Source organism: Capricornis sumatraensis, chromosome 2 (assembly GCF_032405125.1).
Source record: "Capricornis sumatraensis isolate serow.1 chromosome 2, serow.2, whole genome shotgun sequence".
Lineage (NCBI taxonomy): Eukaryota > Metazoa > Chordata > Mammalia > Artiodactyla > Bovidae > Capricornis > Capricornis sumatraensis.
This window is the reverse complement of record NC_091070.1, coordinates 64,725,252-64,988,546: the sequence shown is the minus strand read 5'-3', so window position 1 is coordinate 64,988,546 and position 263,295 is coordinate 64,725,252. Positions and strand designations below refer to the sequence as shown.

Here is a 263,295-nt window from a genome sequence, read left to right as displayed (position 1 = left end):
TTATTTTTTTAATTTAATATAATTGTGATAAGTCTGCTGCTTGAATATACAAACAAGGGTGTTTTTACCAGTGATTTTTTTTATAATTTGTCTATTTTTTTCTTCTAACCAAAGAAATAAAAACTAGACTTATGGATTGTAAACTACCAGGTTTTATTTTTATTGAGTATGGGAGAAATAAGATAGGAAATGGGAATTTATACTCTCCAGACTACAGAGGTGAGCCTCAGTGAAAAACCAAGTAGAGACTTGTAGTACTAAAATGAACTTCCAAAATGTATTCCTTTCTCTGATAATTTATTTCACTTTCTCTGGTAGGAGAGATTTACATATCTCAAATGTTTCTAAGGGAGCAAAACCCATGCTGTCTCACCTTATTGAAAATGTTTAAAAGTTTTATGTTTCTTATTTTCCATAAATCCATCTTGCTGCAATTTTTATTGCTCTTATCTATGTTCAGTTCAGTTCAGTCACTCAGTCGTGTCCGACTCGGCGACCCCATGTATCGCAGCACACCAGGCCTCCCTGTCCATCACCATCTCCCGGAGCTCACTCAGACTCACGTCCATCGAGTTCATGATGCCATCCAGCCATCTCATCCTCTGTCGTCCCCTTCTCCTCCTGCCCCCAATCCCTCCCAGCATCAGAGTCTTTTCCAATGAGTCAACTCTTCGCATGAGGTGGCCAAAGTACTGGAGTTTCAGCTTTAGCATCATTCCTTCCTAAGAAATCCCAGGGCTGATCTCCTTCAGAATGGACTGGTTGGATCTTCTTGCAGTCCAAGGGACTCTCAAGAGTCTTCTCCAACACCACAGTTCAAAAGCATCAATTCTTCGGTGCTCAGCCTTCTTCACAGTCCAACTCTCACATCCATACATGACCGCAGGAAAAACCATAGCCTTGACTAGAATCTAACTTCTGTAACAATGTATTTTTCATCATTTTAAATTATTAATAGAGATTCAATAATTTATTTGGATATTATTTTAAAATAAATGTCCTAACAAGTCTCTAGAGAGCAGGAATATTTAGAAATTCTCAATGTTTTAGATAGAAGGATATAACACTCATGTCCAGACTTTTTGATGGCCAAGTTTTGGTGGAAGAATTGGGCAATAACTGGCAGTTAAGAAGCCTAAGAAAGTGGTTTATGAACTGTCATCCACAGAGCCCTGAGGTTTCCGTGGAGGTGTCTCAGGACTCAATACAGGGAGGAGAGGGGGCTCAAAGGTAGAGGCTCTGAGCTTCTTTCTGCTGTCTTCAACCCAAGTAGCTTTACTTATTGGACTTCTGAGAGTCCACTACTGTTAATTTTTTTAAGCCAGTAAACACAGATTTAAGGTCTAAGGAAATGAAGCTATGTTGATGATAATAAGGAATATGTTGATAATAAGAGATAAGAATGAACCTGGATATTAACTTTGAAAAGAGTTACCTATTGGCAAAATTGGTTTGCTTAAGTTAAAATGAAAACAAAATGGGGCTTTGACACTGATATATGTGTTCGCTTGCATAAGATCATATGGGAAAAGCAGAGTTATTGCTACTTTTTCTCATATAATTAGGATTCTTTCCTAGGTTGTAGCCTCAAGAACAGAACATTCCAGAAGAGTCTCTGGTTTAAAACATAAATTTTAAAAGAAAGTTATTTTACTAAAAATTGGAGGATCTCTGAGTGCATAAACTGGATTCAATATTTGTTAATCACACATAGGCAGACAACCTGTGTGCCCTCTGCTTAGGATGTTCTTGCCCCATTTTTGCCTATCCGGAGTCCTGCTAATTCCTGAAGGCCCTAGTCAAGTCCTTCTTCCTCCAGAGAGATGCCCGAGACCCCCTCTCCTTACCGTCATCAATATTCCCCTTCCTTGTCCTGGCACAGCACTGTCCTTGTCCTGTCTCAGTTCAGTTGAGTCGCTCAGTCGTGTCTGACTCTTTGCGACCCCATGAATTGCAGCACGCCAGGCCTCCCTGTCCATCACCATCTCCAGGAGTTCACCCAAACTCAAGTCCATTGGGTCGGTGATGCCATCCAGCCATCTCATCCTCTGTCGTCCCCTTCTCCTCCTGCTCCAATCCCTCCCAGCATCAGGGTCTTTTCCAATGAGTCAGCTCTTTGCATGAGGTGGCCAAAGTACTGGAGTTTCAGCTTTAGCATCATTCCTTCCAAAGAACACCCAGGACTGATCTCCTTTAGAATGGACTGGTTGGATCTCCTTGCAGTCCAAGGGACTCTCAAGCGTCTTCTCCAACACCAGAGTTCAAAAGCATCAATTCTTCAGCGCTCAGCTTTCTTCACAGTCCAACTCTCACATCCATACATGACCACTGAACTTATCATAAAATACTTTATAGTTACTACATATGTCTTCCATCTCCTCTAAATTGCACTCTCCCTAAGAGTTTAGCCATCCTTTTCACAGTAATCAGCACATTGCAATATTAGATTCCAAATAAATGTTAGCTGAATTAAATATGAGAGACTAGTGGAAATATATGTCTAATTTGGGAAAGAATACATACTCTAATAGGATTTCAGTCTTACATTTGCACACATTTTCAAATCTTAGACTCCTGATGGCATACTTCAAGTAAATCAGATATACAAAAGAACATTAAGCATATAAGCAGTTTTACGTATGATTGGGGGTGGAAGAAAGGGGGAGGTATTGGTCAAAGTGTACAAACTTCCGACTATAATATGATGAATAACTTCTGGAGATTTAATGTACAGCCTATTGATTGTAGCTAATAGTACTCTATTATATACTTGAAAGTTGCTAAGAGAGTGGATCTTAAATGTTTTCATCACAAAAAGGAAATGGTAATTATGTGACTTGATGCAGATGTTAGCTAATGCTATGGTGGTGATCAGTTTTGCAGTTTATAAGTAATAAATCAAGGAGTTGAACAACAAACTTATACATGTCAATTGTTTCTCAATAAAGCTGGGGAAAATAATTACTGATAACTACTGCATCATAACCCTATTTTATAATAAGAATGTCTGTAAAAGGACTCACAGCCTATTTACCACTTATACTTGGTCACTCATCAGTGTCCTATCACTGCTTAAGTTCCCTGACTATTTCCTATACTCTCAAGAATCAAGGTTCCAGTAACATCATTTGAGCGATTTTATTTTGCTTTGTTTTTGGGTTTTGATGCTGATTTAATATTCTCCCAGCTTCCTATATCTTACTTGCACCACATCATACCTATTCTGTATTACCTCACACCGCCTACCCTTCTTAGCTTTTCATTTAACAGACATTATAGTAACAATACATGGGGCTTCCCAGGTGGCTCAGTGGTGAAGGATCCACCTGCCAATGCAGGAGATGAGAGTTTGATCCCTGGGTCAGGAAAATCCCCTGGAGGAGGGCATGGCAACCCATTCCAGTATTCTTACCTGGGAAATCCCATGGACAGAAGAGTCTGGCAGACTACAGTCCATGGGGTGGCAAATAGTTGGACGTGACTGAACAGGCATGCACGCGCACAGCCCTAGAACACGTAAGAGGTATTTGTTTCTACTATAGGTAGAGCCAGGCAAGTACATTTATAGACTAGAAAGCCTTTTCCTTCATGATTGCCATTGTTCACCAATTAGCTTGCCCTGTAATGATGTAAACATAGTTTTCTAGTTATTGTAATTTGTAGAACTGACCTAGGTAAGCTGTTGGAACTAATCTCATGTATGTGTTTCCAGGTTCCACTCCTGGCTGAAGTTTTTGGCATAGAGGGAAATATTTTCAGACTTAAAATCAATGAAGAAATACCCTTGAAACCCAGGTATGAAGTTACTGATGTCCTCACAAGCAAGCTAACCACTGTAAGGTAAGCCAAGAAACATGCTACCCGGAATATACCCTCAATATATTCTTCTATCATACCTTGAGTAGCAGCTTTTGTATGAGCCTCATATTTTGTGTTTCAAAGATACAACCATTTGCAAAGTTAGTTTTCAGTTATTTGGGAATAAATTTATCCATTTTAATGTTATCCATTCTGTATTCTCTTCCTCTGCCATTTGACTCATCAGTACTTATTAACGAAGAGAAGCAGAGCTTCTGATCTCTTCTCTCCTCCCCACAAAGTAAAAAATTTGTCAACCAGACTCTGGGAACAAGCAGGAAAGCTATTTAATTGACTCACTCAGATGAGCAGCAGGGCTCCAGGGATTGAAGGTACTAGCTGAACTCCCAATGCTTACAGTCATTTATACGGTTAGACTGGCTCACTTTTAATTAACAGCAGTCTCAGAAGTCTAACATGTAACTTCACTTAGAGTCAGAGATAAATTAATAATAAGTTTCTAGGTGGAAAAAAAGTCTTTGGGGATTAAAGGATTTTTCATGTACCTGCAGAATCTGCCTCAGTTCTTAGCACATTTTCCTGTGATATTTTAACTTGGTTCTGTCTGTGGGTTTGTTATTTTCTCTGTATCATTACACTAAGGGAGTATGACATTATGCCAGATGCTTTAATTTTCACTACATCATTATCATAGTTTTATGTGGATTATTTTTCCATGAAAATCTAGTAAATAGTTAATAAATTATAAGGGTAAATTAATCCAGCTATGGTAAACTATCATAAACTTAAAATATATCACTGAGCCACTACTATATGCCAAGAACTTAGGAGACACATGAGCACCCATGGCTGATTCAGGTAGATGAATGGCAAAAAGCACCACAATATTGTGAAGTAATTATCCTCCAATTAGAATAAGTAAATTTTTAAAAAAGAGACTATTCTCAAGGCTTTGCAGTTTAGCAAATGAGAGTGTGTGTGTATGTGTGTGTTTCTCCTTAGTCACATTAGTTTTTAGTCTCCTGGACGGTTCATTTTACTAGTAGATCTTTAACATTTTTACATCTGTGTTCATAAGTAAAATTGGTCTGTAGTTTTGTTTTTTTTTTTCCTGTGGTATCTGCCCAGGTTTTGGAGTCAGGGTGATATTAGCTTTGCGTAGTAAATATGTTATATTAATTTTAGTTTTGCTTCTATTTCAACCTCTTTCTAGAGGGCTTTTGGCTACTGTAGTAACCAGAAAGCTAAAAACTGCATTTCTCCATTTCCCAGACTCACATGTAGCTAGTTTCTGGTGTATTTTAGGTTCCATCGAGTTATCTGGATTTCAGAACCGAGTTTCCCATTTTGCTGGTATACATTGCCAGCTATAGAATGACTCTAGAGCCACTAGTTAGGGCAGTGGTTTCTTAATCTCTGGATTGCATCTAAGATGGCATGATCCTGTAGTCCAGCCATTGCCACACTGACTTCTGTTTACCCAACTTCCTGCTTCCAGCTGAGAGAGAAGTTCTGTTGGTCTACAGTTATGTGGTATTGTCCTAGGGGTCATTACTGGGCACTCAGCCAGGAACCAGCTACTTCAAAACTTCCATGATATTGTAAGCTCATAATTCCCCCATATTAAGTCATTTCCTTTCTGCTTAAAATGGCCAGAATTGTTTCCATTATCTACAGTTGAATCTTAATTGACATAATTGTTGGTATCAGAAATGAATATAGGTAACAGATCCTCAAGGACTGAAACATGAGCTTAATTAGCTGATCTAGTTGGATCTGAAGGTAGTGAGATTTTCTGAAGGTAGTGAGGTTTTCATTAGACAATGCAACATTAGTGTTTGGGGCTGAATGCTACCCTCTCCCCCCATATGTTGATATGTTGAAACCCTAAGTCTTTATACCTCACAATGTGACTGTTCAGACATAGGGCCTTTGAACAGGTAATTAAGTAACAGTAGGGTCATTAGGGTGGGCTCTGATCCAATGTGACTGATGTTCTATAAGAGGAGATGATTAGGATACAGATAACACAGAAGGATGGCCTTGTGAAGACACAGCAAGAGGATAGCCCTCTGCAAGCCAAGAAGAAAGGCCTCAGAAGAAACCAAACCTGCTGACACTTTGATCTAGGACTTCCAGCCTCCAGAATTGTGAGAAAATAAATTTCTTGTGTTTAAGCCACCTAGTCTGCGGTAGCAGCTCTAGCAAACTAGTATAACTAGCAATAAACCACAGCATTCTCTGGCAAAGTCACTTAAATTACTACTTGTGGTCACCTGAAGTCAAGTGCCTATTGAAAGTGTGGCTCTGGCAAACCAATCGGCATAGCCCGATTATCATACGAAATTCAAAATGCTGAGGTGGCCCAGTTGTTACTAATTTCACTGAAGAACTTAAAACAGTAGTTTCAGGCTTTTAAATTCTTAGCTCAAGATATTGTCAGAAACCTAATAGGTTTCTATGACCATCTTACACATCTCTTATAGAGTCCTTGTAACTATAGAGTCCTTGTAGCTGAAAGTTAGATACAAGGTTAGATTCTATGGTTTGCTGAATTGAAGTGTAAGTTGAATTCAGAGCTTTATCAGCTCTATGAATTTAGGGCATCGACTGTGAAAAGATAGGACTCCTCAAAATTGAATAGCAACATCTGGGAAGATTTGGATAACTCTGAGTACCTAAACCTCAGAATTCCACCGAGCCTCCCAGTTCAGCTAAAGACTCACCCTCTCCTCTGATGAGGCTGGCATCACCTTGCTGAGACACTCCATGTTGACCTCACCTGAAATATACTATGCCAGGGGATTCCAGTGCTCCCTGTGCTTCTCTCCTACCCGCTTTCACTGCCTCCAGATCCACTGTCAGAGTCAGACCCCAACATTCCCAGGGAGCCAATCACAGTCAAACCCAGGAGGTACCTAAAGAATTAGAAGATGTTATATTGGCAAAAACCTCTGAAATAGGCATGGCAATGGTTTCTAAAGGACTCCTAGACTGGAAAGAAGCAACATAATTTTAGGATCATGCTAAATTTACTGACATAAATTAGAGAATTCAGATTTGATATGCTATCTAGGACAGCTGAAAGAGCTTCTAATTATTTGCTTGATTGGCTAAGTATAATCTGTAGAGTCAGCCATGGACTCTGCTGAATGAAGCTGAGATACCAGAAATTCCTTGGCACGGTGTAGAAGAAATGATTCATAGACTTAGGGAAATAGAAATGTTGAAGTGGGTATGTCATATACAACTACCTCATCTAGCCCCTAACTCTGTTCTCCAGAGAACCCAAAAAAAACTGCCTTCACTGAGAAATATATTGGTGAGGGAACACTCGGAAAACATTATAGTGAGTGAATGTCTTTTCTGAGCTACAGACGATGGTGGAAACGGTACCATTAAAACAGGCTCCCTGGTTTCCGTGGAGATGATGAGACTCTAAGTAGCAAAGTCAAAGTAGCAGCATTTAGTTGTTGGAGACAAGGAGAACATGTTTCCTTAACGTGCAGCAGGGTCTGTGTGGTACTCAGAATGTCTCAACCCTCAGGGCAGTGAACAGTATGTCAAAGAGTCCATTAAACTGAAGTAGATGGGCTAAAGTCCTACTTGATAGACTAATCAAAAGAATTCTATTTAGATTTGATAAACAGTGAGACACAATCTCTCAATCAATGGAATTAGTTTCTAGAACCCAAGCATCTTTCTTGAGGAGAAGGCCTAGAATCCATGGAGGAAGATTCTGCAAGGATATAATGAGATTATAACCTGTCCCTTCTAATCCTCCCTAAAGAAGCCTGTGACCATTTACCAGGGTAACTATGCACTAGAAAAAGAAATATCTAGACCTAGGGTTTTAAGTGCTGCCTCTGAGCTTACATAACTCCTGGGGGATCTAAAACATCCCAAAAGTCTACCTGTCAATTGGGGGCTGATGGAAGTAGGTGATAAATAGATAAAAGTTTGACCTTTCCATCTCACTGTGGACTGAGTGGATAATAACCCAATCTGTGTTATTTCCTCAGTTTCTGTATGTATGGTTAGAATGAGAGAAGGAAAAGAAAAATGTTTAGTCTATGCATCAAATGGTTTTCCTAGACTGTCCAGACCAAGGTAATAATAATGGTGATGATAGCCAGCATTTACTGAGCACTTACTATATGCCAGGCACTGTGTGATCTCATTTACATGTGTGGTCTCATTGAATCCTCAAAAAGCTATGTTTGTTCTCGCTTTTATCATTTCCACTTCACAGATGAGGAAACCACGAACTGGAAAAGATTAACCTGTCCAAAGTTACACACCTAGTGTATGTTAGAGCTATGTTCAATCCAGCCTTTCTGACACCAAAGCTCACGCTCTGAATTACAGCTTTCCACTGCCTTGGCATGCTATGTCACATGAATATTGATTTACTAATTTGAACTGAGATTTTCACTGAGCCACATAAACTTAGAACAATTTATTTTTCTCTCCCTACCTTGTTTTCCAGACTGACTTCTTGCCCAGGGGATACAGGCAGTCTGGTGCTGGCAAGTGGAAAAGGAGATCTGAAGTGTCACGTCACGGCAAACCCATTCAAGGTCGACTTGGTATCTGAAGAAGAGGTTGTAATGAGCATAAACTCCCTGGGCCAATTGTACTTTGAGCAGCTGCAGATTCCTCCCAAGCAAAGGTATTTTTGCAGGTTACTTAATACATACAGAACTTAAAATCTAATTGTGACTATATCTCCATAGAAAATTGGTTTGCTTTATTTGTTGGAATATTCTGAGAAATTTCATCTTGTCACCTGGACAGACTAATGCAGGCTTGATGACAAAAGTTATTCCCAGACATTTGCAAAGGTGATACTCTTAACACATCCTATATTTTTGACTGATGACATTCTCTACCCTACCCCTTCTAAAAAAGGACCCTGTTAACTTGCTAGATGTTAATGTGAACTAACAGAATTTCACTTTATCCCCCTTACAATAACATGAGTTACCTTAGACTTGAATAGTTGTCTAGGAATTTTCTGGAACCAACCACTTGATCAAAGCTGTTTGTGTGTGGGTCACGTGAGTTGGAAGATAGTTGTAGAAGGAGATTTTTCATCCATTTTTACCAATATTGTTTTTAAATCCTCCAGTCTGTAGTTCTATTTTTATTCAAATAATGAACATCTTACATGAATTTCAGAAAGCATTTAACACAGTGATTTTTTCCTGAGTCTCAGCTAATTTCTCTTTTTAAAGTTTATTGTTAAAGTTTTTGTTTTATCACAGAAATGTGTTCATTATAGGGTAAATAGAAAATATTGAAAAGAAGAAAAAATTAAAATACCCATAATCCTGCCACCCCTACTGTTAGTACCTTATGAATTTAATTCAGTTTACTTTTTTTTGACTGAAAATACCATCAGCATAACAAATCCCTGTGTGCCTGTTATTTATATTTTGTTATTTATTTATATTAAAAATATTAATTTTAAAAGCATTTTTCCTTTTAATAAACTCCTATTATTTTGTTTTAAGGGTGATTTCTAAGTTGGGCTTTTTAATAAAGCCCAGTAAAGTCTGCCTCACCATTTGTCCTTTGAGCTACCTAGTTCCATGTTTTAAAGTAATCAACGTTTCCAGTTTTCTATGTATCTTTCTAATTTATGCCTATTCAGTAAAGCTAATGTATTCTTTGTTTTTTCCTTTCCTGACACAAATGATACACGTTATTCTGTACCTCCCTTTTTTTCTTTAGCAATGTGGCAGTTTCTAACTTCTTTAAAGGTGCTACACCATTTCTAGTATATGGTTACACTATGATTCATTTAGTAAATCCCTACTGGTGGACTTTAAAACCATTTCTGATGTTGTTTTACGACTACTTCATGAATAACCTTGTAAGTGTGTTATTTTGCATACATGCAAATATATCCATAGACCAGAGTCATAGAAGTATAATTTCTGACCAAATGGTTTATACGTCTGTTGATAGATGTTTCCAAATTGCCTTCCATAGAGGTTGCGTACTAGTTTATATTTCTATCATTTTAATTTATATTTGTGTTAGGAAAATTAGATTATCCACCTAGGGGAAAAAATATAAGTTAGGGCTTAACCTCAAACCATTTGGCAAAAATGAATTCCAGGACTTTCCTGGTGGTACAATGAATAAGAGTCCACCTGCCAATCCAGGGGACACAGGTTTGATCCCTGGTCCAGGAAGATTCCACATCCCGTGGAGCAACTAAGCCCATACACCGCAACTACTGGACCTGTGCTCTAGAACCCATGAGCCACAGCTACTAAGCCGGCGAGCCATAACAACAGAAACCCATGCCCCTAGAGCCTGTGCTCCACCAGAGGAGAAGCCACCACAGTGAGAAGCTCACACACCACAGCAAAGAGCAGCCCCGGCTTGCTGCAGCTAGAGAAAGCCCAGGCACAGCAGTGAAGATCAATTGCAGCCAAAAATTAAGAATAAATGATTTAAAAAATTAATTCCAGGTAAATAAAAATTAAACACACACACACACAAAATAAAAATAAGAGAAAGTATAGAATATTTTTAATTGTATTAGTGTGATAGAAACTGAAGAGCTGTGAGGAAAAAGATGGATTTGATTACTTAGAAATTTTAAACTTTATTATAGCCACAAAAACAAAATACAAACAACAACAAGAAAAAAACTTGAACAAAATGAAAATGCAAGAATCTGTAATTTCCAGCTTGGCATGTGAGGAGCTCAGAAGTTGCCACAAACAAGAATGAAAAATCAAAAAATAAAATTACTCAAAATATAATATAGTCCTAAATGTAAAATCTAAGACCATAAAACTTCTAGACAAGAACATCAGAAAATCTTGATGACCTTGGATTAGGCAGAGGTCTTAGGTATTACACCAAAAGCATGATCCACAAAAGAAGAAATATGGTACAATGAACATAAACAAAAGTAAACTGCCTGCACATTCAAAGACCATATGAAGAGATATGCAAAGATAAGTCATAGACTAAGAAAAAATATTTGTAAACATATATATGATCAAGGAGTTGTATGTATAATATAGAAAGAACTCTCAAGATTTAACATGAAAATAATAGATTTAAACAGATATTTCACCAAAGATGTACAAGTGACAGATAAGCACTTGAAAAATATGTCCAATGCCATTAGTTTTTAGAGAATTGCAAATTAAACAACAGGGACATACTACCACACATCTATTAAAATGGCTAAAGTTTAACAGGACAACCGTATTGTTAGAAACACGACTGGAGAGTGAGAGGCTTTGGTAGACATTGACTCTTGAGCAGAGGTATTTATTTGGTACTCTGTGACTTGGAACCCTGCAGAAGGGAATTCCTGCCATTTAATTATTTATATTGCTTCTCCCTGGTGGCTCAGATGGTAAGGAATCTGCCTGTAATGCAGGAGACCCGGGTTCAGTCCCAGGGTCGGGAAGTTCCCCTGGACAAGGAAATGGCAATCCACTCCAGTATTCTTGCCTGGAGAATCCCATGGACAGAGGAGCCTGGCAAGGCTGCAGTCCATGGGGTTGCAAAGAGTCGGACACAACTGAGCGATTAACACTATACTATATTGTTAATGTCAATTGACCAGATAAAATTATGTCCTTCATAGGCAGGAGCTGATAAACTGATACTGGATATGTTGGATATGTTAAAAAAAAGTTTTTTTTTCTATAGACAGGATGAGCTGAAACCAGGGAACAGTGAGTTTACTAGACAGGAGGAACATGGCTATTTGAAGTAAAAAATTAATCTGCAGCATCATAATAAACAATTACTACTGATCTATATATTCACAACAAAATAATGTCACAACATTTAATGAACAGCACCTAAAAATAGACATAGATGGACAAAAGTTCCTTGATATAAATGGTAGCCTAGACTTAATATCCTTGTGCATTCTTGGGAGTCATTATTGGAGACCAGATTGAGATTGGTCTCTGGCAGAATGTTGTCCCCTGTCTATTGAACTTTCATGCTGCAAGAAGAGGTAAAAGCCTTATTCTAAGTACAGACAAACTTTGTCCTTGGGTAATATCCTAAAGGGGAACCATAGTTTACATGCAATCTGGTGATCTTCTGCTGTGAAACATGTTTAATTTGCCTTTTTCAATGTATTTGCCTGTCTTAGACACTTTGAACAAGGAAAGGAAAAATAAACAACCTCTGAACTCTGATCTTCCATTGCTTTTGTACATTCCGATTGTGAAATTGAGGGTAAGGATGTTCAAAAGCCCATGGGAAATTTATATGTCTTCAGAATATTGTGCCTATTCTAATATGATGAGCTTTTAAAACACTTTTCTTAGAACAAGAATCAATTTTTGTAATTGTATAGATACTTAGCTAATTTTGAATGCTGCTGATGGCATAACTATGTTTTTAAATCCAAAAATATATTCTTGTATGCCACATTAAGATGCTCTTTCATATAATAAAGATTTTCTTTTTTACTAACTCATTTCAAAGAGAAAGAATTTTACTTGTAAGTAAGCTGTTTTTCTCCTAAATATCACAAAACAATTCTTTTTTCCTCCAATAAATGAGAGCATTATGAGCTTTTAAAAAAGAAAAAAAAATAGAAGTAGTTTTATTAATTTCAGAAAGAGCTTACTTCAAAACAGGGGAAGTTATTAGGGATAAAGAATGTCATTTCATAATGATAAAGGGGTCAATTCCCTGAGAAAACAACAGTCCTTAATGTGTATGTACCTAACAACAGAGTATCAAATACTTAAGGCAAGAATATAGAACTTCAAAGAGAAATAGATGAATCCACTATTATACCTGGGCTTTCCTGGTGGCTCAGCTGGTAAAGAATCCGCCTGCAATGAGGGAGACCTGGGTTTGATCCCTGGGTTCAGAAGATCTCCTGGAGAAGTGAATGGCTACCCACTCCAGTATTCTGGCCTGGAGAATTCCGTGGACTGTATAGTCCATGGGGTCGCAAAGAGTCAGACATGATTGAGTGACTTTCACTCACTATTATAATTAGAGACCTTAACACTCTTCTATCAGGAATGGACAGAGCCATCAGAGAGAAAATCAACAAGGACATGCTGGTGCTAAGTCACATCAGTCGTGTCTGTCCCTGTGCGACCCCATAGACGTCAGCCCACCAGGCTACCCCATCCCTGGGACCCAGGCAAGAACACTGGAGTGGGTTACCATTTCCTTCTCCAGTGCCTGAAAGTGAAAAGTGAAAGTGAAGTCGCTTAGTCATGTCCGACTCTTCACGACCCCATGGACTGCAGCCTACCAGGTTGCTCCATCCATGGGATTTTCCAGGCAAGAGTACTGGAGTGGGATGCCATTACCTTCTCCGCAATAAGGACATATTCTAATTCAAAAGCACCATCAATCAACTGGATACAATTGACATCTATAGTCTCTGTCATACAACAACAGTAGAATACACATTCTTCTTAAACTCACCTGGAACATTCACCAAGACCATATTTTGTGTCATAAAACATACCTTAAGAAATTTAAACAAATAGAAATCATACTGTGTCAGCATGATTTGCATTAATTTAATGCAATTAAACTAGAATTCAACAACAGAAAGCTGGAAAATTCCAAAATACTTGAAGATTAAACAACATGCTTCTTAGTAACACAAAGAAGAAATCTAAAAAGAAAGAAAAATATTTCAAACTAAATGAAAATTAAAATACAACTTATCAAAATTTGTGGGATGCAGCAAAAGCAGTGCTTAAAGTGAAATCTGTAGCATTGAATGCAAATATTAGAGAGACAGATGCGTTTGAAGAGAGGCACAGAGGAACTCCAGAGGAACTCCAGAGGAACAAGTACTTTCTGTTGTTTATGCTCACTAGTGGGTTCACAGTTATTCACTTTAGTGTTAGTCTTTAAACTCTGCACATACATTACATACCTTCTATATGCCTGCTGCACTTTACACTAAAGAAAAGATTATTGTATAATGAGTATAAATAGATAATTTACAGAACTATAAATAACCATTTAATGTATAAAAAGGTAGTCTGCATCACTTATGGTATAAATTCAATTTGAAATGCATTATCTTTTCTAAAATTTTAGATTGGCAAAGAGTTAAAAAAAATTCATAAAATCCAGTATTGTTAAGAATGGGAAGAAATGAGCCCTCAAATACAACTAACAGAAGTTAGAATAAGTCGTCACAATCATCCAGGAAGATGGTGCATCATATTGCTCCATACTAGGGTAATACTGCATAAGAGGAACTGTGTTTTATCTTGCTTATGTTAGTATTATGAGCATGTATTACAATAAAAAACTGATTAATGTATTTTTAAGAGTTAACAAAATTCAAATCTGTCTACATTTTTATAAGATATCAAGCTCTTGGTAATGTTCACCATTAATGTTTAATTTTGTAAACTTATTTTTATAATGATGTTATTTTTAGTAAGTTAAAGGATATAACGTATGGGGGTCTCAAAAGTTCGAAATGAAAATCTTTTACCATTGAGCAAATTGTCGGTCGTGCCATGAATGAAACAACTTTTTTACATTACAGCAGAGCTACCAAGAAAAATGAGGAGGATGCATCCGTTGACACCACTCAGGTAGTCTACAGAGAGCAATTTATCTTTTTAAAACCTTTTCCACTATTATCATCATTATACAAGTATAATGGGTCAGTTCTCCCCTTGTACAGATGGGTAGTTGGTCAATGCTCTACTATATATAAATGGGACCTCTTGTAGGCCAGGCACTGTTCAAGGAGTTGGTGGTATATCATCAAACTAATCTAATTCCCTCATTATCATGGAGCTTACATTCTTCTAAGCCACATTAACCTTTTTGGACATTAAGAACAAAGAAAAACTGTGGAAAGGTCTTCAGCAGAGATGCATGGTCTGATATGTGTGTCTAAAAGATTATTTTGTCTTAATTCTGGAGATTGGATATTCCGGAAACCTCTTACTCCAAAGCCACATGCATCTTCAAAGGGTCTCTGACAGTAGCTATGGTCATCAGGAAGGTGAAAAACATTTCCAGTTTAATAATACAAATGCTCCTTCCTCTTGAGAACTGACCGAAACTGACCCTTAAGAAAAACTAACATGGTTATTGTGCCTTACACATCTTTGCACTAATACATTAGACCAGCTTTGGGGAGACCTCTAATCAGATAGCTTAGGTAGTGGTTTTGAGTCAAACACCCCCTTACAAGAATCTGATGAAAGCTATGAACCATCTCTGTAGAAAAAAAATATTTTGTCATACTATTTCAGGGAGTTCACAAACTTTAAAACCTGTCTAGACGTCAGGATGATAATCCCTGCATCAAGAATTCAGGCGTAATTTTAAAGAACCAAACACACAACACACAGACTCACTTTACAGAGGCTTTCATTATAAAGAAATAATCTAGAAACAGGAAAATAGCTCATTTTTTAAAAAGAAATGTGCTTTTTATATACACACACAATTCTTTTAAAACTTTTCATTTTACCAGAGAAAAAGAGACTTCTGTAAAGCTAGGACATTCATCGCTCTAGGTCAAAAGATTGCAAACCTGAGCAATCACCATCCCAGCTGACCTCTCCACCCAGCATAGGAACACAATCAGTAGTCTGGTTAATTGGAGCTGGTGAGAGAAAGTGCTCATCTCAGCCAAAATCTTTGCTTAGAGTCTCTCAAAAGAGACCCAGGTTATTTGACTCTAAATGTTTTGCTTTACCTATATAAAAACTACATTTTTCAAAGTGCTTTCCCATCATTTTGGCTCTTGTAAAGATATTCATGTCAAATGGTGTGGCAGTTCCTAAACAATTAAACATAGAATTACAACATGATCCAGCAATTACATTTATGGATATATATCCAAAAGTAAAAATGGGACTCAAACAGATATTTATATACCTATGTTCATAGCAGAATAGTATTCATAGTAGCCCAAAGGTAGAAACAATTCAGCAACCCAAGAGTCATTGACTGATGAACGCACACACAAAATGAGGTATGTACACACAAAATGAGGTATGTACACACAGTGGAATATTATCCAGCCTTAAAAAAGAAGGCAATTCTGACACATGCTACAAAATGAATGAATCTTGAAGACATTATACTAAGTGAAATAATCCAGTCACAAAAGGACAAATACAGTATGATTCTATTTATACAAGCTATCTAGAATTGTCAAATTCATAAAGACAGGAGCTAGAAAAGTGGTTGTCAGGAGCTGAGGGGAGGGGAGATGGGGTGTTACTGTTAATGGTTGCAGTGGTTCAGTTTGGAAGGATGTAAAAGTTCTGGAGACAGATTGTGATGTTGGTTGCACAATAATGTGAATGTACTTAACGCCACTTAAAAATGGTTAAAATGGTAAGTTTTAAGTTATATATATTTTACCACAATAAAAAATATATTCATGTTAGCTGTAGATCATAAGGATGATTAATGGCATTTATATAGAACACAGATCTAATTTAATATATTGATATCACAAATTGGTCTTTTAAAAGATGAACTCATTTCCTAATCAGATAAATGTGCTATTGTGGTAACCACATGTGTTGCCTTAGTTTGCTACCTTTTTTCTTTTTTGTACCAACAGGAAAATCAAGAGGAACTGGGCCTGTGGGAGGAGAAATTTGAAAATTTTGTGGATGTCAAAGTTAATGGTACAATTAAAATTGGTGTAGTGTTCTGTCCAAACAGTTCTTTCCAAAACAGTTCTTTGCAAAATAGCCAAAAGTTTCTATCTAAAAGTCCCTTGAGCTTTGATACCTAAACACGTGACTTTTGTAAGGTGAACAGAAATCTCATATTTGGGACCACTATTCTTCAGTAATGCATTGCAATAGAGAAATAGTGAGTGTATGACTTGTGGGGAGTGTAAGAGAAGTATAGGCCTCATGAAGCTTCTGGTTTCATAGAGGGACCTAGGTCAGCATATTGCTTGCACTCTTCAGTGAATCAATTGCAAATTCTACATTCTGTTTTTATGAGAGTCAAGTGATGAGAAACCCAGCTCATTAGGTCCAACATTTCAAGCCAGTGGTTCTCAACCTTTTCCAGGCCTCCCCACTATTCATGTGAGTGCCGAGTGACCCTCTATGACATTTCTCACTACGCTTAGTGATGAGGGGAGACTTAGGGAATGTAGGTGGCAGGGAGGGAATTTGTCTCTTTAGGAGATAGATAACTTTTCAAACACTTGGGGCTTGTTTAGTTGGAAAAAATACTCACTTTTCTCCTTCTTCCTCCCTACCCTGTAGAATAACAGACCTTCTCTTAACTCCTTGAGAATCTCTGATGTAGCATCTAATTCTATAGCCTAGTATAATGATCAGGACTGACAGTGTAGCCCAAAGTTATAAATAGGGGAGCCCTAAGGCTCTCCTTTATGTAACATTATAATCCTTTCTGTATCTTATCTATAGCAACCCCTTTCCATAAACTCCTCCAAATAAGGACCGTTTGATGTCAAATACTTTTACCCAAGAGTAAATTTAAATCAATATTCTCTCTCCTAGTTACTTTCATTTTTCCCATATCTCTAAAATAATTGTTAAATAAAGGACTTTATCTTTGGTTAAAGGAAATTTTTGTATCTACAGTCACAGGAAAGGGGGTGTATATTGAGGAGCTAGGGGAGGTACTCCTGGTGCCCTTGACCTCACAGTTCTTGTATGCAGTAAGAATGAACGATCAGGCAGAAGACACGCAACCTTTCAGCTGGCAAGCTTTAAAAGTGCTCAGTACCCTCTTCTTCCTAAAGCAAGCTACTATGCAATATAGTTCAGGAAAATTTAGGGAAAAAATCTAAAACTTTGTAATCATATTTTACAGATAGAAAAGAAAGATACTGTAAATGTGGGAACACAGAGAACTGTAGCACACAGCTAAGAAAACCTAACTAATAAGTGACCAGAACTTTGCCTTGTGCATTTTTTGTATCCCCACAACACCTGAATACAACAAAGTACAGAGAGTCAGCATATGTGATTGATCAGGGCGAGCTCAGGTCTCTTGATCCATAGTCTAGTCATCTTGCTAATCCTGTAGTTAACTGAATCTCATTAATTGATTGTCCCATTGAGAAGCAAAAGTCAGTCACTCTCCTGGTACCTGTAGGTCCTGCCTCCATTGGTTTGGATTTCTCTTTGCATGGTTTTGAGCATCTCTACGGAATCCCGCAACATGCTGAATCACACCAACTTAAAAATACAAGGTAAAGTGAAAAGAATTCTTACAGGAGGCCCTGGTTTCTGGACTGGAAAAGTTTGAAAATAAAACATGTGTGATACCTGGGTCAGTGCTAATATGTGCCTGGCCTTTCCCTCTTTGATACTGCTTGTAGAGCTTTAAGAATTTCCCTTTAATGATCACTCAGAGCGATGGTTTTCAATTTTTATTTTGTTTTGCAGCAAAAATTAGACAATTATAAAAACTGTAATGCTGAACTTAAAAGTATAGAAGACATAACATGGAACTGAGCAACTGAGTATGCACACACTCATGGTTGAAGTAGCAGGAAGATCTTCGTTACATCACCTTCCTGGGTTTTGCTTTTGTCTCTCAAGTCCTTTCTGGGGAACCCTGGGAAATATACAGTGACCTAGAAAAAGGCTTTTACTAAAAAAGGACAGTGATCCAGAGTAGAAAAGTGTGGCATCTCATATCACCTTGGATTCCCTTGGGGCGATTATTTCCAACTAACACCATTGACCAAAAAATGCCAGAGGTATCAGACGAAGAAGAAGCAGAACTGAAGGAGTCTGGTCAAATTTGCCTGGTTCAGATGCTGTTTAGATGATAGGTAGACATGGTGACAAGTGAATCAGAAACTGTGTTGCTCTCACACCAACCTGAGCTCCGTGCTTCCTACCTCAATTCAGTTCCTAATCTTTCCTTACTCAGCACTGTGGAGGCATGTTAGGACACTATCGTTTTGTTTTAGTGACAGAGAAATACTCACCAAATCTGTCGATTTAGTTTTTACATGCTACTGTGAAAGATTCATAGGAAACGGTCCTCACCTCATAAGAGATACTCAGAAAAGATATCTAAGATATGAGATACGCATGCCAATAGTAGCATGAAGAAATGCCAAAGGAATCAAAGGAGGAGGATCATATTCAGCCAGATTGAGTCAGGAAACCTTTAAAAAAGTGGTCAAGAGTTGAGCTTTGAAAGATGTATAGGACCCAAGTCTTTGCAGGGGAAGTAAGTAAGTGTTAGTCACTCAGTCGTGCCCGATTCTTTGCAACCCCATGAACTGCAGCCCAGCAGGCTCCTCTGTCCATGAGATTTTCCAGGCAAGAATACTGGAGTGGGTCGCCATTTCCTTCTCCAGGGGATCTTCCCAACCCAGGGATCAAAGCTGGGTCTCCTGCACTGCAGGCAGGTTCTTTACCAACTGAGCTATAAGGGAAGCTTTGCAGGGGAGAATGGAGCTATAATAGTCACTAATAATATATACATGATGGTCATTTGTAATCCTTCTTTGTATGTTTCAGTGATGGTGATGCTTACCGTCTTTATAACCTAGATGTCTATGGATATAAAATACATGACAAAATGGGCATTTATGGTTCAGTGCCTTATCTCCTGGCCCACAAACTGGGCAGAACTCTAGGCATTTTTTGGCTAAATGCCTCAGAAACACTAGTGGAGATCAAAACAGAACCTGCTGTAAAGGTGAGCTACGGGTCATGACTGCATACCATACTTACAGAAGAGACAAAACTAGTGAAATGTAATCATAGTTCAGGGATTTCTAGTGTCAGTCTTCTGCCACTAGAGTCTACAGTATAACTAGGGAAGGCTATTGGTGTGTACAAAGGAACAGACTATTACACACATAAGGGTGGGTCTTGTGGGTTAGAGGGACATTTTTCAGACTTTCATTCCATTCCTTTTCAGTACACACTGACTCAGATGGGCCCAGTTGCTGCTAAACAAAAGGTCGGGTCTCGAACTGATGTGCACTGGATGTCAGAGAGTGGAATCATTGATGTTTTTCTGTTGACAGGACCTACTCCTTCTGACGTCTTCAAGCAGTATTCATACCTTACAGGTACTTGCATGTGGAAATGCCAGTTTCTTGTTCCATTGTATTTCCTCTAAACCGTGTAGAATCACTGTAAATTAACATTTGTTGCACATGATATAGCATTTATAAACAACTTACCCAAGCTTTTTAAGAAGCAAGCATTTATCCTTCTACTCTCATCCCATTCAGCATCTCATCCCATTCCCTTTAACCAGTGGAATGGTTAAACATTCCACTGGGGCCTGGTTAAACATTCCACTGGGGCTGGTAATCTCCATTCTCTAGTCACTAATGTTCACCCATCTGCCTTTCTTGGAGCCTTAAAGGCTCCAGGACTTTCTTTACCTTTAACCCCTTTAATCCCTGGGCTTTCTCTACTTTTATCTCAGGTAACCAGTATCCCAATCTGAACTTTTATATGTTCTCTTCTCCATTAAAATATACCACTGAGATTAGCACTAAAGCATTTTTATCTTTAAAAGATATGTGAGATCATTTTGATTAATGCAGAAAAAGCATTTGACAAAATCTAACACTATTTCATGATAAAAACATTCAGAAGACTAGGAATAACAAGAAGCTTCCTCCACATAATAAAAGGCATTTATGGAAGATTCACAGCTATCCTCATACTCAATTCTGAAAGACTGCAAGGTTTCCCCTAAGATCAGAAACAAGATGAGGTTTCCCACTTTCACCACTGCTACTGAACATTGTAGTTGAAGTTCCAGCCAGAGAAATTAGGCAATAAAAAGAAATAAAAACCATCCAACTTTGAAAGGAAAATATAAGATTATCTCTATTCACAGACAGTGTGATACTATATGATATAAAATCCCAAAGAATACACATACACACACACACACATACAATTAGCATACGTTGTACAGCACATGATCAACACACAAAATTGGTTGTGTTTCTACACACCAGGAATGAACAATCTAAAAATGAAATTGAGAAGATGATTCCATTTACAGTAACATCCAATAGAATAAAATACCCAGGAATAAACTTAACCAAGGAGATAAAAGACTTGTATGCCAAAAACTACAAAAAAAAAAAAAAAAAAAAAAAAAAACCACACACACAAAACCCTGAACTAAAGAAGGCCAAGATACATAAGAAGAAATCCCATGTTCGTGGATGGGAAGATTTAATATTATTAAGATGGTAATCCTACTAAAAGCAATCTATAGGTTTACTACAATCTCTGTCAAAATCCAATGTCATTTTTAAGTAATAGAAAAGATGATCTTCAAATTCATATGGAATTTCAAAGAGCCTGAGTAGCCCAAAAATCCTGAAATAAAATGTTGAAAGACTCACACTTTCTAATTTCAAAACTTATTACAATGTTAAAGTAATCCAAACAGTGTAGTACTGGCATAAGGATAGACGTATAAGCCAATGGAATAAAATTGAGCGTCTAAAAATAAACCCATAGATCTTTGGCCTATTGATTTTCAATAAACGTTCAAGACCTTTCAATGGAGAAATAATTATGTCTTAACCACATGGTACTGGGACAACTGGATATCCACATGCAAAAGAATGAAGGTGGACCCTTATCTCATACCATATACAAAAAATTAACTCAAAATCGATTGATGGAATAAATATAAGAACTAAAGTCATAGAACTCTTATAAGAAAACAGGTAAATCATGACCTTGGATTTGGCAACAGATTCTTAGCTATGACACCAAAATCATGAGCAACAGAAGAAAAAAACAGATAAGTTGGACCTTTTTTTTTTCCAGCTGTGCCACTTGACATGTGGGGTCTTCGTTCCTCAACCAGGGATCTAACCCACACCCTCTGCAGTGAAAGCAGGGAGTCTCAACTACCAGACCACCAGGGAAGTTGCAAGTTGCACTTCTTTAAAACTAAAAACTTTTGTGAGTCAAAGAACATTATCAAGAAAGTGAAAAGCCAACCTATAGAATGGGAGAAAATATTTGCAAATCATATATATGATAAGGGTCTAGTATCCTGAATATATAAAGAACTCTTACAACTCAACAGCAAAAAGAAACGGTCTAATTCTAAGATGAACCAAGGGCTTAAATAGACATTTCTCAAAAGAAGATGTACAGATGGATTAACGAGAACCTGAAAAGAAGCGCAACAGCATTAGGTAAATTAAAACCACAATGAAATACTGCTTCAAAACCACTGGGATGGCTAAATCATAAAGAAAAGTGAGAGAGAGAGAGAGAGAGAGAAAATAGTAAGTGTTGGTGAGGATGTGGAGAAATTAGAAACTCATACATTACTGGTTGGAACATAATATGGTTCAGCTGCTGTGGAAACAGTTTGGCAGTTCCTCAAAAAGCTAAACATAGAATTACCATATGACCCAGCATGATGATTAATTTTGTGTGTCAAGTCATGGTGCCCAGATATTTGGTTAAACACTAGTGTAGATGTCACTATGAAGTTATTTTTTTAGATGAGATTAATAATTAAATCAGTAAACTATGAGTAAAGCAGACTCATACTCTGTGATGTGAGTGGGTTTCATCCAATCAGTTGAAAAACTTGAGAAAAAAGGACTCTGGTGTCCCCCTAAAGAGGGGCTTCTCCAGTGACTCAGCAGTGGAAGAATTTGTTTGCAGTGCAAGAAACACAGGAGACACAGGTTCGATTCCTGGGTTGGGAAGCTACCCTGTAGGAGAAAATAGCAACGCACTCCAATATTCTTGCCTGGCGAGTCCCATAGACAGAGGAGCCTTGCAGGCTACAGTCCATGGGGTCACAAACATGTGGATGCAACCCAGCAACTGAGCACACACATCCCCTAAAGTAAAAGGAATCTGTCTCGAGACTGTCTTTGTTCTCAAGCTGCAATGTCAACCCGTCCCTGGGTCTCCAGGCTGGCCTACCTGCAGAAGCCAAAACTACGAGCCCCTACAATCACATGAACCAGTTCCTTAAGATCAGTCAGTCATTTTCTTTCTCTGTATATGTATAAATACATATACATATATACACATATCCTTTTGATTGTTTCTCTACAGAACCCTAACTCACTCATCCAGCAGTTCTACTCCTAGATATATACTTGAACTGAATGGAAACTGAACAGATACTTGTATGCCAACAATCACTACAGCATTGTTTACCAGAGCCCAAAAGTGGAAACATGCCAAGTGCTCATCAGAAATGAATGGATAAACATGGTCTTCCCTGGTAGTACAGTGGATAAGAATTCACCTCCCAATGCAACAGACACGGATTCAGTCTCTGGTCCAGGAAGACTCCACATGCTGCAGAGCAACTAAAGCCTGCATGCCACAGCAACTGAAACCTATGCATCTAGAGTCTGTGCTCGGCAACAAGGGAAGCCACTGCAATGAGACGACCCGTGCACTGCAACGAAGAGAAGCCTCCACTCCCCACAACTAGAGAAAGTCCTTGTGCAGCAACGAAGGGCCAGCACAGTCAAAAGTAAGCTAATTAATTGTTAAAAAGGATGAATGCATAAACAAAATGCTTTCTTGTTGATGCCCTACGTGTGAGACTCAGTGCTTAGACCTTGTAGATATTCAGGAAACACTTATCAAATGTACAGTTAACATTGTGGTGGTAGCTGGCTCAGTTGTCATCTCCCCCTTTTAGGCACACAAGCCATGCCCCCTCTCTTTGCTCTGGGGTACCATCAGTGCCGCTGGAACTATGAAGATGAGCAGGATGTAAAGGCAGTGGATGCAGGATTTGATGAACATAACATTCCTTATGATGTCATGTGGCTGGACATAGAGCACACAGAGGGCAAGAGGTACTTCACCTGGGACAAGCAAAGATTCCCAAACCCCAAAAGGATGCAAGATCTGCTCAGGAGCAAAAAACGTAAGGTAAAATAAGCCAGTGGGCTTCCTAGGTGGCACAAGTGGTAAAGAACCTGCCTTCCGATGTAGGGGATGTAAGAGATGCAGGTTTGATCCCTGGGTTAGAAAGATCCCCTGGAGGAAGGCATGGCAATCCACTCCAATATTCTTGCCTGGAGAATCCCATGGACAGAGGAGCCTAGCAGGCGACAGTCCATGGGGTCGCAAAAAACTGCACACAACTGATGTGACTTAGCATGCATGTACGCACAAGACAGCATTCTGAACCTTTTCATTGCAGAGCATTTAAAAATGTTCAAGTTGCCTTGGCACATTAGTGAACAAGAACCATCTTGTAAAAAAAATGGCAGGAAAATAGTACTTTCAAGTGTAACTGTAATTGTGATCATAGAAAAGCTCTGGTGAAAAAGTGATAACGCTATCTACTGCTACCTTAGTGGGTCTAGGTCCCCATAAGGATGAAGGGGCCTACCATTCAGTTCCATTCATCGTGACCAGCATGTACTAATGTGATGGGTGCACCTCACGCAAAATTTGATTTGATGTCAAGATTGATGATATCACACTGGCACCAAAAGGGTATGAACAGGTTAATTAGTCCCATAGTGAGGCATTTTAGGGGTGCAGAGCTGCTCCCAAGCTCCTCTGAAAATGGCCTAAGAGAGCTGGGAAAGGAGACAGGCTCAGGTTTTAAGGTGGTTACCTTAAAGTAAGTGTTGAACTGGGGTGAGGGTTCCTGTGCATGCACTAGGGCTTGTGTGGTTTGAACTTCTTATTGGCCCCAAAGAAGGAAGCATCAGGGCTTTGTCAGCATGCACAGGTGTGGGCAGAAGGGTAAAGGGCCTGAAGATGTGGTGGGGCTTGAAGCTCTTAACAGTTGGTCAGAAATGAAGTCAGATTCTTTAGTACACTATTTTTCCTGCATGCTTCCCTGATGGACTCAACCTGTTCATATGGCCAAGGAAGGAACTAAAATAGAAAACGAGGACAGGGAGACGGCACTGGAAAGTATATAATGCAGGTGTGGTGGTGGTGGTGGTCATGGCAATAATGAAGAGAGTGAAGGAGAAAAAAAAAGGGGGGAAGAATCACGTATGTATCTCATGAACGGATCCCTCAGTCCCTATCCATGAGATTCAAGTTGCCTTTTCAACCCATTCTGTTGATCCCCAGGCCTTTTACAATGTTCTGAGGCAATGCTGTTAACTCTTAATATTCCAGTTAATAAACATTTTTTGGTGTTTATTATTGAAGCAGCCCAAAAGCTTGGAGAAGGCAATAAGCACCCCACTCCAGTACTCTTCCCTGGAAAGTCCCATGGACAGAGGAGCCTGGTAGGCTGCAGTCCATGGGGTCGCTAAGAGTCGGACACGACTGAGCGACTTCACTTTCACTTTTCACTTTCATGCATTGGAGAAGGAAATGGCAACCCACTCCAGTGTTCTTGCCTGGAGAATCCCAGGGACAGGGGAGCCTGGTGGGCTGCCGTCTATGGGGTTGCATAGAGTCAGACACGACTGAAGCGACTTAGCAGCAGCAGCAGCAGCCCAAAAGCTAACTGACAGATGAATGGATAAAGGAAATGTGGTATATACATATGATACAAAATTACCCAGTCTTTAAAAGGGAGGCCATTTGGATACATGCTACTACAACGTGAATGAACCTTGAGGACGTTATGCTGAGTGAAATAAGCCCATCACAAAAAGACAAATACTATATGATTTCACTAATCTGTAATATCTAAAGCAGTCAAAATCCTAGAGACAGAAAGGGGAAGGGTGGCTGCCAAGGGCTAGAGAGGAGGAGGCAATGGGAAGTTGTTTTTAATGTGTAAAGAGTTTCAGTTTTACAAGATGGAAAGAGTTGTAGACATTGACTGTACAACATTGTGAATGCACTGTTGAACTGCAAGGTCTCCTACGTCTGCTGCATTGCAGGTGGATTCCTTATCTGCACACTTAAAACTGGCTGAGATAGCGAATTCTATGTTATGTATATCTTACCACATTTTAATATTTTTAAAGATATTAGCAATGGAGGATTAAACTTCAGTGTGTAGAGTAGATTTTAACAGACATGAAGGATGATTATTAGAAGCTTATTCTAGCCAAATAGATGGTTTTGACGCCCTCAAGTAGGTGAAAGTGATGGTATTAGAAGGGCAAGGAGAGATGCTAAAGATGCTAAAGACATGGGGCTCTGATCATAGCTCTTTTCAAACCTCCTTTCTAAATGCTTCCCTAGTGGCTCAGATGGGAAAGAATCTGCCTGCAATGCAGGAAACCTGGATTTGATCCCTGGGTCAGGAAGATGCCCTGGAGAAGGGAATGACAACCATTCTGGTATTCTTGTCTGAAATATCCCATGGACAGAGGAGCCTGGTGGGCTACAGACCATGGGGTCGCAAAGAGTTGAACATGACTGAGCAATTAACACTTTACTCCTTCCTAAATATGGCTGTACCATTGGATTTGGGTTTTTTTCTGTTTATTTTTAATAATTCTCTTTTCTTTAATGTTTGCTTGTGTGTTATCTTAGCCTCTTAGGTATCCAGGGAGCAGAGGCCTGCCTACTTAATCCTTATGTAAAGCACTCAGCACCACAAAGAGATAGAATCTTAATAAATGTGATCGTTAGAACATGTATTGGAGGGACAGCAATCACTGTGAAAAATAATAGACCTGGTTTTGATATCAATTTATATTCCCATGAGCACATGAAAGGTGATAGGGTTTTACTGGTGTCTGAAATATCTCAATAATAGTAGTTGTTATGGGCTTCCCCGATGGCTCAGCAGATAAAGAATCCGCCTGAATGCAGGAGACACAGGTTCAATCCCCAGGTCGGGAAGATCCCCTGGAGAAGGGAACAGCAACCACTCCAGTATTCTTGCCTGAAAAATCGCATGGACAGAGGAGCCTGGTGGGCTACAGTCTAATGGGTTGCAAAGAGTCAGACACGACTGAGTGACTAAGCACAACACAATTGTTTTGAGTAAAATGTGAACTCCAAAACTATGATGAAAACATATAAATGAACATATGACTTATGTGAAACTGATGAGATCTTTAAACTCTTATGTCCTGACAGCTTGTGGTCATTAGTGACCCCCACATCAAGGTTGATCCCAACTACTCAGTGTATGCTAAGGCCAAAGAACAGGGCTTTTTTGTGAGGAATCATGATGGAGGAGACTTTGAAGGTGTATGCTGGCCTGGTAAGATGTCATTTTTTTCACCTGATATCCACTGTTTAGCCCCAATTAATGAAGGCTGCATTAATTTCTTATAGATGTCACATGCTATATTTTAGGTGCCTTTCCTTAAAGATATTATCATCTTTTATATCTTTCATCTAACACCTGGTATGGTGTTCTTTGTATACATTTATAAGTCAGTGAATGATTGAAAAATAAATAAGCAAACCTCAGTAACATGCTGTTTCCCTTAGCAAATAAAAATTAAAAGCCAGAGAACTGGAACAGAAGAAGAGGAAGCAAGAAGAGACCTGCATGTCTCTCCCTGCGCTTTTTTTTCTTTTTTTGCCTCAACAGCCCATAGGTTTGACTTTCCAGCCTTTCGTGAGTGATCTCAGCTGCCCCTGACAACTCTGAAGCCTTCATTTCAGAAATCATTAATTTAAAGCCTTGGTAGAAACTCCTCACAGACAAAAGGGAAGTACCAGTCTATCATCTGATAGCACTCTATCATAAATTCACACACAATGGAGAAAGCCCATGCATTCCTCTTCTCCCTGTACCACTTACAAACACGTCTCTGCCCTCCTTCAGAACAAAGGGTTCACTCCAGGATATCTGCCATAATCCTTACTGGGGCTGTCTGAGGCCATCGGTGAACGATAGGCTCCATCCTGGTGCTTGTTCATTGGCATTCCCCTGCCCTCTGGGTCTGAGAGGACTAGTGATTGTCACTGGAGTCCAGCATTGCCTTCTTCATCAGCTTCTCACCAGACTATGCCTCTGTATCGGCTATCTTTTACGTTTGATGCAAGGCACTCATTCATTACCCAGCTTTCACATCTTGCACCTTACCATGAGGACCACTGTTCCTAACAGGCTGTCTACTCTTCTGCCTCTGCAGGTCTCTCCTCTTACCTGGACTTCACCAACCCCAAAGTTAGAGAGTGGTATTCTAGTCTCTTCGCTTTCTCTGTTTATCAGGTTTGTTTTTATTCCTTTGCTCTTTGCTGGTTACCTGGAAGGATGAAGTAAGGAAAGAAGTGACTAAATAGAAGTACTCTGCTTCACTGAGTAGTTCCTGATAAATAATACTTATATGAAGAGGCAGGGATGCCAACCACATATCAGATTTTGGTGGTGCCATATGAATGGTGTATGAAGAGAGGCACCATATGAATTACCAAATGCACAAAAGCTGTGATTTTGACTTTCATTATGATAGACTGTATGGTATATCAAATTACTTAATAATAGATATTTATTATATTTTCAAATTGTAGAAATTTTTACTTCATATGGTATTATTAAAAATGATAATGATATATGTGAAAGTAGCTTGCAGAGTATAACATGACATTAAAAGTAAGGTATAATAATAATTCTTAAAATCTTATAAAAATCACAGAGAAAACTGGAGAGGCCACATCTAGACAACTAGATGGTGGTAGTGATAAGAATGATAACTAATTTAAATTGAGTACATGCTATGTTCCAAGCACTATGCTAATCACTTTGTGTGCATTATACCATTTCATCTTCACAATAACTTTTTGAAGTTGGAATTGTAATTAACTCTAATCCCACAGACGAGAAAATCAAGGCATGGACAAGTATAAAATCTGCTAAATTCACCCATCTAATAAGTGGTAAATCCAAGATTTTAACTTAGGTCGACTGTCTCCCAAGCCTGGCTCTTAACCACTAAACTCTAGTTTCTGAGCATCCTGTATTAGGATATAGAAATAGGAGCTTCCCTGAGGTTAAGAATCTGCCTTGCAATGCAGGAGATGTGGGTTCTGTCCCTGGTTGGGAAACTAAGACCCACATGTTGTAAACTGTTACACCACAGCAAAAGATCTCACATGAGGCAGTGCAGATCTGCGTGCCACAACCAACCTGATGCAGCAAATTAAATAAGTAAATGTTTGTTTTTTTAAAAAAGAAGAGAACTTAGAGCAGGGTTAAATAATAATCGGGCCAATCCAGTCGTACACACTTGTTCCCCTGTTGTCTGTGGCTGCTGGCATATAACTATACCTGGACTGGGTTGTTGAAAAAAGAGGCCTTATGGCCTGCAAAGTTGAAAATGTTTACTATCTGGCCCTTCCAGAAAAAGTTTGCCAGCTGCTGCCTTAGAGAGTGTTAAACAACAACAGTCAAAGCAGCTAAATACTTGGAACCTATACAGCCTTGTTCATTGAAGTATACATGATTAGAAAGAATTTGAAGTAAAGAGTCAGAAAAAAACATGTAAGCCTCCTCCAGGCATTTGAAAGACTACTGTGTGGGGAAGGCAGCAGATGTATTTTCTGGTATCCCAGAAGACAGCCTGGTCCCTGTGAGAGAATGTTACACAGAACAAGACTTTCAGAAAACTTGGAATGAGCTGCCTGAGAGACTCCTGGTCGTTGTAACTATTGAATCAAATGCTGAGAGACCAGGAATTTTTATAAAGGGACTCCAGCCTGGTAGGCTCCAGTCCATGGGGTTGCTAAGAGTCGGGCACGACTGAGCAACTTCACTTTCACTTTTCACTTTCATGCATTGGAGAAGGAAATGGCAACCCACTCCAGTATTCTTGCCTGGAGAATCCCAGGGACTATGGGGTCGCACAGAGTCGGACACAACTGAAGTGACTTAGCAGCAGCAGCAGCAGCTGCAGCACTGTGTTAACTGGATGACTCAACAGCCCCTTCCCACTCTAAGTCAAACAATTCTCTGTAGGATACACACTGTAGATCCTGCTGACAAATGGTGTCTTAGCTGTCAAACCCTTCACAGTACTAGAGGGAAGGCAGAATCCCTTCGCGGACAGTTCTAACTGCCCCTAGTAATAGTTGGAGCAGGTGAGGGATGATGGAGAACCTGATTGTGAATGTTCACAACCTGTCCTGTAGGGGTTCTCCAGGAGGTCTCAGAATGGACTTATGGGTGACATGGGACTACAGCACAGCGCTCTTTCATTCGTCAGCAAGAACTTATTGAGAACCCTCTGCCATTCAGGTTGTTCTAGGTATTTGGGATTTACCAGTGAATAAAACAGACAAAATTCCTTGCTCTGTGGAACTTTTATTCTAGCAGATGACAGAGCATAGATAATAAACAGAATAAATAATAAGGTAAATGGAGTAGGAAAGAGGATTAGGGTCGGCTGTCATATTAACCTTATCACTGTAGGAGTTTTGTCATGATCAAAATTGACTTCCTAGGGATCTACTGACATCCTCTACATATGGAACGACATGAATGAGCCCTCTGTCTTTAAAGGCCCGGAGCGAACCATGCAGAAGAATGCCATTCATCACGGCAACTGGGAGCACCGGGAACTTCACAACATCTATGGCTTTTATCAGGTAAGACATCTAAAAAGCAGCCACCTGGATCCACAGGCCCTACATTTGGGGCTGAAAGTCATTTGCTTTGTAACAACCATACTATACTGTTCATTTCTCCTTGTGTGTCTTTTCTGTCAACTGTAATAGGTCTTATCAGGTTGTAGCCAATATAAAACATTATTTCTCCCTTTGCGTCTTTTCCCTCTATAATGAACCTGATCAATTGATTAACTTATAGATATTGTGGGATTAATGATAACATAGAAACATCTTCCTTGACAGGAGCCATTAGTAAGGAGCATTAGATAATCCCTCAAACCTTTTACTGAAGTAGGCTGTGCATAAATACATCAAAGACAAAACAAATTTTTAAAAATTTCACAAATGTCTAAATACAGCAAGTCTTATGTTCATACCAGGGAAGTAAGATTTAGAACACAGAGGCACAGTTTCAGTATGTATACTTTCTAAATGTAGAAGGCCTTCCTTAAGTACTTAGCCTTCTCAATGGAAGGTGGTAGAATTGTCTTCCATTTGCCAGTCACATTCAAAAATCTTTGCAGTCACTTGCCCTAATTTTTATTTGTGATTGGCTCTTTGTTATCTTCAGAATGTAACAGGGTTCCCGTGACCCTCCCACCAATTGCTGTTTTCCAGTGGGAGCTGCTGGCTACGTATGGCATGGTTTCCAGAAAGTATCAGTTTACTTCTCTATGCAGGCTCCTGCTATATCTGTAAACTACTTTATGGTTGGAGAATTTTCTAATGTAGGCCAGAGCCAGACACTTAACCTCTCTGAAGCTCAGTTTTTTCCATTAACGAAAACTATCTCAGAGGTTGTTGTGTAAGTTATAAGAAAAAAAATCTTATAAAAATGCCTACAATAATAAGCACCAAATAAATTCTCTTTTATTATTTACCATTATTTCACTGCTATTTTTCAGTTTTTATTTATTTACTTTTTTGACTGTGCTGAGTCTTAGTTGCTGCTCAGGCTTTTCTCTAGTTGCGGCACGCAGGAGCTACTCTCTAGTTGCAGTGTGCAGGCTTCTCGCTGAAGTTGCTTCTCTTGTTGTGGAACACGGGCTCTAGGGCACGTGAGCTCAGTGGCTGTGGCTCCCAGGCTCTAGAGTATAGGCTCAGTAGTTGTGGTGCGCAGGCTTAGTTGCTCCGCAGCATGTGGGATCTTCCCAGATCAGAGGTTGAACTTGTGTCTCCTGCATTGGCAGGTAGAGTCGTTACCTCTGAGCCACCAGGGAAGCCCCTGTTTCATTGCTATTTTAATCAAAGAAATTGTTTCACTCTTTTAATAGGGAAATTTAGAGCAGTTTCATTATATTATGAAAATTATTTGGAAGATTTTTGAATATTTTCCATTTCATGTTCCCACCTATTATTTACTCTTTGCACATGAAATAGCTTATTGGGGATGTCTGCACAATGCCATAATTCAGTCGTCTATTTGAAATTTTTCTTCTTTGACATCATAGCAAATGGCCACTACAGAAGGACTGATCCAGCGATCTAAAGGAAAGGAGAGACCCTTTGTTCTTACACGTTCATTCTTTGCTGGATCACAAAAATATGGTAAGGACTGGCTCATATGATCATACTTAAAAACACAAGCTAGCAGCCTGTCTCTTTTGACCATATATGGTATATGGTGCAACTCTGTTGATACTTTCCTTTTCAGTAGATCACCCCTTAGATTGTAGAGAGTGATGCGCCCTGAAATATTTATTTTCTCCTGAGACAGAGTAAACCAATTTTAATAAAGTTTAGTTACTTGTTTCCCATGGAAGAACTTCCCTTGTGGCTCAGCTGGTAAAGAATCTGCCTGCAGTCAGGGAGACCTGGGTTCGATCCCGGGGTTGGGAAGATCCTCTGGAGAAGGGAGAGACTACCCACTCCAGTATTCTGGCCTGGAGAATTCCATGGACTGTATAGTCCATGGGGTCACAAAGTCAGACATGACTGAGCAACTTTCACTTTTCATGGAAGAACTGGCCACTTAGTTGGGAGAATGTCTTTAGAGAATCTATTTCCTGGGATGGCCTGTCTCTTTGATTTATCAAGACCGGAGAAAATATACTTCTAACATTCCTTCAACCACCTGTTCCACTAAGCAGTGTGGTTTAAAATAGACCTAGCTTTTTCGCTGTGGTCAGTGTCATCTATAGCCGGATCCAGTGTACTGGCTGATGCAGATCTAGTTCAACCTAATCACCCCATGGCAGGAAGGCTCTTTGACGTCCCTGGCCTTGCATAAATAATCTGAAGCTTAAGTCCCAGTTTGAGGAATCCAGCCTTTATTTTACCAGAGACATTAATAGGCCTGCTACTCCACCCCTGAAAACCAGCCTCAATGGTAACTCTGGAAAGGGCCAAAATATTATCAGCAGGCAAAGATATACAGAGATGCTCATCACAGCATTAGTCCTTAAAATAAAAAGAAATAAAGAAAATCCAGATATCTAACAGTAAGGGAATAGTTATTAAGTAATGGTGTATTCATATGATAGACTATCATAAGGATATTTAATATATGCCTTAATTGCATGGTAGATGAGGGAAGGAAAATCAGGATACCTAAATGTTTATATATTATCCTGATTTTGTTAAAAAAAAAAATATATATATATGTATGTATAGGTATATGTAGGTAGTAATCTAAATGGGGCTTCCCAGATGGCGCTAGTGGTAAAGAACCCACCTCTCAGTTCAGGAGACCTAGGAGACTTGGGTTCAATCCCTGAGTTGGGAAGATCACCTGGAGGAGGGCATGGCAACCCACTCCAGTATTCTTGCCTGGAGAATCCCATGGACAGAAAAGTCCATGATGGGAGCTCAAGTCCATGGGGTTGCAAAGAGTCTGACACGAAAGAGGCGACTTAGCAAGCACACATGCAGTAATCTAAATGAATATAATACCATAGTGATTATGAGTTATTTTAATTTTCTTCTTTTTTATCTCTATTTTCCAAATTCTCTATAAGTATCCTTTTTAATCACTAAAACAAGTAAGGTCTTTGAATGAAAACTTCTAAGGAGAAGTTTAAAAAAGATATAACTGGAGGTAGTGGAGGGGTGGGCTGGGGGTTTCAGGTTAGCAGATGCAACTATTACATATAGAATGGATAAACAACATGATCCTGCTGTGTAGCACGGGGAACTATATTCAATATCATGAGACAAACCATAATGAAAAGAATATGAAAAATGTATATATGTATAACTGGATCACTGCTGTGCAGCAGAAATTAGCACAAAATTGTAAATCAGTTCTGTTCAGTCATGTCCAACTCTTTGCAACCCCATGAATTGTAGCATTCCAGGCCTCCCTGTCCATCACCAACTCCCAGAGTCCACTCAGACTCATATCCATCGAGTCTGTGATGCCATCCAGCCATCTCATCCTCTGTCATCCCCTTCTCCTCCTGCCCCCAATCCCTCCCATCATCAGAGTCTTTTCCAATGAGTCAATTCTTCACATGAGGTGGCCAAAGTACTGGAGTTTCAACTTCAGCATCATCCCTTCCAATGAACACCCAGGACTGATCTCCTTTAGAATGGACTGGTTGGATCTCCTTGCAGTCCAAGGGGCTCTCAAGAGTCTTCTCCAACACCACAGTTCAAAAGCATCAATTCTTTGGTGCTCAGCTTTCTTCATAGTCCAATTCTCACATCCATACATGACCACTGGAAAAACCATAGCCTTGACTAGACGGACCTTAGTCGGCAAAGTAATGTCTCTGCTTTTGAATATGCTATCTAGGTTGGTCATAACTTTTCTTCCAAGGAGTAAGCATCTTTTAATTTCATGGCTACAGTCACCATCTGCAGTGATTTTGGAGCCCAAAAAAATAGTCTGACACTGTTTCCACTGTTTCCCCATCTATTTCCCATGAAGTGATGGGACCAGATGCCATAATCTTCGTTTTCTGAATGTTGAGCTTTAAGCCAACTTTTTCACTCTCCTCTTTCATTTTCATCAAGAGGCTTTTTAGTTCCTCTTCACTTTCTGCCATAAGGGTGGTGTCATCTGCATATCTGAGGTTATTGATATTTCTCCCGGAAATCTTGATTCCAGCTTGTGCTTCTTCCAGCCCAGTGTTTCTCATGATGTACTCTGCATATAAGTTAAATAAGCAGGGTGACAATATACAGCCTTGACGCACTCCTTTTCCTATTTGGAACCAGTCTGTTGTTCCATGTCCGGTTCTAACTGTTGCTTCCTGACCTGCATATAAGTTTCTCAAGAGGCAGGTCAGGTGGTCTGGTATTCCCATCTCTTTCAGAATTTTCCACAGTTTATTGTGATCCACACAGTCAAAGGCTTTGGCATAGTCAATAAAGAAGAAATAGATGTTTTTCTAGAACTCTCTTGCTTTTTTGATGATCCAGCAGATGTTGGCAATTTGATCTCTGGTTCCTCTGCCTTTTCTAAGACCGGCTTGAACATCTAGAAGTTCACGGTTCACGTATTGCTGAAGCCTGGCTTGGAGAATTTTGAGCATTACTTTACTAGTGTGTGAGATGAGTGTAATTGTGCAGTAGTTTGAGCATTCATTGGCATTGCCTTTCTTTGGGATTGGAATGAAAACTGACCTTTTCCAGTCTTGTATAATTGTAAATCAGCTATACTTTAAAAAATAACAGAAGATATGCATATAAGTAATTTTTTATCTCTTATATATATTAGCCCATTGCCTAGTCTTTAATACTCTGTGTGAAGCTATTGACTTACCCCCAAAGCATACCAAGTGAGGCATTACAAAGAACACTGTTGTATCAAGTCCTGTGCTGAAACCAACAGCCAGAGAGAACTTCCAACTAAACAGCCATTTGAGACCTGAAAACATCTGCATATTTACATGAATTTTGTTACTTTATAAGAATGTTATGGGTTTCAAAGTCATTATGTAGATATATACATACCTCATTTGAAGTCCAGAAGGAATTATGAAGGTACTGTTTTAAAAGAAAAATCCCTTGAAAATATTTTCCTTTGCAGACCATAGGACAGCCTAAAATTTCTACAAAATATTAAAACAAAAATAGCCACCAAAACTATTTTAGTAAAAGAGAGACAAAATGTTTCAGGAGAAATATAGACTTAATAAAATAAGCTTATTTTCTTTTATGAATATCTTGAGTGTTATATATCTTTACAAATTCTTACCAACTATTCAGTGCTCAAGAGCACTGGCTTTAGAGTCAGACTGCCTGAGTCAAATCCTACCAGATCCACTTTTGCCATATTTCCATCTGCTGTAAAATAAAGTTAGTGTTTACCTGATAGAGTTGCTGTGATGATTAAATGGAATGATACAAGCAAAGTAGCATACCTCCTGGCTCAGTGAGGGCTCTATAAATGTTAACCATTAATATTACTACTTTATTTTGTCTCCCTCATGTGGTCTTTTTTTTTTTTTCCTCATGTGGTCTTAAAACCTCTTACAGAGGATTTTGCAGAAAGCAGGGTGGCACATAGGCATACAGATCAATGAAACAGAATAGAGAATCCAGAAAGAGTCCAACACATATATGATCAAATATTTAGCAGCAAAGTTGCCAAGGCAATTTAATGGAGAAAGGAGTTTTTTCAATAAATAGTATTGAAACATGGGGTATCCGTATGGAGGAGGGGGAAAGAATCTTAACCCTTACCTCACACCATACACACAAAATAACTCAAAATGGAATATAGACTTATACTATTAAAGTTAAAACAAACAAAAGGCTTCTAGAGAAAAAATGTAGAAAGCCTTCGTGACTTTGAGATGGCAAAATTTCTTAGAACACAAAAAGCACAAAACATAAAAAATGATAAATTGGATTTCATCAAAATTTTAAAAAGATATTGTTAAGAAAATGAAAGTGAAAGTCACTCAGTCACATCCGATTCTTTGTGACCCCATGGACTATACAGTCCATGTAATTCTCCAGGCCAGAATACTGAAGTGGGTAGCCTTTCCCTTCTCCAGGGGAACTTCCCAACCCAGGGATCAAACCCAGGTCTCCTGCATTGCAGGTGGATTCTTAACCAGCTGAGCCACCAGGGAAGCCTATTGTTAAGAAAATGAAAGTCAAGTCACAGACTGAGAGAAGACATTTGCAATATACATATATATTTATCAAAGAACTTGTATCCAGACTATATAAAGAACTTTCATAATTAAATAATTAAAAGAAAGAAATGTTTTCCTTTATATTAGTTTGTCTATTACAAATATGGAATCTAAATATGAAATTTAGTACACATGGATTTTTTTTTCTTTTAATACCTTCTTACTGATGACCAAAGGTGCTGTGTGGACAGGTGATAACACAGCAGAGTGGAGTTACCTGAAAATTTCTATCCCTATGTTACTTACCCTCAGCGTGACTGGGATCTCTTTTTGTGGAGGTAAGGATAGCCCTCAGGGCTGAAGTGAGAGAAAAATCAAAGCGGTGGGAAGTGCGGGGGGTGGGGGGTGTTTTCATTAAAGCTGGTCAGAAATCCCTTCTTGTGAGTTGTTTTCAACAGAATAAATGTGGGAAAGAGAAAATGAGAATGGAGTACAGACTAGAGAGGAGAATGAACGGGATGCTTCAGCACTGCGAGCGTCTCGTCTGAACTGAGGACATGAAGTAAAGTCATCAGAAAGCGAGCCGCAGTGTTCTTTTCCTCATTCTCTTACTGCTCTCTTCCCTCCTTAGACACTCTTGATAACTGAGGTTCTCTTCTTGAAATGCTCCTTTTCTATCTGAGAGTGAGAAAAATGGAGAGAACTACAAAGGATTTAGCAAATCAGAAATCAGCTATATAGAAATCCTGAGCCATTTTATATATATACACACACACTTGGAAAAGATAAAATTTAGTTAAAATAAGATCCTCTGTTGGGTTGCCTTCCCCTAATCCTAGTAATTCCCTGCAGATGAGAGATCTCAGTATAGAGATGCTCAACCTGGCTACAGGTCCAGCTGCTCCTTGTTTTCTGAGGGACTGGAAGCACTTAATATCACATTTTGATAGATGTGTTTTTTAATAGTGCTAGTTCACATTGAACACAAAGAATTTGTATCCTGCTTAAGGGCTATGCCTGAAATTTTCTCCCTGCACCTCTAATTCTGATTATGTCTCTCTCTTTGGTTCTTTCTATAGTTTTTATCTTGCTTCAAACAAAATCAATTGCCAACCACCACCACCACCACCACCCCCCCCCATCACTAAATACAGGCTTACTGAATCAGGCAGATATTATGCAGTGTCTGAGTTACCAGGGTTCAGGACAAACAGAAATGCCGATCTTGCAATAAAGCCTTTTGACAGGAAAAGAACATATTCAAAGAGCATATTGTCAGATCCCCAGACAGCCTAAGGTTTTCAGTATGTGCTTCCTAATTTGAGGCCATAGTTTGATGCTGCCATTTTGAGTGCACACACGTACCTTTGCCCTATGGGTCTGCAAGGCCTTTTCTTACCTGTGGGCATCATCTGTTAGACGCCCGGATAGCTTACTCAGCGTTTCTTTACTGACTAATCAGCGGATGTAGGTGGCTTCATCGGGGATCCAGAGGCAGAGCTGCTAGTGCGGTGGTACCAGGCAGGAGCCTACCAGCCCTTCTTCCGTGGCCATGCCACCAGGAACACCAAGCGACGGGAACCGTGGCTCTTTGGGAAGGAGCACACCCGGCTCATCCGAGAAGCCATCAGAGAGCGCTACACCCTCCTGCCCTACTGGTATTCTCTGTTCTACTCTGCACACGTGGCTTCTCAACCTGTCATGAGGTAAACAGGCTTCACCACCACCCCAGTAACCAGTCTCTACCAGAAGATCCCCTCAGCCACTGGCAATGGAGTAATCACAGTGATTGCAAAAGAAGAGCCAGGAGTTCAACCAAGTGTCAGTCAGGTTATTGAGCACCAACTGTGAGCAGGGTCAGGCAGTGGAGGTCACAGAAGATAAAAACTAGATCTCCTGCTATTTGGTGATTCAAGCATTAATATTTGGTTAGCGTTAGTCGCTCAGTCGTGTCCAACTCTTTGTAACCTTTGAATAGTAGCCTCTGTCCATGGAACTTTCCAGGCAAGAATACTGGAGTGGGGTAGCCATTCCATTCGCCAGGGGATCTTCCCGACCCAGGGATTGAACCTGGGTCTCCTGCACTGCAGGCAGATTCTTTACCATCCAAGCCACCAGGTAAAGCCATAATATTTAGTAGGGGATAGAAACAGAAGGAAGGAAGGAAGAGAAAGAAAAGATAAAGTGACTTTGTACTTCAGTTCATCTAGTATTTAACCTCTGTAGGGAAACAAAACATGCCACCCCAAAATGTGTCTTTTTGGCTTGACGATTCTTAGGAGCTGATTGTTTTTAAACATACAAAAGGCTCGGGAAGTCTTTCTTTTTAACCTCCTCCTTAAATGCCTACAAGAATTTAGTTAAAGAGCTTGGTCCAGGAAGTACATTATCGCCAGAGATACCTACAAGGAATATGCGCTAAGCATAATAGGGGGAAGCTGGGAACTAAAGTCCTCTCTGTGTCCCATTGTCTTTGCATGGCCCAGCAAATGTTTGTTTATCAAACATTTGTTTTTCCATCTCCACGTGAATATCTTGCCTCACTTTTGGTTTTTTATCTTTTTTTTTTTTTTGGCTGCACCATGAGGCATGTGGGATCTTAGTTCCCAGATCAGGGACAGAACCCATGCCCCCTGCAGGGGACACACAGAGGCTTAACCACTGGACTGCCAGGGGAAGTTTCCTTCCTCCTCTTTGAAGTCCCAAACCTCACTCACTTCTCCTTCTCTCAGGTGTTACATCAGCCTCAATTGCCTATCTTGTCTTTAGGCAGTATATTTTTATGGAGCTACTGTTTATACATCATTAAATTTGATTTTCTACTGTTAAACTCTGTCTTGTCAACTTAATTCTTAGACCAGTCAGAAAAACCTAGAAGGATAGAGGAAAGTAGGTTTTTCATCCCCCACACCCATTAGCCTTCTCTCACGAAAAACAACTTATTCTGCCAGTCTTAGCTCTCTCTTACCTTTAGGGCTTTTCCTGGTGTATACGTTATATTCCGAGTCTATTTTGAAGGCAAGATGTAAATGGGTTAGAGAACAGTACACACAGAGAACACACAGTACATCAAGATCTCTAGATCAGCAGTTCCTCAGCCTGACTCAGATCAGAATCACCTGGGGAGCTTTTTTAAAATACAAATTCCCAGGCCAGACCTCCAAACCTATTATGAGTCCGTTGGTTAAGTTCCAGAGATCTATGTTTGTTGGAAGTTTTCCTGGTGATTTTAGACATCAGCCAAGTTTAGATGCTTTGTTACTATTTAATAACAAAGGAATCAGTTCAGTTCAGTCACTCAGTCGTGTCCGACTCTTTGCAACCCCATGAATCGCAGCATACCAGGCCTCCCTGTTCATCATCATCTCCCGGAGTTCACTCAGATTCACTTCCATCGAGTCCGTGATGCCATCTAGCCATCTCATCCTCAGTCGTCCCCTTCTCCTCCTGCCCCCCCAATCCCTCCTACCATCAGAGTTTTTTCCAATGAGTCAACTCTTCTCATGAGGTGGCCAAAGTACTGTAGTTTCAGCTTTAGCATCATTCCTTCCAAAGAAATGCCAGGGTTGATCTCCTTGCAGTCCAAGAGTCAAAAGCATCAATTCTTTAGCACTCAGCCTTCTTCACAGTCCAACTCTCACATCCATACATGACCACAGGAAAAACCATAGCCTTGACTAGACGGACCTTAGTCGGCAAAGTAATGTCTCTGCTTTTGAATATGCTATCTAGGTTGGTCATAACTTTTCTTCCAAGGAGTAAGCGTCTTTTAATTTCGTGGCCGCAATCACCATCTGCAGTGATTCTGGAGCCCCAAAAAATAAAGTCTGACACTGTTTCCACTGTTTCCCCATCTATTTCCCACGAAGTGATGGGACCAGATGCCATGATCTTTGTTTTCTGAATGTTGAGCTTTAAGCCAACTTTTTCACTCTCCTCTTTCACTTTCATCAAGAGGCTTTTTAGCTCCTCTTCACTTTCTGCCATAAGGGTGGTGTCATCTGCATATCTGAAGTTATTGATATTTCTCCCGGAAATCTTGATTCCAGCTTGTGCTTCTTCCAGCCCAGTGTTTCTCATGATGTACTCTGCATATAAGTTAAATAAGCAGGGTGACAATATACAGCCTTGATGTACTCCTTTTCCTATTTGGAACCAGTCTGTTGTTCTATGTCCAGTTCTAACTGTTGCTTCCTGACCTGCATACAGATTTCTCAAGAGGCAGGTCAGGTGGTCTGGTATTCCCATCTCTTTCAGAATTTTCCACAGTTTTATTGTGATCCACACAGTCAAAGGCTTTGGCATAGTCAATAAAGCAGAAATAGATGTTTTTCTGGAATTCTCTTGCTTTTTCGATGATCCAGCGGATGTTGGCAATTTGATGTCTGGTTCCTCTGCCTTTTCTAAAACCAGCTTGAATGTCAGGGAGTTCACAGTTCACGTATTGCTGAAGCCTGGCTTGGAGAATTTTGAGCATGACTTTACTAGCATGTGAGATGAGTGCAATTGTGCGGTAGTTTGAGCATTCGTTGGCATTGCCTTTCTTTGGGATTGGAATGAAAACTGACCTTTTCCAGTCCTGTGGCCACTGCTGAGTTTTCCAAATTTGCTGGCATATTGAGTGCAGCACTTTCACAGCATCATCTTTCAGGATTTGAAATAGCTCAATTGGAATTCCATCACCTCCACTAGCTTTGTTCGTAGTGATGCTTTCTAAGGCCCACTTGACTTCACATTCCAGGATGTCTGGCTCTAGATGAGTGATCACATCATCATGACTATCTGGGTCGTGAAGATCTTTTTTGTACAATTCTTCTGTGTATTCTTGCCACCTCTTCTTAATATCTTCTGCTTCTGTTAGGTCCATACCATTTCTGTCCTTTATCGAGCCCATCTTTGCATGAAATGTTCCCTTGGTATCTCTAATGTTCTTGAAGAGATCTCTAGTCTTTCCCATTCTGTTGTTTTCCTCTATTTCTTTGCACTGATCACCAAGGAAGGCTTTCTTATCTCTTCTTGCTATTCTTTGGAACTCTGCTTTCAGATGCTTATATCTTTCCTTTTCTCCTTTGCTTTTCACCTCTCTTCTTTCACAGCTATTTGTAAGGCCTCCCCAGACAGCCATTTTGCTTTTTTGCATTTCTTTTTCTTGAGGATGGTCTTGATCCTTGTCTCCTGTACAATGTCATGAACCTCAGTCCATAGTTCATCAGGCACTCTATCTATCAGATCTAGTCCCTTAAATCTATTTCTCAATTCCACTGTATATAATCATAAGGGATTTGATTTAGGTCATACCTGAATGGTCTAGTGGTTTTCCCTACTTTCTTCAATTTAAGTCTGAATTTGGTAATAAGGAGTTCATGATCTGAGCCACAGTCAGCTCCTGGTCTTGTTTTTGCTGACTGTATAGAGCTTCTCCATCTTTGGCTGCATAGAATATAATCAATCTGATTTCGATGTTGACAAAGGAATAGATTATTACAAAGGCTAGTGAATATAATGAAAATGTTTCTCTTATTAAAAAGTATCTTTCCCTCATGAAATTGAAAGCAACATTAGAACCAGGAAGTTAATATCCAGAGATATTGAAAGTTTTGTGATTTTAATAAGCCCAAGTGCCTCCTACTTAGTTGTGTACATCAGTAACAATAAAACAAAACCCAAACACCACACAAGTTTCTGAAACCTCCAAAAATGTTGCCAACTTGAAAACAAGAAAAACCAATTCCTTTCACTTAGCTAATGATTAAGGATACATGAAAAGCAGTGACAGTTAAAAAATGGCACAGATTCTACATTATAAAATTCAGTTTTACCAACATTTAAGTTTGGTAGAAACCAACACAATACAGAAAGTGAAGAAGAACTAAAGAGCCTGTTGATGAAAGTGAAAGAGGAGAGTGAAAAAGTTGGCTTAAAGCTCAACATTCAGAAAACGAAGATCATGGCATCTGGTCCCATCACTTCATGGGAAATAGATGGGGAAACAGTGGCTGACTTTATTTTTGGGGGCTCCAAAGTCACTGCAGATGGTGATTGCAGCCATGAAATTAAAAGACGCTTACTCCTTGGAAGGAAAGTTATGACCAACCTAGACAGCATATTACAAAGCAGAGACATTACTTTGCCAACAAAGGTCCATCTAGTCAAGGCTATGGTTTTTCCAGTGGTCATGTATGGATATGAGAGTTGGACTGTGAAGAAAGCTGAGCGCCGAAGAATTGATGCTTTTGAACTGTGGTGCTGGAGAAGACTCTTGAGAGTCCCTTGGACTGCAAGGATATCCAACCTGTCCCTCCTAAAGGAAATCAATCCTGAGTGTTCATTGGAAGGACTGATGTTGGAATTCCAATACTTTGGCCACCTGATGTGAAGAGCTGACTCATCTGAAAAGACCCTGATGATGGGAAAGATTGAAGGTGGGAAGAGAAGGGGATGACAGTGGATGAGATGATTGGATGGCATCACCGACTCAATGGAGATGAGTTTAAGTAAACTCCGGGAGTTGATGATGGACAGGGAGGCCTAGCGTGCTGTGGTCCATGGGGTTGTGGAGACTCGGACACGACTGAGTGACTGAACTGAACTGAACATAATACAGTTAAGCAATTATCCTTCAATTAAAAATAAATTAATTTTAAAAAAAACATTTAGTTTGTTTTACACCAAAAACATTTGGACTCGGGCAAAGTTCCGATTATGCCTGTCATAGTAATTCAGTGCTCAACAATGAGAACAAGAAGTTTCGGGTACTAGAATTCTCAAGCTTTAATTGGACCATTTAAGCTAACAGACATCTCTTTCACACAAGAAAAATATATAGTAATCATAACAAGGGGATCCCAGTTGGTGCTAGTGATAAAGAACCCACCTGCCAATGCAGGAGATGTAAGAGACTGGGTTCGATCCCTGGGTCTAGAAGATCCCCTGAAGAAGGGAATGCCACCCATCCAGTATTCTTGCCTGAGAAATCCCATGGACAGAGAAGCCTGATGGGCTATAGCCCATGTTGCTGCAAAGAGTTGAACAAGACTTAGCAGTTAAAAACAACAACAACAATCATAACCAGTGCTCATAAAATCTTGACTCATATGAAAAAAGTCTTGACTTTTTCCAATTTCCTTTGTATAGTTATAAAACTGAAAATATGAGTGATTGAATTGTAAAAAAAACCTGATGATGTTGAAGTAAGAAATTTCTTTTTTCTTTTCCCCAGGCCTCTGTGGGTAGAGTTCCCTAATGAATTAGAGACTTTTAGTGTGGAAGATGAATACATGCTGGGTGAGCATTAGATTAATTTTACTTGTGAGAAATACTATAATTATGTTTTTCTTATTATATTTTCTAGTCTAGGAACACTAAAAAATCCCTAGTCTCAAGAAAGCCAAAAAAAAAAGAAATTTCATCACCAAGATTTTTCGTGGGTTGGTGGGATCCCAACTCTATTCTTTTGTCATGTAGTGCTTCTCATAACATGTTAACGTCATATAAACCCATCCCGTTTGTGAATGCCATTTGGAATTCTTGTTCAGGGTCTACCTCTAAGCCTTAAGATACCACCACAGGGAAGGGAAGTAGAAAAAAGTAAACCAGATAGTTACCTTTGTAAAGACCCAGAAGAGCTTATTTCATATGCAAAACAGGACTGGGGTTGTTTGCTTGTTTTTGGTTGGCCTCTTTAATAGGGGTTAATCAAATCTGGAGAAGGCAATGGCACCCCACTCCAGTACTCTTGCCTGGAAAATCCCATGGACGGAGGAGCCTGGTAGGCTGCAGTCCATGGGGTCGCTGAGAGTTGGACACGACTCAGTGACTTCACTTTCACTTTTCACTTTCATGCATTGGAGAAGGAAATGGCAACCCACTCCAGTGTTCTTGCCTGGAGAATCCCAGGGACGGGGAGCCTGGTGGGCTGCCGTCTATGGGGTCACACAGAGTCAGACACAACTGAAGCGACTTAGCAGTAGCAGCAGCAATCAAATTTGGAACAGGGAAGTTTATCATTTGGGTAATGTGTTCAAGAGGCCAGGCTTGGCAGAGAGTTGCCCAAAAGGTGAATTATGTTTTTAAAGAGTAGAACCCCAAAAATGTAAAAAACCTATCTCTTTAGGTCTCCACTCATCCTTAGGTCTCAAGTTAAAAAGCTACTACTTCCATAGAGAAAATTTTCCTGACCAAAATTGCTTCCTAATATCTAATTCCACCTGCCTTAGTCAAAGTCAGTTCCTCTTAATACATAATTTTCATTCCATTTTGTACTTTTACCGGTTTACTGTTTGTCTTAGCTCTAATTAATTTGTAATTACTTGTTTAATATCTGTTTTTGACTGTAAACTTGATGAGGGCAGGGACCATGTCTGTCTAATTTGAAGCTACATTCCTCAAGCCCAGCACAGTCCTCAGCAGAATTCAATGAATATTTGTTGAATTAAATAGTGAATTTGTAATTGGATGAATTTTACATATGCTAGTGCCAAGATCAAAACAAAATTAATAATCTAGATTTCCTTTAAGAGAATCATAATTTTCCTGATGATACCTGCCCAAGAAAGAAGGCCTGAATATCTGTGCAGACCACACTTCTGGGTCACAGTTGTAGACTCGCTACATTTAAAGTCACATATTGCAAACAATGAAGCACTTGGAGAAGTGAAATGGTGCTTTCATACTACAGTTGTGCACAAAGTGAGACTGTGCTGGACTATGTCAGGGTCCCTCCCTTTAACCCTAACACACCATAAGTGGATTAATGATACGCAATGATACAGTCACCTCCGATCACCTATCCTCTTTCTAACTAACAATAGATCTCCCCGAGGAATCATTGGTTCAACTCACCAGGATCTCTGCCTTTAAGAAGTTCAGTTGTATGGTCTTTGAAACCACAAAAGCACCCAATTAAGAGAGCGGCATTGAAACATATAGATTACCATATGTAAAATTACATAGCCAGTGGAAATTTGCTGTATGACACAGGAAGCTCAAATCCGGTGCTCTGTGACAACCTAGAGGGATGGGATGGGGTGGAAGGTAGGAGGTGGGAGAGAGGTTCAGAAAGGAAGGGACATATGTTTGCCTAAGGCTGAGGCATGTTGATATGTGGCAGAGACCAACATAATAACGTAAAGCAATTATCCTCCAATTACAAATAAATAAATTTAAATTAAAAAAAATTTTTTAAAAGAGAAGGGATGTTTTCAGACCTCTCTTAATGATATTCAACTTTATTTCTTCTCCACATTTCAGGAAGTGCTTTATTGGTTCATCCAGTCACAGAACCAAAAGCTACTGTGGTTGATGTGTTTCTGCCAGGGTCAAGTGAGGTAACAGTAAACAACAAACGTCCGCATACCTTACGTGTGTATGTCTTCCTTTCGAACTTGGTGGCTTAAAACGACAAAAACTTATGCTCTCACAGTACTGGAGGCTTGAAGTCCAAAATCATGGCATGGGCAGAGTTGGTTCTTCCTGGAGGTTCTGAGGGAGAGTCTGTGCCACACCACCCTATGCTCCCCGCTTCCCGAGGTTGCCTGCACTCTTGGCATTCCTTGGCTTGTGCCCACCTCACTTCAGCCTATGCCTCCATCTTCACTGTGTGTGTCTGTGTCTCCTCTCCCATCTGTCTCTTACAAGACACTTGTGATGATATTTAGGGCCTATCTAAATAATTCCAGATAATCTCCTTACCTTAAGATCCTCAATTTAGTCAAATTTGTTCCCGTAATATTCACTCCTTCCAGGGATTAGGAAGCAAATACATCTTTTTGAAGGGCCACCATTCAGCCCACTATACCTGTCATCATTGATATGATGATAACCAGGCTTTTCTACAGAAGGCCCATGAATGATGTTCTTTCTGCTTGGTTTCTCTCGGAATTTGTAGTTCCGCAGGTGGGGGCTCTTTACAAAGGTTCCCCTGCGAAGCAGAAACCTGAGAAAAAGGTAAATATTACAACAGCTAAATGAAATGGCTTGCCAAGCGTTTCTGCTAAGAGTTTCTTAAATTAATTCTAAGTGCAGGCTCCCATTAAGAGGAACCAGCTCCCTGTCTGACTTTGCCACAGTTTCTATTAATGACCTATTATCATTTCAAGCACACTGTTATGACTATGTAGCCTATTCTTTCAACACTCCTGTTTCCAGGAGTGTCCTGTGATTGTTTCTCCCAAAGCCTGGGTAGGAGAGCCAAGCTGCTTCTTGCTGGTTAGCTAGTAAAGTACCACAATGGGCAGAGAGCTGTCTAACAGCCTGGCGGTCACCTTCCCGTGTTTCTGTACAGCACATTCCCTCTCCTGCAAGCCTCTTTCTTGGGGAGGCCTTCTCTGATGCCCTCTTTAAGATCACAGACCACTCCCACTGCCCCTGGTTCTGTCCACATCTCGTGCATCCTGTATTTGTCTCTGTGGGACATGACGTCTTAAACATCCCAATATTTACTTTTCCCTGGAGAAGGAAATGGTAAAATATTTACTTTTATGTTTTATTATTTATCTCTCCCATTAGAATGTTAGCTTTTTGAAGGCCATGATTTTTATCTATTAATGGCCTCGCATTAATGGCCTATCTGTTAATGTATCCCTCGCATCTAGACAGTCATGTGGCACATAGTAGGCCATCTGTAAGTACTTGCTGGGTGAGAAGCTCAGTAACTAAGCTCTGGATCTAATCTACATGGTGTTTTGTACCAGTTGTACCCTTCTTAGGCCGGGAATCTTTGATTATGGTACCACACACCCTATGCCTCTCATTTCAATCAGACTGGAAATGGTTGATGGGTAATCCCAAATCTTGTTTGAATCCTTTTTTTTTTTTAACCTATCATTCCCACCAACTTTTTATCTTGAGCTACTAGAATTCACCAAAGAAAGATGTTACAAGGAAAGATAGCTAAGGGATTATCCCTTATAAACACAGACACAAAAATCCTTGACAATACATTAGGAAACTGAATCCAGCCAAAGATAATACTTCATGACAAGGTAGGACTAATCCAGTTGAATTGAGAGTTCACTGCAGCTGACAATTGTCAGGGCACAGCCCTCTCACAGTCATGGGAGGACAGTGACAGATTCAACATCCCAGCTTTATACAGCCTCTGGTAATCCCAGGAGGTGAACTGTGGCTGCCAGAAATTATATTGGACTAGAAGAGAGAAAAAGGTTTTCTTTTCATCGTTAAGATAGTATCTTAAGGATTTATCCCATCAAATTACTTTGGCAGAAGCTTTTTGACACTTTAGCAAGTAAACCCCCTAGATGGGCATCTCAGATAAGAGTGTGAACCTCATCCCTGAATTGTACTCTGTTTTTAAAAAATGACACTGTATTAGTAATCCAAATTTCCATTTGTTTTTCTCTAAAGTCTGTTTCCCTGTCAGACGCTTCCTTTTCTCCTGCCTCATTTGTAATTTATTTGCTTGCTGTGTGCTTTTCTGTTTTGTTGTTTTCTCTCTTCTATCATCTTTTTCACTATAAGATCATTATGTTTTTATAAACCAATTGAACTATAAAATCCATGAGGGCAGGTTCTATGTCTTTCTGTTTACTCCTGTGTACCCAGCAATGCTGGGCACATGGTAGGTTGTTCAGTAAATAACTTTTGGATGGATGGATGGAAAAATGAATGGCCTTTTACTCAGCTTAATCCATCACAGTACTAGGTTAGTTAGTCCTTTGGGATTTTCTTAAAAGCATATGTTCTCTCTAACTTCTATTCAAGATTTTTTAAATTACACTTAAAATTTTTTTAATCATACTTATTTTGGCTTTCTGGTTATTTGATATCCAAATAAATGGATGTTTTATTAAATAATGAAATCATGCGCAAAATGTGCTTATACACATTTTTTCACGAGGGTCTGTTTCTTTTCAGATTTGGTATGACTCTAAGACATTTGCTCACTGGAAAGGAGCGTGTACAGTAAAAATCCCAGTAACCCTGGATGCTGTAAGCTATTTTCAGACTGTTGTTTTTACCTGTTGTGCTGGTTAGTTTACTCAGGCTGCCATGGCAAAACACCATAGACTGCCTGGCTTCAACAGTAGAAAGTTAATGTCTCACGGTTTTGGAGGCTGGAAGCCCCAGATCGAGGGGCCAACCAGTTCAGGTCCTGGTGAGGGATTTCTTCCTGGCATGGAGACAGACACCTTCCTGATGCATCCTCCTATGGTAGAGGGAGTGTGTGCTCTTCTTGTGTCTCTTATGACACTAATCGTTTGGATCAGGGCCCCCCTCCTGTGACTTCATTTAATCCTAATTACCTCTGTAAAGGTCTCCAAATACAGTCACACAGGGGCTTGGGACTTCACTATGTGAATTTTGTGGGGACGCATTCAGTTCATAACATGTGCCTTCATAGAAAGAACCAAGGACGTCAGTGTATAGTAACATATACACGTGGAGACTGAATGTAGATTAGTAGAGGGGCTCCCTGGTGGTTCAGACAGTAAAGAATCCCCCTGCAAATTGGGAGACCTGGGTCAATTCCTGGGTTGGGAAGATCCCCTGGAGGAGAGCATGGCAACCCACTCCAGTGTTCTTGCCTGGAGAATCCCCAAGGACAGAGGAGCCTAGTGGGCTACAGTCCATAGGGTCACAAAAAGTTGGACACAACTGAGCAACTAAGCATAGCATATAGCACAGAACTGAAGGCAGGGAGAGGGTTTGGGGAGCAATGGCGAGTGACCATTAATGGGTACAGGGTTTCTTTTGGGGGGTGATTTTTAATTGATTATGCTGATGGTTGTATGACTGAATATACTAAAAACTACTTAACTGTACACTGTAAATGGATGAATTGTATGACGTAAATTTTCACAGTTTGGAACACTGAAGACACAGTTCTTCCCCATTTATTTACCTTTGTATGTCTAAGAAAAATAATCACACTGACAACAGGGAGTAAACACAGTGATCGCACAGATACCATACAGAATGGCCTGCTACAGCACCAAATCAGGAGACGTGAGTTTCTACTTGGACCTCTAGGCCCAAGGGGAGGCTACGAGTTATGATGTTAGACCCAGAGCAGCCCATCCAGGCTGCATTTCCTTTTGTTAAAATTAATTCATTTGTTATTTATTTGAGTGCAGCAGGTCTTAGTTGCAGCACTCGGGGTCTTCATTGTGTCAAGCGGGATCTTTAGTTGCGGTGCACGGACTGTCTAGTTGTAGTGTGCAGACTTACTTGTCCTGTGATATGTGGGATCTTAGTTCCCTGACCAGGGATGGAACCTGAGTCCCCTGTATTGCAAGGTGGATGTTTAACCACTGGACCACCAGGGAAGTCCCCCAGGCTGCATTTCTGAAGGGAAGTTTGCTCCTGCAACTGAATCACAGCCACTACCAGAGACCTGAAGTCGTGTGAAAATTTTTAAATAGATATATGTTATTTTTAAAAATTCTCAGCAGCAATATGAACTCCATTATAGAGAAAATGGAGCTTCCCTGGTAGCTCACATGGTAAAGAATCCACCCAGGAGACCTGGGTTCAATTCCTGGGTCAGGAATGTCCCTTGGAGAAGGGAATGGCAACCCATTCCAGTATTCTTGCCTGGAAAATCCCATGAACAAAGCGGCCTGGCAGGCTATAGTCCGTGGGGTCAAAAGAGTCAGACGTGACTGAGCGACTAACACGTTCACGTTCACACAGAGAAAATGTTTTCAGATGCCAATTTTCAGATCTAGAATAGACCTTAACATTCATCTACTTGAATCCCTCATGCTTACAGGTGAAGACAGGGAGGTTCAGAGAAGTTAAATTACTTGTCCAGGGTTTCAGCTAAATTGTGGCAGAACTGAGATAAGACCCCAGGTCAACTGGACTTCCACTCCAGGGCCCATCCATATTAACTTACTGCCTCATTCTTTGAAGGAAAATAAAAGAAGAAGAAATTGACTGATGCGGGTGGGGAAGTAAATGTGCTTTTACTTCTTGCTGCAAGTCAAGCAGATGGTGGACATCTTGCCTACTCCACCCTCACTGCCAACTTCATGTATACAGCAGTGCCCCTTATCCGAGGCTTCATGTTCCTCAGTTTCAGTTACCTTCAGTCAACTGCGGCCCCAAAGTATTAACTGTGGTCCAGAAACACTAAATGGAAAATTCCAGAAATAATTCATAAGTTTTAAACTGCATGCTACCCTGAGGAGCATGATGAAATCTTGTGTCATCCTGCTTCATCCTGCCCAGGACATGAATCATCCCTCGGTCCAGCAGATCCAAGCTGTATATGCTACCCACCCGTTAGTATAGGGGAAGGTATCATTATATAGGGTTCAGTACTCTCCTCAGTCTCAGGCATCCACTGGGGGTCTAGGAACATATCCCCCGGGAAGGAAGGGGGTGCCTACTGTATTCTAGCTCTTCTCCCCACTTGCAGCTTACTCAGAGCAATGTGCAAGACTTCACGTGATCCAGGGAGCTTCCTAAGAGAGGACTACATTGGGAGGCACAGAATCTACTGGGCTGTCCTTGCCGTGAGTGCTATTCCAGAAGACCCATGCCTACAGCTCTGTTGTCAGAGTCACATCAAGTGCCCTTGGCAGCTTCTATAACAGAGATTTCACAGATTCACCATCAGAATTTGAGCCAGTCATCCTCGTGATGCAGGGAAGCAGGGACCAAGAAGTGTATAGGCTAAAGTAGGGACAACAGTCGTCTATCCCAAACCACGAAACCACCATCTTTTATAAACATATACACAGGTAAATCTGGGCCTGCTTGCATAGACATAAAAATCCCCTCTTTAGCAGGGTCCTAAAAATAAACTTGTTTGTTATATTGACAGGAAAATTAAAAATACAAAGCAGGAAAGGCTACCTATAGGATATTCAGAATAGATAAAATTTGATGGAGGGTGAGAAGTTTTCCCTAATAATTTTTTAAATGAACCATTTTTAATATTTGAACTCTTTTCCTTTTAATGCCAGGGCCTGTGGTAAGCTACAAGCTGGGAGAAAAGTAAGAATACAGTAGACCCCCTTCCCCATGAGGGATATATTCCAAGACCCCAAATGGATGCCTGAACCCGAGGAGAGTACAGAACCCTATATAAAGATATTTCCCCCTATACTAATGAATTTGTGTTCACAAATGTATTTTGCTTTTGAGTCTACATTTATAAAGAATGTATAATGGGACTTTCCTGGCAGTCCAGTGGTTAAGAATCCACCTGCCAGTTCAGGAGACATGGGTTCCATCCCTGCTCTGGGAAGATTCCACATGTCACAGCGTAACTAAGCCTATGCACCGCAGCTACTGAACCCATGCACTCTGGAGCCCGTGCTCCACAACAAGAGAAGCCACCGCAATGAAAAGTGTGTGCACCACAGCTAGAGAGCGGTCTGTGTTCAGTGCAACTAGAGAGAGCCCAAGCGCAGCAACAAAGACCCAGCACAGCCAAAACTAACTAAATAAAAAAATTTTTAAAGAATGTATAATGAAATATTTTAAAAGCCTTCTTTGAAATTGCCTTATATGAATCCTCCTCTGAGAGTATTCTTCTATTATAGATACCAGTGTTTCAACGTGGTGGAAGTGTGGTACCAATAAAGACCACTATAGGGAGGTCCACAGGCTTCATGACTGATTCCCCATATGGACTCCGAGTGGCTCTAAGCACTAAGGTACTTGGAAAATATTACTTTTGCACCCCTTGTTTGTTATGGCTCTGTCTCTTTACAGTGGTAGCTCTGAGTGTGTAAGAGTGGTGAAGCCCATCTATGGGATAGGTGCTCCTGATGTTTGCCTAGAAATCAAAATTTTGAGTTATTTCTGCATCATTGTCCAACTTACCTAACTTTCCTGGAATTGCTCTCAGGGAACTCTGAGAACTAGAAATGATAGAAATTTCCTCTAGGGTACTGTGACCCTTGGTGCTCTGCAGCTTGGCATTGATTACCACTGGACTGAAAGCTCACTGGGCCATAGGCAGCCTGCCAGTGTGGATTAGCCCTGACTGTCAGTCTCCGGTAAAAGGGTCCTGTGTCTAGGCAACATTCCAGGGACGCAGCCCCACGCACAACAAGTTTCATTCTCATTGGATAGCTCAAACAACTACAATCTCCTAGGGTAAGGTCTAGAAGGATCCAGAATTGATCTGTTCTTTTGAGGAGATCTTTTGAGCTGAATGAGGCCTATAGCAGATTCCTCTCCTAACTGTTTGCCAAAATATAGTGCCAAACACAAATCCTCACTCTTAAGCAAATGTTATAATTCACTTTCTTTTTCTTACATCTTTCTTTTCCATTCATTTCTTTTAAGCATGTCTTCTTGGGTCAAACTATGGGCCTTGGGCCTATGGGAGGGCATGGAATAAATTACAAGAGACTTGAGGTCCATAGCTCATGAAGCATTGTCAGTAACAGGGAACTGCCATATGGAGTGCTGTGACATTGTCTGACATGCAAAAGGGATCCTCCTACCAAAAGACAGTAGGAACTAGGCACCATTCTCCAAATGGAGGTTCTTCTAAAGATAGCTGATCTCATCCATTATATACTTTTTCCTTTTAACTTCAGTTTCACTGGGTGAATGTTTCTTGACCTGTTGTCCCATTTTAGGGTAGTATTTTTGAAGTCACCTATGCCACTGACCGTACTTCACAGTTTAAATCTCTTTCAACAAAGCCTAACTCTCTGTGCCTCCTGTTGTGTGACTACCTTATTCATATTATTTCACAAATGGGTATTGAGTGTTTATATATTTTATGATGACTTTGTACAGCTTTAATACTAAGCAGGTGTTCAACATAATTTTTCACTGATTTTGTAATCAGTTATTTCCTTTAGGGAGGGACAGTCTTTTCCAAGAAAACTATTACATGAGCATACTCTCTGTGATTCCACTCTCCAGGGTTCTGCCATGGGTGAATTCTATCTCGATGATGGGCATTCTTTCCAATACCTCCACCGGAAGCAATTCTTGCACAGGAAGTTTTCATTTTCCTCAGGTGTTTTGACCAACAGGTAATGGCATCTAAAAGAGCCATGTGCTTTCATAAATAAATTATGCTATCTATTTGCTATCCTTAAATGCACAGCTGATGTTTTAAGGTACTGTTTTTAAAAAGTAATGATGAAGGCCATTTGTATTTTTCTTCTTTTCTTCCAGATTCATTAATGTATAATTTAGAAATAAAATTTTAATATAAATATACAAGTATAGTATACAAATACAATTGTAGTATATTTAAATTATACCGTGTAATGACTTGATGTAGTATACATTGTGGAAGTATTCCCCTCAACAAGTTAATTAACATGTCCATCACCTCATATGTTTAACCTTTTTTTCTGCCTTTTGATAAGAACACAAGTTCTACTACTCTCTTAGCAAATTTCAATTATGCAATACAGGATTATCAACTGTATTTGCCATGTTAGATATTTGATTCTCAAACCTTCTTCATCTTATAACTGAAAGTCTGTACTCTTCTACCAGCCTCTCCCTACTTCTCCCAGCCTCTCCCTACTTCTCCCACCCCTCCCCTAGCAACCACCATTTTACTCTGTTTCTATGAGTTCAACTCTTTTTTCCTTTTTTTTTTTTGGCATTCCACATATAAGTGATGCCATTCATCACTTTGTTGAATATTTCAGTCCACTTCTTGTACTGTTCAGGTCTGTGTTTGGTTAGGTACTTTTTAATATTTTCCATATGTATTGAAATTCTCATTTTGTTCATGCATTGCTCTTTGAACTTGGTGAGCATCCTATGACCATTGGTTTGAACTATCTATCAGGTAAACAATTTATTTCATTATAGGTCAGTTTCTGTAGATTAATCATGTTCTTTTGTTAGGAACATATTCTCCTGTTTCATCTGCCTTGACTCCTGGTGTTGTTTCTCACATTAGATAAGACAGCCATGTCTTCCAGTCTTTACAGACTGGCCTCATGTAGGAGATGATCCTCATTGATCAGCCTGTCCTGAGCTCCTTATAGCTTCCAGACCTTTGTGATTATCCACACTGCCATGTTCGTTCTTAGTGACTGCCAGTAGTTAAGGATATGCTGAGACCCATCTGTATCCCAAAGGGGCATATTTTAGTCATCACCTGGATACAGGCTGATTAGAACCTTCAGGCAGTACCTGGGAAAGTATGCAGTTAGATCCTTTCCAGGAAAAACAAGGGAGATGGATATTTTTGCCTGCTCCCTCTGCACTGAGCCCTGGGGGGATAGCCACGCTGCCTATTAACAACTGCTTCTTTATTTGCTGTAATTAACTCTGTTGCCTCTCAGAGCAAGGTGATTTGAAGGCCTGTCTCCCCAGGTGGGAACCTTGAAAGGATGGACACTGGAAGTGTGATCCAAACCTTTTACTTGTTCTGGAGAAGCTGCTGCTGCTAAGTCGCTTCAGTCGTGTCCGACTCTGTGCAACCCCATAGAGGCAGCCCACTAGGCTCCCCCATCCCTGGGATTCTCCAGGCAAGAACACTGGAGTGGGTTGCCATTTCCTTCTCTGGAGAAGCTAGGAGTTGCAAATTCCCTCCCAACTTTATGGGACTATGCCAGAGGTGGGGCTTCCCTGGTAGCTCAGCAGTAAAGAATCCACCTGCAATCCCAGAGTCACAGCAGACGCAGATTCATTCCCTGGGTTGAAAAGATTCCCTGGAGGAGGGCATGGCAACTCACTCCAGTTTTCTTGCCTAGAGAATCCCCATGGACAGAGGAGCCTGGAGACTACAGTCCATAGTGTCACAAAGAGTCAGATACAACTGAAGTGACTTAGCACACAAACATGCCAGGGGTGGGAGTTAAATGGAAAGTGTGTTTCAGCCTTTCCTGCTTGTTCTGATGTGGGTATTTTCTCAATCACCCAATGTGCAGGAGTCACTCAGCTAGTTTTCTGGTTTCTCTCAAAGAGAATTGTTCCACGTGTAGCTTTATATTCAGTGCATCTGTAGGAAAATGAAAATTCAGGAGCCTCTTACGTTGCCACTTTGGTCTGGAGCCCCCGGGAGTATTTTTCAATCACTCTATGAACATCCCAGTCTATGCCCCAACCAGTAACGCTGAAGAAGCTGAAGTTGAACGGTTTTATGAAGACCTCTAAGACCTTTTAGAATTAACACCCAAAAAAGATGTCCTTTTCATTATAGGGGACTGGAATGCAAAAGTAGGAAGTCAAGAAACGCCTAGAGTAACAGGCAAATTTTGCCTTGGCATATGGAATGAAGCAGGGCAAAGACTAATAGAGTTTTGCCAAGAGAATGCACTGGTCATAGCAAATACCCTCTTCCAACAACACAAGAGAAGACTCTACACATGGACATCACCAGATGGTCAACACCGAAATCAGATTGATTATATTCTTTGCAGCCAAAGATGGAGAAGCTCTATATAGTCAGCAAAAACAAGACCAGGAGCTGACTGTGGCTCAGATCATGAACTCCTTATTGCCAAGTTCAGACTTAAATTGAAGAAAGTAGGGAAAACCACTAGACCATTCAGGTATGACCTGAATCAAATCCCTTATGATTATACAGTGGAATTGAGAAATAGATTTAAGGGACTAGATCTGATAGATAGAGTGCCTGATGAACTATGGACTGAGGTTCATGACATTGTACAGGAGACAAGGATCAAGACCATCCTCAAGAAAAAGAAATGCAAAAAAGCAAAATGGCTGTCTGGGGAGGCCTTACAAATAGCTGTGAAAGAAGAGAGGCGAAAAGCAAAGGAGAAAAGGAAAGATATAAGCATCTGAATGCAGAGTTCCAAAGAATAGCAAGAAGAGATAAGAAAGCCTTCTTTGGCGATCAATGCAAAGAAATAGAGGAAAACAATAGAATGGGAAAGACTAGAGATCTCTTCAAGAAAATTAGAGATACCAAGGGAACATTTCATGCAAAGATGGGCTCGATAAAGGACAGAAATGATATGCACCTAACAGAAGCAGAAGATATTAAGAAGAGATGGCAAGAATACACAGAAGAACTGTATAAAAAAGATCTTCATGACCAAGATAATCACAATGGTGTGATCACTCACCTAGAGCCAGACATCCAGGAATGTGAAGTCAAGTGGACCTTAGAAAGCATCACTACGAACAAAGCTAGTGGAGGTGATGGAATTCCAATTGAGCTATTTCAAATCCTGAAAGATGATGCTGTGAAAGTGCTGCACTCAATATGCCAGCAAATTTGGAAAACTCAGCAGTGGCCACAGGACTGGAAAAGGTCAGTTTTCATTCCAATCCCAAAGAAAGGCAATGCCAAAGAATGCTCAAACTACTGCACAATTGCACTCATCTCACACACTAGTAAAGTAATGCTCAAAATTCTCCAAGCCAGGCTTCAGCAGTAAGTGAACCATGAACTTCCAGATGTTCAAGCTGGTTTTAGAAAAGGCAGAGGAACCAGAGATCAAATTGCCAACATCCGCTGGATCATCAAAAAAGCAAGAGAGTTCCAGCAAAACAACTATTTCTCCTATATTGACTATGCCAAAGCCTTTAACTGTGTGGATCACAATAAACTGTGGAAAATTCTTCAAGAGATGGGAATACCAGACCACCTGACCTGCCTCTTGAGAAACCTATATGCAGGTCAGGAAGCAACAGTTAGAACTGGACATAGAACGACAGACTGGTTCCAAATAGGAAAAGGAGTACATCAAGGCTGTATATTGTCACCCTGCTTATTTAACTTCTATGCAGTGTACATCATGAGAAACACTGGGCTGGAAGAAGCACAAGCTGGAATCAAGATTGCCAGGAGAAATATCAATAACCTCAGATATGCAGATGACACCACCCTTATGGCAGAAAATGAAGAGGAACTAAAAAGCCTCTTGATGAAAGTGAAAGAGGAGAGTGAAAAAGTTGGCTTAAGCTCAACATTCAGAAAATGAAGATGATGGCATCTGGTCCCATCACTTCATGGGAAATAGATGGGGAAACAGTGGAAACAATGTCAGACTTTATTTTGGGGGGCTCCAAAATCACTGCAGATGGTGATTGCAGCCATGAAATTAAAAGATGCTTACTCCTTGGAAGAAAAGTTATGACCAACCTAGATGGCACATTCAAAAGCAGAGGCATTACTTTGCCAACAAAGGTCCATCTAGTCAAGGCTATGGTTTTTCCAGTGGTCATGTATGGATGTGAGAGTTGGACTGTGAAGAAAGCTGAGTGCTGAAGAATTGATGCTTTTGAACTGTGGAGTTGGAGAAGACTCTTGAGAGTCCCTTGGACTGCAAGGAGATCCAACCAGTCCATTCTAAAGGAGATCAGTCCTGGGTGTTCATTGGAAAGACTGATGCTAAAGCTGAAACTACAGTACTTTGGCCACCTCATGCGAAGAGCTGACTCATTGGAAAAGACTGATGCTGGGAGGGATTGGGGGCAGTAGGAGAAGGGGACAACAGAGGATGAGATGGCTGGGTGGCATCACCGACTCGATGGACGTGAGTCTGAGTGAACTCCGGGAGTTGGTGATGGACAGGGAGGCCTGGCGTGCTGCGATTCATGGGGTCGCAAAGAGTCGGACATGACTGAGCGACTGAACTGAACTGAACTGAATGATGAACATCCCTTCCTTATTGTCTTCATCTTCCTTTCCTTCCTTCTCTGAAAAATGAAAAAGAATTCAGTATAAATTCCTATTAGTCCCATTTATTCATCTATTCAAACATTCATTAAGGATCTGATTTCTTGCAATTTGATTTCAGCATCCAAGTCACATTTGGGACTTCAGTGTCCTTAAGTGATGTCCCTCCAAGTGGCTTGTTAGAGGAAGACTACTGGTTAGCTTGGGCTTCCCAGATGACTCAGTGCTAAACAATCCGCCTGCCATAACAGGAGACACAGGAGATGCGGGTTTGATCCCTGGTTCAGGAAAATCTCCTGAAGTAGGAAATGGCAACCTGTTTCTGTATTCTTGCCTGGAAAATTCCATGGACAGAGGAGCCTGGTGAGCTACAGTTCATGGAGTTGCAAAGAGTTGGACATGGCTGAGCACGTGTGCACTGGTTGGCTTATCTTTGCATATAGAGTCATCTTTTTCCATCTCTTCATCCTAGTAAATGTGACAGCTATATGTTTCATGCCTCTATAGGCATGAAAGATGGGAGGGGATGGTGATCCGGTAGCTAGTCCAAACCCCTGTTCCTCTCCTTTTCCTAATGTCATTTGTTGTATCTATTCCAGTTGTGCTGACGAGACCGGTCATTATTCCAGCAAGTGTGTGGTGGAGCAGATCTTGGTCCTAGGCCTCAAGAAGCAGCCATCTTCTGTGACTGCCCACTTAGCTGGTGAGGAAACAGGCCACTTGGTTCTATAAGCATAGAAGTATTTGCCATGAAGAGATGGTTAGTCTAAAGCTGATGTAATGTGCTTAGCCAAGTGGACTCTGCTTTTTCTGGCAAGAGTCAAATATATACTAGTATCTAGAGGAGAGGAGGCCATCCTGCTTCTCTCTTCATCAACTGTCTTTCTGCTCATTGTAAGCTGTTAATATTTTCCTGAGGGAAATCATTTGGGGGCTTGAAATAATACTGTAGCTTCTCTGAATATTTGTTTTAAACTGTAGGTATCTAAAGTCGTAGGGAATCCTACTGATATTTGTTGAGTTTCTTAAAGGACCTGGGACAGGATATATCTTTTTTTTTAACCTACTGAATTTGCTGGACAAATCACTTTGCTCCTTACAGTTTCTTTTCATTCAGTCTTTTACTCAAAACACTGGAGTGCTTCATGTTTTAAAAATTCATGGAAGTCCAGGAGTATAAGTGGTATTAATTTGGATTCTCCTATATGGAATATAAGATTTTATGATAGAGACAGAAACTTTTTAAATTCAAAGAAAAGACATTTCTTTTCTGGATAGTCAACGGACTTTCCCTTTTACTGTTTGGATCTCTAGATGGCACCGCTCAGCCTGTGGCTTTTACATACCATGCCACAACATCCACCCTGAACCTGGAGATGCTCTCGCTGAACGTTGGTGCTGACTGGAAGGTGCACATCCAGTGACAGAGCAGTGCGCCTGGTGGCAAGAGCCCGGAGCAGCTGTGCCTCTCTGCCCTCCCTGGGGCCCTTTATGCGATTCGTGCCTCGTGCTAATTGACTTCTCTGGCTTAAAGTCATCTTTCGTTAGTCACAGTTTATTAGTGAACAGTAGATTTCAGATTTTTCAGATGTTACATTCTGAGATGTGTTGGAAATCATACTCTTGGTGTCACACAACACTTCTAGATGCAAGTGGCCCAGAGACATTTATAGCGTTCACAGACCTCGCGTTGCTCCTTGGGCCATGGCCTGGGGTTTGTGCTGTGGCCCAGTGGGGAGCTTCTCTTTGAGCACATCTGGGTGAGTTTGTTTCAAGTGACAGAGTGTTTGTGTGGCCCATTTGTGGAAGCTTGTCTCAGTCCATGTGGCCAAGCCACTCCAGCTCCAGCAGCTGAGCTGCTCAAGGTCTCTCTCGAAGTGGACAGTGGCCTCTGGTAACCGCCCCCCCCCCCACAGACCTCTTTTACCCACTTAGACATGGGCAGGGCAACCCTTTTCTACTTGCACTATATGTGCTGCAGCAACAGGGAGTTACTCTGCCTTACAGACTGAAAAGCTGGCTTAAAACTCAATGTTCAGAAAACTAAGATCATGGCATCTGGTCCCATCATTTCATGGCAAATAGATGGGAAAACAATGGAAACAGTCATAGACTTTATTTTCTTGGGCTCCAAAATCACTGCAGATGGTGACTGCAGCCATGCAATTAAAAGATGGTTGTTTCTTGAAAGAAAAGTTATGACCAACCTAGACAGCATATTAAAAAGTAGAGACATTACTTTGCCAACAAAGGTCTGTCTAGTCAAAGCTATGGTTTTTCCAGTAGTCATGTATGGATGACTTGGATCACAGATGGGGAGAGTTGGACCACAAAGAAAGCTGAGCGCTGAAGAATTGATGCTTCTGAACTATGCTGTTGAAGAAAACTCTCGAGAGTCCCTTGTACTGCAAGAAGATCAAACCAGTCAATCCTAAAGGAAATCAGTCCTGAATATCCATTGGAAGGACTGATGTTGAAGCTCCAATACTTTGGCCACCTAATGCCAAGAACTGATTCACTGAAAAAGACCCTGATGCTGGGAAAGATTGAAGGCAGGAGGAGAAGGGGACATCAGAGGATGAGATGGTTGGATGGTATCACCGACTTGATGGACATGAGTTTGAACAAGCTCCAGAAATTGGCGATGGACAGGGAAGCCTGGCGTGCTGCAGTCCATGGGGTCGCAAAGAGTCAGACGCGACTGAGTAACTGAACTAAAGTGAGAGACTGAATCAAGAACACAAAGGGATCCTTTTACTTGTCATGTTTTTGGGGTCTCCAAAGTTCCAAATTAATTGCTTAAAATTCTAATCTGTTAATATTGGTTTTATTAAATTCTACTACCCAAAGATTATTTGTAACATGAATAAACTATAATTTAAATTAATAACATAAATACCCACCATCAAACTTCAGAACAAGAACATAGGACTAGACTGAGGGTGAGGTAAGTGAGACACTTGCCTGGGACAGAAAATATACGGGGATGCCCAAATTCACAGTAATCAAAATAAATAATACTTTAAGGTAATATTTTTAAAATCAACACTAAAAGAAAAAGATCCATGATGAACAAATATCACAATTTTAAATAAGGATAGGATCAATATACCACATTTTACGTTTGACTCAGATCCCAGCACAGCTCGGCATGGGCTGGAGCACTATACCACAACAGCCCCTTGGGAGGTCCCCAGGAACTCCCTGCGGCCACAGCATCTGCTAGGGCAGCCTCGTATCCTCAGCCCTCCTCAGCATACACACTTGCTTATCAGACATCCTCCACTTAGTAACTTGTCAACCGCCACCCCAGTGCCTTCTGTTCCCTGGACCCAATATCTACTGCCTGCCCTCTATGTATGCAGATCCTACCATCTGTCCAGGCACAACTGAAATCCCACTTCCCCATGGAGCCTTTCTAACTCCCTACCACCCACAACTCCCCTTTACCACAGCAGTGATTTTACCCTTCTCTGACAGGCAGCCCCACTTCTACATAACATGCAGTCGGATGAACATTCTTTTGGATGGCCCCTCAGTGTTTCAGGTTCGTCTGTCTTGTTCCCCTATTAGATGGCATGTTCTCCAAGATCATGTTATATTTCTCTTATATCTGCCAGAGCACCATTATACTTGACTTTTAGTAATGATTGGCTGACTGATGGATTGATTAAAAATTGAGAATTGAATATACTTGTTTCTGCTTGACTTTTATGACATAGGACTCTTCCCTCCAGATATAGTAAATGTTGTACATTTTCCAGTGGACACATTTCATTGTATCAGTTGAGCTTTGCACTATATGTAAGTACATATAGACATATGCAGATTCTTTGTATTTCTGCAAGTTTTACAATTAAAGAGAAAGGAAGAAATCTTCATTGGCTGAAGTTTTATTTCCCAACTTCAGATTTCCCTGCCAACCTAATTGGAAAAGGCCCTGATTCTGGGCAAAATTGAAGGCAGAAGGAGAAGGAGATGACAGAGGATGAGATGGTTGGTTGGCATCACTGACTCTATGGACATGAATTTGAGCAAGTTCCAGGAGTTGGTGATGGACAGGGAAGCCTAGTGTGCTGCAGTCCATGGGATCGTGAAGAGTTAGACACAACTGAGCGACTGAACTGAACTGAACCTGAAAGCTGAATATTCTTATCTAATATAAATGATGGTTTTTAATAGCATTTAACGGGAAATAGATGGGGAAACAGTGGAAACAGTGTCAGACTTTATTTTTTTAGGCTCCAAAATCACTACAAATGGTGACTGCAGCCATGAAATTAAAACACACTTACTCCTTGGAAGGAAAGTTATGACCAACCTAGACAGCATATTCAAAAGCAGAGACATTACTTTGCCAACAAAGGTCCGTCTGGTCAAGGCTATGGTTTTTCCAGTGGTCATGTAGGGATGTGAAAGTTGGACTGTGAAGAAAGCTGAGTGCTGAAGAATTGATGCTTTTGAACTGTGGTGTTGGAAAAGACTCTTAAGAGTCCCTTGGACTGCAAGGAGATCCAACCAGTCCATTCTAAAGGAGATCAGTCCTGAGTGTTCATTGGAAGGACTGATGCTAAAGCTGAAACTCCAATACTTTGGCCACCTCACGCGAAGAGTTGACTCATTGGAAAAGACTCTGATGCTGGGAGGGATTGGAGGCAGGAGGAGAAGGGGACGACAGAGGATGAGATAGCTGGATGGCATCACCGACTCGATGGACGTGAGTTTAGGTGAACTCTGGGAGTTGGTGATGGACAGGGAGGCCTGGTGTCCTGCAGTTCATGGGGTCACAAAGAGTCGGACATGACTGAGCGACTGAACTGAACTGAAAGCTGAATAATTAAGACCTATCTTCAGATCAATATATGTTGAATGTCTGTTCATTTAAAATATTTTGGAAACAAGGAATGTAACAAGAACTGTAGAGTAAGTTAATGAGGAACTTCTCTGTCTTGACCCAGAACTATACTGAAAGGTTTAACTAGACACATTGAATGGAGAAAAATACAGCCTGGGTGTTCTCGAATGTTCTGTGTTCTTAATCGTTTGTCATGCTTTCCCCATCTCCTTTTCTGATGCTAAGGTCCAGAGAGCTTCGACCAACTTGCGGCCAAGTCGATCTACAGTGCTCAGTTACCTTGTTGTGGCTAATTCTGGATATGCTTTCTCAGGAAACTGGATTTAACATAATAAAGTAGAATCATTTCAGGAGTGATTCAAACAAAACTCTAAGATGAGTGTGTAATATGTCTTTCCTTTAAGACTTAAATGCCCTGAAATGAGCTGGCAAATCAGGTTAAAAACAGAAACTGCTCAAAAGCAATATGAGCAAAGGTAATTCACAGAAGAAATTGAAACAGGCAAAATAAGTATGAAATATGCTCAGCCCTATTAATATTTAAAGAAATTCAATAAGGGGTGCCTGATTGGCCAAGATTAAGATGAAAATGTCTAGTACTGATATTGGCATAAAAGCTAGGCATTCTCATGCATCATTGGAAGAATTAGAATAAGTATAATCTTTCAGGATGGCAATCTGGCAATAGCATCAAAATTTTTAATTTACGTACTTTAACCCAACAATTCCACTTCAGATAAATCAGATAAATTGCTCAGAGCTACTAATTGCAATGTGGTTTATACTGTTGAAAACCAGAAATAAACTGAATGTCCTTTAACAGGAGATTGGTTAAATATAACCCTTTCATACAGTGGAGTGTTATGCAACTATTAAAATAACAACCTATATATATTAACATAGAAGTATGTTTTGGATAAAATGTCTACTGAGTGACTTCATTTAAGTAAATAATAAACCAAAATTTGAGGTACCATCCTATACTGTGCACAATGAGAAGGACCTAAAAAACAGGTCTCTCAGAACTGTTTCAGGTTGAAGGAGGAAATAAAGAGACATGACACCAAATGTGTTCTCTCCTGGAACTATAAGGGACATTACTAGGACAGTTGGAAAAATTTGAATGGGATATTTTGATTACATGGTAATTTTCCTAATTTTGAGAATTGCACTATGATTATATGGAAAAATTTCCTTGTTTTAGGAAACACATGGAAGTATTGAATATTAAAGGGTAATGGGCCCTCATAGCTCTAATTTACTCTAAAATGGCTCAGAATATAATTTATGTATGTATGAGCAAAACAGAGACAGAGAAAATCAGCAAAATGTGTTAAAAATGTTACAATTGAAGAATCTGGATGAACCATGTACAGGAACTTCTTATACTATATTTTCAACATGCCTGTAAGTTTTAAACTTTCAAAGCAAAATTTTAAAAACATGCTGAGCCATATCTCCATAGTATCCAGTAGCTGTAAAAAGTTTGGTTTCTATTATTGTAAAGGGTTATAAGGTGTGGAATGTAAAATAGGATGAAATATGAGGTTAAGAATGAACTCCAAGGATTTCCCTGGTGGTCCAGTGGTGAAGAATCTGCCAGCCAATGTGGGGGACACAGGTTCTTTCCTTGGTCTGGGAAGATTCCACATGCCACAGGGCAGCTAAGCCCGTGCACCACGTCCACTGAGCCTAAAGCTTGTGCTCCTCAGCGAGAGAAGCCACCACAATGAGACGCCCTTGCGCTGCCACTAGAGAGTAACCCCTGCTCACTGCAGCTGGAGAAGGCCTGTGCACAGCAACAAAGACCCAGCACAGCCAAAAATAGACAAAGAAGAAGGAACTGCAGACCACTATGGAGAACAGTATGGAGGTTCCTTAAAACACGAAAAATGGAATCACCATCCGATCCAGTAGTCCAGCTTCTGAGCATGTATCCATAAAGGATGAAAACATAATTAGAAAATATACGTGCACCCCAATGCTCATAGCAGCACTGTTTACGATAGCCGAGACATGGAAACAACCTGAGTGTCCATCAGCAGAGGAATGGATAAAGAAGATGTGGCACAGTTATACAATGGAATATTACTCAGCCATAAAAAAGAAGTGAATAATGCCATTTGCAACAACATGGACAGACCTAGAGATTATCAGACTCTAAGGGAAGTAACTCAGAAAGACAAATATCATATGATATCATTTATATGTGGAATTTTAAAATATGAAACAAATTAGTTTATTTACAAAACAGAAGTAGGCCCATAGACTTAGAAAACAAACTTATAGTTACCAAAGGGAAAAGGGGGGTGAGGGGTAAATTAGGAGTTTGAAATTAACAAATGCCCATTATTATATATAAAATAAACAACAAGCACCTACTGTATAGCACAGAGAACCATATTCCATATCTTGTTAAAAACCTGTAACAGGAAAGAATCTGAGAAAGAATATATATATATACACACACACATATGTATGTATGTACGTGTATATATATATTAGTCTGAATCACCTTGTGTATACCCAAAACTAACACAACATTGTAATCAACTATTTACTTCAATTTAAAAAATTAAAAAGAATGAACTCTAATACAAGAAAATGCATTTATTTCTGATGCAGCAGACCTCTTCAGATCATCAGATGAGGTGTTCCTCACTTGAGAAATGCCAGCTAAGCCAAGTCCTCTACTTTAGGGAACACAAATACCACACTCAGAGCACCAGGCCAGGAGACCCTGACCCCCGCCTCCCCACCCCCCTGCCCATGCTGTGGCAGCACTCTCGGTGCTTTTATATGTGTCTCCCCACAGAGGTCTTGTCTGACTGCAAGGGCTGACCAAGGAGCCTTACATCTGGTTAACTGAGATCGGCCTATCAGATATATAGGGAATAGCCACAGGGAATTCTGGAGTTTGGTCTGTGTGCAGAATTCCTTCACTTTCTCGCATCCCTTTTAGTATCAATGTATCATAATGATAGACAGCAGAAACACAGTCAAAACACTTAAACATGTGGAGTTTGATGGCTTTTAGCTCATAATTGACCATCACACCTAAAAGCCTTCTCAGTAATGGAACTCCTATGGCAATATCAAGCATTCCACTCTGCTTTTAAGATTTCCATCTATCAAATCCTCTGAATGCCCAGCATAATTCCGGGGGTGGGAGGGAGGTGGCACTCTAGACTAAAATAACTTCTCAGCCTAGGGGATAGAAAGCCATCAGCAACTCTCCTGGAAACATTACAGTCTTACCCATAGACAATGGAGGCCGTATAACTGGCATTCTAGCAGAAATACAGGAGACATTGGCATCTGATATCAGATCTGCTTGTCTTATGACCAGTCTTGCTAAAGACTGCAGTGTCACAGCAAGGCCAGACAGAGTCAGACAGCTGCTTCTCGACAGTTGTTTTCAGCACGGCTGATGGTGTTAGATTCCACTCCCATCAGAGCTAGGAGAAGGGAAGCCCTGACTATTTATATACAGGAATCCAGAGATCTTATGCCTAACGCGGTTATTGGAGTCTTAGTTTTGCATTTACTCTTTCACTGATTATCAGGAGACCCAGGATCTAGCTTGGTTCTGTAGTGAACTGGCAGGGTGATCTTGGCCATGTCATTTAATCTCTCTAAGCCTGGGTTTTCTCTTTTTTCAAGAAGAGAGATAATCTCTAAAATTCTGTGACTTTCCCATGACTTAATAAAAATACAGTAGATAGCACAAGTTTTCTCACCTCTAAAATGGGGTTAATCAAACCTGCAGGGTTGTGTACCGACTCAAAGTATTCCATGTGTATGAAAGGAAAAAAATAGTAACTTTGGAGAAACCTAGTAGATACCACCTTTGCCAAGTAATCAAAGTTGGTATCACCAGTAATAAAACACATCAATATTAAGTACCCCCACGTCTGATTTGATGAGAAGGGCATATAACCTCTGTGATATTCTTCCCCCAAAACCATAACCTCAGTCTAATCACGTGAAAATCAGACAAACTCAAGTTAGGGACATTATGCAACATACCTGATAAGTACACTTCAAAAGTGCCAAGTTCAGGAGAGATTGGAACTGTCAGGGATTGGAGGATACCAAGGAGATGCAACAACTAAATGCAGTGCAGATCAGATTCTGCAAAAGAAGAGGAAAAAAAACTACATAGTGGGAACACTGAAAAAAATCTAAACATATCTTGTAGTTCAATTAATAGTATCTTACCAACATTCATTTCTGAGTTTTGATCATTGTACCGTGGTTATATAAGGTATAAACATTAAGGGAGGCTATTGAAGGGTATTTGGGAACTCTGTGCTGTCTTTGCAATCCTTTTGTATGTCTAAAATTAATTTAAAAGTTTTAAAAACTATGTGAAGTAGCTAGCTCACAGTAGGCATGTAATGAGTGGCAGGTGTTCCAATTATAAACGAATTCATCAATTCCAACAGTGTTGAGTTAAATGTTGGTGGGAGACAGTGATACACAATCATTAACCTCCTTGTTGGTGTAACAGGAGTCATTCCAGCCACAGATACTGCATAACTTAGGCTGAAACGTGTTATAAAAACTAGTCCTTCATTCTTTTTTTTTTCTTCATTCTTGAAGAGGCTTCCAGGAATTGAGATGTGCAGCTGTTTACATGCTCATTATCTGCCTTTGTTTGTGGGCTCAGATTGGATTTCTTACTGAAAGCATGAGTTTCTACAGCTGTGTAGATAAATAAACCTTGAGTCTGGACCTGCTCATCTGATAGGAGTTTTATCCACAACTGTTGGTAAAGCAAACTGAACACCACCTTGCACTCTGTGCGTTTGATATTCCCATCCTGCTATGACAGGAGGCTGATCTCCATCACACACCTGTCTTCATTACCTACAGATGGAGCTGGCTTAGACAGTTGAGGAAAGAAAGATCAGCTGTGTGTGGCCTGGAGACAGCTCCTCCCCCAGGGGCAAATCAGCCAAGATACTTTAATTGCATTGGCAAAGCAATAAGAAGCAGAAGAAATTTCTTCTCACACAGAGAAGTTTCATTCAACAGATATGCAACATATGTTTATTAAGAGCCTTCTATAGGCTTAACCCTGAGGGTGCAGTCAGTCTTTTTGGAGGCTCTTTTAGTGCAGGCAGGTAGGCACGCCACACTTCTGATTGGAGACTGTGACCACACGGTCCTGGGCAGATGCACTCACTGTACACATGGAAGATGTTCAGTAGATGCTCATAAAGTGAAAGCTGATTTGTACCAATGTCATTCAACCTGGTTTAACCCCAAAATAGTATTAACTTTGGTTCATCTCTAACAATTGTCAACTACAAACTGGCACTTGCCATGGACACTTGCCATCTACAAGGATTAAACCATGTGCTGTTGCAGCTGCTGACATTCAACGCGCCATGAAAGGAGTTCAGGGTGGAGAGCAGAAATAAAGCGCTGTGCTCCAGTGGGGGAGGAGGGAAACTAGCAGAGCAGGTCTTCAGATAGCTAGATATTTTCAGGAACCAATTTTATGAGCCCAATTCTCGTATCTCTTCATATCTGGAAAAGCACTAAAATCTTTCATGGTAATGCCTGTTCCTCATGACTAGCAAAAGCTTTATGAGACTAGCATAAACCTTCTAGAAAAATATGTGCTTGATTGCATGTATTCCCCCTTCCAAAATCACATATATACTGACCCTCCCTGCCTCTTTGGAGCAGTGTCTCAGAGCTATCTGAGGTGCTGTCTCCCCAGCTGCAGTCCTCATTTTGCCCAAATAAAAACTTAACTTGCAACTCTCACGTTGTGCTTTTTTTTTAAGTTGACACAATAACAACATTTATTATGTGCTTAAGACAATCCTGGCACTATTTTAAATGTTTTATACAATTTGCTTAATTTTTACAACTCAATAACAGAATGACTACCATTATACCCATATTATAGGCAAGAAGACTGAGACATCAGATGAAAGGAGGAAGTAACCTACTTAATCATGGAGACGGGAATGACAACCAACCCCAGTATTCTTCCCTGGAAAATTCCACGGACAGAGGAGCCTGGCGGGCTACAGTCCATAGGGTCACAGAGTCGGATATGACTGAGCAACTAACACACACATTCCCCCTACAGCTGCACAGGCACAGCAAGGGAGCTGCAAGCCTAGACTGTGAACCTAGACATCAGCTTCAGATGCTCCCTCCTCTGTTCTGCTCTGCAAGAGTAGCAGTAAAGACCCTTGGGCTTTTCCCTGGAGGGATGGGAGAATAAGCTTATGGTTCCTACAAGCTGCAACTCCAGACCTAGGGCTCTTCAAAACTGCAACCCTGGTGGATCATGACCCTGTAATTCTCCCTATTCCATCTGTCACTTCCCCACTTCTCTCATAGCCTCTAGCCTTGGGCTGATGAGGGGGTCACATGGGGACAGGCGGGACTGCAGTCTGGGACTAATTTCCACTCAGCCACACTTGGAATGTGGCCATCTCCTTACAGCCTGGGTAGCAGCTACCATGAGCAGAAGACAAGGTGGAGGACAGGCAGGCAATTCCCCTCCCCAGAGCCACTTCTGCCCAAAGCCACCTTTTTAGGTGTCACATGCCAGGACTTGACAGCCAACCTGGCTCAGTATCCAATTCCAACTTCTGACTCAGATGCCTAATGTGGCACGCCTGCATATGCTGTGTTCAGGTACACTTTTGTAAAGGATCTGGTCCCAGTGTTGATTTGGGGAGGTGGGGAGAGACAAGCGATGCCTAGGTCAAGAGGAGACAGGGACTTTCTCAGCTGAGAACTTTGCTGAGTGGCATTTTCCACCCAGACGCTTTCAATGAACGCTGACGTCAGAACATTCTAGAAGAGATGCCAAATCAAGTCGAATAAGGTTCTGATATCCTAGAATTTTTAAAAGTAAAAACCCATATTCTCAAAAATGCCTAGAATATTCTCCTAGAATTCAGTATCTCACATCCACACTTGCTAGCTTTTCTCAATGTTGTTCTCCATTAATCTGGTGGCCGATAGTTTGGTAGTCTGCTGATTCAATACTGCATCTGCCATTCTTTGCTAATTTTCAGTTTCAACTTACTCACATATTCCCCTTTCATTTCCTGATAACGTCAGCACTTCATGGCAACACAGGGACACCACTGACCAGGTCCTTCTCTCTCTACCACGCAGTCTAGCTGCACCACTACCCTCTCTCTTGCTCTCATACTCATGATCTTTCTTCATGTCTATTTTTGGTCTTCCTGGCTCAAGCTTCTTTGGGCCACGGAAACACAACCCTCACTCTCTTTCTCTCCCTCTGGTATGTATGCTGCTGGTTGGAGCCCCCCAGGTAGAAACTGCTGCAGAAGTCCTTTAGTGCTCCTTCCTCAGGAAAACTGATGGCTTCCGGACCACAGCTCAGTTTTTAAGCTGGACGACCTTCTGATGGGTTTTAAACTTCAAATTGGATGTGGACATTTTTCTTTCCGATGACAGAATCACTGGAACTTCCCCTTTGCAGTTGCTTCCTTTCCTTAAAGGTAGCTGAATCTTGCTGTCTTTAAAAACCTTTTCTTTCCAAATTTGCCTGCCATGCCGACTGTCATTAGCGCCTCTGTGGCCCCACGGACAGGGGCTGAGCCCAGGTCCCCAGGGCCCATCGCTCAGGCAGCCCAGGGCAAGGGCACCGAGGCAGGGGGTGGAAACCCAAGTGGCATCTACTCAGCCATCATCAGCCGCAATTTTCCCATTATTGGGGTGAAAGAGAAGACATTCGAGCAGCTCCACAGGAAATGTCTGGAAAAGAAGGTTCTTTTTGTGGATCCTGAGTTCCCACCGGACGAGACCTCCCTGTTTTACAGCCAGAAGTTCCCCATCCAGTTCATCTGGAAGAGACCTCCGGTGAGTAGCTGACTGCTCGCTGCTTGGGTTTTTTTCCTCAGGGAAAACCTCCTACTCAGCACTTCTCCACAGCACAGCCCATGGGGGCACAGGGCACTGGGTGGAGGATCCTGGAGCAGCTCCATGGGGCTGTCCTCAGGGGAGGAGGGCTCATTCTCACTCCTTGCTCTCTTTCTGAAAAAAATCTTGTTTTTTTACAAAAGCAATTGGAACTCAATTTAATTCACCCTATAAAAAGGAAATATTCCTTTCCCAGAACAAATTCCAAACTGGAATAGCCAGACAACTTCCAAAATTCTGACCTGGAGAGGAGTCCAGATCTACTCTCTGTTGGGTGTCCTGCATCTTATTAGGATTGTTTTCACTCTCTCACTGGAGGGCGAAAATTGTGATGTTCATTTTAGTTTGCCAGTGGCCATGTTGTTCTGAAATACAGAGTCCTGAAAAGAGGAGAGTGGCAGCGAAGACTACTTTTTCAAGCACAAAATGTTAGGATTAGAAGGAGAAGCCCCAGCCATCATTTGTCCTCATCTCCTGAATGAGCAAATAAAGACACACCACAGCAAAGCCTATTCAGGACACGCATGACAGCCTGGATGAAAACCCTTTCTCAATGGCTCTTCCAGCCTTTGGCTTCCATGTACAGTGATCTACCGGAAGGCAAGTCACATTTTCCAGGCTTCCTCCTCGGATCACACCTCTGACATGACCCTTTCTTTAATTCAATAAATATTTTTGAACGTCTTCTAAGCCAGAAACCAGGCAACCAACTGAGGAGTCAGCGTAAATAAGAAAAACAAAAATTCCTGCCCACCTTCAGCCAAGAGTCCTGAGGGCAAGACATGCTTTGAATAAGATGGATAAATTGCAGGAGACAACGCTCAGGGTGCTATGGGATCAGAAGGCAAGGAGAGTTAACCTCGGCCAGAGAGAGAGAGCCCCTCCGGAGGAACCCATGTTATCTGAGTGCTGTTTTTTAGCTTCATGGGGTTAAACTGGATAAGCCTCGCTGTAGTGTGTCTTTATTTCCTCATTCAGGAGGTGAGGACAAATGACGGCTGGGGCTTCCCCTTCTAATCCTAACATTTTGTGCTTGGAAAAGTAGTCTTCGCTGCCACTCTCCTCTTTCCAGGGCTCTGTATTTCAGAACCACATGGCCACTGGCAAAGTAAAAAGAAGCACTGGGGCCCGGTGCTATTCATGAGCCATGTGTTTGTTTTTAACCTGAGATGAAATAGCCAGCAACCCTGTCTTCACGCTGTGTGTTCCACAAGGGCCCCACCCCCCACCTGCCAGTTCTGTGGTCAGGGCCATGACTGTCCTGAGGGCCCTCGGTTTAGAAGAGAGGATTGGAAAGAACTTCATTCCCCAGCCCAGTCACTGCCTTGCTGCCAGGGCACTGGGACACATCACATCCCTGCTGAAATACCTTCAACCACACCGCTCTCCCTACCCCCGCCCGCAGGCCTTGAGATCAAACTCCCTACCTGGGGGATTGCCTCTCCTCCAGCCAGCCCGGCCTCCCTGTCCATCTCTCCTTCACCCTCTCCCCTGGACCCTGTCACAAGCAGCTGCTCTGTTGTCCCAAGTCATATCTCTCAGCCTTTGCTCCTGCTGTCTGCCTGCCATGCCCTTGTTTTTATCTGCTTTGTTCTGCCTTACCCTCGCTGCGAAACCCTGCTCAGGTATCACTTCCTTCCAGCTTTCTCATGGCCATTCCCATCAGCTGAGAGGGGGAGCATTCTCATTCCTCTTGGGAGCCCCTCACTCAGCAAAGCACCTAGCCTGCAGGAGGCACTCAGCTGCTGGTGGTAAATGAAAGCCCACATCGCAGAGTATTGACCTCTGAGAGGGGACAGTCCTGTGCTCCAACCTGACAGTTCCTGAAAGCCTCTTCTAACAGTTCTGCAGAGACAAAAACCCAAAGAACTTACAAATACTGCTTTTAGTGAAATTGTGGGTGGATTTTAGCCTTAAAACTTAGACCTACACATTAATAAACATGCTTTAAATGGGTCTGTTATGCACTAGGCCCTAGATGGGTCCTGAAACAAACTGCCATTGTCAGTGTGAAAGGAAGGCCATGAGAACCCTTGTCCTAAATTGTGCTCCCACCACCACCACCCCCCCAAGTCCGGAACTTTGTACTGTCTCTAAAGGTCCAGATAGCAAAGCCCAATCTCTGTTAAAATGTCCCTATTTCCTCTGAGGTTAAGTTTTGGGGAACACTGCCTCTTGGGTTCATTGGTATAAGCTAGAATACAGAATTAGAGATGGTCAGCCTTGGATTATCTTGGAGATGTGGTCCAGCTCCTTCACCTACAGGTGATGTGATTAAGATCCAGAAAGGACATGTGACTTATCTACAGTCACACAGCAATGAGTTTGAGACTGAACTACTGCATTGACTAGAACTTTCTGAAATGTAAAGCACTTCTTGGAGACATAAGTTTTCATAAGATGTAGTGACCTTTGTCAGGCTCAGACAGTCTGAAAAGAGGACTATATCCTATGAGAGGCCCTTCCTGCTTTTACTATCAAAAGCGCAGTCAACACCAATCAGAATTTTTATTCACAATCAAGTATTGCTTATTACAATCAGGTGGTGATAATGATGATAAAGGGAGAATTCCTCATGACGAACTATGATTCTAGTTAAGATAAATGGCTGGACATCAACCTTTTCCTCTTAAAAGAAGAGAGACATAGGCCCCCACACCCTCCTGCAATCTCTCCTCACCCTCGCACCGGGCACTTTTCCCCCTCTAATAGAGAGCATCACACACTGAGTCTCCAAACCAAATAATCTAATTCCTCCAAGCTTTACTTACAGCATCTATTTCTAGGATCAGAAAGCAACCAAACCTTACACCACTTCCCAATGGTTAAGCCAAATTTCCTTGATGACAAACCCCTGGACAGAGAAGACTGGCTCTAGAAAGGGCTTCTGGGGGACTGATGACTCTTGCCCAGTATCACTGGGGACAGGTGTGGGGTGACACCCGTGTTCCATTCCATGCGGTGGGGGCTGCGGTCACACAACATTCCTGGCCTCTCTCCACTCTCCTCCCCTGAGGGTGGGGCGAGCGGGGAGGGTGGGTTCGTAAAGAGAACACGACCTATGAAGCCCAACACTTTCCTTTCTTTTTCCTCCTGGGAACAAGCTACCTGCTGTTCCTTGTGGCAAGTTTCCCAAAGGCAGGTCCCTGAGGGGAGTCCTTAGACTCCCTGAGACTCATACTGGCGAATAGTATGATCACAATTGACCCTAAGAACTCAACACAACGATAACTATTCTAAGTGCTTCCACATGTTAACTCATCTCATCTTCACAACAACCCTGAGAGGTGAGTGCTATTATTGTCCCCAGGCATTCTGGCTATAGAAACTTAACTCTTAGCAACAAAATCTATCTAATTGTGGGCTTTAGAAGCCAAGATCAGACTTATGAACAATATATGTAGCATTTTTGACTCCCACCTGCCTTACACATTTGTCTCATTTATCCATTGGTTCAAAACTCAGGCACAGAAGTGGGGTGTCATTTACTGGGTTCTCCATAAGCCACAAAAGGAACTGGGCAGTGTCTTAGGGGTTTGGGGCCCTGGAAGCAGCGGCCCCTGTGAGCTTAGAGGTAGAATGGCAGAGTGGCTAATAGCCCAGTCCTGACCCGAGGTCAAATTCTGACCCTGATACATAACACTTGAGTAATCTTGATCACTTACTCTTCTCTTTGCCTGTCACAAATTTCCCCACCAGAAAAATGAGGAATAATCCTAATAAAAAGACCCATCTCACAACATTCTTGTGAAGGTTGAGTTAATCCACACCAAAGACTTACAGCTGCCTGGAACATGGGGGAGTGCCCATGAATTTAAAATGCTCCCAATATGACTAGATGTGCAGCCTCTAAAATGGGCAATGTCAGAAATATCTTTCCAGTTTCATTTGTGTCTAGACCAAGATACTAGTCACAGTACTGTATTTGAGTACTTTGTGCCTGATCTAAATGAAGCGGTCTACCTACTGTGAGGATTTATGCGTGAAGCATCTTCTGTGGGCAGGCAACTGCTTGTCCTTTTGGGCAATTCCAATCACCCCCCCCATCAAATACAAAAGTGCGTTTGATTGTGAAATGTGAGTGCATCATGGGAGTGTGAAGGTGACCACATAATGGGGGATCACAATGCCCTGGGGAACATGGGTGCTCACTCAGCGACTGGCTCGAACAACCTTGGGACTAAGGAGGCGAGCAGATGTTCCCATTTCCCCATCTGCTTTTGCCTCGTGCATTCCAGGTTATTTCTCCATACTCTCCTGCAATCACTGTTAAAATCAGGGACAACTTAGCCCCTTTTGCTTTTGGAGGGGAGAGGCATGAGGGGCCAGCTGCAAGACCTTGTGCATCTGGTGCCCTCCTTACCCTTGGGAATGTGGGATCCCCAGGTCACTCCACAGTGACCCAGAGGCCCATGAGGGAATTCTCCCTTGGGAAGCAGCATCTCCCTTCCTGGTGCCTCTGCCCTTCCCTCCGTAGGCAAGTTGACTCACATCCTCTTGTGGCACCAGGGTTCTGTGTGGTGCAGACCCTCCAGTCAGCTCAGCTCACTAAGGCCTCCAGCAACAGGGACTGGCAACATGTTCCTGAGCCTCCCTTGTCTCTGACCCTAGACAGAGTTTCCTTTCAGTAAATTTCATCTCATTCCAGCCCCACCCTAACCTGGATCCCAGAGAAGGAGGGGTCAACTCTGTTTGGGAGCCAGGTTAAGTCAGACTTCAGGTTAAACTGCACTTGATGGATTCAGCCTATTTGGGCCTCCCATTCACAGCTGAGGTCAAAACGGCATTATTGACATACTGCTATTGCTCTTCAGTTGCTCTTCAAGTCTGACTGAGACCCCATGGACTGAAGCCCACCAGGCTCCTCTATCCATGGGATTTCCCAGGCAAGAATATTGGAGTGGGTTGCCATTTCCTTTTCCAGGGCATCTCCCCAACCCAGGGATCAAATCTATGTCTCCTGCTTGGCAGGCAGATTCTTTACCGTCTGAGCCACCAGGGAACCCCTCATTGATATACAGCCACGTCTAATTTATCCCTTCAGCTCTTCCCCTAGGAAATCTGTTTTCCCTTCCTCCTCTGCCCTCTAAGCTCCTAGGGCTGACAGCTGGGACTCTGCATTTTCCCTGAGCCACTTTCTGCTCAGCTTTCTTTGTTTTCACTGGCTCTTGGGAGTTGGGGAAATTAACCATCTTTCCCTGATCTCCAGATCTAGTGCTCTGTAATTTGCTGGCAGTAGCTGGGCCTCTAGCCATAGGCTGCCCAATTACCTTTTCCTCTCAAGTCCTGTTCCCATGCCATCTATTCAGGGCCCGACCCTTTGCCAGTTCAGAGCTGGGTCTCAGCTTCACCCACCTGTCTCTAGTGTATGCCTTCCCTCTAAAAACCTGTTGTTATTATTACAGCCCCATATCCAGTTGTGCTTTGCCCTGTTATTCTAACCTGGCTCTCAGCCTTGCTCTTCTGCTTCCTTGGGTCAGCTAGTTCCCTCTGCCTAGACCTGAGGAAACCTCCTTCCCAGACAGACAGAAGTCCCTTTGTACTCTGAACAGACAACTTCGTTTCCTTATAGTTCCAAACTTGGAAATTTCTTGAATTACACTCTTTTTAAGGATAGAGTTTAGATAAGTTTTCCAAGCTGTAATTTATCATGAACTGTCTTTCACCAAGTCTAGAAGGTTCTGATGCTGGTACTTTCTTGATCTTATCAGAGGGTATCCCTGGAAGGTCACAACCACCACCCAGCTGAATGCAATTGAAGGAAGTTTCTAATGTAAGATGAGTGACAATTTCAGGAATATTAAAATATGAGGGGTTAAAAAGTGCCTTTAGGATGGAGAAATAAGACAAATAAGACCCCTTTTCTCCTAAACTCAGAGTTCTGCCAACCCCTTCATACTCCTTTTTCCCAAACCATTTCTTTCTTCTGGGCTCCTATCAGCCTGAATCCAACTCCTGAAGCCGGACTTTGCTGCTGTCTATCTGACCTGGTCTCCTGCCCCTTCCCAAGTCCTCAGGCAGAACTAACTTCTCCCTGTCCCAAGCTGTTACACCAAACAAAATTTTAAAATAAAATAGGACTTCCCAGGTGGTCTAATGGGCTTCCCTGGTACTTTAGCTAGTAAAGAATCCTACTGCAAAGCGGGAGACCTGGGTTTGATCCCTGGGCTGGGAAGATACCCTGGAGAAGGGAAAGGCTACCCACTCTAGTATTCTGGCCTGGAGAATTCCATGAAATGTGGTCCAGTAGTTAGGGATCCATGCTTCCAATGCAGGGGGCACAGGTTCAATCCCTGGTTGGGGAACTAAAATCCCACATGCTGCATGGCACAGTCAAAAACTAAACTAAAATAAATCATTACATTCTTCAGGTTAGGTCTTGTTACCACCACAAAATTATCTTTGATATTTTATACATGTTTATCCAAATGTGCTTTTATATGTGAATCCTCAGCATGGTCCAATCTTCAGCTTCTCTCTTCAAGAGGAAAACGCCCAAGGAAAATGTAGGAAGATTCTTGTAATCATAGGAAGGGGGCTGGAAATGGTTGTTTTCTGGGGGAGAAAAAAGAAAAAAAAATGCTGATTTAGTTACAAGAGAAAGGAGAGCTAGAACAGAAACCAAGGTGGGGTGTGAGAAGCAACAAGGTAGGAGGCTTCACCTGCCAGGGTCAGCCCCCCCTTGACCTGAACCTCAAAGATCCCTTTATTGATAAGCTTGTGAAATGCTGGAGGCAAGTATGTGACTTTTCTCGGTAAAGGACGGAAGTTAGTGTTTAGATTTTCACGAGCTGGATTGGGCTAGCACACCCACAAATCAGAATGTGGAAAGCACAGGAATGGGGAAAGGAGAGAAGCATAAAGAAGCAAGTGGGGGCAAGGAGGGCCTGACCTCTCAGAGGCTGTGAAAGGGGGTTCAAGATCTCCAAGGAACCATGAAGCCTCAGCTCACACCTGGGAAGCATTCTACTTTTTTAAAAAAGCTGACACTTCTTTACCATTTTCATCCAAACTTCAGATTTAAATAATCACGATAGAACTTTTAGAAGTGTACTGTATACCCCCAGAGCACCAGGAATATATAGTATATATTATACAGGAGTATAAAAACTGCTATAAAAAACTCATTATAAATCATAGAATTGAAAATGTTTGGAAACTACTGCTTTCCACCACTCCAGGTAGAGGGGCTCCTTTCCTGATGTTAAGGTTTTGAAGGCAAAACGAAGTCCCCATCTTCTTTCCTGCATTAACCTTTCACAGTCTGAAAGTTCATCCTTATTTCTAGCCAGAACTTTTCCGGCCACAATTTTAGCACGTTATATATGCCTCTGACCCAGCAGACAGTGAAACAGAGTCATCTGATTTCCTCTATATTGTGATTCTCCCTATTTGTGAATAATGCCATCCTTCCTTTAGTTGCTTCAGATCAAATAGTCATAAAATTCCTCTGACTCTGAAGGAATGTGGTTTTTCCCTCCCTGGAGATGTCAATGCTGTGATCCATGATTAGTTGACCCTTAGAACTTCTTTGCCTTTTGGCTGAGATCGCAGACGGTAAAGCGTCTGTCTACAATGTGGGAGACGCGGGTTTGATCCCTGGGTTGGGAAGATTCATTGGAGAAGAAAATGGCAATCCACTCCAGTACTATTGCCTGGAAAATCCCATGGACAGAGGAGCCTGATAGGCTACAGTCCATAGGGTCGCAAAGAGCTGGACACGACTGAGAGACTTCATGTTCACGTTAAAACTTCCTTATTTGTGAATTCACCTACTCACTGAAATTTATTTGTAACCCCTAAGTCAATATCCATAGGGCTCCTTCAGTCATTTGCTGACATGTGTAGGGCAGTGAAAACTTTGTCTCCCTCCATACACGTTCCTAGCTGAAGTCAGACAAGGTGACCCTCTGCCTGCTAGTTTCAGCTCTCAGACTGTAAACAAGAGTCCTTCTCATAGTCTGTTTGGTGTTACATTTTGTCACATTTCTGTACTTTTTATTGATGATTTCTCTTTTAAAATGCCCCCCAACGTGCTGTGCTGAAGTACTATTTAGTGTTCTAAAGTGCAAGAAGGCTGTGATGTGCCTTAAGGAGAAAATACGTGTATTAGATAAGCTTCATTCAGGCATGAGCTATGGTGCTGTCAGTTCAATGTTAATGAATTAATAACACATATTAAATAAGGTGTCTTTAAACAGAAATACACATAAAATAAGGTTGTATATTGATGGGTTGATGAAAATCTTGTGATCAGAGACTCCTGGGAATCTCATACTGTATTTCCACCAGGTGTGATGGCTCAATATTCACTAACTGAACATTCACAGTGAATTTATAGAACGTAACTACCATGAATAATAATGAGAATCAACTCTCTTCCTATGTTCTCCCTGTTCCTGAGGATCACAGCTTGAAATAATACCCTGTGAACAGTGTGATCAATAGGAAACACTGCAACACATTTTAATCCATTGCAGTCATTACTCTTTTTGATGTTAAAATTGTCCCATCTTCAGACAGTGTTGCCTGTTATCACTTGACATGACACCATTCATCTTCAACTGCTTCCTTGTTTTCTGGCCACAACAAAAATTCCCAGGCTCGTCTTGTACATTTCTTGCTCTAGAACCTGGAATGAATCATTTCTTTAAAGAGCCTGGTTCCTTTTAGTCTAAACTGGAGTTGAAGAAAAGGAGTGAAATGTAGAACACAGCTGACCGTTGACTTCCTAGGACCCAGGGCTTGCCCTTTACATCAGCACCGTGGATTTGGAAGCTTTCTGACAACCTGTGGGGACACTGGGCGTTTCTTGCTCTAATGACTGGTGCCACTGCCCATCACTGCTAAAATTAACACTCTACCCTTTGTGACTTCCCTGCCGGGAGGGTCACATGACCTGAGTTACTCAATTCTGAAAGGAAGAAATCCTAGTTTGGCACAAAATAAATTTACTCCATTCCAGTGTGAGAAGAGAAGGAAGATGCAGAGTCATAGGGACACTGAGGCTGTGTGCAGTGAGCACTCTGTCCCTGGGTCTAGGACCCAGTCACTGTGCAGCTGCTGCTCTCAGGGTTAGTATCTTTCCAGTGAACCTGGCTGGGAGGAGGTCTTCTTGTAATCTGTTTTAGTGTCATCACCTGTCAGACAGTTTAGAAGCTGCATCACTGGACTAGCCACAAAGAGGAAGAACTGGGGACATGCTGCAGAGCGGTTAAGTCAGACGGATTTCAAAGCAAACAGACCTGGTCTGAACCCTGACTCTGTCCCTAGAAAGTTACATAAAGTTCCCAAGCTTTTAGTTTCTTTTCTATAGTGCAGATAGTGATACTCTAATCAAATGGCTGTTCTGAGCCAGTATCCATAAAGTCCAAGTAGGTGCTCAAGGTAAGCCAGCAATTACTATTGGAATAGGCAGCAAAGGGAGTGTACATGCTTTCAAGTCAAGGAAATTGCATTCATATCCCAGCTCCACCTCTTACCAGTGTGACCTCAGGCAAGTAAGTTACTAACCTTTCCCAGGGCTTGATTTCCTCACCTGTGAAAAGAAAATCAAAGTTCCTGCTTTCTTAGAGTTGTGGTAAGGATTAAATGAGATACTGTATATGACTTGCTTAGCATAATGAACCAAGAAGTACTGATGATGGTAATTGAAAGTCAAAATGAGGTACCCAATTGAGAGTCAGCCCTCTCTCCAAGCAGAAAATCAGTCATCACAGTGCCATCCTGGAGTGCAGATGGGGGCCATGAGTTTCAGTGAAAGTGACAATCCTATAAATAACTTTTAAGACTGCTTCCCATCATATCCCATAAGACAGCAGCTTTCCCCAGAAGTCATAATGCCAACAGGACTCTAGACATCATAGGAGGAATAAGCTGAAATAACTCAGCAGTATTATGCTGCAAATGGGAGGGACAGAGACAGAAATAGCCAAGAAATGTATGAGAAGATACCTTTTGTTGATATGAACAAGGAAGAGAATTGTTCATAACTCATGTAGTTCTTGAGCATTTGTTATCTTTATTGTTTCTGTTTAGTTGCTCAGTCATGCCCAATTTTGGGGGACAACATGGACTGCAGCACACCAGGTTTCCCTGTCCAGAACCAATTCCTGGAGCTTGCTCAAACTCATGTCCATTGAGTCAGTGATGCCATCCAACCATCTGATCCTCTGTTGTCCCCTTCTCCTCCTGCCTTCAATCTTACCCAGCATCAGGGTCTTTTCTAAGGAGTCAGTTCTTCACATCAGGTAACCCAAGTATTGGAGCTTCAACTTCAGCATCAGTCCTTCCAATCTATTCAGGGCTGATTTCCTTTAGGATTGACTGGTTTGACCTCCTTGCAGTCCAAGGGACTCTCAAGGGTCTTCTCCAACACTACATTTCAGAAGCATCAGTTCTTTGGTGCTCAGCTTTCTTTTATGGTCCAAATCTCACATCCACACATGACTACTGGAAAAACCATAGCTTTGAATAGACAAACCTTTGTTAGCAAAGTAGTGTCTGCTTTTTAATATGCTGTCTAGGTTGGTCATAGCTTTTCTTCCAAGGAGCAAGCATCTTTTAATTTGAGGTTGCATCCACTATGGACACCTTTGTCTGTAGTGATGCTTCTAAGGCCCACATGACTTTGCATTCCAGGATGTCTGGCTCTAGGTGAGTGATCACACCACCGTGGTTATCTGGGTCATGAAGATCTTTTTTGTATAGTTCTTCTGTGTATTCTTGCCACCTGTTCTTAATATCTTCTGCTTCTGTTAGATCCATGCCATTTCTGTCCTTTATTGTGCCTATCTTTGCATGAAATGTTCCCTTGGTATCTCTAATTTTCTTGAAGAGATCTCTAGTCTTTCCCATCCTATCGTTTCCCTCTATTTCTTTGTACTGTTTACTGAAGAAGGCATTTTTCTCTCTCCCTGCTATTTTTTGAAACTTTGCATTCAGATGGGTATATCTCTCCTGTTCTCTTTTGCCTTTCACTTCTTTTTTCTTCTCAGCTATATGTTCTCTCTTCTCAGAAGACCATTTTGCCTTTTGCATTTCTTTTCCTGTGGGATGGTTTTGATCACCACCTTCTGTACAATGTTAGGAACCTGCGTTCATAGTTCTTCAGGCACTCTGTCTATCAGAGCTAATCCTATGCGTCTATTTGTCACTTCCACTGTATAATCCTAAGGGATTTGATTTATATCATACCTGAATGGTCTAGTTGTTTTCCCTACTTTCTTCAATTCAAATCTGAATTTTGAAATTACCTAAATGGACAATATTTACCCAATTATACTAAAGTAAATACTGATTTTTAATTTCTCTAAAATTTATTATGTTATTTTGGGAAGACAATGAGCAGAGCATAATGTGAGAAACTTAAACTTCATTCCCCCAAGTAGGAACTCTATTGATACTTTCTAAAGATAGTAAATAAAAAGTAATAGTACAAGCATATTATTTTAAAACATAGAGGTAAATACCAGAAAAAGTAGTTAAAAGAATTAAAACTGGCTGCCTCTGAGGTGAGGGATTTGCAGGGCAAGAGACTGCTCTTCCTCTAGATAACTTTTGTTTGATTTTTTAAAAACTTTATTCATTTGCACGTATACCCCAATGTTCATCACAGCACTGTTTATAATAGCCAGGACATGGAAGCAACCTAGATGTCCATCAGCAGATGAATGGATAAGAAAGCTGTGGTACATATACACAATGGAGTATTACTCAGCCATTAAAAAGAATACATTTGAATCAGTTCTAATGAGGTGGATGAAACTGGAGCCGATTATACAGAGTGAAGTAAGCCAGAAAGAAAAACACCAATACAGTATACTAATGCATTTATATGGAATTTAGAAAGATGGTAACGATAACCCTGTATGCGAGAGAGCAAAAGAGACACAGATGTATAGAACAGTCTTTTGGATTCTGTGGGAGAGGGAGAGGGTGGGATGATTTGGGAGAATGGCATTGAAACATGTATAATATCATATAAGAAATGAATCGCCAGTCTAGGTTTGATGCAGGATACAGGATGCGTGGGGGTGCACTGGGATGACCCGAGGGATGGTACAGGGAGGGAGGTGGGAGAGGGGTTCAGGATTGAGAACACGTGTACACTCGTGGCGGATTCATGTTGATGTATGGCAAAATCAATACAATATTGTAAAGTAATTAGCCTCCAATTAAAATAAATAGATTTAAATTTAAAAAACTTTATTCATGTATAAAACAAATAAAAATAAAATTATTTCTTAAAAAAAATACTGACCTCAAAAAGTATTTTGAGGAAATTCCCCGGCAGTTCAGGGTTAGGTCTTCAGGCTTCCACACTGCAGGAGGCACAGTTTTGATCCGTGGTCAGGGAATTAAGATTCCCACATGCTGCTGAGCATGGGCAAAAATAAAAAGTAATAACAATAAACTTAAAAAAATAATAAATTTTAAAAATTATTTTGAGCTATTATAGTATCCTGTAAAACTAGTGCCATAGTTTCAAACACTAGTGAACATAGAACCCTTCCAAGAGGATCTGAATCCTTAGGTCTGGGGTAAGCCCTGGGAATCTGCATTTTTAACTGGCATCCCAGGTGATTCTGATGTAGGTAGTCCAAAGACCACACACTGAGAAACACATAGTAGACGAAGATGATGAGCCTGCACAAATGGACAGGGAGATGCATCCTCCTGATGGGCGGGCTGCTAGAATGGAGTTTCTACCCGGGCCAGCTCCTTGTACTCACACTCGAACTGCCCATTTGAGCATGATGAAATTTGGAAAAAGCTGAGATTTCTTGTGAATATAATTCTGATACACATTAATCCTCCTTCCGGGTCCACCACATTCTCTGCCTCAAAGGTCTTGAACTCAGAACAGTGTGTGTCGGTTCACAGCCACTGGAACCCACTTTCAGAGGGACTTTCATTCGAGGTCAAGCTACCTACCTTCTAGGTTCCTCTCATAGATTAGAGTCCTGAAATGGTCAGTCAAGGTCTTTGGGGGGATGGGGCAGGGACATCAGGAGAATGAAGGCTTCATTAACCTCAGACAATGGCCCGGAGCAGATTCCTCCTATGCATTCAGCAGCTTGTATAGGATTAGTGTATACAGCATGTTTCGAAGGCCCCATGCTATATCCCATTGGCCGCCAGTGTTAAAGGCCTGAATGCCTTTTGCTGAGGCAGAGTAAGCCTCTCTGTAACTATATTTTCTCTTTTTAAAGAAAGAATCCCAGCAAGGCTGATGGAGGTGGCCTGAAGGTCTGTAGGCCTTGTGGCCTGTCCTGGGGCTGTCCCTGGCTCTCTTGCTCCCCTTGCCGGCTCCCTGTCTGACTGGCATGGTGTTGCCCCTTGACCGTGGGCTCAGGGGCCTCCAGCCAAAGCTGCTGACTCTGACCACGGCCTTTCTCTGGGCTGTGTTCATTTGCATTGCGCTGCTGAGGGTGGAGGAGCTATATAGGCTCCGGCCCATTCACGGGAGGATTAGGCCTGGACCGAGGGCGCAGCAGGAAAGAGGCCACAGCAAAGGCCCAGCTCCACTCCCTGAGCGGTCACCATGCCCTACCTGCTGCCAGGATTCTTCTGTGACCGTGTGATCCGTGAGAGGGACAGGAGAAACGGAGAGGGCACTGCTACACAGCCCATCAAGTATGAGGGGCAGGATTTTGTTGTTCTCAGACAACGGTGCCTGGCTCAGAAGTGCCTCTTTGAAGACCGTGTGTTCCCAGCAGGCATCCAATCCCTGGGCTCCCATGAGCTGAGCCAGAAAACCAAGATGAAGGCCATCACGTGGAAAAGGCCAAAGGTAGGGATAGGAGGGACAGGGTAGCTGTTCTGGTAAGGACAGCTCCTGGGGACAGGAGACCAAGTGGTCCAGAGCCTGAGACCAAAGATCCTGGATCTGACCAAGTGACTTATTAACGTACTCCTGCTCCTAAATACTTTCCTGCTTCCTCCTGAAACTGGAGCTGTTGTTTTCTGTTCCTGAACTAAAGACTATTTAATACTTTATAAATGCCTGAGACTGTAAATATTTTTGAGAGAGCTAATGCACTGACTTAACGTCATAGTAAAACAGTAAGGAATCATTGTCACATCTCTTCTTGAGAGCAGGTGTTCTGGGGAGGGAAAGTGGAGTGGTAAACAGAATTAGGGCTCACAGTTACAAAAGCAGTTCCATGGAAGGTGGTGAAAAGTTATGGAATAGGAGGCTGCAGGAGGCTGGAGACTTGTCTTCTTAACTGTTTGCCTAAGGCTGGTTCATTAGTGATATGTCACTTCTGTTTAAATAAAAAGGTCCGTGCTGACCTGCCACACTCCTTACCGGGAAAAGCAGTTTGCTCTGCTGCTGTTGCTGCTGCTAAGTTGCTTCAGTCGTGTCCAACTCTGTGCAACCCCATAGACGGCAGCCCACCAGGCTCCCCTGTCCCTGGGATTCTCCAGGCAAGAACACTGGAGTGGGTTGCCATTTCCTTCTCCAATGCAGGAAAGTGAAAAGTGAAAGTGAAGTCGCTCAGTCGTGTCCGACTCTTCACTACCCTATGGACTGCAGCCTACCAGGCTCCTCTGTCCATGGGATTTTCCAGGCAAGAGTACTGGAGTGGGGCGCCACTGCCTTCTCTGCAGTTTGCTCAGGGATGCCTTACAGCCCAGCAACTGAAGAGCCTGTTTGTTTCAATTGTTTTCAGCTACTCTGTGCTTCTCAAACTATGGTCTTTGGACTACCTGCGTCAGAATCACCTGGGATGCCAGTTTAAAATGCAGAGTCCTAGGGCTCATCCCAGAAGTATCTGTATTTCTGTATTTAACTGACTGTATTCATAATCAGTGAAACATGAGTTCATGGTGACTCATACCAAAATATTTCTCTTTGTGTGTGTATGACTTTATATACTAACTTTCTATCCTTCAACTGTGCTATATTTCCTTATTAGTTCCAGAAATGTGTTTTTCTTTTTGTTATTTGTTCAGGATTTTCTCGATAGACAATTACATCATCTGTGAATGAGGAGTTTATTTCTTCCTTTCCAATCTTTATAAATTTCCTTCTCTTGTTTTATTGTATTAGCTAGGATTTTCAATATGATGTTGAGTAAGAGTGGTAAGAGGACTATGGCTGATTCATATTTGGCAGAAAACAAAATTCTGTAAAGCGACTATCCTTGAATCAAAAAAATAAATTTTTTAAAAAAGAAAAAAAAAAGAGTGGTAAGAGGAGAGTCTTGTCCCTAATCTGAAGGAGAAAGCATCTCATTTCTCAACATTAAATATGATGATAATTGTAGGTCTCTAAAAAAAAGTACATTTTCTTTACCAACTTGAGGACATTGCCCTCTGTTCCTGAGTTTTTATCATGAATGGGTATTGAATTTTGTCAAATGGTTTTTGTGTATCAATTGATATGATCATTGATTTTTCTTCTTAGCCTGTTGTGATAATTTATTTTCAAATGTTGAAAATCTTGCATACCTGGAATAAATCCCACTTGTCTGTAGTGTATAATTTCATTTATAATTTGTCATTTTTGAGTTACTAATTTTTTTGAGGATTTGGTTTTATTTTCATAAGAGATATTGATTGGTCTGTAGTTTTACTTTGCAATGTCATTTTCTGATTTGAGTATTAGGGTAATATTGGCCTCATAGAACGAGTTATGAAGTGCTCTCTCTGCTTCTATTTTTCTGGGGGGTATTGTAGAGAATTGATATCATTTCTTCCTTGAATGTTTGATAGAATTCACCAAGAAAATTATCTGGATCTGGTGCTTTCTCTTTTGGAGGGTTATTAATCATTGAACAAAACTTTTTAACAGGTACAGCCATATTCAGATAATCTATTTGTCCTTGTGCATGTTTTGGTAGTTTGTGTCTTCCATGAAATTAGTATGTTTTATCTAAGTTACCAGTTCCTGTGGTCATAGAGTCATCTGTAATATTCCTTTATTATCCTTTTAATGTCCATGGGATCAGTAGTAGTGATCTGTTCATTTTTGATGTTGGTAATTTGTGTCTTCCCTTTTTTTCCCTTGGTTAGCATGGCTAGAGGTTTATTAATATTATTGACCTTTTCAAGAACCAGTTTTTGGCTTTATTGATTCTTTCTATTGTTTTGCTATTTTCAGTTTCATTGATTCTGCTCTTATTATTTCTTTTTTTTCTACTTGCTTTGTGCTTAAATTTTTTCCTTTCTCTAGTGTCCTAAGGTAGAATATTGGTATTGGTATCAGATCTTTCTTCTTTTCTAATATATACATTTAATATTGTAGCTTTCCCTCTGAGCCCTGGTTTCACTGCATTCCACAAATTTTGATGTTATATTTTTATTTAGTTCAAAATAATTTCTAATTTCTCCTGGAACTTCTTCTTTGACTTGTATGTTAGTTAGAAGTGTGTCATTTAATTTCCAAATAATTTGGGGTTTTTCAGTTATTTTATTATTGCGTTCTATTTTCATTCCACTGTCATCTGAAAACATACTTTGTATGTTTCATATTCTTTGAAATTTGTCAAAGTGTGTTTTATAACCCAGAATGTGGTCTTAGTGACTCTTCCATGTGATATTGAGAGCAGAAATGTGTATTCTCCTTGCGACCCCATAGACTGTAGCCCACCAGGCTCCCCTGTCCATGGAATTCTCCAGCAGGCTCCCCTGTCCATGGAATTCTCCCCTGTCTATGGAATTCTCCAGAATAGCTACTGGAGTGGGTAGCTATTCTCTTCTCTAGGAGATCTTCCTGACACAGGATTGAGCCTGGGTCTCCTGTATGGCAGGCTGGTTCTTTACCATCTGAGCCACTGGGGAAGTCCATATATGCAGTCTGCTGCTGCTGCTGCTAAGTCACTTCAGTTGCGTTCAACTCTGTGCGACCCCATAGACAGCAGCCCCCCAGGCTCCCCCATCCCTGGGATTCTCCAGGCAAGAGTACTGGAGTAGGGTGCCATTGCCTTCTCCGATATATGCAATCTAGTACTTTATAATAGAAAATACCCAATTTCTCCCTTCCTTCCCTCGAGACATTACTATCACGGATTTCACTTACCATATGCTATAAGTACTCCACATGTTGTTGTTTGAATTACTTTAAATAAAGTTATCTTTAGATTAAGAATAAGAAAAATAAAAGCTTTATTTTACCTTCATTTATGCCTTCTCTGCGGAGAAGGCAACAGCACCCCACTCCAGTACTCTTGCCTGGAAAATCCCATGGACAGAGGAGCCTGGTAGGCTGCAGTCCATGGGGTTGCGAAGAGTCAGACACAACTGAGCGACTTCACTTTCACATTTCACTTTCATGCATTGGAGAAGGAAATGGCAACCCACTCCAGTGTTCTTGCCTGGAGAATCCCAGGGACAGGGGAGCCTGGTGGGCTGCCGTCTATGGGGTTGCACAGAGTCGGACACGACTGAAGCGACTTAGCAGCAGCAGCAGGAGCAGCAGCAGCATGCCTTCTCTGATGCTTTTCCTTTTTTTATATAGGTCCAGGTTTCTGTTCTAAATAATTTTCCTTCTCCTGAAGGAGCTTCTTTTAACCTTCCTTGCAAGGCAAGTCTTCTGGAAATGAATTCCCTATGGTTTTGTCTGAAAAGCCTTTATTTCTCCTTCAGGTTTAAAAAAATTCACTTATTTTGGGCTGCATCAGGTCTTAATCGTGGCACATGGAATCTTTGTTGTGGTGCACAGGTTTCTCTCTAGCTATGGAACACAGGTTTAGTTTCCCTGTGGAATGTGATCTTAGTTTCACAGCCAAGTATCAAACCCACATCCCCTGCACTGTAAGGCAAATTTTTAACCGCTGGACCACCAGGGAAGTCCCTGTCCTTCAGTTTTGAAAGATTAATGCTCTGCATATAGAATGCTAGGTGGATGGTTTTTTCTATCAATTTAAATATTTCAATCCGATCTTTCTTGCTTGCATGGTTTCTGAAGAAAAGTCTGCTATAATTCTTGCCTCTTTTCCTCTAGAGTATTTCCCTGCTCTTGGCTTCTTTCAAGATCTTTTCTTTATCTTTGGTTATCTGCAGTTTGAATATGATATGCCTAAGTGTAGTTATGTTTTATCTTGCCAGCATTTATGTTGCTTGATGTTCCTTGAGCTTCCTGGATTTGTGATTTGGTTATCTGTCATTAATTTTGGAAAGTTCTTACATTATTACTTCAAATATTTCTTCTGCTCTGCTCTTTTTTCCCTCCAGTATTCCAATTATGCATATGTTGCACATTTCGAATGTCTCACCATTCTTGGATGTCCTGCTCTGTTTTTTGTTATTGTTATATTCTTCTCTTTGCATTTCACTTTAGGAAATTCCTATTGTCTTATCTTCAATCTCGCTGATTTTTTTCTTTGTCTTTGTCTAATTTACTGATGGATCCATCAAATATATGTTGTAATATTATTTATTTCTATCATTTCCTTTTGAATCTTTCTTGATTTCCATAGCTCTGCTTATATTACCAACCTTTTCTTGAATGCTATCTACTTCTTCCATTAGACCTTTTGACACACTAGTCATAATTACTTTAAATCCTCTACTTGGTAATTCCAACATCTATGTCATATCTGAATCTAGTTCTGATGTTTGCTTTACCTTTTCAGACTGCTTTTACCTGCCTTTTGACATCTCTTGTAGTTTTTGGCTGAAAGTAGACATTGTTTTGGGTAATAAGAACGGAGATAAATAATCCTTTGGCATGAGGTGGATTTTTTTTGGCCGCACCATAGCGGTGTGCAGAAATTCCCTGGCCAGGGATCAAACCCATCCTCCAAGCATTGGGAATGCAGTCTTAATCACTGGACCACTAGAAAAGCCCTGGCATGAGGATTTATGTTAGGCTGGCTAGAAACTGGTTGTGCTATGGTTGTTTCTTATAGCTGTAGATGTCAGATGCTTCAGATTCCTTTAATATCCTTGGTTTGTCTCCTCTCTTGACTTTGGGCTTTCCTAAGTACTTATCAGAGCTTACATCTTGCAGCTCTTTCAGCTGTAAGTCACTGTTATTTCACTGGAGCCCTGTTGATGTGGTAATACAGTGGAGAAGGGGAAGTGTTCTATAATCTAATGATTAAAGCCCTGCCTTTTAATGGGCCTGTCTCTCTGGGCTGTGATCTTCACACGTTTTTCCACTGGTATAGCTTTTTTCCCTTCTTTGGTGAGAAAGAAATATACTTCCGCCAACATAGGTAAGACAGGAAAAGCCTTTTCCCCAGTAGGAGGATCTTTCTTGAATTTTCATAAGAACTTAGTGGAATTTTTGGAGGTAGAAACCATGAAAGTATGGGGGAGGCGGGTTCTTCTAAAGACTGTGGCCTCCAGAAGTTTCTCACTCTGTGCTAGTCCTCACTCAGCTTCCAGAAATTCATCAAGGTTACCATTTCAGTGTTTCTCCCAGTTTGTGGCTGAGGCAGCTTCTGCCCCAGATAAACAGATCTTGGCTATAACTCTCTGGTTTCACTTGCATCTTTATTTCAATGTAGTTGACCTCTAACCTCAATTCTCTGATGGGTCCAAGCAAAGTCACTGGTTTTCAGGTGTTGGCTTTTTCCTGTGGTAAGGAAGGGAGGGATGACTTCCAAGCTCTTGACATGTTGGAGCTGAAACCAGAAGTCCCCTATTAGCCCACCCTTTTAAATGTATGTTTTTATTTATGTTATAATGCACATTATATGTTAGGATAATACACACAGATAATTTTAAACTAATAAAAATACTTTTGTAGAGTTGTGTGTTCAGAACATTTTAATGATGGAAAGAAAGTGAAAGTGTTAGTCGCTCAGTTGTGTCTGACTCTTTGCAACCCCATGGACCGTAGCCCGCCAGGCTCTTCTGTCCACACGATTCTCCAGGCAAGAATACTGGAGTGAGTAGCCATGCCCTTCTCCAGGGGATCTACCTAACCCAGGGATCCAACCTGGGTCTCCTGCATTGCAGGCAGATTCTTTACCATCGAAGCCACCAGGGAAGTGCTCTTATGATGGAGGTATACAATAAAAAATGTTTGGAGACACTGTGCAAACCACAGCACTCAAAAATGGAGGAAATGGTTACCTGCTGCTAATTGCTGTGGCTCCATCACTGACAGATCCAGTCTCATACCAAATTATAGCCAAACGAGTGACCAGAAGCCTTAGGTCCCCAAGCTAAAGTGACAGAGCCAGCATGATTTACCCTTTGTTTATATTAACCAACACAAACAGGTCTCAGACCCTCCAGAAAAGTAGGCAGTGAGGAGGGTATCTAGGCAAATCTAGCTATTCTATGAATTAATCCTCAACAAGCTTGCTAACTGACCCTCACCAAACAGACATCTCTCATGAGGACACACAGTTGAGGGTCTCTAGGCTGGGGGTTTCCCAGAGGGCAGGCAGGGATGATTTCCTCTTTTTATTATATCCTTCAATCTCCCAGCCCTGTACATACTCAGAAGTCCAATTAGTGTCTGGTGAATTTAGCTGAGGTAGTATTGAAGGTAAATGTAGCATATTGGGGAATCTCTACCATTGCAAAAAACGCAACTCCGTTCAAATACCTGAAGCAGACGGGAGAGAAAGCAGTGCAGCTGCTGCTGCCTTTCCAAGTTGTCAGCCCTGGAATTGGTGGCAGATGGGTGGACAAGGCTTCTGAACCTGTAGACCCAAGGAGAGAAAGCTACCCCTGTGACAGCTAAAAAATGTAGCCACACTTCCATTATTTGAGTCACTGTATAATATATTCCCTTATAAGAGGGGCAGGACACTCAGTAGTCAAGTGTCTCAGTTGGCAAGTAACAGAGGCCCAACTCTAACTTAAACCAAAAATGTTCTGTAGCTGAATTTTCAAAGGTGATGATTGGGTTTAGACACACTGAATCCAGGCCTCAAACCACATCAAGACACACTTCCTAATATTATCTGTCTGTCTGTTTATCACCTCTGCCCTCTCCACCCACTCCTCCATCTGCTTCTTCTGAGTTGTCTTTACTCTCAGGCAGGTTACCTTCACAAAGGGGCAGAAATGGCCACAAGCAGCTTCAGGCTGACATTCTCCAGCTTAGTAACTCCTGGAGGAGAATGTGTTTCTTTCTCAATAGTTACTACAAAAGACTTGGCCCATATCTCTTGGCCTAGACTTGGTCATCTGCCCATTCCTGGTGGTCATCCAACCACCTTCAGTCTAGTTGCCCTAACAGCTGTGTGTAGCTGGGGGAAGGGGGAAGCCCACCAGAACAAGTGCTGATAGTAGGGTTGCTCTCCAGCTGAAAACTGAGGAATAATACCAGGAGAAGGGGGAACATATTACAAGGATGCAAAATACTGGGGAGACAAAAATAACATGTTCACTATACCTTAATTTCTTTGCTTTTTAAGAGGAAAGAGTCTTATTTGAAATAATGAGAGTTTTATATTTTATTAGGGAAAAACGGTTTTTAAAGACCACATTCTGGTAGTTGATGTTCTCTTCACTACATTTTTACTGCTTCTAGTTTTTATGTTTTGTTTTGTTTTAGTGCTGGGAAATAGAAAATTTTTTTAGAGAGACAGAAATGAATCATGAGTTATGCTTAAATATCCAAATCAACTTTAACATTGCTGGGTTTTTCCTGAAGTTATTCATGTTTATAATTTTACATATTTTCTTTTTAAATGAAATCTCTCTTTGAAGCTTGCTTACTTTTGGCTGTGCTGGGTCTCCGTTGCTATGAGGGCCTTTCTCTAGTTGCAGCAAACAGAGGCTACTCTCTAGTTGTGCACGGCTTCTCATTGCAGCAGCTTTTCTTGTTGTGGAACACTGGCTCCAGAGCAAGGGTTCAATAGTTGTGTCTCAAGGTCTTAGTTACACTGAGAGCATGTGGGATCTTCCCAGACCAGGGTTCAAACCCACGTCTCCTGCATTGGCAGGTGGATTCTTCACCACTGAGCCAGCAGGGAGGCCCCCTGCATATTCTCTTTTACACTAAAAATATCCTAGTTCCTAATGACATTGATGTACATTATTTACTTTATCCTACATGTGAACATTTTGAAGTAGTAACAATATTATTTTTATTTATTATGGTTCACATTTCATTATGGTTTGGGGTTTGACCTTAAGATGTAAGGTTTAGCCTTTGATTGTATGGATCACAAAAAACTGTGGAACATTCTTAAAGACATGAGATACCAGAACACCTTACCTCCCTCCTGAGAAATCTTTGTGCAGGTCAAAAAGCAACAGTTAGAACTGGACATGGAACAATGGACTGGTTCCAAATTGGAAAAGGAGTACATCAAGGCCCTATATTGTCACCTGCTTATTCAACTTGTATGCAGAGTATATCATACGAAATGCCAGGCTGGATGAAGCACAAGCTGGAATCAAGATTGCTGGAAGAAATATGAATAACCTCAGATATACAGATGATACCACCCTTATTGCAGAAAGCAAAGAGGAACTAAAGAGCCACTTGATGAAGGTAAAGGAGAAGAGTGAAAAAACTGGCTTAAAACTCAAGATTCAAAAACCTAAGGTCATAGCATCTGGTCTGATCACTTTATGGCATATAGATGGGGAAACAATGGAAACAGTGACAGAAGTTATTTTCTTGGGTTCCAATATCACTGCAGATGGTGACTGCAGCCATACAATTAAGAGATGCTTGCTTCTTGGAAGAAAAACTATGACCAACCTAGACAGCATATTAAAAAGCAGAGTCATTACTTTGCTGACAAAGGTCCATCTAGTCAAAGCTATGATTTTTCCAGTAGTCATGTATGGATGTGGGAGTTGGACTATAAAGAAAGCTGAGCACCAAAGAATTGCTGCTTTTGCACTGTGGTGTTGGAGAAGACTCTTGAGAGTCCCTTGGACTGCAAGGAGATCCAACCTGTCCACCCTAAAGGAAATCAGTCCTGAATATTCATTGGAAGGACTGATGCTGAAACTCCGATACTTTGGCCACCTGATGCAAAGAGCTGACTCATTTGAAAAGACTCTGATGCTGGGAAAGATTGAAGGCAGGAGGAGGGAACAACAGAGGATGAGATGGTTGGATGGCATCACTGACTCAATGGATGAGTTTGAGCAAGCTCTGGGAGTTGGTGATGGATGGGGAAGCCTGGTGTGCTGCAGTCCATGGGATCACAAAGTTCAGTTCAGTTCAATCGTTCAGTTGTGTCCAACTCTTGGCGACCCCATGGACTGCAGCATGCTGGGCCTCCCTGTCCATCACTGGCTCCAGGAGTTTACTCAAACTCATGTCCATTGAGTCGGTGATGCCATCCAACCATCTCATCCTCTGTCGTCCCCTTGTCCTACTGCCCTCAATCTTTCCCAGCATCACGGTCTTTTCAAAAGAGTCAGCTCTTCGCATGAGGTGGCCAAAGTATTGGAGTTTCAGCTTCAGCATCAGTCCTTCCAATGAATACTCAGGACTGATTTCCGTTAGGATGGACTGGTTGGATCTCCTTGCAGTCCAAGGGACTCTCAAGAGTCTTCTCCAACACCACAGTTCAAAAGCATCAATTCTTCTGCCCTCAGCTTTCTTTATAGTCCAACTCTCACATCCATACATGACTACTGGAAAAACCATAGCTTTGACTAGATGGACTTTTGTCAGCAAAGTAATGACTCTGCTTTTTAGTATGCTGTCTAGGTTGGTCATAGCTTTCTTCCAAGGAGCAAGTATCTTTTAATTTCATGGCTGCAGTCACCATCTGCAGTGATTTTGGAGCCCAAGAAAATAAAGTCTGTCACTGTTTCCATTGTTTCCCCATCTATTTGCTATGAAGTGATGGGACCAGATGAGAAGGCAATGGAGAAGGCAATGGCACCCCACTCCAGTACTCTTGCCTGGAAAATCCCATGGATGGAGGAGCCTGGTAGGCTGCAGTCCATTGGGTCGCTAGGAGTCGGACATGACTGAGCGACTTCACTTTCACTTTTCACTTTCCTGCATTGGAGAAGGAAATGGCAACCCAGTCCAGTGTTCTTGCCTGGAGAATCGCAGAGACAGTGGAGCCTGGTGGGCTGCTGTCTATGGGGTCACATAGAGTCAGACATGACTGAAGTGACTTAGCAGCAGCAGCAGCAGATGGGAGCAGATGCCATGATTTTAGTTTTCTGAATGTTGAGTTTTAAGCCAACTTTTTCACTCTCCTCTTTCACTTTCACCAAGAGGCTCTTTAGTTCTAAGGGTGGTGTCATCTGCATATCTGAGATTATTGATATTTCTCCCAGCAATCTTGATTCCAGTTTGTGCTTCATCCAACCTAGCATTTCTCATGATGTACTTTGCATATAAGTTAAATAAGCAGGGTGACAATATACAGGCTTGATGTACTCCTTTCCCAATTTGGAACTCCTTATTCCCAAATTCAGACTTGAATTGAAAAAAAGGAGGGAAAACCACTATACCATTCAGGTATGACCTAAATCAAATCTCTTATGATTATAGAGTGGAAGTGAGAAATAGATTCAAGGGATTAGATCTGATAGACAGAGTGCCTGAAGAACTATGGATGGAGGTTCGTGACATTGTACAGGAGGCAGGGATCAAGACCATCTCCAAGAAAAAGAAATGCAAAAAGGCACAATGGTTGCCTGAGGAGGCCTTACAAACAGCTGTGAAAAGAAGAGAAGCAAAAGGCAAACAAGAAAAGGAAAGATATACCCATTTGAATGCAGAGTTCCAAAGAATAGCAAGAGAGAAGAAAGCCTTCCTCAGTGATCAATGAAAAGAAATAGAGGGAAACAATAGAATGGGGAAACCTAGACATCTCTTCAAGAAAATTAGAAATACCAAGGAACATTTCATGCAAATATGGGCACAATAAAGGACAGAAATGGTATGGACCTAACAGAAGCAGAAGATACTAAGAAGAGGTGACAAGAATACACAGAACATACAAAAAAGATCTTTATGTCCCAGATAATCTCAATGGTGTGATCACTCACCTAGAGCCAGACATCCTGGAATGTGAAGTCAAGTGGGCCTTAGGAAGCATCACCATGAACAAAGCTAGTAGAGGTGATGGAATTCCAGTTGAGCTATTTCAAATTGTAAAAGATGATGCTGTGAAAGTGCTGCACTCAATATGCCAGCAAATTTGGAAAACTCAGCAGTGGCCACAGGACTGGAAAAGGTCAGTTTTCATTCCAGTCCCAAAGAAAAGCAGTGCCAAAGAATGCTCAAACTACCACACAATTGCACTCATCTCACATGCTAGTAAAGTAATGCTCAAAATTCTCCAAGCCAGGCTTTAACAGTACCTGAACTATGAACTTCCAGATGTTCAAGCTGGATTTAGAAAAGGCAGAGGAACCACAGATCAAATTGTTAACATCTGTTGGATCATCAAATAAGCAAGAGAATTCCAGAAAAACATCTGCTTTATTGACTATGCCAAAGCCTTTGACTGTGTGGATCACAAAAAACTGTGATCACAAAGAGTTGGACACAACTGAGCGACTAAACTGAACTGAACTTAGGATATATCCCCAAAGGAATAAACAGCCAACATTTTACATTGCAAGTCACTTGAAAAAATTCATTTTATGTATGTGATCATGCCATCAATTTGATAAGCAGTTAGGTTCCTTTTCTTCAATTTGCTTTCAGCTTTTACAGATTGCTTTTTTTTCCCACTAAAATTAGTATACCAGTTTATTACTCTTTTAAGTATTAACCATTTTGTTTGGTGTGTAGTAGTATCACATTGTAGTGTTTCCCATATGATTAATGATGTTGAGCATTTTCCCATGTATTTTTTGCCATTTGTATGAGGCTCCTATGGCTGCTATAATATATTACCATAAACTTGGTAGCTTAAAATAAGAATTTTATTCTTTCACAGTTACAGATTGCTTTTTAAAATTGCATTTTCTTCAATCTGGTTTTTAGTTCTATAAAATGTACATTGTTCCTAAGTCAAAATTAGTTTAAAACAGATATGTTCGGAGTTTTACTTCCATCCCTATATTCACCACTTAATCCTTTCCTCCCCTATAGGTAACCTTTTAAAAAATTATTATTTGGGGTTTGTTCTTCCATTGATAAGAGCTTCAAGGGGGTGGTGTGTGTGCTGTGATCTATGCACGACTTTCCATCTAGTAGGTGAGATAGATCCTTGAGCTCAGGGAGATTCATTCACTGAGCTCACTCACCCGGATTGCTGTATTAGGGAAGACAGAAAAACAGAGAGGGCTATATCACCAAGATAGCAAGGCTTCTTGAAGCGGTGAAGGACAAAGTTAAAACCAAAACACAGAATCTATTATTATTTCAAAAGTTAAAATACAAAGCATGACACATCCAAACAAACACAAGAGCACCCCCTGTTGGCCTCTGTTGGGATGCATATAACTGGTAGTGCCTGGATTTGAAAACTGCTCCGACCAGGGTGTCACGTTGGGTTAGCTTTATTAAAGAAGCATACCTGCCAACAGACTGGGAGGCCTTCGAGGCTCATGTCAAATTTATTCTTGGCTCTCCCCAGCTCTCAAGTCCTGTGGCCCTTGGGACACATGCTGATACTAAATATCTATGTTACTACACCTTGGGGAAAAAGATCCTTACTTTCCCTCCTGCACCTCTTTTCCTGGCTTAGAAAACAAACAAACAAGAGCTGTGTTTTGTACTGTCCCTTGGTCAAAGCTGAGACGGTAGTGACACTGTCCTAACTCTCAAGGTGGTCCCTTACTCAGACAGTATATCACTGTGAGGGATCAATGTGGGACAGTGAGAAAAGGAGCCACGCACCTGGCTCCTCCTGCCTGCTAGCTGTGTGTCCTTGGGCAAATTCTTAACCTCTCTGAGTCTTGGTGTTCTCATCTGAAAAATAAGAATGATAGTATCCAGTTCATGGGCATTTCTGAGGCTTAAGTGAGTGGCGTGTGTAAAACTCCTGATATGTGATGCCAGTACTGCATATGAACCTCAGTAAATAATAGCTACTAGTATTATTTCCTTTTTGCTTCACAGGAAATTTGTGAGAATCCCCGATTTATCATTGGTGGAGCCAATAGAACTGACATCTGCCAAGGAGATCTAGGTAGGAAAGTTCCTCTGGTCCTATTTAGCCAAACAATCAAGGTGTGATTAAGAGGTATGATCCTTTTATAGTAAGTAAAGGGACAGTAATCTGGTTTTACTTGTAATGAATTTGGGGGAGGTAGTTTTGATAACATTATTTAAACTCATTCAGCTCTGTGTTGGTGATTACTTCATTTAATTTCTGTCCCTCCCACCTTTCTCACCAGCTCTTTACCTTGTGTCACAACAGGAGGTCGCCTCCTCTCCAGAGTCTCCAGGACACTCACACACCCCACTCAGCAAGACAAAAGCCCTGTTTCTAGCAGGACCCACCTTCCTTAAAGGGCTTCCCTGGTGACTCAGTGGTTAAGAATTAGCCTGCTAATGCAGGAGACAGGAGTTTGATCCCTGGGTCAGAAAGACTCCCTGGAGAAGGAAATCCCTTCTCCAGGAGTCCCCACAGTGGAGCAGTGGGGTCCCCACTCCAGTGTTCTTTTCTGGTAAAATCCCATGGACAGAGGAGCCTGGCAGGCTAAGTCCATGGGGTCACGAGGAGTCAGACATGACTTAGAGACTAAACAACAACAAGCTTTCTTAGAAAGCAGCTCTGAAATTGTCTGCCATGCATGTCCCTTGGGCATGCAGAATCGATATGCTCACAAAAAGTGCTTTCATAACTCGAACTCTTGTTTAAACTGCCCCAGAATAGCTCCGTTTTAAACAAGCTTTTCAACAAAGGCAACGCCTACCATGTGGATGAGCATCCAATTTTCTGTCTGGTTAATTAGCTTGGCTGCTTCCTTTATCTCAGCCTCTTATTTGGAAGGTGTTGTCTTTAGTGTGAACTGCAGAAAAGTGCTGTGAAGTAAAGTTGGAGGAAACAAATATCAACAGACACAGTTTAGAACTTGAGGGAAAAGGGGCACTCAAGGCCAAATGAAAGGAATTTAGCTAATTTGGTCCCGGAAGGAGAGGCTGAAGAGGGTTTGAATATCTGACTTCCTGCACTTGAAGGAAGGCTGCCTGCAGAGCCCTGGCCAGCTAATAACCTGGGCCTTCCAACCGACACGCTGTTTCAGAAAGGCTGGCTGCTTGGGAGGTGGGAAGTGGGGAGGGTGGTAGTGGTGGTGGGAGGAGGCCTGTGGAGGCTCTCAGCCTCCCCTCTGCAGACTCAGAAATGCCATGACATCCCACACAGCACAACAAAGGCCTTGCATAACCTAGCCTGTGTTCTGTTGGTGTTCCTGGCCTGCCACTGGGGCATTCACACACACACACACACACACAAACAGGGCAAAGTGCCACCTCCAAATACTAACCAGCTTTCCTTACAGTACTAATGGGCTGGTCTGATGGCTCTCAGATGCTCAGATCCTGCAGTCACATTGCAACGGTGCAGGGCAGGCAGCTTCCCTACAGGTGTTAGAAAGAATGACCCAATTATGACCCCCACTACTCAGTTTCCACTGAGGTCCAGATGGAGGTCTGAGCTTATATTGCAGACAGAGGAATTGCCTATAGCCTTCAGGAAAGCAATCACGAGGGAGTAAGTTACCCTGTTGATGGCATAGTCCAGGGACTGCGGTCACACTCCTTTCCTTGGCTGATACCTCTGTAAGGTCAGATCTGGAAGCAGGACAGTGAGAGTCAAGTGTACGCCCTTCTCCAGAAAGCAGAGCAGCTGATGGGGATGGGGTCTCCTTCTTCCCTGGAGGTGTGGGCCCTCCTGTGACCTGTGCCACGTGTTTGCCTGCAGGGGACTGCTGGTTTCTTGCAGCCATCGCTTGCCTGACCTTGAACGAGCGTCTGCTTTTCCGGGTCATACCCCATGATCAGAGTTTCACTGAAAACTACGCGGGGATTTTTCACTTCCAGGTGAGGTCAAGGGACTGTAGTTAAGAGGGCCAGTGGGCCGTCCACCTACCAAGTATCCAGGGCTTGACTTCCCAGTGGCTCCAGGAAAGATTCCCACCCACCCAGCCAGCTATGGCTGTGGGCAGTGACCCCCTTCAGGCCTCAAGCCTGTGAGGAAGTAGTTGTTTATTTCTTCCTACCCTCAAACCCCTACACCTTCCGTTAGGCCCCAGAAATGTTAGAGGATATCCTGTTTGCTGGCCTGTTGGTCTATTTTTACCCTTCCAGCTGTCAGGCTTCTGTGTGATAACCAGAAGCCCTTCTCAAGTAAATCCCTAAGACACTGGCACTGGGAATCCAGAGGGCCCTTTAGGCCGCAAAAGAAATGCCAACACAAGTCTATACCCACTCTAGCATTCACCCCTTCCGGGCTCTGGAAGAAAAGTCTGGTTAATCTGGGGACCAGGCTTCTGGCTTGGCCCAGCAATGAGTCTTTTGGTTTCAGAATAAGTTCAGACACTGGAAACTTTCTGGATCCAAATTGTCCTAGCAAAGAGCCAAACCTCATGCTGACCCAGAACCGAAATGAGCTTCTTATGTGGGCACCTGTATCTACGGGTGTTCTGAGGCTTCTGAACAGCCCTGAAGGCTCCCAATGTCCTGGACTGACCCAGATCATCAGTTGATCTTGTATCCCAGGATGGAAGGCCTCAGAAAGGGTCTTCTCTGCAGGTTTAGGATCAGACTCCTGCTGCCATCCCAGTGTGAACAGGGCAGCGGGGTCCTGAGTCTTATTTTTTCCCTATGCCATCAAGCTGCTCACTCCCCTTGGGTATTTAAAAGGTCTGAAACCAAAAGGATCATAAACACAAAGACCACACAGATTTTTGCGTTCTTGTTCATAGGAGAGTAAATGTCATTAGAAGGAAATTAAACTACTTTTGGCTTTCTTGGGTTAAAACCAATCGGTTCAAGAACATCATCTAGAATTGGGATTACTGGACAGTGTTCCTGGTTTAACCAGAGTATATTCTGGGTCACCTTCCATTTCCATGTCAATCCTTCTTCTTCAACAACAATTCCTACCTTATTTGTCATCAAGAAGTACATAAATTATACGTCACCTTCTCCTAGACCAGTGCTTCTCAGCCCTGACTGCAGATGAGGATCAGCTGAGATAACTAAAAGTACTGATACCTAGGCTGTCCCCAGACCTACAGAGCAGAAGGAAAATCTCAAGCCCTCAGATACACATGGAGTACCTACCATCCCCTGTACTGAGCTGGACTGTGTGGAAGAAGCATAATGGTTTGTAACATACTTCCTGCCCTCAAAGAGGTCACAGTCCACTTAAAGAAAGATTCGCCCTCTCTAAACCCAGAATAGTGTGAACAAGAGGAATGTGGGGTAGGGACGCATTTCCCGCTGGTAATCTGAGGATGGCCCTGTGCTTGATGCTTCTGTGCAGTTCTGGCGCTATGGAGACTGGGTGGATGTGGTTATTGATGACTGCCTGCCAACTTACAACAATCAACTGGTTTTCACCAAATCCAACCATCGCAATGAGTTCTGGAGTGCTCTGCTGGAGAAGGCTTATGCTAAGTAAGATGGGGATAGGAAATCTCTAGTTTCCATAGTGAGCTCTTTAATCCTCCCTTCTTGGTGGCACTACAGATCCTGGATCCCAGTATTATTTCTCTGGAACTCAAATCCCAGAGCCTTGGTTGGCTCAACCTCATGAGCTCACTATATATACATATTTGTATGTATATATATATATATAATTTTTTATTTTGCATTGGGGTATAGCTGATTAACAATGTTGTGATAGTTTCAGGTGAACAGTGAAGGGACTCAGCCATATGTATACATGTATCCATTTCCCCTCAAACTCCCCTCCCATCCAGGCTGCTGCATAACACTGGAGCTAAGAATATATGAATAAAAGCCATGTTGCCTCTCAGAAGCTCCACTCCAGCTACTAATGGCTTTAATGGAGCCCTACTTCAGATTCCGAGTATAGTGGAAAGAGAACTATCAGGAAGTGGGAATAGCAGGTTCCAGTCCCAGTGTTTCTCCTCTCTGTGGCCTTAGCTGGTCACACAGCCTCTGGGGCTCAGTCTCTCCATTGTGAAGAAAGGGAATCATAGTATCTGTTCAAAAGCTTACAGAGTTGTTGGAGAATTTGGATAAGGTAGCATCACAGGACCCAAGAGTAAAGTCCTGGAGCCAGGGGTACCAGGGTCATGTTTCCTGGAACCCTGTGACCCCAGACTAGTCTTCATCCTATCTCTCAGGCTCCATGGTTCGTATGAAGCCCTGAAAGGTGGGAACACTACAGAGGCCATGGAGGACTTCACGGGAGGAGTGACAGAGTTTTTTGAAATCAAGGATGCTCCCAGAGACATGTACAAGATCATGAAGAAAGCCATCGAGAGGGGTTCCCTCATGGGCTGCTCCATTGATGTAAGTCTGGGGTGTGGGGTGCAGGACAGGGAGCTGCCAGCTACTGGGAAGACTTACCCAGTGAACAGCAGCACAGGGCTTTCCTCTGGGATGGGGTGAACGTTCTGTTTTAGGAAGCAGAAAAGTAGCTCTCAACTTTGAAAACTGGGGACTTCTCAAGGGAGAAGTTTCTGGAGGTTTTCAATAAAGATCCTAGAATTTAGGTGGAAATAGGCCTCCAGGGTTTCTCTTACCTTAAGATGGTAGGTGTTGCAAGAGGGCAGACACACTGAAACCATAATCACAGAAAACTAGTCAATCTAATCACACTAGGACTACAGCCTTGTCTAACTCAACGAAACTAAGCCATGCCCTGTGGGGCCATCCAAGATGGGTGGGCATGGTGGAGAGGTCTGACACAATGTGGTCCACTGGAGAAGGGAATGGCAAACCACTTCAGTATTCTTGCCTTGAGAACCCCATGAACTATATGGAAAGACAAAATGATAGGATACTGAAAGAGGAATTCCCCAGGTCAGTAGGTGCCCAATATGCTACTGGACCACTGACTCGATGGACGTGAGTCTGAGTGAACTCCAGGAGTTGGTGATGGACAAGGAGGCCTGGCGTGCTGCGATTCATGGGGTCGCAAAGAGTCAGACATGACTGAGCAACTGAACTGAACTGAACTGAACTGAGGCCTCCAGGGCTGGTGTTTCTCAGTTCCAGCATGCCCCTAGTAAGCTGGCCACACACTGGGCTATGGACCCGAACCTACCAGTTCCCTAAGAAAGCCTCTCAGTCACTGAGCTTTGATCATATCTCGCACGTGGGACACAGGCTTTGTGTTGTAATCTGGGAGAAGCTCAGCCTGCAGTCCACCTCTCAACAAAGTGGTATGAACTGAGACCAGAGCCAAGGGCAAGGGGATGGCAGACTGGCCAGGAGATGCACCTTCCCTGGGGGTTAGTCAATGTATTCTAACAGTCTTGGTTATCTCTCTTTGTGAGGAAGGGGCCCAAGCTGAATTCCTGTTCCTTCCTCTCCTAGTACACCCAGTAGATGGGAAAGCTTGGGAAGATGAAGCACCCATGGACAAACGTTTTCTTTCTGCATCACTGTTCTCCATCTTTTCTCCATTCATGCTCTACTTATCTCTCCTCTGTTTCTTTGTCTATCCCCTCCCTTCTTTCTCTCTCCTCCCTTTCTATCACCCTCCTTTGTTTACTCTCTCTCCCTCTCCTGGACTGTCCCCTGCCCTCCCTGTTGGGCCTCAGGATGGCACAAACATGACCTATGGAACCTCTCCTTCTGGGCTGAAAATGGGGGAGTTGATTGAACGGATGGTGAGGAATATGGATAACTCGCGGCTCAGGGACTCAGACCTCATCCCTGAGGGATGCTCAGATGACAGACCAACTCGGGTGTGTACTCCTCCCACCTGTATGGCCCGGGTGTGTTGTGTGGTGTCAGACCTTCCTCAGCAGCCGGCACTGCCCATGTGGGCTCCTCCTGGGGCCTTCCAGGGGTCTGGGTTGGAATCTCTTGCTTGCTCCAAGGCTCCTGAGGAACGGAGAGGGGAGACAGCTTCTGGAGGGAATCTCTGGTGGGGAAGGGGAAGGGGTTCCTTCATACTCCATGGTCTAGGCAGTTTCTCTGATAATGAATTAACAGGCATAAATATTTATGAGAGAGATTTCATTTATTTGTAAAGTATTTCTCTCCTTCTAGTTCATTCATTTATGTATTTGACACTTATTTACTGAGCTCCTACTAGGCACTCTTCTAACAAAGAAAATTCTCTCCCATTTGTTTAGAATTCTAAGGAATGAGCATTCTCCACACACTCCCCTCCACCCCCCACCCAGAGCTTATATTCTAGTAGTTTTGGAAGTAATACATACTATACAGTAAAGCAGAGGAAAAATGAACCTATTTCTTCCCTATCTGAGGATAATAACTTTTGGCATATGTCCTACTAGGATTTTTCTGTGCATACACCTAATCTAAATTTTTATTTTAAAAATGCAGTCATACTGTATGTACCTCTTTGCAGCAAGCTTCTTTTTCAGTTAGCTTTATATACCTAATGTATCAACAAGAATCACATTCTTAGTGTGTCTTCTATAACATTTTTTGTGGCTGTACAATAGTCCAACATTGTAGTTGGACTCCAAACAAATTGTAGTTTTTTTACCCCATAACTTATTATTGGGAATTTAAATATTTTCTTTTTCTGTTTTGGCTGTAGTTTTTAAATGTTACAGCTAACATCCTATTAGATACATCTTTGTGTCCATCCAGGACACTTTTCTTTGGACAGATGGCCAGTAGTGGAATAGCTGGGAATGCATATGTAATGCCACAGAGTCACTTCAAGTGGTTTCCCTGGTCCAAAACTGAGAGATTTATGAACCTCCTGCCCTCCTCCCTTTCTATTCACATGGTCTGGGTCCTCTAGAGACTGAAATCTGGAGGAGTTTGAGATGCCAAAAGCCTTGGCTCCTCATATACCCCTCACTTTGAAAAGGGCTCCAGGCTACCTCTTAAAGCTGTCATATCACCAGGCAGAGTGAAGCCACAGAGATCCATCTAGGGCTCACTGGGTTTTGGCCCTCCTACCCTTCTGCCAAGGATCTCTTGTGGCCACAAATCTCAGATGGAAGAGACTTCCCTGCTCCTTGAGGCTCAGTCATGTCTGAGCAGGACTCTCCTCTGGCTGCCTTGGAATTCTCTGCCTGGGTGCAGGAACTTTTAATTTCTTTCTTTTTTAAAATTTTTGGCCACATCACATGGCACATGGGATCTTCGTTCCCCAATCAAGGATCAAACCCGCACCCCCTGCATTGCAGGTATGGAGTCCTAACCACTGGACCACTAAGGAAGTCTACTTTTAATTTCTTGAATATGTTCTAGGGTGGGTGGAGAAGGTGAGGGGATATAAAGATAAAAGGTTAGACCTCCATGTTTCATCTAACCCCTCTTCTCAATCCCTTTCTCTTCCAGGAATAGTCAACCCTGGGTGGGCTCAGGGAAGGGGAGCCTGACCCAAGGCAGCCTCCATCCACCCCCACTTCTTCCTTTGAAAGACCCAAGAGATCCAGAAAGGAGGGCCAGGCACACTCTCACTCACCTCGTGGCCCCAGCCTCCACATTGTTCTCCAATGTTCAAGGGACCAGCTTGACGGAAACACCTTGTCTGGGCTGCATATTCTTGGCTCTCTTAAAGGGCTAGTGAGGGTCTTCTCATGGCTAGGAGGCATGCTTCCAGGGCATGGAGGAGTGCTTGTCCTCACTGAACCCAGGATGTGAACCAGTGTGAACTTTGTCTCAGGAAACAAGCCCTGACAGGCTGTCTGGTTTTCACTCCACAGACGATTGTTCCAGTTCAGTATGAGACAAGAATGGCCTGTGGGCTGGTCAAAGGCCATGCCTACTCAGTCACTGGGCTGGAGGAGGTGAGCCTGGTGGGGTATGAAGGGTTAGGACTTGAGGGGCTACTTGGGGGAACCTCCTGAAGTCAGGACTTGGCTTTCTGCGCCCTTTCACATCTGCAGAATTTGCCTCCAATCAGGTACTCAGGCTGAGTGCCTGGGGTTGGAGGAGACTACTGGGACTTGTAGGTGGATCTTGCCACAAGACAGTGCTCAGTTTATGTTTCTTTTTAGTGCTAAAGATAACAATTGCCCCAACATTTCCAAAGAACAAATAGAAATCACTTTGGTTTTATGAAGTTAATTTCATGGGCTTTTGTGTTTCTTATTTTTCATGGTCAGTAATGATGTTTTGCTCCCACTGACACATCTGGCCTTAACTGGGTCACAACAGAGACAGGGAGTTTGTCAGGCCCCTTGCGCACAGTTGGGCAGTTGTGCCCTGGTCATAGGGATGGGCAGAGACAGGCAGTTGTCCACAGCAGCCCATGCTGCAGACAGGAGGAAGGGGCCCCTTTTTCTGATTGATCTACTTAGAGGGGACATTTTCTGTCATTCTTCAGCCAGCAGGGACGTTTTTTTCTATTAATAATTCACGAAGAGACACCTAACTCCCAGCAGAGCCCTACATTGTATACCTTGCCTCCTCCACCCAATCCACCCAAATTTCTAAATGGCCAGTTGTTCACTGTGAAAATCACTTCTTAGAAGATGGCAAGGTGATGGCCAAGCCTGACTCCTGTAAGCTCGTGCTAAGGTTCTGCCATTTCACAGCAAACTTGTAATTAGTCTCCTTGACCAAGCAGGACCACTCCCTGTATGGGATCCTCTCCCCACTCCCACCCCAACCCTCAGGGCAAGACAGAAGACCCCTCACCCCCTTCAGAAAGGTTCCAGAGCAAGAGAGCTTTTCCTCTTTGCCCAAGGCCCTGTACAAGGGTGAGAAAGTGAAGCTGGTGCGGCTGCGGAACCCCTGGGGCCAGGTGGAGTGGAATGGCTCCTGGAGTGACAGGTGGGTGAGGGGACCCCATGAGTAGGGGACAACAGGACCTGGGACAAGGTTGGGTTGGGGACCAAACCATAACAGTATTACAAATGCTTGGTCTAAAATCACCCTTAAAACCAATGATCCACAGAGGAGAAAAGGAGGTGTGGCTCTAGGTAAGGACTGGGAACAGAAGAGGGCATGGCTCCAGGGAAGGGCTGGGAACAGAAGGGGTATAGGTCCAGGGTAGTGCTGGGAGCAGAGCTTTGGGAACTGGGGCCCCAAGAGCTTGCTGATGGCCATTGAGGGGAAAGGAAAGATCCTAGAGAGCATGGGCCATGTCCAGGCAGGAGGGGAGTCTGGATGCAGTGGTCTGACTGGACAAGTAACTTTCTTTCTCGTAATTATCTATAAAATGGGAGAAATGTTAGTACCTACCTGGTGGGCTGTTATGAGGAGAAAATGTGACAGTGTTGCAGAGAGCTTAGCCAGTGCTAAGATTTCCTCTCCCTCACTGGCCCTAGGAAGAGATGCATAGGTCCTTTGAAAGAACTGTACTACTTATTACTGGGAGCAAGTCACTGGAAGCAGCTAAAACAGCACACAGAGGGAGGAAGCTATTGTGAAGGCTCCAGAACCTTCACAAAGCCTTTATTGTTTCACCCCAATCGCTGGCTCCTGACTGCCTCTCTGCAGGGAGAGTGGGCCCTGGAGCTCCATTATTCCCAAGGGGGCAGAGCAGGACTCCTTAGCTGAGAAGGACCACAACCAGGCTGTGTGTACCCTCAGCCCCTGTGCTAATTTTAACATACCTCTCATCTCAGGGCACCATAATTACTGGCTTGTTTGGACATTCATTCACTTAGCAAGTATGTGTTGAGCACTTACTGAATCCCAGCCACAATCTGAAGCACTGGGGGTATTCTGTGAATAGGCAACTTTGCTTGGTAGACCAATAAGTTGCTGATCCTGGTCTCCTCACTGTTCCCTTCCTTTATCCGTGTGACAAATCCCAGACACCTCATTGTGCAGTATGTGTTAGGCCCCATGCTTCTGTCTGGGGACTTAGAAATTAACACAGAGATTCAGACCCTGCCCTATAGGCCTTAAGGTCTAGTGGGAAGGACAGAAAAACACTAATCATTGAGATAAATGCTATAGTTAGGGTCACAAAGCAGGAGCCTTTCTCATAGTTTGAGGGGACAGGAAGGTAGCCAAAGGTTGCCTGGAGGGATGACATTTGAACTGGGTTCTCTGTTCTGGAAGGGTCCCTGGTGCCCCATAAGTCTACCAGCCCACTGGTCCCAGTCACCCACAGGGACCCTCGCTGTTCTCCAGTCTCAGATCTTGGGGTCCACTTTCTGCCAACTCTTCCACTTCAGAGACTGCTTACAAGTGGAACTCAGCCTCAGTCACTCAAGGAGAGTTCCCTCCCCCACCTACTGCATCCCTGCTGCTGGTCTCAGGAATCTCCATGTCCCCTTCAGTATTCCTTGATTCCAAGCACTTCTTCAATCCCTAACCTCTCCAGAGACAATCCAGTTTAGCTTCATTCTTCTCACAAAGGTGCTTTAGTTCCTCCTTCTTTGGGAGAGGGTGTGTAAAACTGCCCAGCCTTTAAAAAATACAAAACTGGGATGTTTTGTGGGGTGGCAGGAGGAAGAAGTTTACCTGTTTAGTCTTTCTCTCAGTAAATCAGACAGTTACTTATTAGATGACAGGCCTGTTCTAAAAGTTTTACATGCAATATTTCACCTCTTGCTCATCACAGCACTGCAAGTAGGTGACACAATCATTTCCCTTTTGCAGTTGAGAAAACAGAAACTGCGATAGGTGAAGTGACTTGCCCAGGGTTACAGCTAGTACTGGTATAATTAAATTGAAATCCCAAGTTACCTGTTTCCAGGGCCCAACTCCTAACTTGAAAGGGTGAGGAATGGTTAAAGTTTTAATCAGAGAAAAGTCTGCTGCTGCTGATGCTAAGTCGCTTCAGTTGTGTCCGACTCTGTGCGACCCCATAGACGGCAGCCCACCAGGCTCCCCCGTCCCTGGGATTCTCCAGGCAAGAACACTGGAGAAAAGTCAGGCCCTCAAAAACCATTTTAAAAGATTGGTCTTAATCCTGAGGATGGTGGGAAGCGATTATGGGGTATCAGGTCAGATTTGCATTTTGGTGGCTCACAGTGGCTGCAGTTGGGAGAGAAGCTATTTTGTTCATATTTCTCTGACACCTCCTGGCCCAGCTCATATCGGGCCTTCCCTTTCTTTTCCCTTTCATCACACCTCCATCATCCCTCCAGCTGGAAGGACTGGAGCTATGTGGATAAGGACGAGAAGGCCCGTTTGCAGCACCAGGTCACTGAGGATGGAGAGTTCTGGTGAGTCCAGGATCCAAGAGGACTCTGAAGGGTAAGGGATGGGGTGGGCACTGAAGTCTCAAACCTCCAACCCCAGAAAGTGGCCATCAGATTCTAGCCCTTGGGATATCTGAGCCCTATTCTCCAAATCCAGCCAGAGACCTGGCAAGACTGAGGGTTTTGAGAGCAGTCTGAGAGTTATGGTGATGACTGGGCCCCAGACCAAGCCAGTGCTCTATAGCTCCCGCGGTGTTGTGACACTCCACCATACGCACTGCTCCAGCCACTTGCTCCTGGCCTTGGTGGAGCTGTTTTCTGAGTGGAGGAAGCCCTAGTTACTCAACTCACTCGATGCCACTCTCACCATCACTCTGATCATTTCTACTGAGCCTTCAAGTCTCAGATTAAAGGGAACTTTCTTCTGGACCCACTTGTTTTCCTCAAGATTGGGATTAATTTGTGATACTCATCACCTTTATTTTTTTAATTAATTAATTTTACTTTACAATATTGTATTGGTTTTGCCATACATTGACTTGAATACGCCATGGGTCTACATGTGTTCCCCATCCTGAACCCCCCTCACACTTCCCTCCCCATCCCTTCCTTCTGGGTCATCCCAGTGCACCAGCCCCGAGCACCCTGTATTATGCATTGAACCTGGACTGGCGATTCATTTCACATATGATAATTTACATGTTTCAATGACATTCTCCCATATCATCCTGCCCTCGCCCTCTCCCACAAAGTCCAAAAGACTGTTCAATACATCTGTGTCTCTTTTGCTATCTTGCATACAGGGTTATTGTTACCATCTTTCTAAATTCCATATATATGCATCAGTATACTGTATTGGTGTTTTTCTTTCTGGCTTACTTCACTCTGTATAATAGGCTCCAGTTTCACTCACCTCATTAGAACTGATTCAAATGTATTCTTTTCAATGGCTGAGTAATATTCCATTGTGTATATGTACCACAGCTTTCTTATCCATTCATCTGCTGATGGACATCTAGGTTGCTTCCATGTCCTGGCTATTATAAACAGTGCTGTAATGAACATTGGGGTACACGTATCCCTTTCAATTCTGGTTTCCTCAGTGTGTATGCCCAGCAGTGGGATTGCTGGGTCATATGGAAGTTCTATTTGTAGTTTTTTAAGGAATCTCCACACTGTTCTCCATAGTAGCTGTACTAGTTTGCATTCCCACCAACAGTGTAAGAGGGTTCCCTTTTCTCCACACCCTCTCCAGCATTTATTGCTTGTAGATATTTGGATCGCAGCCATTCTGACTGGTGTGAAATGGTACCTCATTGTGGTTTTGATTTGCATTTCTCTGATAATAAGTGTTGAGCAACTTTTCATGTGTTTGTTAGCCATCTGTATGTCTTCTATAGAAAACTATAAAACACTGGTGAAAGAAATCAAAGAGGGCACAAATAGATGGAAAAATATACTGTGTTCATGGATTAGAAGAATCAATATAGTGAAAATGAGTATACTACCCAAAGCAATCTATAGATTCAATGCAATCCCTATCAAGCTACCAACAGTATTTTTTAGAGAACTAGAACAAATAATTTCACAACGTGTATGGAAATACAGAAAACCTCAAATAGCCAAAGCAATCTTGAGAAAGAAGAATGGAACTGGAGGAATCGACCTGCCTGACTTCAGTCTCTACTACAAAGCCACAGTCATCAAGACAGTATGGTACTGACACAAAGATAGAAATATAGATCAATGGAACAAAATAGAAAGCCCAGAGATAAATCCATGCACCTGTGGACACCTTATCTTTGACAAAGGAGGCAAGAATATACAATGGAGAAAATACAATCTCTTTAACAAGTGGTGCTGGGAAAACTGGTCAACCACTTGTAACAGAATAAACTAGAACACTTTCTAACACCATACACAAAAATAAACTCAAAATGGATTAAAGATCTGAATGTAAGACCAGAAGCTATAAAACTCCTAGAGGAAAACATAGGCAAAACACTCTCTGACATAAACCACAGCAGGATTCTCTATGACCCACCTGCCAGAATATTGGAAATAAAAGCAAAAATAAACAAATGGGACCTAATTAAAATTAAAAGCTTCTGCACAACAAAAGAAGCTATAAACAAGGTGAAAAGACAGCCTTCAGAATGGGAGAAAATAATAGCAAATGAAGCAACTGACAATCAACTAATCTCAAAAATATACAAGCAACTCCTGCAGCTCAATTCCAGAAAAATAAACGACCCAATCAAAAAATGGGCCAAAGAACTAAATAGACATTTCTCCAAAGAAGACATACAGATGGCTAACAAACGCATGAAAAGATGCTCAACATCACTCATTATCAGAGAAATGCAAATCAAGACCACAATGAGGTACCATTTCACACCAGTCAGAATGGCTGTTATCCAAAAGTCTATAAGCAATAAATGCTGGAGAGGGTATGGAGAAAAGGGAACCCTCTTACACTGTTGGTGGGAATGCAAACTAGTACAGCTACTATGGAGAACAGTGTGGAGATTCCTTAAAAAACTGGAAATAAAACTGCCTTATGACCCAGCAATCCCACTGCTGGGCATACACACCAAGGAAACCAGAATTGAAAGAGACACATGTACCCCAATGTTCATCGCAGCACTGTTTACAATAGCCAGGACATGGAAGCAACCTAGATGTCCATCAGTGGATGAATGGATAAGAAAGCTGTGGTATATATACACAATGGAGTATTACTCAGCCATTAAAAAGAATACATTTGAATCAGTTCTAACGAGGTGGATGAAACTGGAGCCTATTATACAGAGTGAAGTAAGCCAGAAAGAAAAACACCAATACAGTATACTAACACATATATACGGAATTTAGAAAGATGGTAATGATAATCCTGTATGTGAGACACCAAAAGAGACACAGATGTATAAAACAGACTTTTGGACTCTGTGGGAGAGGGAGAGGGTGGGATTATTTGGGAAAATGGTATTGAAACATGTATAATATCATGTAAGAAACAAATCACCAGTCTAACTTCGATGCAGGATACAGGATGCTTGGGGCTGGTGCACTGGGATGACCCAGAGAGATGGTATGGGGAGGAAGGTGGGAGGGGGCTTCAGGATTGGAAACTCATGTACACCCGTGGTGGATTCATGTTGATGTATGGCAAAACCAATACAGTATTGTAAAGTAAAATAAAGTTAAAAAAAAAATGTGGTCCAAAGAACTAAACAGACATTTCTCCAAAGAAGACATACAGATGGCTAACAAACACATGAAAAGATGCTCAACATCACTCATCACCTTTAAAATTGCTTGCTTTATTGTCTGTGCTTCCCCAACTACCTGTGCCTGGTAGTGCTTGGGCCCAGTGGAGAGGCACACAGGACCACTGTGGAGAACTGAATTGCTGCCAAGCTCTTCCAGCAAGAATGCATGAGTTTGAGTTGTTAATGCAAGAGATACATCAGAACTGACAGTGTTGGGATTTCCCTGGCAGTCCAGTGCTTAGGACTCTGTACTTCTGCTGCAGAGGACATAGGTTTGATCCCTGGTCAGGAACTGTCTGAAAGCCACATGGCAAGGCCAAATTTTAAAAAATAAATAAATAAAAATCTTAAAAAAGAACTGACACAATGTTGACCCTAAGAAAGGAAGGACAAGGTCCTCTCTAGGACCATGACAAAACTGCTCTGGACTATTTCATTGTGCTGTGTTAGCGCTGCATTCTTACCTTTCCCAGCCTCCCAAATAGTTCTCTTTCTTCTTCCAACCTCTCAGGATGTCCTACGATGATTTTATCTACCATTTCACAAAGCTGGAGATCTGCAACCTCACAGCTGATGCCCTGGAGTCCGACAAGCTTCAGACTTGGACAGTGTCCGTGAACGAGGGCCGCTGGGTGAGGGGCTGCTCTGCTGGAGGCTGCCGCAACTTCCCAGGTGGGAGATGCTCTGGATGGGGGAAGGGTCCAAGCAGAACAGGTTCCAGGCAGAATAATATTAACTAGTATCTGCTGAGTCTTTACTAACTTCCAGACATACAATGTCTTATTAAACTGTCCCCATTTTACTGAAAGGTGACTTCCCTGGTGGCTCTGTGGTAAAGAATCTGCTTGCCAGTGCAGGAATTGCAGGTTTGATCCCTGGGTCAGGAAGATCCCCTTGAGAAGGAAATGGCAACCCACTCCAGTATTCTTACCTGGGAAAATTCTATGGACAGAGGAGCCTGGTGGGCTATAGTCCATGACGTCACAAAGAGTCAGACACGACAGTGACCAAACAACAATAACAACATTACTGAGAAGGAAATCTCCATTCTGAGTAGCTTACATTAAGGAGCTGGTAACAACTTTTAGGCAGGTTATTATGTCAGAACAGGACTGTGTTCGTTATGCTGAAGATTGAACTGGAGAACTGAGTTAGCAGCAGCTGCAGGAGTTTAAGCCAGAGATGATGAAAGTGAAGACCAAGTCAGGAGCAGCAGAGGTGGGGGGAAGGGGCAGGTTGAGGGAAGGAAATATTGGGTGATCTGGAGAAGGAAGAATGACTTCAAGATTCTCTCATTGGGAGCCTAAGTAGATGATGTCAATAACATAACATGAAACACACAGGAGAAAAAAACTTTTTTTTTTTTTTTTTGACGGAGTTGGTTGTGGGCTTCTGCAGAGGAGTTTACTTAGGGACATGGGAAGTCTGAGGCATGTGTAGAATATCCTGGTGAAGATGCATGAAAGAGAACTGGATGCACAGATAAAAATGGCACTTGGCTCTATGATAGGGACTCAATATGTATTTGTGGAAGAAAAGAAGGATGGAAAGAAGAGAGGAAGGAAAAGAGGGAAGGAAGAAAGAAGGGATGATGGGAAGGAGTCAAAAGATAGATTGAAGCTAGGATCTACAGCTCAGGAGTCAAGAGCATGTAGAGAGCAGTTAGAAAGTAGGAGTGGATAAGACAGCCTAGGTAGATGAGAGAAGGGGCCCAGGACCAAATCCCAGAGACTAGTAACACTGAAGGAGCAGGTGAGAAAAGTGAAGCCATCAGCAAAGACAGAGAATGAAAACTCACAGAGGAAGGAGGAGCCACATAGCCAATCAGCGCAGCTCCATCTGTATAAAGGTATAAAGGCTACCCGCCCCCACCAACACACACCAAATTAAACAAATGCCTGGATCTTTCTTATTTTTCATACATATTTGAGTATGTAGATGAGGAGGCTAGAGATGAATAGGTTCCCTCCGTCTCATCTCCTGTCCTTTCCTTTCTCTGAGAGGCAGATCTGAAAGTGCAATTCCTTTTGGGGGGGCACAGACACTTTCTGGACCAACCCACAGTACCGTCTGAAGCTCCTAGAGGAGGACGACGACCCCGATGATTCCGAGGTGATCTGTAGTTTCCTCGTGGCTCTGATGCAGAAGAACCGGAGAAAGGACCGGAAGCTGGGGGCTAACCTCTTCACCATCGGTTTCGCCATCTACGAGGTGTGCCGTCCCTGACGAACTTCAGACCACCTCTTCAGGGAAGAGGCTTTCAGAGGGCTTCCTGAGGGGTTCCCCAGCTTCCCCAACATCCAGTGCCCCCCAAAACTCCTGATATCTGGCCCACTTGTGTCAGAACCTCTTAGAAGTTTGTAACCAGTGGGGGAAAAACCCACCTAGGGGATGCGGGGGTGGGGCTGGGGCTGTCCCGGTAGATACATGGGGCATTGGAGCCCCTCATTCACTCTAGGATTGCTAGCATGCCCTTTGGCAAGTTTCCATCCCCATTAAGACCTGAAATCCACAAAAATCTGAGCACCTTCCTTTTCTGTTTCTCCCCCAGGTTCCCAAAGAGGTATAGAAGTGGAGCAGCCAGCAGTGTGTGCAGCATTACCAGGGTCCTGTGTCTGCCTGGGGCACATCAGGACACGTCCCGTGGGGTTTGGGGGCAGACTGTGATAGGAGAGGGCCTGGCCCACCTTACCTAACTCCAGAGCAGGTCCTCGGGCCATTGCATGGCCTCCTGACCCCCACCCCCAAAACGTGCCCTTCCCCTTGCCCACCAGAGACCATCACACGCTCACATGCCATCTCACACTCACACACAGAATCACACAGACACATTGTGAGGCTGATTGCCTTCTTTGGGGGTGGAGAACCACCCCCAAACCTCCCCTGCTTCCTTGGGGTCTTTCCCCAGTCCAGAGGTGTTCTGGAGCTGAGCAGCAGCAATTCTGGTAAGTGACCCTGAGTGTGGGATGCCAGACTTGACCTTCACTTCTGGATCACAGCAGAAAAGGAAGAGGATATGGGGTAGGGAGCTGCAGGGATGTTGAGCTATTTGAGGCCTTGGGCATCGGAAGCTGGTAGGTCTTGACTATGAAATGAGTGACCAGGGAGTTGGGAAGGAGGACCCCCTGGAGGAGGACTGTGAGGAGGACAGGGTGTCCCTCCCGAGAGGCTGAGGTACCTTGGGCTCTTCTCTCCCTCAGATGCACGGCAACAAGCAGCACCTGCAGAAGGACTTCTTCCTGTACAACGCCTCCAAGGCTAGGAGCAGAACCTATATCAACATGCGCGAGGTGTCTGAGCGCTTCCGCCTGCCTCCCAGCGAGTACGTCATTGTGCCCTCCACTTATGAACCCCACCAGGAGGGCGAGTTCATCCTCCGGGTCTTCTCAGAAAAGAGGAACCTCTCTGAGTGAGTCCCAGCCTGGCTTTCCCCGCCTGTCCCTAAGAGCCCACGTGACCCATCCCAGAGACTAGAGGTGTGAAACAGCCAGACAGGTCTCCTCCAGGAGTCCTGTTGACCAGGACCTCTTTCCCTATTCCTGAGCCACTGGGAACATCTCCCTTACATCCATCCACCCACCTATTCAACCCACAGAGCGCTACTGAGCACCTGCTATGTCCCCGGCACTCTTCTAGGCACTGAGGACAGAGCAATGAATTAAACAGAAAGAAATCCCTGCCTTCATGGAATTTAACATTCTAGCATGAGATGACAATGTAATAGGGAAAAGTATAGAGAGTATATTAGATTTACATAAGTGATAAAGGGAAAAAATAAAGTGGTAAGAAGGATAGGAGCAGTTGGGGGGTGACTGAACTTTTAGGTATGGTGACCAGGGAAGCCAGTAAGGGCACATCCTGCCCTCTTTGTCACTGGAGATGAGTTCATAGGCCCTTGCCACTTTGACCTGTGTCCCTAAATGAAACATAAGGTCCATGAATAGGTGGCTGGGTCATGCATCCGGGGAAACCTAGACAAAGCCAAAAAGAAGCCCTGTGTCTGCACTTGGCTTCAGGGAATGGCACCTGTGGTAGGGAATGTCAGTCCCTGAGGTTCTCTTGAGGTCAGTCTAGACTTGGCTCCGAGAAACCAGGTGGCCTGAGCAAAAGCCCTCTGCTTCCTTCTTGCACTTGGTGACACTGAGGCCCCCTCATGTTTGTGTTCCTCACAGGGAAGTTGAGAATACAATCTCCGTGGATCGGCCAGTGGTGAGTGGTTTGGCTCTCACATGTGAAAAGGGCCAGGGAACAGGCGGGTGATGGAGGGGTAGCCATGGGATACGGGAGTCTGGGGTGTGCAGAGCCATTACTCTGCGTTACTGCAACTTCTGTGTGGCATGGCCTGAAGTTATGGGGCCACTCATGTCCCGGGGGCATTTAGTCAGTCTAGGGGCTGGAAGGACAGAGAGTCCTAGAAGAAAAAGCAGTTTGAACAAAGAGGGAGGGACCAAGGCGACAGGAAGGGGTGACAACAGCTGCAGCCAGCACTGGATTTATGTTAGAATCTCACACAGAAAAAAAGCAGGACTACACTAGCTCTGGAGTCAGTGTCAAAACCCAGGTCCTCCACCTGCCAGCTCGGTGACCTAGACAAGTTATGTAACCCTTCTAACTCAGTTTCCTACTCTGTGAAATAGGGGTGATATTAATAATACATGCTGCGCAGGGCTTTTGTGAGGTTTGAATCGATGAGATCATGTACATGAAGGGTCTGGAAGAGCACAGGCCCTTAAATGGCTATTGTTCATATGTTTTACATCTTCAAGGTACTTCTCACATGGGTCAACTCTCTGATCCTTGAAAGATTTCTGACATGTAATAAGGTTATTATCCCTAGTTTTCAAGTAAGGAAGCAGAGGCTCAGTGGGTTAAGTGGGTTAAGCAGAGGTTAAGTGGTTTCTTTGAGTTCACAGAGCTTGTAAGTGGCAAGGCTGGAACTCACAACCAGATTCTCTGAGTGGAGTCAGGTTCTCTCCCCCACCCCATGCTGAGGCCTGTCCCTGGGGGTGGGAGGCCCAGGGTTAGAAGCACAGAGCTGGTGTCTGCTGGAGTCTCCATGTAGAGGAGTTTTATGACTGCCTTGGACTTTGGGTTTTGGTGAATAAATAGTCCCTTGTGCTCTGTGGGTGTGTCCTGGGCCAATAAGAGGACAGCATAAATACCCCCACTGAATTGTCTTCTGGGTAGTGATGCTCATGGTTCTAATCCCGACCCTGTGCTAGTGGCAGGTCCCCAAGGGCCTTTTGAATTATCACAGATGTTGGTTTTAGTATTAAGTGCTGCTGCTGCCGCTGCTAAGTCACTTTGGTCGTGTCCAACTCTGTGTGACCCCATAGATGGCAGCCCACCAGGCTCCCCTGTCCCTGGGATTCTCCAGGCAAGAACACTGGAGTGGGTTGCCATTTCCTTCCCCAATGCATGAAAGTGAAAAGTGAAAGTGAAGTCGCTCAATCGTATCCAACTCTTAGCGACCCCATGGACTGCAACCTACCAGGCTCCTCCATCCATGGGATTTTCCAGGCAAGAGTACTGGAGTGGGGTGCCATTGCCTTCTCCTAGTATTAAGTGCATTTGGTGCTATTCTTATCTTTTGGATGTCGGTAATCAATGTAGCGTATTTATCAGGTGCAGCAAACTCAAAAGCTTACCTGAATTCGTATGTCACCTAACGGAGCAGAGCAGGCACGTGTGAGGGTTTTGGTGTCCCTGTGCGGGTACAGTTGCCTGTGGTCCTCTTGGCTTCAGACAGCTGGAGTGATGGTGACTGTGGCAATCCGGGAATGCAGAGCTGCTGCTTTCAGCTCCTCAGATTGCTGTCACAGGGGGTCACAGATCCGTGCAGGCTGCCGGTGAAAGTGAAAGTGTTAGTCACTCAGTCGTGTCTGACTGTGTGCAACTCCATAGACTGTAGGCTCCTCTGTCCATGGAATTCTCTAGGCAAGAATACTGGAGTGAGTCACCATTTCCTTCCCCAGGGGATCTTCCCGATCCAGGGATCAAACCTGGGTATCCTGCATCGCAGGTGGACTCTATCGTCTGAGCCGCCAGAGAAGCCCTGACCTTCTAATTTTAACGAAAAACCAAAAACTATAAATCAAATAAAATTCATTTTCAGGCCAGTTTAGGTGAGCCAACTTTTGGGGTGATTTAGTAACCAACTTCATTAAAAAATACAAAACATCTGCCAGAAGCTCCCCTTCCTTGGCCACGACCAATGGCAGAATGGACTATAAAAGCAAAGCCTTATCAGCTGCCAGTGTCTGGGCCTGGAAAATTCTCTTCTCCCTATACCCTCCAGGCCCGTTTGGCTCCACATGACCCAGATTTCTGAACCTCACCCGACACTGAGGACCAGGTTCACAGGGAAGCCAAAAGCCACTGGGTTTTCTGGGAACTTGCTTTTCACTTATCTTGCATTTATTATTTTCTTTTCTTGTGCAGAAAAAGAAAAAACCCAAGGTGGGTGTAACAGGGTGAGTGGGCAGACAGCACGCAGTGTGAGTGTGTAAGAGTGAGCATGCGTGTACTGGACCTGTCTCCTCTTCCCAGCCCTCCACCTCCTTCCCTGAGCTCCTCTGGCAGCTAAGGGTACAGAGCATTGATAGCTTACACTTGCCGAGTGGAGGCTATGAGCCAGCCACTCTTGTAGGTGCTTTCCGTGGATTCTCTCCATCCTCACAATAACTCTATGAGATTGGTACACACAGACCTCAGAGATATTATGTGTTCAGTTCCAGAACACTGCAAAAAAGCGAGTATCAGAATAAACCAAGTCACAGGAAGTTTTTGGTTTTCCAGTGCAAATGATAGTTATGTCTGCACTATACTGTAGTCTATTAAGTGTGCAATAGCATTAATACTAAAAAAAGTACGTACCTAATTAAAAAGACTTTATTGCTAAAAAATGCTGATCATCATCTGAGCCTTCAGCAAGTTGTAGTAGTAACATCAAAGAATACTGACTGCAGATCACCATAAGATAGTAATGAAAAAGTGTGAAATATTGTAAGAATTACCAAAATGTGACAGAGACACAAAGCACACAATGCTGTTCAGAAAATGGCACCGATTAGACTTAAGATGGAATTGCCACAAACCTTCAGTTTGTAAAAAATGCAGTATCTGTGAAGCATGATAAAGCAAGGGACGCCTGTACTATGATTACCTTCATTTTCAGAGGAAGGAAAGGTACAGACAGATTGACCAACATGCCCAAGACCACACAGCCAGTGGCAGAGTCACCCTGGAACCAGGAGGTCTGGCTCCGCAGTCTGTGCTCTGAACCACCACACTGTACCGCCCGCTTAAAAGAGAAAGGGAGGATGGCCAACCAGTGAAAATGGGCCTGACATGGGGGTCCTGCAAAAACCCCCAGGAGAACCTCTTCTTTCTCAGAAGTGGGTGTGACTAAGCTAAGCTCAGACTTGATTCTTGCAGGAATGGCAACGGGCCCTGGTCCTCAGGAAGCAATGACAGAGTTGTGTGAGGATTTCCATGGCAGGGGGGAGGGCCTTGTCTTCCGACACCAGTGTCTGCTCTGCAGGCAGGACAGCTCCTTCTTCCTCCTGTTTTCCCTGCCTGCTCCCCACTCCTTTTTCCTTAGCCTTCTGGGGAAGGGGGTGGCAAAGGACACCCAGAGGGGCTGTCACTGCCAGGGCTCTCATTCCAGGTGAAGCCGGTTGTCAACTCCCTCCTAGATAGTGACCTCTCTCTCTGATGGACTCTGCTTGCTGTGCATGTCCAGACAGGAAAGGGGAGAGGGGAAGAGAAGCTTCACATGCATGGCCCCAGAGGAGCTGCTCAACTTGACTGATTTCAGGGGGAAAGATAAGGAGAGCTACCTGGGGAGCTTGCCCTCCTGGGTGTCCTGGTTAAGATCACTCTGCTGCAGGGACATCATCACTAAAGCTAACCATGCATGCTAAGAGCATCTCAGGGGCCTCAGAGGAAAGCTTTCATGTGTAATTTTGAGATTACAATCAACCTCATCCTTGCTCCTTTCACCTGATAACTTCCCCCGTGGTCTCCAGGGCAGTAATGCCTACAATAATGTTACCCCTTTTACAACTTTGGTTTGACCACCCAGAGTGCCATCCAGAAATGACTGACCTTTGGACATCCTCACACCAATGGAGCAATAGCCATAGGCCATCAGACAAGGTTTGGTGTTAGTGTTCATGACAGCATCTGGAAGGATCCATCATAGGGATCCTCCAAGCTAGTACAGACCAGAGCTGACATTCACCAAGCACCAACTGCATATTAAGGCAGGTAAAATATACATTGTGTTCAGTTACAACAGTGTCTACAAGGTAGGTGCTATCAGGATCCCTCTTTTATAGATGAGGATAAAGATTCAGAAGTCCTTGTCTGAGGACACACTGCTAATGAGTGGGGAAACTTGAACTGGAAGCCATATTTGCTCTGAACCCATGTTTCTTGCCCTCAGCTCTCTGGTGCCGGGCCTTTACACTCCATGGCCTGTGTGGCCCAGACCCACACTTGGGCCCCAAGTTGTGTGCCTGGTAGGGGCGCCCCATGGACACACTTCCCCCCTCAGACTGCTAGCCACACTTGCTCTGAGATTCCCTACAGGTATCAGTCACTTGAACAAGACCTCTTGCTTGGAAAGCAGAGCAAGCCAAGGTATTTGGGGCCTGCTGGGAGCCAAAGCTGGGGAAGCTCTCTCCATGGTCTGTCCATTCGTGCTGCCCTAGAGGAACAATATGGAAAGGCAAACGGGAACTCAAGAGCGCTCAGGAACTCTTATGCACTGAGAGACTGACTGTCCCCTTGTTCTCTGCACTGCTGACAGGGGCCTTGCCTTCCTCCTCCGGCTTTCTCTATGGGATGTATACCCCAGCCAGTGCCGCCACAGCATGGCAGCCGCTCTCCACCCTTTCACACTCTCCTCACTTGCATGAGCATGTCTGACAAATACCCCTTATATTTGGGCATCATCTTAAATGTTTTTCCAGTACATTTATACATTCAGTATCTTGTGTGATCCCCATAAGAGCCCCATGAAAAGGGCAAAGCAGGTTTTATCATCCCCATTAATGGATGAGTAAACTCAAGCCAGAGGATATTTTTCATATGTGAGGGGCATGGCTGGGACTCCAGTCAAGTATTCTGACTCCACTCAGTGAGCATATAGTCAGTTCTTTTCTCAATGTGTCCTCTGCCAAGTCCCAGAGGTTCCTTGGAGAAGCCTCAGTAGCTGCCATGGTGATGTGGGGGTGTCAAGGGAAAAGAGCTCTGCCCTCTTCATTAAGCAGAGAAGCTCTGTTTTTAGAGCTTCTGGGGAAATTTAATTTGAACAAGGTTTCCATTTGAAAAAAAAATCTACGAAATACTTGAAAATCACTGCACTATACCATGCTGCTTTTAGGATTCTTAGCATTTTCACATGTACTAACTACCATGTTTAATCCTTATAACTCTACAAGGAGATAAGACACTTAGGTCCAGAGAGATTGAGCATCTTTCCTCAAGTCACACAGCTTATTAGTGGCAGAGATGGAGCTTGAACAGAGGTTCAAGAAGTCCCAGCTACAAAGCTGCTCCAGGAGAGAGGTTGCTTCATGTGCCCACTCAGCCAGTAATCCTTGTTTCCTTCCTGCCCCCTCCCCACTCCCCTCTTCTCTCCAGCCCATCATCTTTGTTTCAGACAGAGCAAACAGCAACAAGGAGCTGGGTGTGGACCAGGAATCAGAGGAGGGCAAAGACAACACAAGCCCTGATAAGCAAGCAAAATCCCCACAGGTTTCTGAGCATGTGCATGAGTGGGGTGGCCTGCACACAACCGAGGCCTGTGCTCTTGGAGTGCATGGGGGTTGGAGGAGCCATAGGGGTGGGGTGTCCCTTTAACATCTAGAGGTTTAATTTTGTCCCACTGATATTTTCCCTCATCAAATTCAAAAATTTGGGGGTGCTGCTTGGATGAATGTCTTGGGATTGGCTGCCACACCAAGCTGGTCCTGGGAAGGACAGGCTGAGCTTCCCTGCTGGAGCCCATCCAGCCAGGATGATGAGAGAAGAGGGATGCAAAGCCTGTGACAGACACTGGGACAGAACAGCTCGTTTCCTGGTGTCATTAACAGCAGGGAAGATAAAGAACAGTAGTGGGAGCGGGGTGACAACAGAAGTGGAGCCCTCCAGAGCTCAAGGGACAGTGTTAGACTGGAGTGAGGACAGGGGGTCATATAAAGTATACAGGAGGCAAAGTATACTAACAGGCAAGATTCCAGATAAACCCATGGACATCTCTGTCCTGTGGTGCCCATGCAACGGCATGGGGAGGGGAGGAGGGTCCTCTGAGGAATTGGCCTTGATGACAGAAACAGCTGGAGGTATCAGATTGGTCTGGTCCGCTTCATTCTGCTGGGGCTGGTTTGGTTGGGATGGTCAGGCTGTAAAAGGAGGAGAGGGCTCTAACTGGTGCGGATGGGGGAAGAGGACCAAGGGGGCTGTCTACATGTCTATACAGCTGAAATACCTCCTCTGGCTAGGCTAGGGAGGTACAGAGTGAAGGGTTGTTGGGGCCCAGATGATTCTCACTCCAGATCAGTAGATTCAACCAAGAAAGAAGAGCGCTGACTCTGTACCCAGCTCCTGCTGCCACCTATGGCTGGTTAAGTCACCCTGGTTCCTTCAGCCCAGAAGGAACTTTCCTCTCGGGTTTGTCCATCTCCCTGGTCCCTGCCAACCAGTTTTCCTTTGTGCCTCCACAGCTAGAGCCCGGCAACACTGACCAGGAAAGTGAGGAACAGCGGCAATTCCGGAATATTTTCAGGCAGATAGCAGGCGAAGTGAGTACCTCCAACTCTGACTCACTCAGACACTCCTCTCCTTGATGAATTGCTCAATTTGCCAGTTATTTCATTATTGTTCAGTGGAGGTCATTTCGGTTTTTGGTGGAAACAGGGTATATGAGTGTAGCCCAGAAATCCACAAGTGAAGTCCTTTGAGTTCTAGACTGACACACCCACTGGGTGGGCCCACTGCTTTCTAGACAGCTGAAGGTAGTGTCTTCCTCAGAAAAGCCCCAGCTTCCCTGACAGAACAGCCCTGTCATGGATTATACAAGCATGGATGGCCAGGATTTGATTTGCAAAGCCTATGCTCCATCAGCTGCTGCACTCTTGAACCATGACTCTCTTCCCCTTTCCTCCTCAGGACATGGAGATCTGTGCAGATGAGCTCAAGAATGTCCTTAACAGAGTTGTGAACAAACGTGAGCAGCTTAATTCTGCAGGGGCAGGTGGGCAGTCGGGTAGTGTGTGTCCAGCTATCTGAAGGCAGCTCCTCACTCTTCTCCATACCTCTCAGATAAGGACCTGAAGACACAAGGCTTCACACTGGAGTCCTGCCGTAGCATGATCGCTCTCATGGACGTATCCTTCCTGCCACCCTTTCCCAGCCGTGTCAGCAGCCCCTATGTAGTCTCCTGGGACTAGGGCAACAATGAGGGGGACCCAGTCAAGCAGAGGGGCCCAAATTCATGCTCAAGGAAAGATTTAAGGAGGCCCTGTGCTAAACTTCCTGGCTGCTGGTCTTAAAGGAGCTGTTGGAGGAAGCACAGTTGGGAGAACACTGGCCCCTGCTCTCAACCTCAGGCCTGGGATTCTGAGGCCCTACCCTTTAGTGGTCTTTAGAAAAAGGTTCCCTGGGTTCTAGAGCAGGCACTGATTCTGACTAGGGAAGCATGGAGGGGGGTGTTAAACACTAGGTCAGGGCAAGGGTGGATATCCTGGGCAAAGCCCTTCTATAGAGGACCTCCCTGGCACAGCCCCCACAGAAGGTCTGCTCCCAAGCCAGGAGGATTTTGCTATGTGCCCTGTAGCCCTGACCTCCTTCCTCCAGACAGATGGCTCTGGGAGACTGAACCTGCAAGAGTTTCATCACCTCTGGAAGAAGATTAAGACGTGGCAGGTGGGAGGAGAGAACAAGGGTGGAAGTAAAGTGAAAGTGAAGTAAGGAAGGGACTAATTCAGAGGATGAGTGTGTGACCTCTGTCCTCAAATTTTCTATTGCCAGAAAATTTTCAAACACTACGACACAGACCAATCCGGCACCATAAATAGCTACGAGATGCGCAATGCAGTCAATGATGCAGGTATGGGGAAGAAATGGGGTGGCCAGGATGTGGATAGGAGGTAGGAGCGGGGATGAGAGGGGAGGACTGGGCCACTGGGGCCTACCAAAGGGATGAGAAAGGGCTTCTTGTTCTCCTCTTCTAGGCCACAGCATGACCAGGAGGTTCTAAGGAGAAAGCAAGCAGGCCTGAGGACTCAACCCTATCTCATCCTCTCCTGTGCTCTCCCCCACAGGCTTCCACCTCAACAACCAGCTCTACGATATCATTACCATGCGCTATGCAGACAAGTACATGAACATCGACTTCGACAGTTTCATCTGCTGCTTTGTCAGGCTGGAGGGCATGTTCAGTAAGTGGACAGCTACCCTTCTGCTCTCTTGTGCCCTTCCTGCTCCCTCTCCTGTAGTGGAGGGAATCTCCACTAACTGACCTTACTATATGACCCTGGACAAATCCCAATCTACTGTTCAGGCTGAACAAAGGTGAAGGCCCTCTTTAGGCTCAGAATGGGATGGCAAGGGGCAGTTATTGGTGATACTGTGGCCTATTTTGGTGCTGAAGGGCATCACCGGGTACATGGTCCTCTTAAGAAAAGGTGGAGTGGCAGGGGATTGGGGGAGAGCACCTGTAACTGGCCTCTGGTCTGTGCATTCTTCCGAGCAGGAGCTTTCAATGCATTTGACAAGGATGGGGACGGTATCATCAAACTCAACGTTCTCGAGGTAAAGCCTAACAGAAACAGTACACTCCCCCTGCACTTTAAAATTTGAGATGGAGGGATGGGATGGGATGGGAAAGGAACATAAAGGGAACCTCAGAGCTCAGCAGGATGTGGTCATGGGGAATGCATACTGGGGGAAGGCTCTAAGGAAGCCTGTTATGGCTTTATGCTGGAAAATCTGTACTTTCTAGGGGAGATCTGTGGGAAGGATGCTTCTCAGGAAATCTTCCCAGTGTCTGGCATGCTGGGACTGGCCTTTTCTTCTACCCTTTAGATCTCTAGGGCTTGGCTTTTTGTCTCACGTGCATTCTGATCTTGGGCCTTCCTCTTGCAGTGGCTGCAGCTTACCATGTATGCCTGAACCAAGCTGGCCACATCCAAGGCATGGAGGATCACTCAGGATTTCAATTTCACCCAACAGAGCTAAAGTCACTTACCTCAAAGGACACAGTTGCTGCACCCCCAGGAAGCCTCCAGGCACCTCATCAGTCTAGTTCCTCCTCTACTTACTTCCCGCCTAGCCTTAGGGCATCTGTCCATTTGTCAGGCCCAGCCTGACCCTTCAGTTAAGGAATGGGGAAGGGAGAGCTGTGTTGTCCCTGTGCCACACGGAGCCAGGTGCCTCTGTCTGCTTCGACTAGCCACACGCCAGTGAGAGCTTTGCTTGGAGTCTGATGGCCTCAGCTCTGAAGACAAGTACTCTCCTTAGATGCTCGCAGCTGTTTGCAGAAGCATTTGCCAATGGCAGTCAGTACTTCCTGGTGCTAGACCCCTCCCCCCCGCATCCACCCCCCTCCTCTTCATCTCTGTGTTCTCCCACCCATGGGACAGCAACCCAATGAGCACTTGGTTCTGCCTGATTGTTTCAGGACAGGGCTGCTCTGGAGTAAACTAGTTCAGTGAAAAGAGGTTTGGACATTTTGGGTTATCTGACTCATAAGTTAGGTTGCATTCTGAAAAAAGTTCATCTAAATAAAGGCATATGTTTTGCTGGTTTGATTGTGTTTTGTTTTCTCACACTGAGAGCTACAGCAAGACTGAGTAGCTCCAATCTCACCCATTGGGTATAGAGCTATAGTTTCAGAATACAGCAATGGAAAATACACACACACACACACACACACAAATCCCAAACCCCACTTTAATCATGCCTTTTTTGCTATTTCTTGAGCACAGGAATCATTCAAATACTTTCCAAGATACACCAGGAAAGGAAGGGGAATAGGTGTTGGTGTCTAGATCAAGACAAAATGGGTCACCTGTTAACTGGAGGGGCAAGTTAGCTGACTGTAATGACGCAGAGCTCCTCTACTAACACTGACCTACTGTATGACCTTGGACAAACCCTTAAATGAAGGTGTTTGCCGTGCTTATCTGGACCATGATCTATAACCATCTTGCATTTTCCACCCAGTTTCCTTCTTGATCTCTATATCAACATGGAAAAGGGTCGGCCGTGAATATGTAGATAAGGTAACAAAAATAAACAATTAGTAAAAGTACTTTATTTTCCTCTTATATTTGCTTTATATGTTGCTTTACAAAGTTAGGAAGTTCACAGCTTTATACCAAAATGTAAGAAGGCTAAGCTATTTGCTTATAAACATTTTGCAGTCAAATGTCATCTGATTTCAGTCTTCTAACCCATATTCAATTAAAAAAAAAAATCAAGACACCAAGGGCACTGGCACAGCTCAAGGGCATGTACTTCTCTGAAACAGGAGAAAAGATCCTCAACAGCCTTTCCTCCTTGCTTCCTTCTCCCCCAATTCAACTGGGCTACTACTGTGAATTCAGAGGAAATCTGGGAAATGTTAGTCATCATATGACCCAGCAAGGCCACATAGTTGGGGGTTGGAAGTGAGGTCTTATAAGTAGTAGGTTTGGTTTAACCAAGATTTCACATCCACTGATGTATGGAACTCAGTATAACCCAAACCACCTATACCACAGCTTGTTTCTGACCATCAGACAGCGTCTCTGAAATTCTCATGGATCCTGAGGATTTGCAGCTGGGATAAAATCACTGTTGTAACAATGTGGCAGGCTGTAACAATGTGGCAGGCATGGCCTTAACAGTTTTTAGGAGCTCTCCTTTAGGTAACAGTTACAAAATTTATAAGTCAGCCTATATAAACTGCAAACCAGAGGGGACGTGCTATTAAATCCCACTTCACAATATAGTTTAATCTCCCCTCAAATGGAACTCTTCCATAAAATATACCATTACCATTCCGCTAAGTGTTATACACCTACTCCCACCAAATCATCCACATTCCTAGTCACTAAAGTTGTCCACTGTATAATCTACCAAAAAGAGAAAAACAAAAAACCCTTTGTTAGGCAAATAATCACTTAAATAGCAATAATGTTGCCTACAAATTATAGGTAGTTCAGAAGCTAAACACTCAACTTCTGAGGCAGAAAAAAAAAATTCTCCACGAAAGCAAGAGTGTAGTAACAATGACGTTCTCTCAAATTCAAGTAACATCAGGTCAAGATAACCCTTTGTTTGCATTGTGTCTAACTGCTTTATACGGAGTAGAGTAGCATGCCAAAATTTTGAACCTGATTAAAAATTTCATGATAAAACTTGAAGTCACTGATATTTCATCAGAACCAACTGCCATTAAAACACTAGCATATATACACAAAAGGACTTATGCTATGGTTTTCTTGGCTTCTGCTGTCAGAAGTAAACACAAGTAATTAAAAATAACATTTGATTCCTTAGAAGAAATGAGTTGTGTTTTGTCACGTCACGTAACAATTTCCTTCCTCCACTAAGTGTGAAATATCAGAGCCAACACAAATCCCTGAACCACTGCCCTAATCTGAGAGGGAAGAGAAGGCTAGAATCAGCCAAGACATTATAGAAGACTTCAAAAAAAGACTTCTGCATAACTTTGAAGACACTTAAAAGTAGTAACACACAACCATAAGCAGCCAAGATGCTTATGGTGCCTTTATTTCTAAACAGATGGCTTCAACAGTGCATTTAGGGCAATACACTAACCTGGTGTTAAGTGAGTTTTACACATTCTTGAAACCAAGACATTATTGCTACGGCTTCAAAGAAAATTCCTGTGAAATGGGGAGAAGTATTATTAAGTATAGGTGCCCACACGCATACACACGTACAAGAAACATCCATAACTGCACAAATAAAGGCAGATAGACTGTGCATGATTCTATCAAAGTTAAGCTCAAATCAGTTTTTACTGATTCTATCAATCTGTTCATACCTACAACAGTTCCCCACGACTGCCCAACACCTCACATATCCCCTTCCTGCTGTACAAAGGCTCCACTACTCTCATCTTTTCAGACATGTCCCCAGGCAGAACAGAAGGGCACCTATGTAACAGAGCATGCAAGACTTTCTCAGCACACTGCTCAGCCAATGTGGGAATGTGGGTTCACTACAGTCCAAAGGAAAATGCCAGGTTTAGCAATAAATCTAAGTACTTTCCTAGGAATCACCATTCCCAAACCCACAGAACAGCTTGGGTTCTCTGGTCACATGTACAGGAAATGGGGTAAGAGAAGGGAATGCTTGTTCTCAGACAGAAACAGCACACATCAACTTTATACAACAAGATCTTCTCTGCTCTCTCAAATATCATGCAAATCTCAGTAATGTGGTCAACACAAGAGTCCTGCCTTCATAAGGACAGAAGTAAATAATTCATGGGGCCATTCATTATCTAGATGTATCTCCCAGCTTAGTTCTCATTTTTTTTTTTTTTGGATCCAGTAAGAACCACCACAGGCTTTCCTGGAAAAAAAGAACAGCTACTTAGTCTTACACTCAATTCCAGGGGTTTTGGATACCCTCATGAAACCTATCCCTGAACCCCAGGTGAAGTTCCCCTCCCCTAGAGTCTGAGTGAAGACATGGGAGAAGTGTGTACACTAAGGTGGGTGGAGATAAACCTGGCTGCTCTCCTCTAGTAAAGAGTGGGCATCACATCTGGAGCTCAGTATGTGGCACTCGGCTCCTCTCCTCCCTCTCTCTGTAGAATCTTTTAGAGTTTTGACGATCACAGAAACAAAAAGCTAAAGTAACACCTCTATGGCTTCACTGAAGAGTCCAGAGAGAATTTAAAAACAAAGCAGTGACAAGAAGGCTTTGTTCATTTGGCTGCTCTTGAAGGACAGGGAGGGTCTTTTCCCTTCACCCCACTCCACCCTTCCTTCTCAGCTTAGTGGGGGAGGTGAAGGCAATACACTGGTCTTTAAGAAGTTTGTTTGAGGCCTTAAATATTATATTCAGATGCTTTATCCTGATTCCCCCTATTTGTGTACTGCGGGTGGGTGAAAAGTACCTCATGAGCCCAGAGGAACTATATGATGGCTGCTGTCAGTCTAGGCACAACCAGAGAATGGGAGAGAGGTTGGCAATGAAGCAAACTAAAAGGTTTCAAACCTGCCCGCTTGGAGAGTCAGAACCTGGAAAGACAAAGGCACACCTCCAGTCTGAACAGCCTGCCAATACCTGCAGGCTAGGGGGTACCCAGGTCTAACAGTGGGATCTCCAAGTACCTTGAACCAAGTCCTTGAACCGAGGACTTTTATCAAAATCTGCAGAGGTTCAATAGGAATTATTGTCTGCAAGGATTTGTCATTATGTGATCTGTTGCCTGAGCTCCTAAAATATAATCAGCAGAGCAGCTACTCCAGCTGTTAAAAATCTACTGTGTGTCCCTTTAGTATTTAAAGCCAGCTCTGTCCATCTAAGACGAGAATATTGAAACACATTGTACATAATTGTTAAGAAAGGAAAATAGTTGCTTCCAATTAAAATATCCAGTGGTTAGAATTAACTGATTGCAATAATTGAGGAGAAATTAAGACTGATTCTAAAAACCTAACATTTGAACAAATTTGTACTTAAACACGTGACTATTGGTTTAAACCATCATAAGAACAGAAACTAAAAATCACAAACTGAAATCAATAAAATACATGTGTGATTTGCGTCAAACTGGGTAACCAATTAAGATCTGTGTCTTTAATAAACATCTGGAGAACGCCAGTAGCATTAATTACTATATGCCATGCTGTCCCAGAAGAGTATGGTTCCTTAAAAATCTGTTTAAATCTGACAAACCTCCAGCAAAAACTTAGAAGTGTAACCTGTCATCCCATAGAGCTGCCCAGACTTATGCTAGTAGTAAGCCTGGCTAGTAACCACTTTCTCCTTCCCTGATTCACTGGGGAAAGGAGGACATTGGACTGTGTAAGGGGCTGATGTGAGATTAGTTCAACTAAAGACTTCCCAACATGGGAGGCAAAAAACTTCATGAATCAATTTTGCTGTCATCCTCAGCATGGTGTTCAATGTGTCCTGCAGCATCCTAGAAATAAAGGGAAAAGGACCCATGAGAAAGAAGTTGGTAGTAGGTCAAAAGAAAGTCAAAGCCACGGAGAGCTTCCCAGGTCTAATCTGTGATCCATGAAAGGCAGTTAAGACCCATCACTCTTAATTCACATGGAACTGTGCACTTGAGTTCTTAACACAAGAATGCTATAATAAACCTCTAGGTTCAGTTACTGGATTGGAACAAGTGAAAACATTCTCTTTAGGCTCTTTCTCAAAAACTACCTAATTCTTCACTTGAAACCTCATTAAGCTATCTCTCAAATCTGTGAATAATATTAATAATAAAAAGAAAAATCCTTACACTCTCCCTGTTTACTGCAAGTCTGAACATTCTAGTAAGGCAAAAAAGGTTTACTGAACCCTGCTCTGAGCAGTCAATGACCCCGGGTTGACCTCAAATCCCACTGATATACCTGTTTGGATCCTTTCTTAGCAGTAAAAAAAGCATCACAGTTCTTCCAGCGACATTTCAGAGTTTGAAAGTTTGGATTTGTATGGTCAGTCAGCAAATGTTGTTTTAAATGATCTACAACACCAAATATCAGAGAGCAGCCATGCCACTGGAGAGAGAGAGAATTGAAAGAGTTAAGTTATAAAGAATACGGGAAACATGCAATGAGAACATTCTTCATTGTAGCCTATGAGTAAGCCCCTATTCTTTAATTTATTCTTGGCTGGCAAATTCAACAAAGCCAGAGGCAACCAAATTAATCATGAATTTATTCAGAAACTTTGAAAAGCCTGGGAAGTCTTTTGACAGTTCAGTATTCTGAAAAGGCAAAGCACTAATGTAGCCATTACGTCTTTAAATAATGAAGCTGTTAGCAAATACAGGCAAATTAAATAAAATTCAATTCAAACTATACTTATTCTTTTTTAAAAAAATTTATTTTTAATGGAAGGATAATTGCTTTACAATATTATGTTGGTTTCTGCCATACATCGATATCAATCAGCCATAGGTATACTCCTCCTGAACCTGCCTCCCACCTCCCACTCCATCCCACCCGTCTAGGTTGTTATAGAGCGTGGTAAACCATAATAATTCTTTATCTTGCCATCATAAAAAGAGTTTCCCAGTCCATTTATTTAAAAAGACAAAGAGCTTTCCTGTAATACTTGAGTAATTTTTAACAATTCTAAGAATTGTTGGCTTATAAACTTGAAAACACAAATGTATGATAAAGAAAACTACATTTGTGGTGGAAATACTGGCAGAAAACTGCCAAGGAAGTCTGTCTTTACTTGCAATTTTTATCACTTGAATCACAGTCTTGTGATCTTTTTTTTTTATTGTATTATAAATGTGGCTATATTTCAATTGTTAGTCAGAAGGCATAAAGACTCTTTCGTTTTGGCTTTCTTTCCTTATAGGCTTTTAAGAAATGATTCTAACATGTTCATTTCTAAAAAGTAATGAAATTTTGAATTTTCCCTCTGTAAACACTATTTCATACCCCTAGCTTTAATACCAGAAGGTATTTTCCTCATTTCTCTAGATAAGTCTATTTTGGATACTGCTTTGGATTAAGTATGTTTTGGATTAAAACATTAAGTATGTTTTGGATACGTTATACTAGATTTTGCCTGTCTTCACTGAGAACACTAAAAATTAAAGATAGTGATGTATAAAAAGCTGAAAAGAATTAGGCCAGAGACAAATCTAAACTCAAATTTTAAAATGTGAGCATCCAGTTCATCAATGCTGAAAAGGGGATTAGGGTTTAGGGGAAAAAAATTCAGTGCCAGCCACTTTTCTCTGGTCAGTACTATTAGAACTGATGAAATAAATTAAAGTTTATAAGAAACAGTGAGAAAGTTTTGAGGTTTAATCACCATCCTCCACTCTAAAATAAAAACCATGAAATTTAGACTACTGAACTGAGGTTTAGAACTTCAAGAGGGCAAATTTTTATTTGTCTATTTCTCAAAAACCAATGAACAAACCAAACTACTAATACATGTAAATGCCTGAGGAATGGGTAAAATGTTGTAGGCAGGTTATGAAAATAAGCACTTCCACTTTTCTTTCACACACTTCTGTACTATTGATGTTTTTGTAGGCATGTATTAATATAGTAATAAAGCAAAATAAAAAACACAAAGGAAATAACCTCTGAATGGACACTTAAACATAGTTCATATCTAACCTTAAGATTGAACTTTCACTATAGAATTATAGAAGCATTTTATGTACTTTAAAAAAAATAAGCTTATTTGTCCTATGGTGGAAGACTCAATATGAAAATGTTAAACCAATGATAATGAAGATCTATAAATTGGCCTGGGGTTGGGCAACATCTAAGTCTGGTGACAAGAACAGTTTCAGTCCTTACCCAGCAGCGGTAATTCTGCATCAGATTTAGCCTCACGGCCTGAATACTGCCATCATAACAGCCAGTATAAATCTAGAGAAAAATGTTCATCATTATCAGACTAAAACAACACACAATAAAACTACTATGAACATCCTCAAAATAAGAGTCAAAAGCTGGTAGCACTACAACAGGAAACTATAAACCTAAACCCAAACCAGCCCCAGAGTACCATAATAGGAAAGTATCTTATACATCTTCCAGTCTGGATATTTGGAAGCTATGCTCCTTAGAAAGCCATTCTTGGGACTGTCATTGAGAGCAGAGTGGTAGGGCTCAGAGGTACTGCTTATACTTTAACTGGTGTAGCCCTGGCTTCTGCTGGGCATTACATATCAGGCTTCTGAATTTCACTGGGACAAAGGCTCTACAGCTTAAAGTTAGAAAAATATCCATTCTGGTTCAACTCAAAATTTAAAAATAAAGTCAAAGATGAGTAGGGTTACATGAGCTAGCTTCTACTTTTAGGTCTGCTATGCCACAATGACCAAATCTCCTGACTCTATTCCAATGTATTGTCCAGATCATAATGTCTCTGAAAAAAACACCACTCACCTGTTTTTTTGGCAACACCTTAAATTTACCTTCTATTTAATGGTGGTATTATATTTTTTTATTGTAACTATTTTAGTTCTTAATAAAAATGGAATATTCAAGAGCACTACTGGGTTACTTCTCAATATTATAATACCAAGAGATAGAAAACATTCAATGATGAGGCATATCAAAAACATGTCATTTTTGGAAGTGACAGTAACATTACTAAGAGTCTGTAGAATTTTTAGTAGACACATTCAAAAGCGAACATGTGACATGGCAAATTAAACTCACCATACTTTTATGGATGGTCATACACATAATCATGTCTTTGTGTCCTCCATAAACCTGCAATCGATCATGCGACTTAAGTGGAGGCAGGGCGGGAGGGGAAAAAAGAAAGAGAATCAAGGTTATTTATACCTTGTGTTTAATAAGCATAGTCCCTGAAGGCTTTTGCAAGTTTAAAACTGTACCTCAGGTATCAAGCTGAAGCACCAGTCACTTGTTAACAGAAGCATAATAGAACAGCAATCTTTTTAATAAGTCCTCCTCCTCAAGGGAAGAGCTGGTAATTTTGGGGAAAAAATCCCCACCAATTTCTGTGTAGTGTCAAAGTCTCAAACCTGAAATTGTACACAGAGAACCACACAGATGTGACAGGCTACAGCTGCCCTCCAGAAACCATAAATTTGACACCTGTGAACCTGACCAGGTATCTCAGGGCAGTATTTCTGAAAGTGCTGTCCAAGGACCAAACTACTTCATAATTCTGAGTTCCACCCCAGCCTTTCCATATTAAAAAAAAAAAATACACCAAATCCAAACAGACCATCTCTCCAAATCATTCAAACAAAATAGTGAATCTAAATTCTACCTGTAACTCATAGACACGAACAAATTTATCCAAGCAAGCAGTCACCATCACTTTCCCTAGGATATTCACCACAGTCACTGCATGATTGTGACCTTTATAGATCCGGACAAGCTCACCAGTCTGCACCAGAAGAGAGACAAGAGTCACTAGACTGATTTCTAAGAGTCTTGACTTTTGAGATTTATAATTCTGTAATTCTAAAAGAGGTAATGATGAGACTACTTGTACATACATGTAGCTGTACTAATTTTAGACAGGTGAAGTATTCTCACAAGCATTTGTTACTTATATAAAATATATGCACTGTACCCTGATGGAGAGAACCCAGTGTTACAGAGAGAGAAGGGTCACAGCTCTGTGAGTATGTATTCTATAGTGTTCGAAGTATATTCACTTTTATCATTTCATTGGATCTGGACAAAAAGTTCCTGAGGCTGAATAACCTCAGAAGTTCAGACTAGGAACTGAACTTCAAAAGTGGCCTCTATGACCCAAGCAGAGTCTCACGGCTGTTTCTATTTGTGCTATTTTAAACAATATATCATATCTACTTTCTTAGAGCCTCAGATGCTCAATATGTCTCACATTTAAATGAGACATTCAAACTAAACCTGATGTAAACTTTTGAGTCTGTCCCCCACGAAGAATTTTGATTTCTACAGTGCTTAACAGTATCCAAGAGCTTATGGACAGGGATTATTAAGTCTTTCCACTAGAAAGGAGGCTTAATTTAAATTGCAAGAGGAATCCCTTCAAGCTTTATCCACCATTTTATTAAAGATATACCAATAAGGCTTACATGAATGTTGTGAGCATGGACTGACTGATCACTGGAGCCACTGAATACAAGGTCATTCACCACCTTAAAGAAAAAAAATTCAGTGAGTGAGATTCAGTATAAAGTTCTGAGGTTTCCTTTAACTTGTAATACACATTGGCAAATTCTACTTTCCACCCTGTTTTGAGATGAGCATGAATGAGGTATAAAATAAGTTTCTCAGACAAATTTTCTGAACTGAAATTTGTGTGCTGCCACTAAGTACTCTGATAAACTGACAACATATTATTGGTTTTGTTGCTTCTTTGGAATGATTACAAAGTAGAACAGCATTTGAGTATATCTACATTCTATAATAAGATATTTGTCTCTCAATTAATATGCTAAAAATCAGTACATCCTGTGGTGATTGCAGGCCTAAGGAAAAGGACTGTAACCTCCTGTATTCTAAATAAAGCGTTAGAAAACATGGGAAATTTCATTTGAACTCTTCTGTTTGCACCAGACAATGAACTCCTGTTTCATACTTGCCTTCATGCAGAGGATGGTTTTGCTGTGGCCCTCCAGAGTTCTAAGGAGCAATCCATTCCGTGCATCGCGTACGCTAATGGTACAGTCGTAAGAACCCACAACCAGCAACTTTCGGGCACCTTCCTGAGCTGTGGCAAGACAGCTGACAGCCCGAGGGCCATGGCATTCAAAGATTTCAAGTCGTTTGTTGTTCTGAAAAATAAGCCACCATTATATGAAGTAAAAACCACTTAGTTGGAAAAACTCAGCATCAACTAATCCAAATCACTACCCTGATACAAACTCTAAATTCTAACAGCTATCTGTAAGTTTTTATATCCACTGTGTATCCCTAACTCCCCAACCTCTGCCATTCCCATTCCAACACTCTCTGTATTCATGACACCTTCTTCCTCCATTCTAGTGGGGACAGTCTTACGTTATAAACTCATTTCTATCTTTGACCCATGCTATCCTGATCATAATTAGAATCTGGTTCTCTTTTTATGTCCTCTCTCACTTCCCTTAAGTCAGTGACATGAAAGAGAAACCTTTTTTCCATATTTGAATACATTTTCCATGCCAAAGACCCAAGAAGTCTGATTTTTGTCATCCAAAATGTATGTACTCTGTTTGTCATGGTTGCTTCCAAAATTCTCTTTGAGAACTACTTTCTTAGACAACCAGTTTCTCATTCTTCAACTTTTACATTATTCTGACCTTTTTCTGACCTCTGGTTCTGTTTTTCTCTCATAACATTAAGTTAAACTATAGGAGCCTTTATGTCAGTCAGCACAGCATGGTCACATCCTGAATGTGGATGTGGATAAACATTCCTTTACTTCAGATTTTAGACTTGCTTTCCTTACTCCCAAACCAATCTTGTTCGTAGTTTCCTACTTTCCCCAAACTCTAAAAAGGTATTTTAGGTACAAGTATAAGACAAAACTCCCAGAGACTAGGCAAGAGCAGCAGCTGGGAACCTCTATCTCAGCCATCTTAAAATGCTGGGGAGATAGATGAAAGGCATTCAGGGCCCAAAGGTAGACAGGCCAAGGTCAACAGCCCTGGCTCTTTGATGAGCCCCATCATCAAAGCATTGCATTCCACGAGTGTGGGCAAAACAGAAAAAAGGCCCAGCCCTAACAAGGATTCAAAATTCACACCTCTGTAAAAACTCTCGAAGTCCACTTTGCTGGGGCTTTTCGATGATATAAAGACCGTTTCAAAAAAACAAAAATAAAGACCATTCCCGTTTGAATTTGTCATCATTTTGCCCCAAAAGTCTGGCTCCTAACTTCATTTACCTTTGATTACACTAATCTCGCAAAACAGAACTGGGTAATTATCAAGTTTTAGCCTTTAAAACATTTAAAATCTATCTTGTCTTCTGTGATCTATTCATATCAAGTGAACCAAATAATTTGATATTTGATTATATATGGGCTAGTTTCTTCTAACTTGATTCTAAGCTTTTTAAAGGCAGAAACCATAGCATATTTTATTGCATTTCTTGTACGTAGTTCCAGATAGCTGGTAGGAGAGACAGTAAGTACTAACTAAACATATGATATTCTAATTAGGTACAATACAGCAAACTTCTAATACATTGTTAAAAGATGACCAGATGGCCTTGGGATAGAATGCCACAACTAATTAGTAACCAAACCTATCACTTCTACCTCTGATTACATTTTTTATGCATTGTCTTCACTTTAGTCTACGTGTCAGCTGCTGTAACAAAGCCTCCTAAATGGTCTCCAAGCTTCTACTACTATCAGTATTTTCCAATCTGTTCAACAAAAATACCAACTGGATCATGTCTCTCATGCTTTAAAGCTTACAAGTTCAACTACATTAACAAAGCACACAGAGCCATCAAGAATTGGCCTGTGTTCGTTTCCTAAGCCTTATCCTGAGACCTACCACATAACAGTGCTCAATAAAGGTTTGCTCAACAAATGGATTCATATTTGGGTCAGGAAAGAATGAGGCCCAAGGGCATGAAGGCAAACCTTGACTTAGTTCAGTTTACAGAACAGGCTACTTTCATGATACCCTAAATCAGTTCTAAACAACATCACTGTCATACTCAAAGGAATTTAAGCTCACTTTTCATTGTGTCATTCTTAAAATGAGACAAACTAGTTTAACCCATGACTCATTATTTGGCCCCAAATCATTAGGCTTGGTTTAATTTAGTAGAGTTACACTTTGGTCCTGGCACACTTGGGCCTGAGCAGACAGAATGCATCTTGTTTCACTTACAACAGAAGGTAAGTTTTTGAGCAGTAGTTAATTTTGCTGCTTTCTCTTACACACACAAAAACAGGAAAATGGCCTTGTCTTCGTATTTTCTTCCCTCACACACACCACTTCTAAGTGGCATGGGAGTTCAGCCTTCTCTCCCCTACCACTAACCTTTATGTTGAAAGTGACCACAGTGCCATTAGCCAGTCCTGCATAGAGAATTCGCCACCTACTGTGGAGGCAGAGAACCCGGTCTTCCAGCTGTAATTGCTCCACACACTCTCGAGTCTGATAAAAACACACAACACCTGATCAGTAGAGGTTAAAAGCAAATAAGGTATGAAAACAATCCTCTGTGAAACAAGAGTGTGAAATTATTTCTTATGAGGAAGAAAATGTTGCCTCCTCCATTTTGTAGAAAAGTATCTTAGACTGTTTTCTGCTTTGAAATTTGTGGCCAAAGAACCTCAAGCTGTAGGTAACATAGTAAACAAATGTAACTTCTAATAATGTTACCTATGTTTCTAACTTGGAATGTAGAAATTCTTCAAAAGGCACTATGAACTGGGTTTTAGCCTCTTAAATAAAGTAGCCAAAAAGCTGCACTTGTCTAAAAAGGAAAATAAAGATTATAGTTGTATTATCTGATAATTGCATTAATCAAGTACTATGTGCTTTCCTGCTACTGATTCTCTATTTCAACAGCTCCCAAATGCCTCCTATAAACCAGTATCAGGTTAGCTGGTTTATAATTACCCAAAAAGTTTTCAAAATATATAGAACACCAAGCTTCATCCCTAAACCCTGAGATTCTAACTCAGTAGGCCCTGGAATATGTTTTTTAAAAATTTTCCTTCATAATTCTGATGCATATACAGGTTATACAAACACAGTTTGAGCTGATGTTCATAAAATGATTTCCATGAATTCCCAGAACTGTGTTTTATCAATAAAATCTAATTACCTAGAATAGGGCCAATTATATAGTAAGCACTCAAGATTGAATGCTGTTGAATGATACTAAGTGACTAAAATTATAAAAAAAGAACTGTTAATGTGGATTTGTCTATTTCTCCCTGTAATCCCATCAATATTTCTTTACATATTTTGATGCTCTGTTATTCTCTGATAAGATAGATCACTATTCTATCTATCTTGAATGTCTTCTATATTGACCCTTTTATCATTAATAAAAAGCTACCCTTGTTTCAGTAGTATTCTGTCTTAAAGTCTATTTGCCTGATAGTAATATAACTACTCTAGCTCTTTTTGTTACTATTTGCAAAAAAAAGTACATTTTTCCCCCCATTCTTTTATTTCAGCCTACCTGTGTCTTTGAATTTAAAAGTGTCTTGTAGACAGCATAGATTTGATGTTTGTTCTTTATCTAGTCAATCTCCTTTTCAATTTGAGTGTTAATTCACATTTAATATGATTATTAAATATGGTTAGATTCAGACTCCAATTTGCTTTCTATTTGTCTCATTTTTATTTGTTTCCCCATTTCTGCCTTGTTTTGTATTAAACAGTTTTTTTAGTATGCCATTTTAATTCTCCTCTATTAAATTTTTAAGCTATCTTTCTTTGCATTATTCTTTTAGTGATTGCTTTAGGGCAGCCGTTCTCAGAGTGTGACCCCTAGACCAGGAGCATCAGTATCACATGTTTGAAAAATAAATTCTTGGGCTCTATCCCAACCCTACTGAATCAGAAACTCTGGGAAAGGGATCTAGTAACGTGTTTTAACAAGCTCTCTAGGTCCATCTGATGCACACTCAAGTTTTGAATCAGCCTTCTAGAGATTACCTCTTTAAACTGAAACAATCTAGTTCAAGTTAATATTGACTTATCCTCAATAAAATATAGGAACCTTGTACCAGCATAGTTCTAGCCTCTCCCTTTCTTGTGTTCCTGTTATCTCACATATACCATCTATATACATTAAAAACCTAATTATGTGGTATTATAAATTTTGTCTTAAATAATTAAGTCTTTTAAAGTTAAGAATTACGTATTTTTTTTCTGCTCACTTATTTTTATATTTTAAATATTATGCAATTGTGTATATATATGTATATTTTAATGCAAATAATTTTCTATCATTTCTTATAATTCATTTAGAAAATTCTTTCTCAGAGGAGAGATCTATTTCTAAGTCTTTAAGTTTAAAAACTTCTTTTAACATTTCTTTTTCTACCTAGTATTAATTTTGGCATATGACATGAAAATAAAAATCAAGAGCAATATTTGTTGGAAAGATCAAAAGAGGTATATTATTAACAGTAGCAAGTGAAAAGATATGCAGAGAGAGACAGAAAACATGGTTTAGACCTAAGCCTCATTTCTACCAAAGGTTATAAGTGTACTGAAACAGATTTAAAACCAAGAAGATGAACAGAATGAAGCATCTGTCTCAGTGTCTCCACTCTACACAGTAAATATAGTCAAAGTGCTTCAGTATCATCACTTTTGATTTCTCTGGACCCACTTACCTTAACATTATAGCAGCGAATGGTATGATCACTGGAACCAGTGTAAAGGGCAGCATTCTTCCCAGAGGTCTGAGTAACCAGGAGGCAGTTCACTTTGGAGGTATGGCCCTCAAAGACACCAATGCATTTTCGACTCTAAAGTCAAGCACAGTTTAGATAATTACTTGTGGATATAGATGGATAAGATAATGTATTTCCTTAAAAAAAAAAGCTAAAACATACAGTTCATGTTTGTGTCCCCAGAGTTTAGAATAGTACCTAGTATATGGTATCAAAAGGTGTTCAGTAAGTACCTGTTCACTGAATGCCCAGTGAACAGAGGTACCCGCAACTTATATGTTAACTGAGCCATACCAAAAATTGCTTAGGGCAATTTGCTATAAGATAGATCAGAATTTTAATTAATGCTAGGCCAAGTCACTCTAGCATATGGACTAAAGTGCAAGCAAATTCAAACTACAGCTAATTACCCAGATAAGTTGCTGCATTTGATTAGTACGTAGAGAAAGCTTCACAATATTCAAAGACATGCCATCACAGGTCCTAGTGTCCCAGGTGCGGTTTCATAATGGAACACCCTGTTATCTCTGTGCACATACTGTTATATATATTTACAATGCACATACATACCTATACCAGTCTTACAATTTAGAGTTAGAGCCAATTGCCCAAATCTTACATTCATACCTCCTTGTACCATTGCTTTCTTCCTTCAGTCATCTCTGTTGCCCTTCATACATTATTAGGCTAAAGGACCCTATATACCTATTGCCTACAGTAAACACATTTTCTCAGTCCACTGTCTAATCTTTTGACTTTCAAAGACTTCATCAATTTCATATACTTTCACTGTATTTGTTCAGACAACGTAGTGTTCCTAAAGTTTCTTGGCTATCATTATTGATAAACAGAATTAGTTTGACATATGTTTTCCTAGTACTGAAGTATGGACATGAGAGGTAGACCATAAAGAAAGATGAGTACTGAAGAACTGATGCTTTTGAACTGTGGTTTTGGAGAACTCTTGAGAGTCCCTTGGACAGCAAGGAGATCCAATCAATCCATCCTAAAGGAAATCAGTCCTGAATATTCATTAGAAGGACTGATGCTGAAGCTGAAACTCCAATCCTTTGGCTGCCTGAAGCAAAGAACTGACTCATTTGAAAAGCCACTGATGCGGGGAAAGATTGAAGGCAGGAGGAGAAGGGGACGACAGAGGATGAGATGGTTGGATGGCATCACCAACTCGATGGACATGAGTTTGAGCAAGCTCCAGGAGTTGGCGACGGACAGGGAAGCCTGGTGTGCTGCAGTCCATGGGGTCACAAAGAACTGGACACAACTGAGCGACTGAACTGAACTGATACCCTGTGTGTGCTCAGTTGTGTCCAGCTCTTTTGCAATCCCATGGACGGTAGCCCACCAGGCTCCTCTGTCCAAAGAATTTTCCAGGCAAGAATATTGGAGTGGGTTGTCATTTCCTACTCCAGGAGATCTTCCCGACCCAGGGATCAAATCTATGTCTCTTGTATCTCTTGCACTGGTAGGCAAATTCTTTACCACAGGCCACCAGGGAAGCACAAATGACTCAAAACTCAAGAGTCCACTATAAGAAAATTAAGAGTTATGAGCATCAGATTAAGTGTGGGGTAGTGAAAGACTGCTGCTCTTATTAATAACTTGCACAATTCATCAACTCTCAGGGAAAATGCCTCCTCTGACACTTTCCCAATGTTCATTCTATCCCTTCTCTATTATGTAGCAACTAGGTGACAGATCTCAGCATCCACTCCAGGGCTGGGACCTGACTGTCTCTAGCCTATTGTTATAATTCCATCTCCTTTTGCCAAGTGACTGTTTAGGGAGGAAAGCACAGGACCCTTTTTTGGCGGTGGGAGGGAAAAGAAACTCTTGTGCCTATTGACATCTGTGAGCAGGAGAACCTGCTTTAGGAAGAGCTGATACCAGAGAAAATAGAAAGGAGAGAAAGAAAGAATTTAAGTCTCTGGTGACCCCACTGACTCACTAGATCAACTGTATCTAGAGTTAGTCTAAAGCCTACTCCATCTCTGGAAAGCAAACAGACGTGTGTTTAAAAGAGAGCAAGTTCGGAGTTTCTAAAACCTGTAAAGAAGCAAAAACATTCAAACTGATGTATCAACTTACCACTAGATTATAAGCTCGGACAGTTTTATCTGCTGAACAGGTATACAGTAAATTCCCAAATATCTGAATTGCATTCACTGCAGCTTGGTGCCCCTCAAAGCTCCCTTCTGTGGGCTCATCGTCATCTCCTGGCTCTGAAGATATTTCTAGAAAACAATATGTTTCAGAAATGTGTCGGCTTGTATCTCAAAAAATACTAAGAAATTTAAAACATTATGAAAAAGTGGTCCCTGGATTCTCCTAAAAACCTGGTTCGCCTAGCAAAACACCACATTCTCATTAGTGACCTTCATTATGAAGATTTCATATTAAGAAAAGGTAGGGAAGGCCTTTCTCTTAGGGAAAAAATACTTACATAGTGAGTCTTTGAATGATACCCTTTAAGGCACTAAATATCTTTCCACATCCAGTCTCCTCTGCTGCCAGTTATTTTATTAAGGCATTATTTTTAAACTAATTCCTTCTCAAAACAAAGCTCCCCACCCCCCACGCCAACAAAACCTTAATACAGTTGTCCCTGGTAACCGAGGGGGATTGGTTTCAGGATTCCTCCACCCAACATGTACCAAAATCCACAGATGCTCAAGTCCCTTATATAAAATGGCATAGTATTTACATATAACCTATACACATCCTCCCGTTTACAGCAGACTCTTGAACAACATGCTTTGAATTGTGCAGGTCCACTTACACACAATTTTTTTTTTTTCAATAAATGCCCATTACACGATCTGTGATTAGTTGAATCCATAGATGCAGAACTGAAGACACAGAGGCCAACTATTCTAATTAGCTGAACACACGAGAGATCCAGATTAGAGATGTGAGTAAGAAACTGAAATGCCAGGATTTGAGGATTCAGGGATACCAGTAACTGCTGGTCAAAGCATTCCATCCTCTTGGTAATAAGCCCAGTCCCCATTCCCTATTCTATAAGCATATTTAAGTAGATTTAAAGCCTGGCTTTAATACTTACAAAGCTTTTTTCCTGTGATCAATTTATCAATTCACTCATTTTTTAAAAAATATGTAAGATTTATTTATTTACTTATGTATTCCAGAGTGTATGGACTCTAATAGTGATTAATAGCTGTGGCTCATGGGCTTAGTTGCCCCAAGATGTGTGGGATCCAAGTCCCCAGACCAGAGATCCAACCCGTATCCCCTGTATTGGAAGGCCAACTCTCAACCACTGGCCCACCAGGGAAGTCCCTCCTGTAATTCATTTAAATAAAACTGAACAACCAAATACCTGAAGAGTTCTTTGATCCTTTTATGGAGGAGATCACAGTCTGAGTTTCTGCCACACTACAAAATAATAGCAAAAGTCTTCTTAGCATCTGTGTGAACAGGACAAGTAGGAAAACTTGTATTTTCCTGACTCAAAAAATTATTCTAAACAATGGAAAAAATAGCAATGAGACAAGATCAGTTTCTTCATGTGAAATTTTTATATGAAAGGAAAAAACAGTAAATATTCACAACACAAGTGAGAAAGCAGAAACTCTCCATTGCTAAGGAGATATCCATATCATCCCTACTGATTTTCTATAAATGTGACTCTAAAAAATTCTGATTTAAAACAAAAAGTTCCGTTTTCTAATGAAAGAATAGTGAAAGCTGCTCTGATTGGACCAACACAGTATCCTTACCTTACAGGGATGCCATCTTTATTGCGAGTGCCAATCTCACTGGTAGAGCTAACTTCATCACAACCAGAGCGAGAAGTTTCTAATGAATTTTGCTCTGTGGAGTTCCAAATATCCTTTTTAGATGGGCTATCTGGTTTCTCTTCTCCAGATTCAGAAGAATCAATGGCTACCACTTCTAACTGAGGATTAGGAAGTTCTAGGACTTCAATAGACGAGTCACTATCTGGTTCATCTCTGACACTTTCTTGTTCTGGGCCAGTTCTGCTATCTTCCCAGGTGGAGGTTGTCACTTTCCCCCCTTTAGCAGACTTTCCAGTTTTTACTTTCCTTACAGGTTTAGAAGTAAATACATCCTGTTCAGTGTCACTGTTCTCAGGAACATGAGCAGCCCGGAGAGTTTTCTTCTTCCTAAGTTTCTTCTTTTTCTTGTTCCCCCTAGCTTCAGCTGATGTCAGAGTGGACTCTGCCTGTTGTTCTGGCTGGTCAGCTGGAGAGTGGGGCTCTTTTTCTAAAGGGGTTTCTGAAGCAAAGGATAATCTTGGAAAAGAACTGGTACAGGCTTCAGACCCACTGTTGCCTTTGTTTGGCTCTTCACTTTCTTTATCTATGCTAGGAAGACCAGCTGATTGGGGAGAGGGACTGTTCCCTCTGTTTCTGGTAATTCCTTGCTCCACAGAAAACTTCAGTTCTTGGCTAGGCTCATGGAATCTCTCTGTTAGCTCTGATAAGGACAATGCTGCAGTGGTAACTGGATAAACTGGACAACTGTCACTGATCTCTCCTGAATTGAGAAGAAAAAAAAAAATTATTCCATTGTCTTTGTGCCTGCTATGTGTAGTCATAAACTACAATTATCACTGATTGAATTTCTATCAAATATGACACTTTGATGATATGTTAACAACTTTAACAGTCATGGTTTAGTTATCTCACTCCTCAGCTTCCCATAACCTACGTGTATTTCTAGCACAGTATGTATACATTTTGCCTTGCATTAATCTCAAATAATGTACACGTCTTATATCCTAGAAAAGCTCCTTTTATGGGCAGAGATTGTTTCTACTGATCTTTTCTCTTTCTTGTTTGAAACAATGAATGCAAATTACTTTTGCAGTCAGAAAAGGAAATCTAATAAAAGCTATTTTTGAAAAAAGTGTCACCACATTAAAAAACATACTAAATATTATCCATATAAAAGAAACAAAATTCAATATGAAAGATAACATATATTTGATGTACACATCAATGGTTAGTGATGCAACAGACAGCAAAATTTAGAATGATTCTTCAGACTTTTTGTTCAAAAAAAGAAACAAGAATACCACACAATATCAATTTGTTTCTTAATTTTCAATATAGCACCATTGTAGTTATACAAACTTCAGATAAGATTTTAAATAACTTAGAAGTTATTCTCAAACGGTGACCAGATAAGCATTATTTTATAAAGACAGTAAAATCCCTGGCTATTTGTCAAAACCCCCAAGTTCCTGTTAGAGGATTCCAAACACCAGAGCCCCCTGCCTTTCATCATGGCCGCCAGTTCCTCAGGTCTGTATTAACCTTAGTGTTTACTTGAAATGATAAAAACAGTTCAGTAGTGAGAAATCCAGAAGAGGAATATTATCTAGAAAACTGACTGAACAACTTCAATGCCATTTATCTCATGAAAAATAGACAATTCTGTGCCAATCCTAATAAATGGAACCTGTTACATGCTAATCCAAAGTCAATTTAGCAATCCTGTATTAGAGAAAGTTAGGAAGAGTTACCAATATTTAAATAATGCTCCTAAATAAGAAGACTTAAAGAAAAACTATAGTAACTTTAAAAAGATGTATTTATTTATTTATTCATTTATTCGGCTGTGTGGGGTCTTAGTTGCGGCACACAGGATCTTCTATCTTCATTGCGGCATGCAAGATTCTTTTAGTTGCGGATGCAGAATCTTTACTTGTAGCATGTGAGATCTAGTTCCTGAGGCCCCCTGTATGGGAGTGTGAAGTCTTAGCCACTGGATCACCAGGGAAGTCCTGTGATAACTTTAGATTTAATGGACAAGAATGACGTCACATCACTAATATAAAATTGCCCTAGACCCACTACAGGGTTGCCCTTAACACAGAGAAAAGTTTACATACTATTAGCTTGCAGTAATTCCTTGGACACACTGCAAGCAGAGCCTTGTGATATGGCATTCACAGTCTCTTCTTGTTCAGGAGACATGGGTTCTTGTTTAATATGAACTGATGAGTCGGGAGCAGGAACACTGCCATGAGCTTGGAAAGATGTGATTGCTTGGAGAGGGGTTCCAGTGGATGATGGAGACACGTGGGAAGATAGAGGTTCCAGGAAATTCGGGAAAAAAGCACTAGGCAGAAGTGTGCCATCAGTAGATGTTTGAGATCTAACATTCTTCTGTTCTCGTGTAAGGCTAGAGGGAACCTGGTCTGGATGTTCAGAAGGTTCATATGTTTCTAGAATGGGAAACGTACACACATACAAATGCAAAAATGTTATCTGAAAAGCCACTCATTACTGAGCCAACTTGTATTTTTAAAGATTACAAGAGAATTTTTAAAGATGCTCATAATTCTTTAAAATAGATTATTATGTAAGCTATATGTACAACCAATGAGGATACAGACAAGCAGGCATTAATATTCTAATTTTTCAGATTTTAACTGACTTCTCCAAAGTGATATTGATACTAATAGAAGAGCCAAATTGGTACCCCAGTCTTGGGATGCCTAACCCAAGACTCTTTCTATAACATTATTTCTATTGCTAAGGATTTTGGGGACATACAGTCTTACAGGCCCTTCTACAGAAGCATGAAGTCAAGGAGACATGAGAATAATCATATTAACTTTTTCATAACTACTTTAATTCCCCTCTAGAGAAAATAATAAAGTAACAAGTTACAGACAGTCTAGTCCATCAAATTCTCTGAATACCTTGTAATCCCTGTAGAATCTGTATTCTATGGGTCCTCAGGGCACTCATTTCCATAGTTATCTAAAAATAAAGTATTTTGTTAAGCATTTTAAAATTCAACTTTAAGATGATCCTTTTTCATTAACCATTCCATCTGCTGTTACCTGCTGCTTCAGCATAAGTAGCCTTTGAACTTCAACATAAGCTGTCTGAAGTGCTGCACGAGCTTGCAGAAGATTGTTATCCATGCACTGCAACGATTTGCTTAGTTCTTCTTCTCGTAAAGAAATACTCAGCAGCTGGTCAACCTGAGAACGTTCTGTCAAAAGAAACCATAAGGCTTAGTTTAATATTGGAGACTCCTCTTTAATAATCCAGGGAACTGCATCAATTATCTAAGATAGGCCTTTATTTTCTCCCCACTAGGTCACTGGAAGGAGTCTCATCAAATTTTTTACAAATCACATAGTCAAGTCATGCTATCAGAGCTAGAGACCAAGCATCATGGTTTCAAGTGTACCACCACATGGTACCATCTTACCAAATCACCATCTTCCACAGTGATGCTTCCAAGCAAAACCTCTGGGGAAATCAACTCCTGTAGGTTTCACTTTCCATCTTCCTTTATCTACTACCCTCTTCAATCAAGGCTTTGGCTTAGATTGGGCCCCAAACCTGAACTGTTTGCACTCTCTTCTGGATTCCTATTTTTCTAGTCTGTTAGTTAATTTAAAATAGTTCTCTTTAATATAAAATTAAAACCTTGATATATTAAGGTTCTTTAATATAAAATAACTTTAATATAAAGTTTTAAAATACAAATATTTATATTTAATATAAAATAATATATATTTTCCTGAAGAAAATATAGCTTTGAAATAAAATGTCCTACTACGTGTATTTGCTTGTCATCTTTGTATCTGTCTCTTTCCCATGCAATATGCCAAGACCGCTCCCCTAAATTCCAGACCCACATATCTAACTACCAACCGGATACTTCTACTAAGGTGTCTCTAAAGTCCTTTAACTCAAGGGATCCAAAAGGGAACTCCTATCTTCTTCTACCCTCAACCTGTAACTCTCATAAAGTTTTCTATCTCTATAAATAAAGCCATCAACTGCTCCAGCTAGAAACTGGTATCATCTTTGACTCCTACCTTATCACATCCAGCCACCCAAAGTTCATCCAGTCACTTCCTGCACTAGATCTTATACTGAAATGGTATGAGAATCAGTGAAAGGCAAGAGTCATAGAAGCCTATCAGTCAGGGAGCCCCACAAATAACTTCTTGCCTTAATTCACATGAGAAAAGCAACCACGATTCCTCAGAAAGTGAGTGAAATGGCTATAAATGACCAAGAGGGATAAAGACTTCTACTAAATGTCTTGTTTCTCTTCACTCCACTGAAAAGGCCCAGTGAGACTTTCTGGTTTTATACTGAACTCAATTTGTCCATGATATATATTAATTTCAGCTTTCTGGTTTAGGTGGTATCACATTATTTCTTCTATAGCTCCAATTGGATATAGTAGAAAATTGAACTTTTTCTATGCCCTTAAGCAAGGCATCAAAAATATCATAAATTAATAAATGGGTGTTCTCTGTTTGATAAGCTACACTTGTATATCAAGTTGTAAAAGGCTGAAGTGATACAAGAACAGTTTCTTTTTGCCAGAATATTCTATACTATACCTTTCTTTCCTTTAATTTTCCTTCTTTTATTTTTTCTCTCAAGACTTGGCAGTTCAGGAGAAGATCCATCCTAAGGAGATTTAAAAAAAAAAAAAGAACAATATTAAATATGCAATGGCCATTATCCAGGAGGGGGAAAAAGAATCAATTCTAAGTCAGTCATACATTATTATTCATGATTGCTACCATCAGGATAGTTAGGAGTTTCATATATATGATACGAGCTCAAATATTAGTTGACTGAATGTATCTGACCAAAAAAAAAAAAAAGAAATACAATCAAGGTTAAGTACCTACCTAGCATCCTAAAGGTAGTAAAGCCCAAGGGCTTGGGCAAAGCACTTCACCTTGGTAAAAGCTAGTAAAATATCTGATTTCATAGTTTCTACTTAAGAATTCAGCAAGAAAATCTTTACAACAAAAAGTTTAACAGTCTGTGAGATAAGACCCAAGACATCAGCTATGCCATAAGACAATCTCTCATCCAATACTATCTGCTACAACATCTAGTTCAACAGGGCAAAGATGGAATTTAAACCCAGGTCTACAACCCGAGCCTTTAACTAGTTTGTTATATTCTCTCAATATTAAAGGAAACAGTCCATTTTCTGAGTGTCAGATTCCAGTCTATACTACTATCAGCAACTCTTTCTTTTCAGAAAGGGTTCCTGAAAGGGTTAAGCAATATTAGCCATCAGAGGTGCCAAAAGAGAAGTGTCAGTGAAGTAATGGATTCTAAAAAGACCAGGCTAGGCAACTTAAGTATAAAAGACAAAGTAACAGAGACTAAGACTATGCTCATATAGATGCACTCTCATAGTATTAAAACTACCTTATTAAGCCTAATAGTTCTGGGTCCAACAAACATACATGCCCTACAAATACAACACTAGAGTACCTTTCTTCAATAGCAGTACAGAATGCATCATGAAAACAGATAAAGTTACAGCTGAAGATGTGGCTCATTCCTTGGTCAGGTGATTCAAAGAATCATTGGCTTAGAGACTAGTTTTAGAGATGACTTCATATTTTCCCAGTACTGTACATTCATATTCAATTACATCTAACTTAGTAGAGCTACTCAGTGAGAGAAACCAGTAGGACAAAAATACAAAGAGCCTCAGAAATCTTCTATTCCAGAGTAGGGCAAAACACAAGCCCAAGTACCCAAGAAAAACATTACGTTTTTCTTATCATAGCCAAATCACTACATGAAATGTTCTACAAAACATACAGGAGTCATACTCACTCCAGTGGCTCTTCGTTTCTTTCTAACATTCTGGCCATCATTCTGTTCAGCACCAGAGGTACAGCTGCTGTCTGTGGCTGCATCTGCCAAACTGGAGTTTGCAAGGGCTGAGGATGCATTTGATGATAAAGAGTTTCCTTCTCCATTACTTTCCTGGGCATTATGATTCTCTGATAGTGTAGAACTCTCCTGGCTATGCAGCTCTTTGGTCAAATCCATCAAAGGTATTGTATGGTCAGGAGATAATTGCGCGCTATGTCGCCTTCGAGTAGCAACATTTTCAGTTCTTTCATCTGTTCTTAGGGAGGCAGCCAGAGGTGTCACTTCCTGCTTAAGGCTCATGGTTGGTTTTTGACTCTGTGCAGATCTGAATGAATTACTAGGTGAAAAAATCTGCTGGGGCTCATTTTCTTTGCCTGTGCCTTCCTCACTGAAGAAGCTGTACACAGATGGAGCCCTGTCTATGATCACACTGCTCTCTGAAAGGCTTCGCTTCCTTGCCAACCCAGGGGATGAAGAAATGGAAACACCTTCCCACTGGAATCCTTCTAGATCAGACAGATCAGGCTCACCATCCAGATCCAAGACCTCTTGCTCATTTTGAACCAGAGGCACCATTTCTATGCCAAACCTCAAGAAAGAAAGGAAAAGAAAAAAAAAATTCATAAATCAGACACAGCTGGGAGAGGGGGCACCACTTAATGTGCCAAACTCTACTAGGCACAGAGACTGCAAATGTAAATGGACGGCTTCTGCCCTCAAGGAGATTATAGTCTAGTAATTCTAAACATAAAGTAAGTTAACTCTATTATAAGTATTATAATGTAACAAATAGTAAATTAGATATTTGTATATAGCTATATACAAAGGGAAGGAATAAAAACTGAAGGTTTTATTTAATATGGAGCTCTAAATCAACAGTAAGTATGTAATTTTTAATAGCAAACAAACAAAAAGTGTTCATCAAGCATTTACAAGCAACAGACACCATGCTAAGAACTTCATAATTTCAATGATACTCACAAGTTATGGGAAAAGAAGGGACAATAAATATGTTATTTCAGCAAGGATGGAAATTTAAGCCTGGAGGGCTATATAATTAAAACACAGCAGGATGATTTGCAAGTAGCAAACCTATGTTGAACACTGCTTTCCCATTCAGAAAAGTTTAGTGCCTTAATGTAAGGTGAACAGCCTAACTATTATTACACAAGTACTCAGGAGAATGTATTTTGTGATCACAAATACAATGTCCACAGCAGATACAGAAAGATAACCATCTATACGTTCTAAGGAAAAGGTAATGAGAAGTTATATCTAAAAATTGCATCACTCATTGAGATCTACAGTTAAATACAGGGCTACAGATAGACATCTTTGTAATGCTGTCACTTTATGGCTCCTATCACCAAAGTGATGGATTTCTAATGGTATTTTCCCCACTTCATTTCTCAGAAGTAGGTGTGTTTCTTTGTAACCTGAATTCCCTGCTAGGAAACACTTTATTCCACTTGTTATAGAGTAGCAGTCACTCTTGGATATTTAAACCAGACATCTACAACAGATATTTTTTTTGCAAACATTTAATTAAACTCAACAAGTAGAATTTGACTACAGCGAAAGGGTAAGTTTAAAAGAAAAAAAAAAAAAAAGAAATGGATACTGAAAAGAGGCACACACCTGGGTAAGCCTTTGCCTAGCTCTTGCTTTTTCTTGGTTACTTGCTGAATGACCTGTTCCCAGTTGACATTTCTTCGAGATGCATTTAGAATCTGTCGAAGGGTTGGCTTGAGTCCAGATTCCTTCTCTGTCTCACTCTTTCGATGACCACTGATATTGCGGATGCGGCGAGCACTATTGAGGTTTGGCTCAGGAAGGTGTGCTCCAGTTTTGCTCTTCAAGCTAATGTGCCGGGTTAGATCTCTCTGGAGTGAGGCAGGAAAGCCAAGCTTGCTTAGTTCAGGCAGGAGGGGGCCTGAGGGTTGACCTATATCACTTTTTTGAAGCTCGGCATCCAAGCTAGTACTCTCAAAGCCTTCAGTTTCATAAGATTCATGAGATTTAACAGGGTCATCAACCTGTGCATCTTCTAGAGAGGTTTTCAAACCTAGCAGTAAACCAGACTGTGGGCTGGCTACAGATGTCATTTGTAACTCAGTTTCTTTTTGGTGAACTGCTGAGTTACACGGGGAAGTGGATGGTTTTCTAGATGTTTCCAGGTTTTGGTCATCCCCCCTTTTCTCATCAGCAGCAGGAGTACTGCAGGATAAAACTTCTGTAGTGGTAGAACCTAGGGTTTCAATTTTTGTCCCATGCTTTTCTGTGTCATATATCTCTCCATCACTTTCATCTTCTAATGCCTGTACTTGAAATTCAATCTTCAAAGATCCTTTTTCAGACTCTTCTACATTTCTACTTGCTTTTGCATAATTCCTGGTCCTTTTAGAAGCGCTAAGTGGATTTTGCAATATTTCATGACACTGCAGCACATCTTTGGCTTTCTGTAATGTATCACTTAAATTTTCATCAGAATCCCTTTGAGTTCCAAGTGAACTTTTATTATTTCCTTTTAAAACATGAGGACCTGAACTTCGCATTTTGGATATGCAAGAACTCTGATTATCTTCCACAGTGTGTTTAGCCAAAGGATTTGAGTGTTCCCCAGAGAAAAAAGAATTAATTTTGGTGTTTTTTGAGGGATTCTTTGAATCTTGCTTTTGAGGAACTGATTTACTGTCTGGAGTTGGAAGGAGTGGGGATTTTAATGATGCCCTCTTATTTAAATTAGGCTCTTGTTCAGGTTTTTCCGTAATGGGGCACTCTCTCACCACCTCATAGGAAGCAGTGCAGTCAGATGAGGTTTTGTGTTTAAGAGATCCAATATGTTTTTCTTTTCCTGTTTTCGGTTTTTGAGAATTATTTGTTTTATTATTTTGGGGCTCTTTTATTCCCATGGTTATCAAGCTATAATCAAAGAGAGGCTTATCTACCATTTCTGACTTGTTACCAGTGACTTCTTTCATTCCTGATTGTAAATCCAGAGTCTTCTGTGAAGGGTAAGGAGTCCAGCGACGGAGCTTCTCCCTTGCTACACTGCCACTCTTCCCACCAATTTTGGAAGTGAAGGTGTCTGTTTGTTTAGTGGTTTGGCTTTCTAGCTGCTCAAAATTGAAGTCAAGCAAGCCTTCTGAATGAAACTTACCACTTGCAAATCCTTCAGAAGGACTTCTGTATGTGGCAACTGCACCAACTTTGTCATTCTCTTGCCACTGCCACTTATACCTGTCTTGATTGTATTTGTTTGAGTTAGATTTCGTACTCCATAGCATATTCATGTCTTCCATTTGACAGTTAGAATTTCTGTTTCTGCCCGGTTGAAATTTGTCTCCGGGGCCACTGTAATTCCAACTGTTGGTACCACATGCACTGGATTTCCAATTTCCGTTACTGCTGTTCATATGCCAACTGGAAAAGCCACCTGTTCCTTCAGAATGCCAACTGGAATTCCTTCCTGTACCATTATGATTCCAATCTACTGTCCCACTATTTGAATGCCAACCACCTCCAGAATTACTATGGCTGTGAAACCAAGGTGAGGAACCTCCTGCACCACCCTTATGCCACCCAGAACATCCTCTTGATCCACCATTATTTCTTGAAGAATGTGTGAAGCTGTTTTTCCTACTGTTACTATAGCCATCTTTCTCCCACTTCCTGTCCCACTGAGGAGGTCCACGATGATGCCATGCTGGCTGGCTGTAGCTCTCTCTGTCTTGGTAAGGGATTCGGTCTTCTCGTCTCCATTGGGGTCGCCTGTCATCAGAGCTTATTTCTTGGCTGCTATTGGAAGGTTTATCTTGTCTAGAAGAAAAACAGTCTTTTATTAGTGATTTAAAGGAGTTCTCAGAATTCCTTTAAAGGCATAACCCACCAAACATGCCCTCTGCCTTCTCCCTCTGTCACTTAGAATATGTAACTTAAGAGTATGTAATAGTCTTATTTTTATTTCAAATAGTGATTGTTTTCATATCTTTACATGATATAAACTTATATTTCACAATTTATTGATTTAATATATTTATCAACCCCAAAATATTAAAAACTTGACACATTTATACTATCTTTCCTCTCCTGCTCCTCTTTTTCTTAGCATATTTGAGGATTGTGTTCCTATCATCCAATTATTTTTATATTACACAACTTTTAGAAAAGAGGAGCAAGTATACTTTGTAGCTATGGTTAATTATCATAGTTAACACAATTTAAATCCAGCTGATCTTAATACCATGATTTCTTCAATAGTTGGTTCTTTCTGAAAACCCAGTTTCTAAACCTATTTTAAATGGTAAGATTTTACTCTGCATAATAGCTTTCATTAATAAACACTTTATCAAGTACACATTCAATGACTATTAGTAGTGAAAGAACACTTTTATGCATAGTTCCTGTTTCTGAAGGGCTTATAACCTAGCTAAGGAAATAAGTAAGGTCACAAACAGGAATAAAATAGTACATAACAAGCAAGTAGCATCCACGATAAATGCCATTAGGAGTTTCATGAGCCAGAGGTTTTTAAAAGAAGCTACAGCTGTTTCAACTATTCATGCTAGACAAGAAGCCCACAGAAATGTGAATAAATTTAAGCAAACATAATGGGAATCTGCATAAAACCATTTTCCTTCAAAAAGTACCTATGTTTTCCCTAACTCACATGTGCTTCACATGTGGTAAGGTGCTCAAAAAACTGAATAATATTAACTAAAACTACTGAATACCTACTAATCATAAGGCATTTATTGCTAAACACTACAAAGATTACCTCATTTAATTTTCACAACTCTGCAGCAAGCATTATTATTTCTACTTTTTAGATATGGAAACTGAGGATTGAGAGGTTAAATAACTTGCCTAGAGTAAGATACCTAGCTAGTGTTATGGCAGAAATTTGAACTTTGGCAGTCTAACTCTAGAGCCCACATTCAAACTGAAGTACAGTTGATTTATAATGTTATTTTCTACTATAACGCAAAATGATTCAGTTATATATGTATACATACATATATATATTCTTTTTCATATTTTTTTCCATTATGGTTTAACACAGGAGACTGCATAGTTTCCTATGCTTTAGAGTAGGACCTTGTTTTTTTATCTGTTCTATATGTAATAGTTTGTATCTGCTAATCCCAAACTCCCAATCCATCTCTCCCTATCCCCCTCCCCACTGGCAACCACAAGTCTGTTTTGAGCCTGTACTCTTGACCACTAGACCTCGATAGAATGAGAATCTCAAAAACTGAAGTTTGATAGAATGAAAATCTCCAAGTTTCTGCAAGTGGGTTCCAACCTCTGAATCTGAACCTGACATAAATTTTAAACTCAGTACTGACTTTAATAGCTTTTAATGTCTCTAAGATTTTGGATACAAATTGGAATTTTTCTGTTTTTCACTTTTAGGATAAAAGCTAATTCACCTTAAAGTTCAAACATCCACTTACATTATGGATTACAACTACTGCTAAACAGGAGATCCTAAGTCCCCAAGTGTTCCTATAGACACTTGGAAGATTTTTATACCACCATTAACCAATTTGCTTTTTTACTTTCTAAGCTGAATGCAACTTCTGACATTCAAGGAGATCACTGCCTAGTTCTACTAATATCATCCAGAAATGAGAATTTGGCAAGAACTCAGTCACAAAGTAAAATTCCTAGATTATCATGAATTGGCTAGGTCAGGGGGACAATAGCATGTAGCTAAACCCACAGCTCAAAAAGAATAATCTAAATTAAAAACCTCATGAAGGAAAAAAGAAAACCTCATGAAGACGTAAGTAGATGACTTTATAAATATGTCACCAAAGAGGCTTATTAAAATAATCAAAGACTAGTAACTGCAATATGAATGTCTAATTTACTGAGAAGCTTTTACTCTCTGACTTAATGTTAAATCATTTACACAGATAAGCTAATAATGGCACAAGAATGTTAGAACAAAAATAGAAGTTAGTCTTCTAGAGGCTCCAACATCCTAAAACAAGAGTAAACTGCAGCTATATAAAAGTAGTGAGAATGTCATTTGAAGGATAAACAACTAAACAATTTAAGAATCATGCTGCTATGGACATTTTAAAACTAAGCAAGCCCCTTTCAAAGACCTGTTCAAAAAGGTTTTAGCATATAGAAGATCAACTACTACTTTTTAATATTCAAACTGCATTCTAACTGAAAATGAAACACAGATCAGGTATAACTAGTATTCAAAAAGGATCTTTAAAATTTTTAGAATCTGAAATGCTTTTTATCATGTTCTAGAACTTAAATCACCTCACTTCATAACTGGTCCTATATCTTTTACTCATATCTGAAATTTTCTGCTTCATTAAACTTTTCAGATCACCAATCAGTAAGGTTAAAAATACAAAAGGCTAATACCTAAATTATAGCTGTAGGTATGAAACTATCTAGTACAAGCTATAAAACTTATATTGTTGAAATGATTCTGACACTGTCCAATATACAGCATAAATTTATTCAAGAAATACTTACTGAAAAAATTAATAATAAAAGGATAAATCAAACTTAGTAGAAGCACCATGTTAATTCACATGGTGCTTCACAAAACAATTCACAAAACAATTTTTTCCTAAGGAATGAAATAAGAAATGCTATATAATATATTCAAATGAAACTTATTTACTAATATCTTTCTACTAGAAAATTCATGAACATGAATTTATTGGTACCCCCTCCCCAAACTGGAACTAATACAAACAATTCTAAACATAGTTATCAGCATGGTAAAAATTCCAGATATGTAACAGCTATGGCTAGTTTTCAGATAGGGTCAATACTGAGGTTTTTTTTTTTTTTTTTTTTTAAGGAGTTAATACAGTAGTTCAAGCAAGCATTCCATTGCCTTTTAAGATTAAGATGGCAACTTCAAGGTAAACTTTAAGGTAAAATCTGTGGCACAACACTGCAAATCAATTAAAAATTAAATTAAATTTTAAAAAAGATAAATCTGAATGCTCCAGGCTGAAAAGAATGGAAATGGAAAATGTATTCTCTCCTACACTGTTTCACATAGGCTTTTAAAAATATCAAATTATTACTCACCGACTTTGTTCTTTCCTTTGTTTTATTAACTGAATGAGTTCCTTGTCAAAATAATCTTCCTCTTCTTCTTCCTTTCCATCATCTTCTCTTTCCTGGGCATCAACATTATCTTTGTGCAACTGGCCAGAAATGTGCTTTGCATATGCAGAAAGACCCACTTCTGTAACCCCGCACACTCGGCACTCATGACTACTGTCCCTAGGGAAAGAGGGAGATGAGGGACATTCAATGCTCCCCACCGGCATGGCACACTCACCAGATCTGTTATAGTTTCCTCTGAAAGACACTGCACACTTTGGCACAGTGAAAAATTAGTACTAATCAATCTCAATGCTCCTTTCATCACTTTTAATAAGTTTGTTCATAAGTTACTTTTGAAATGAATTAAAGATTCTTTTCCAGCAATCAAGAGGCAATACACTTCAGAATAATATAGTTTAGGAGAAATCTTCTTGAATTGCTGTACTTAAAACCTTGCCAGAGGAAACGTGGTGAAAGGGGAGGCAGGGAAGGGGGCTCAGAGCAAACAGAAGTTGCTCTGGAGCACACCCATGATGCCAACTGCACTCAGAAATCCTAGTGACAGCGCTCACATTTAATCTCTGGCTCAAAACCTTTCTCCCAGTGAAAAGTAAGGGGTGGGGAAAAGAGCAGGAGGCAGAGCCAATCACAGCCTAGTAACTAAATCGGAACAGCTGGAGCTCTGCCTGGAATGTGAAGATTCCGGACTCCAGGACAAATGATAGTAGTCTCAGCAAACTTTTTTTGGTCTCAATGATACATGTGATCTACATTCTGCTTCAGAAGGGTTTATTTTAAAGGGAATGGAAAGCATTTCAGTTGTAGGAAGTTAACAGCTGTGCTAGGCAAATGGTTTTTCTCAGGTTTCAGAAAAGAACACCATTTAGAGAGACGTAAAATCAGGCTCTCAGTTAAGAAAGATAATTGAGCAGGGTTTTTCTTCTTTTACTTTACATACTTTATAATGTATCTCATATGTGGCCAGTTTAACAAGCCAAAGTCTTGAATCAATGACCAGAGCTGTAGTAGATGAATAATTTAACTGCATTTTTAGCTTCTTGAGTCCCTCAATCAGCTCAGCTATCCATGCAGTCACTATGAGAAACATCAGAACACCATGGGTACATGTGTAATGAATAGACAGTAATGTCTACTCAATAATCCAAATTGGCTTATCTCTGTATCATTTGTCTTGGGTTAATACTAGTGATATTTTTGCAGTTCCTATGCCATTCTATAAAAATACACAAACACATACACAAAAAGACGTGTTGTCTTTAATAAGATAGACATAGACACACACATGACTCTGCTTCATCTTTCCCCTCATATCCATCCAGACATGGGCAGAATTCATTTCAGCTAACCAGAAGAGACCCTCAAAATAAAGCCACTCATTTACTAGACAATGGTTTCTGTACTGATCATCTGAATATTCATTAAAAAAAAAAAGAAAAAACAACTTATCAAGCAACTACTAAATTCCAGGCAACAAACTAAGTATATGGTTAATGGTGACAAATTATAAACAAACAATGCCAAATAAGTTAAAACAAACAAACAAAAAAACCCACTGTTTTTTCACTCTGTACCTATCATGAAAAACACCTCAGAAAAATGGAGAAAATTCGTAAGCTTCCGTTTTATTTTTTTGACTTTGTAACTTAAATGCTCTGGATGTAAAACAGTCTAGAACGCTAACATTCATTTTAATGAGTTCTGACCAGATTCCTCAAGTTACCCTGAATATCTGTATACTAATTCCTTCTAATTCTTCAGGAACTTAAACATTATTTTCAGAGAGTTTTCCACTGTACTTACTACAATTATATACTTTAAAAAAAGAAAAATAATCCTCAACTTTCTTCAGTTTACCACACTCATCTCTCAAGCAACTAAAATTATGGTAGTTCATGAATGTTAACTTGTAACAGAAAGCAAAAAAGAAAAATAACCCTCAACTTTCTTCAGTTTACCACACTCGTCTCTCAAGCAACTAAAATTATGGTAGTTCATGAATGTTAACTTGTAACAGAAAGCAAGCCTTTTCTCACAGCAACAAAGAATGAACTTTAAAATGAATATATAAATAGAAATCTATCCCCAAAGGGCAGTATCAGAATAAACAGAAGACTGTAACAAATTTAGAATACATAATTTCCCCTATAATAACAACTCAGATCAACTCAGTTTTCTGGTTAGAAAATCTTTTGGGCTTTAATCTCTCTACAACTGGAATAGGTTTTTAGTCCACTTTTCCACCTAAAAATTTATACAACGCTAAACTGTATATTGCAGTACCAGGGACTTCATTCTAAAAGGTATTCTTAAACAAAACCCCTGATTTTCCCCCCTTACTTCTAAAATGCAGAGTTTTAAAAAAAAGAAAACGCAGAGGGTCTTTTTTTTTGGGGGGGGGGGTTGGCCAATGTGGGGAGCTGTGCCTTACAGCTTGCAAGATCTTAGCTCCCTGACCAGGGATGGAACCTGTGCTCCCTAGAGTGGAAGCCCTGGGTCCTAACCACTGCACTGCCAAAGAATTCCCTCAGAGAATTTTTCATATGTCCAAACCATCAAAATCCTTCTTCAAAAGAGATAATTGGAAGACCACACTGACTTTTTAACATATTAAGGAATGCAGACAGTAATTAACTCTTAAAAATAAATATCCATAACCACAGACCTAATTTGCAATTTCCAAAGCACAATTATACGTTAGATATGCATCAAATACTTTAACACAGATATTTAAAACATTTTTGCTTTCATTGCCAGAAAGTGTATTAACCATAATTCTGAAGCAACTTGATAGAAAAATACCTCAAGATCCTACCCAGATGGGTACAGCAGTAAGAGCAACATAAAGTTAACACTAAAAATGGTTTATCACAACACAGAAATCTCTAACATTTTTCTTACAAATGAAATCAAGTTTCTGGGGATTTTTTCTTTTTTTAAGATAAACTTTACAAGAAACTTCATAAAGAGAAAAGAAAGAATTTACATTTATACAGGGAAAGAATAGGACAGATTGACCACATCTTGTGAAAATTCCAATGTGTCTATATCTGAGGTTAAGCATATTAATTACAATATGTATTCATGCTTCCAAATAGGGTGTTTGGGAAACCACATGTTCTTTAAAGTTAATAGCAAATTAAATAACATTTTAACAATGCTATTTTCCAATTCTTTATCAATAAACAGTTAAAATACTACTTCATATAATATATAAAGTAATCGTTGGGAAAAAAATACTGCTGTACTTCCTGACTGCTGCTGCTGCTAAGTCACTTCAATCGTGACCAACTCTGTGCGACCCCATAGACGGAAGCCCACCAGGCTCCCCCGTCCCTGGGATTCTCCAGGCAAGGACACCGGAGTGGGTTGCCACTTCCTTCTCCAATGCATCAAAGTAAAAAGTGAAAGTGAAGTCACTCAGTCATGTCCGACTCTTAGCGACCCCATGGACTGCAGCCTACCAGGCTCCTCTGTCCATGGGATTTTCCAGGCAAGAGTACTGGAGTGGGGTGCCATTGCTTTCTCCGTACTTCCTGACTAATAAAGGCAATAATTTTCCTCAGAGTGTTTAACAGAGGGCCCAAATTAGCTACATCCTGTTACCACACAATTTCCTCTCATATGTGAAAGGTAAAGCCTGCAGATATTCTATCCATAAGCTCCTCTTTATTAAGCTTGCTCTATCTATACCACAACAGCTGGTTGATAAATTAAGGTTTGTGCCATTTTAATAGTATCTATCTGTAGAAACCACTTACAGGCCATATATCTGAACAAGTACATTAGGAAAAAACAGGGAAATGTTCCAGATGTCTCCAATTATGAACCAAATAAGGTACTCACTTCTCAGCAAGCCAGCATTCAAAATGCAAATAATATGCTCTTTACATTTCTGTGTGTGGCTCTTTACATTTTTGTGTATGGCTCAGCTGGTAAAGAATCCGCCTGCAATCCAGGAGACCTGGGTTTGATCCCTGGTTTGGGAAGATCCCCTGGAGAAGAGAAAGACTACCCACTCCAGTATTCTGGCCTGGAGAATTCTGTGGACTGTACAGTCCATGGGGTCACAAAGAGTCAGACACGATTGAGCAACTTTTACTTTACATTCTTAGCCAGATCACAACCAAAAATTAAGTGATACTTAACATCAGAAAGCCAATTTTTAAACATGAAATCCAGAGGAAATAATCACAAACTGAGGACAGAAAGAAAAAAGATGACTGATTACTATTTGTCCCTTTTGTACAAAATAGTGACTATTCGTTATGATAATAAATGTTCCAAGTCAGTAAATGATGTTTGAGATTTTGTTGTTTTTTTATCGCTTTGCCAGCTGTTTTTCCTGGCTACCTCCTTGCCTTCTCCCTTGTAATTTGTTACTGGCCAGAAAACCATACCAAACCTGTTTCCAAACCTGAAAGCACTGTATCTAAAATATGAGTAAATTAAGTACCAAAGTGTCCTCCTCTAAATGAATTTGGGTGCTAATGCTGACGTTAATATTGTCAGTTCAGAGGCTTCAAATGCTTATTTCTTTAATATTTGACTGTGCTCCAAATAACTGTAAACAGTAGACAAAATCTCCATGGCACAACTAAATTGACAAGTTGGGGGAGAGGGGAACAAGTTACAGAACAATATGTATATGGCATGTAGTTCAGTTCTGCTAATAAGACAAAAGAAAATCAAAACATATGTACAAGAGTGTGAACATATGGATATAAATCTGTCTACACGCAGAAGAGAGGTTTGGATAGGGTATATACTACACTGTTGACTTTCCTCTAAGATTGGAGTAGGAAGACGGGGAGGGAGTGAAAGGGCCTCTACCTTCTTTACTCTTTATGATTCTGTATTGACTATGAACATGAATCTTAAGCTATCAAAAAGTTTTAAATGTTTTAATTAGCTGATTGGTGATTTTTGAATAAAACAAGGCATTCCTCTTCGAAAAAAATGGGCTTCTCTCCTAATGACTAGACTTACTGGCCTCATTTGTTTTGTTTCATTTCATAACACAATTCAGGTCACTGAGTAGCCTAGAAAAAAGTGAATTTCTGAAGGAAGTCTATAGGAAATGGGATCAAATAATTAAGACAACCCACAAATAGGTAATCAAAGGTTGACTGCATTTCATAGGTTCCTATGATAATGAGTTAAAGATCATATAGATATTATATGATCAAGATATTATAAGGGTTCTCCACACTAAATTTGAGTGAACATTTTTTTTTTTTTTTGGTAGGTAAGGAGCGGGTTTGTTTAGAGGGAAACATACTCCACAGACAGAGTGTGGCCATCTCAGAGGGAAAGAAGCCTGAACACTCTTTTACACTGCTGTGAAGACCTAAACTTCACACAGTAAGGGACTGAGACCACAGAAAAATTTCTCTTACATGCTAAACAGATGCTGAAAGTTCAGTAACATATTAATTTGCCGATACAACCTAAAACTATATTACTTAAAATACAGATAATTCCAAATGACCTAGGTTGGCATCCTGATCAGTCTGTAACCATTATTCGTGGACTAAGGTATAATTCATATTTCTGTTTTCCAAAGTTCCTCTGTTCCATACTGTCTCCAAAGTTTAAATTCACATACAATTCAAAACATCAAAAAAAGGAAACTTAGTTGGGAAAAAAGACATGGAACATACATACATGCTACCTTTAATGTCTTAATTTCCTTAAACATCTCAAGCTTTAATTCACAAAACAGCATTCTTAAATACAGGTTTATACATGGATTTTATTTATACTAATGAGATTCAGTGCTATTTAGCAGACTTTGGACTTCTCAGACTATTCCAACAACCAGTAAAGGTTTATGGCATGTGATAATTTGCAAGCTGCTTAGGCAGTAATATGAAATGTCCTGGTTGCAAAGCTGGTGTGCAGGAATGAGAAAGCTTACTAATGACAGAACTAGCTCATCCCCACCCACCTCTGCCAAATCTATTTGCCAAAGTTCCTATGAATTCTACACATTTGAGATGTACCACAATTTATCCTTTTTGAATTAAAAAAAAAAAAAAGCTATTGTACCTGTTGTTAATTCCAAAAGACAGTTCAAGGCCATAAGACAATATTCATTTTTGAAGCATTACTATAAAATAAGCTAATAGGCCCTCAGATTCCCCCATATCCACAAGTTTATGGAAGACAAAGGTTCCATACCTGCCCTTCAGGTTCTCAAGTTCCCTGTGATGCAACATGCTCCGCATGTGTTCATCCATCTCCTTCAAAATTAAAGAAAGCAGATTAAACTAAGGGGGACTGCTCTGGAGAAAAAATTTCTCTGTCTTATTCAATCAACAATCAGGGCTCAAGCTCCTTGTGTTAAAGTGGTGTTTGTGGTTTCTATTCACAATTCAATACTGAAAACAGTTCCTTATTAAGTAACTCTTTAGCCTGTTTTTGACATATTTTATTTTTAAATAAAGCAATAATTTTAAAAGACCTATTTAAGTGGCTTTCCAAAAAGGTTAGAAAGGTTATTGTATTTAGGAGGCAAAAGACTAAATAATAAACAAATAGGTAAAATTCTAGCCCTTACAAAGTATTTACTTAAGTTTCTTAAAAAACAACAACAAAAATGCCTGAAATCACATAACTTCTCAACTACGTGGCTACTTTTCTTCATACTCTTTCCCCACTCAACTGACAGTTTCTCAAGAGTATGGTACAACTTTTATCCATGTCTTGGCCAGGGCCTGACATACATTTATTAATATCTGCTGAATGAACAGATGGATACATCAATTTTAGACAGAAGTTACAGACATCAGGGAATTTTCCTATGGTAGATCAAGATTTTAAAAATGCCTTGAACACAGCAGTTCTATCATGGCTTCATTTTCACTACCCACTCCCTTGGCTACAACAACTGATGTGTTTGGTTCCAATGAAAAGTTTGAGAATGTACCAGATTCCTCCCCCTATCCCCATCCCACTGGGAAGGAAACAAAATCTATGGCAAGAGTTTCTATTTAAATGTGCAAGTGTGACACACACACTCACACACCTCAAAAAACTCAAAAGTTGTAAACGTCGGTCTCTCTGTCACACTAAGTATATATATAGCCAGTATGTCATAATTAGAGAATGGCTGTTTACAAATATAAAACTGGCTCAGATGGTAAAGAATCCTCCTGCAGTGTTCAAGACCTGGGTTTGATCCTTAGGTCACAACATTAGGATACTCAGAGATGTAACATACAGTAACCCTAGATTCTTTTCTCCTCCTGAGTGTATTTGGAGCAGTCATATGTGTGTAGGTGCTAAGTCTGACTCTTTCGCGACCCCATGGACTGTAGCCAACCAGGCTCCTCTGTCTGGGATTTTCCAGGTAGAATACTGGAGTGGGTTGCCATTTCTTCCTCCAGGGGATCTTCCCAACCCAGGGATCGAACCTGTGTCTCCGGCATTGGCAGGCGTATTCTTATCACTGAGCCACCTGGAGCAACCACGGTAATACTATAACAGTTTGAGAAACTAGAGGAAAGTACATCAACATAAGTTGTTTTTAGTCTATCTGAGTTTATCCCTTTCAGTTAACCCATTAACTTCTTAGACCGTATCTTAACATTTAAATCATGCCATTCCCTTGCTTAAAAAAAAAACTACTGTTGGCTTTCCCTAAGGCAGGAGTAGATTTAACTACTCAGCTCTTATTTATTATGATCCATGGAAAAATATGAAGAGACAAAACATGTTTTAATCCAGAGGAGAAGAAATGCCAAAAAAACTTAAAATAGAAAAGTTGTGAGATATAACAAGATAGGCCACACACTCCACAGAAGTCTGACACCTCTGAGTAGCTCCCTATCCACCTCACATCTTCTCATCTTCCATTCTCCCTCTAATCTAAAAGTAGGCATCAGTCAGTCAGTTCAGTCGCTCAGTCGTGTCCGACTCTTTGCGACCCCATGAACCGTAGCACGCCAGGCCTCCCTGGCCATCACCAACTGCTGGAGACCACCAAAACCCATGTCCATTGAGTCGGTGATGCCATCCAACCATCTTATTCTCTGTTGTCCCCTTCTCCTCCTGCCCTCAATCTTTCCCAGCATCAGGGGCTTTTCAAATGAGCTCTTCGTATCAGGTGGCCAAAGTATTGGATGCAGCTTCAACATCAGTCCCTCCAATGAACACCCAGGACTGATCTCCTTTAGGATGGACTGCTTGGATCTCCTTGCAGTCCAAGGGACTCTCAGGAGTCTTCTCCAACACCACAGTTAAAAAGCATCAATTCTTCAGCGCTCAGCTTTCTTTATAGTCCAACTCTCACATCCATACATGACCGCAGGAAAAACCATAGCCTTGACTAGATGGACCTCTGTTGACAAAGTGATGTTTCTGCTTTCTAATACGCTGTCTAGGTTGGTCATAACTTTCCTTCCAAGGAGTAAGCGTCTTTTAATTTCATGGCTGCAATCACCATCTGCAGTGGTTTTGGAGCCCAGAAAAATAAAGTCAGCCAGTTTCCACTGTTTCCCCATCTATTTGCCATGAAGTGAAAGTAGGCATAAAAAAGTTTTATTCATTGAAAATTTGAGTAAACCTGGTCTAAATTTTTAAAATTAGAACAGCAGTTCTTTTACATTTGTAAAGGCAGCAAGTATATTACTAAACATGATTTTAAAATTTCAGCTGATTTTCCCAACACTAATTGAAATTCTAAAAAAAAAGAAAAAAATTCTTCACCCAGCCTACTAAATGGATCACAATCAAACTCCTCAGTGGGGCAATCAATATTATCAACTATCTTCACTTAACTTACAAATTAAATTGTGGTACTATGATTTCCAGGATGAAACTGTTCTAGTCAGATAAGCCTTTTTACCTATTCCTAGATGGCACCCCACTCCAGTACTCTTGCCTGGAAAATCCCATGGAAGGAGGAGCCTGGTGGGCTGCAGTCCATGGGGTCGCGAAGAGTCGGACACAACTGAGCGACTTGACTTTAACTTTTCACTTTCATGCATTGGAGAAGGAAATGGCAACCCACTCCAGTGTTCTTGCCTGGAGAATCCCAGGGACAGGGGAGCCTGGTGGGCTTCCGTCTATGGGGCCGCACAGAGTCGGACACGACTGAGGCGACTTAGCAGCAGCAGAGCTGTTATACTCCCTTCTACCGCTGAATCTTTGTATTTTTCTTCCACCTAAAATGCCTCTTCTCCATTTCTTGTAAGCCATTTCACTCCCAAACATCTTTCAAGGATCACTCAGACTTGCCTGGCTAAGCTCACTCATGATAACTTTCCTAGTTCTCTGTATATCCAATGGCAATCAAGAACATCTTAAAAGCACAGAGGGAAAGTTCCTCAGTATTTAAGCTAGATGAATTCTTAGAAAGCAAATATAAGAGGCAGGGAGTGGCGGGGGGCGGTGGGTGGCAAAATATGAGACAAATTGCAGATAATTTCCTTAAAGCACAGGTAAATTCTTTGTTTTTAAAAGTGTTTTTCTTTGAGCAACATCCCCACCTTGTGGATGTCTAAGGATATAGTTAGAACCACTGCTGCCATGCTGTGCTTCCCAAAAGCACAGGCAGAGAACTCACAGGCTACTCAATGCCATTCCCTTAGCTAATCAGAAAGCTGTTACAATCTCAGCCAGAATTTTAATGTATTTTCTCTATAACTGGTTACTAGATGAATTTCTCTTTATCATACTGTTAAGTATCTTCAAATTCCATGTAGAGGTTTAATAATATAGTTACTGTCTTCATAAGGCAGTAATGAGAAAGAAACCAGTGAAATAAGACTAAGGTTTAGGAAAGAAGCATAAATGAGATGTTGTTAAAAGCTTTTACCCATCTATAAATTCCACATGGTGTCTCTGAAAAAATGGTCAGTCATAAAAGCCTCAGATTCTCTCTCTTCTATTATTACCTTTTTTGAGCTGTACACAATGTGGCACAATATGCATTTTCGTTCTCGTACCATAGTGACCAGATCTGAAGCACTCAACGTCACACCTGTAATGAGGAAGTAACATTTAGTAACATTTTCTTCCCAGATGTCCTGAGTTTCATCTTAACATAGCCCAAAATACAAGTCCTGCATCTCCCTAACCTCCACCCTGCTCCTACCCCAGTCTACCCATCTTGGTAAATGAAAATTCCAATTATGCAGGACCCTAGGGCAAAAACTTTGGGAGCCATCCTTAACCCCACCCACCTTCTCATCCCATATTCACCCTCATCAGCAAATCCTGCCGGTCCCACCTTGAAGCACATCCAAAATCTAGCCACTCCTCACAGCTCAGCACATTCATCCTCCCATGGCACCGTCTACTGACCTGACTCCCTATTTCTACTCTTGTCTATACTCTCATGAAAGTGAAAGTGAAGTTGCTCAGTCATGTAGCCCACCAAGCTCCTCCGTCCATGGGATTCTCCAGGCAAGAATACTGGAGTGAGTTGCCATTTCCTTCTCCAGGGGATCTTCCCGACCCAGGGATCAAACCCAGGTCTCCCACATTGCAGGCAGACGCTTTAACCTCTGCGCCACCAGGGAAGCCCTCTCTCATGATCCATCCTCAAACCAGGAATCAAAGATTCTCAGAATGGAATTCTTTTAAAATTTAACTTAGATCACTTAGGGCTTCCCTGGTAGCTCAGCTGGTAAAGAAACTGCCTGCAATGCAGGAGACCCCAGTTCAGCTCCTGGGTTGGGAAGTTCCCCTGGAGAAAGGACAGGGTACCCACTCCAGTATTCTTGGGCTCCCCTGGGGGCTCAGATGGTAAAGTATCTGCCTGCAATGTGGGAGACCTGGGTTTCATCCCTGGATTGGGAAGATTCCCTGGAGGACAGCATGGATGACCTGACTCCCTATTTTCACTATTCTCACAATGATCTATTCTCAAATCAGCAACCAAAGATTCTCAGTTCAGTTCAGTCGCTCACTCATGTCTGACTCTTTGTGACCCCATGGATTGCAGAACACCAGGCCTCCCTGTCCATCATCAACTCCCGGAGTTTGCTCAAACTCATGTCCATCGAGTCGGTGATGCCATCCAACCATCTTATCCTCTGTCCTCCCCTTCGCCTCCTGCCTTCAATCCTTCCCAGCATCAGGGGCTTTCCCAATGAGTCAGTTCTTTGCATCATGTGGCCAAAGGATTGGAGTTTCAGCTTCAGCATCAGACCTTCCAATGAACAGTCAGGACTGATTTTCTTTAGGATTAATTGGTTTGATCTCCTTGCAGTCCAAGGGACTCTCGGGAGTTTTCTCCAACACCACAATTCAAAAGCATCAATTCTTCAGTGCTCAGCTTTCTTAATGGTCCAACTCTTACATCCATACATGACTACTGGAAAAACCATAGCTTTGACTAGATGGACCTTTGTCAGCAAAGTAATGTCTCTGCTTTTTAACATACTGTCTAGGTTGGTCATAGCTTTTCTTCCAAGGAGCAAGCGTCTTTTAATTTCATGGCTGCAGTCACCATCTGCAGTGATTTTGGAGCCCCCCAAAATAAAGTCTATGTTATTTATAAAGAAACTGTTTCCAGTGTTTCCCCATCTATTTGCCACGAAGTTATGTGGAACTCTTTTAAAATTTGAGTCAGGTCATTTAACTCCTCTGCTCAGAATCTTCCAGCAGATGTCCATCTCACTTACAGAAAATACAAAGTCCTTTGTCACGGGATACAAAATCTGCTTCTCTCTCATGTTCTGACTCCATATCCTATCACTCTCCCTATAGTGCTCCATTCAAGTTACACTGCCCTCCTTCCTTCTGTTCCTTGATCACACTAGGGATTTTCCCATCTGTGGCTTTCTATATGTCCTGTTTCCTCTGCTTGGAATAGTCTTCTTCAGATATACTTATGGTTCTCATGGATCACTCCCTCACAGTTGCCTCATCGGGGAGGCCTTCCCCGTCCTCCTATAGAATTGTACTTCCTGCCCCCCATTTCTTCTATCCCCCTAATAACCTTCTTAATTTTTCACTTTTTAGTAGTTCAGTTGGAGAAGGCAATGGCAACCCACTCCACGACTCTTGCCTGGAAAATCCCACAGATGGAGGAGCCTGGTAGGCTGCAGTCTATGGGGTCACGAAGAGTCGGCCATGACTGAGTGACTTCACTTTGACTTTTCACTTTCCTGCATTGGAGAAGGAAATGGCAACCCACTCCAGTGTTCTTGCCTGGAGAATCCCAGGGATGGGGGAGCCTGGTGGGCTGCAGTCTATGGGGTCGCACAGAGTCGGACACAACTGAAGTGACTTAGCAGCAGCAGCAGCAGCAATAGTACAATGGTAGACAGCTTCCAAAGATGGCCACAACATTATTCCCCACACCATGTTCTCTTTTGCGATGTGACTTTGTCACCACTGCCCAGCAAAAGGTAGAGTCCCTCTCTGTGACCTGTTTTGACCAATAAAATACAATGGAAGTGACAATGCAATTTCTGAGGTCAGGCCTTAAAAAATCTGCAGCATCGGCCTTTGCGCACTGGGAACATTTTCTCTTAGAACCCAGACACATGGAGAGGCCGAAAGGGAAAAAACTGAGGGCACAGCTGAGCACCCAAACAACAACCAGCGCCATTTGACAGTCATATTGGGCTCTCCAGGTCCAGCTGCCAATGAGGTATCCCAAGTGAGACCAGTTAAAGAACCAGGCAAATGAGCCCTTTTCAACCCGAAGAATTGTAAGAGTCAATAAAATAACTGTTTCAAGAATTTCACAATAGCTTGTTAAACAGCAAGAAATATCTGAAACAAGCATCTTTTACTACCTTACATAGTACATATTGTATTTCTCTGTATCCCCAATTATAAATTCCACAAGAACAAAGGCTGTATACTTAATTCACTAGTACAGGTCTAACACTGAAAAGTGTCTGGCATACTGTTGGCATTCTGTAAGTATTTACTGAATTGTTCCAAATAGGATTATCTTGGGTTATTAAATATGAGTCAGAGATAACTGGATAAATACTGAGGTTTGGATTAAGACCAGAAGGGTCTCTACAACCCTTCAGCACTACCATACTTTCTTCCTGCATCTCTGCAAGGATGCCCTACCTGAGAATTTAATTCCACTCCCCATGCAAACTTATTTTTCTCTCCACACATACAATACCAGACTCTATTTAATAGAGTTATTTGCGTCCTCATCTGGGCTTTAAGTTCCTTATGGGACTTAAAACTGTGAGGTAATGAAGTTATGCTGCTGCTGCTAAGTCGGTTTAGATGTGTCTGACTCTGTGCGACCCCATAGATGGCAGCCCACCAGGCTCTGCCATCCCTGGGATTCTCCAGGCAAGAACACTGGAGTGGGTTGCCATTTCCTTCTCCAATGCATGAAAGTGAAAAGTGAAAATGAAGTCACTCAGTCGTGTCCAACTCTTCGAGACCCCATGGACTGCAGCCTACCAGGCTCCTCCGTCCATGGGATTTTCCAGGCAAGAGTACTGGAGTGGGGTGCCATGGCCTTCTCCAAATGAAGTTATAAACTACCCTAATTTAATTTGTAACGCCCTAGACAACATGGTGAAAGAACCAATGAAAAAGAAGGCTAAAAAAATAAGAAAAAGAAGCCTAAAGGTCCTTTACTTCTCTCGACACACAGTTCAGTTCATTCGCTCAGTCGTGTCTGACTCTTTGCGACCCCGTGAATCGCAGCACGCCAGGCCTCCCTGTCCATCACCAACTCCCGGAGTTCACTCAGACTCGAGTCCATCGAGTCAGCAGTTTCCTTCTATTGAAACCCACTCCATACCACTACTGAATGTCTGAAATAATTATACTCAATAACAAAGTATCAAAACAAAACTGTAGGACAAAATTGTGAACATTTGAGAAAGCTGAATGTCAGTTAGCTACTAAAACAAAGAAATATACCATCATGGATAGATATAGTACTATTTATGCCTTCAATATTACTAATTTATCCTAAATCTCAAATTAACACAAACCACTCTAGTGCTAAGTGTCAAAGCGTAATTCAGTTCAGTTCAGTTACTCAATCGTGTCCGACTTTTTGTGACCCCATGAATTGCAGCACACCAGGCCTCCCTGTCCATCACCATCTCCCGGAGTTCACTCAAACTCACGTCCATTGAGTCGGTAATGCCATCCAGCCATGTCATCCTCTGTCATCCCCTTCTCCTCCTGCCCCCAATCCCTCCCAGCATCAGAGTCTTTTCCAATGAGTCAACTCTTCGCATGAGGTGGCCAAAGTACTGGAGTTTCAGCTTTAGAATCATTCTTTCCAAAGAACACCCACGACTGATCTCTTCAGAATGGACTGGTTGGATCTCCTTGCAGTCCAAGGGACTCTCAAGAGTCTTCTCCAACACCACAGTTCAGAAGCATCAATTCTTGGGTGCTCAGCTTTCTTCACAGTCCAACTCTCACATCCATACATGACCACAGGAAAAACCATAGCCTTGACTAGACGGACCTTTGTTGGCAAAGTAATGCCTCTGCTTTTGAATATGCTATCTAGGTTGGTTATAACTTTTCTTCCAAGGAGTAAGCGTCTTTTAATTTCATGGCTGCAATCACCACCTGCAGTGATTTTGGAGCCAAAAAAAAATAGTCTGACGCTGTTTCCACTGTTTCTCCATCTATTTCCCATGAAGTGATGAGACCAGATGCCATGATCTTTGTTTTCTGAATGTTGAGCTTTAAGCCAACTTTTTCACTCTCCTCTTTCATTTTCATCAAGAGGCTTTGAAGTTCCTCTTCACTTTCTGCCATAAGGGTGGTGTCATCTGCATATCTGAGTTTACTGATATTTCTCCCGGCAATCTTGATTCCAGCTTGTGCTTCTTCCAGCCCAGCGTTTCTCATGATGTACTCTGCATAGAAGTTAAATAAGCAGGGTGACAATATACAGCCTTGACGTACTCCTCTTCCTATTTGGAACCAGTCTGTTGTTCCATGTCCAGTTCTAACTGTTGCTTCCTGACCTGCATATAGGTTTCTCAAGAGCATAATTATTCTTCTAATTCTGTCTTAACATTTACTTTAACTTTAATTAGTATTTACAAGCACTATTTTGTTATTTCATTCAGCAAGCATTGTTCTAGGAGTTGCATAAACAGTGATAAAGATGATATAACCAGAAATGTTTTTAATAGTGCTTCAAATTATTACCCATTAAAGCAAAACAGAAACTTGGAAGCAATAAAATCAAGGAAAAAGTGAGATTTTCTGGCACAAGCAGCAGTTCATTTTCCTTTTCAAGAGCTTTAGGTTTCTAACTTGCATAGATTGTTTCATTTTTGTAAAAATTTCAACTTTCATAAAGAAGCAAAAAGTGTAAACTGCTAACAATGTATTTAATTATTAAGAAGGACCTTGTATTTAAAAACACTGAGTTGATGTGCTGCTGCTGCTGCTAAGTAGGTTCAGTCGTGTCTGACTCTGTGCAACCCCATAGACGGCAGCTCACCAGGCTCCCCCATCCCTGGGATTCTCCAGGCAAGAACACTGGAGTGGGTTGCCATTTCCTTCTCCAATGCAGGAAAGTGAAAAGTCAAAGTGAAGTCACTCAGTCGTGGCCGACTCTTCGCGACCCCATGGACTGCAGCCTACCAGGCTCCTCCATCCATGGGATTTTCTAGGCAAGAGTCCTGGAGTGGGCTGCCATTGCCTTCTCCAGAGTTGATATGATTCCAGCTAAAAAGACAAAAGCGTTTTAACTTGCACATCCCTAAACTGGGTAAAAATATACTTTCCATTACAGTTTCTAAAATACTGAAATTAACTCACAGTCTTCCATTTCGGAATCACTGCAGAGAAGGCAATGGTACCCCACTCCAGTACTCTTGCCTGGAGAATCCCAGGGACGGGGGAGCCTGGTAGGCTGCAGTCCATGGGGTCGCGAAGAGTCGGACACAACTGAGCGACTTCACTCTCTGTTTTCACTTTCCTGCATTGGAGAAGGAAATGGCAACCCACTCCAGTGTTCTTGCCTGGAGAATCCCAGGGATGGCAGAGCCTGGTGGGCTGCCATCTATGGGGTCGCACAAAGTCGGACACAACTGAAGCGACTTAGCAGCAGCAGCAGCAGCAGCAGCTCTCTTTAAAGGGCTTAACAAGGATTAGAAGTCAAGGAAATAGAAACCATCCAACTCTGCAATCTCAAAATGCTTGAGAGGTTACATCATATAGGTCAAGTAAGTGTGAATAAACAACTGCTGTCCTCACTTGGACCACCTTATATTTCTGCCATATCACTTAAATATACTTATTACGTAATCTTTCAAATTTTCTCCAATGAATTATGAGAATTACCTGCAAATTTCTTAGTCATAAGTCTAAAAAAAAATCCTATAGTAAGTACCTTTTCTCAATATCTTGATTACTATCCTAATACAATTATCATTCCCATAGGCAAAAACAGATTCTTTCCTTTCAGTTTCTCATATTTAGTCAACAAATCCTGACAGATTTCAATTTTTAAATTTTTGTTATATACTCTTCAATGTGATAAACCTGCGTGAACTTATTTCTATTCTCCCTTCCCCCAACTGCTATACTCACTAACATTTCCTGCCCTAACTCCTGCTCCCAATATATGAACTAGTTTTAAATCCAAGCAGTTCATTAGAATCACCTACACAGCTTATAAATAAAAAGAAATACAGCTGTTAAGGCAGAGCAGAACTATTATTGCATTAGTCTCCAGACATTCCATTCTGCACTTCACCATGCTCTCCCCATCCTTCTACTAGTCACTCAGAAGTGACTTAAACTGGTCAGTAAGTGAGCCTTTAAGTAATCACTATCTTCATGTAAGAAACAAATCACCAGTCCAGGTTCGATACAGGATCCTTGGGGTTGGTGCACTGGGATGACCCGGAGGGATGGTATGGGGATGGAGGTGGTAGGGGAGTTCAGGATGGGGAACACATGTACACCTGTGGCGGATTCATGTTGATGTGTGGCAGAACCAATACAATATTGTAAAGTAATTAGCCTCCAATTGAAATTTAAAAAAAAAAGTGTTGCCTGTATGTAAAAAGTTATTGATTTTTGTATATTGTTCTAATAACGGCTAGCTACCTTGCTAAACTCTCAAAAAAAAAAAAAAAGTAATCACTATCTCATAACACTGTAGTCCATCTCAAACATCAATATCAGATTATTCCTCTAAATATTTATGAAACTCAAGGCTGGAAAACAGCATTTAATGTCAAAGAACTTTATCTGAAATATTTTCACATTATCCCATTTAACTGTTAAAACAACCTGCTACGTAAGTAATAACAGGTTGTTCGATGGTGGGTATGTCTGATCTCCCTGACTTTACCATGAGGAAGGAATCTGACAAGAAAGGTCTGGAAGTATTTTGGGGCACAGGAACCTATAACCACAACTTTCAAAAGCTGTCCTATTTACTAGGTCTGAGTTCTGGCTGGCTCTTGTTTCCCAAGGTAAGTGACTACTACAATTAAGCACAGTAGTACTTAAGATATTTCAACTTTGATATAAAGCCAAATGACAATACTACACTGTAAAATGCTGAAGAACCAAAGTGTAATTACTGGTCTCTTGGGGTAGAGGACTGGTGCTCAGGTTAGAATCCGTTTTATGAATTCCACAGGTAACTTTCTGCATCTCCCCCTTAACCCCAAAAGAAAACTAACGGACTTCTGGTGACCAAGACAGAATAACAGAGAGACAGTGTTCCGTGACAGAACAAGTTTTTGACATTACCCCTAGGTTGGCCAGTTTATGGATCGAAGATGTGACTGGTGCTTCCAAAAAGTACTTACTTTGTTGAGTAGGACTCCCCAGAAAGTTTCAAGGCTCCTAGCTACGGAAGGCGTTTTAGTAAGGTGACAAGAAAGGTCTGGAAGTATTTTGGGGCACAGGAACCTATAACCACAACTTTCAAAAGCTGTCCTATTTACTAGGTCTGAGTTCTGGCTGGCTCTTGTTTCCCAAGGTAAGTGACTGGTGATTTCCTGAATCCAGTATATTTGATGGAGCATAAGCTCATAAGCATTTACTTACTAGCATTCTTATATTATCTGCCCTAACACAACACTCAGCAGGAATATATATATACCAACCACTCTTTATTTAGAAAACACAGGGTTAAAACAAAAACAGGAAGTTAAGGCTGTGACCCAGGAAAAGTGATTCAAAGTCAAGCATCCAATTAATGAAGTTGTTCAGATTGCCCATCACCAGGCAAGAAAATGGACAGGACAGACCACAATCTGATTCTTTATCTTGGAATCAGAACTATGATCAGATTCCAATACTTGTCAATTCTGGAAACTGGAAGCATTATGTCCTAGAGGGAAAAATAACTGAGAAAGAAAACAGGGAAACGTCAACTCTAACAAAGTAATAAAAATGCTATCTAAAGTTACCATCACGTAACAGAGTAGGTCATAAGATAACTTATACAAACACTGTTTTAAAAGTTTAACTGGGTGGCTTGTTGCATTTATTTAATAGTTTTAAAAGTTTTCTTTCCAGCCTACTTGGGCTTCCCAGGTGGTACATTGGTAAAGAATCCACCTGCCAACACAGGCAACGTGGGTTTGACCCCCAGGTGGGGAAGATCCCCTGGAGGAGGAAATGGCAACCCACTCCAGTATTCTTGCCTGGAAAATTCCATGGACACAGGAGGTTGATGGGCTATAGTCCATGGGATTACAAAGAGTTGGACACGACTGAGCGACTAACATTTTAACAGTTTACATTCCTGTATTCATCATTTATATATATCTCAAAGCAACCCCAAAGATCCACATAGCAATTTAAAATTCTATAACATAAATTATAATCACTGCAAGCTGAAGGAGCCCTGATAATTGTTTACCATTCTTCTCAAAAAGCTTTGTTGTTCTCCATGCATCTTACTGCTAACGGTTCATTCAATAATTTTCATCTACTTTATACAAGTATGGTTATAACAGCAATTCTTTTCATAATTCTTCTTACAAAATCTTCTAAGTTAATGGGTGATGATACCACAATATTGGCGTAATGTGTAATGTAGTAAAGCATTTACTTTAGTAGTTTTAATTGATGCTAATAGCTTTCTAAATGCCTTTGTCTTGTATTTTAAAAAACCATTAAGTCTCTGAAAAGGTCACCATATATTTTAGTATATTCTAAGAAGGCTTCCCTGGTGGCTCAGAGGTTAAAGCGTCTGCCTGCAATGCGGGAGACCAGGGTTGATCCCTGGGTTGGGAAGATCCCCTGGAGAAGGAAATGGCAACCCACTCCAGTATTCTTGCCTGGAGAAACCCATGGACGGAGGAGCCTGGAGGGCTACAGTCCATGGGGTCACAAAGAGTCGGACATGACTGAGTGACTTCATTTTCAAAGTAGTGGTTTAAAGGGTTTCCCAAGTGGTGCTAGTTGTGAAGAATCCACCTGCCAATGTAGGAGATGTAAGAGGTGCAGGATTGATTCCTGGGTTAGGAAGATCACCTGGAGAAGGGAATGGCTACCACCCTAGTATTCTTGCCTAGAGAATCCCAGGGACAGAGAAGCCTGATGGGCTCTAGTCCAAAGGATCGCACAGTCGCATACCACTGAAGCGACTTAGCAGGAACGCACAAAGTAGCAGTGTCTGCAAAGTAAGTTTGCTAAAAGTTCACATGCATTCTGGAATGAGACAATGACATATCCAAAATCTCAGCAATATAGTAAAAAATATGTTTAGACAAAATTAGCTCCTGTTCAAAAGTACAGTATTCCAAGAGCTTGAAAAATTTCCCAGGCTCAAACTTAGCTTAAAAGTATCAGCCTAAAAAGAATACCTGTATAATATATCCTCCTCAGTGGTCTGACTGGTTCCAAATAGGAAAAGGAGTACATCAAGGCTGTTTATTGTCACCCACCTTATTTAATTTATATGCAGAGTACATCATGAGAAACGCTGAGCTGGAAGAAGCACAAGCTGGAATCAAGATTGCCGGGAGAAATATCAATAACCTCAGATATGCAGATGACACCACCCTTATGGCAGAAAGTGAAGAGGAACTAAAAAGCCTCTTGATGAAAGTGAGGGAGGAGAGTGAAAAAGTTGGCTTAAAGCTCAACATTCAGAAAACAAAGATCATGGCATCTGGTCCCATCACTTCATGGGAAATAGATGGGGAAACAGTGTCAGACTTTATTTTTTGGGGCTCCAAAATCACTGCAGATGGTGACTGCAGCCATGAAATTAAAAGACACTTACTCCTTGAAAGAAACATTATGACCACCCTAGACAGCATATTCAAAAGCAGAGGCATTACTTTGCCAACAAAGGTCCGTCTAGTCAAGGCTATGGTTTTTCCATTGGTTATGTATGGATGTGAGAGTTGGACTGTGAAGAAAGCTGAGCACCCAAGAATTGATGCTTTTGAACTGTGGTATTGGAGAAGACTCTTGAGAGTCCCTTGGACTGCAAGGAGATCCAACCAGTCCATTCTAAAGGAGATCAGTCGTGGGTGTTCTTTGGAAGGAATGATACTAAAGCTGAAACTCCAATAGTTTGGCCCCCTCATGAGAAAAGTTGACTCATTGGAAAAGACTCTGATGCTGGGAGCGATTGGGGGCAGGAGGAGAAGGGGATGACAGAGGATGAGATGGCTGGATGGCATCACCAACTCGATGGATGTGAGTTTGAGTGAACTCCGGGAGATGGTGATGGACAGGGAGGCCTGGCGTGCTGCAATTCATGGAGTCGCAAAGAGTTGGACACGACTGAGCAACTGAACTGAACTGAAGTGGTCTCAGCATCAAACTGTTGCCAAAAGCTTGGCCTCTGTACACCAGTGCCAAATCAAACCCTGGAGACAAGAGTTTGGGGTGAACCTGAAAAGGATAGCTTTACTGCTTTGCCAAGCAAAGGCACACCCTGGCATTTGGCTCAACTTGATGAGGGTTTTCATAACAGAGGCTCAAAGGTGGGGTCTCTGACAAGACTAGGGTGTGAATGCCCTTAATCTCATCTCAGGTGGTCTCAGCCTCCTAATCCTGATGAGCTTCTCTGGTCGTTTTAATCTTGCCTCAGGTGGTTTCTTGGCTGCTTCTTCCTTGACTAGCAAGTGTTTGAATCTGCCCTTTAGAACTCTAGGAAGATCACAGAAACTAGTCTTTACTGCAAGAAACGGAGGACAGAAAGGCCTCTGTGCCTGGGAGCCCCACAAGGCCCTGCTAAGTTTCAAAACTACTTGAGAAAAAAAATAAATACTTGAGAGGGAATCCTATACTTATCCTAATTCCTTATACCCACAGCAAAAGTAATCTCTTTAAAATGCAAACCTGATCATAATCGTCCCTTGATTTTTGTCCCCATATTGTATCTTGGAAAATTTCAAAGGCAGAAATGTTAAAAGAATTTTATAGTGAATATCCTATATCCAGTTTATCGTATATCCATGTTGTTGTTGTTCAGCTACTAGGTCGTGTCCGACTCTTTGCAACCTCATGGACTGGAGCACACCAGGTTTTCTTGTCCTTCACTATCTCCCAGAGTTTGTTCAAACTCCACTCCACTGAGTTGGTGATGCCATCCAATCATCTCATCTTCTGTCACCCCCTTCTCCTTTTACCTTCAATCTTTCCCAGCATCAGGGTCTTTTTCAATGAGTTGGCTGTTCATATCAGGTGGCCACAATATTGAAACTTCAGCTTCAGCATTAGTCTTTCCAATGAATACTCAGGACTGATTTCCTTTAGGATTGGCTGGTTTGATTTCCTTGCAGTCCAAGGGACTCTCAAGAGTCTTCACCAACACCACACTTCAAAAGCATCAATTCTTTGGCCCTCAGCCTTCTTTATGGTCCAACTCACATCCACACATGACTACTGGAGAAACCATAGCTTTGACTACACAGACCTTTGTCAGGAAAGTAATGTCTCTGCTTTTTAATATGCTGTCTGGTGTCTGTCATAACTTTCCTTCCAAGGAGCAAGCATCTTTTAATTTCATGGCTGCAATCACCATCCGCAGTGATTTTGGAGCATCTGAAAATAAAATCTGTCACTGGTATCCATATATCCACCACACAGATTCTATGGTTACCATTTTACTGCACTTGCTTTATCGGCATCTATCCACCTATCTTTGAACACTTTATCATGAGGTATTATGATGTTAACATTTTTCCTGAACTTTGGGGGTCTATGTTCATAAGACAACTGTTGTTAATTTTCTTTTCAATCTGCAACATCTTTATCGAGTTTCAGCTTCATGAGTGTTTCTCTTTCGTCTATTTTCTGAGAGTTTATAAAAGATTGATGTTATTTCTTCTTTAAATACTTGATAACATTCACCAGTGAAATCACTGTGGGAATCTTATTTTTTTTAAAGTAACTCCATTTAATATAAACTAATTCAGATTTTATTTCAACTTGTGACAGTTTTAGCACATTGATACTTTCAAGAAACTGTCCATTTTTAGCTCAAATTTGTTCAAATAAAGTTGTTTGTAATATCCCCTTATTATCCTACAGGATCTGTAGTGATGCCTTTCATTCCTGATACTAGTAATAATCTGTCATCTGCTTTTTAGTATCAGTGTACCAAGGGGTTCATGAATATTGTTGATTTTTTTTCAATGAACCAACTTCTTGCTTTGTAATTCTGTCTATTGGTTGTTTTTCTATTTCATTATTTCTTCTATTGTCTTTATTATCTCCTTCCTTCTATCTACTTTGAGTTTAGCTTCTTGCTTCCTAAGGTAGAACTTTAGCTCCTTCATTACCTTTAAACTTTACTAAAGTAGGTGTTTAAGTTACAAGCTTCCGTCTAAGAACAGCATTACCTCTATCCTACAAAACATTTTTTAGCACTTTTAAATAAACTATTTATTTTAGGATAGCTTTAGATCTACAGAAATACTTTATTTCCATACTTTATTTCCTTTCTTTTCCCCTAGTATCCTTTTTTTTTCCTCCAGAATTTCACCGAGTATAACTTTTTTTTTTACTGGACTTATACAAGTACTTTCTTTAAATTTTTTCACATAATAACTGGTTAGCTATACATTCTTTCATTCTTTTAATGGTCTTGACATGAGAGATTATAATAGGCTTCCGTGTCAACCAGGATACGACATACATTTAATCATCATGTCTCCTTAGGCTCCTGGCTATGACAGTTATCCCACAAATTTAGGTGTTAAATTTCCATCATCTAGTTCAAAATATTCATTGATTTCTCTTATGATTTATTCCTTGATTCATTGATTTAGAAGTTTCACTGAGCTTACAAATATTTGCAGAATTTTGTTTTTTGTTTGACATCTTGATTTCTACATATTTTAACCCCGTTAGGATCAAAGAACATATTTTGTAGTATTTTGACCCTTTTAAATATATTAAGACTTGATGTGCAGGAAGCACCTGGTCTGTATCCACCGTTGGGGAAAAAAGTGTATTCTGTAGTTATCAGGTAGAAATCATCTGTAACGATTTTCTGCTTGTTCATAAATGTCTATCAATTGCTGAGAGAAGTGTTAAAATTACTGTGATTGTTGTCTCTTCCTTTAACTGTATCCATTTTTGCCTGTTATATTTTGAAGCTTTGATATTAGATGCATACATAGTTATGTCTGTCTTCCTGATGAACTGATCCTTTTATTATTATGAAATAACCCTCTTAATTCTGGCAATACACTTTATCTTGAAATCTACTTTATCTGATATGAAAACAGCCACTCCAGCTTTCTTATATTTACTGTTGGAAAGACCTATCTTTTGGCCTTTAGCCAATCTGTCTTTATGCACTGAAATCAGTGTTTATTCCACTGAAGTAAACAAAGTTATTCATATGGGTGGATTAGGACTAACATTATATTTTTAACCTCCTATTTTTTTGTTTGGCTATACCTGTTTCCATCTTCTTATGCATTATTCACTTCAACTTTTCTACTAGCTTTTTAGTAACACTTCTTTGCAATATTTTTTCCCATAGGGTTGCTCTAGGATATAGAGTATATATTCTTTTCATTTTTACCCTGAACCACTTTACATAATATGTAGAAACCTTGTAACAATACCTGTTCATTTACCCTTACTTTCCATTCTGTGATCTATGGTATATGTTTTATATCTATAACACATGATGAACTCCACAAGATGATTTTAAGTCATAGATAGTATTAAGGTATTAAAAGGAAAAAATAGTTTATATTTATCCAGATTTTTTTTTTTTTTTTACCATTTCTGATGCTCTTCATTCCCTGTACAAAGAATCAAGTTTCCATCTGGTATCATTTCCCTTCAGCCTGAAGAACTTCTTTTAGCAATTCTTGTAATGCAGATTTTCTAGAAACAAATTCTCTTGGTTTTATCTGACAATATTTTTATCTTGTTCTCATTTTTGAAGGCTATTCTACTTACTCTGGAATTATGGATTGTCAGATTTTTCTTTCAGCATTTTAAACATCCTCTATTCACTCTGCTCCATTTTAATTTTCTATGCTTCAGTTTCCATATTTATAGAATAAAAATAATATCAGTACCAATGTCAGAGGGCTGCTATGAGGAGTCCTCTATAAATTAGAAAATCCATATTGTTTTATACAAAGCAGGTACTAAGTCTTTGCTATATTTAGTTACTAGTATAATTATTTGCTTAACGAATGCCTCTTCCAATAGAGTGCAAGCTCCATGACAGCAAGCAGGAATGTCTGTCTGGTTCACCATTTTATCCCCATTACCTGGCACATCATCTGGTATAGAATAGGTATTTAATATCTGTTGAATGAACAAGCAGAAATCAGCAAAGATATTTGGACTAGATACATAATAAACACTGGAGTATAACCTTTAAGAGTACTGCAGAAATCAGCAATGATATTTCAACTAGAAACATAATAAAAACTGGAGTATAACCTTCAAGAGTATTACTGTTTTAGGTTATACTACTAAGATAGTTCTTTATATGAATGTCAGAATTTACCCTGATGACATATACACATGTAGAATATCCCTACTGGGATACTTAAGAAACTATTAAGTCACTGCCTCTGGGAAAAGGAACTGAGGACCTATAAACCCTTTTGTACTTTCCTCCCTATACACAAATTCAACCAACCACGATGGTACAATACTGTAGTATTTTTTAAAAAACTCTGCATATAAGTGGACCCACACAGTTCAAACCCATGTTGTTTAACGGTTAACTGTATTATCATTTTTTAAATAAAAACATTTTTTTAACTCATAGTATCAAGAAGTTTGACTTTTACATATTTTGAACTTTCAGAGTGGTTCTAATCTGGTTATCACACCACATAGATCAATTCCAATTTACTGATACTCCAAAAAGTGTAATTTCATTAGATACTGATTACCCATCTAAGAAGATACAAGGGGACAAATAGTATAACTACCAAGAGTAATAATTTTACATTCATATACTAGTTTATAGTTTACAAAATATGGTAGGAAACTGCATGACCTTGGAATTAAACAAAAACACCTAACGTATTTACCACCTTGAGTAAATTTTGATTTCTCCAAATTTCAATTCTTTGAGAACAATGCCATCTAGTTATCAGAGCTTCAGTCTTAAAAAAAAAAAAAAGAAAATTTCTTGCAGTGAGTTTTGTCTATTTAAAGGTAATTATTTGTGTTTTGAATAGTTAACACTATAGTTTTAAAGTTATAAAGGTACAAAAGGGATTACAGCTGGTTTTAAGGGGGTGAAATGCAGTTTTATAAAGAAGGACCCAGACTTAACTACCATAACCCACTAAGCAATCTCAGCATCACTACTGGGGGGGAAACTAGAGTACGCAGTCTGATCTTTGACATAGTCCCCAAAGTGTTTACCTAAACAAGTCAAGTATTACCTCTACCTTCAACTTTATAGCAACATGTTAAATGATACAAGAAAGCTGAGCACCAAAGAATTGATGCTTTTGAACTGTGGTGTTGGAGAAGACTCTTGAGAGTCCCTTGGACTGCAAGGAGATCCAACCAGTCCATTCTAAAGGAGATCAGTCGTGGGTGTTCTTTGGAAGGACTGATGCTAAAGCTGAAACTCCAGTACTTTGGCCACCTCATGCGAAGAGTTGACTCACTGGAAAAGACCCTGATGGTGTGAGGGACTGGGGGCAGGAGAAGGGGACGACAGAGGATGAGATGGCTGGATGGCATCACTGACTCGATGGACATGAGTTTGGGTAAACTCCAGGAATTGGTGATAGACAGGGAGGCCTGGCGTGCTGCAATTCATGGGGTCGCAAAGAATCGGACACGACTGAGCGACTGAACTGAACTGAAGAATCAGAGATCTGGATAACTGTATTACTCTCATTGAGTCATGAAGAAAAAAGAAGAGAAAAAAAGTAACTTCTAGATTTAAAAAGACTTCAAGAGATGTAACAAACTCAATGCATAGACGGATCAAAAACTGTAAGAACAAGAAAATGGGATAATTTGTGGAAATTTTTAAAAAGGATCACGTATAACATAAAACTGTTGTTCAGTGTGATTATTATACAGGGCTACATAGAAAAAATTTTCTTTTCATTAGAGACTCATATTAAAGTGTTTAGGGTGAAATATCAGGAATAAAAATAGCAAATAAAGCAAATTATTAAGGAATTTTTAAACCTGAGTGATCAATTTACAGGGGGTTCAAAATAGTATCTTCCCTGCTTTTCTGGATGCTTAAAAGTTTTCACAATAAAAAAATAAAACAAAAAAGCTTACAGAGAAAACTATTGCTCTCCCACTCCTGTTTCCTAGCCACCTCCACTTCATCAGTTTCTTATATATTCTAACAGATATTCTATGCATATCAGTTCAGTTCAGTTCAGCGGCTCAGTCATGTCCGACTCTTTGCGACCCCATGAATCACAGCACGCCAGGCCTCCGTGTCCATCAGCAACTCTCTCGGAGTTCACTCAGACTCACGTCCATCGAGTCAGTGATGCCATCCAGCCATCTCATCCTCTGTCGTCCCCTTCTCCTCCTGCTCCCAACCCCTCCCAGCATCAAAGTCTTTTCCAATGAGTCAACTCTTTGCATGAGATGGCCAAAGTACTGGAGTTTCAGCTTTAGCATCATTCCTTTCAAAGATATATACCTACAATAATCACCATTCACAGTTCTCCCTTTTTAAATATCTTCCTTTTAATCACAGCAATTGGTTTTGAACTAACCTGATCAGACTCTACACCTAACTCCTTCCAAGCCACTTTAAAACCATCTAGTATCTTTAATTAAGGCTATCATTTTCTAGACTAAATAGTTAACTCTAGAAACTGTAACTGTAGTATAGCTGCTTCTCAACGAAAGTGCTTAACAATATCTAACTTGATGTAACATGGGGAAAATTACCTTTCCATCTTATTTGAATTTCACCACTTCCCTAGCTAAGTTAGGCAAATTATCATCAAACTTTCAGCGACGTCACCTGAAATGTGCGCCAAAAAAAAAACTTCCATTATAATATCTCATTATTTTTTGTGACAGACCTGAGTGTCTGGCACATGTGTAGCAGGTGCTAGATAAATGCTAACTGAACCTAATTATTATCTTTTATTGTTTCACTAACTTGAGACCAGGGCTCAAAACAAATTTTAAGATTTTCCAAGGGGCTTAGAATAGTATTAGGCTCTTAGTAAGTGTTCAAAAGTTATTTTGCCTTGAGTAAATCTGATATAAAACATTATGGTGGATAAACACATTTGCTAGATTAAGAGAACTTTCCTTAACTACCATGCAGTTCCAAATTGTTAAAAGCCACGGAAATTAACTTCCAACAAGACGGCTTAATCTGATTCTCAAAGATGATTAAATTGAGCAGACTGAAGGGGGAGTGGTGTGCAAAGCATTTCCTCTCCATAATTATGCACTGAGATTCGGACTAAATGTTAAATTGACATATAGTAAGCTCTTCTTAATTAGTAGCTATTAAGACGCATCCCACCAGGAGAGAAGTCCAAAGGAGGAAAAAGAACAGAAGCTGTCTGTCACAAGAGGTTGAAAGGTGTCCGCGGCCTGAGGCCCGCAGGCCTTTAAGGGGTACCTGGGTCTATGGGCTCCCTGCTGCCCTCGGGGGAGAAAGTCAGCGACCTCCTCGAAAGGTCAAGCCTCTGGAGCCACGTTTCCCGCCGGAGCTGGGTGCAGAGCCGGAACGCCCCCGCGAGACACTGCATCCCGAGGCCAGAAGCACCGCCTGCCCGTAATCCCGCGCGACCCCTTCAAGAACGACGCGCAGCCCCCGCGCCGCAGCCCTCAGGCGCAGAGACTGGCCGCTTCCTGCACCCCCACAGCCTCCCTACAGTGGCAGACCACCAGGTCCCTGGGGTTCCGATACGCCTCGGCGCCGCCCGGCCCTTTGATACTCACACTCACAGCCGATCCCTCTTACTCCATCAGGCCGCCGAGGCGCCGGCGAGGGAGCCCATTGACGCCCCAGCCACCCCCCTCAGCTTTGGGTCCGGCGACCCGCTCCGGACCCGGTCCCCACCGGGAACCTCTGCCGCCACCGCCGCCAGAGCGCAGGCGCACAACGCTTCCGTCGCGCTCACTTCCCCCCACCCCCTCCCCCGCGGTCCGCCTTTCTCAACAACCTAGCTTTATTTGAACACACGAGAGTGAACAACGGACACAGAGGAACGAGACTTTACTTCAAAAGAATGGAAGATCACAAGGCAGCCCAGCTGGCAGACTTATCCCGCTGCACCGGACTCTGCTGTAACGCTGTAACCAGCCTCCCTCCTTTCTGTTCCATTCTTTTTGCCTTTTTTTAGGCTTCCCTCTTACTCCTACTCTCTTCCTAAGTCCTCACCGTTCCCCTAAGCAGTGGCAACTGTTGTGGCTAAATTTCCAATCACTCTTTCCTTGTAAAATTTACTGAAGCTTATTGACAGGTGCAAGAGCTTCAGAACAGACAGTCCCGAGTTCAAATCTTGACTTGCTGCTGCTGCTAAGTCGCTTCAGTCGTGTCCGACTCTGTGTGTCCCCATAGACGGCAGCCCACCAGGCGCCCCTGTCCCTGGGATTCTCCAGGCAAGAACACTGGAGTGGGTTGCCATTTCCTTCTCCAGTGCATGAAAAGTGAAAGTGAAGTCGCTCAGCCGCGTCCGACTTTTAGCGACCTCATGGACTGCAGCCCACCAGGCTCCTCGGTCCATGGGATTTTCCAGGCAAGAGTACTGGAGTGGGGTGCCATTGCCTTCAGTTCAGTTCAGTTCAGTTCAGTCGCTCAGTCGTGTGCGACTCTTTGCGACCCCATGAATTGCAGCACGCCAGGCCTCCCTGTCCATCACCAACTCCCCGAGTTCACTCAAACTAATGTCCTCGAGTCGGTGAAGCCATCCAGCCATCTCATCCTCTGTCGTCCCCTTCTCCTCCTGCCCCCAATCCCTCCCAGCATCAGAGTCTTTTCCAATGAGTCAACTCTTCACATGAGGTGGCCAAAGTACTGGAGTTTCAGCTTCAGCATCATTCCTTCCAAAGAACATCCAGGACTGATCTCCTTCAGAATGGGCTGGTTGGATCTCCTTGCAGTCCAAGGGACTCTCAAGAGTCTTCTCCAACACCACAGTTCAAAAGCATCAATTCTTTGGCGCTCAGCCTTCTTTACAGTCCAACTCTCACATCCATACATGAATACTGGAAAAACTATAGCCTTGACTAGACGGACCTTAGTTGGCAAAGTAATGTCTCTGCTTTTGAATATGCCATCTAGGTTGGTCATAACTTTCCTTCCAAGGAGTAAGCGTCTTAATTTCATGGGTGCAATCACCATCTGCAGTAATTTTGGAGCCCAAAAAAATAAAAAGTCTGACACTGTTTCCACTGTTTCTCCATCTATTTCCCATGAAGTGATGGGACCAGATGCCATGATCTTTGTTTTCTGAATGTTGAGCTTTAAGCCAACTTCTTTACTCTCCTCCCTCACTTTCATCAAGAGGCTTTTTAGTTCCTCTTCACTTTCTGCCATAAAAGTGGTGTCATCTGCATATCTGAGGTTATTGATATTTCTCCCGGCAATCTTGATTCCAGCTTGTGTTTCTTCCAGTCCAGCGTTTTTTATGATGTACTCTGCATAGAAGTTAAATAAGCAGGGTGACAATATACAGCCTTGACGTACTCCTTTTCCTATTTGGAACCAGTCTGTTGTTCCATGTCCAGTTCTAACTGTTGCTTCCTGGCCTGCACACAGATTTCTCAAGAGGCAGGTTAGGTGGTCCGGTATTCCCATCTAACTCCTCTCTATCAGTAGATGACTTTGTCTCCTACTTCACAGAGAAAATAAGAGGCCATCAGATGAGAACTTCTTTAACTTCCTGTTACTAAACATACAGATTTACAAATACTTCCTGTCATTAAAATTGAGGAGATATCTTCTCTATCTTGTTTCCAAGACCTTTCCTTCCCTCAGTACTTTGGACTGCCTCTACTCTTACCCACTCAAGATCTACTGACTAGTGCTTCTCTTTAAAACTATTTATTTTCTCAGTTGTATCTTACTTAGCAGGCTTAAGTTTTTCCTGTCTTAATTTTAATAGCAACCAAAAAAGCAGAAACAAAAAACTTGAACACTTGTCCTCTTTCCCCATTCCCTTCAAGACCATACTTTCCAAAAGCATTCTATAATGTGTCCTCATTTCTGCATCTCCTCTCTCCAAACTACTGCAATCTATCTTTAACTCTTGTCATTTCATCACATAGCTAAGATCACCAATGACCTCTGTGGTGGTATTTCTCAGATTTCATCTTCCTTGACTCCTTAGGAATAGACAACTCCTTTGAAACTCCTTTTATTTCCAGCACTGTGCTGTATTCTCAGGGGAGCCTGGAGCAATTTCCTGATCTACTTTTAAACCTTTCAATATTCTCAGTGATCATGGTAAACTGTAGGCTCACTTTCAAAAGTACAAGATTTTCCAAGATTTGGCCATTGCCAACTTTTAAGAACTCATTTCCCGCTTCACTGGAAGATATACGCGGAGCTTAGATGAACTACAAGGAAACTTCCAGAAGGCATTATGGTCTTGGACTCTCCGATGCCCGCAGTCTGGAGACCTCTATTTCCCACCCCACCCCCACCCCTACTTCCCACCCCACTCCCCCGCCCCCGTACCTCCGGTGCAACTCCTACTTATCCTTCATGACTTCAAAACTCACTTCCTCCGGGAACACTTTCAGATACCCTAAGAATAAAGCTCTTAGTCCCTTGTGCGCCAGTGGCGCCTCGGATGTTCTGTATGCCAAGCACTATATTCTGTCCACTATAATGTGTTTCCCACTTCCCTGGTGGCTCAGATGGTAAAGCGTCTGTCTACAATGCGGGAGACCCAGGTTCGATCCCTGGGTTGGGAAGATCCGCTGGAGAAGGAAATGGCAATCCACTCCAGTACCATTGCCTGGAAAATCCCATGGACAGAGGAGCCTGGTAGGCTACAGTCCATGGGGTCGCAAACAGTCGGACACGACTGAGCGACTTCATTCATTCATTCATTCATTCATAATATGTTTACAAATCTATCTCCCAGTCTAGACAGAGGTCAGGGAAGGCATTCTATTCGCCGCCTTTTCCTCAGCATTCATCCCGCACAAGGCCAGGCACATGGGTTGCCCTCAGTGAAAGTTTGTTGCCTGAACACTGCCCACCTTTGGGCGGTACTCGAATTATCCGGTAAACGGGTGAGTCCCAGGGCTCTCCGCCTGCGTGGCAAGGAGATTTAAAGCCCTCGCACGGTGATTGGCTCCAGCTACAGGGGTGTGTCCGGGCTCGCCGCGCCGGGGAAGTGCGCAGGCGCGCAGTGCTGGCGAGCGCAGGCGCAAGAAGGTCGCAGCTGGGAGTCCGGCCTGCGGGTGTCCGAGCTGTAGCGGCCGGAGAGGAGTGGCTGGAACTCGGCTTGGTGAGTCTCCAGGAGCAGGGATGAGTGAGCTGGCCGGGGAGAAGATTGGGATCATAATCTCAAGGAGAAAGAGTGTATCGTGACGGTTGAAAAGTTTGTGAGGTCGGGCTTAAGGGGAGGAGGTGGCGCTCTGACCGGGACTTGGCAGGTCCGGCCCTGATCGAGGACGCTAGACGCCGGGAGACTTATCAAGCGGCCAGAGGAGGAAGGGTGGAGGGTGGTGGTTCTCTGGACTCTTCCTAGAAACCTAGCAGAGGTAAACTCCCACTCTCTAACTTCCCACCCTCACGGTGTTGCTGCGGTCGGGATTAATAGACTGTATGGTGGCCGCAGTGATCAGAGAAACTCTGAACTAGTTGTTTGAAGGAGGGTACTGCGGTTCATAGCATTGGAGAGTCCATTCTGTCCAGGGAAGTCCAGTTTTACAACGCGGCTTTACTGAAGACACACGAAGGAAAGGGTCGGTAAAAGATCGAATTCCACAGGGTAAGCGGGGCGGGGGAAAGTCCCGGAAAGTGTTTCACATGGGACTTTTTCTCATCGTTAGTGACCACAATGCAAGGAAAGGCAGATGGGAGTTAGAGGAAACCGAAATTCGTCAAAGTTGGGAAAAGAAGATGAGAAAGGAGTATTAACTTACATCTCTCGGGGAAGGGTGAGAGCAGTTGGGAGAGGAGAGTATGGAAATTGGCAGCTTCTGACAGTGATCCCTCAGCACTGTGAAAATACTGTAGCGTCTTTGTAGCAGATCGGAGAAGACAATGGCACCCCACTCCAGTACTCTTGCCTGGAAAATCCCATGGGCGGAGGAGCCTGGTAGGCTGCAGTCCATGGGGTCACTAAGAGTTGGATACGACTGAGCGACTTCACTTAAACTTTTCACTTTCATGCACTGGAGAAGGAAATGGCAACCCACTCCAGTGTTCTTGCCTGGAGAATCCCAGGGACAGGGGAGCCTGGTGGGCTGCCGTCTATGGAGTCACACAGAGTCGGACACGACTGAAGTGACTTAGCAGCAGCAGCAGATATTTTAAGAATTGAGAGTGATATTACTCTATCTGCCGTGGTGCCCTTAAGATCGGTTTTCAGATGTCCCAGTGAGATACTGCAAGTATGGCTAGATAGAAATGGTTCTTCCACTTTCTTGTCTTGCATGGAAATTCTTGAGACATCATTAGCAAGAATACTTTGGCATCTCATCTTGAAACATTTCATAGCAAAATTTTTAAATATTACTGTTTCCGCTGCCAGCAAAGTTGATGCCAAGGCATGCAGTGATCACCTGTCATTCATTCCTTTGGAGAGAGGTAATGAGAAAAAACACATTCATGTAAATAATTAGGAGAAAAACCTTTTATATTACTCTGCTCCTTTGACAGGTCATGTGAAAGTAAATAAAATGATCATATAATTTAACCTACAACTTAAATGTTTATTAGTGTTGCTGGAGTTCTTTTTTTAGATGCTTATGGTATATGAATATGCACTAGAAAATTGCTTTTGTCTTAGTTCCAGAGTAGGAATGATTTATTTGTGCCATTATTTTTTTTTAACAATATTACACTCTTTCCTATAAACAGTAAAATTTCTGTATGCATCTTAGTGTTTGTCTCGTTTACTCTAAATCAACTTTAGTAACAAGCTCACTGAACTACAGGTCACACCTTTTCTAATCCTTGGGAACAATACCTTGAGTCAAGAAGAAAGCAAACAAATAGGCCCTGTTGCTCATGGGACAGTTATGGTACTTCACTTGCTTTGAACCATTTGTTTTTTGTTGTTATAGTCATTAAGTCATGTTGAACTCTTTGCGACCGCGTGGATTGTAACCTGCCAGGTTCCCCTGTTCATAGAATTTCCCAGGCAAAAATACTAGAGTGGTTGCCATTTTCTTCTCCAGGGGATCTTCTCAAGCTAGGGATCGAACTCACATCTCTTTTGTTTGCAGGCAGATTGTTTACCACTGAGCCACCAGGGAAGCCCGTGAACTATACTGCCATCATAAATTTTGCGTTTTAGAAGTTTTACTTCAAATTTTAATAGACTTTTAAAAAACATTATCCTGTTCCAAGGTGATAATCTGTGAAATCATGGTTTAGCTATATTTTATACCTTTTCTGGTACACATTATAATATGTAGCTATTAAGTACGTAAGTTTTGCTTATTTAACAAAATCATTTCTTTTCAGCTTTAGTGTATTTTTAAAAAAATGTTTTTTAATTGAAGGATAATTGCTTTTTACAGAATTTTGTGTTTTTCTGTCATTCATCAACAAGAATTAGCCATAGGTACACCCATATCCCCTGCCTCCCAAACCTCCCATCTCCCCCTTGGCAAAATCGTTTCTTGTTCTTGCTCTGCTCTTTGGAAAATGCAGCTTTGGGCCTAATCTACTCATTTTTAAAATAAAGTGGAAATTGAACTACCTAAACTCTAATGTTGATGGACTCCAAAATTCTCTTAGCCTTGTGATGGCATTCATTATTGTGACACAATTCTAACAAACTTATCTGGTGAAACCAGATAAAAGTAGAAAGCAAAAGGGAAAAAGAGGATTTTGCTCTTTGATGTTTTTGTGAAATCAGCTGAATTAAGGTACTTTGTTTCCCTCCTGTGGTTCCTATGTCTTAAACATTCTGAAATCTGTTTTTTTAACTCTTTGTACTTTGCATTCTATATATGTTAGCATTTATAATATATGACATTGCTTGCATCCAAGAGTGCTGAACTTTTTATTCCAGTGCTGTATTTTGTTTTCAGGTCTGTAGATTGACAGGAAAATAAATGACGGGGACTGGTCTTTTCTTTGTCTTGGGAGTGGTGGTGGTAGGGGCTTGGAACAGATGGATTCAGTGCCTCTAACAATTGGAGGAAGTGGATTGTGGAGCCAGGAAACAGCATCTACTGTTCTTTTGTAATATTGGTGGGGGTGGAGATGGGATTCCATTTTACTCATTTAAGTTCACTGACATTTTGGTTTTAATTTCAGTTTAGATTGAATTACTACTAAAATATTTAAGTCACTATTCACTATATTTTTCTGGAATTCCTTCATCTTCTTGATTTTTGTGAGTTCTTGGATATAAAACTTGTTTAAAATTTATTTTAACAATGTTTTGACAGTTGAGATTACCTTTAGATTGCCTCTTGATGCTTTTGGCTGCAAAGAATATAATCAGTCTGATTTCAATGTTGACCATCTGGTGATATCCATGTATGGTCTTCTCTTGTGTTGGAGAGGGTGTTTGCTATGACCAGTGTGTTCTCTTGGCAGAACCCTATTAGCCTTTGCCTTGCTTCATTCTGTACTCCAAGGCCAAATTTGCCTGTTACTCCAGGTGTTTCTTGACTTCCTACTTTTGCATTCCAGTCCCCTATAATGAAAAGGACATCTTTTGGGAGTGTTAGTTCTAGACGGTCCCATCACTTCATGGCAAATAGATGGGGAAACAGTGGAAACAGTGGCTGACTTTATTTTTTGGGGCTCCAAAATCACTGCAGATGGTGATTGCAGCCATGAAATTAAGACGCTTACTCCTTAGAAGGAAAGTTATGACCAACCTAGACAGCATATTAAAAAACAGACATTACTTTGTCAACAAAGGTCCGTCTAGTCAAGGCAATGGTTTTTCCAGTGGTCATGTATGGATGTGAGAGTTGGACTGTGAAGAAAGCTGAGCGCCCAAAAATTGATGCTTTTGAACTGTGGTGTTGGAGAAGACTCTTGAGAGTTCCTTGGACTTCAAGGAGATCCAGCCAGTCTATCCTAAAGGAGATCAGTCCTGGGTGTTCATTAGAGGGACTGAAGTTGAAGCTGAAACTCCAGTACTTTGGGCACCTGATGCGAAGAGTTGACTAATTTGAAAAGATCGTGATGCTGGGAAAGATTGAGGGCAGAAGGAGAAGGGGACGACAGAGGATGAGATGGTTGGATGGCATCACCGACTCAATGGACATGGGTTTGGGTAGACTCTGGGAGTTGGTGATAGACAGGGAGGCCTGGCATGCTGAGGTTCATGGGGTCGCAAAGAGTCGGACACGACTGAGTGGCTGAACTGAACTTGATGCTTTTAAAATAAAATTCAGGGACTTCCCTGGTGGTCCATGGCTGATACTCCATGTTTTCAATGCAGGGGGCCCATGTTTGATCCCTGATCAGGGAACAAGATCCCACATGCTGCAACTGAGTTTGAATGCTGCAACTGAAAGACCCTGCGTGCCACAACGAAGACCCAGAGCAGCCAAATAAATATTTTTAAAAGAAATAGAAATATTTTTAAAAGAAAAAGAAAATCCAAATTTCTTGGTATATTAGATAAGCCCTTCACAAACTATGTCCTGTCTGCCTATTAAAGCCACCTTCACTACTCTGTACACATGCACACGCATACATACACGTTTTATTCCTGCATGTCTGTATTGTGGCACTTTTTTTTTGTTTTGACCATGCTATGCAGCTTGTGGAATTTTAGTTCCCTGACCAGGGATTGAACCCAGGCCCTGGCAGTGAAAGCACCGAGTCCTTACTACTGCACTGCCAGGGAATTCCCTGTGGCACTTCTTTAATAGTCTAAGATCACAATTTTTGTTTTAGAGTTGATTGTGCTTTAATTCCCAGATCACAATCCTGAGATGTTTCATAATTATTATGAAAAATTATTATACTTTTACTGAGCACTACATTCTAGCAAGGTTTTAAATTCTTTGTGTAAGTTAACTTAGTCCTTACCACAGGACTTGAAGTATCAGTGAGAAAACAAGCACAGAGAAATTGAGTAAGCCATAGTCATCATTTGAAACCATTGTGCCTCCAAATACTGGGTACTTAATCACTATACTGTATTGCTTTTTGTATAAATAAACAAGAATGCCATTCAGTCTGCTGTGGGAGAGTATTCCTTTCTGGGGATTTGAATGCTTATGTTTTCTACCTGTGGCATCTGACTCTTCATATCAGAATATTTGAGAAGCTTACCCAAAAGCATCTAAGTGAACCTTGGAATCAGGGCCAAAGTACTTGGATGGCCTAGGTGAATATTTCACTCAAGCAGGATAAAGCCTTGCTAGTCATCCCCTCCTCACACTTGGTATTTCCCTGGCAGATACCATAGATAGGTCTGCCAGATTGTGTCTTTCTGTTCCCCAGGAGTGAATGCTGCATTCTTGAGCTTCCTTATCTTTCTTATAAATCATCCCGTTTCTGTTCTCACAGCCTTTCTTTTAGACATAGTCAGTGTAATTGATTACAATCACATCTAGATCTTCCTTCCCAGGATTATATCCTGGTTACTTAGAGTATAATTGTGGAAATCCCAAGGTTGAGCAAGACTTGAAAACTTGGTGTTGGACATCAAGCAATTAAGTTATAATAGATGTTTCTGTAAAACTGAAGTGTAATTTTGATCATTTTGATTAGTTGTTTTAGTGGTACTTTCTCTGTCAGCAGTATTATTTCTGTCTTGAATCATGTGCTTCAGTGGTCTTTGAAACCAAGATATTTAATAGATATGATTCAGAGGTGTACTTCTTATATTTGCATAGTGGTTTTTTTGGTGGTGGGGAGTGGGGAGGGCTTGGTATAAGAATAAAGTTGCTCCTGTAGGAGGAAGTAGAAAGGAGACTTGAGAGAGGAAGTGAAAGTAGGAACCTAACACTAAATAAGACTCTCGTCTCATCTAAGTGCTCTCAGGAAGAATTAAATTTCCTAATCAGAGCATGGATTCTTTTTATCCTACTCTAGAATGTTTAGAGTATTTTGGAATACCATGTGCCTATTACATACATTCCAATGTACACACTGGAATACCATGTGAGTATACATGTGAACATTTTTTCTTATTTCCTTCCTTCCTTGTGTGTCAGCACTTCTAATGTTCCATGTTAAAAAAAGGAATTTAAGAATGAAATCTAAAGAAAAACTAAATTCTTTTATGCAGTAAGTGATGGTTCATATCTGAACTTCTGCTTTGTTCTCTATAATCCTTTTTTCCTATTTTTTTATTTATCCTCCATTTTTCATCTTTAGGAGTCTTCAAAAAAAAAAGAGCTGCTTAAGTGTATTGTGTGTGTGTGTGTGTGCATGCTCCATCATGTCCAACTCTTTTGCAACCCATGGACTGCAGCCCACCAGACTCCTCTGTCCATGGAATTCTCCAAGCAAGAATGCTGGAGTGGGTTGCCAGTTCCTCTTCCAGGGGATCTTCCCCACCCAGGGATCGAACCCACGTCTCCTGCATCTCCTGCATCTGCAGGAGGATTCTTTATCACTGTGCCACCTAGGAAGCCTGTATTGTGCATATACTTCTACTTTGTTAGGTGCCATCCCAGACACCTAATAATTCATGACATGAGATACCACATGTGTGGTAGGGATGATTGGCAAAGCTTCCAACAGCCTGAATGAAATATTCACCACAGCCATCCAAGTATTATGGCTGTGATGCTAAGTTTGCCTGGAAGCTTTCTGATTAGCTTCTCAGACATTCTGATACCAGGAGTCAGATGCCATGGAGGATGTAACAAATAACATGAGTGAAAATGGGTAGTTCATTAATAATCATTATTTCATGAGTCTTTACTCTGTGCTAAGCATGTTATGTAGCTTAACTATTAATAACTTTATTTCTGAAACAACCCTCTTGGTAGAACTGTTATCCTAATGAATGAGGAAACTGAGACTTGAATAGGTTAAGTAAATTGCTTGGGTACCAGAGCTAGAATGAATTCAGGGTCTATCTGACATCAGAGTCTGTGTTATGAACCACTACATTATGCTCATTCAACACAGTGTTTTAAAGTATCTCACGTTATCTGGAAGTAGCAGGTTTAGTCACTGGAGAATTATAGCTGAAATTATATTCAACCCAACTAGGACTTGACAACATTTCAGATGGTCTTCACCTCAGTCTAGGAAGGCTATAATCCTATAGAGAGGTAGAATTTATGTGCATAAAACAATTAGAAAACTGAAGTGAAATGGAAAACTGTATATATTTGGAGGCAATAGAGAAGAATGCTTTATTTTCCATATCCTAACTAAAGTTTAGCATGAAATACACATTTGCAAAAGAAACAAAGGTAATTTTCTTAACATCAGATATGTTCCTTTACTTGACAACAAATGCTTGCAAAATGCTTGTGGTATGTATTGAGAGAGACGTGTTCTAGGACCAGGGTTCCTTTCTGCTGTGCTTTCAGACTAGGTAGGCTGCTGACTCCTCCTTGCTCTCCATCTTGCTCTCGAAGAGTTTTCAGTTCTCTTGGGGAGGTCACCATAGCTACATGGTACTTTTTACCCATTCCCTCTGACAGCCCTGGCCTACAGTTGCCCTCTTCAGTTGGACTCTGTTCCCTCTTGCCATTTTATGACCACACTCCTCTGCCTTTTCTTTCTCAGCTGCCATCAAGTCAGTTCCCAAAAGTATACCCCCACCCCCGCCACTTCTCCAGTAAGGATTGTGTAGTATATTGAGAGCCTAAGAATTATACTTTATTCTCATAGCATAAAAAAGTTAGACTAGGTGATCTCTGAGGTTTATTTCCCTTTAGAGATAGTTCTCTGAGATGAGAATTAAAAAGAAATTTTATTCACACATAATTGGTTAATTAAGCAGAAAATTTCTGTAGGCTTATATTTTCCAGTTGGTGTTCCGTGGAACTGTGGATTCTTTGGGATTAATAAAAAGCATTATTGGAAGGAAAGGTTTTATGGTCATCTATGTGTGAGTGGGAGTGAGAAATAGATTTAAGGGACTAGATCTGATAGAGTGCCTAATGAGTTATGGATGGAGGTTCGTGACATTGTACAGGAGACAGGGATCAAGACCATCCCCAAGAAAAAGAAATGCAAAAAAGCAAAATCACTGTCTGAGGAGGCCTTACAAATAGCTGTCAAAAGAAGAGAAGCAAAAAGCAAAGGAGAAAAGGAAAGATATACCCATTTGAATGCAGAGTTCCAAAGAATAGCAAGGAGAGATAAGAAAGCCTTCCTCAGCGATCAATGCAAAGAAATAGAGGAAAACAATAGAATGGGAAAGACTAGAGATCTCTTCAAGAAAATTAGAGATACCAAGGGAATATTTCACACAAAGATGGGCTCAGTAAAGGACAGAAATGGTAGGGACCTAACAGAAGCAGAAGATATTAAGAAGAGGTGACAAGAATACACAGAAGAACTGTACAAAAAAGATCTTCAAGACCCAGATAATCAAGAAGGTGTGATCACTCACATTCACCTAGAGCCAGACATCCTGGAATGTGAAGTCAGGTGGGCCTTAGCAAGCATCACTATGAACAAAGCTAGTGGAGGTGATAGAATTCCAGTTGAGCTATTTCAAACCCTAAAAGATGATGCTGTGAAAGTGCTGCACTCAATATGCCAGCAAATTTGGAAAACTCAGCAGTGGCCACGGGACTGGAAAAGGTCAGTCTTCGTTCCAATCCCAAAGAAAGGCAATGCCAAAGAATGCTCAAACTACCACACAATTGCACTCATCTCATACACTAGTAAAGTAATGCTCAAAATTCTCCAAGCCAGGCTTCAGTAATATATGAACCATGATGTTCAAGCTGGTTTTAGAAAAGGCAGAGGAACCAGACATCAAATTGCCAACATCTTCTGGATCATTGAAAAAGCAAGAGTGTTCCAGAAAAACATCTGCTTCTGCTTTATTGACTATGCCAAAGCCTTTGACTGTGTGGATCACAAGAAACTGTGGAAAATTCTGAAAGAGATGAATACCAGACCACCTGACCTGCCTCTTGAGAAATCTGTATGCAGGTCAGGAAGCAACAGTTAGGAAAGGAGTACATCAAGGCTGTATATTGTCACCCTGCTTATTTAACTTCTATGCAGAGTACATCATGAGAAACGCTGGACTGGAAGAAACACAAGCTGTATAGCTGTAATCAAGATTGCTGGGAGAAATATCAGTTACCTCAGATATGCAGATGACACCACCCTTATGGCAGAAAGTGAAGAGGAACTAAAAAGCCTCTTGATGAAAGTGAAAGAGGAGAGTGAAGAAGTTGGCTTAAAGCTCAACATTCAGAAAACGAAGATCATGGTATCCAGTCCCATCATTTCATGGCAAATAGATGGGGAAACAGTGGAAACAGTGTCAGACTTAATTTTTTTTGGCTCCAAAATCACTGCAGATGGTGATGGCAGCCATGAAATTAAAAGACGCTTACTCCTTGGAAGGAAAGTTATGACCAGCCTAGACAGCATATTAAAAAGCAGAGACATTACTTTGCCAACAAAGGTCCGTCTGGTCAAGGCTATGGTTTTTCTGGTAGTTGTGTATGGATGTGAGAGTTGAACTATAAAGAAAGCTGAGTGGCAAAGAATTGATGCTTTTGAACTGTGGTGTTGGAGAAGACTCTTGAGAGTCTCTTGGACTGCAAGGAGATCCAACCAGTCCATCCTAAAGGAGATCAGTCCTGGGTGTTCATTGGAGGGACTGATGTTGAAGCTGAAACTCCAGTACTTTGGCCACCTGATAATAAGAGCTGACTAATTTGAAAAGACCCTGATGCTGGGAAAGATTGAGGGCAGTAGGAGAAGGGGACGACAGAGGATGAGATGGTTGGATGGCAACACCAACACAGTGGACATGGGTTTGAGTGAACTCCGGGAGTTGGTGATGGACAGGGAGGCCTGGCATGCTGCGATTCATGGGGTCTCAAAGAGTCGGACATGACTGAGCGACTGAACTGAACTGAATGTGTGAGTGGGACAAAGTTGAACAGATTTCTTCACTGCTTAAGACTTGATTTCCAGTCAAGAATTTAATGAGCCAGCCAGTCTATAATGTGAGGATAATCATGAACACTAGGAGGAGATGGGAAGATATAAGAGTTAAATATCTTCATCGTAGAAAGTCAGTGGGTGATACCCAAAATTGACAGATATCAAGAAACAACACCATAAGCATGATTTAGAGATTGGGAGTTAAATACTAAAACAACTAATACTGTTGAAAATTTTTCTCTGGAGTCCTGGGAGTGGGAATTGGTTTGGAGGAAGAGGGAGGACAGGGGAACTGCTATTTATTACTGCAGTAGAGCTATTTGATATCTCAAACCATGTGTATATACTTCATTAAAATTAAACATGGAAGAATATTACTTCTTCAAAATAATTTTTAATAGCTGAATGACATTCCATCATGTAGTTATACCATACTTTTTCAATGAGATCTCTTATCATTGGTTATATAGACCTCTTTGAATTTTTTAACATTATAAATAATATTGGCACTAAGGTATTTTTGTCTTTATCTGTGATTTTCTTCTAAATTGATAAAAATGAGAAAAGGCCAGAGAAGAGGGATATTTTAATTTTTCTTGTATATATTTCATTATCTTTTGAGAATTTTGATTTTTTTAATCGACATTTTATCTTCTTAAATAGTGTTCAAGTTAAACTTTAATTGTATAGGAGTAAGAATTGAAATGGCCAGATAATCTGGATGCAGAATCCATCACTGCTTCCACTTTTCTGCCTTGTATTTTCCATGAAGTGATGGGAGGAGATGTCATGATCTTGGCTTTTTTTTTTTTTTTAACTCCACAACTGTGTATTAAACTATATGTTAGGCTCTTGACTCTTATCCACATGGTCTGGGTTATCAAATAGATGAGTTCTATTGAGCGCCCCCTCTTGGAAGCCTGTGGTACGTACATCCTGAATTCCACAACGGACTTCTGGAACTGGGTTTTTAGAGATGAGTGTGTTTGTGTGCTTAATTGCTCAGCCATGTCCGACACTTGCGACCCCATAGGCTGTAGCCTGCCAGGCTCTTCTGTCCATGGGATTTTCCAGGCCAAGAATATTGGAGTGGGTTGCCATTTCCTTCTCCTGATCTTGGCTTTTTAATGTTGAGTTTTAAGCCAGCTTTTTGACTCTCCTCTTCCACTTTCATCTAGAGTCTCTTTAGTTCCTCTTCACTTTCTGCCAGTAGAGTGGTTCATCTGCATATCTGAGGTTGTTGATATTAAACTATATGTATTTTTAATATAGCATTAAGACTTATTGATAGAAATAATAGTGTTTAACCTTTTGTAATGACCATTTTAAGTCTTTCCAGAAAATCAGCGTTTTAAAATATACTAGCATGTAAATATGGAGAAGGCAATGGCACCCCACTCCAGTACTCTTGCCTGGAAAATCCCATGGGCGGAGGAGCCTGGTGGGCTGCAGTCCATGGGGTTGCTAAGAGTCGGACACGACTGAGCGACTTCCCTTTCACTTTTCACTTTCATGCATTGGAGAAGGAAATGGCAGCCCACTCCAGTGTTCTTGCCTGGAGAATCCCAGGGACAGGGGAGCCTGGTGGGCTTCTGTCTATGGGGTCGCACAGAGTCGGACACAACTGAGGCGACTTAGCAGCAGCAGCAGCAGCAGCATGTAAATAATGCATTGGTTGTCTTATTTAGGTTTCGCTTCCTATTGCACAGTTATTAATAATAGCCAGGAATACCAGTTTTAAAGTAATTTTCTCTCATTACAAGAAGTAAAACTTGAAGTTTTTTTCCTTTTGAAAATACAGAAATATAAGTTTTCAGAATTTCAAGAAATTGGAAGGAAGAAGTTAATGAAGAAGGCTATAAGATGTATTCTTAACATGGTTGTTCTGCCATTTTCCAACCATTTTTCTTACTGGAAAAGAAAGGTGATCCATTTAATGTAAAATATACTTTTTATTTCAGTGGTGCCTACTCTCTAGCTGCTGTCATATATTATTTTAACTAAATCTCTAACTTAGATTTTACACTGTGGCAGAGACTAGTTTGTTTAGCATAGGAAAAGCTACAAAATTAATGTTTTCCTTCTTGTCTTCTTTTTAATTCCTACTCAAACTTTTTTCTTTCATTAGTCTATTCTTTCTCATAGTCTTTCTCTACTCTTAAGACTTTCTCAGTTTTTTTTTTTAATTTAAGATATTATTCATATAACTTAAAATTCACCATTTTAAAGTATACCATTTAGTGGCTTTTAGCATATTCGTATGACTGGAGCCATCACCACTAATTCCAGAACATTTCCATTACCCCCAAACAGCCCCATACCTGTTGATAGTCAGTCCCACCTCTCCCTACCCTGGCAACAGCTAATCTACTTTCTGCCTTTATGGATTTATCTATTTTAGACATTTTATATAAATGGCATTATACAATATATGGGGCCTTTTGTATCTGGCTTTGTTCAGTAAGAATTAGGCTTTTGAGGCTCATACATGTTATAGCCTTTTTATATAGTTCACAGAGTTCTCATGGCAAGTGTACTAGAGTGGTTTGCCATTCCCTCCTCCGGTGGATCACATTTTCTCAGAACTCTACACTATGACCCATCAGTCTTGAGTGGCCCTGTACAGTATGGCTCCTGGCTTCATTGAGCTCCTTTGCCATGACAAGGCAGTGATTTGGAAACTTTGAAAGAGATGGGAATACCAGACCATATTACCTGTGTCCTGAGAAACCTGTATGCGAGTCAAGAACAACAGTTAGAACCTTGTATGGAACAACTGACTGGTTTAAGATCGAGAAAGGAGTACGACAAGTCTGTTTATTGTCATCCTGTTGATTTAACTTATATTCAGAACACATAATGCAAAATGCTGGACTGGATGGATTACAAACTGGAATCAATCAAGATTGCTGGGAGAAATATCAACAACCTCAGATACGTGGATGATACCACTTTAATGGCAGAAAGTGAAGAGGAACTAAAGAGCCTCTTGATGAGGGTGAAAGAAGAGAGTGAAAAAGCCAGTTAAAACTCAGTATTAAAAAAACTAAGATCATGGCATCCAGTCTCATCACTTCATGTCAGATGGAAGAGGAAAAGATGGAAGCAGTGACAGGTTTCCTCTTCTTGAGCTTTGAAATCACTGCAGATGGTGACTGCAGTCATGAAATTAGAAGATTGCTTCTTGGCAGGAAGCTATAACAAACCTAGACAGTGACAAAAGCAGCGACATCACTTTTGCTGACAAAGGTCCATATAGTCAAAACTGTGGTCTTTCCAGGAGTCATGTATGGATGTGAGAGCTGGACTACAAAAGAAGGCAGAACGCTGAAGAATTGATGCTTTTGAACTATGGTGCTGGAGAAGACTCTTCAGCACCCATGGACTGAAGACTCCCATGGGCTGCAAGGAGATACTTTGGCCACCTGATGCAAAGAGCTGACTCATTGGAAAAGACCCTAATGCTGGGAAAGATTGAAAACAGAAAGAGAAGAGGGTGACAGGGGATGAGATGGTTGGATGTCATCACTGATTCAATGGACATGAACTTGGGCAAGCTCTAGAAGATGGTGGGGAACAAGGAAGCTTGGCATGCTGTAATCCATAGGATCACAAAGAGTCAGACTCTACTTGGCAACTGAACAACAACAACATGTTATAGCATGTAACATTCCTTTCTATGGCTGAATGATACTCCATTGTATGGACATTTGAGTTTTTCCCTGCCTTTTTTTTAAAAATGGAAGTATGTGTGTAGTTGCTAAGTCGTGTCCAACTCTTTGTGACCCCTTATAGCCTGCCATGCTCCCCTGTCCATGGAATTCTTCAGGCAAGAATACTGGAGTGGGTTGCCATTTCCTCCTCCAGGAATTGAAGTATACTTGATTTATAATATTTGTATTAGTTTTGGGTGTACAGCATAGTGATTCAGTTATTTCTTTTTTAGATTATATCCCACTATAGGTTATTGCAAGATTATAACTATAATTCCCTATGCTATACAGTAAATCCTGGTTCTTTTATCTAGTTCATGTATAGTAGTTTGTACCTGTTAATCCCTTACTCCTAATTGTCCCTCCCCCCTCCCTCCCCTTTGGTAACCATGAGTTTGTTTTCTGTGTCTGTGAGTCTGTTTCTATTTTGTATATAAATTCATTTATATAATTTTTTAGATTCCACATATAAGCAATATCATATAGTATTTGTCTTGCTCACTTGTCATTTCATTAAGCATGATCTCTAGGTCCACCCATGTTGCTGCAAATAGCAATATTTCATTCTTTTTTATTGCTGAGTAATATTGCATGATATATGTACATACCACATCTTCTTGAAGTACTCATCTGTTAGTGGACACTTGGGTTGTTTCCATGTTTTGGCTATTGTAAATAATGCTGCTGTGAAATTGGGGTGCATATATCTTTTTGAATTAGTTTTCATTTTTTCCGGATACATACCTAGCAACTGGGATTGCTGGATCGTATGGTAGCATCATTTTTTTCAGGACCCTGCAGACTGTTTTCCATGGTGGCTGCACCAATTTACTTTCCCACCAACAGTGTAGGAGGGTTCCCTTTTCTCCACACTTTTTCTCACATTTATTATTTATAAACTTTTTGATGATGGCCATTCTGACTGGTGTGAGGTGACACGTCATTGTGATTTTGATTTACATTTCTCTAATAATTAGGGATATTGATTGTTTTGGCCACACCCTGCAGCATGTGGGAACTTGGTTCCCCAAACAGAGATTGAACCCAGGCCCTTGGCAGTGAGAGCACAGAGTCCTAACCACTGGACCACCAGGGGAATTCCCTTTTGATATGATTTTAAATGGAAATTTTTTTATTGCTTTCTCTTTCTGACATTTCATTATTAGTGTAAAGAAATGCAACAGATCTCTCTATTAATCTTCTATCCTGCTGCCTTCCTGAATTCATTTATTAGTTCTGGTACATAACTAGTTTTGTGTAGACTTAAGGTTTCTCTTGGAGAAGGAAATGGCAACCCACTCCAGTTTCTTGCTTAGAAAATTCCATGAACAGAGGATCCTGGCAGGTCACAGCCCATGGGGTTGCAAAGAGTTGGCCATGACAGCACACACAAGGAGTAAGGGTTCTCTGTATAGATATCCGTCGTTGTTCAGCTGCTAAGTCGTGTCCAAATCTTTGTGACCCCAAGGACTGTGGCACGCCAGCCTTCTCTATCTTCTGGAGCTTGCTCAAACTCATGTCCACTGAGTCGGTGATGCCATCCAACCATCTCATCCTCTGTCACACCGTCTCCTCCTGGCCTCAGTCTTTCCCAACATCAGGGTCTTTTCCAGTGAGTCAGCTCTTTGCATCATGTGGCCAAATTATTGAGTCTTTAACATCAGTCCTTCCAATGAATATTCAAGGTTGATTTCCTTTAGGATTGACTGGTTTGATCTCCTTGCTGTACAAAGGACTCTCAAGTCTTCTCCAGCCCCACAGTTTGAAAGCATCAATTCTTTGTCACTCATATCATCTGGCAGTAGTGATAGTTTTATCTTTTCCCTTCTTTGAGGGCAAGTTTGGTATTGCTGAATCCTTTTAATTTTTGCTTGTCTGAGAAATTCTTTAACTCTCCTTTCTACATGATAATCTTACTAGGTAGAGTATTCTAGGTTGCAGATTTTTCCCTTTCAGCACTTTGAAATATATCATGCCACTCCCTTTTGGCCTGCAGAGTTTCTGCAGAGAAATCAGCTGATAGCCTTATGGGACTTTCCTTATAACTGATACTTTGTTTTTTTCTTTCTCCTTTAAAATTCTCTTTTACTTTTGCCATTTTAATTATGATATATCTTGGTGTGGGTCTGTTGGATTCATCTTGTTTGAAACCGTGTGCTTCTGTTCCTGAATGTCTGTTTCCTTTGGGAAGATTTTAGCCATAACTTCTTTAAACATTTTTGGTCTACTTCTCTCCTCCTTTTGAATCCTCTGTTATTTCATAGGTTGGCACATTTTTCTACTTTCCATAGATCTTGTATGTTGCTTTCTTTTTTTCTTGTCATTTGTCTTTTTGTTGTTCTGACTGGGTGATTTCCATTATTTTATCTTCCAGATCACTTGTTTGTTTTTGTGTCCTTTAGTCAGCTATTCATTGCTTCTAGATTGCTTATATCTCAGCAGTTGAATTATCTATTTTGACTGGTTCATCTTTATATTTTCTAGATCTTTGTAGCGGTGACCTGTGTTTCTGTTGATTGGTTGTTGTTCGTTGTTGTTGTGTGTAGTTGCAAGTCATGTCCAACTCTTGTGCAACCCCATGGACTGTATCCTGCCAGGCTGCTCTGTCTATGCAATTTCCCAGGCAAGAATACTGGAGTGGGTTGACATTTCCTTCTCCAGGGGATCTTCCAGATGATCTGTGAGCCTCCTAAGCCCTGTATTTCTACTGATAATCTTTCTTAATTCATTAGCATTTTTATTGCTGCCTTTTGAACTCAGGATCTGAAGTGACTTAGCAACAGCAGCAGCAGCCACCATGCAAGACTCTTCACCCTGACTCCTGGCAAGCCAGTACACGTTCACTCCTCTGAGTAGAGTCTAGGCTTCTCCAGCTCTTCATTCTGTCCTGTTGGTTCTCTCTGCAGCCAGTAGAGCTTGTCTCCTTTGTGCACAGGTCTGAGATACCCACATTGTTTCTTGACCTGCCCATTTCCCATGGCGAGAGTCTGCCCCTGCAGACCTTCTCTCTCTTCTGGATCCTTCCCAGGATGTAGATTCCAACCTGATGCCTTTTTCCATCCTTTCCTGTTAAATGGAGATCTCTCTTGTAGCTTTGGTTGCATAGGGATTTCCAGCAATTTTCCTTGAGAATTGTTGTAGATGTATTTTGGGGTGGGGGGAGGTGAGCTCAGTGTCCTCCTACTCTGACGCCTTTATCCCCCTCTTGTTTTTTTCCCTACTTTTTGGCTATTACGAATGATGATGCTTTGAACATTGCTGTACCAGCTTTTGTGTAGCCAGTATTTTCATTTCTTTCTAACATATGTAGGAATAAAATTGCTGTATCATACGGTAATTCTGTGTTCAACTTTTTGTCTTGGGTCGTTAAGTGCTAGCTATGATTTTCCTCCATTAGGTACCAGAATTGTAACAGGGTAGAATATCATCCATTAGTACTTATTTGTATATTAAAAAGCAAAACTTTTATTTGAAACAGTGGTTTTCAACCTTAGCTACACATTGGAATCACCTGGGGAACTTTAAAACCTACTATACCTGGCTCCCACCCCCAGAGATTCTGATTTAATTCACGTGAGCAGCAGCTTTGGTCTCCAAATTTATAGAGGCCCATTAGATGATTATAATGTGTAGCCAATGCTGGAAAACATTGCTCTAAAGGCTGAAGTTAGGCTTGGCAACTTGAAAAGCAGATGGCAGGTATTGCAGGAAAGAAAGTGGGGCATGAGAGGATTTTCACATCCCAGGTCTTAGGCAAGTTCCTAGGATGGCCACCTATTGTGGGTTCTTGACTTCACACTGGAGAGAATTCAAGGGCAAGCCATGGTAAAGTGAAAAAAGGTTTATTCAGGGAAATACACACTCCGTAGACAGAATGTGGGCCATCCATATACAGAATGAGAGGCCCCTGGGCACAGGGGAGTTGTCAGTTTTTATAGAGGTTTGCAGTTTTATAGGCTGAGTGGGAGGATTATTCCAACTCTTTTAGAAAAGGGTTGGGGATTTCCAGGAATTGGGTCACATCCACTTTTTGGCCATTATGGTCAGCCTTGGAACTGTTATGGTGCCTATGGGTGTGTCATTTAATTTGCAGATGTATTGATATTGTAGGAGTGTATACTGAGGCTCAAGGCCTAGAAGTCAGTTATCCACCATCTTGAACCTGGTTGGTTCTCACCAGGTCTTCAATGGCTATCATTCTTTTAAAGGTTGTGCCCTGGCCCTTTCCTGTCTCACAGGGATTTCATGTATATACTGGTTGCCCCTTGAACAAGGTGAGTTTAAACTGGGTGTGTACGGTTATACTTAGATTTTTTTTTTCCCCCAGTGAATACCTACTACAGTACTAACCTAGTCTCTGCCTTGTTAAAGGGTCAACTGTACTTTTCTTCGGGCAAAGATTCTTCGTGGCTACAGAGTTGATTGACTTAATAATATGGCTCTCTATTCTCCATAGTAATTGAAAACACATGCTCTGAAGCAGTCTTGCCTAGGTTTCATCCTTGCTCTACTGTGTGACCTTGCAAAAGTTGCTTAACCTCACTGTTCCTTAGTTTGTACATATGTAAAATGTGGGATTAAATAGTGTTTGCTGTGGTCTTAATGTTTGTGTGTCCTCCCCTCCAAAATTTGTATGTTTAAAATCCAAATTGCAGGATGTTATGGTGTTAGTAGATAGGGCATTTGGTTGATGCTTAAACTATGAGGGTGGAACTCTCATTAGTAGGATTAGTGTCTTATAAAAATGACTCCCAGTTGCTAACTCCTCCCACCATGTGAGGATGCTCCAGCTTTAAATCATAAAGAGGGTCCTACAAGAACTTGTAAAATGCCCAGTCTGGTATTTTGTTATTGCAGCCTTAATGGACTAAGTGTTGTAAGGATTAAATGAATGTGTGTATGTGTATTTATATATATTTTTTGTTTCTAGAATAATGTATGTATAATGCTTTATAAGTGTTAACCATTGTAGTTAGAGTCCTCTCAATCCCCTACCCACTATCTAGACTTTCAAAATGATGAATAAAGATTATTAAAAAGTTAGCTGTCATTTACAAGTTTTTTTGTATATTTAAAATTTTTTTCCTAATAAAAAGTTAAGAAAGTAACATAATGACCCTCCATGTATTATTCACCCAGCTTCAGTGATCATGGCCATTCTTACATCTTCTATAAACTCCCACTCATCTCCTTACTTTCAAATTATTTTAAGGAAAATCCTGCAGACTTTTATTTAAATAGCTTCTTTCTTTATTTGGCTGTGTCAGGTCTTAATTGCAGCACCCAGACTTCTCTAATTATGGCTGATGGGCTCCAGAGTGCTTGGACTCAGTAGTTGCTCCGTGGCATGTGGGATTTTAGTTCCCCAAACAGGGATCAAATCCATGTCTCCTACATTGCAAGGTGGAATCTTAACCACTGAAGCACCAGGGAAGTCCCTGGATCATTTCTTTGGTAAAGACCAAAAAAGCCTTACATCTGTTCGATAGGTCTGATAGATCTGTTACCTATCTTATAAATGCCGAAACAGCTTTAGTGGGGACAGGTAGCTTGCCCAAGGTCACACAGCAAATATATTTTGGGATCAGAAATTGGCTGCTGGAGCTCCTGCTACTCACCACTATGTTAACATGGTCTGAACGGAAGTTTCTACTTGTAAATACATTGGTTACCATGAAAGTCTAATCAAAATATGCCAAAGAGAATTGCAAATTTTATCAAACTGTTAAGAGTACAGTAATGACTGTATAACTCATAGAGAAATTTACATTGTGATTAACTTTAAGAGAAGGAATAAAGTAGGAAACTAACTTGGTAGAATATCTTAATGCAAACTCCTTGCTTTCTGGTATAAACTGAGTTAATACCTTATAAAATCATTCTTATATTGGTCTTGTCAGGAATCGATTTAAGGTGCTATTTCTTCGTTACTTCCTGTCTCTCCATTTTTATCAATGAAGACCTAGATCTCCTGTTAAGTTCTAAGTCCTTTGTTCTTTGTATTCCTTCTTCCCAGTAGTAGTATTTTCTTTTTCTAAATTAGTATAGATATTTTTTAGGTTCAAAATTATTATAAAACAGCTGAAAACCATGATTACTCTGGTCTTTCTAGTTCTTCCTTCCGTTTAACCATCTTTGAGTCTGGAAGATTTCATGGTATTACTATAGAAAGTATCTGAAATTTTGAAATGAGTCATCAGGTAGAGTGCTTAGCTTATATTCTTATATTCAACAGTTCTCATATCTTATTAAGGGACCGTGCATTCAGCAGTAAGACTGTTTACTAGACCATGAACTAACCCTGATTTCAGAGTTGATTCGGCCTTGAATAATCAATCTGGTCTTTATTGACTCAGTCACCTTAGGCAAATTATGTAAACTCAGCCTTAGTTTCCCTACCTATAAAATAGTATAACAGAGATAATATGAATATGAATATATATGAATAACTTAGATGAGTATAGACACATAGTACATGATCTGTGAGCATTTCTTCCTTCCCTCTCCCCCAAGGTTTAATAATAGAAAAGAAGTTAAGAAAGGTAAATTAGGAGTGTACTAGTAAACCCAAATGAACCATAATAAAGAAAATAGGGTGTAAAAGCACCATGAAAAAGCTTACATTTTCATATCAAAGGCACACAAACAGCATAAGATCCCAGGAGCATTGGGAAAAGGACACAGATATTTAACCTATTAGCTTATACCTAAGAAAAGTAAGTTTAATGGGATCTTTGTGTCAAGTGATGTTTCATTTTCCTTCCACTCCCTCTTCTCTAATTCTCCTTAACCTTCTGGATAGCCTTTCCTGATTCCATGAGAAAAACTTCTGGAGATAATAAATATGAGTAAAGCTGTATAGCGCATTCTAGCTCACACCCTGCCTGACACTTCTGAGCAGTTTAGTAAAGGCTAAAAAAGCCTGGGGAGTATTATTCTTTGTCTCTCTTGGGCCTTCCCCTTAACAATTCTGCTTTGTCTCTCTCACTCCCGTTTACTATAAATCATGTGTTCAACACCCTCAAAACTCCAGAGTAGAGCAGTCTTAGGCAGCTCTGTCCTGATACCAGCATGCCAAACATGTGAGAACTGCACAGAAGTCTGTTTCTTGTCTTGTGTGTCATCTGCTCAGGGAGGAACCAAAGAGTACTAGGCAGCACTTTGAGTTCAGTTAAAGGGTGTGTCCTACAAGATGACACCATTGCTGTGCCAGCAGTGACTCTTCGCATCTGCTTCCCAGCTATGTTTGCCTTTTTTTTTTTTCAATCTGCCTTTTTGATAATTAAAGGCAAGACAATGGAATCTTCAAATTTGACAGAGGTCAGTTTTGTATTCAAGCCTCTGTTTGAACCTACATGGAGTTTTGCTCATATTTACTAGGAGAGTAACAAATACTGACTTGTAATTAGCAAGAGTCACCTCTAGGAGTGGAATTAAAAATTACGCAATTGGAGAGATCTGAGCTTCCTTACTCCCCAAATATTTTTCTACCCATAGGATACTACATGGGAAAACCTAATAGGGATATCATTTCCAGGTACTAATTGATTAGTGTGTACTGTTTTTCTTATCACTTTCTGCATTGTGGGGCATTTAGGAGTTTTATATGACAGGGACAGATAACTTTGGAGCATCCTGCCTAGGAAGGACAGGCTATAAAGGTAGCTTGTAGGGGCTCTAGGAAGTAATGGGGAAGCACGAGGCTGCCTGGGAAGGCAGATGGCGGTATTCTAGAAAGGAATAATGTACAAAAGAGATGAGAGGGTACAAAGCAGCTTCCTTTGAAATTGTGTGTAACATGAACATATGTGATTAAAGCTAAAGTTTCATGAACAGTGAGCAAAGTAATAAAGCATGTGGTTCTGTTTATACTTATATCTAATGAATGATCAGTTCTTAATTTAAGAAACACCTTTATATCTTTCTTTAAATTTTGTATTTATTTTTATTTTTTGGCTGTGCTGGGTCACTGTTGCTTGCAGACTTTTCTCTAGTTGTGACAAGCGGGGGGCTGCTCGCTAGGTTGCCATGTGTGGTATGTGGACTTTTCATTGCAGTAATTTCTCCTGTTGTGGAACACAGGCTCTAGGGCGCAGGGGCTTTAGTAGTGGCGGCTCCTGGACTCTAGAGCACAGGCTCAAAAGCTGTGACGCATAGGCTTAGTTGCTTCTTGGCATGTGGGATCTTCATGGATCAGGGATCTAACCCGTGTCTCCTGCATTAGCAGGCAGATTGTTTACCACTGAGCCATCTGGGAAGCCCCTATATCTTGATTCTGTATCTTAGTATATGAACCTTTTGCTAGAGCCACAAGTCGTACTGTGGCACATAAGATGTGAGGTTAAATTTGCAACTATGGCAGTTTAATAATTTTAATAGCAATAATTTTATGAGCATTAATGTCTTTAATCAAGGCTCAAAATCTAAATTAAATCCTGAAATGGTTAGAAAGGACAGTAGAATTATAAACAGAACTCTAAATGTAATGCCTTCCTGTCCTGGGAATGGGATATTATCACTTTTTTAAAGATGGTTCTCATAAAAGTTTTAGTTAGCTATGGACGCTAAAAAAAAAAAGTTTTGGTTAGCTATGGACGCTAAAAAAAAAAGTTTTGGTTAGCTATGGACGTTTTGGTTAGTTTTGGTTTAGGTATAGCTAAAGATCAATATGTGACCAGCAGGCTATTCTAGATCATACGCATGTTATGGCAGTTTTTGATTTGTGGTTCTGTTGTTTATTTGAAGGCTTTGTGCTACTATTATATGTCACTTTGTTTCTAAGATCCACTTAAACACTTTTGAGGGTACATCTTGTTTTTCTACTTATTTGTTCATTCAGCACACATTTACTGGAGTGCCAACTGTCAGATCCTGTTAGGTGTTAGAGGTACAAAGACATAACAAAGTCCTTTCCAAGAGTTCAGTCTAATATATTCGCAGTTAACAAGCCTCTCTGCTCGTCAATGACTGTACTGCGCGGCAGGATTTCTCAACCTCAGCGCTTTGACATTTGGGGCCAGACAATTCTTTGTTGTAGGAGGTTTGTGCCAAGGAGCATTATAGGATGTTTAGCAAGCATCCTTGACTTCTACCAACTAGATTCCAGTAACACTGCTCCTCCCTACCCCCCAACTCTTGACAATCAAAAAATTCTCCAGATATTGCCAGATGTCCCCTGATGATAAATCCAGAATGTGAACCACACTTTTATGTGTCGTTGACAAAAGGCTTTTATATAATTGGTTTTCAACATTTCACTACAAAGCTACCAAAAGTAATAAAAAGAACACAACGTAGATAAGTCACACCGTGCTTATTATTACAGGTGAGGACTCAAAGAGGAATACTATGAACAGTGTATCACTGTTAATAATTAGAAGGCAGGACTCTTGGAATCTTCACCTATTAAAAGTTTTATGTTTCAATTTGGATGTCTATGAGATCACTTCCTGAGTTACTGTGAGTTACTAAGTTAAGTTACTAAGTCTTAGGGACTTCACTAAAATAACAAACCATATAGTAATTGGAAAGGGAGAGTCTACTATTAATAAAAACTAGTTCTTTTCTGAGCTCTTTGTATCAGCATTATCATTTTCTTGTTAATAATGAAAGTATTTCATTTTCTTTGATGAAAAGCTGGAAGACCAGCACATGGTCTTTAGGATGGTCCTTCTGTTCTGTAGGCATATGACTTTGAATATTATTACTTTACTAACGGAATACTACCTGGCTTGGACTTCTTCACCTTATTGCTTTTCCATATTCAAACAATGTACAAAGAACATTCTACAACCAGGAATCCATTTTAATAGCTTCTTTTTTTTTTTCTGTTCTTGGCTTTTATTTTGTGTATTTGTCATAAAATATAATTGATTAACAATATTAGTTCCAGGTATACAGCATAGTGAGTCAGTACTTTTACAGATTGTACTCAGTGGAAAGTTGTTACAAGATAATGGTTATAATTCCCTGTGCTATACAGTATATCCATGTTATTATTATTTTTTTAGTTGATTTTTTTAATTTAATTTTTTATTTTACTATATTGGTTTTGCCATACATTGACATGAATCCACCACGGGTGTACATGAGTTCCCAACCCTGAACCCCCCTCCCACTACCCTCCCCCTGTCATCTCTCTGGGTCATCCCAGTGCACCAGCCCCAAGCATCCTGTATCCTGTATCGAACCTAGACTAGCAATTCATTTCTTACATGATAGTATACATGTTTCAATGCCATTCTCCCAAATCATCCCACCCTCTCCCTCTCCCACAGAGTCCGAAAGTCTGTTCTTTACATCTGTGTCTCTTTTGCTGTCTGGCATATAGGGTTATCATTACCATCTTTCTAAATTCCATATATATGTATTAGTATACTGTATTGGTGTTTTTCTTTCTGGCTTACTTCACTCTGTATAATCGGCTCCAGTTTCATCCACCTCATTAGAACTGATTCAAATGTGTTCTTTTCAATGACTGAGTAATACTCCATAGTGTATATGTACCACAGCTTTCTTATCCATTCATCTTCTGATGGACATCTAGGTTGCTTCCATGTCCTGGCTATTATAAACAGTGCTACGATGAACCGTGGGGTACACATGTCTCTTTCAGTTCTGGTTTCCTCAGTGTGTATGCCCAGCAGTGGGATTGCTGGGTCATAGGGCAGTTCTATTTGTAGTTTTTTAAGGAATCTCCACACTGTTCTCCATAGTGGCTGTAGTAGTTTGCATTCCCACCAACAGTGTAAGAGGGTTGGTTCCCTTTTCTCCACACCTTCTCCAGCATTTATTGCTTGTGGACTTTTGGATCGCAGCCATTCTGACTGGTGTGAAATGGTACCTCTCATTGTGGTCTTGATTTGCATTTCTCTGATATTTAATAGCTTCTTGAAGCTTGTGTTTTAATAATGCCTTCCTTCTCAAAGTAGAGGGACCACTTTCCTATTAGAAATAATGCTTCCCTGAAAGTCCTGAAACCTGAGTTTTAGATTCAGCTCTAGTACTAGCTAACATTTGTTTACCATCTCTCAGTCTTAATTTCTTCACCTGTAAGATGTAGATAGATAGATAAAGTTAGGTTTATTTTATCGTGTTTTCTAGATAAGTATCCTAAATTCCACATTCTTTGCTCAAATAAGCTTGTTTTTGTGTTCTTATTCTTACAGAATATCCACATTTGAGTTTCTGCATCTATCAAGAATTTTAATTGACCATGGATAATCTGTCAGCAGAAGAAATTCAGCTGAGGGCTAACCAGGTTACTGATGAGGTAAAAGTTTTACTTGGAATAGGTCATTAATTCTCTTTCAATTTTCACAGTGGAAGCATGAGAGGACCTTCTTAGAAGACCATTTTGGCCTCTCCCTAGTCTGTTTATATCAAAGAATGCATTTGCCCTTGAGTGCCATTACTGCTAGTTTCTTATTTTGTCAGCTCATCAAAAAACTAAATAAGTGCAAACAATCTGTATGATTTTTTTTTAAAAATAGTCATTACTGAATAGTAACTTAGAACAAAGATAGATAAGAAGAATTCTGGTTGTTTAATTTTAACAAAATTTTCTAATATCTGTGTGATATCCCTGGATTTCTGCTACATTACATTTTTATAAATCCCATTAACTATACTCTTTCAAATTTTCTCTTAAGCATCTGGTAGAAATAAAATAATGAAAATTAAATTAGTAAACTTTATTTTTTGTCTTAAAGAAGGGAGGAATGGATGTGCTAGCAATCTTTAAAAATAAAGTAGCATCATGAATATGGCCTGTGATCAGATTTGGAGGGCGGGGGTGTGCTACATATTTTAGAATGCTAAAACTCTTTTTTTTCCCCTAGTCTCTGGAAAGTACAAGGAGAATCCTGGGTTTAGCCATTGAGGTAAGAAAGTGTTTAATCATCAAGTTAAGTATAGAAACTGTATAGAAGGAATTCTGATAGCTCAGACTGGAATTAATATTGTATCAATAAGCTTTATTATTTGAAATCGGCAATTGTTGAAATTGTCAAACCATGCACTAATGGGCCTTTTTGGCTTTTCGAATTGATAGTATTGGCATATAACGGGGAAAACAATTCACCATGAGTTTGTGACTTAATTATTTGGCCGGGGTGGAGGGGTTAATATGTTAAGGTGTGTTGGTTTGGGGAGGTTAGTTTTTTTCTAATCCTCTGAGAACTTAAGTTTCCAATGTTTCTTCCTTGCCGTTTTTCAGACCTTGTACTTTTTGTTTCTGTTGGTTTGGTTTGGTTGTGCTATCAGCTTTTTCCCCCTTCTTTTAGTCGCAGGATGCAGGAATCAAGACTATCACTATGCTGGATGAACAAGGGGGTGAGTTGCAGTCATTGGCAGGAACTCTTGATTTGATTTAGAATGCCTAAAAGCCTTTTCAAATTAGCCACAGTTAAAATTAATTAAGCCTTTGGGAGTACCTTTCCTTTGTAAGATAAAAGTGATATTTTGCTTCTTTTCTTCTGATTTAATTTATATCATGTTTTGTTGCCTATTTGGGGTGAGAGTCACAATATCCCATTGTCCACCAAGTATTTATTTATTAGGTAGCAGGGCTTATTGTGTGCACTGGTCATTTGTGTCCTGGACATTATGATATTCTTTCATAATTTTCAGAAATCAAGTTACATCCTTGTGGAATTGGAAACTTTGCATTTGATTTGGCCCTGAGCAATCTGGTCTAGTTTTTATTCATCTTAGGACAGTCTTTAGGTTTTGAGCCTATTCAGTAATAGAAATGCTAGGAATCTGGTCTAGTCAGGCCTACACCAATCCTCACATGCTCCTGTTATACAAATTTCTTTAGAACAAACCTTTCCACATTCAGAGGCCAGATGCCCTAGGATCAGTATGTGAAAGACTTTTAAATTCTGGACAGCATATAATACCATCTGGCCCTGATATAGTCACTGTGATGAATTGTTTGTGTATTCGAGGTTAAAGTTTGGTCTTCCATTATACTAATAATAGCACTTTCCAATTGGCAGCATTAATGTAACATAAAATTTAACTTCCACAACTTATTCTTAGAACAACTAAAACGCATAGAAGAAGGCATGGACCAAATAAACAAAGACATGAGAGAAGCAGAGAAGACTTTAACAGAACTCAACAAGTGCTGTGGCCTTTGTGTATGCCCATGTAGTAGGTGAGTTGATAAATCAAAATCTTTTTCCAATAAATCTAAAATGAGAGTATCACCCTCAGAACCCCCCTCTTAGCCCCCAGGAAGTGTTCCAGGGCCTAAGTAAAGAACTTGGTTAGATCAACTTAATCTCTTTCTCCTTCAGGCATATCAAACTTTTTATGTAAATGGGAACACTCACTGAAAACCGTCACTTAAATTTGATCAATCTTTCAATCAAGTCCCAATTACATTTTAAATAATACATGAAAAGGTTGGGAAATATCCATCTGGATAATACATAGCAGGATGAAATTAGTGTGTTTTCCTTTCAAATAAGGAGAATTAATAAAACATATATTCTGTGGTAGGCATATGAGGGATGGCCAAGGAAATAAAGGACTTGGATCTTGGCATCAAAGGACTTAGCATGTGGTTGGATAAATGAGACAGAATAGCAGAAAGTAGAAGCTATAGAAATCTAGTGCTAGATCTATGATATCAGTGGAGGCCAAGGGTACAGAACTACTAAAAGTTAGTTTGGAGTTCATCTTATAGGAGAGAGTGGACTTGAGTTGGGCTCTGAATGATTAGAAAGATCTGGATGGGCCTGGCAAAAGTGGGAAGACATTTCCTGTGGAAGATTTAATGTAAATAAAGACTACAGAGGAGCCTGACTCAACTGTACTACATGATTCACATTGAGAAGAAGTGAAAAATAAGACATAAGTAGGCAGTAAAGGAACTTGAATGCCAGCCTAGGGGGTTGATTGATTGGAGTGGAGGCTATAACTGCACACCAGGAGACCAGTTAGGAACGTTTTGTAAACTAGGCCTGTGAGCTGTAACCTTATCATTAAGATTAGAGAGAAAAGTATAAGTCGGATTCTCTTTAAATCAACTAAAAGAAAGAAAGTCAAGTCAAGTCTCTCAGGGATGTCCAACTCTTTATGGCCCCATGGACTGTAGCCTACCAAGTTCCTCTGTCCATGGAATTTTCCAGGCAAGAGTACTGGAGTGGGTGGGATCGAACCCGGGTCTCCTGCATTGCAGGCAGACCTTTACCAGCTGAGCCACCAGGGAAGCCAACTGATTGTGTGTCAAATGTGAAGAAAGAAACATCAAAGAAGGCTGAGGATTTGAAGCCTCTAGTAAACTAGGAAATGAGAAGTCTTCAAATATTTGTGTATAGTGTATGAGATAATACTTGACAAAAAAAGAATTCATTCATTTTAGTGACTTTATTATTAATATTTCAATTCTCTCTTTAATCTTGAATAAAACAACCTCCATGTGTTGACAAATAATATGTTTATTCAGACAAAGATGAGAAGTCATCCCTCAACTTTGAACTTCACCTTTGGCCAAAATGACATTGTCTGGAGATTAAATGACTATCTGTTCTGCTGAGCATATTCACTTTTAAAAGAGCTTTGTAACTATCCAGTTGTCTCAGCCACCGTGATAAAGCAAGACCAAGATACAAAGGTTTACAGACTCAGCATTTTTTACTCCTCTAAAGGAATTAGGAATGGAGGAGCATTTGTTTTGTCATACTTTCAGTTAAGTGTTTCCATGTGACAATATTCTCTGTACTATTTGTACCTGAGCAAATATAGTTAAATTATTTATTGGTCAGCTTTAGTGTTTGGGCATAAGAAACTAAGAAAGACAAGTCTGTTGACCTGTTTAGACCTTGGTTGGCTCTCCAAAAGGGTATATTTTAATAGCAATTACCTATAAATCAGGGTTTAACATATTAAGCAAACAAGTTAGAAACACACAGACTTTTTTATCTAAACTCTTAACTATGGTTTTCACACTCACTTATGCTTTTGTCCTATGTTCTGGGTATGCTCTTGGAAGAGTTCAGGGGGAAAAAACAGTACATGAACTTCCTTGAGATAGGTATTAAGAGAAAAGCAAAGAAGAGGAAGTTCCCTCTAGAACCTAGAGCAAATTATTTCTGAATAAATCCTGAGATGGTCTGATATCATAGAAAGTGGGAAATGGATCTATAGAAGTATTATTTTTATTTTTCTTTGTGTACCCAGCCAAACATGGGCAGGATTTTCTTGGACAGTAGGGAGAGTATGTTCTTAAAGCAGTCCATTCTCAGCCTCTAACATCAGCAGAGCCCTTTCCTAATGGGTCAGGAGAAGAAAGCTCTTCATAACATATGGAATCAACAGGCTTCTATAACAGAACAGTTGTTCCTTGAAGAGAAGAGAGTAGAATTTCAATTTAAAGACTGATTTTAATTGCCTTCCTTTCACCCATTTCTCCTTTCTACTGTTGAGACCTTGCCCTCTATGATATCTCTTTCACTCTTGCCAGGGGCATGATCTTTCTAAGCTTATCTGCTAATCTATTTCAGTTAGACTTATCATATAAATAGCCATAACATGAGCTTCTCAAGGCAGAGACAGGATCTTAGTTTTCTGTATAAAGCTAGTACTAATTGTGGTACTAGTAATAACAGTTCAGGTCCATAATCTCTTATCTGCCATTTAGAAATCTAAAAATTTCTGAAAGCCAAAGGTTTGTTTTTAATTAGGCTACAAGATGTAACCTGAACTGAAGCTGTTTAATAATCTATCCCACTTAATGTAATGTTAATCTCTTTCACTGCAGAAATATTGATCTATGTGATTATGTGGTACTGCTCAAGATGTCTCTCATCCAGAGGTTTGGATGAGATTTGTGATCCTATATATTAATTTAGGTTCTTACTGTCCTGAACACTTGAAATGTAATCCTCACAGTAACCTTAATATGAGATAGTTTCTCTTATTATCACCATTTTACATATGGGGAAACAGAGGCACCAGAATGCTATGCTAGCAAGTGGAAGAGCTGAGATTCAAAACCAGGTGGAGCCCTAGTTTTTAACTGTATGATGCTACATTGCTTGACTGGCAAGAAAAGATTGAAGCTTTTTGTTGCTACTATTGTTAGATGTATTGCTATCTAGAAAATGTCTTCAGTAGATTTGTTCTTTGAGATTTCTTTTGTTCACTGGTATTCATTGAAGCCATGTGAACAGATCTTTTTCTAATAAAACATGGAAATAGCTTCCCTTAACAGAACCTTGTATTATAAGAGAAGGAAATTTTAATTTTAGCTCATTCTTTTTAAAGGACTACTAGAATTTAAAAACAGACTACCAGGATTAAACTTTAAAACTGTGAATAAATGCCATTCTTTTAGCTTGCTGCTATTTGAATCCTAAAAGCAAAAAGCACAGATCCTTATTAAAAATGTTATGTGTTTGTCAATAACTTGTTTTTTTGTTTTGGCCTCACCTTGTGGCTTGCAGAATCTTAGTTCCCTGAGCAGGGATTGAACTGTGGTTTCTAGCAGTGAAAGTGCTGAGTCTCCTGGACCACTGGGAAATTCCCTTTGTCAGTAACTGATAAGTCAAAATCCTAACTAACAAGAGTTTAAAAAGAGGCAGGTTTAAAATGGGACTTCTTTGGTGGCTCAGACGGTAAAGCATCTGTCTACAACGCGGGAGACCTGGGTTCGATCCCTGGGTTGGGAAGATCTGCTGGAGAAGGAAATGGCAATCCACTCCAGTGCTATTGCCTGAAAAATCCCATGGACAGAGGAGCCTGATAGGTTACAGTCCATGGGGTCGCAAAGAGTCGAACACGACTGAGCGACTTTACTTTCACTTTTCACTTTCTCAGAATTGTAAACTGCCTAATGTCCCAGTTTAACCATTGTCAGACAAAGCTGTCTTTTGTCTTAACTTGCCTCTTTGCATTCTGTGCTTATATTGCCAAACATAATGGCACATAGTTTCAAGACAGGTTGGTATTTCTGGGCAACCTTACTAGAGAAGTTGAAAGTTGGTACTACAGGTTTTATACTATTGAATCTTAAGTCATATTACGGTATAAAGATTCAGCTCTGATTTGTTAAAATAAATATTGAATTACTGTATTTTAGTCAACGTATGAGTGATTCCTTCATTCTACTCACTGGAGATACAAAATGTTGAATATTTTGCCTTCTTTTCATGTTAATTCTCATAATTTTAGGGCAGAATATCATTATTCAGACATTCTTAGGAATAATGAAGTATACACTGGTTTAAATAGTTTTCTTGTTTTTCTTTTTATCTAGATTCTCAGATGTTGGTTGTTTCTATGAAATCAGGCAGGAATTTAAATGCATTATGTTTTGAAAACTCTAAACCTGCTTCTGTTCTGTTTGAATGGCATTCACTACTTCCTGTATTTCATTCTCTCACTTAATCTCTTCCTTTCTAATCTGCTTACTAAAAATGAAGATTTAACATCAGAAGCTGAGCTCAGTAACTCATCAAAGGGAACTGTAAGATGCAGTCTTGTGGCGCAGTTTGGGCTGTTAACCTGCTGTCTAAAGGTGATGCTTCAGATGACTTTTCTGTGCATGTGCATGGATTTTGTGAATGGTGGAGACTCTAAAAGCTGTGCAGTGCTGTGTAATGTAAAGTGAATTTGTTCTTGATGAGTGCGGTTTGCCAGAAGATTGGATTGACAAGATCTTAATTTATAATAACATCCTTTGACTAATGGTTCTGATACCAAGTTTTTGCTAAAAAAAAATTTAAGATTATAAAACTAAAAACACCCCTAAAATTTCCTAAGAAGTTTTAAATAGGTTGATCTTTATAGAGAATTGCTGCATTCTAGTTCTGATCAAAGGTAAGGGGATTCAGTCTAAATACATGGACTTTGATTTCAGCTTCCTATCTTGTGTTAGGTTTTCCTATTTTCTGGCTCCAGAATCAAGATTTCCTCAGTTAGAATATTGCTTCTAATGATTTTGGATTCCCCATGATTTAGGTCACTACCAAATTGGGAATTAATTGCCAAAGTAAGTCATCTTAAATGCCATTTGGAACAAGGGGGGTATAAATTTAAAATGTTACCATATCTAGTATCTCCTTTTAAAAAATAAAGGTATGCCTTCTTTATATGTTCCATGATACCTTTTATGTCATATGTTAGCTTGCTCTGGTTTCATATTGAATTAATGCAGAGCTAACCAATCTTAACTTTTTATGGAAGTTAACCCTCTAGTTAGCCTACTGCTTACTGTAATATTTGACTCCTTAATTTTGGATCTTTATGGTAACTTTGAAGATCATAGTTCAATGTTAGAAAATTGTTTGATTTCTACCCTTTGTTTCTTGCTCTTCTTTTTCTTTTTTCTTGTAATCTGATCACTCCCCACACATGCACACCCTTGTAATCGTTACAATTGGTATTTTAAAAAAATATTTATTTGGCTGCATCGGGTCTTAGTTGCAGCACATGGGGTCTTTGTTGAGTCATGTGAGATCTTTCATTGTGGCACATGGAATCTCTACCTGTGTCTTGCAGGCTCCATGGGCTTCAGTAGTTGGCATGTGGGATTCCATGTCCTCTGCATTGCAAATCAGATTCTTAACCACTGGACCACCAGGGAAGTCCCACAACTGATATTTGTTTGATCTCTTTTCTCTTTGGTATGAAAGAATTATAGCTAATATTGTGCTTTCTTTTTGCTGTTTTTGTTAGTACTAATGTTGACAATCAAAGCTCAAAAAAGAAATTATTAAAGTTATTGCATTCAGATTTATAGCATCTTCCTAAATTAGGGAATATTTCAAATTCTTATTTTAATCATGCCCTTTTTGAATGTGATATTTATCTGAAAAAAATGTGGTACTTAAAGATTATTAATTGGGCTTCCCTGGTAGCTCAGACAGTAAAGAATCTGCCTGCAATGCAGGAGACCTAGGTTTGATTCCTGGGTCAGGAAGATCCCCTGAAAAGGGAAATGGCAACCCACTCCAGTATTCTTAGAGAATTCTGGAGAATTCCATGGACAGAGGAGCCTGACAGGCTACAGTCCATGAGGTTGCAAAGAATCAGACATAACTGAGTGAGTAACACAACAAAGATTATTAAAGTCTTCAAAACTGATAGTCGAGGTAAATCTAACTTTCTAGATGGGAGTTCTTACTTACATTAAAATCTACCACAAATTTGCTTAAGCATTTTATTATGAAATCTAATTTTTTTCCCAGAGGGGCTGTTAATTTTGTTATGCAGAAGAGTTTTGTTGCAAATCAGAACAGTTTCTTTCTTACTGTAGACCAGAAACAACCCTGGCCCCATTATCTTTTTATATAGCTATATTCCAGTTATTTTCAGCTGGTTGTAGATCTCAAAGCTCAGGAATGGTAATGGGTGAGAAGAATAAACATGGCAGTTGGTAATTTGTGCACTTAAAGCAATGAACTTTTAAACTAAGGATCAGATTGAGGTTGAAATGAAAGAACAAAAATATGTCTAAAAATATATACATATATTTTTCTAATGCTTACAGAATAATTTTACATCAATTATCAACAGCTCTGTGAATTAATAAATATTGTTATTAGTTTTATATATAAGAAAAAGATGCTCAGAGATGGAAGTTTGCATGAGACTCTATAGCTACTGAATGACAGGTCTGGGATTAGAATTCAAGTCAGTTCAGTTCAGTTCAGTTGCTCAGTCGTGTCCAGCTCTTTGCGACCCCATTAATTGCAGCACGCCAGGCCTCCCTGTCCATCACCAACTCCCAGAGTTCACCCAAACTCAAGTCCATCGAGTTGGTGATGCCATCCAGCCATCTCATCCTCTGTCATCCCCTTCTCCTCTTGCCCCCAATCCCTCCCAGCATCAGAGTCTTTTCCAGTGAGTCAACTGTTCGCATGAGGTGGCCAAAGTATTGGAGTTTCAGCTTTAGCATCAGTCCTTCCAAAGAACACCCAGGGTTGATCTCCTTTAGGATGGACTGGTTGGATCTCCTTGCAGTTCAAGGGACTCTCAAGAGTCTTCTCCAACACCACAGTTCAGAAGCATCAGTTCTTCGGTGCTCAGCTTTCTTCACAGTCCAGCTCTCACATCCATACATGACCATTGGAAAAACCATAGCCTTGACTAGATAGACCTTTGTTGGCAAAGTAATGTCTCTGCTTTTGAATATGCTATCTAGGTTGGTCATAACTTTTCTTCCAAGGAGCAAGCGTCTTTTAATTTCATGGCTGCAATCACCATCTGTGGTGATTTTGGAGCCCCCCCCAAAATAAAATCTGACTGTTTCCGCTGTTTCCCCATCAATTTCCCATGAAGTGATGGGACCAGATGCCATGATCTTAGTTGTCTGAATGTTGAGCTTAAGCCAACTTTTTCACTCTCCTCTTTCACTTTCATCAAGAGGCTTTTTAGTTCCTCCAATTTACTATAAATCTTGTGGCTTAGAAAAATCCTTGTGTATACATTTGCTTCCTCCAGATTAATTCCTCAGTGTCCCAGTACGTAGAAATACTAAGGTAGACTACCAGAGTAATTTAAAATATTCCTTCTGCAACAGATTGGAAGTCTCTTAGTGTTTCTCTTCCCTGGTTGGGCAGCTGAGTGACCTATTGAATTTAAATAAATCCATAGTGACAATAGAAGATTCCTTGGCTCCACCTCATACAAACTGAAATAGAATCTTCAGAATGTAGCCTATTTACCTGTGTTTTCAAAATCATCCAGTTCACTTTGGAGCTCAGTCAAGTTTGGGAAATAGTACCTTTTAAGGCACTTAAGACCTTTTGAAGGAAGGCAAATTAATTAAATCATTATTGTTTTTATTAGATACACAGCTGCCTGACAGTGCCCTCAAAAACAGGTATCTTTTAGGGTTTTACAAATCAGTGGGAGAAACTCCATGGTAACAGCATGTGGCAGGATCTTAAGCAAGCCTTATTACCTGGAATACAGGTGCTGAAAAGGGATGATGATATGCCATCAACAACATATAAAGATCACTGCTTTGTAAACATACAGAACATGTCATAAATGCTTAAAGAAAGCAGTATAGCTTTTTTTCCCAATCCATTTGAAAATAAATATGAAAATTCAATTGAAGTCAGCTTTTTGCACCTTTTCCCTTTGATATTTGAAGAATATCTTCAAAGATCCAGTCCTCTTAAGAAGGAAGAGTTTGATAACCAGTCTGATTTTGTTTTAAATTATGCTTTTATTGAACCTTTCATAATATTATATTAAAACAATCTGTTTGTACTTTATGCCCCTTATATCTAATTGAAAGAAGAACTCTCAGAAGTTGAAGGAATTTCAAATATCATTTTTTTTAAGGTTGAGGAGGTTGGAACTCATGTATATCTTTTGTTAGACCAAGAGCCCACAAATCCTGTCCCAGTCCAGTGCTTATGTGCTGACTCTCCGAAGCACAGTGTCTTATTCTTTAGTGACAGTTTGAATTCCAGCCCTCATTATTTAACCTGTTTTACAATATGATATCCTAGTAAGAGTCCCACTTATATTATTTCTATTAATGTTTCTGGTTAACTTTCTGATAAACCTATATCCTGTTTATTTTGCTTAGTTACTATTACACTGCTTTAAATTTTGCCTGAGAATTTAGATAACATGTATCTTGTTAGCAAAGAATACATGTAAATGGGTTTTCTACTGAACAGAAATTATATATAAATATTCATTTAAATAATTTGTATCCCCCCTTGTTCCAGGAAGGATTTAACATGGCTTATTACTAACCAAATAGATTGATTAATTAAACATATAGTACCCTTTCTTTAGCACTAGGTCTAAGATCCAGTTCTTGGTTTGCCAAAAATGAATTCTCACATGATCCTATTAAGGAAGGACCCATGACTTTCCTGAAATCTTTCTGTTTTTGCAATTTCAAAACTTCCTCATTAATGTATCATGGAATAAATCAGAAACCAACATATCCATATACTGCTTTTTGTTTATAGAAAAGAAGAAACTAAAATTGTGTGAGTGGAAACTTTACATAGCCAAGTAATCAGTAAAAAAAGTTTTGTGTTTTTTGTAATAGCCACTTAAAAGTCATTTTACCAGGTTCCTTTTCTTGCCATTTATACCAATTTAAGTAGCAAATTCCATGGTAAAATTCTGACTTTGGCTAATTTTTGGTTATATCAGTTAATCTAAAGCATATACTTTTACTTCTAAGAGGTTTGGATCTAGGATCAATTTTTATTAAGGTGGATAAGTAAACGCTTAAATGAAAAAGCCCTAAACCAAAGGAGACAACTGTGACTGGTAACAGTGTGGCCAAGTTACTCATTCATTATCTGTTCAGTTTGGAAATAATTTGTGCCTTTCTTCATGATGTTTGTTAAGAAAACTTTTTTTTTTTTTTTAAGAATTTAATGTAACAATTCTAAATTTAAAAAATGGGTCAGGTGGAACTATTACAGTCTAAGTAAGTGGGCAGCTGAGGTCTTAGTACTGCCCATTCTCTCTCTTTCATCCCTCATCAACCTCTGAGATGCTTCTAAGAAACCCTTAAGGCATCCCAGAACATCTTTCCTAATTTTTTTCTAGTGTCCTTTAACCTTTTTTCTGGAGAGTGTCAGAGGCTAGGGGAACCTGAAGAATCAAATAATTACATTTTGCTACTTAATAACTACTCAGTGAAGAGTTGGTAAAAGTATTTTAACCTTCAAAAATTTATTTTTAATGTTGGTGGGCTTACACAGTTCATCTTTTTTCTCCCCTAGATTGTGATGGAGCATGGTATAGATAATCTAGATCTAGCTGCATGTAACTTTTATGCTAAGGGTGCTACGGCATCCCCAAGGTAACAAGCACTTATGATGATATTTCTCCCTCTCCTTTTTGGTATCTCTACACTCCTGACTCTTACATAGGACAAAGAACTTTGAGTCTAGTAAAGCCTATAAAGCAACATGGGGTGATGGTGGAGACAACTCTCCTAGCAATATAGTATCTAAGCAGCCAGGCCGAGTGACAAATGGTCAGCCTCAACAAGCGACTGCAGGAGCAGCCAGCGGGGGATACATTAAACGGTATGCTAGCTGTTCGCAATATTTTTACCCTTTTCCTGAAGGAATGTCTCTCTCTGGAGGTTGGGTGTATTTATCTATGAACTGTAACTTATCAGTTAGAAATAGCATTTATTCTTTTTTGGAGGCGGGGGTGATAGTTGGTTTTTTCATGGTCTTTTTTTTTTGGCTGCAAAGCATGTGGGATCTTAGTTCCCCAACCAGGGATTGAACCTGGGCCCCCTGCAGTGGAATCTCTGAGCTCTAACCACTGGACCATCAGGGAACTCCCTTATTCCGTTTTAAAATTTGCCTTCTGACAAAATGGTGACTGGGATTATTGACCTTAAATGATGGATTAACTTTTCTTTATAAAGTACTTTACAAATTATTCAGGTAGTCATGTTTTATTTCTGTAAATAAGATGTGATTAAAATGTATCATTTAGAGTAGGAGTTGGCCAGATCCCTGTAAGGATATCCCTGTAAAGGGTCAGATAGTAAATATTTCAGGTTTTCCAGGCCATAGAGTCTGAGTCATAACTACTCAATTCTGTTGTAGGGTAAAATCAGGTAATGGGCCACATTTGACTTTGAGCCAGAATTTTACAACCCTATTTTTAGAGCAGTGGTTCTTTAGACTTAAGTGTGTATCAGAATCATCTGGGAGGTTTAGTGAAACAGACTGCTGGGGTCCCTTCGGGAGATCTGGAGTAGTCTAAGAATTGGCATATTTCCATATCTAACAAGTTCCCAGGTTATGCTGGGAATTACACTTTGAAAAACCTGCATTCTAAAGTCATTTCTTCATCTTCTGTTAAATGGCTTTAAGACATTGTTATCTCTTGAATCAGCCTTTCCATTTTCACTATAGAATGTTTCCCAAGAATGGTAACCTGCATCTGTTTGGGTCTAACAGTTGCTGCTGTCAATTTGTTTATTTTTACAAAAACTAAATCCAGACTCAGTCCATGTATAATTCACCCAAAAGTACTGAGTTAAGTGTCTTTTTGTAATAGTATAACAAATGATGCCAGGGAAGATGAAATGGAAGAGAACCTGACTCAAGTGGGCAGTATCCTAGGAAACCTAAAAAACATGGCTCTGGACATGGGCAATGAGATTGAAGCTCAAAACCGACAAATAGATCGGATCACAGAAAAGGTAAGAGCTTCTTACTGCCACAGGAAAATGGCAGTATGTACAGTACCTTTGTGCCAAACGACATCGAGTACAGTGTTCAGTAATAGACATCTGTGCTATGTACTCTCAGGGAGAACAAGGATAAGATTCTGTCCCCACCGGCCTTACAGTTTTGATGAGTTTCTAACATGTTGAAAAACAACAGTCAGGTCCTCCTATCTCTTACTTAGTTGGTTCATTTTATTTTCTGTTAAAATTTTTATTTTGCCTGAGCTAAGTAGTTCTGTTGAACTACTAAGCAACTAAAATAACTTTATTGTTGGTTCATTTTGAAACCAAGACCTTGGGATCAACTGGTTTTATTTAAAATTCATGAAAATTAAATTTATTAAGAATAATAAAATTTCACCCATGAAACTCACAATCTCTTCTAACCTCTCTGTGAGCTGTCAGGGTGTTTTGTTTGCTGTCTTTCCCCTGAATGAGCGGGTTAGCTTTTGGAATTTTATTGTGTTAGCTAGTAACAAATTAGTAAATTCCCAAATCCTCATCTCATGAGTCAGTAGGTAACAATCAGTTCTGCGGAATGGTTCTTGTAGGGTGGACACACAAAAACAAGAGAGAGTCCTGTGAATAGCAAAAAAAGTGTGGTTGCTATTTTTTACTCCATATGATCTAAAAGATGCTGAAATTAAACCATGTTCAGTGTTTGGTAGTGTCACAACTTCTTGTGACTTCATTAAAATCTCAGTATACTTTAAAGACTGGGGTTTCTCTGTGGAATAATTTATGATGGATTTCACTCAGGCAAAGAGTGGTTCATCAGATATTTTCAATGCTGTTACGTGGGTGTAGGCTACATATTACCCATCGTTTTCATTTACAGATTGATGTGGATGGCAGTACATTTGTTCCAGAGATCTTGGGGTATATTATTTCAGTCTCTGGGTTAGATCTAGGGTAACTCCAGATGAGATTTCTATGGTTTGGCTCAGGGGACTCCCACAGGATCCAGACCTATAGCAGAGAAGAGTATTCTTATATTTTCATTGCATCTAAATGCAATTGACTGTAAGATGCATCTTAGTTTCAGACACGTTAAACTGTGAAGAAAGATGTTACAGAACTCACGAAATATTAACACGTTCTTCTGTTATATCTTTGTCGTGTTTATACACCCACGTTTTTTCAGATGCATTTGATATTCTGTCACTTCTTGCCCAAAATGAGTTTTGTAATGTGACTTTGACTATTTGCTGAATTTTCTCAGTATGTCAGTTACTCTCAGTATATGAAATTTAATGCTTATTAGAGCAACTTAACCTTGTCAAATAATACTGGTATCTTTTTCTTTTTTTTCCAGGCTGATACCAACAAAGATCGTATTGACAATGCCAATGCCAGAGCAAAGAAACTCATTGACAGCTAAATCTACTGCTATACTTCTTTATCATTTATTTACTTCCTTAGCTCCTCCTTCAGAGTCATCACCTTTCAAGAGTTTGAAATTTTGGTTCCACACTCTTCTAATCAGGAGGTGTGGAAGAAGATCTAGGAGTAACAGTCCCCAATTTAAAAAAAATTTTTCTCATTTTCCCTTGAGGGTATTCTTAGTCTTCCGTCTAGCATTTTCTTTCTCAGTCCATACAGTTAGGTTGATTTTCATACATCGTTTATAGTTTTATTTTTCATCCTCTCCGTTTACTTTAGCAGGTTCTTCTGCTTTCAAAATTTGGAAGCATTGCCAAAGACAGCCACGTGAAAGGAAGCTGGAGGCAGCAGGGGCAAGCACAGGAGGGGAGGCAAGAGATAAGAGGTTGTTACCTCAGTAGAACCTACAGACCCTAAAGCCAAAAGTGGCATAACCACAGTGAATATCTAGTAGGGTTTAATTTTTATTTTAAGTTGCAGTTATTGCCAGTTTAGGCCAGTGCTTGGTTTTGGAGCCCGGGTACACAATGTTTTTGTTATGCATCACAACTTTGCCACCTCTGCTCCAAAAAAGAACAGAATGAGCTTTTTTAAAGTAAGCTTAATTTCTGAACTCTTGGTGATTCACCTTTGTACATAGATTCTATGATCCATTTCATATTGCACATATAGGAACACATGGTATAAATGAGTAGCTTTATTTTCATATTATTAATAGTATCATGGTCCCATTACAGGCCTATTAACCTCATAAATTTGTCATTAGTCTTTGAGGAAAAAATGTGTAAATATGAATGTATAACATGAGAATTTCTCTCTACAGCAGGGCTTAAATTTTTTTGGAAAAGTTTGACAAAGTGTATCACATGAATTCAGATTTACCTCAATGCCACAAATTATGTTTAGATAGGAAAAAAAACTTATTTTGATCTCAGGTAGAAAACAGTTAGATTGCTTTGAGTTCTATGTAGTTTTAAACTTTTTTTAAACTAGAATTTATTCTGTTTAAATAATTTAGAAGATTATGCCTTTGGTTTACTTATTGATGATTGCACTATCACTCTCTTGTACTCAACTTCCAGAATCACATTTGTTTATGTGTTATAAGAATCTTACCGGTATTTGTCACTTTTATTTAAAAACTAGCTTCTGCACACTTCAAGGCTATTAATGTCGATTGGTTTGACAAATAACTACTGTTTGATCCTTACAATTAAATTTTGTAACTAATGGAATTGTTTTTTCAAATAGGTAATATGCTTCTGTGACTGCTTTGGGGGGATGGGAAGCCGTAATTTTGTCAGCTTTAATTTGACAAACTGAATAAAGCAAAGGTCCATAAATCAAATGGCACTGCCACAAAGAGCTGACTTTAGCACCCTTCCCACGCTTACTGGAAATATAGGACTTCCGCATCTGTGATTTGTCATGAGGTTCATTTTAATCATTACTAGTCTTTTATTCATTTGATCTTAAATATACAAGCGACTGAAAGTGTTGTGGGTGAATACCACAGCCTACTTCTTGGAGGAGATAGTTAACATGGGAAACTTTCAAAGGCTGAAAGGAAAATATTTAAAGCAAGATTTTAATTAGGCCTTCAGAAATGCCACATGCTGAAAGGAACAGTTTGGCAAGTAGTAGTAAATGTGTAAAGTAAGAAGGTATAAAACACTGTAGGCTGTTCTTTACATAAATGCCCTTCCTAAAAGCATTAAAAAAATTTTTTTTAATGCTATTACAGCCAAAGGAAATTGTTCTGAAGATACCAATATGCTGTTCCAACAGTATATAATTGGTTAAAAGTGTAAGCTAAGGCTCCAGATTGTCTGGATTTATGCTGTAGCTCTGCCACTTGCTGGCTGAGTGACTGTAAAACCATTTCTGTGCCTCCATCTCCTTGTGTGTAAGGAGGGATTAATGATTTCTACCTCATAGCATTGCTGGGAAGACTCAGTGTGTAATGCATGTAAAGCACTTAGAGCATTGCCCAACAAATGTAGGAGCTTATTTCATTAGACTGCTGATAACCGCTGTTCTATCTAGAGTGGAGCTCTTTTTGGGTCAAGGACCTCTTTGTGAATTTGATGAAAGATAACACAGCCTGTCTCTCCAGAGGAATAGACACACAAGCATACACATGTGAATCAGGAATAAATGGGTCTTGAAAGCCCATCCGTGGATCCAAGATGACATACTTTTCCAAAGCTTCTGCTACTGAGAAGAAAGGAATGAGAACCTAGAAATCGGGCTCGTAATACACTAGGAATAGAAGCTGTTGACCTGAAGTTTTCTCCTGTAATAGTCTGGAAACTTGTTTCTGTTACTTTTGAAAGCTAGTAACTGAGATGGTTAGCACAAGCTCTGGAGTCTGACCATCTGGGTTCAAGTTTTGGTTCATTTACTAGTTTTGTGACCTTGAGCATAAAACTGACCCATAATGAAGGAGTTAAACGGTATCCTCCAGTGAACTTAATTTTTTGTTTAATGGTTAGCTCCCTCTTCAGGTTTCTAGTCTTCTAATGACAGTGATCTTTATCCCCTATAGTTGTGCCGGTTTTTTTTTTCTTCCTTCACACTTTTAATTCATTCTTCATTACCACATTTCAACTCTTGTATGTATTATGAATCTCCCCATAATTTTAACTTCAGCTTCCCAGACATCTGATACTCAATTGCACTCAGAATTAGTTTCATTAAATGCTATTCTTTAGCATTTAAAGGGAATAACCTAACTCTCTTACTAAGATTCTAAGTTATTTCAATTACATTTCTAATCATATTTATAGTTCTCAGACTGATACTCAGGTTCCTTATTCTCTATTCATTTGTTTTTCATTCTAACATAGTTTGCTCCAAGCCTTCTGTTTCTGTTTTACACTTGAAATAAAAAGTACCAGTCATTGAGTGCTTACTCTGTCAATAGACACTATGCTAAATGCTTTTATGTATCTTTTCACCAAGTCCTTATAACACACCTGAGAGGTAGGAGGTATTTCCCATATTACAAATAAGAGTAAATTGCTCAAATTCATAAAGCATGTAAATGATGGACTTTTGATTCAAAGCAGGATCTTTCTGACTCTGAGGCTCATGTTCTTACTCAATATACTACAGTGACTTCTAACCGAGCTCTAAAAGAGCTTGGGTGACTTAGAACTGTTGGCCACTAGAATCCCAGCCTCCAGACCATAAGTCAGCCTACTTTAGTAACTTATATTTAAGTCTAAATACTTGTGTACTATATCTTTGGGCATATTACATTTAGTCCTTGCCCTCAAGTAGCCCAGTCTAGCAAGAGACAGATTAATATAGAATCTGAGAAGTGCTACCATAACAGATGGAGCAGTTAATTCGGCTTAGACTTCTAAGGAGGGGGCTTAGACATAGAGAAGGAAAATGTTAGTAAGAGAGGGCATTCCTGACTGAGCAAACAAGTAAAGACAAAGGAGAGAGACACTGCACTGTGGGTTTAATGAGAATAACCTGGGAAGACTGGGCAGGCAAATGAGAGCGAAGAGAGAATATCTGGCTGGGTCCAGGTAGTGAAAGCAGTCACAAGAGGACCCCATTAATAATTAAATGTTTGGAGATATTTAAGTTGTTTAATTTATAAGTTCTGATTTATTAGATAAGTACTGATAAAATATTTAGAGAAATGTTCAGTAGATCAGTAAGATTAAGCATTAAAGTTTATTTAAAAAATTAATGATGATAAACGGGCACCCCCATCCCTCCCCTAGTTGAGAAACAGAGAATGACATGGGAAAAAGAGAACCCCTAGACCAGATTTAAGGTCACAGAGACTTTCCTCATATAAACACTAGGTTCTTGTGATCTCATGACTTAATGGTTAAACTAGGTTTGTAAAATGAGAACTAACAATACATGGTAAATAGCCCCTTGGCTAAGACAAAACTTCAGAAAACAGTGGAAGCTTTCTAAATGTTCATGTCAATAGCAGTCTGACATTATTTACTTTTATACCTTTAGTTTCTCTTAATAAGCATGGTTCCAGTACCACAAAAATATTTATCAGTCACATGAAAGCATTTCAGTACTCCTGCAACCTGAACAAGAAGATGAAATATTTCTCCCTAATCAGTTTCCTTTTTTGCTTTTAATTTTTGGATGCATTGTGTGGCATGTGGGTTCCTAGTTCCCTGACCAGTATCGAACCCATGCTTCCTGCAGTGGAAGCACGGAATCTTTAACCATTGGACTCCCGGGAAAGTCCCGTTAATTAGATATTTTCAAAAGGCCATTTACAGGTTAAAGTTCCCCTGTCTTCTCCCTTTAAAGGATTAACCTTTCTTCCAGCCATAGTTATTTTAAAAATCTTTATTTAGTATATTCTCTTCTTCAGAGAATAAATTTGATAAACATAAGTTGTAAAATATTGTAGCAGTAGTTTTTTGATAGGTAATTTGATTATTAATAGTTATAAATACAAAAAGATTACCAGAAATAAGACATTATTTCTAATAAAACTTCAGGAAAAATCTGATTATTAAAACCCTTGTATCTTACAAGTTTTGCATATACAGTTTTAGCTCTTCTCAATAAGGCACCTGCAATAGTTAAAAAAAAAAATTGCTACTGCAGCCTTGCGGAACACCTCTTAGTGTTGTGTTGTTTCTCTGGCAAAGTATATTGTTAATCAAGAGTCATATATTTACAAACATCCTAAATTCTAAGAATAAATACTTGGAGGGACTGAAATAAAATCATAAATCCTCAGATTAACCATAGTGGCCTCTCATGAGTTACCTGAATTTCATAAAAACATGAAGTGTTAACACAGAGGTGGAATGGCAACTGATTTTATGAAAGCTCACACATTGAAACACATGAAATTTCAAGCTGTTGTGTAGAGCTATTCTGGTACCAGGCAGCATCCCCTCACTGTATACATAGCAACTAGCTACTGGGTTTCTTAAAGCCAAAGTAGTGATGGTTTTGAAAATCAATCAATTGTCCTTTGCCCTATCCATGACTCAAAATGGAGGACGCTTCCTGTCTCTTGATTCCTTTTAGCTTATTTAAGATGAGCCCTGGAAAGGAAAACAATCACTGCGTGAAATGTGACCTCCTGGAGTATCATCTTCTTACAGCAGATACCCTTGATGACAACAGGAGCCTTTCAGTCAGCCAGATTGCAACAGGTTCCAAGTCAGTGTACTCTGTAGTTCCCATGCTCCTGGAGAACATCATGCAAATTTCTTCTTGGTAGCTGTGAACCTCTCCATGTACTAAAAATCATGAAAGAATTACGTATTACTATGCCTGAGACGGTAATTATTGGTTATTTAGGATTTTTTTTTAAATGGTTATTTAGGACTTGATGATTCTTTTTTCTTTAGGTTTTTATAGTTCTTCATTTCCTACAAAATCTACTTATTTTAGATGGAGATTTAAAGCACATGGTTTTATGGAGTTTTTTCCTCCTTATATCCTAGTAGGAAACCTATCAAAAGGTAAAGATGCTTTACAATAAGCTGTTTAGAGAAAAAAAAAAAATCACCTTAGAACAATACCATTTGGCTGATTCTCAGAACCCACCTCCATATAGGGAACAAATCCTACTGACATAAACAAGATTATACTGTACATACATCCTGCATCTGTAAACATTTATGTGGGTTACTTCACCTTTCTGTTCTCTGGAACAGGAACTAGAAATGCAGAAGTACAATAATACATACCTTATCATAGCCTTCCAGTTCTCGAAGTTTCTTAATTTCAAAAAGGTTGCCTTCCACAGCAAGCAGACAGATCTGCGAATCACTGAGGATGCTCTGTGGAAGCATACTGAGCTCAAGACAGTTCTCCTCCAGACGAAGAACTTTAAGACGAGGACAAGAAGATATCTTCACTGAGATCTGAGATATCTATTGAACAACAGTTTTTTTAAAAGGATAATAAAAAAAAGTACAAGCACTATAGTGATTATTTTTTACTAAATTAAACAAAAATCTTTACTTGACTATTTGTCCTAGTTCTTTCTTTTACCACCCCCATTTTCTCACTACCCACTCATTCCAGAAGCCTCTTGTGTTACCCAGCTTCTGTTACTACTCCTCCAGTTTTTTGGGGGAAAAACTTTTGAAGGTCACCAGTGGCTTTTTTTTGGAGAAGGAAATGGCAACCCATTCCTGTATTCTTGCCTGGAAAATCCCATAGACAGAGAAGCCTGGTGGGCCCCAGTCCATGGGGTCACAAAGAGTTGGACATGACTCAGTGACTAACACAACACACAAGTGGTTTTTTGGAAACAAAAGTCTGATAATAAAAGCACTGTTCATTATAGAAAATTTGAGAATCACAAGTTTAAAGGAAACAGCTACCTGTAATCCATCACTGTAAACATTTTGGTAAATTTACTGCCAATCTTTTATGTGTACGTAGATGCCAACCACTTTTCTGCCAAAGTCAAGGATTCACTGACCTCATTCCCTGTTGCATTTGACTGTGCTCTCTATCCTTTCCTTGAAACTCCCTCTTATACATACTAAGTGCTGTGGGTTTTTTTTTTTTTCCCTATTTTTTGAATTATTCCGGATTTTCGGCTTCCCTTCTTGTTTCTATGGGCATTTTCCAAGCAGCAGTCCCTAGTACTTAATATTTGATTTTTCTAAACTTTATCCTAGGAAAGCCTGTTCATTCTTAAAGCTATCCCTTCTGTTAAACTATGTATCAACATTCATTTCTGCTCACCTCTATTTCCTTTCCTGTGTCTCTGATTTTCAATAAAATAACTTTGGATGCTTCACCATCGTGCCCATTTCCAAGAGCACCACTCTTCTTTTAGCTCTTGAGTACAATACCAAGCAGTTATCCTTGACTTATTCACCTCTTCTGCCCTTTAAATGTGCCAAGTCACCTAGTTATAGTTACTTAGCCCAGTAATCATCTCAGACCTTCACTGGGACCTAGTTAAAACTCAAATTCTCATGCCCTATCCCAGAACTACAAAATCAGAAACAATGAGTATGGGGGCCCCATGATCTCTTAACCAGCTGTCCAGGTTATTCTAATGCACACTAAAACCTGAGAACCATCGATTTAACGGAGCATAGGAATGTAGAGCAGGTGTTCAACTTGCTTAGCCAATTTTTTCTCCAAATATTCAGAATGTTTTCCCTAAAAGCTCAAGAACATAAAATAACTACTTTAAGGAAAAGATAAGACCAGGTCCCTCAAAGACTGAATTTCATCCTAAAGGTCAATACAATCTAGAATAGTTTTGACGAATAAAACTTAACTGCAATCTTTGGAATGTCCTACATCTCTATGCTGTCCAATACGGTAGCCACTAGCCACATATGGTTACTGAGCTATTGAAATATGGCTAGTGCAGCTGAAGAAATGAATTTTTTTTTGTTTAAATGAATTTTAACGGCCATGTAGCTACTGGCTACTGTAATGGACTATGCAGATTTAGAAGCACAGACTAGAAAACCAAAGACGACCTGGTCTCACTGTGATTAATATTTCATCATTTGTGCTTTATTTCTAGATCAGATATTGTTTCTCGGGTCAGATACATGTTAACCAAAGAGCCTCTGAAGTTAAACAACTTTCAAATACTACAATTAAAGCTATCCAACAAAGAAATGAGCGATCTACAGAAATCTATCACTGATGGTTTTTCAGCAAAAGCAGGATACACTTGACATGCCAAAGAAAAATGAATGACCCCTGATGTCCAACTCTGAGAACTTAGGAGTTTAAGCCTCTTTTCTACTCAGATAGTTCCCTGACATAGTTGCTAGATAATCAGAGGTATTTGAGGACTACCTGAAGAACTCGTTTCCTGAGACAGGTTTCACTTTGGATATTACCTCCCATTATCTATCTCACCCTCCAAAGAACACCTACACAACAAACACATCCAGTGTCTCAACTAACTTCATGGTATGTTGGGCTTTGAAATTAGTCCAGTCCATAGAATGTATCTCTCTTCTAACCTCTGATACCCCCTCCATGAATATAGTGTAGAGAACAACTGGTTATTCAGGAGACCGCAAACCAACATAACACACTGTAGAAAAAAAATTGTTAAGCTCTAGACCTGGTTCTGGTTGAGGTTGAGTTCAATGACCTGCAGCTCCCCGACTATATCAGGTATGCTCCGAATCTGGTTCTTGGAGAGATCCACTACATCCAGGTGCCGTAGGCTACACAGCTGTGATGGCAGAGCTCTCAGCTGGTTCCCAGAGAGGCTCAGGGTCTTAAGGGCAGATAGTTGCCCAAAAGTAGATGGCAGCTCTCTCAATTGATTGTTGTTTAGGCTTAGTGTCTCCAGTTTCTTCAGATTGCATAACTCGTCAGGAAGAGCAGCTAGCAAAGAAAAATGTAAAACCTGAATCTGATACAGCTGAAAAACACCTTTGATGAAGTTTAAAAAAAAACTATATGGCAGTTTGTTATGCCTCTTGTTAAATATACATAGGCTTTTCACATGTTGCCCCATTTTTAAGTATTGCATCTTTACCAACATAGTCTGCAGAAGGTGAGGGTGCCATCAAAATGCAGGAAAACATTGTGTGTATAATGGGCTCCTTTTGTGAAGAAGCCACTGCACAATCCCACAGCAGTTTTGTGGGATTGGAAGGCCCTCTCCTTCCCATACCATCTGCCTTTCCAAATTAGCAGCAAAATTAACTCTGTTTACAGTACACTCCAAAGATAGTCCCTTTCAAGTCCAAATTAACTTCCTATCAATCATTACCCCACCAGAGGAGGCTTATAGGTGTAATTCTAAGAGACAGAACGCCTCGAGGATTCTGCCATTCTCCAGCCTCTGTAGCTCCCTGAAGCTTGTAAGAAACCCCCCCCCCCAAAAAAAACAAAAAACCCCACCTTTTTTTGTTGTTGCTAGATTCTGATACATTTACTTGAATACCAGTTTAATAACATTATAATTATACTCCAAACTCTATTCCAAGAGAAAAACCACCCTTCTTAAAGCCGATCACTAGCAAAATTCCCAGGAGCAAAAGCCATACTTAATTTGTTATTGTTCAAGGAGAGGCTCTTTAGCAGAGTAAACTTCCCTATGATCATAGGCGGCAGATTCTCGATCTTGTTGTTGGACAAGTCGATGGTCCTGAGATTGCTTGTCAGTTTCTGCAACTCTGAGGGGAACTGAAGAAAGAGGTTCTCAGAGCAGAGAATCGCTTATCTATTAACTTCACCGCCCGCCGTCTCTCTCCCTTTACACTCCTTGGTCGGATCCCTCCCAGGTCTCACCTCGGTCAGCCCGCGGTCCTTAAGTTGAAAGACACCAGTCTTCTGCGCGGTTTCCACATGAGCGCGGAGGGCACTATTTCCCATCCTAACTCCAAGGCTCAGGTCCCTGCGGGAAGGAAGCGCAGCTGTTACCACCCGGTTCTAGCCGGCACCCAGCTACCGCGTCGGCCTCCCGGCTGCGTCTCAACCCCCAGCTGTCACCTCCTGCCGATCCCGGGATCTTGGAGGCTAGCTTAAGAGTGGCAAGAAAGAAAGAGAAGAACGCCAGGCCCTGTCGATTTTGCAGCTGATCCGAGGCGAGACGCTGCTAGGAGTTGAGGGAAGATCAGGGATCCCAGAACTCGCCTCGTACCGCTCAGCTCACGGCAGGTTCGGCAGGGGAAGACCCGGGATCGGCGCTCACTGGGATGCGCTGCCCAGGCTTCCGCACGGGCGGAAACGCCCTGTGACGTCATCGAGGCGCGCGGTGCGTTCCACTCACTCTGCGCGCCACCCGGGAAGGTGGCTCACAGCCATGGCCGCGGCGAACCCCTGGGACCCGGCTACCGCGCCAAACGCTGCTGGGCTACTGCTGGGCCATTTCATTACATCGGAGTTGGTTACTGAGGTGCGTGGCGACGATGGCGTCATTAAGGAGGTGTACACGGTGGCGACAGAAGCTGGCTGTGAGGTGGTGGTGCCGGAGTGGGTGTTGAGAGTGCTGGCTGGAGGCCGATAGGGCTGCTTGCTGGCAGAAGTGACTGGGCCGCGGTGGGTTATGCAAAAGTGGGGCTCTGAGTAGATGATGTTTCAAGTGTCTGGCAGGCGAGATATCTCAGGTCAGTTCGTGGGCGATAATAAAAACTAATGTTTCCCCGCCTTTTTTTCAATCCAGTGATAACCGCCTCTAGATTGTATGGATGGCGGGGTTGGGAAATAATGGGTAGATAGTTAAAACGGACGTTCCCAAACGATGCTCATTGTGTAAAATATTGAAGTCTTACGAAGCGCTGGGTCCGGGAGGGTGCCAAGGGAAGCACGCATGTTTATAGGCTAGGAAGTCGCGGGGCTAGGGGGTGGGGAGGGGGTTATTGGCGAGAAAGACCCAAGGCCTGGATATGAATGGCAAAACATAACCACAGCACTCCCCAATTCTCATCTTCCTCACTTCTCTCCTGTGTTTTCTTCCTACCAACTTGTCTAGGGCTCTGGGCGATAGTGAAGGACAGGGAAGCCTGTCATGCTGCAGTTCTTGGGGTCACAGAGTCAGACAATTTGTATAGTACAGTTCTTTTTTTTTTTTTTTTTTTTTACTTTACAATACTGTATTGGTTTTGCCATACATTGACATGAATCCACCACGGGTGTACATGCGTTCCCAAACATGAACCCCCCTCCCACCTCCCTCCCCATAACATCTCTCTGGGTCATCACCGTGCACCAGCCCCAAGCATGCTGTATCCTGCATCGGACATAGACTGGCGATTCGATTCTTACATGATAGTATACATGTTTCAATGCCATTCTCCCAAATCATCCCACCCCCTCCCTCTCCCTCTGAGTCCAAAAGTCCGTTATAAACATCTGTGTCTTTTTTGCTGTCTTTATAGTACAGTTCTGTAACAAAGTAATTTGATAAATTCATACTATAAGACATTTGGGATTTGTCAGTCTAGAATGTATTGGTAGAAGATAAACCAAGGGAATAAGTCTCTGGTGAGTTAGGCTGCTGATTGCTTTGGGGAGGATCTTCCTTGTGTCCTTCAAGTAAGGCTAATTAGACATACTTGTTTTGCCTACAGGTAAACTGCCAATCCATAGCTCCTTAAAACCATCTTATAATCTTATTACATAGCTAGATCCAATGAGGAAACTTCTCAGATTTGTAGCATGATTCTACTTTAAGTAAACTGTACATATGAAAACCTATTTTTATTATAAGGATTTATCATTCTTTCAGAATGATGTATTATATGATCACTTTAAACAGTCTATCCATTAAGTACACATCATCCCATGTGCGTTAAAAATTAAGAGTAATGCTTAAAACTGTGTGATATGATATGATACAACACTTCTAGAAAATATAGCTTATTGAAGCTTTGTTCTGTTTTGATCTGTCCATTGGAGAATGGTTTAGTGAAAGAAAGGTAGGGTTAATTGTCTGTAGGATAATACGGGATACTGCTTTGGCTTATGCCCTTTTGTTGTTGTTCTTATTCTGTGACCCCAGGAACTGCAGCCTGCCAGTCTTCCCTGTTCTTCACCATCTCCCAGAGTTTGCTCAAATTCATGTCCATTGAATTGGTGATGCTATCTAACCATCTCATCCTCTGCCATCCTCTTCTTCTGCCTTCAGCCTTTCCCAGCATCAGGGTCTTTTCCAGTGAGTCGGCTCTTTGCATCAGGTGGCCAAAGTATTGGAGCTTCAGCTCAGCATCAGTCCTTCCAGTGAGTATTTAGGATTGATTTCCTTTAGGATTGACTGGTTTGATCTCCTTGCAGTCCAAAGGACTCTCAGGAGTCTTCTCTAGCACTGTAATTCAAAAGCATGGATTCTTCGGTGCTCAGCCAGCTCTAACATCCATACATGACTCCTGGAAAAACCATAACTTTGACTATATGGACCTTTGTCGGCAAAGTGATGTCTCTGCTTTTTCATACTCTGTCTAGGTTTGTTGTAGCTTTCCTTCTAAGGAGCTTCATGGCTACAGTCACCGTCCACACTGATTTTGGAGCCCAAGAAAATCTGTCACTGTTTCCAATTTTTCCCCATCTATTTGCCATGAAGTGATGGGACTGGATGCCATGATCTTAGTATTTTGAGTGTTGAGTTTTTTAAGCCAGCTTTTTCAGTGTCCTCTTCCACCCTCATCAAGAGGCTCTTTGATTCCTCTTCACTTTCTGCCGTTAGAGTGGTATCTGCACATCTGAGGTTGTTGATATTTCTCTTAGTGGCTTTTTGAAAGTGTTAATCACTCAGTTGTGTCCCACTCTTTCATGGACTGCAACACCATGGACTGTAACCCTCGAGGCTCCTTTGTCCATAGCAATCTCCAGGCAAGAACACTGGAGTGGGTAGCCTTTCCCTTCTCCAGAGGATCTTCGTGACTCAGGGATCAAACCCAGTCTCCTGCATTGCAGGCAGATTCTTTACTATCTGAGCCACCACAGATGTAAGAAGTCCTTACATCCTAGATATTCCGGCAAACTTTTGAGTCACAGTGCCTTGATCTGAGCTCCCTCTACTGGCAATACATGAGATAAGGATCCGGACCTAAAAAAACCTCTCAGAATCTATTTTCTAATAGAAAGGAAGAGTACTACACATGCATACACTCATAGTCTATTTTCTGTGTACGGCTCTCTTCCGCACTTCGCTACCATTTTAGAGCCTCTCTGTTAATGCTGCCTCCCTTTTAATGTCCCTAGCTAGAATTCAGTATGAAGAAGGACAGAGAAAAAAAAGAAAGGATGCTCACAGATACAAGCATAAACAGATATGTAGATATAGATACCACAGTGTTATCAGGATTTTTACGTGAATGTCTAGACATGAATGTCCTGGATTTCAACTTCTTGTACCTAGCAGCAGAGTAAACAGAAATACTCTAAACAGATGCCCAGTGGCATGTAAAGTTCATATAATATATAACGGTAGTTGTCAATAGTAAAGACTTTCGAATTTTCCAATCCTTGCTTTTTTTTTTTATGGTGTTCCCTAAGTCACAGTCCTCAAAACAGAATTTCCATTTACTAGAGGAATTTGACTGTTCTTTCTCTCCTCTCTCCTTTTCTTGAAGATTCTTGTTTTCCCTCTGGTTTCTCTTGCATGTTTTTGGATAAGCTCCATTACCCTGTTGTTGAACCCAAGAGTTTACTAGTTTGCAAACATGCAACCAAGATTAGTGTACAAACATGGAAGGATGAAGAGGTACCAGAGAAGGAGGAAGTTACATTGAGAAATAGGAGATGTTTTACTTTAATTTACCTTCTTACCTTTAATTTACTTCTGAGAGCAGAAAGAGTCAGGCCAATATAATGGAAATGCAAATTGAATGTATTCTCATTTCACCCCTGTTACACATTGGCAGTATAAAGTTGAACTAATACTTAACCTCCCCAGTCCTCAGGTTTGCCATCAGTAAAATATCCTGTGTTGTCCACCTCGGTGAATGACATAACTATCTGTCCAATCACCTGAAGCCGAATCCTTGGGAGTCATTACTGACTTGACTTTATTCCTCATTCCCTGTATCAACTAGGACTTATAAATTCCATCTTCTTAGGAACTAATATCTCTCCCTCCCTTTCCTTTTTAACTGCTACTGACCTAATCCAGTCTTATCTTCTCACCGGGTATGCTGTGGCAGCCACTTGTCTAAATATCCAACCTCCAGTCCAGCTCCACTAATTTTTTGTCAGTTTGATGTTGTTGGCTCATTACCAGAGTAGATTGGGGTTTTTTACCCCACAATGTTGTGAAACTATTTTCAAACTTTTCTTTATTATCACCAATGGAATCCCCATACTCATTAAGCAGACACTTCCCACTCCTTCCTCCCCCCATCTCCATTAATTTTATTTTCCATACTATCTCCATTTACATTTCTAAAATAGGTATTATATATGATTATGTCACTTCATCAGAAAACTTTAAATTGCCCTCATTTTCTGCATTATGATTGCTTATTATAGCTATCAAGATCCCCCATGATTATGTAGGAAAACTTATGTTTACAGATTGATCATTCCCTTCTCACATATATGTTAGTACTAACTCACAGTTACTGAGCATTTGTAATGTCTAGAACACCTTTTCCTTACCATCCATCATGAGCTTGTTAAAGGCAGAGAGCTTGTTTCATTCATCTTTGAATCTTCCATTGTCTAACTCAATGTTTATAAAATTGATTATCATTATTCAGCCAGCTTTTGCCATGAAGGGCCATAGAGTAAGTATTTGAGGCTTTTAGGTCCATAGGGTCAAAACGAAGCTATTTTAGTATGAGAACAACATGAGATAAGTAAATGAATGAACGAAGTTGAGTTTCAGCGAAACCTTATTTCTGGACCCTAAAATTTGAATTTCACTTAATTTCCATGTGTCACAAAATATTTTTCTTTTGATTTTTTTTCTCTAACAATTAAGAAACATAAAAACCATTCTTAACCCTTAAGCTACACAAAAACAGTCAGTGGGCTGTATTTAATTCATAGGTGGTAGCTTCCCAGCCCCTGGCCTATATGGTATCTGAAGTTCTTTCCTGTGCCAACATTCTAGAAAAGAAAAAGAGAATAGAAAAAACTATGGATGAAGCCAAGGGATGAAAAAGAGAATGTTCTTATTCTATGGTAACCTGCAATTTTAAAAAGTGATATAACAGACTGAAAGGATATAAAGGACGTGGGGCAAGGGGGTAGGCTTTTTACAAGAATAATTATGCCTGGACAAAACTATTCCTTTATCTGAGAGAGGAAGAATATGGAAAGAGACAATATGAATGACTTGTAGCCAACAGAGGTCATTTAATGAATCAGATGAATGATTCTGTGGCCCAGAGTGTTTGATTTTAGCCCCTAATCAGCAAGGCCTAGTAGACTAGGCCTTGGTCATTTGTGTAGAAGTGGTTCTCTAGCAAACTCAGCCTTAGAATTCTCTGCTAAACTATCAGTAGTGCCAATCTGGTGTGCATGATGCTTTAGGAAATAATACAAAGTGATTTTCTTTGTTTTTATTATTTTTTAAATGTTTGGGTAAAGGATTTCTGATGGTGGAGGTTTTAAAAACAGGAAATACACATTGCTATTATCCTAATCTGTACTTCATTTTTCAGGGGGAGTGTTGGACATATCCTCATATTTTAGATATGTGCGCATGCTATTCCAGTGCATACAGAAACTTTTTCTGACATACTACTACTTACTTTGTCTGTTCACTTACCAATAGGAAATGTTAAATATATCTAAGAAATCAACTTCTTGCTTTGTGAACTTCTCCAGACTACAGCAGATCACAGATATTCAAGCTGAAATCTACCAGGTAAATTTTGCTGGAGTTTCTACTTTCCACTTCTACTAAAGGAAAGCATCTTGGTTCCAACAATTTCCTTGCAAGTAGAATGGTATCTAGCACATAGCTGTGTAGGCTTTTCTTTGCAGTAGTTGATAACAGTAGTAACCATAGTAATGAGTAGTAGCAATAGCAGCAACAGGGCTTAAAACACCAAAATGAAAAGCTTCCATAACAAGTCACCTTCCTGCTCCCTTTAAATATTCCTGAGTTAAAGACTGTCCTTTTTTTAAAATCAAAGTTTAAGCTTTTACTTCAGGTAAGCTAAGTGGTATTTTTGTTTCTAATGTAGAAAAACCTGGAAATTGAACTCCTAAGCCTAGAAAAAGATGCAGCAGATGTTGTCCATCCTTCCTTTTTGGGTAAGTGATTTAATTAAACGAGTAATCATTCGAATGTCAACTTTTTCTTAAGATTACTTTAAATAAGCACTAGGCTACAAGGTTATGATAATTTTTCCAGGTATTATGCCAAAGCTAACAAAGTCAGCTTTTCTGTGGGCTTAGCTATTGCAAATAGCATAAAAAGTGGCTGAGGTAGGAGCTCCTCAGAGTCAGTAGAGCTTAAAAGACAAAGGCTGAAGAATCTTACAGATGAAAGTATCCTAAAGGGACATGATAGCTAAAGCAAAGGGTAACCATGGATTGAATATTTGATTAGAAAAAAAAATTTTTGGTATAAATCACATTATTATTATGATATTTGGTGATGTTTAAATATAGGCTGCATTAAATATTGGCAGTATTGTACCAATGTTAAATTATCTGAATTTAATAGTAGTGATTTGATTCTCTTATATAACTACACTTGTTGTTACATTAGAGAATGTTCCTGTTTGGGAAAATACATGCTAAAGTTTTAGAAGTTAAAAGGTCACGACATCTGCAACTTACTCTCAAATTGGTTATGAAAAATATATGTATGTGAGTGTAAAGAAAGAGAAAAAATGTAGCCAAATGTTGGTTTGTGAGTCTAGGTGAAATGTCTATGGGAATTCAGTCAGTGAACTTTTCTTGAAACTTCAGTAAGTTTGAGATTTTTTTTAAATAATAATTTAAGAGTCAGTTGATAGCCATTAACTGAATTCTGGGGAAAATACTGACATAAAAGTAGCTGATAAGACAAATGTTTACTTTTTAGTGTTCATATAGAATATTAGAGGCAAAGACTTTATGTGAAAAATATGGCTCTGGCTATAAAAAGTAGGAGTAGAATTGGAAAACACTAAGAATTTAGCACTAGATTGGGTAGTCAATAGGAAGAGTAAGAGAAAATATTAATAGTTGAAAATGAAACTAGTGTTGGGTATTAAAGATAGCAAAGGGGAGATATTTAGGAGAGAAGTGGTGGGATTGATTTTTGATGTTGATAGTGATTTCAAAACTTGTCCTGTTGCTAACTATAAATTCTGATTCTGGTTTGTGTAGCTCAGAAGTGTCATAGTCTGCAAAGCATGAATAATCATTTGGAAGCAGTGCTAAAAGAAAAGCGGTCCCTCAGGCAAAGACTGTTGAAACCCATGTGCCAAGGAAACTTGCCTGTTGAAGCTGTTTATCACAGGTTAGACTACAAAGTAGACATTAACAGTTACATGTTTCCTGCTGCTGCTGCTAAGTCGCTTCAGTCATGTCCGACTCTGTGACCCCATAGACGGCAGCCCACCAGGCTCCACCGTCCCTAGGATTCTCCAGGCAAGAACACTGGAGTGGGTTGCCATTTCCTTCTCCAATGCATGAAAGTGAAAAGTGAAAGTGAAGTCGCTCAGTCGTGTCCGACTCTTGGCGACCCCATGGACTGCAGCCTACCAGGCTCCTCCATCTATGGGATTTTCCAGGCAAGAGTACTGGAATAGGGTGCCATTGCCTTCTCCCCATGTTTCCTGAGGGTAGTTTTTATTTAGAGTAGTAATTATTTCATAGCATAATTCATTGAATAGTATATGAGTGATTGTATCTATTATTAATGCTGATACATTAAACCAGAAAGAAAACCCTTTACTTTAAAGAATTATAGCAATGGTGAAGAGAAAGGCATTTCTTTTGCCCAGTGTCTTGGAAATTATAATGACTTTAATGAAAGAAATTAGATTCATAACATAGTAAGGTGGATAAAATCATTTTTATTGTGTATAGACAGTTTTCTGTGATGTAAATTTATTATTATGTTAATATCTCTCTATTAAAAATTCCGTTGGGGGAGTTTAAGCAGGGACAGATGAACACAGGGTCAACCAAAAGGAGGAAAATTACAATTCTGATCTTACCTGTGCTGACTGTATGCCTCAAAGCCTTGGGCAAATGACTTAAGTTTTTACCTTAGCTTCCCATTCCATAGAAGGGGCATGCTCTCTTTTTTCTCAAAGGAGTATGGGAAGTATCAAATTGAAGGTGTAGGTTATTAATAATAAATAATAATAAAGTTAAAAAGCAGGCATCTGGTGATCTGATTGCTTTCTCCAACCAGTGTCTTACTAACTGACCCTGAGCCGATCGATATTTCCTTTTTTAAAAAAAAAAATTTATTTATTTGGCTATGACAGGTCTTAGTTACAGCATACAGGATCTTTAATTGTGGCATGCAGGATCTAGTTCCCTGACTAGGGATGGAACCCAGGCCCCCTGCATTGGGGAGTGCAGAGTCTTAACTGCTGGACCACCAGGGAACAGTATTTCCTTTTAAGTGTCAAATCTTTTACCTTACAGTCAAATAATAGATATACAAATCCCATGCTTGTGAATATATTCAGTATAGTAAAATATCATTTATATATATACTATACATTATAAATATCAGAAGAACTAAGTAATAATTTGAAGGCATGTTGCAAATACAAAGATTTAAAGTAGTTTCATGTGTAGGCTATTTCAGTGAAGCTCATTTATCCTTGTTGTCTTCACCCTTCAAGAATAAGTGGATTGAAAAGGAATGAGGTTTTACCTAGAGAAATTTTTACTTATGTGAGAAAGTGATTAACATTTATGTTTGTCTAACATTAGGTAACATTAGACACGATTAGTGTTGTCTCTGTTTTTCTGTTTGGATGACAAGCTAATTCCTATTTAAAATGAAAGAGAAGAACCTTTTTTATCATTGCTATTTCCATGAATGCAGAAAGGTTATTTAATGACTCATTGGGTAGATTGTAATTCTCTTATTTCATATTAAAAGTTCTAATTAAAGGGAAAAAAGAAAACACAAAATATCTGAAGTGGAAAAAAAATAGTTGACTTTTTTTTCTCCTTCCTTCAGATACATGGTGCATTTGCTGGAATTGGCAGTAACTTTCATTGAGCGATTAGAAGATCATCTTGAAACAATTAGAAATATCCCTCATTTAGATGCAGATCTAAAGAAAATGGTGAGTATTACCAATAGCATTTAGGTACTTCATCTCCTTTCACCTTGCTTATAACTATCATTGGTTCTTTTATACTAGAATCTCAAATGTGTGATCTCCCTGCTTAACTTTTTGATGGCTAATATTATCAGTGAATTATTTTTTTAATTAGGATGCCTTTTTTAAAATTTATAAGTCATTTTACATTGTTTTATTCAAATATTTAATAAATCTGTTATCTTCATTGTGCAAGGAACTATGCTATGTATATCATGAGAGAGAAACAGATATGACCAATCCCTTCCTTCAGATTCTCAAGGTTTGGTGAGAGAAAATATAAGATACTTTTTACTTTATAGTATTATTTGCACAGTGAGTACAGCAGAGAATGATAAAGAAGATGCTATCTATTAAGCACAGAAAAAGGGGTGATTACTTTCGTTTTAAGAAGATTGGGACTAGAATAGGAAGTAGGAATATTTCAGTAAAGTTTTAAATAGGAGTTAGAAGCAAGCTGCATCTTGAAGAATCAGTGAAAAAGAGTAGTTCAGCCAAAAGCAGTTTGAGACAAGACATGAAAATTAGAGAGCATAGGTATTTGAGGAAAGAATGGTACTCCAGTTGATTTTTAAGGGCATTGAGAGGGAGATTGGCACAGGGTTAGTTCATGGAATATTTTGAAAATCAGACTAAGAAGTTTAGACTTTGAGTATTGGGGAACTGTTGGATGGTTTTTTCATTTGTTTTTAGAGTAGTGCACAGAGGGTTGATTTACTTAATCAGAACTGTAGTTTAATCATGGAGAAAATAACGGTAGAGTAGACTGAGCCTTGTCACTCCCAGGTATGAGCATAGCATCAGTATCACCTGGAATCTTGTTAGAAATGCAGAACTCCTTCACCTTAGACCTTCAGAATCTGAATCTATAGTTTAACAAGTTCCTCAGGTGATTTCTGTACACATCATTAAAATTTGATGAGCTGTGGGTTAGAGGACTAGGCAGAGGAACCAAAGGCAAGAAACTTGGAGAATAAATACAGTTGTTCAGATGAAAGATTTAAAGCATCTGAATACAAAGGATTGTGCTGATTATTTTAGATTCTAGAGGTCAAGCTTCTATCATGTGGCTACTATTTGGACAAGTGACACATCCAAGGAATGAAATTTCTAGCCTTGGGGCCTTGAGGATGAGTAGTATCAAGAGATTAAAGAAACCAATAAGTTTGTTTTCTGACATGTCTTATACAGAGAGTAAATGTTTAGTCATGGTTTGTTGAACTGTAGTTAAATTGAGGTTGAGATACTGAATATGCATCTAGATGGAGATTTCCAGAAAACTGAAATGTAGGACTGAACTTTAAGAAGGTTAGTTTGACAGTATAGACTGAGTGTCATCTGCATGAAGGTGATCAGTAAAGAGAAAGGAGAGTTGAACTCACAAAGAAAAAGAATGTGTAGGAGATTTAAGGAGCCTTTGTATTAAGAGGCTGGAAAAGATAAGTTGTTAACTTTTGGTGTCATAATTCTTATGATACAGTAATGATGTATTAATGAGGGACATGGTTTCTCTCCTGTTTTCCCCTTCTTTCATCTGTTACAGAGCACAGCTTTAGCAAAGATGGATATTTTGGTGACTGAGACAGAAGAACTGGCAGAGAATGTACTCAAGTGGCGAGAACAACAAAAGGAAGTTTCCTCTTATATCCCCAAAATATAGCTGAAAAAAATTCTCTTCATAAACATGATGTTATAGTGCCTCCTTTACCTCTTACTTCTAAAGTTAATGTTCAAACTATTAATGCCAAGTAATTATCAACTGTTTATTTTTATTTAATTATATGTAATTGTGTGAAGCCCATTTCTAGGCAATTATAACACAGGTATTTATAGACTTTGCCACTAGCCAAACTGAAAGAGCCCTCTTTATATTGAAATACTAAGATTCCAAGTTCATTAAGACAAAACTGAATTTTCTTTTGTTTTCCATGTATTTTTGTTCCAGTTTTCAGTAAAGCTCAAATGTAAGTATGGCAGTTTATTAACATAAGTGCATTAACCATATCTTAGGTAGCAGACTTTATTATGTTTTTTAAAAATGCATGTTTTTGAATTAGAAGAGTCTAGAATCTCAAAGTATATTGATTATTCCTGTGGGATTGTCACTAAGTGTGCAGAAGAATAACAGCAGATCAGACTTTGATCCTTTGAAAGGCCTGCTTGAAAAGCTGGACCTTGGCTGGCATCTGGAAACTTAGATTCCAAGAGGATTCCCTCCACTCTTGTCAGTTAGAGTTGCTTTCTGTGACTAAGGTGTTTGTACAGTGTGGTTTGTGCTAACACATGCTTTCTTCCTGGGAATCTAGAATTTGGATATATGCTAGGCAGGATGTACCTATGTGAATAGCCCACAATAACAACCCTCGCACAGCTTGTTTGTTTTGTATTGATTTGGCCCTGCTGTGTGGCTTGTGGGATCTCAGTTCTCCAAGCAGGTATTGAACCCGGGCTGTTAGCGGTGAAAGCATGGAGTCCTAACCACTGAGCTGGAGTTCCCTGGCGTGGCATCTTTTGCTTCTGTTTGTTTGTTTGTTTTTGGCACTGCATCTTTAATGAGGTTTTATGGTAGACAACCTTTCACACATGTCACAATTCAGTTGCTGGAGGAATTAAGCACATCCTGTGGGACTCTATTGGCAGAGGACTCTGGAAGTTTGTGCCTGCTTTCCCCCCAGACTTTGCCCTGTACACCTTTTGCTTTGCTCTTCTGCTTCGAATGCTTTTGCTGGAGTAAATCATAGCTATGAGTACAGTGATGTGCTGAGTCCTATGAGTCCTCCAAGCATCTCATCAAACCAGGGTGGCAAGGAGAGAGTTTATGGGTACCCAACATATGAAGCAGTTCCAGAGGGTATTCACTGGCAGCCTTAGAAACAGGCCAAAAAGCAAAGTAGAGCAAAGAAAAGAAAAAGGCACATTATGGTAAAACTTTGAGAGGTTTTACCTCACAAATTGCTCAGATATTTTACATATCAGAGTTTATTATGCGTACAAAAGAGACTGGTATACTAAGTCTTAGGATGTATTTATTTGTATCAGGAGTAAAACTACTCTTGGCTTATTTTCAGACTTAGGGTTCTCTTTTGCTTTAAATGTATGCTTCAGTATTTTTATGCCGTTGCATTCTCTATCACCGGAATTCACTCATCCTTGTATTCAGCACACTCTTAAAGACAAGAAGACCTCAACATAGTGGATGAGTTAAGTAGTTGTCCATAAGGAAACAGTATCATTACCCAAAACTATCCTGCTAAAACAACATGTTTTGAAGCCTGTTTTGCTGACCTTTGCAACTGGGGTATAGAAGAGTTGTCATAATGTCTTGAATATTGCTGAACATTGCCTAGACACTTTAAGCAAAACTTTTAGTTGCATTTCATTAGAAATCCATTCAAGCCCATTCTTGGTTTCAAACATCTTACTAAGCATTTTCTTCATGTAATTTCATATATGTATATATGAGGATATATATTTTTATGTCACAGTTATTGATATATATGATTTAAGTATTATTTTTGCCTTTTTTTGTCTTTTATGTCTTTTTCAAAATAAATAAACCTTTAGTTTCTAACTAAAACTTTGTGGTCCTTGTCTGAATTCTGTATTGAAAGGACAGATACTTTATTTAGCTTACACAGTTAAAAGGATAAGGATACAGGTTATCTGATTCACAAAAGCTTCAGGTAAGTTGAGACTGAGGTCTACTACAAAGAGAAAAACTAATTTAGTACTATGCTGAAGTCAGTAAGTGTGGATCAGTTGTTCTTTTCCCCCAGCTTCTAGACACGTAGATACTATCAATGTTGTTTAGTCACTAAGTTGGGTCTGACTCTTGGGAGCCCTATGGACTGTAGTCCACCAGGCTCCTCTGTCCACGGGATTTCCCAGGCAAGAATACTGGAGTGGGTTGCCATTTCCTTCTCCATGGGATTTTCCCAACCCATGGCTCTTGCGTCTTCTGAATTGGCAGACAGATTCTTTACCAGGGGAAGCCCCATGTGTGAGTGCTCACTTGCTTCATTAGTGTCTGACTCTTTGTGGCCCTGTGAAGTGTAACTCACCAGGCTCCTCAGTCCATGGGATTCTCCAGACAAGAATACTGGAGTGGGTTTCCATGCCCTCCAGGGGATCTTCCCAACCCAGGGACTGCATTGAGTCTTCTGTGTCTCCTGCACTGCAGGCAGATTCTTTACCGTTAAGCCACTGGTGAAGCCCAAGGGAAGCCCCAGATACTATCAATAAGACCATCCAAACAAAAATAGTTCTGAACGTTTTTCTACTTACGCTAGATGTGTGAGAGTTGTGAATTCACTTCCAACACAAGAATGATGCTACTTTATGGAGACCATTCTGAAGAAATCTGCGTTGCTGCCTGATTTTTCCAGTACTTTTCTTATTTTACCCCTTGCTCTGATTTGTGATTCTGCCAACCTGACCCCTGTTATCCTCTCAACATTCCATATAGTTAGGAAAATAGTCTGAGGAACAGGAAAACCCAAAGGGTTTCCTGACATGCAAAATAGAGAGTTGAGATATTAATAAAATTAATCAATGTATTATGGAATTTCCTAAGGTAATCCCTGTAAAACATGAATTTATATGAGATTTATTCTGCAGTGTGTGGAATCTACTCATTATCTTAGAAATTAGTATAATTCAAGATAAGCAGATCACGTTTTAGAGTTCTTTTTATTTTGCCTTTTCTTTTTCCTTTCTCACCATTTCCAAGTTAATTTTCTCTTCTTTTGGAAAAACCACATAAATGTAGGAAAAGATTTACATTAGGACATGGTAAGAGCAGGAGTCTAGGAATTTATGAACTGTTCCTAGGAGACGATGGACCTCCAAGGTTGTGCTACCCAAATTTAGGGTACCAAAACAGAACTCAAATATCTTACTTGAGACTTTGAATCACTTTAATGTAGAAGGCTAGTAAAAGGGAAAAGTCATTCATTTCCTGAAGGCTGTGGTGAGATTACATTTTCAAGGAGACCCTACACAGACAATATGCTTCCTTGTCAAAAATTAATTTACCTCAAGATGGCAACATATTTTTGATCAGTAGATACTAATAATACTTTCTGTAACTTATATTTTCTTTTCTGAGTCTTAGCTTTTGTGGGGTGTAAAAATTTACCTTGGTCAATAAAGATTTACTTGAAAAACTGCAGGATGGAAGGCTTTCTGCAGAAAACCTGATGATAGGTGGGACTCACTGAACAGTGTATCAGTAATCTGTGCTGCCTTTTCTCTCCAAGCTCATCTTATATTCTTTCCATCTCCAACTCCAGATTCAGAGATTTAGAGACAGGGTTTGTCTTTAGCTACTACATTACAGAGAGTAATAGCAAAGGCAAATTAGATCTGGTTTTAGATCCAAGTTCCACCATTTAGTAGCTGTGTATTCTTTCTAACTTATTTAGTATCAGTCTCATTTTCCTCATCTCTGAAATGAGATGATAACAGTACCTACTTCATGGATTCTTGGGAAGAGTAAACAAGATAATGCGTAAAAACCAATCAGTCGCTGCTGCTAAGTCACTTCAGTCGTGTCAGACTCTGTGCGATCCCATAGACGGCAGCCCACCAGGCTCCCCCGTCCCTGGGATTCTCCAGGCAAGAACACTGAAATGGGCTGCCATTTCCTTCTCCAATGCATGAAAGTGAAAAGTGAAAGTGAAGTCGCTCAGTTGTGTTTGACCCTCAGCGACCCCATGGTCTGCAGCCTTTCAGGCTCCTCCGTCCATGGGATTTTCCAGGTAAGAGTACTGGAGTGGGGTGACATTGCCTTCTCCGAATCAGTCGCTAGTACATAATAATTGAAAGTCATTGCTGTTATTAGATATAACCAAAACAAAGATGATTTTGATAACCCTTTCTAAGCTATTCCTTTTATTTCTTCAGGCAGAATGTTCCAAAAATATGAACTGGATATGATGGAATTTAGTTAAGGAAACCATTCTGGATTCCCTGAAATTTTACTTTATAAATCACAGTGAGGTCACTTTAAGAAGTCCTGAGGGAGAAAGCTAGCTTGGTTAAATCATAGAACAGTGTAACTTAAATTCTAACAGGAAATTCAGATGAAAACTTCTGAGGTGCTTTTTTCTCACCAATCTAATTGGCATAAATTCAAAAGTTTGTCGAGATACCCTGCTAATGAGGCTGTGGAAAAACAGAAATGCTCAGTATTGCTGATGGAAACACAAAAATCATTCATATAGCTCCTACGGAGGAGAAAAAGTGTTATTCGCTCAGTTGTGTCCAACTCTTTGTGACCCCATGGACTGTAGCCTGCCAGGTTTCTCTGTCCATGGAATTCTCTAGGTAAGAATACTGCAGTGGGTTGCCATGCCCTTCTCCATGGGATCTTCCTGACCCAGGGATTGAATGTGGGTCTCCTGCATCGTAGGCAGATTCTTTACCTTCTGAGCCAGGGAAGTCCTACAGAAGAAAATGGAAATATTTAGCTTAAGTGCATAAGCATTTTCTTTTGGACTCAGCAATTCTACTTTCAGGAACCTACTGCAAAGACATATTGGCGAAAATAAGAAAAGGTGTATGCATACGGCTATTTACACCAGGAATACTTCTAGTACCCAAAGACTGGAAGCAATCAAATTTGCTATTAGTAAGGAAATGATAATATATAAACTATGGACATCCACATAGATCACGATGCAGATGTAGAAAGAAATGAGGTATATCTCTCTATACTGACAGCAAGTGATACACAGGATATACTGTAAAGTATAAAACAAAGTCAGAATCAGGAATTCCCTGGCAGCCCAGTGGTTAATACTCAGTGCATTTATCGTTGTGGCCTGGGTTCAATCCCTGGTTGGGGAACTAAGATTCCAAAAGCTATGCAGAGCAGCCAAAAAGCCAAAACAAAGAAACAAACAAAACCATAGTCAGAGTAGTATGTATGTTGCTGCTTATGTAAGAAAGGGGGAGGATAAAAATATATTGTATATATAGTATATATATAAACTAAAAAGCATGGAAATGAAATTTTTTTCCTAGTCCTTCAGGTGCAAAAGTAGGTTATTTGAGATATTTCTTATTTCTTAAAGCAGGCATTTTTTGCTACGAACTTCCCTCTTACAGCTGTTTTGTTGTATTTCATATGTTTTGTTATGTTTATTATGTTTGTTGCTTTTGTCTTACATTTTTTACATTGTTTTCTGTTTTTTTTTTTCTGACCTATTATTCAGTAGCATTTGTTTAATCACATATTTGTGAATTTTCCAGTTTTCTTCTTATAACTGCTTTTTAGTTTCATACCATTGTGGTCAGAAAAGATGTCTGATATGGTTTCAATCCTCTTAAATTTATCTTATTTCATGGCCTTACATAAACTAGTATGTAAATTATGTTACAAAAATTTATAAAAGTATTGCAATTTAACTTTTTTTAATTAAAAAATAAAGACATAAAAGGAACCAGAAATCCTTGAAGAAAAGGCCTATATCACACTTGGAACATGTTCAAGATGCACCTGAAACTTCCTGTCATGTCAGAAATAAAGGAAGCTAGCAGAGGCTACTGGAGCTGAGTAAAAAGTCAATGAGCCTCTTCAATAAATGGTGCTGGGAAAATTGGACAGTTACATGTAAAAGAATGAAATTAGAACACTTGCTAACACCATACACAAAGATAAACTCAAAATGGATTAGAAAACTAAATGTAAGACCAGAAACTATAAAACTCTTAGAGGAAAACATAGGCAGAACACTCGATGACATAAATCAAAGCAAGATCCTCTACAGTCCACCTCCTAGAGTAATGGAAATAAAAACAAAAGTAAACAAGCGGGACCCGATTAAACTTAAAAGCTTTTGCACAGCAAAGGAAACTATAAGCAAAGTGAAAAGACAACCCTCAGAAGGGAGAAAATAATAGCAAATGAAACAATTGACAAAGGATTAATTTCCAAAATATACAAGCAGCTCATATAACTTAATACCAGAAAAACAAACAACCCAATCAAAAAGTAGCAAAAAGACCTAAACAGACATTTCTCCAAAGAAGACATATAGATGGCTAACAAACACATGAAAAGATGCTCAATGTCACTCATTATTAGAGAAATGCAAATCAAAACTACAATGAGATATCACCTCACACTGGTCAGAATGGCCCGCATTAAAAAAATAAATAAATAAATGCTGGTGAACGTGTGGAGAAAAGGGAACACTCTTGCACTGTTGGTGGGAATGTAAATTGATAGAGCCACTATGGAAGATGGTATGGAGATTCCTTTAAAAACTAGGAATAAAACCACCATAAGACCTAGCAATCCCACTCCTAGGCATATACCCTGAGGAAACCAAAATTGAAAGAGACACATGCATCCCATTGTTCACTGCAGCACTATTTACAATAGCTAGAACATGGAAGCAAACTAGATGTCCACTGACAGATGCATGGGTAAAGTTGTGGTGCTTATACACAATGGAATATTACTAAACCATAAAAAGGAACACATTTGAGTCAGTTCTAATGAGGTGGATGAACCTAGATATTATACAGAGTGAAGTGAGTCAGAAAGAGAAAGATAAATATCGTATTCTAATGCATATATGTGGAATCTAGAAAAATGGTACTGAAGAATTTATTTACAGGGCAACAATGGACAACAGACAGACAACGAACAGACAGAGAACAGACATATGGATATGGGGAGAGGGGAGAAGAGGGTGAGATGTATGGAAACAGTAACATGGAAACTTACATTTCCATATGTAAAATAGATAGCCAACAGGAATTTGCTGTTGGCTCAAGAAACTCAAATAGGGGCTCTGTATCAACCTAGAGGAGTGGGATGAGGAGGGAGATTGGAGGGAGTTTCAACAGAGACGGGATATATGTATACCAGTGCAAAGAAATAGAGGAAAATAATAGAATGGGAAAGACTAGAGATCTCTTCAAGAAAATTAGAGATACTAAGGGAACACTTCATGCAAAGATGGGCTCAATAAAGGACAGAAAATGTATGGACCTAACAGAAGTAGAAGATATTAAGAAGAGGTGGCAAGAATACACAGAAGAACTGTATAAAAAAGATCTTCATGACCCAGATAATCACGATGGTGTGATCACTCACCTAGAGCCAGACGTCCTGGAATGTGAAGTCAAGTGGGCCTTAGGAAGCATCACCATGAACAAAACTAGTGGAGGGGATGGAATTCCAGTTGAGCTGTTTCAAATCCTGAAAGATGATGCTGTGAAAGTGCTGGACTCAATATGCCAGCAAATTTGGAAAACTCAGCAGTGGCCACAGGACTGGAAAAGGTCATTTTCCATTGACTTTCATTTTCCAATGAAAAGATCATTTTCATTCCAATCCCAAAGAAAGGCAATGCCAAAGAATGCTCAAACTACCACACAATTGCACTCATCTCACATGCTAGTAAAGGAATGCTCAAAATTCTCCAAGCCAGGCTTCAGCAATATGTGAACTGTGATGTTCAAGCTGGTTTTAGAAAAGGCAGAGGAACCAGACATCAAATTGCCAACATCTGCTGGATCATTGAAAAAGCAAGAGTGTTCCAGAAAAACATCTATTTCTGCTTTACTGACTATGCCAAAGCCTTCGACTGTGTGGATCACAAGAAACTGTGGAAAATTCTGAAAGAGATGGGAATACCAGACCACCTGACCTGCCTCTTGAGAAATCTGTATGCAGGCCAGGAAGTAATAGAACTGGACATGGAACAACAGACTGGTTCTAAATAGGAAAAAGAGTATGTCAAGGCTGTATATTGTCACCCTACTTATTTAACTTATATGCAGAGTACGAGAAACACTGGGCTGGGTGAAACACAGGCTGGAATCAAGATTGCTGGGAGAAATATCAATAACCTCAGATATGCAGATGATACCACCCTCACAGTAGAAAGCAAAGAACTAAAGAGCCTCTTAATGAAAGGGAAAGAGGAGAGTGAAAAAGTTGGCTTAAAGCTCAACATTCAGAAAACGAAGATCATGGCATCTGGTTCCATTACTTCATGGCAAATACATGGGGAAACAGTGGAAAAAGTGTCAAACTTTATCTTTTGGGACTCCAAAATCACTGTAGATGGTGACTGCAGCCATGAAATTAAAAGACACTTACTCCTTGGAAGGAAAATTATAACCAACCTAGATAGCATATTAAAAATCAGAGACATTACTTTGCCAACAAAGGTCCGTCTAGTCAAGGCTATGGTTTTTCCAGTGGTCATGTATGGATTCGAGAGTTGGACTGTGAAGAAAGCTGAACGCTGAAGAATTGATGCTTTTGAACTGTGATGTTGGAGAAGACTCTTGAGAGTCCCTTGGATTGCAAGGAGATCCAAGCAGTCCATCCGAAAGAGGATCAGTCCTGGTTGTTCACTGGAAGGACTGATGTTGAAGCTGAAACTCCAATACTTTGGCCACCTGATGCGAAGAGCTGACTCATTTGTAAAGACCCTGATGCTGGGAAAGATTGAGGGCAGGCAGAGAACAGGATGACAGAGGATGAGATGGTTGGATGGCATCACTGTCTCAATGGACATGAGTTTGGGTAGACTCTGGGAGTTGGTGATGGACAGGGAGGCCTGGCGAGCTGCAGTCCATGGGGCTGCAAAGAGTTGGACACTACTGAGCGACTAAACTGAAACTGAACTGAATATGTATACCTATGGCTGATTCATGTTGAGGTTTGACAGAAAACAGCAAAATTCTGTAAAGCAATTATCCTTCAATAAAAAATAAATTAATTAAGGAAGAAGTCAATGAGGTTCCCACTGGCCAAAGTTGGGGTGATTTTGGCTCCCAAGAATAGTAACTGCAGTAGACTGAAGCAAACCAAATAAGTTTAAACTCATGACTTTATAATATTGTTAAAAACAACAACAACAGCTGATTTATAATAAGAAATATATTTGGTCCTTGTCTCACTTTTTGGCACAGAGCTCCTAAAGCCCTTGGGATTTCCTTTTCACTTTCATGCATTGGAGAAGGAAATGGCAACCCACTCCAGTGTTCTTGCCTGGAGAATCCCAGAGACGGCAGAGCCTGATGGGCTGCCATCTGTGGGGTCGCACAGAGTCAGACACGACTGAAGCGACTTAGCAGCAGCAGCAAGGCCAGAAGTATAAGTAGCAATCCGGACTTTCGACTGGGTCTGAAGTCTGCTCTAGCAAATTAGCCATACCCAGGGAGTGGGTCATCAGAATCTCTAGTTTGTAGCTGGTGGGTCAGAAGAAAAGGTAACACCATGGACTCGTGATTGAGGTCAGAAGTGGAGGGAAATCTTGAGGGACTGAACTCAGCTTGGGAATCTGATGCTATGTCTGAGTAGAACTCAATCAAAGGATACCCAGCTGGTATTAGAGAACTGCTTGGTGGTGAGGGGACTGCCCCCACCTGTTGGAAACTGGGTCCAGAACCTTTAAGCTCTTAATGAAATGATGATTTAATTAATTCAGAGGATGCTCATTAGTGGCTATAAATAGCACAAAAAGAAAGACAGGTGCCAATTGATTTGATCAAGGCTCTAGATTGAACTACCAAACCAGAAAAAATACAGAGGATAGAAAAACAATTAAATATCACCATAGTGATCAATCTGTTAAATTAGTCTGTGGGAAATTTACAGAAAAAGCTGCCTGGTTTCTTAAACAAATACATTCGAAAGTGGAAAAGGAGGAGGACAAAGAAGCTACTGAATAAAAGATTAAAAGACATATCAACCAATATTTGGATCCGCATTCAAACAAAGAGATGGTTAAAAAACTTACAATCACGTATTTGATGGTGTTATGAAACTAATGTCTTTGGTTGTGATAACTGTATTATGTCTATGTTAAAAAGGTAGACTTCATCGTTCAAAGGCACATATTGAAATACTTATGAGCGATATAACTAAAAATATAGAATACTGTTATGCCAACTTCTCCAACTTGAGGATAGAAATATATATGCACATAAGATACACACACACACACACACACACACACACACACACACACACCTGGCTAGGACTCCATGCTTTCACCCTGGTCAGGGAACACAATATGTGTTTAAATATATACATATAAAAAAATAAATATATACATATAATATATACAAAAATGCATATGTATTTGGCTGCAACATTCAGCTTGCAGGATCTTAGTTCCCTGACCAGGGTGAAAGCACAGAGTCCTAGCCACTGAACCGCCAGGGAATTGCCAAGATGGAAAGATACTAATATAGCGATAGTTCCCGCATCACAGCTTTACTGAGATATAATTAACATATAACATTGTGGAAGTTTAAATTATATAACATGACTATTTCATACATGTATATATTGTGAAACATTAATATCCTTCATCTCACATAATTACATTTTTTTTTGGTGGTAGTGGTGGAGAATATTTAAGATTTATTCCAGGGTGGGAGGGAGGTCCATGGGGGAGAGGATATATGTATACATATAGCTAATAAGTGAAAGGCAAAGGAAAAAAGGAAAGATATACCCATCTGAATCCAGAGTTCCAAAGAATAGCAAGAAGAGATAAGAAAGCCTTTCTAAGTGAACAATGCAAAGAAATAGAGGAAAACAATAGAATGGGAAAGACTAGAGATCTCTTCAAGAATATTAGAGATACCAAGGGAACATTTCATGCAAAGATGGGCACAATAAAGGACAGAAATGGTATGGACCTAACAGAAGCAGAAGAGATTAAGAAGAGGTGGCAAGAAAACACAGAAGTATACAAAAAAGATCTTCATGACCCAGATAACCATGATGGTGTGATCACTCACCTAGAGCCAGATATCTTGGAGGGCAAAGTCAGGTGGGCCTTAGGAAGCACTACTATGAAAAAAGCTAATGGAGGTGACAGAATTCCAGCTGAGCTATTTCAAATCCTAAAAGATGATGCTGTCAAAGTGCTACACTCAATATGCCAGCAAATCCAGAAAACTCAGAGGTGGACACAGGACTGGAAAAGGTCAGTTTTCATTCCAATCCCAAAGAAGGGCAATGCCAAACAATGTTCAAACTACCGCACAATTGCACTCATTTCACATGCTAGCAAAGTAATGCTCAAAATTCTCCAAGCCAGGCTTCAACAGTACATGAACCGAGAACTTCCAGATGTGCAAGCTGGATTTAGAAAAGGCAGAGGAACCAGAGATCAAACTGCCAACATCCTCTGGATCATAGAAAAAGCAAGAGAATTCCATAAAAACATCTACTTCTGCTTCATTGACTATGCTAAAGCCTTTGACTGTGGATCACAACTGTGGAAAATTCTTAAGGAGATGGGAATACCCAGCCACCTTACCTGCCTCCTGAGAAACCTGTATGTATGTAGGTCAAGAAGCAATAATTAGAACCAGACATGGAACAATGGACTGGTTCAGAATTGGGAAAGGAGTACATCAAGGCTGTATATTGTCACCCTGCTTATTTACTTTATACACAGAGTATATCACACAAAATGCCGGACTGGATGAAGCACAAGCTGGAATCAAGTTTGCCAGGAGAAATATCAATAACCTCAGATATGCAGATGACACCACCCCTATGGCAGAAGTCGAAGAGGAACTAAAGAGCCTCTCAATGAAGGTGAAAGAGGAGAGAGTAAAAGCTGGCTTAAGACTCAACATTCAAAAAATCATGGCATCCGGTCCCATCACTTCATGGCAAACAGATGGGGAAACAATGGAAAGAGTGGAGGACTTTACTTTCTTGGGCTCCAAAATCACTGCAGATGGTGACCACAGCCATGAAATTAAAAGATGCTTGCTCCTTGGAAGAAAAGCTATGACAAACCTAGACAGCATATTAAAAAGCAGAGACATTACTTTGCCGACAAAGCTCCATATAGTCAGAGCTATGGTTTTTTCAGTAGTCACATATGGATTTGAGAATTGGACAATAAAAAAAGCTGAGTGCCAAAGAATTGATGCTTTTGAACTGTGGTGTTGGAGAAGACACTTGAGAATCCCTTGGACTGCAAGGGGTCAAACCAGTCAGTCCTAAAGGAAATCAATCCTGAATATTCTTTAGAAGGACTGATGCAGAAACTAAAATACTTTGGCCACCTGATGGGAAGAGCTGACTCATTGGAAAAGACCCTGATGCTGGAAAAGATTGAAGGCAGGAGGAGTAGGGGATGTTAGAGGATGAGATGGTTGGATGGCATCACTGACTCAGTGGACATGAGTTTGAGCAAGCTCTGGGAGATGGTGAAGGACAGGGAAGCCTGGCATGTTGTAGTCCATTGGGTGGCAAAGAGTTTGACACAACTGAGTGACTGAACAACAACAGTAACTAATTCACTTTGTTGTACAGCAGAAACTAAGACAACATTGTAAAGCAACTATGCTCCAATTAACAGAGGAAAAGATCAATGGATATACTTTAGCAAACTAGGAGCTAAAAGAAATGTATTCTCTTGGCAAATTCAATTTTCAACATTATTAAATAACATCATCCTGCTATACATTAGATCCCCAGAAATTATAGCTGGGTGTTTGTACCCTTTGACCAACATATCCTCATTCTCCCTATCTACTCTGTTTCTATGAGTTTGGTTTTTTTAGATTCTCTATACAAGTGAGATTATACAGGATTTTTCTGCCTGAATTATTTAACTCAGTATAATGGCCATCTATGTTGTCATAGATGGCAGGATTTTCTTTTTTGATAATGGATGAGTAATATCTCACTATATATATATATATATATATCAGATGTTCTGTATCCATTCACCCTTCAGTGGACAATTAGGTTGTTGCCACATCTTGGCAAATCATAAATAATGCTGCAATGAACATGAGGATACAGATATATTTTTGAAACAGTGATTTCATTTCCTTTGAATATATACCCAGAAGAGGGATTGCTGGATCATAGGTAGCTCTATTTTTAGTGTTTTGAGGAACTTTCATACTGTTTTCCCTAATACAGCCATTTTTTTCCACTGCAAAGCACAGTGAGTAGAGAAGTCACTCAGAAGACTAGGTTTCCAGGTGAATTTGAATGGTAAACCAGCTGTCCCAATACTCCAGGGAGGAGTCCATTCAAACAGATGAGAGAGGAGGCTGGATAGGTAAACCACAACTGGAACATGCCTGACATATAAAGGCATCACCATGACTCTAGTACTGCCACTGCAGGACTAAAATAGCCTCCAACTTGTCCCTCTTGGACTTCTATCCTTTCCCTTTCCTGAAAATAGTCTCAAAACAGTAGCCAGAGTAAACCTTTAAAAATATAGATCACATAATTTTACTTAATTTTTTAATTTTTAAAATTTTACTGGAGTATAGTTGATTTACAAGGTTGGGTTAATTTCTGCTGTATAGCAAAGTGAATCAGTTATACATATACCTACATCTTTTTTAGATTCTTTCCCATATAGGTCATTATACTGAGTAGAGTTCCCTGTGCTATACAGTGGGTCTTTATGAGTTATCTATTTTATATATAGTAGTGTGGATATGCCAATCCCAATATCTAATTTATCCCTCCCTCCCTGCCCCCATAACCATAAATTGGTTTTCTACATCTGTAACTCTATTTCTGTTTTAAAACTAAGTTCATTTGTACCATTTTTTAAGATTCCACATAAAAGTAATATCATATGTTATTTGTCTTTGTCTGACTTACTTCACTCAGTATGACAATCTCTTGGTCCATCTATGTTGCAGAAAATGGCGTTATTTCATTCTTTTTTATGGTTGAGAATAATTTTACTTTGTCCTCAACATTGTCCAGTAGCTTTCCAGCTCACCTAGAATAAAATCCAAAGGCTTTACCATGGCCTCATGCTACCTCTATGATTCCCTCCCTCTGTCACTCCATGCTATCCCCACTGGCTTTCCTACTGTTCCTCTAACATTCCAGGTTTTTACCAAGTTCAGGGTCTGTTCCCTGTGTCTGAAACTGCCCTTCCACAGAACAGCATCACTCTTCTTTTACAACCTTCAGATTTTTCTCAAGTGTCACATTCTCAAGGCCTTCCCTGGCCATATTATTTACAGTTTCAACACCCTCCTTACTCACTTCCTACCCCCCCTTCTGCTTTATTTTCACTTCTTAGCTAATCTGATATACATTTTACTTAAATTGTTTTACTTATTATCAGTTTCTTTCACCAAGTTGCATGAGGTCAGAGGTTTGCCTGTTTTCTTCACTGCTATGACCTTAATCGTAATACATGACTACTTAGGAAATACTTGTTAAATACATAAACTAATACCTGCAAGTGCTCCTCCCTCCAACACGCATACAGTTCCTGAAATCCTATATAAAGTAGCACCTTTCTCCCTACATACACACAGAGACCATTACTGCATTTCCTTACCGTGCTTTTTCCAAAGTTTCATTTAGCACCATGCGACATATTATATATTCACGTATTTACTCTCTCTTCCCTTCCCTGTGGATTCTAATCTCCATGAAGGTTAGGACTGTATCCTCAGGGCCTTAGAACAGCACTTGACTCCGAGCAGGTACTCAGTAGTTACTTCTTGGATGAATTAATGAACCATTTCTGTCCGATACTATTCCCTACAAGATCACAAACTCTGTCAGGGTGGCGCTGAGCTTCCAGCACAATCTAAGAGAAGCTCGCCAGTGAGAACTCTAAACCCCGAATCCAGCGCCTTTTAAAGGAAAGACAATGCCCCTTGAAGGGAACAGCAAAAACATCGGTGTTCCCCTAATATTTAACCACAGGATTGACAGATCAGGCGAACGCAGAGAATAAAGGATTTAGTACATTACTAAACATACTAAACGAAGACTGTAAACTGTCTAGTGTTAACGAATTTACTAGACTTTGTAGTGCTTCGGACACTGGAAAAACAATAGCTAGTTTCTCTCAAGC

The 263,295-nt window shown here is 40.5% G+C and overlaps 6 protein-coding genes across 17 annotated transcripts; 4 read left to right on the top strand and 2 right to left on the bottom strand.

Moving 5' to 3' along the window:
• Window positions 1-14,330: 14,330 nt before the first annotated feature.
• On the top strand, window positions 14,331-59,296 carry GANC (glucosidase alpha, neutral C). The gene is given in 19 exon segments (XM_068992660.1): window positions 14,331-14,408; window positions 16,409-16,475; window positions 17,932-18,028; window positions 19,317-19,548; window positions 19,765-19,876; window positions 23,476-23,711; window positions 26,799-26,925; window positions 27,809-27,888; window positions 30,117-30,260; window positions 31,733-31,829; window positions 36,550-36,651; window positions 37,776-38,019; window positions 43,533-43,601; window positions 45,567-45,639; window positions 48,188-48,262; window positions 51,829-51,942; window positions 53,171-53,283; window positions 58,472-58,575; window positions 59,187-59,296. Coding segments are annotated over 19 exon segments (2,274 nt in total).
• A 10,991-nt stretch (window positions 59,297-70,287) lies between these two features.
• On the top strand, window positions 70,288-125,315 carry CAPN3 (calpain 3). 7 transcript variants are annotated; one of them, XM_068964921.1, is made up of 24 exons: window positions 70,288-70,596; window positions 97,580-97,649; window positions 99,387-99,505; window positions 100,953-101,086; window positions 101,782-101,950; window positions 103,207-103,353; window positions 105,304-105,387; window positions 106,290-106,375; window positions 108,649-108,726; window positions 112,486-112,646; window positions 114,016-114,185; window positions 114,526-114,537; window positions 115,175-115,383; window positions 116,147-116,183; window positions 118,416-118,433; window positions 121,626-121,739; window positions 122,708-122,785; window positions 123,153-123,210; window positions 123,306-123,370; window positions 123,840-123,908; window positions 124,014-124,092; window positions 124,307-124,423; window positions 124,738-124,796; window positions 125,130-125,315. In XM_068964921.1, exons 1-24 carry the CDS (start codon window positions 70,288-70,290, stop codon window positions 125,154-125,156), a joined length of 2,469 nt encoding a protein of 822 aa, XP_068821022.1. In that variant the 3' UTR covers window positions 125,157-125,315. The 7 variants fall into 7 exon arrangements, with proteins under 7 accessions (XP_068821022.1, XP_068821021.1, XP_068821024.1 ...); XM_068964920.1 differs by lacking the exon at window positions 118,416-118,433; XM_068964922.1 differs by lacking the exons at window positions 70,288-70,596; window positions 118,416-118,433; window positions 121,626-121,739 and adding an exon at window positions 84,203-84,451 and having other exon boundaries at window positions 116,147-116,187; window positions 122,712-122,785.
• A 4,783-nt stretch (window positions 125,316-130,098) lies between these two features.
• On the bottom strand, window positions 130,099-185,271 carry ZNF106 (zinc finger protein 106). Of its 2 annotated transcripts, XM_068964638.1 has the most exons (22): window positions 185,162-185,271; window positions 166,759-166,844; window positions 163,040-163,101; window positions 156,818-157,015; window positions 151,379-153,559; window positions 149,699-150,329; window positions 148,450-148,519; window positions 146,920-147,074; window positions 146,776-146,836; window positions 145,960-146,295; window positions 143,819-144,599; window positions 143,419-143,474; window positions 142,167-142,312; window positions 140,001-140,135; window positions 137,680-137,796; window positions 135,280-135,471; window positions 134,770-134,832; window positions 133,971-134,090; window positions 133,388-133,459; window positions 132,518-132,589; window positions 130,595-130,741; window positions 130,099-130,155 (listed from the first exon to the last, which is right to left on the bottom strand). In XM_068964638.1, the coding sequence occupies exons 2-22, from the start codon at window positions 166,810-166,812 to the stop codon at window positions 130,099-130,101; spliced, it is 5,706 nt and encodes a 1,901-aa protein (XP_068820739.1). In that variant the 5' UTR covers window positions 166,813-166,844; window positions 185,162-185,271. The 2 variants fall into 2 exon arrangements, with proteins under 2 accessions (XP_068820739.1, XP_068820741.1); XM_068964640.1 differs by lacking the exons at window positions 140,001-140,135; window positions 151,379-153,559; window positions 156,818-157,015; window positions 166,759-166,844; window positions 185,162-185,271 and having other exon boundaries at window positions 143,819-144,338; window positions 163,040-163,098.
• Window positions 185,272-188,602: 3,331 nt separating this feature from the next.
• SNAP23 (synaptosome associated protein 23) lies at window positions 188,603-229,720 on the top strand. Of its 3 annotated transcripts, none has more exons than XM_068963721.1 (8): window positions 188,603-188,685; window positions 213,319-213,422; window positions 213,991-214,032; window positions 214,435-214,483; window positions 215,195-215,312; window positions 225,025-225,183; window positions 226,178-226,322; window positions 227,665-229,720. In XM_068963721.1, the coding sequence occupies exons 2-8, from the start codon at window positions 213,366-213,368 to the stop codon at window positions 227,728-227,730; spliced, it is 636 nt and encodes a 211-aa protein (XP_068819822.1). In that variant the 5' UTR covers window positions 188,603-188,685; window positions 213,319-213,365; the 3' UTR covers window positions 227,731-229,720. The 3 variants fall into 3 exon arrangements, with proteins under 3 accessions (XP_068819822.1, XP_068819823.1, XP_068819824.1); XM_068963722.1 differs by lacking the exon at window positions 188,603-188,685 and adding an exon at window positions 188,930-188,941; XM_068963723.1 differs by lacking the exons at window positions 188,603-188,685; window positions 214,435-214,483 and having other exon boundaries at window positions 213,410-213,422.
• Window positions 229,721-231,587: 1,867 nt separating this feature from the next.
• LRRC57 (leucine rich repeat containing 57) lies at window positions 231,588-237,404 on the bottom strand. Of its 3 annotated transcripts, none has more exons than XM_068964489.1 (6): window positions 237,340-237,404; window positions 236,988-237,093; window positions 236,744-236,882; window positions 235,807-236,075; window positions 233,438-233,623; window positions 231,588-232,984 (listed from the first exon to the last, which is right to left on the bottom strand). In XM_068964489.1, the coding sequence occupies exons 2-6, from the start codon at window positions 237,069-237,071 to the stop codon at window positions 232,943-232,945; spliced, it is 720 nt and encodes a 239-aa protein (XP_068820590.1). In that variant the 5' UTR covers window positions 237,072-237,093; window positions 237,340-237,404; the 3' UTR covers window positions 231,588-232,942. The 3 variants fall into 3 exon arrangements, with proteins under 3 accessions (XP_068820590.1, XP_068820589.1, XP_068820591.1); XM_068964488.1 differs by having other exon boundaries at window positions 237,189-237,356; XM_068964490.1 differs by having other exon boundaries at window positions 231,588-232,932; window positions 237,189-237,356.
• A 92-nt stretch (window positions 237,405-237,496) lies between these two features.
• HAUS2 (HAUS augmin like complex subunit 2) lies at window positions 237,497-249,913 on the top strand. Its single transcript, XM_068965064.1, is given in 7 exon segments — window positions 237,497-237,594; window positions 242,917-243,009; window positions 243,332-243,401; window positions 244,467-244,599; window positions 246,289-246,397; window positions 247,977-248,088; window positions 248,091-249,913. Coding segments are annotated over 7 exon segments (705 nt in total). The 5' UTR covers window positions 237,497-237,501; the 3' UTR covers window positions 248,186-249,913.
• The last annotated feature ends 13,382 nt before the right edge of the window (window positions 249,914-263,295 follow it).

Excerpts from the sequence above, each read along its gene's own strand:
- ZNF106 (XM_068964638.1), bottom strand. The coding sequence starts at position 166,812 with ATGGTACGAGAACGAAAATGCATATTGTGCCACATTGTGTACAGCTCA. Across the intron at positions 163,102-166,758 it reads TTGTGTACAGCTCAAAAAAG|GAGATGGATGAACACATGCG; the intron begins GTAATAATAGAA and ends TTAATTTTGAAG. Across the intron at positions 133,460-133,970 it reads TTCGTGTCTATGAGTTACAG|TCGCATGATCGATTGCAGGT; the intron begins GTAGAATTTAGA and ends CCTCCACTTAAG.
- SNAP23 (XM_068963721.1), top strand. The coding sequence starts at position 213,366 with ATGGATAATCTGTCAGCAGAAGAAATTCAGCTGAGGGCTAACCAGGTT. Across the intron at positions 213,423-213,990 it reads CTAACCAGGTTACTGATGAG|TCTCTGGAAAGTACAAGGAG; the intron begins GTAAAAGTTTTA and ends TTTTTCCCCTAG. Across the intron at positions 215,313-225,024 it reads TGTGTATGCCCATGTAGTAG|GACAAAGAACTTTGAGTCTA; the intron begins GTGAGTTGATAA and ends ACTCTTACATAG.
- LRRC57 (XM_068964489.1), bottom strand. The coding sequence starts at position 237,071 with ATGGGAAATAGTGCCCTCCGCGCTCATGTGGAAACCGCGCAGAAGACT. Across the intron at positions 236,883-236,987 it reads AGGACCGCGGGCTGACCGAG|TTCCCCTCAGAGTTGCAGAA; the intron begins GTGAGACCTGGG and ends CTCTTTCTTCAG. Across the intron at positions 236,076-236,743 it reads CTTGAACAATAACAAATTAA|CTGCTCTTCCTGACGAGTTA; the intron begins GTATGGCTTTTG and ends TTTCTTTGCTAG.
- CAPN3 (XM_068964921.1), top strand. The coding sequence starts at position 70,288 with ATGCCGACTGTCATTAGCGCCTCTGTGGCCCCACGGACAGGGGCTGAG. Across the intron at positions 101,087-101,781 it reads CTGGAGAAGGCTTATGCTAA|GCTCCATGGTTCGTATGAAG; the intron begins GTAAGATGGGGA and ends CCTATCTCTCAG. Across the intron at positions 122,786-123,152 it reads TCAGGCAGATAGCAGGCGAA|GACATGGAGATCTGTGCAGA; the intron begins GTGAGTACCTCC and ends TTTCCTCCTCAG.